General features: G+C 38.5%; 2 protein-coding genes across 2 annotated transcripts; one reads left to right on the forward strand and one right to left on the reverse strand.

Annotated features, from left to right (window-relative positions):
• The first annotated feature begins 16,084 nt into the window (after positions 1-16,084).
• PIGK (phosphatidylinositol glycan anchor biosynthesis class K) lies at positions 16,085-127,492 on the forward strand. The gene is made up of 11 exons (XM_032218448.1): positions 16,085-16,232; positions 22,110-22,163; positions 22,773-22,864; positions 23,799-23,934; positions 24,966-25,077; positions 27,380-27,476; positions 28,816-28,933; positions 29,914-30,024; positions 33,466-33,638; positions 93,759-93,834; positions 125,813-127,492. The coding sequence occupies exons 1-11, from the start codon at positions 16,089-16,091 to the stop codon at positions 125,927-125,929; spliced, it is 1,230 nt and encodes a 409-aa protein (XP_032074339.1). The 5' UTR covers positions 16,085-16,088; the 3' UTR covers positions 125,930-127,492.
• A 9,572-nt stretch (positions 127,493-137,064) lies between these two features.
• On the reverse strand, positions 137,065-225,918 carry ST6GALNAC5 (ST6 N-acetylgalactosaminide alpha-2,6-sialyltransferase 5). Its single transcript, XM_032219061.1, has 5 exons — positions 225,904-225,918; positions 224,353-224,631; positions 152,950-153,359; positions 142,505-142,612; positions 137,065-137,296 (listed from the first exon to the last, which is right to left on the reverse strand). Exons 1-5 carry the CDS (start codon positions 225,916-225,918, stop codon positions 137,065-137,067), a joined length of 1,044 nt encoding a protein of 347 aa, XP_032074952.1.
• Between the last annotated feature and the right edge of the window lie 62,440 nt (positions 225,919-288,358).

The raw sequence follows: 288,358 nt of genomic DNA on the forward strand, positions 1-288,358 counted from the left end.
ATTCTGGAAATTAATGATTTTAACATGTTTGGAAGGCACCAGATAGAAAATATCTGACTAATAAATAATGACGAATTTCAATTTGTAATTTCAAATTGTAAATTAATTTTTTATGAAAAGTATAAAAACCAAGAATTCTACTCCTAATAAAATGGTGTTTCAGTTGTTAAAACATGGAAATATATGATGGAGTCAAGAAATTAAAAAAATGGTTCTGAAAAAAATATTGACTAATAGAAACTCACTGAAAAATAGTAAATAACCCTCCTCTCATTTATTATCTGCTGCAAGTTGCACAAACTTTCCTATGTACAAGGTTGTGTAATGATACTTGCAGGCTAACTGGCCACTACTAGGAGTCCAATCCTTCAGGCTCAAGGTTGACTCAGCTTTCCATCCTTATAAGATTGTTAAAATGAGGACCCAGATAGTTGGGGGCAATATGCTGAGTATATATGGTATATACCACTTAGTACTGTAAAGCACTATAAAGTGGTATATAAGTCTTAAGTGCTATTGTTGTTTGGTTGTTTAGTGTTCTAGTTTTTTTATGGTGTGCGGATATCATGCCAGACCATTTGGGAATAGCTGAATTTTGAAAAATGGATCTAATTGGCATATTTTCCTAGTTCTTGAATTTGATTGTGACAATGAAGATTGAACAGTGAGTTTGCCAGTTTTAGTTCTCATTCAAGAGATGGAAATAGCAACCCTGAGGAACTGTTATCTTCTTAAATATTCAGTATGTTAAAGGTATATTTCTTTTTGGTAATTAAAATGAATCAAATACATCTTTCCTATTTTCTTACAAACTTAATTTAAAAAGAAATACTTTCCAGTTGGGAAAGAGAAGAGATTTTAATAGTGATGCAGGAAAGGAATCTAACTAGTGCTCTGGGATCAATTAATAGATTCTATTTTTTTTCTTTTATTCTTGCTCATGCTACTTCAGAGTCTCAGTCTTTCTGAATGGCTTTTCTGAAGTAAAGAGAAAAGAAGGGAGCAGAGGCATTTGCCACAGGACTAAAAAGAAAAGGTCAACATGGTGGCCCCAATTATGTGATCAAAACCTTTCCCCTTGATGAGTAGCTCTTTTCCTTAGGCTGAATGTGATAACTCAGAAACGGTGTACCTTACTTCTATTCCCCCATTTGTAATACAGGGATAGTGATGATCAACTGATAGAATTATTCAAATAATTTCATTAAAAGAGAACAGCTTAGACTGAAGGATCATTTTTTATCTATCGTCCCTTCTTGAAATCATAGGATGTTTTCCAGAGCAGTGAGTAGAAGAGAAGGCTATTCTTGGCTCCTGTAAAACAAAAAACTACTATATATACTGTTGCTTCAACCATCTTACATTACTTCTCAAAATCTTCAATATCCCATCTGGCTTCAGTATCACGAAACTTTCAAGTTCACCTGTGTTAGATACTAGCTACAATTATAATGGTTTCCACCAAGGTCCTCTGTTCCGACGGGAACAGAGGTTTCACCTCATTGGTCAAAGGGTCTGACAGCTCCCTATAAAAGGGCTGCTGTCAGACTCAACCTTCGCTGGATTGTACATACTTGTTCTGTTACAATAAAGAGCTGTTGTTTCCTTTAGCCTGAGTGTCCCTTTCCTCTACCCGATCTAACAATCTGTAATTTGAAAAGGAGGCTTTTTACTGAATCTGGCAGAATTCCTGAAGTATGTGGGAGGGATTGTGGTAGTGGAGGAAATAGAGAGGCAGAGAGATCGACACCTTTCTGTGGACATCCTAAATTTAATACACACACACACAGAGAGAGAGAGAGAGAGAGAGAGGAGAGAATAGTTTGATTACTTTGTATTGTTATATCATTAATGTCTCTTAGGAAAATGGCAATTATGGTAAAAATGATGATGGAAATCAGAACCATGTTAAAGTTAGATTAATTGTGCAGGAACCTCTTGTGGTATACAGCCAGCAGGCATATGTATTGTTGCCTATCAAGGGCTGGATAATTCCTGGATTTGAGGAAGTGATAAACAGGAACCTAGAGCATTACCATCCAGAGACGAGTTTTCCATTTTAGAGCAAAGTGTCTGAGTCAGTCATCTAAACCCAGATAATTAGAGGAAACAAATAGTTTAAATTATATTTTATTTGGTATGAGAAACCATTTCTAAACTAAAGCAATTGAGTGGATATGGAATATATCTTTATTTCCCCCTTGAAATCTGTGTATCGTTCTAATATCATTAACCATGTCATACAGTGACGTGCAGTCAGGGGAGGCAGGGCGTCACCACTGTCATCATGAAAAGGGAAAAAAATTAAAAGGAAAAAGGCTGAGGTAGTTGCTGCCAGAGTCACAGTGGATGACTCTGCTTAGTATTTAACTGTTTAAAAAAGCCTCTAAAAAAGTGCTCTCTACAGGAGGAGGCGGGAGAACCACGTGCCTCATTTAGTCTATCTTTATGATCACTCGAGCAGAGTTAAGCAAGGGTTAAAAGCCGAAAAATTCCTTATGTAGATGAGGCACGTGGCTCTCTTGCCTCCTCCTGTAGAGGGCACTTTTTAAAGTGGCTTTTTTAAACTGTTAAGCAGAGTCATCTGTTGGGGACTCTAGCAGCAGCTAATCCAGCCTGACCTCAGCAGCTCTTGCCTTTTTCCTTTTACATTTTTACATTTTCATCATGGCAGACAAGAGCAGAATTGAAATCCTCTGTGAAACAGCTGGAAAAGGTATGTGGGTCGGAGGGAGGGGGAGGAATTCAAAATTAATGTAATTTGTAAGTAATTGTATTATTGTACCGTATTTTCACGACTATAAGCCGCACTGAAAATCCTAAAATTTGATCAAAAACCGGCAGTGCGGCTTATAGCCCGGTGCGCTTTATATGTGAAAAAAGATTGAAAATCTCTCCCTCCCGACGCTCAAACCTGAAGCTTGCAAGCATGCACACGTCCCTCGGGTCTCCCCCTTCAACCTCGCTACTTTCTGAGTCGGAGACCGAGGGGTGAGCAGAGAGCCACCCAGCTCCCAGCCCCTATAAACTGGGCTGTTCCGTCACCCCCGCCGCCGCAAGAAGGGACGGCAGACCGGCGCAGCCCTTAAGGATTTGCCGGCGCCGAGCACCCCATCCGCCCCGGCAGTCGCCCTGCTTAACTCCGCTCCGCGCCCCAGCCGGCTCTGCGCTGCCGGTCAAGGGCGCGCGGGTGGCCGGTGCGGCGCCGGTCTTCCCAGCACACCACGCCGGCCGGGCAAGAGCCGGGAGAGCAGCGGAGCCCGAAGCCTCCCGCGCCAGAAACGTCCCGCTAGCCTGCCACGTGCGCCCACCCGCCCGCCTCGGGGACCGCAACCCGGGCGCCCTGCCCGCCCCCGCCCCCCCCCGCCTGGCTCACCGATGCAGATGACATGGGGCATGCCGTGGCAGGCATGCAGCCAGAGGACTCCGAGCAGGGCGGCGGCGGCAGCAGCGGAGGCGCAGGAGCGGGCCAGCGGCGGGCGCGGGGCATGGCAGTAGGTCAGCATCCTGGGCGGGCGGGCGGCAGGCAAGGCGCGGGAGGCGGAGAGGACAGAGCGACCGGAGCGCCGCTGCTGCCCGGTTCGGCTTCCCTGGCCGCGGCGCCCCAGGCCCCCGCGCTGGCAATCTCCCGGGGTGGCGAGGCTGCGTGGGGTCGCTCAGCGGAGGAAGGCGGCCGCCTGGCGGGAGAGGCTCGGCCGAAAGGTGCCGGGGCTGGAGCCGCAGAGCCAGGCATGCCTTCCGCCCGGGAAGTCCTGCCCCTTCATCCCCGAAGGCCGGCGCGCGGTGAGGGGGGCCGGCGTGGGGGCGAAAGTACTTTGCACATGCTCCACGGTCGCCGCGCTCTCCGTCCCAGCCTTCGACGAAGCCTCCCGAAGAAGCCAGAAAATGCCCCAACTCGGGCAGACGGAGTTCCAGTTGCAACCTGCGCACGTGATTCGATGAGGAACCAAGGGGAGCCGGGTCTCTGAGCGCAGCTTATAACCCGGTGCGCTTTATATGTGAAAAAAGTTTGAAAAATTAACATTAACTGATACTGCGGCTTATAATACGGTGCGGCTTATGGTCGTGAAAATACGGTAAGTAATTTGTGTGTGTGTGTGTTTTACCCACCTCTGCTGGCATCAGGCTTTTTTTTATGTCGGACATAGTGGCAGGGCTTTTGGACCTAGTGGCAGGGCGGCTTTTGCCTCTAGTGCTGGGGCGGCAGGGCGGCTTTTGCCAAAGCCCCGGCGCTGTGTCCGCCATAAAGGCTTTTAGACACCCCGGCGCTGTGTCTGCCATAGAGGACACAGCGGCAGGGCGTCCAAAAGCCTCTATGGCGGACCCAGCGCCGGGGCGTCCAAAAGCCTCTATGGCGGACACAGTGTCGGGCGTCCAAAAGCCTCTATGGCGGACACAGCGCCGGGGCTTTTGGACGTCCAAAAGTCCCAGCGCTGTGTCTGCCATAGAGGCGGGATACGTCCCGTCTCTATGGCGGACACAGCGCCGGGGCTTTGGCTTCTGTTTTGTTGAAATGCCTACCAGTTTTTAGCCAAATACCGGTCATTTTTAATCTTGTGGACGGAAAGTCTTCAGAGAGAAAACACGGGTTAATTAGGCTGTGAGTTGCAAGCTGGTATATTGGTATTGCCTTTAAATTGCATAGCAGATTGGATGGCAGAGTGGGGGTGTGAGTAGAGGTATGTATATACTTGCCAGCTCCTACAACAAATAAGATGCAATTGCACATGCTTATTGAATTGCATGCATTCCCAGGCTATGTGTTGCCAGCCCTAGTCATTCAGGCAACATTCAATAATATAGCTTTTGGGTGTGGAGAGCACAATTTATTTATATGTAGGAAATCAAATGTAAATGTAAGTTGTCTGTAGAGGCAACTTTCTGCTTGATTCTAATGGGTGTCACTTCTTTTAGAGTTGTCCTGATCTAACTAGCCACACAAATACACTTTTCCTTTATTTAAGTTGTAAATACAGTACATACCAACACCCGCCTTCTTGACTGGATATAGCACTGGAAGCAAATGGAGTTACTGTACTCATCCCACCAGCATGTGCTAGTTGTGGCATTTGTGATTTGCAGGGTTGGAGTCGATGTGCTTAGAAGTAGAAGGATTGTTGGGAAGAATAGGGGCATGCACTAAATAAAACAATTATTTAGTAAAGGACCGAAGAGGATATAGTTTTGTAACACCATTCTCAGACATCAAAAATATGCTTCCAGAAAAAAAGAAGTCGTGTGGCAGAGATTAAAATTCCAGTCTCACAAATCTGCGAGTTATACAAGGAAGGGTTCTTTTTGCTTAGTTATGTTTCACTGTGGAAAAAATATAAGCCCTCAGCTGCAGTTGGCCATCCCCGTGGGGATATATCAAGCAAAAGGTTGTCACCCTTGGCAGCTTTTAGTCTGGCGCTAACTGCTAGCCTGGGTGGGGAATCCTCAGCCCTCTGAGGCTGACAAATTCTTGCAGCCCCCTCTGCGTCTGTTTGAAATTTTCTTCCACAAACAGCCTGCCTGGGGAAAAGAGGGCTGTTTATTATTAAACTTAGTATTTGCATTTGCTGTAATGTTCAACGCCTCTATGTCGCACATAGCGCCAGGGGGGCAGAGCAGCTTTTGCCTCTTGAAAGCTCTGCTGCAGGCGAAAGTAAGCGCTTTAGTCAGTGGGATGCCGGGGAAGAGGATTGTCTCACCAGCCATAAACTTCACCACACGTCACTGATGTCATTTATTATTGTTATATTTAGTGGTGCTAAAATAGCTCCTCCTCCTCTAATATATCACATATACTAACTGATTTATCACACTATAGAGTAATATGTAGTGTGGCATACCTTCTGAGACTTCCTAATAATCTTCACAACTAGGCAAAGAGAACTTAAGGCATAGCAGACTGATGAGTAAAGATGCCACAATCATATTTACAGTAACCAAGAGCGTAGTAGTTAGAGTGCAGTACTGCAGGCTACTTCTGCTGCCTGCCAGCTGCCTGCAATTTGGCAATTCAAATCTCACCAGGCTCAAGGTTAACTCAGCCATCCATCCTTCCAAGGTGGGTAAAATGAGGACCCAGATTGTTGGGGGCAATTTGCTGACTCTGTAAACTGCTTAGAGAAAAGCACTGTAAAGCAGTATATAAGTCTAAGTGCTATTGCTATATACAAGCAGGTTATCTGTTATTCCCTGAACCGTGACTGCTTATAATGTGAGAACGCTACCTTTTTTCCAGATATTAAACTTTTCAATTAGGACAGGTGGTGATCAGTAGATATTAGTTTTGGCATTAGAGGTGGGATATCCCACAATAAGAGTTTCTGAAAATGTTGGCAGGATTAGTTGGTATTCAATAGATATTTGGATTACATTACATTTTTAATTTAGTTTGAAAACTCAATCAAATTAAATCGGAAAATGCTGACCTGGAATTTTTCCATCACATTTTATTAGAAATGTTGTATTTGGCTAAAAAACAATGTTGCTTTTATAAGTTGGCTGCATTTAGAACAAAGACTCTTTCTAGTTCATCAATCTACTTTATATTTGCTTTCTTATTCTTATGGTTGGTGGCACAGCCAGCCAGTTGTTTAGATTGGATATGGCATTTTTACCCACCTGTTATTTCTAGATAGCTGCTAACATGTGCCCAGCTGACACAAGGCACAAGGAAGATTGCTTTTGCTAGCTTTCTAGCTCAGCCTCACATCAGTTGGACACACCTGTCAGCAACTGCAAGGAAAATGAAAAGGAAGTGGACTGGTATGGTGGGACAGGCAGAAGACCTAGACTTCTTAGGATGATGGGGTGGAACGGAGATGGCACATGCACTGGTGAGCCTAGCCATTGAGGACTTCAGATTTGTGGCAGATTTTCACATGTCTGGTTGGATAAGACCGGGGCATGGTGAGGCAGGGAGGAAGCTATCTAGAAATAACTTAGGTGGGTAAAAATGCCATATCCAATCTAAATAATTGGCTGGCTGTGCCACCAACCATAAGAATAAGAAAGCAAATATAAAGTAGATTGATGATCTAGAAAGAATCTTTGGATGGATGCAATAGGAAGCAGGCAGGCAGCGAGGCAGCAGGACAGGTAAGACACTGGACTGGAGGGACAAGGCCAGGGTTGTCACTAAGCACACCACCTGGCAGGCTTAGCCAGCCAGGCGAGGCTGGAGAAGGGGGCGGGGGGCTTTCGGCCACGGGGCATATGCCAGTCCGTGGCTTTTGCTAGGGAAGGCCTTCAGGCCTTCCCTCGTGATAGCTAGGCCACCTCCACCGCCCATCCACCTTCGGCCGCGTGGCGTACGCCAGCCCGCAGCTTTTGCTAGGGAAGGTCTGAATGCCTTGCCTCGTGAAAACTAGGCTGCCACGGCCGCCCACCCTCCTTCAGCCGCATGGCATACGCCAGCCCGCGGCTTTTGCTAGGGAAGGCCTGAAGGCCTTTCCTCGCAAAACCTAGGCCACCACCACAGCCGCCCACCCTCCTTTGGCCGCGTGGCGTACACCAGCCTTCAGCTTTCGTGAGCTGGCATAAGCTAGCCTCCCGAGTCCCACCGCCTCCCTTGCTTACCTGAGGGAAGCAGCAAGCTCCTGGAAGGTGAAGCGAAGGGAGGACTGATTAGCAAGCTGTCAGCTCGGGAACGAGAAAGAGAGGAATGTTGGCCGTTGGCACCACGCTTTTAAACGGGTCACCTCCAGCCCGCTCACTCCAGCCAATCAGTGATTGGCGGCTGGGCTAGCCTAGTTTAGTGCGAATGGGCGGGGGAGCGAGCGAGCTGCAACGGGACAGCAAGGGCGATCGAGCGACAGGGCCGGTGCCAACGTTCCCGCAAGTTACTTCCAGGTCCACTGGTTGAACCTCCTCACCGGCTCACTGGATTTTACGAACCAGTTTGCTCGAACTGGTGCGAACCAGCAGAAACCCACCACTGATTAGAAGTGACTATTTTCTTTCTACAAAGAAAGTTCTCTTTAGAGGTAGCATCCTAGTTATGAAATACCATTCAGCAGAAATGTGGCTGGCACCTAATTGCCCCCACCTCCCAGCTTTGTCAGATGTTTATTGCTTTTCATGCTATTTGCACTTACATATTTTATTTATACGTTTCCTCATGGTTTATTCTATGCCCTTTTAAATTGTAGATTTACACTTACAATATACTTATGTACCTTTAATTTCCTCCCCTTTAAGTTGTTTAGAACTAAGTTTTAAACTGAAACACATATAACTGTTGTAATGAAATAAATTCTAAACAAATGGTTGTCTGAGTTGATTTTTCAAATATCCACACAGAGAGAAAAATAATTGTTCCTCAAAAAAAAAAAAAAAAAAGGAATCTTGTGTCTGTCCATCCCCAATATCTGGTTTATATTATTGTACAACCTGTTGTGTTAATGGCTTGCAATAGTAATTGGGTGGCATATAAATTTAATAAATTGTGAGTAAATAAATGAGCCTAAAGCAATGAGCCAAATGAGCAATAAAGTTGATGATCTCAACAGGAAATTCTTTCTCCAATTTTAACACAGTTCCTTTCCCTAACTTTTTTAATGGGAAGCAAGAATCTTGTTAAACAGTGAACTATAGAATTTAGGTCAAAAAAAAAAAACTGCTTTTAACTTTGAGTCTCTTTTAAGTCTGACAATACATGACTTTTAGCAATTAAACCATGATGTGTTCAGAATGCTGGAAAGGCTGCAAATGCTACAAATATCTAAGCTTTTATTTATATATTTTTTTAGTTACATCTAAGATGTGAGCAAGCAACTATGTAAACAAATATAACAAATTGGGCAGCAAGATTTGACTCAGAGACAAAAGGTGGAAGAAGCTTTTCTTAATTTATTATGGGTAGACATTACCTAACCATCTGGACAATAAAATAATTGTTTTTGCTGAAAGCACCTAATGAAGGCAGATCTTTCCCTAACATATTAAGGAGCAACTGGCAAAGGCAAAAACCATATTTTTAGCATTTGTAGTTTAACAGAGGAAAAGGGTCACAAACATTCAAAGTTGTTCAAGGCGGTACCTCCAGCAACTGCATTCAACTATAATTTTTCACTCTTTAATAGGCCATTTTGAATCAGAGTGAAGAAAGTGAGTTGGCTCATAATTACCTGTTTTAGTGATAGCTTCGTACTTTAACCTTGCGCAACAATAGTGCAGAAGAAAAGAAATTTTGTAATGACCAAATACGATGCCTGCTGTGCAGTGTAACCTCCACCATGAAATTGTATTCCTTTAATGTTCTTGATCTTACTAGAAAAGAATTAAAAGGAAACAAGTCTTTTGATACATTTCTTTCTTTCTTTGTAATTAAAGAGAACAGAGAAATCTTTTCCAAGTGATGAATCACCTTTATCTAGAGATGAATAATTCACACTGAAATGACAGACATGAAGTACAGAAATCCATTAGAGACTAAGGCAAGCAAAATTTTAATGGCTAGGGGGAATTTATATTTAAAATAAATTAATTTAGAAGTCAAGAGCCATGGAAGAGAATAACTGCAACATGATGACATAACTGAAGCCACAGGGTTGGAAGTCTTGACCTGTTCTAAGCATTTTGGGGGAATTTGTTGGGTATAGACTCTACTGGAAGTTGTGATTGCTTATATGCCATCAAGTTAGTATTAACTTCTAGCAATCACCCAGATGTTTTCAAGGATGATCTGTCCTCAACCTGGCATTTCAATCTTCCAAAGGTTGCATCAATTGCTATTGTAATTGAATCCATCCACCTTGCTCCTACTGATCATCCTCTTCTCCCCCACCCTCTTTTCCAGCATTAGGGACTTCTCAAAGGACCTAGGACCTGACGACAAACCTTTTCAGCACTGAGTGACGAAAAGGGAGTGTGTGCACGCTTGTTGGGGATGTGCCCTGGAAGCGAAGCTGCAAAGTGGGCATGCACACACTGGGAAAAGAACTTCCAGTTTCCGGCGCACATATGCGTACCGGCCAGCTTGAATTCCAGTTACTGGTACACATGTGCATGCAACGATCAGCTAGTTGGCGCACATGCGCACAACAAAAAACAGAAGACCAGCTCTTCCAGTTTCCAGCACTGCTGCATATACAAAAAAACAGCTGATCGTCATGCATGCATGCATGCCAGAAACCCAGAAAAGTAATGGAAAACGTTGCACGTACCAGCTGACATGGCTCCGCGTGCCACTTTGGCATGCATGCCATAGGTTCGCCATTACTGACCTAGGTCTTCACATAATGGGCAAAATACAATAACTCAGGCCTTAATTGAGTTGTTCTACGATCCATTTGTTTGCTTTTTGGCTATACATGATCTCTGGGGAGAACATGACCATTTGTATCTTATGTGAGAAATCTTGGAAGCTTAGCACACACATATTTTGCTTGATTTCTTGCTTAGATTTCCGGTTATTTTCTTCTGTATGCAGGTAATGCTCCACTGACGCTTGCAATTGAGCCCAAAATTTACATTCCTAAGCGAGAGAGTTAAGCGAATTTTGCCCCATTTTAAGACCTTTCTTGTGACAGTTGTTAAGTGAATCACTATACTTGTTAAATTAGCAACATGGTTGTTAAGTGAATCTGGTTTTCCCATTGACTTCGATTGTCAGAAGGTCACGAAAGGTGAACATATGATCCCTGGGCACTGCAACCATCATACATATGAGTCAGTTGCCAAGCATCTGAATTTTGATCATGTGACCATGCAATGGTTGAAAGTGTGAAAAATGGTTATGTCACTTTTTCAGTGCCATTGTAAGTTCAAACGGTCACTAAATGAACTGTTGTAATCAGTTATACTTTCTCTACTTTTCCTGTGCAAATTTAAAACTAAGCAGCTTTAGAAGACAGAACAAGCTTTGATGGTTGTTTCAACGGTACTTCCTCCCCCCCCCCCAAAAAAAAACACCTTTATTGTCGTTCATCAGCAGTCAACACCAATATAGAAGACTTAAGGGTACATACAGACAATCACGATCATGGTTATTTGACTCAATAATGCCCAGGTTCTTTGGTTCAGATTATTGTTGTGTGCGCCATGTGAATATAGCTTAAGTAGGCCAAGAGTTCACCTGGTGGCAATTTTAATAAATATCAGTTTATTTTATAATAAACTGATCATATTTTTATTTAAAACATAGCCATATGGCTGAGCTTGCCTCTTTTTCTATAGATCAGCACACAATATGCGTATTTTATGTAAATCTGTATTTTGTACTGGCCTATTTTTGGGTGACATATTTCCTATTTCTGGTTGACACACAAATCTGAAAGGGAGAGATTTGTATCCAATAGCTTCCCAAATGTCCAAATCAAGCAAGTCAAAGTTAAAACCACGACTTCCATCCAGCTCTAAACTGGATCAGCTATTATCTTTTCACTATTCATATCACTTTAGTTAAACAAAATAATAAAGACTAGCTATTCCTTCTTTTTTTCCTGTAAACAGAAAATAATTTATCAAAAGCCCCATTGCCAATTCCCCAAATTGTCTTTTTTGTTTCCTTCCTTTAAAAAAAAACATTCTTCCTTTAAAAGGAAACACAGATTCACAGAAACAAAGGCATGTTTGCTCCATTCAGAAGCATTTTCATATTTAAAATGATCAATGGTTCTAATTAAAGTAAGATTCATAAACTGAATAAGACTGTGTTACAAGAAAACTCCTCTAATCAACCAGCTATAGCAGTTGTTTTAATGTGGGTACAAATTAAGCTATTTTACTTAAATGATTAGTACTATGCTCAGTTCTTTATTTTTTAAAAAAATATGTTTTTAAAAGGAAACACTACAGGTGGACCACAATTGAACCTGAAATTTCTGTTGCTAAGTAAGACAGTTGTTAACTGAGCTTTTCTCCATTTTACACCCTTTCTTGCCATGGTTTTAAATGAGCCGCTGCAGTTGTTACTGTATTTTTCAGAATATAAGACACACCTTTTTTCCTTCAAAAAAGAGGGTGAAAATCTGGATGAGTCTTATACACTGAATACAGCATTTTTTGCCTCCCAAAACCCCTCCCCCTTTGCAAAAATGGCCGTGCAAAGCTTTTAAGAGACTTCCAGAGTGCTCCTGGGAGCTGGGGAGGGCGAAAATGAGCAAAAAAAATCCCAACAGGGATTTGAACTGCCGAACTGCCAACCTTTCTGATTGACAAGCTCAGCGTCTTAGCCACTGTATCCCTTTTTGTGCGTTTATATGTACATGCAAATATATGTGTCAGCCTTCAAGGTAGTCCAGAGAAAAAAAACAAAGACCTGAGTACTAATTCTATCTTTATTGTAAAGTTATGGTGAAATTCATGAAAGTCTGAAATCACTACATCCCTCCCTTACCTTTGCTTTTCAGAAAACTAGAGAGGGTCCCTTCTAAAAAGCTTTATTCCTCCCCCAGCTTCCCAATCTTTGGATTCAGATTTCTCTTATCAAAAATAAGGCTGCAGCTTTTTTCCTTTGTCTCCCAAGGTTATTCTCATAGCTAATAATAATACTGTATGCAGTAGGCATATACAATTATAATCCTCCATATGTTGCTTTCAACACTCTGCCAGAGTGAGTGATGGATGCTGGAGGTTTAGTGTAAAAGCATCTGAAAGGTCAAAAAATTCCCCAAATTATTATTTTTGGAAATACTTTTAAGTAGATGCACATAGTGTATGCTTTAAAGCTATTTCTGTGAACAATCCTTTCAAAATTCAAACCAACTGGGGAAAGTATGAATATTTATTTATCTGCATACTTGAAAGCAATATTCGTAGTACTATAATGCTAAATAGAAGTGCTCTCTGTATATGGTTCATGATCTATTTTAGCTACATTAGTTCCAAGTAAAATAAAATAATAATAAAAAGTACAGAAAGCTTTTATTACCACTTCTTGTTTTCCAGCTTCTTAATTGCTCTATTTAAAAAAAATACCTTTTTTTGTATTTGAATAATGGAAAATTAGAAGAAACAAATGTAATTGTTAGCGTGAAAGCTTTCAATAAAATTCTTTTGCTAAAAGGAAAGAGGATTTATATATATATATATATATATATATATATATATATATATATATATATATATATGTGTGTGTGTGTGTGTGTGTGTGTGTACGTGTATGTATGTGTATGTGTATGTATATATATATGTGTGTACACACACACACACACACACACACACACACACAAAATAAGCCAGAGGAAGTCTCTTAGAACAAAATAGCTTTTAGGAAGCTTTGAAGATCACAAAATTCTATCTAACAAATGTTACACTATTTACAATTTAATTTACAATTTGGCTGTATGAAAGCAGAATTGACTTTTAGTAACCATATAATATGATTAAAAGACAGTTTCCTAAGAAAGAAAGCACTATGTAAAAGCATATTTTCTTTCATCTACCTTTGAACTGCTAGCTGAATTGATTTTTTAAAAATTCATCTTAAATTTAATCTTATATACTCGGGTATTACAGTAAGTACCTTATCACAAGCCACTGGATGCTATACAGACAGGAAAGTTGAATGTGACATTAACACAGATTTAATTTAAATAAATTTACATTCAATTAAAATGCAAATATTTAATTAATATGGATAATAGATTTGCATTTTAATTAAAGTTTTTGTCCCCTTCTGTTACCACAAAAAAATATCTTTTTTGTTGCAATGTTTGGATGGGCATTCAAAAATTGTGTGTTCCCTTGAACAAAAAGCACATCAACCAATCTCCCAGAAAGTTACTGCATATTTTCTATGTCCAAAGACTATACTTTGGAAAATAAGGCCCATGCTCTCTTCTTTGAGCCATAAGAAGTTCTCAAAAAGTTGCTATGAAGTTTATTTGTTTTAGTTACAAATCACTGAAGGCCTTTAATGTCTTTTAAAAAAACAATTGTATTTGCACATTAAAATTGAAACCAAGATAGTTAATGATAGAAAGCAATATTTAAGGCCATTATTACACTGTATGTGTTTTCTAGGCCAGTGTTTTTCAACCTTTTTTGTGCAAAGGCACACTTTTTTCATGAAAAAAATCATGAGGCACACCACCATTAGAAAATGTTTAAAAAAATTAACTCTGTGCCTATATTGACTATATATAAAGTGTTTTTCCCACGGCACACCTTACACTATGTCACGGCACACTAGTGTGCCGCGGCACAGTGGTTGAAAAACACTGTTCTAGGCTATATTAATGCATCATTACTTCCTACTATATTGTTCATGAAGATACTGAAACTCTTGCAGGAACTTAACCTGGCAATTGATAGTGTCAACTAAACAATTTATAATATCAATACCCATTGAAACACCTTTATGCCTATAATAAACACAAGGATTCATCTTCATTTATTCTAGGTGACTGGTATAATTTCCTCTCACTTGAGATACAGAGAGAAAACAAAACATTCTGGAATTCTCCAGAGTATCCTATACCTGAATTACTTGATTTTGCCATCTTGACCTGTCTTAACAAAAACTCATTGCACTCCTGAGGATAGGCTTCAGAGCCTATCTCATGGCAATACGGGCGGCGAAATGTCAAGGGAAAAGGGAGTTTTCACTGATACTCTCCTTTAAAATGGTACATATTCTTTGATAAAGCTATTTTTTAGCATTCCAGGTATTTTAGGATCAGGATGTGAAGTCCAAAAATGAGAGGTCGCAAGGCAGAAATATTGTTTTTCAGCAAAATGGGGTTTCTGTAGCTAAACTAGTTATACCAATATTTCTGCAAGTTCATCTTATTCTCTACACGATGAATATTTTAAGGAGAAGGTATAGGGCAAAAACCAACACATGTACAAATCTGCAAAAGTATGTTTCTCTTTTATTTTTTATACGGTATGTAAAAATCCACTTTCTGGCCTAAACAATTTTCTTCCTGCTTGGCAAAGTCAGAGCTTCTTCCTTCTGTAAAAAAATAATAAAAATAGAGCATTTTTTTCATAATTTTTGATGGAGGAGATACATTCTCCAGATGCCAATTTATTACAAATTCCAAAGTATACTGCACCAGATCCTCACTTCAAATTGAGGTAAATTTCATATGAAAACCCATGCCACAATGTGTTTCTGATGAAATACTTGCAATCTAGATCTGTAAGATTGTTTAGAATAACAGAAATCCATATTCTAAATACCAAATTTAAAGTTATTAACTAGCTTCATTTAACCAAACCAATAGAAAAAAAAGGTGTAAGATAACAATAGCTTTTTTTTCCTGAACGCCATCATTCTGCTAAACAAATAATTCCCTCACCACCGTCAAACTATTCACTAAGGCTGCATTACTATTACTCTTCTCATTGTTCCTATCACCCATCTCCTCCCACTTATGACTGCTGGACTGTAATTTTGTTGCTTGTATCCTTACCATTTATATTTATTTAATATTATTTAATATCATTAATATCATTTATATTTATTGTTTCCTGATTGCTTATTTGTACTCTGGCTATCATTAAGTGATGTATTTTATGATTCTTGAGGAATGTATCTTGTCTTTTTATGTACACTTGAGAGCAGGTGCACCAAAGACAAATTCCTTGTGTACCCAATCACTCTTGGCCAATAATCCAATCCAATTCAATTCCGTTTGCTAACAGGTTTCATTCACGGATAACCACGATTACATTGATTGTCCATACAGTAATTATCTACGTTGACAGTAAGCAACGCACTTCATAAGTTGTAAGTATAGTAACATTAGGATTCAATACTGAGAAAGCAGGTTATAATGTCCTCAATGATGTCCTCGTCGCTAAATACCACGATGTAAAAAACAGGAAAGTTCTGCTCTTCTTTTATTGAGATTTTAAATAGAGGTCCTGGCAGTAAAAGTCCCAATGGAACACCTACAAGGATCTTTAAATGATTGCGTCCTTCTCAGTTAAGCGCTTCAAAAGGGACAGATTTAATATCAATGGCTTTCATCATTTTTGCTCAGCATCGCCACGAGGCTTGGCATCTCCTCCTCCTTCCCCCCCCCTCCGTTAAAATTTAACCCGCGCTCCCTGCACATCGGGCATCTCAACACCCGGAGTAAAAACAATCACAAACTTTGGGAAAAGAAAAAAGAGGCGGAGCTACATAGCGTCGGTGGCCAATGACCGCTTTTCTTCCTTCCTGGGTCCTGCGGAGAGGCAAGATGGCTGCCCCCAGCCCGAGCCGGTGTCTTTTTCTAGCAGCAACAGCGCTGCTGCTTCTTTTCTTCGGCCGCTGCAGTTCGGCGGTCGGTCACGGAGCGCAGGTACGCCAGGAAAGGCAAAGGGGACGGCTGACAGCGCGCCTTTATTTCTCCTTTGCTTTTGCTTTGTTTTTTTTTCTTTTCTTACCGTGGGTGGGTTTGAAACCCAGGACTTGGATTTCCGTTTCCGTGGGCTGGTTTTGGTTGCACTGAGCAAATGCAACCAAGGGGGCTCAAGGCGACCGCATTAAAAAAACAAAATTAGGCCAGAGAAATCTAGCTGTCTGTCCCTTTGCAATTAAATGTGGTGTTGCAAATGTCTATCCGAAGTGTTGTGCACCGGCGCTGAACTCTGCCTGCTCTCCTCCGGGCTGTCGTTGCAATCCTGGAGGGCGAGAGAGGAGTGGGCCGGACTCGGCTCCTCATATCGGATGCTCGACCGCCCCCTGACGGCTTTTGGCAGGGACTCGGTTGCTGCTGCTTTCTGTCCTTGCTCCTCTTTACCCAGGAAATGTCAAAATCCTTGGGATGATCTCGCCGCAGCCACACCAGAAGCAGTTAGAATGGTTAAGCATCCCAGAAATCGAATTATAACGTGTATCCCATTGTAATTCTATGGCTCCATATTAGGGTGATTTTAGTTTTAATATATTATCTCCTACAATGTATTGTCCACCCCTACATACATACATACACACTAGTCCTCAACTTACAACAACAATGGAACCCAAAATTTCTGTTGCTAAGTGAATTTTGCCCCATTTTAAGTCTTTTCCTGCCATAGTTGTTAAGTGTATCATGGCAGTTGCCAAGTTAGCAACACAGTTGTTAAGTGAATCTGACTTCTCCATTGACTTTGCTTGTCAGAAGGTTGCAAAAGGGGATCACATGATCCCGGGACACTGCAAACGTCATAAATATGAGAGTTGGTAAGCATTCAATATTTGATCCCATGACTGGGGATGCTGCAGTGGTCATAAATGTGAAAAATTGTCATAAGCTACTTTTTTCAGTGCTGCTGTAATGCTCTAACTTTGAATGGTCATTAAATAAACATTAAATACAACTGCAGTAATTACTTAACTGTGGCAATAAAGTTCACAAAATTAGACAAAACTCACTTAGTAACTCATGATTAACAACAGACATTTTGGGTTCACGTTGAGGACTATCTGTATACTGATTTTTGCATTCCATGGAATTGAATTATCTAGGGCAGTGATGGCGAACCTTTTTGGCACCAAGGCCAAAAAGGGAGTGCACGCTCTTCTTAAAAGCCTCCAGTAATGAAGCTCCCACAACTTGCGAAGGCAAGCTATTCCATTGGTTGATTGTTCTCACTGTCAGAAAATTTCTCCTTATTTTTATGTTGAATCTCTCCTTGATCAGTTTCCATCCATTCCTTGTCTGGCCTTTGGGTGCCTTGACTCCTTCCTCTCTGTGGCAGCCCCTCAAATATTGGAAGACTGCTATCATGTCTCCCCTGATCTTTCTCTTCACTAGACTAGCCATGCCAAGTTTCTGTAACCACTCTTCATATGTTTTAGTCTCCAGGCCCCTAATCATCTTGGTTGCTCTTCTGTGCACTTTTTCTAGAGTCTCAACGTTTTCTCTGTGCAAGTAGCTAAATAGGAATCAGATTATGCAGCACTTTATATTCTAATGCAGAAAGATACTTTGGAATGTATGGGGGTACCAATTATGAAATGAACCAAATGTGTTTTCTCTGGATCATAGGGCAACTACTGGGGGTACCCTGCAATCCCGAGGAAAGATTATGCTGCTTTAAGAAGTTGCAAATAACTACTCTTTTAAAATTCCAAATCACTACTTGGCCTTCTGATCTAAAATACTGAAAAACTCTAACCAATATGAGTTATGGAGGTGGTGCCGGCAGTTCTTGGGGGCCCAAAAATGGCCTATGTAACACCACTGCTCCATGAGCTGCATTGGCTGCCAGTTTGCTTCCAGGTGCAGTTCAAGGTATTGATAATTACCTTTAAAGCCCCTCATGGTGTGTGCCCAGGCCTCTTGCATGCCTGTCTCATTCCACTGGGATTGGCCAGCAAAGGAGGCGTGCTGCAGGCCCATCAGATTGATTATTCTAGCTGGCAGGATCCAAGAGAAAGGCCTTCTTGGCCCTGTGGAATATCTTGCCTCCCCCACCCCCTCCGATGTGAGGTCCGCCCAACTCTCCTGGCATTCTGGAAGAGCCTAAAGATCTGTCTCTGCCAATTAGCTTGGTGCTTCAATGGGGAAGTATCAAAGTGAAAGTGGTTGATCAATTAACAATGGGTCCCACCTTGCCCCCATCCTGTTCCCCTTTAATTGGGTGAGTTCTGGACTTTATACTAACTTATTTATGCTCTTTAATTATATAGTTTTTTATTTTTATGATTGTAAGCCATCCAGAGTTATCCTGAGGAAAGACGGGCTTCCTATAAATTTAATAAATATATAAAAAATCATTTGAAGAAGAAATTAATTAGGCAACTATCTCAAGCAAAACTCTGGAGTTAGGGGGATGGAGTAGCAATGCCAGTTTCAGTTTCGTATATCTCTATGATTTCCCTTTTTTTTATATTACCCACCCCTCCCATTGTCATTTTGCTCCTGGAAAGTTGTGCCAAGTCTCTTCCCATTTCCTGTATACATTATGTGTACATGACAATGTAAAAAGAATGTTGAATTTTGATGCCATGGTGGTACAGTGGTTGGAATGCAGTACTACTGGCTACTTCTGCTGACTGCCGGCTGCCAGCAGTTTAGCAATTCTGTCCTGACCGGCTCAAGGTTGACTCAGCCTTGCATCTTTCCGAGGCTGGTAAAATGTGGACCAAAATTGTTGGGGGCAATATGTTGAGTCTCTAAACTGCTTAGAGCTGTAAAGCACTGTGAAGTCTTAAGTGCTATTTCTATTTTCAAATGTAACCAAGTTGACTTCTGATTCAGAAGTTATGCATTCATGCATTTTGTTTCCAATAAAAGCTGGCTGGATCTCTCGAGAAAACCAACCGGGACTTGGAGTAACAAAGCAATTATCTATTTGTTGGTCTTTTCAGTTGGAAGAGGGAGGATTTGCTTGGCTTTCATTGTTGTAGCCTTTAGCAGATTTATTTATTTAGATTTGTTAAGGCTGTTTAATTGATTTATGTTTTCTTGAAATAATGATTTTAAAAAGAATGACCAAACATGTACTTGCTTTGTTTAATGTCACATCAGTCAGCTTGTTTCAACAATTCTATAACAAGGACGGAAAGGGATTGAATACATAGATTACAGAACAAGCTGGATAATTACATAAAATAGTATTCATTAGACCGGTAGTTTCAATTTATTTGTCACACTGCTGTGATGATAATCCATTTGCCCAAACTCTGGAGATTGAAAAAACAAAACCTGGCATTTTTTCAGGTCAACTAAATTCATGTTTCCCCCAAGAGTTGTAATTAGACATTTAAACTGGATGTCAGGGGAAGAAAACAAAAGCAGACAATAAAGCAAATAATGAATAAGCAGCCAGAGTTAAGAATTATGTGATATTTTTCCCAAATGACCTAGAATTGACATTGAACATCTGTTGAACATTAAGAGAAATTTTAAGGCTGCAATTAAATACAAGCTTTAAATAATTCAAACTAGCCTTTTCCAATTGCATACAGAGAACAGTTTTATTATTTTCAGCGCTGCTCAAATCTGATTGAACAAAGCCATTAATCAACCCAATCTTGAAACATTTATGTGGCTGAAAAACAGTTCAAGAACAAAAAAGTCAAAGAAAAAACAACAACCCATATTACTATGTTAAACTAAAATTTGAAAACAGAATACATTTCTTGCTGATTTAATTCTTATTTTTTTCTAAAAGGCAAAGATTGACTAATCTCGAATCAAGCAGGGACAGAAAATTGAATTAATAATTCAATAAACGAATGTGTAGTAAATCTATTTGAGATATTATGAATTCCAGGACATAAAATTGCCATTCTGGATTTCGGTATCTCAAGTGTAAACAAATTTTTAGTATTCAGATTCTGGCACCATGAGGAAAATATGCATTAAGTGTTCCATTTAACCATTGGCCAACTTTCAATTTCAGTGATTAACAGTGGCTAGTCTAATTAAAACTTTCACATTGAGTTAATGATTTTTTTTTTTTAAAAAATACCTTATTTAGCTAAAACTAACTCAGAATTGAAGGCTAATCTGAGATAAAGAAATAAGGATCAAGTTATCAACAAAAAGGGAAATAATGTATTTCTCAAACATAATTTAGCTAAAAAAATCACACAAAAATGTATTGTTGGCAAAGAGGTTAAAAAAGTAGAGTGAGGTCATAATCTTTCTTTACCCCTAAGAAACTGGGATGTTATCAAATAGATGATATTCTGGGAAATCTCACTTCACTGTTTGAGTTCTTATGCAGAGGTTGCAATAAGAATATCATGGTCCAAGATTGGTAACATATTCCTGGTAAAGGAATATGTTATTAATTTTTGATTCTGTTATTCAAGAGAATAAATAGAGAATATTTATTACAAACATCCATCATAAGTTTAGCATAATTTTTAAAAGTCCCTGTTACAATTGTGGATTTCTACTGCAATGTTTTACAGAATTCTTGAGTACAGCACATTATTCAGAAAAAATGGGGGGGGGAAACTTAATTGTGAGGTATTTGCAGATCATATATTTTGGTATTCATTTCTTTATGATCATTTGTTTTGGCTGAGTGGTATTTGATAGTGGGGCAGGAGTCTGTCAAGACTTGTCAGACTTCATACATTTATTTTAATCTGAATGACAAGCTTATGTTCTATTAAGAATGCATCCAATCCAATTTGTTTTTAGAGGATTCAAGGAGATAAATGTCTGATCAGGTGGATCATTCTGGCTTAATTCACATTTTTTCCTAGTTTGCCAATTTTGATTATTGAGACTAATTTCTGCAACCCCTGTGGTGAAATAAAGTATGTTTTTATTTGGAATAAGTGGTTTTTTTTAAAAAAAAATAGTTTTGTTTGTGGTATGAAGACTTTTCAATAAATAAAATGATAAAATAGCATTAAGGAATTGTAATTTTTTAAATATTGCAAGTATTTGCAGCACTGAAATTAAAGTTACAATAAATTTTACTAACTGGGGTGTTGGGTCTTTTTAAGGAGTCCTTATGATTTTCTGCTTTGGTTTTTTTTTCTTTTCCTCTTTGGTTGCCATCTTTAATCAAGTTTCAAGACGATGGAGGGAATTCTTTGTTGTTCTTATGATATGATCCATGAAAGGCTTTTTATACGTGAAGTGCTACTATATTAAAGATTTCTTTAAAAGAAAGCAAACTTATATGGAAAAAAAGTTGTTCTAAAAAGGGAGTCATATTTTGGAGTAAACATACACAGGATTGTTCGATACAGTTTCATAAATATATCAACTGGTATGATGTTTATTTAAGTAAAAAATAACTTTTGATTTGATAAAAACAGGGGTGTCAAACTTCATTTCATTGAGGACCATATCAGGATTGTGTTTGACTTCAGGATGCCAGGGTGGGTGTAGTCAGGATGGACATGATCAGCTTGACATCACTCATGTTGGGGTGCCTGGGGAGGCCCGAGCGCTCTGCCAGCAAAAATGGATTCCTGAGCTCTGTTTGCGGCTGGTGACGGACTCCTGCAACCCTTTGTCACTGAAAACAGAGCTTGGGAGGGCCACACAAAGCCCTCCCAAGCTCCATTTTCACTGGGAGAGGCACTGTGACACTTTGCTGTTTCCAGGGTGGCCCTGCAGGCCAGATCTGAGTAGCCCGCTAGCCGGGTCCAGCTCCCGGGCCTTGACTTTGACACCCCTGGATAAAAAACATATTTAAAATATTTAGGGAATTTGTGTTTGTATGTATTTAATACTATTTTATTTATTTGTATAATTTATATATTTTCTCTTCAGGATCAAGCAGAACATTTTTTTAGAAGCGGACATACAAACAACTGGGCTGTTCTGGTAAGATAACCAAGCCTAATTGAACCTAACTTAAACTAAACAAATCTATTGGAATATACCAAATGGTATCACTGAAAAGAAAAGATTGCTTGCCTCCACAGTGATAAAATTGCTTTTCATGCAAAGATAGTGGATTGGAGCTGATCCAATCTCATATTTTATATCCATTAAAAAAGAGAATAAACCATAAATAATTCTACTTAAATACCTGTGAAACATTAGCTACCACCAATGCTTTTAAAAAAACAAAACACTTTTCCAGAAAATCAGATTTCATACTTACCTTGACTATGATTTATTAATTTATTAATAAATTTATTGTAGGAAGTATATGCATGTGTGAGAGAAGAAATAATATAGAGTAGGGAAGTCTTTGAAGATTATACTGTAGGCATTAGTCTTCAGTTGAGAGAGAACAGCTCTGCAGTTTGACAGGAGAATTTGTCCTTACTGAAATTTCCAAATAAGCTGTAGCTCAGTGGCCCATTTGTTCCTGCACAGTCATGTTGCATTAAAGCTACAGAATTTATTCTTATCTTCTGTCTTTCTCACTTCCTCACTTTCTCGCTCCACACACATGGACATATATTTGTCTCTTAATCTGTTTAGGTGTGCACATCTCGATTCTGGTTTAACTATCGCCATGTGGCCAATACTCTCTCAGTTTACAGAAGTGTCAAGAGACTTGGAATTCCTGATAGGTAAGAAGAGCCCTTTAAAATGGTATCAAGCATAAATAGGATAGTTACTGTACTAAGGTGATCCGATATTTGTCTAGACTTTTTTATATCTATGTATTTTTATTTTTATTAAAACATAGTTCAAAATTAAAAAACAGAGTTTCATTCATTACAGCATTTCTGTATCAATGTCACTCATATTAACATAGTTTCTAATTATATAGATTACGATGTATTATATACTCAGTTAAATTATAATGTCTGCCTTGTATGCAGCTTTATTCCTCTCTAGCATTCATCTCCATTGTCCACGGATGCATTTCCTGCCTCTATAAGATTTACCTGTATCTGCTCCTGTGAGGCACTTCCTGTTCCTGTTGGATGTATATAGTTATATTCTTGATGGCTTGTATAGTGTTTTACCTGCATTTTAATTAAACAACACATGCTACAGAGACCCCAAAATCAGCTGGTTGGTAGGAGGCGCGCATGCATGCACAGTGAAGCCCAGCTGGGGTGACGGCTCGCGTGCCAGTAGAGAGGCCTTCGTGTGCCACCTGTGGCACATGTGCCATAGGTTTGCCATCATGGATCTATGCTAATTATAAAACAACTTTGAAGAAACCTGATGAGTACAATGAGAGAGAAAAAAAAAACCCAGATTGATTTTTAGGGTGAGCCAAACGCCTATTTGAAGTATTATTGAGTTTCATAAATTGCATAGAATTGAATTCATATGCAAATACAGTAATGTTAGCCTTATTAACTTTTAAAAGCTATTTCTTCATTCTGTGTTAAGTTTTGGCTTAGTCACAAAATGCCTTGCATAGAAAAGAGGATTACAGTTATTAAACAGCCTTTCAAAGTTAGCAGAACATGTATGTTTATTTGAGGCTTTGTGTTGCTACTGCACTCAAATTGTGTATCCAAATTCATTTATTTTCTTCCCATTTAGTCATATAGTTTTAATGCTAGCAGATGATATGGCCTGCAATCCAAGAAATCCGGTTCCAGCCACTGTGTTTAGTCACAAAAACATGGAACTGAATGTCTACGGAGATGACGTGGAAGTGGATTACCGAAATTATGAGGTTAATTCTTAAATACATTCCATATTAAAATGTAGAAAGGTGATGAGGAAGGAGACAACATTTAAGTCCATTGATTTCATGAGAACCTGCAACTTCTTGGGCCTCAGAGATGTTCTTCAGTACAATTAGAAACACAGAACACATTCAGAATAACGAATTGAGTTTCCAGTCTTCACATGTTCTTGCATCAAAATGTTTAGCCTACCAAATCTAGTCAAATCATCGTTTAATCTGTGAGATATATTCAATACCTGAAAATTGATATATTTTCCCCATGATTAATAGTTGAACATACCGATAGTGATGACTCCACCTAAACCTTTTAAAGCAGGTATGGAAGACTCATGGATCCAACCACAAAACTCAGAATTTTATTACTCTTGACTAAAGACTAGAGGAGTGAAATGGATTATTCTTGTTCTGAGCTGGAAAGTACAGACATAGTCACATGAACTCCCACTTAGCAACCACTTTGCTTAAAGAAATATCTGCCAGTTCCAATTCCTGCTAAATGAGGATTACAGTACCTGTAGAGGAGTTGAGATTTTGAGCATTGTTAGTTATTGACACTAGTATGGTTTTCTAACTACTTTTGGAACCTTAGAAAATTATTTTCAGAGCTAGTAGGTGTGATGTTTTGAGATTTCATAGTAGGATTTTTTTTTTGTTTTGCTGACCAGATGGATAATTTATGATCAAATACTTTTAATCACTGGAATATTGTTTTCCATAATTGTCATGCAGAATATAAAGCTTTAAAATATGATTATGAGCATTTTTCCATGGCAACTCACAGTTATGTTGATGGTAAAAAAAATGTTGAAATTGTTCCCAGAGATAAAATAATAAAGTTTGACAGGTGTTCAAAGCACTGAATATATATTATGGAGGCTGAAATATGACGACTTAGCGTGAGCTAATACATTAATGAGCTGCAATATGCAGTAGTGTATATTTTGTTGGACAGTTCATTTGAAAATAATGCCTTTATGATTAAATGCAAACTCTAAACAGGATGCTGTCTCGTTTAGGTTACCGTGGAAAATTTTTTGAGAGTGTTAACAGGCCGAATACCAGCAAGTGCGCCTCGTTCCAAACGTTTGCTTTCTGATGACAGAAGCAATATTCTCATATATATGACAGGTAATTGTATTTTATTTGGCATTTCCTATAGTAATAATAATAATAATGGAAATACTTCCACAGCCTTGACAATTGGACTAATTTGTTCTGCTTTGAGACTGCATATTTCCTGTGTAGCTTACTCATTGGTACATTTACAAGTAGTTCACAGTTGAAACCATTTGTTTACTGACCATTCAAAGTTACAATGACACATGAAAAATAACAGTTTTTCATACTTATGACTTGTTTCATCCTCGTGGTCACGTGATCAAAATTGCTTTGCCACTGGAATTTATGATGGTTGTAATGATCACATTTTTTGACCTTCAGACAAACAAAGTCAATGGGGGAGCCAAATTCACTTAACCACCATGTTACTAATTTAGCAACTGTAATGATTCGCTCAATGGTGGCAAGAAAGGTTGTAAAATGGGGCAAAATTCACTTAATTACTGTCCTGCTTAGCAGTGGAAATTTTGGGCTTAGTTGTGGTCACAAGTCAAGGACTACCTGTATTAGAATGGCTAAAGGCGTGTCTGTATCAGGAAAATTGAAACTAGATGTCTCTTGTGAATTGAAGCTGTGCAGTGTATATGTATATTGAGGCATTGAAAAACCAGTGCTAATCTGTCTAATTCCTGAAATATAAATAACATTTATGCCTGCAATTGATCTTGAACCCTTGAATAGTGAATTAAATATAGAATGGGTTCAGCTTTTAAGAGTCTCAGATATCTAGAGTAAGCTGTCTTGGAAATTTGTTTGTTTGATTGTATGTGTGGAGTAACTTAGTTTGATTGTATGGGTTGGACTTAGTTCTCAGAATCCTCAGCAGTGGTCAATAAACATTCAAACGCTTCATAACCATCTAAAATAGCCATTTGCATCAGTTTGAAAAAGGCCAATGTAATTATGTTGCTAATTGATGCATCACACAGTGGACAGATCCACATACTATCCTAATTCTTGATTTATAGCTTACCAATGTTAGGGTAAGGGTTAAGTCACAGATACTTAATATATATAGCTCTGTGTGTGTATGTTCCATCATAACTCTGGAAAAAACACTGTGGGGGTAAGACACCCCTAAAACCGCTCGGGGTATGTGTTCTGTTAAGATACAGCCTGTTGTGCTTTAAAATGGATTCTATTGTACTGCTGTAAAATGGCTTCTACTGTGCAGCGCAGTGGAGTTGTCATGGTAACGGCTTCACGGCTCCCTCTGGTAAGGGGGAAAATCCAATATTAGAAATTATGTTTGGTCTGGACATTTTCCCCCTATAAATAAATATCCGGGTAGCCCTGGGTTATTGGCTAGTTATATAATAAAAGGAGAAAGTCTGAAAAAAATCCTATAGTTACTCAAAAGACAAGGATATCCCTCAAAGGAGCCATCATCATCTGACCCTGGAAATAGCCAGGTTTAGATAAGGCTTGTTTAAATAAGGGCCCAGTGAGAACTGTAGAAATCCCAGAGGGACTTTATCTCATACTTGTCTTCTGTAGAAAAGCCTAATACAAGCCCTGTCTTTATTAATATTCATTATAGGCAATGATTCATGCACAATCAGAAACATAGCCTTAGTAACTGTTTCCATCATTCTTTGTTATCACATTAAAATACTTCTATTGCAATCAGTCATCGATGTGTATTGGGTAAAACTAGGATTTTAAAATACAGTCAGCGCAATAATTGGTCTTCAATTGCATATTAGGTATCTACACAAGAAAAAAGCAACACATCAGTCCCCCCGCCCATCCCACCCTCATTTAAAAATTTATTCCTATGCACTCCTAGGATCTGCACGGCCAAAGGGATACTGAGATCCTTTGTGCATGTTGCAAGTCAGTGGTTTATTCAGCAAATCATACTTTTTAAAAAATGTAGCCCAGCACATGTGTAAATATGGATTAAACACTATGCTCAAGGGCTATAGGAATTGTTCTAACATAGCTTGTTACTACAGTATATATTATTATTCTGGAAATCCAGATCTAAAAGAGAATTGAAGATGTGTGGCTGCATATAAATTAGTAGTTGCAGTGACTCAGGGGAGGTTTGGAGGGATGTGGGTAATACAGACTTCTTAAATGTTAAATGTGAATTGATTGGGCTTCTCAGCTTGCTCAGGCTGAGTTCCAAAGGACAAAGCAATTGCTTACCCTTTGCTTGCCTTGCTTCTTTTATCTGCCGTAATATAAGTTCACTTGGTGGGTGAGAGCATATTTATGCATTATTATAGTTGGATGCCAACTGTTTTGTTTGAAGGTTTCAGAGAATATTTTTGAGAATATCCTGACTTTTTTTTTCTTCGCCAAGGTCATGGTGGGAATGGTTTCTTGAAATTTCAAGATTCGGAAGAAATCACGAATGTGGAACTCGCTGATGCCTTTGAACAAATGTGGCAGAAAAGGAGGTAATTTCTAACCCTTGCTTTCTAGTGTGCCTGCATTTTTCTGCCTTTTCTGATCTACCCAGAATGTATTTTCAATTTTCATTTCATTTAGTACATTTATTTGCAACCATAGGTTTTAATCATATACTGTTACAGCAAGTCTTAATTGGTCAGTTATTCTCCCCTACAATTAACACCATTGTCACCATCTGCATTAACACTTCACATTTTTACCTTTTATGATATTATGGATAATGTACCTCTAGCAGATTGTACAGCTAAGCATTAAGGTCCTCTATACAAGGCAAGTTATGAACCAACTGGGCCCTTGCAATGTCCTCTGTCCGGAAATGTCTGTCAAAGCTGGTGCTTGTTTTTGATTGGCTGGTTTGATCTATTGAGTCATTTGCATCACTGATCTTTAAAATACCACCTGGCATCCAAGATATAAGGATGTGATGGCGAACCTATGGCACACTTGCCAGAGGTGGCATGCAAAGCCCTCTCTGTGGGCATGTGCGCTGTCGCCAGCTGCTCTTCGGGTTTCTGGTGCTCATTCCAGTTTGGGCACTTGGTGCTGAAAAGGTTTGCCATCACTGCTATAAGAGTTAAATCTTAGATATCAGGGCTATTCAAATATATTGAAAGAGGTACTTTGCTATGCAACTCAACTTACAAATATGAGAGATTTCAGCAAACCTATCCAGGGTTGTAAGAGTAAGTTTATATTGGTTTCATGAACCCAACTGTAGCAAGATAAAAACAGGGTTTTTCTTTTCAAATTGTCCCCCCTTTTAAAATTGAAACATCATTGAAGATCTAGCAAAATAATATGCAGATCTCTATAAATCAAAAAGTATATGTAATCTTGCATAATAGTTAATAAAGGAAGTAGTAATCGAAAATCTTTGTTATTTTGGTTCTGAGTGATCAGACAGATCCTTTGCAAAAGGAAGCCTACACAAGACTTAAATAAGTTTATATTGACATGGTTAGTGTAAGATTTCAGGATTTTACTTTTGAATAAAACACACCTTGGATTGTGTATTTAATCACCAGTACTTTTTTTCTATGCAGTGGTGATAAAACTGGATAGTTTATAAAGGTAAATTATTGTCTGTTAATGGCAAAAATCCTGGAGGTCAAATCTCCAGGAAGATTTTATTTTAAACTAGCATTTTGTTTACAAGGCTGGATGAAGTGACCACAGCTGATGGATAAAAGAAGATATGACTTATCTCTTATATACTAGTAAGGGATTTACTTTTTATCTGGACATTTTGTTGTGCTTGATTATTGTGGAAGGCTTAGAGGCCAGCTGGCATAAACAGGCATAAAGATTCTTTTTTTCCCCTTCTAGGTACAATGAATTGCTATTTATCATTGATACATGCCAAGGAGCATCGATGTACGAGCGGTTTTATTCTCCCAATATAATGGCTTTGGCTAGCAGCCAAGTTGGAGAAGATTCACTTTCTGTAAGTGTATCATTTCACATGTTAACTATATATAGATAACAGCAAATGAAAATCTCTCCTAGTTTGGTGGATATCTAGCTGTATAAGATTTAATAGGAATCTTGTTTCTGCTAGAAAATACTGCATTTATAATGGAATGAGAATTTGTTTTAAATGAATAGTACTCATTAATAATACTGCTATAAAGAAAAGCAAGATTTTTTTAAAATGCAAGTGAAATTATGACTCTGAGTTATTTACAACCTTCCAGGAAGTCATGACTTTTACAATCCTTTTTTGAGAACTTTGGTATATTTCATTGCATATTGTGGAGGGCTAAAAGCAGGGGTGGGTTGCTCCAGGCCTTACTGCAGGTTCGGTGCATGCAAAAAATTTTGTGTGTGTGCACGCTTCAGTTCACACTTGCACAAAAATAGGTCTGCACATGCACAAAACATTAAAAAAAGAAATAAAATTAAATCTGTGCAATTACAATTGTTCTGCAGATGCGCAGACCAAAAATCATGAGGGTGGCCCCACAGAACTGGTTTGGGGGCATGGCAGGCCTGGGTTGCTGTCAGTTCCAGCTACACAGGCCGCCAAACCACTATTGGTTCGGCCAAACTGACCTGAACCGGTAGGAACCCACCTCTGGCTAAAAGCACTTCTACAGAACTGTGTCACTCTCAATGAAAGATGAAGGATGAAGAGAAGCAGGTAAAGGATTGCTGTCTTTCTCTTAGTCCGAACATATTGAAATATAGAATTAGTGTTACAGCTCTATATAGTTCTTTTCCAGCACATTCATATACAGTATTTTGCTTGGCCTTATTTATTTGTGTTCCTTTCTGTACTCCATAGTAGCTATTCATAGTTTGGGAGGTTAATCAGCTGTTGATCGAGGATGTAGATATAAGATTGTGTTGTTCAGTTTTCATTGCTAAACATTTATATATAAATGTTATAAATTTGGTATTTATAACAACATTCTCTTTTTGAAGCATCAACCAGATCTTGGCATTGGTGTCCATTTGATGGATAGATATACATTTTACGTCTTGGAATTTTTAGAAGAAATTAACCCAGCAAGCCAGACGAATATGAATGACCTGGTAAATACTTATTTAACTTGCTATTCATGAAACCGCTACTGGAAAGCTGTGTGTTTTGTATAATTTTATATAATCCTTTTAACATCCATTCCTATTTTCCCCATTGTCACTGTATTGCATCAAGTTGTGAAGAAAATATTTTTTTCTAGTTTTAAACGCCAAAAATGAGATTTGCTCAAGTTAAATTAGCCTTAAATCTAGGGCTTAAATCTACATTATCTTATTAAAAAATAATCCTCTTACCGCATGGAATCTTAGTAGCAAATCTGTGTTTTTCATTATAACCACTCTACGCTGAAGTTTGAATTGTTTCTAGATAGCCTACAATACTGTCTTTCAGCTCAATTATATTAAAAAGTTATATTATGCAAGATTCAGAACATTGCTTGATTCCTGACTCAAGCTGAAAAACATCTTAGCCTTGATTGAAGTTAAATGTAAGAATTAATTGCAGAGTGTAAAAAAGAAGCATAAGTGATTGGTAGAACATAAATCTCAATGAACAAAAGATGTGACTGCCATCTCTAATTAAAGAATCAAGTTTGTAGTTGCTAGGAAGATTTTTGGTTGTGGTACTGGAAAGGTCCTGTGTAATAAAGCAAATAATCTCATGATATGAGATAGCTCCATGGATTTGACTAGTAGAAGAAAGCCAATAGATCTGCCAATGGAAAGGATCTGGACATTTTATGGCCTATGGGCAGTCCCAATCTGGCTCTCAGCAGTGTGGGGCAGGTTCTGGTAGCCTTGGAGGTGAAAAATCATTGGTAGGGGGTGGGTCTTCGGCAGGGGGTCAGCAGCAGAGAGCAGGGCGGGGCATCGGTGGACGCATGGCCTTCCACAACAGTCCCAGTTTCTCAGTTCCTTTTTACAGAAATACGATGTGAATATGCCATACAATCAATCAATTAATCTCATCTGGCCTCTTGGGAAAATTAATTAGCTACCCCTGCTTGTGTGAGGTAAATAACTAGCAACATTCAGAATCCAATCTAAGCATGGTTCCCCTCCCCATTTAGAAAAATATCTCACTGAATTGTGAAGGATTCTCACTCTGCTAGGCATGCTTAGGAACCTTTTTTTCATTTATTTGAAATGTTAATATGGTCAGGAGATTTAGGACCATATTTCTTCTGAAAACCTTCTTAAAATTGGAATTATGCAGCAGAGCGCTAAGTATTCAGTGGTGTGGTTAGGGTTAGAGTGCTATATAGCAAATCAGTCTGCACATGATGAAAATTTTCCCCTGATTCCTAAGGAGAAGATAGATTCCTGGCCATTTTTCCATATATGATCTTTTATAAGAGATTTTTTTTTACCAAAATGGAAATTCTGCATACATGTGTATAGCCAGGTGATATGAAGCAGCAATATATATTCATATATTATTAGATAAGGATTAGCTTGTCTCTCCAAATCTTTCATATTATGTTAAGCAAAAGGTTCTTTTGCACATGCTACCCACTCATATCCTGTTTTGCAGATTTGAGTGATGTCCTCTTTAAATCCAATCTTGCTTAACGTACTATGCCAAAAGATATGAGTTGTGAACCTAAATCTCAAAGCCTTTTTTCACATGAGAGAGCAGCTGTGCAAAATCATTTAGTATTGAAGTTTACAGATGCAGTTGCAGGTTATCTTGTCACTAGAAAAGATGGCATCAACTTTGCAGTAAACATCTCACATTGCCAAGCTTGATGCTGATATAGAACTGAGTAAGCAACCATCTGAGAAAGAAGTTTCATTATTAAATCAGACAAAAATATTTTTAAAGGATATATATATATATGGGGAATAATTGGAAGAATGAATGATATACAGATAATTATTTATTAATTAGACTTATATACCGCTTCATAGGGCTTTCAGCCCTCCCTAAGCAGTTTACAGATTTTTAGCAAATTGAGACAGCAAATTGCCCCCACAGTCTGGGTCCTCATTTCACCCACCTCAGAAGGATGGAAGGCTGAGTCAACCTTGAGCCGGTGAGATTTGAACCGCTGAACTGCAGATAACAGTCAGCTGAAGTGGCCTGCAGTACTGCACCCTAACCACTGCACCACGGCCACAACCATAGTTGAGCCTGGAGTTACCTTTGTAAGTCATGGTGGTTAAATGTGACCATCCCTGATTTTATGACTGTTGTTGTACCAGTGATTAGGGAATCTGGCAATCATTAAGTGATTTCCCGAAAGGGCATTTTTGCCAGAAATTGGAAGGAAATACTGCTTTTTGCCAAAAAAAATGCCAAAAATCATGGTTATGTGACAGAAGGATTCTGCAAACAGTTGTAAACTTGGGACTGTGCCAAGCACCCATAATATCATCACATGAGTATTGGGGGGGGGGGCGAAGCCATTGGAACCTTAAAACTGGGAAGTATGTCTGAAGGGCTTTGTTGCAACTTTGAATGGTTACTAAGGGAGCAGTCATAAGTTGAGGACGACCTGTATTATAATGATAAACATTCCATTCCATTCATTTCATTCTGAACAAGTTTGTCTCATAATAAATTTTGTGTTTTCTGGAATCCATTAACTTACTAGAAACCATAGAATTAACCGATAAATAAAATGTCATCTTGGAAATATTGTGAATATGGGCCAGCAAGTTAGAAATTAGTGTACAATTTGCCGATCTTATAGCAGATTTACAAGGACTTCAGTTTTAACAGTTTTAAATTTTATTTTATTTTTTGATATCTAGTATAAAACATAGTTATAACCCTGTTCACATTTCTATAGGTGCCCCCATTAAATATTGTTGATTCATTTCTCCTAGCACATATGGGATAAATAAATGGTTTTAGGATCATTTGTAGAGTTTAGCTAATGGGATTGCAAGCAAGATGGGTGTGTTTCTAAATTAATTGATTATATATATATATATATATATATATATATATATATATATATATATATATATATATATAGAGAGAGAGAGAGAGAGAGAGAGAGAGAGAGAGAGAGAGAGAGAGAGAGAATTATGTCCTCTGCTTGAATATTGTATTTTTGCTTTGTTCTTTATACTCTTTGATTGAGGCAAACAGTCATTTTTAGAAACTGCTGATTTCCAACTAGGATTTGATTGGTTTGTAGGTAAATGGATTTTAATATGACACCAAATTATGGAATTTCTAGAAAATTATTCAAATAATTGGAATCTGTAATTTGGAGTGGAAATACTTATAATACTTATAACTCTGTAACAAGGTACCAGTGATAGAAATCTGGTTTGTCAGTTATGTTAAATTAATCCTTTCACTCTAAAAATGAATAAAACTATCTAGATGCCAATATTATTCCTACTGGGGAATTGGAAAACCATGTTATAAGTTGTATAGAGGTATTGGATGATCACTGTAGGGACAAACACCTAGTTGGGAACAGAAATGCAGTAAAGGTTTTCATGAAGATTTCAAATGAAATGCCTTCTTTATAGTTTCAGGTATGCCCTAAAAGTTTGTGTGTATCAACACCTGGACACCGGACAGATCTGTTTCAGAGAAATCCTGACAATGTCTTGATAACTGATTTTTTTGGGAGTGTACGAAAAGTGGAAATTACAACTGAGACAGTTTCTCTGGATCCTAATTTGGCACCTGCAGAAATAAGGTATTTGGGTTTATTTTTTGAAGCTCATATATTCATATATATATATATATATATATATATATATATATATATATATATATATATATATATATATATATATATAACGTTACTGCAAAAAAATTCTAGGTGGTGTTCAGGAAGAGACTGTAAACATTCATTGGAGAGTATTTTTGTGTGTGTATATTTTGGGTTTTATACTTTGTTTCTTGGGAACTGCTGGAATAGAGGATGCAATGGGGCATGCATGATGATAGTATATTGATTTAAAAATCATCAAGAAAGTTAGATAAAATATTTGAAAGCCTCAAGGCTCATGTTTGATGAACACTGGAAATCTAAAATTTATCTCACCCAAAAAAAAGTAATGACGAAAATGCTAGATGCTTCTCTGTATGGAATAAAGCATTCATAAAACATTGGTATTCAGAATAGTAATACTCATAAAGCTACATCACAATAAGAATATATGAAGAGAGAATATAAAATATGGAGTACAAGTAGTTCTTGACCTATGACCATAATTGGGATCAGAATTTCCGTTGCTAAGTAAAGCAATTGTTAAATGAGTTGCACCTGATTTACTACTTTTTGTGTGTGAAAGATTGGTTGTGAATCTGGAGTTGTAAAATAAATCTGTTTTCTCCCATTGACTTTGTTTGTCACCAGCTGGGAAGGTTAGGGTTACTAACAAATGACCATCCCATGACTGTGTCATAAATACCTCCTGAATACCAATGATTGTAGAGATGCTGTGATAGTTGTAACTTTGAGGATTAGTTTTAACGCCCTTTTTTCAGTGTGTGGTAACTTTGAACAGTTATTAAATGAACGGTTGTAAATCAGGCCCATCTGTATGCAGGCAAATAGTACTTGTACTTGTACTTGACGCCTCTTCACCCATCGTGGGTATAGGCGACTTCCATGGAAATTTGACGCCACTGTAGATACGGCGAACCATGGAAGCTGTTTCGGCTGGATATACCCAAGGGGACGCCAGTCCCAAGGGTCGACAGAGCCCGATTGGTGGGAACGGGGGGGCACCACATGAAGGCCGGGTTGTCGTTTGATAGTTGAGAGGCTTTGCAATAAGCGTTGCAATGTATATTATGTATGCCTTTTTTTGTGTGCTTTGGTTTGTTGTGCGTTGTGGATTTTTTTTTTTTTTTTACAAATTGAAGATTTGTGCCAATCCCATGTCAAGCATATCTTTTGTGCTAATTTTCCAACAGCATTTGCTCAGTTTCTGTCTGTGTCACATTTTGATAATTCTTGCAATCTTTGCAATATTTCAGCCTTTTTCATTATTATTAATCAGATAACGATTAGCATTTTTAGCCATTATTTTTTTAAATTAAGGTATGTACATTTTTAGACATAAAGCTGTTGCAATATAACTTTTAAATCAGTGGTTCTCAACCTTCCCAATGCCGCAACCCTTTAATACAGTTCCTCATGTTGTGATGACCCCCAAACATAAAATTTGTGTCTCGGTTCCTAAGACCATCGAAAATTTGTGTTTTTACGATGGTCTTAGGCAACCCCCGTGAAAGGGTCATTCGACCCCCAAAGGGGTCCTGACCCACAGGTTGAGAATTACTGTTTTAAATGCATGGAAACAGAAAAATTAATGTGCCTTGCTTCATTGCAATATTTGTTTATTGTGATAGTCTTGGAATCAAACTCACAATATATCCGAGGTATGCCTGTAGCTGGATGCCAGGATATCCAATATCTACTGGGTGTAAGTATGGAGAACTGGGACAATCATTGTGGGAATTTTATACAGTATGTGTGTGTTTTTCCTTACAGTTAGAAACCGTAAACAATTTGAGTTCCAGTACAAAAGCAGAGTTTGTGAATTCAGAATCAAAATCTTTAATGGAGTATAATAAACAGATGCAAGTAGTGACTATTACAATAACTTTTATGTATAAATCAGTTTCCAATTCTTGGAGACTCAGATTCATCTTAAATAAATGGGAAAACCTGCAAGTATGCAGCAGAATTTGTAAGCATATATCTATATAGCATAATCAAAATATTGCCTCCGCATTTTTGATTGGTGGGTTTGGGAGAGAAATAAAAGGTAGAGAAGGATTCATCTGATGTGTGTAACATTTATGGAATGTTCATTTTCAGGCAACAAGCTGAATTTATATGTGGTCTTATGTTGCCATCTGTTGGGAGCTCTTGGGATAAAAAAAGTGTTTTTGTCCTTTTTTATCTACAAGTTGGCATAGACTACAAAAATGTGTTGCACATATCAACAAGGTTTCATGCTTCATTTTTGAAGTAATTTATCTTTTTCAAAGTAATAATTAGATCTTTTTTTAGATCAGGCCTTTAATATTTGCAGTATGAAATATTAACTTTTAATCTTGTTTATAGAATAAATGTATGTTATTTATTCTATTTAATTCCATCATGCAAGATACCGGCTTTTTATCCTCCTGAAGTGACTCTATATTAGGGGAATAATCACTCAGTGCAAGCATGTATGGGAATTTCTATCTGGATCTCCTTGGTTTGAGTGTGACTCAAGACAATGGCCACTATAACATTTCCTTTCCTTATTTTATATATGTGTAAGGGAGATAAAGGAGGAAAAAAGCAAACATTTACCCAAAGAAGTACAAATAAAAAGGCAGAACAATGAGACATAAATAACACATGAAACATGAGCAAATATATAAGTGCTTTGAGAGGTGAAACATATTGAAAACTCTGATTAAATGTCAGTGCACCACAGTAGTGGGGTGTGATGTAGGTTTGCAAAGCAGTGACTAAATTAGATACCATATCTTGCATAGAATTATATGAACGTGCTTGGGGTAAAACTAGGCTATGCTTTGGGGTGATAACTGACTGAAATTGTTTTTATTGTTACTAGAAAAGGTGGCATTTGTAGAACTAAGGCTCATAACCTAGTCTACATTTTCTTTGTTTTACTAAGAAGTGCAATATGAAAAACTCATTTGACCAAAGTTATGATGGGCAGCAGTGATCAATATCTAATGAACCTGGCTTATTGAAGATTGACAATGTAAGAGGATAATTTGGTAAATGGCATAAATGAAATGAAAGAAGAGAAAATAGATATGTTGTGTGCCTCGAAAGCTAAGAGAAAGGATGTAATAGTTCTAATCTTAATGATGAATACATATAAACTAGTTGTAGATTTTATTATGAATAAAAAGACTAAAATGAACATTAGAAAGTATAGATAGATATTTTGTATGATTTTAAGAATATAATTTTATTAATCATTAATGCTTTGGATTGTCTGCTTATTATAAAATAATTTATACATATCTCACTGATGTATGTAATAGTTAATTTGAGTAGCCCAAGAACTTCTTTATAATCATCCAAATAATCCTAGAAGTTTAAGTTCAAATTCTCCGAAAGAAAGCCTTCTGCTTGTTTCAGTATAGCTACTGCATACAACTTTCAGTACTGTTTCCTTCTTTTCAGACATGATTTATTGTGAATTTATTGAAAATGAATGCCATTACTTTTTGAAATCCGATACAAGCAATATGTTCAAATTTGTCCCCAATTCACAACTGATTATTTTTTTCACTTCTAATTTGAAGATACATTTGTTCAGAAGCTCTTGAGAGATTGTCACAGTGAAGGACTCCAATTTCTAGTACTAAAAGAAAGAAAAGAAAGAAAAAAGAAAAGAAATCATTTTTATTTTCTAATCAGTTTCTGCAAAGTGAATCAGATTACACACTTTGTATATTTTTAACAAGTATACCCCGAAATTGGACTGATACTAAGCATTGCATATTGATTTTGGTTAGTGAATAGACAGGACGCCTATAAGAAATCCTGTGTAAAATACAAACATGCAAACTGAATATACTTGCGAATGCCATATTTTAAAGTTTAGCATTATTTAATTTTTGCAATATTTCATTTCATGCCCACAATTAATTCTTCACCCTGAATCTGTTGAAAAATATTTATGGATTTGAGCGGTTTTGTATATAACCACGCCTCATTTAGCACTTAACTTGTTTAGCAAACACAGCAGTAATACAATAATTTTTTGACCAATGCATGCAATTACAACCAAATTTCATATACATCTGTTAACAATGTACACTGGAGTGAGAATAATGCTGGCGAAGCTGCACAAGAGAAATTTATCTGAAAGATATGACAGCAACCATGATCTTTTCAATATCTTTCTCTCTCTCCTCCTCCTCCTCTCCCTCCCTCCCCCCCTCTCCCTCTCTTTCTCTGTCATGTGTTCATTCAGCAACCATTTTATTTAATGACCTAGAAGGTGTTTGAGCTGTGAACAAAATCATTAAATGAGGGGTAGGTGTATATATAGAGGTATGTGTGTATTTTTTCTCCTGTTTGGGGGACTGACTTGTAGTACCTAGTATTTTCCCCAATATTTTGCATTGGGAAGCTTGTCAATATCACTGAACAGACAGAGACCTCATAGTTATTCCTTATTCTCAGAATAGTTTTCTCTGAAAATCTCAAACTTCAACAAAATATTGTTTAAATAAATTTCAACACGCAAAGAAATTAGCAGTGGATTTTTTTAAAAATGTATATTTTTCTCACAGGCTGCATTTTGCTGTGGAGATTGAATCACGAGATGTTTGATTGTATATTAGTGTAATTCTAGAGATGTGTTTTTTTAAAGTTTCATTGAGTTTAATATAGCTTCATGTGGGATGATGTTGGGGCAGTCCAGAAAATCTGTTTTAGGAGCAATTCTGGGATAGTTTACACCAAACACAAGAATTCATGAAGATGCCACAATTCTATCTTGGGACTTTAGTAGCCTTTTAATTTTGCCTTTTCTACTTTTGCTGTTAATCCATAAATGGCCTAATCTCGTGCATCATTCCGCACAATGTTATATTGGAGGAAGGGGGCTGTTCTTCATTAAAATGGACTGTTTGGCATCAATATTTCATCACTGAAGTGTATTGATGTGGAAGAACTGCTTGTGGGTGTGTGTATATCATTGGTGGTGTGCAATATATTAAATTGGTTTAGAAGGTTGATGAATGGGATAATAAACTAACAAAATTCTCATGACGGAATGTTAGCATAATATTCTAGGTTATTGGTCCCCAACCTTTTTATCGCCGCGGACCAGTCAGCCTTTGATAATTTTACCGTGGCCCGCTGAGCGCGCGCAGGAGTGGGGGGGCGTTGTTCGCGATGACACATTGATTGTTTATATATCAGATTGTTTTGATTAAACAACTTTTATTTTATTGTATTTAAACATGCCTTACAAAATAAAATACAATTACATAAATATAAAGTGCTTTAATATGCCCCCCCCCCCACCCGGACAGACTTATGTTCCTCAAAGACCATCCTGAACCCTCACCCCGGACCAACTTTTCTGCCCGCCCTCCCCCTCCCCACCACATTCGGCGGGCAAAGAACAGAGTGCGCGCGCGCGAATGCCGTGGAGAGATAGAAAATAAATATATATATAAATATATAACTGTTTGGGAGTAAAAGCGGGGAGGCGCACCCAGCTGGGGGGGGGAGGAGGAGGAAGGAGGGTGGGAAGGAAGCTGGCAAGCGAAGAACAGAAAGTAATTAGCAAGGATTAAAACGACCTGCCGGAAAAAGGAGAGGGGGAAAAAAAAAACACCAGATCTGACGGCTAGTGCAGCCTCCACCGGAGGGGCTGCAGAAACACACACCGCCAGTCCTGTCCTTCCTTTCCAACCAGTCTCTCTCCGCGCGCGCATACACACACACACACACACACACACACCACACAAACACACACCCGCCAGCAGATATGCACGCACACACACTTTTTTTTTTGCAATTGGCAGAACTACGGTTTTCTTTCTTTAAAAAAAAAATAATTAAATGGAGGTGGGGGGTGTGTGGAGAGAAAGGGAGAGAAGCGGACACATAAAACCGAGCCGCACTCGCGAACCACAGCATGCATCTGGGTGACAGGGAGAAAGCAGGAAAAGCTGAGGAGAGAGCTTTAGGAGCTTTAGCGGAACAAACGGTGGTGGTGGAGGAGGAGGAAGAGGGTGGCGATGATGATTGGGGGAGGTTTGAAAAAGCAGATCCAAGCGCAAAAGTTACTGAGTCATTTCAGCGGCGGCCGGAACAGTTTTCTTGACTCTCTCCCTCTCTCCTCTCTCACTCTCTCACTCTCTCTTTCCCTGGCGATGGATCGGTGCGGGAGGGGGGGAGAGAGAAGGGAGGAGATGGCGAGGGAGGGAGGGAGAGAGAGCCGAGGGTGGGACCAAAGGGGGGGGAGAGAAATGCATTTAAGAGGAGCGGATTTAAAAGAGCAATCATGGCCCCCGGCCGCTGCGCGGCCCGGTGCCAGGTACTCCGCGGACCGGGGGTTGGGGACCATTGTTCTAGGTGACTATTTGTAAAAATATACAAGTAGGCCTTGATTTACAACAGTTCATTTAGTGACCATTCAAGGTTATAATGGCACTGAAAAAAGTGACATGATCATTTTTCACCTGACTATTTCTGCATCCCCATGGTCATGTGATCAAAATTCAGACCCTTGGCAACTGACTCATGTATATGAAGGTTGCAATATCCCTGGATCATGTGATCACCTTTTGTAACTTTCTGACCAGCAAAATCAATGAGGAAGCCAGATTCACTTAACAACTGTTTTACTAACTTAAGCACTGCAGTGATTCACCTAACAACTGTGGCAAGAAAGGTCATAAAATGGGGCAAAATTCACTTAACAATGTTTTGCTTAGCAACAGAAATGTTGGGCTCAGTTCTGGTCATAAGTCAAAGACAACCAATATTTTCCCACTTTGAGCATTGTGAAATTCACATTTTTATTGTGATGTCTGTATGTTTGGGGAGTTCTTGGTGCTCTCTGAGATTGATTGTTGGTTTTTTTGCAGTTTCATTATCCAGCTAGGTAACATCTATCAGCGCTAGAAGGTGGTGGTATTTGCTCTTTGTTTATATATACAAATGGCTTGCCCTGTTAGTGTTCTTGGTGGTTCCTTGATTAGGTTGTTTATTTACTAGCTTGTGTGTGTAGTATTAATCTTGGTGTTAATCTCTTCTTATCTGGGTATTGATTGCTGGTCAGGAGGTGTTTTAGTTTTTTTGTTGTCTCTATTGAACATAAAAAATGCAAGTAGAAAAATAGGGACTATTACGGTGGGAACGTAACAGCGCTCTGTGCACCTTTGGTATTTAGTCATTCCTGCCACATGACCACAGAGACGTCTTTGGACAGCGCTGGCTCCTCGGCTTAGAAATGGAGATGAGCACTGCCCCTAGAGCCAGAAACGACTAGCATGAGTGGCTAGCATGAGTGGGGGAACCTTTACCTATTGAATGTCTATGTTCTGAGGTCTTGGTAGCTTAATTGGTTTTTACTGCAATCTGACCAAATGTTTCCAAATCAATCAGGAATTATGTGCTCCTTTAACATTAATAATATTTATTGTGACTTTGAGTTAGTCTTAAGTCTGGCAACAGCATGGGTAAGTTCCTGGGTTCACCGACAAAACCGTGAAGCCCTTATCTGCGCCGACATAAGCGCGAAGGGCAAATCTGCTCCGTCTGAAGCGCTAAGGAAAAAGGCGACCCTAGCGCGACGATATAACCGCGGAGGACAAATCCGCGCCTTCCGAAGCACTCAGCACTCAGCACCCAGCACCCTAAACCTAACCCTAACCCTAAACCTAACCCTAAACCAAACCCTAAACCAAACCTCTAAACCTAATCCTAACCCTTGCCTTAATTTAAATCGGCTTTCTGCCGCCGCGCTGTTTTAAAGAGCCCTTAAACCAAACCCCTAAACCTAATCCTAACCCTTACCTTAATTTAAATCGGCTTTCTGCCGCCGCACTGTTTTTAAGAGCCCTTCTGTCGCCGCGCTGTTGTTGCCACAGTGATAACGTCGCGGTGATGATGTCGCAGCTTTAGCTACGCGGTTTTGTCACCGCTATTTTGACGAGCGCGGTTTTGTCGGGCCACGAAGTTCCTGTAGGCTTTCAGAAGTAGTTTGCCATTACTTCTTCCTAGAGCTGAGAGAAAGTGACTGGTCCAAGATCACACATCTGGTTTTATACCTAAGGTAGAACTAGAATTCACAGTCTCCCAGTTTCTAACATGATGCCTTTCTAAAACCAACAGGGAAAAGAAAACAGAGATCAGACTAAACATACCGTAAAAATTGGAAAAAGCAGCATAAAAAGGTGGAATCGTGGAAATGTTTCAGAAGAGTTTGTAAAACTAATGTCTTAGTGACCAAGGCGAATGAGATACATTCTGAATAGTTTCTCTACTTGCTTCACTGTATACAAAAGTAGGTCACATTCTTCTCCCTGGAGCAAGTAGTTAGCAAAACATTCTGTTCTATCCCTGGCTTCTTCCTACTGGGATGGAGGGAAAGGAAACAATATTCTTTTGTTGTGGTGCTTTGCTTCTGACTGTTACTCTTCAAAGGAGACCCTGTACCAGTGTCAATTCTGCTTCACAGTCAGGATGAATGATGGAGAGAAGTACGACATAGTGGCTATTGCTTTTCATTTCATTTCCTTTTCTTCCAAGCCTTCCTCACCCTTTGTTGTCTATACCTCCTTCATGTCCCACAATACCTAGCCTGCATTTCGAAGTGTATTGAGATTTATTTCATTGTAGCCTAGTAACAAATGCTATGTACAGTTGCTATACCCAAACCAAAGTGGTGTTTTGTGAGATGGGTGGCTATAAAAATTTGACGAATAAATAAATGTCAGAAGAAATACTCCCTCAGAACATTCATGATTTAAGGACCTCCACAAAGGCAAGTTTATATTGAACAAACTTCTGCTTTTTCATCAGTCTAGTGAAAATTTTAAGATTTATAACAATGTGCACAGTAAATGTCTACCCCAAAACAACGTGTGTGTGTGTTTTTTGGGGAGGGGGAAGAATTTTCTGGGCTTCTGGAAATGCTGGATTTACTCATCACGATATCTGTCAGAAGGCCATCACTGCGATTCTTGGCAAAGTTTTTGTGCACAGGTTACTTGATTGCCACTTGGCTAAGCCATAGTTGTTCCTTTCAATTTTCTTGAAGCAGTTTTTCAACAATATTTCTTTTTTTTCTTTTTATAATTTTGATTAAAAGTTTCTTGAAAAAAATAGTCTGCAACAGATTTGGAATAATAGGAAGAGGCAATCCATAGTTATTCCATTAGAGCAGGGTTTCCCAACTGTGAGGTGTACTTTCCTTGGGTCGATGCAGACAGAATCCAGGGGAGGTGTGAACATTTTGTATTTTTTAATGTATTTATTAAAAATAAAGTCTCATTGTATTGCTTTCACCGTTTGCGTTTATTTTGGTATTTGGATTTTAAAGGGAAATGTGTATGTTAAAGTTCACTAAAGGAAGACGTGATGGCAAAATGTTTAGAAATAACTGCATTAGAGGGAAAAAATGTAGGTAGTCATTGACTTACAACCATTTATTTAGGGACATTCAAAGTTAGAAGGGCACTGAAAAAAGTGGCTTATGATTGGTTTTCATACTTACAACCATTGCAGCATTCTCCATAGTCATGTGATCAAAATTCGGGCACTTAGCAACGCACATATTTATGACAGTTTCACTGACGGGATCATGTGATCACCTTTTGTAACTTGGCTGGTTTCTGACAAGCAAATGACTCACTTAACAACTCTCTTGCATAGCAACAGAAATGTGAGGCTCAGTTATGGCCATAAGTCAAGGACTACTTGTTGCTAAATACAAAAGTGCAAGAGACTGTCAAACAATTCTGAGTTGAGAAGAAGGGGAGGAGTCAATAGCCAGAACTATGGCTGAAGGCATATGAGGGTTCAAGCAGTTATCCAAATAGCTGAAGTGACTTGAAGAAACCATGTAGGTCAGGCCATTCAACACATTGTTTCAGTATTTGAATTAACTTAGGAAAAACATCTGTACCAGAAACGCCTAATTTCTGCATAAGCATAGCTGGAAGATTGGATTGTAGTGGCTGGGCTTCTTGTGGCATCGCTCCATGTTCAAGCATTTGTTCTCAGCAATATATTATCTCTTGTCTCTTTGCTATGATTGACTTGGATATAATAGTGCTAGCTGGCTTCAGCCCTTTAATATCTAAAGGGTTTAATATTATTTTTACATTCTAGAAATAAATATTCTATCAATGCATGAATTGTAATGTTTGATTTGGTACGCATGCACGCACACATGCACACACACACACACATACACTAGAAGAACAAGAAGCAAAAAGAGTTCTTTTGGAGTCCTCTATATTTTTTAAAAGTGGGAAGCAGTCTTGAGAGGGTTACTGTATTTTTCGGACTAAGATGCACCGGATTATAAGGCGCACCAATATTTTGAAGAGGTAAATTTAAAAAAAAAAGTTTTTGCACTCTGCAGGCCTCCCTAACTCTCTGTACTCCTCGTTTTTTGTGAAAAACAGGGCATGCAGAGATTCCTGCAAAGTGCTCCTGGGGATTGGGGGAAAGTAAAATGAGCAAAAAATGGCCCATTTTTCACTCGTTTTTGCCCCCCCCCCCAGCCCCCAGGAACACTTTGCAGGCCTCCCAAACCCTCTGCACATCCATTTTTGTGAACGGGCGAGGTTTCGGGAGGCTGCATTCAATGAATAAGACCACCCAGATTTTCACCCTCTTTTTTGGAGGGAAAAGGTGTGTCTTATACTCTGAAAAATATTGTAAGTGACACTGGGATAAGCCAGTTTCAAATTTAGGCTGAAGGCGTATGACCATATATGCCAGATTACTCCTATTAATTTAGAGGAATCAGATTAATATATTCCTTAAAATTACTTGTTTTAGGTCTAAATGAGCTGCCTTTATTTTACCAGAAGATGGCAGCTATGCCAAGCAGAATATTTGTGGCAAGGTTGAAGATACTATTGAATTTGATTGAAGTATTAAAAACAAAAATTAAGGCATTTTATTATAGAAGGAAAAAATAATGATTGCATTATCTAATCACACAGTTTTATGCAAACAGAACAATGGCTTGGTATAAAATTGGAGTGATGAAAATTGAAGATTGGTTTTACAAGAAAAAAATAAAAAAGTCGTTATTTAATGAAGTTATTCCAGTTCAATTGATCAACATCAACTATGGCAATAAAATTGCAGTAGAGCAGTATGCTGTTATGTTAGAGAGACAGGATAGAATTGATTGCTTTTCTATTAATCTTAAGATCTCTCATTCCACTTTTTTTTAATTACAGGCAGCATAGCACTGAGTCCCACTTGGGTTCACACATCAGACTAGCAATGAGATATCTAAATTAACAAAATTTAAAACTATTCTGTGTTTGACAAAAAAGATTTACCTCTGCACTGGCTAGGAAGTACAGAGTAGGTAAATAAGGTTTTACTGATCCTTGGGGATGGGGATGTGAACCTCTAGGACAGTGTTGGCAAATCTTTTAGGGTGCCAAGTGCCGAAATGGTAGTGCACGTGAGTGGAGGGGGAGAGCTAAAAACTGGAAGAGCAGTTCCCTGGAACGCAGGGGTGGGACTGCCGGAAACTGGAAGAGCAGTTCCATGGGGGGCATGTGCACACCAGGAAGTTGAGCTTCCATTTTCCAACAATTATTAAAAAAAACCCAAAACATTATACAATACTCCATCATCCACTCTTTCCCAAGAACCAGGTTTTAAGGGTTATTTAAATAGGATCAGGAATGGCAGCTGTCTAGATTTTGAGGGGAATGACAGAGGAGGCCACTTCCCAGGTTCTACCAGATGATATTGTTTAATCAATGGGACCTAGAACAGTGTTTCTCAACCTTGGTCACCTGAAGATGCATGGACTTCAACTCCCAGAATCCCCCAGCCAGTTCTGCTGGCTGGGGGATTCTGGGAGTTGAAGTCCACGCATCTTCAGGTGACCAAGGTTGAGAAACACTGACCTAGAATATATAAACTCTTGTTAGATTATGTGGGATAGGCAGAAACTATAGATGATAGGCAGTTCCTCAAATAACTAGGTTCTTGCCCATGTGCATCTTGACTAACTAAATATGTGAGTTTTGAACTAGATCTGTGATGGCGAACCTATGGCCCATGGCATGCATGCATGCATGCATGCATACATACATACATACATACATACATACATACATACATACATACATACACACACACACACACATATATATATATATATATATATAGATAGATAGATAGATAGATAGATAGATAGATAGATAGATAGATAGATAGATAGATAGATAGATAGTCATTGTACATTTACACATACTACGAAATTCACATAACACCCAGAGAACAGTTGCAACACCCATAACAATCCCCAAAACACCCCCCACCCCCCAAAAAAAAACCTCCGCCCCGAACCACCCAAACATCCACATAACAGACCAAGTAGTGTTGTCCAATAGCTCACTGATGATGATCCTTTAGTTCATTGTTAAGTGCAATTATAGCTCTGGGATAAAAACTATTCAGAAGACGTGTGATCCTAATTTGAATTGTTCTGTGTCTTCTGCCAGAAGGCAACAGTTTAAAAGCATTGTGAGCAGGATGGGAAGAGTCTCTGAGAATGTTATGCAACTTCCTCAAACAGCGAGATGTGAAGATGTCATCCAGGGCTGGTAGCTGGAGCCCGATGATATTCTGGGCAGTTTTAATAATTCTCTGTAGAGAATTATTAAATTCTCTACAGAAAATTTAATAATTCTCTACAGAGCTTTCTGTAGAGAAAGCTCTGTAGAGCTTTTTTGTCTGCTGCAGAGCTGCTCCTATACCATGCAAGAATGCCATATGTTTCAATGGTGCTGCGATAGTAGGACAGAAGTAGATGCTGAGATAGATTTATCTTCTTTAGCATTCTCAGGAACTACAGCCTCTTCTGTGCCTTCTTCACAAGCATGTTAGCATTCATGGTCCATGAGAGGTCCTCTGAGATATAAATGCCCAGAAATTTAAAGCTACCAACCCTCTCCACCTCCTCGCCATTTATGTACAATGGTAAATGTACATCTCTCTTCTTCCTGAAGTCAATTATAAGTTCTTTAGTTTTTTTGGTGTTAAGTGTAAGATTATTTTCTTTACACCACAATGTCAGCCCTTGTACTTCCTTCCTATAAGCAGACTCATTGTTCTTATCAATGAGCCCCACACTGTTGTGTCATCCGCAAATTTAATAATTATGTTGGTGTTATACAATGGGGTACAGCCATGTGTGTACAAAGAATAGAGGAAGGGGCTTAACACACAACCCTGCGGGGCTCCTGTTCTTAATATCAGAGTAGAAGAATGATGAGATCCCATCCTTACTGACTGTGGCCTATCTATCAGAAAATCCTTTGTCCACAGGGAAGGAAGGAAGGAAGAAGTAGGATTGTTGTAAGATAAGATGGGTTTATGGGATGGTAAGAAAGCAATTTCAAGTATATTGTCAACTGTAGGGGAGAAAAATTGTTACAAATACATATTATTAATAACAGTTATGAGATCATATAATTGTGAATGTATATATGAGAAATAAAAATTTAAAATTAAAAAAAAAGAAAAGAAAATCCTTTATCCACAAACAAATCCTCTGATTTATACTCAAATTGGACATTTTAAGAAACAACCTGTTCGGTAGAATGGTATTAAAGGCAGAGCTATAATCCACAAATAGCAACCTTACATATGTTCCCTGTTGTTGCAAATGGTTTAATACAGTATGGACAACAATAGACATAGCATCATCAGTTGATCTATTTCTCCTATATGTGAATTGGTATGGATGGAAGACTAGCCTTAATATAGTTCAACTCCAGTGTCTCAAAACATTTCATGACAACAGATGTTAAAGCTATTGGTCTATAATCATTAAGAGATACCACTACTGTCTGCTTAGGGACTGGCACTATAAAGAGCACTGCAACAGGGATAGATTGAAAATATCAATGAACACTCCAGCTAGCTCTGCAGTGCAGTCCCTAACAACTCGCCCCGTGATTCCATCAGGCCCAGCTGCCTCCTGGATGTTGACATTCTGGAAAGCGTGTCTCACATCAGAGATCTGCAGTAGAAGTGGTTGTCTATTGATGGTAGGTGTTAGTAGTATACTATCAGTGGTAGTTGCTGGAATGATGGCCGTTCCTGTTTCCACCTCAAAACAGCTGAAAAAATTGATTTAGCTGTTCCGCCAAAGAGACATAACTGCTAGACAAACTATTTTTATTGCTCTGCCCTGTGATTTGTCGCAGAGTTTGCCATAACTGACGAGAGTCCGAGTTCTCAAAAAGATGTTCAATCCTCCAACTGTACGTAGCTTTAGCATCCTTGATGCCTTTTTTCAATTTAGCTCTCACCTCGGTATACTGTAGCGCATCACCAGAGTGGAAAGCAGCATTCCTAGCGCTTAATAAAAGACACACTTCTCTATTTATCCAGGGCTTATTGTTAGAGATAACCCGTACTTGTCTGGTGGTAGTAACAAATCAATGCAGCTTTTGATATAAAACAGTACTGTTGAAGTGTAAGTATCAATATTGTCTTCTCAAACAATGCCCAATCAGTGCTCCTAAAGCAATCTTGAAGTTGCTCCGATGCACCCTCTGGCCACACTTGTATTTCTCTAATCGATGGTCTAATTCTGTTGACAAAAGGTCTGTATGATGGGATCAAGAACAAAGATATATGATCTGACTGTCCCAGGTGGGGTAAATGCATAGTCCTGTATCCATGCATGATGTTACTATATACCTGATCCAAGTTATTTTTCCCTCTGATGGGACAGTCTACATACTGATAGAATTAAGGGGGGACAATCTTTAAATAGGCTTGATTGAAATCGCCTGCAACCACCCGCACTCCATCTGGGTAGGCCTGTTGCTGTTTGCTAATAGCAGTTAACAGGTGACTCGTGGCTATAGTCGTATTAGCATCAGGAGGTATATATACTGCAGTTATTATTACAATATTAAACTCACAAGGTAGATAAAAGGGGCGGCATTTCACTGCCAAGTACTCCAGATCAGGAGAGCAGTGAGTGTCCATTGTTTTAACATTTGTGCTCCAGTTGTTATTTATGTAAACACAAAGCCCCCCTCCTCTGCTCTTCCCAGAGACAATGATTCTATCTGCTCGATGATATACTGAGCGTCCTTGTAATTCAATAGCCTCCCCTGGAATACCCCTGGAATAGTAGGGACAAGCCACGTCTCTGTAAAGATCATAACACAGCAGTCCCAAATGTTTTTCTGCCGAGAGATAGTAAGTTCCAGCTCTTCAATCTTATCAGAGAGAGATCTAACGTTTGAAACAAAAAGATTTGGCAATGCAGGCTTATGAGGATTTTTATCTAACTTTACACGTAGTCCAGCTCTACAATATCATTTCTGCCTGCGTTTTCTTCGTTTCCTTCATTTCTTTTGCTCTCTGGCAGGAAGACTAATCCATGGCATCCATCTAACCAGCTCAGCTGGGATGTTGTAACTTGAAACTCCTGATTCAAAAATGCAGCCTTCTCTGCTCTCTCTGCCAATGATTAGTAACTCTTGTTGGCTGTAAACTACTTGTGCCTGAACATGCAGAGCATTCACTAAAAAATACACAAACAATAAATTAATTAAAAAACACTAGTCTCTAGAGCATCGAGACGCTGCATATGCAAGCGCTGCCATTTTAATTGAGCCATGTTGCATGGTGTCACCTCTTCATTTTCTAGGTTTCTGGTGTGCATGCGCACACATGACTATCAGCTGGCCTTCGTGTGTGCGGTAGTGCCAGAAACTGAAAGACCTGGTCTTTCGTTTTCCGGCGTGAGCATGCACACCGGCCAGCTGATTGTCATGCACACATGCAGGCCAGTAACCGGAAGACTACCTGGCCAGCGCACGTGTGTATGCCAGAAACTAGGAGTTCATTTCCATCGCCCGCATGCCCCCAGGGCAGGTCCTCTTCCTGGTTGTGGCCCCAACAAGCATGCGCAAGCTCAGTTTTCGGTACTCAGTGCCAAAAAGATTCGCCATCATTGAACTAGATGATATAGAAATATATATTTAAGAGAAGAGAATATCCTTGGTGTTCTGAGCTTGGTTGTTTGCTTTGCAACCATTTCATTACCCAACTAGGTAACTGCACTGATGTTTTTAGTCAGGTAATAAAACATCTGCAAGCAAACAACAAAGTTCAGAGACCACCAAGGACCTCACAATGCATTTTTAAAAATTGCCAGTTTGTGTAGAAGTGGAAGGCAAACAGGTGTAACTTTTCCTAATCAGAATGTATCCCCAAATGCTCATTCTGTTGCAAATTTCTTTTCCCAAGACTTTTAAAGAGGAGATTTTAAAAAAGGAGACTTTTAAAGAGGAAAATGAGGCTCTGGAATATATAAGAGTAGGATATAGGATAGCAAAAAGGATGCATACTTATTTTATTATGTTTTATTTTATTTTGAGAATAGTGTGTATATCCTTTGCAAATCAATAAGGTGCAATGGGCTTCTGTTCAGCAACCATTGAAAGATGTATTTGGAGAACTGTGCTCAAACATGTCAGGAATAATTGATGTAGTTTTTGTGCTGGACAGCAATCATCTTATTTTAATCTGAAAAATAGAAGAGACAGGGGAAAAAGCTAGATGATTACATAAGATTGCACTTAAGATTTAATAAACCCCGTTCACCAGAGAACTACTCAATTAATTATTTTAGGATATAGAATCTCATTAGCCTGGCTGATGAAGTAGTATGAATATATATTCAGTATGTGTACTTGGGAGAGCCATAAATGGAATCTCTTCCTAGTTTTTTTTCCCCCCATGAAGAAGTCTTCTTAGGATACAAGAAAATAGATAATTGCACTTGAAAAGTATATAATAAAAAACAGAACTAAAATAATTTCTTGTTTCTCATGTGGTCATGTTTTTTTTTTCTTTTTAAATTAAAAAAGCCAAGTGACTCCTTTGGCTAACTTGCCATTTGGCATTCTTTCTGTAATGTATCAACTTATTCATATGACAATTAGCTGATAATTGAGATTACTGCAATGCAATTTGATGCATATATTTAAGATATAATTCTGTGGTTAAGTTTCTATGCCTGTTTTCCAAAGCGGTCAGTAAAAGAAATTATAAAAGAGTCTGGTTTCTACATAATACTGAGATGGATTTTGCAGGAGCTTCTGCAGGGCTGAACAGACCCATAAACTTATATTTATCCTTTGCTCTTCCATTGCTGATAGGAGGGAAATGGCTCCTTAGTTTAATCTGTACTTTCTTCTAAAATCTGTTTTTTTAGTTATGATGCTACATTCATGAGGACATTGTCACACACAGCATGACTTACATCAGATGCCATGATGGCATTACAGGCAGTCTTTGGATTACAATCATTTCTTCAGAGGCCATTCAAAGTTATGATGGCAATGGACAATGGGAATTTACAATGAATTTTGGACATTGAAATATTTCTATAGTTGTGTTATTGTGATCTGGGCACTTGTTACCTGATTCACAACATTGCAGCAAACTGCTCTCACATGCTCATGATTTTCAACATTCCCTGCAGGCTGCTCACAAGCAGTCAGTTGGGGAAGCTGGCAGGAAATCAGAAGTGATGATCACATGAGCTCCTCACTTGATGACCCATGTGGGCTCCATTTAATGATGGCAACCAGGACTCCTGGAATTGCCATTGAGCTTTACAACCATGTTACTTATCGATGATATTTTAGATCCCAATTGCCATTATAACCTGAGGACTACTTCTACATGCTCACATCACTTATGTAATGACATCAGGGGTGTTATACCTCTAGCATATAGTTTGTGTATTTTTATTGCTGCTGCTGTTCTTTAATGTGTATTGAGCTCCATCTGGTGCTCTTTCCTTGTTTGGAAATTGATTTGATGGTGTTTGACCTTACCCATAGTCAGACTTCATTTTGTAACATTCTGTGATAACAGAAACATGTAGAAGAATCCACCTTAGTCTGGGACACATGTTCTTCCAAAGACAAAGTCTATATCCCATACATAGCATCGCTGTTTCACCTTATCCTGATTTTTAATAAAGTATGAAGATTTATGTTTACAGTCTGGCTTATTAAAGGATAGGAGGGTTTAGCTGCATGTCGAACAACACACATGGTAACATGTAATGAGGACAGAACAATGGATGTATTGCCATTTTCACATTATCATGGAGATTTGAAAAATAACAATAGTCACTGATCAGTAACCTTTCCAGGCATTGGCATCATTGTGTAATTTCATACGCATTGTCACAGGAGTAAAATAAATAACATTGAAAAGAAATAATCTGATTAGAAAAATACAAACCTTCCAAAATATTTTCAAAGAACATTATCTAGTGTGAAGTAGATGTGCGTAGACATTAATGTTCTTTATGTTCTTGATCCTTTTGTGTGATGTTTTAATTGTTAAATTGAAATGTAGTGGTATGCAAATGCTCTTGGATACACAAAGACAACAGAATTTGAAGTTGAAGTTCTCTGTATCAAGTTAAAAAATTAAAGCTCCTCAGTGTTACCTTAGATTTTCCGGGCAGGCACAGTTGTTCCCCACAGTTTTATGTTTAATTAAAGCAGTTCTTAGTCTATTTTCTTTTACTTCTTTGTTGCATTAAATTTGTCTTCCAAAATTAAGAATTCAGTAACACATTTAAAGCTGAGAGATTTATTTTAAACAAATATTATGCATTTGAGAGAAGGTGTCTCTTCCCAAAAATTTCTGTCAATATTTATTAATCCTTTACATTTGCACAGAATACTTGTTAGTTTTGCCATTTCCAACCTGTAATTCAGTTTAACCTGCAATGATAAAGCCTGAAGCACCCAGCTATAGACTTCTAGGCATTTACATTTATAAAACCCCGTTGGGATCCTCACACTATTATGGTTAGTTAAGAAACAAGTGCTGAACTTGATAGACCAATATTTGGTTTAGCATATGAACTACCATGTTGTTCAGAGCGTTTCACTATTTGCCGTTGTAATTTTGAAATGGGAACCCCTTCCAAAGTTTTCTATCTTTTTTCAGTTCAGCAAATGCTTAATTTCAAAGTATCTTACTTCCTATTTAAATCCTGGCACAGGTCTTTCCTACATTTACAAGCATTAATTCCTGGCATACTCTCTTAAATGGAAAACCTTTGGATGTTTTGAAATGTGGACAACAGACTGCTCTGCAGCTGGCTAAATCAAACTCTTTCATTTCCTCCCTTTGAGTCCATCACCTAAATTATATTCAGTGTTTACATATGAAATGCGAAGAGTGTGCATTTACTGTGTCACATGGAGTGTATCCCTGATAATATTTGATGTATATTGAGCCAGCCATGTCTTTCTATTTGCCATTTCTCCCTGAATAGTAGGCAAACAAATCTTTAATTTCTTCCTCCTCTGTCTGAGCAAAGACCTTTCTTTCATTACGCATTTAAGCTGCTCATTTCCTTCAAGAATCCTAAGAAAGCAGACAAGGTCCCTTGTAAAAGAGGTTTTGAGGGCTCAGATAACACTGAGAGCAAATTAAGGCCCTGGGCTACCAGTTGCCCACCACCTGTTCCACAGCCGTTAGCTATGATAAAGTGCTTGTAGCTGGAGCTGTTAGTGCATGCCTTAACCAAAAAAACCCCAAGGTTACTGAAAGTTGAGCTCTTAATTCTTTCATTTTCTGGCTTTTTGGCAATCAGTATATGTTACACTCTTCCTTTCTGCCTGAAGAAAATGGAGCTGAGCACGTACATATAAATCCTAGGAAGCTGCAGGGTGCAAGCAATCTTAATATTTTTCTCATTGGCATTAAAACATATGCAAGTCCTCTCAGTCTCTGCCTTTCTTCATTTTGTGAGAAAGCTTTATGCTATTTTTTTTCAATCCCTTAAGGATTACCTGCCAGATGGTCAGAATTTTTCTTCCACCAAAGATTTCTGTTTTATTCTGATTTGTTGAAAGGAGGCAGAGAATCAGCTTGCAGTGAAACATGACCCCTTGTACTGTAATCATTCATACAGTGATGATTAAAGTATTAATATTTAAAATGGTTAAATAAATTGGTAGTTCTTTGGAGCCTGCCAGTTATTTTCAGGTGTAACAACTGCATTGTTCCTTTCCGTTTCTTTTCTTTTTAAAGAAGGTAGTAGTTCATAGTTTTTTGTGGAAGGAGCATTGTAGGAACAATGCCTATTACTGCTTCTGTCTTAAAAGTAATTAAAAGTTGCTATTTGCAAAAAAGCAAATGATAGCTAGCTGAATAATGATAATTAGATAATTAGTTTGGGGCTAATAATATTCCCTGATTCTTTTTTTCCCCAGTAATATTTTCTAGTTTAATATAAGATTTCTCTGCTTTTGGAGTTATAAGTCAATCTGATCATTTAACTTCAAATTAGATGCTGTGTTTGTATATTGGTGGGATATCATTCCCCCTCCCTGCCTTGAGTTATTATTGACCACATTTTGTTGGTTTTCCAAAAGGCCCCAGAGATGGGATTTTTTCCATGGGCCTGGGGACCACACACAGAAATGGAGTCAATCAAGTGGGGGATTTGATTGTGTTGCTGCTGCCATGGGAGCAGGGATTTTGGATGTGGATTTTGGAAGTGGATGATTGATTTTTATGTTGCAAGCCACCTAGAATCATCTGTGTGTGAATTAGGCAGTCATATACATTTGTTTAATAAATAATAAAATAAAAATAAATTCGAACTACGAATTCCAAGAACTAAAATACAAATTTTTCTCATCAGATAAAACCTTAACACTACCTTTGTTAAAATATAGAGGTTTGTGGTTCAATTAACACAGAAATGTACAGACTCCGGTTTGGCCTCCCACCATTTTATGCACGGAATTGCTAAATTGGCAATATTTATGCTATCAATAGGACAGCTTTCCTGAAAATGTCTGTATATCCACTACTGTATATGTCTTCTATTCATTTTGCTACATAAAGTAATGAGGTTCTGGACTGTGGGATGATATTTCGAGCCTCAGACCTTCCAGTAGAATATTCAAAGAGAAAGACAGAGACAAAAAATAAGGAAAGTCACCCCAGAACACCAAAATATATGGATGCATTTATGTTTGTTTGTCCTATAGTTGGATGAAACTTTTGCAGTGCTTTTCATGTAGTAGCTTCAAGGATAACGTGGAAAGAACCAAACATAAAGGTTGACTTACTTTGGTTATATGATTCTTAGAAAAATCTGACCAATTAAATGTTCCATGTGCTGGTGCTGTCAGACATGTCTTTTAAGTGTCAGAAGAAAATTCATAGTTCTCAGCACTGATACCAATTATAACTGTCCCAGCTTCCTCAAAGTATGTTTTGCTGAATATCTGTATGGCAAGTTTTAAGACGTATCACTTGCTTTCTAATCCAAACCTAATCAGATCAAACAATAGTATGCCACTGATTGGCCATGGATGTTTGTTTTGTGAAGTGGGCTATTAAATGAAACACCCAAGATTTACCCACCCACTCAAATATTTAAATATAAAAAATTGTTTTCCTGATGATAATTGTGACTTGGGCACAATGTGACCACAAATACTTGAATAGAAGTATTGTTATTCTTTCCAGTTTAATCATCAAATTCTATAGTCTGAGGAGCTCAAAGTTATTTATAAGAGATATGGTGATTATACTTCGAAGCAGGGACTTGCAAGTGAACCTAGACAAACTGAACTCAATTTCATTATAATTTTTCTGGCTAAAAAGAGAAATATTGCATTTTGGGGGACTAATAGTATCTTTGAAGGGTTCCACCACAAAACCGCGTTTGACTAAAGTGCGCTCGATGAAACCACGTACCTGACGTCATCACAGCGCGACGAAAAAAGCACGCTGTGAGCGCTAAAGCTAAAATTAACCCCTAAACCTAAACCTAACCCTAAACCTAACCCTAACGCTTAACCTAACCCTAACCCTAACCCTAACCCTTAACCTAACCCTAAACCTAACCCTTACCTTAACGTGAATCGGCTTGTTTTCAAAGCACTTTTTAAAGCGCCCTTTTTTCTCCGCGGTCGCTGTTGTCGCGCTGCTGATGACGTCAGCGACGCGCTTTAATCGGGCGCGCTTTAGTGGACCGCGGTTTTGTCTTTGAAGAACCTAGGTAAATTTGGCCAGCAGTTCTCTGAATATCTGACTTGGCTACATTAATAATCAGATGAATTTCAATTCCGTTATTTCTAGACTTGAAAACTGTATAACCATACATACATTAAGTTCCAAAAACTATGAATGAGTAATTAAAGTTGTTAACGCTTCAGCAAAGCTCTATGATGCAGAGATTTTAACTTACTTAAATGTGCATAAAGAGCAAGATGCTTATTCTCTAATTATAGTCCTGTGTTGAATTTTTCTAAGTATCTCAAGTTTAGAAATTTTTAAAGTTCCTGATATCATCGTCCAGTACTTACTTATCATACACAATATCATTTTCAAGATAATGCCAGATATGAAGTATATCTTGGGTTTCATTTACACCTGAAAATATATAGCTACAGGTAGTCCTTGACTTATGACCACAGTTGAGCCCAACATTTGTGTTGTTAAGCAAGGCTGTTGTTAAGGGAGTTTTGCCCATTTTACAAGCTTTGTTGCCACCGTTGTTAGGTTTATCACTGCAGGTGTTAAGTTAGTAACATGATTGTTAAATGAATCTGGTTTCCCCACTGCTTTGCTTGTCGGAAGGTTGCAAAAGGTGATCACAACCATCATAAATATGAGCCAGTTGCCATGCACCTGAAATTTAGATCACATGACCATGGGAATACTGCAACAGTCATAAATGTGTAAAACGATAATAAGTCACTTTTTTCAGTGGTGTTGTAACTACAAACAGTCACTAAATGAATGGTTGTAAGTCAAGCATTATTGAATAGATAGTGTGTCTAGCACATATTCGATTTAAAAAAAAGGTACCTCTTGGTTAGGTTAAAAGAGGCTTGATTTTATAAAAAGGAATTAAGTTCTCAATAAATCTTACCATTCTTGAAAGTAAGTTAAAGAAGGCCACTAAATTAATATAACACTCAAGATGTTTTTCTTGCTGAAGGTTGACTATAGTTCCATTGTTCTCCTTGGAGCAGTGGATTCCACAAGACCGTTTCTCAACTTTTTGTTATCTTTTTGGCACTTACCGTATTTTTCGGAGTATAAGATGCACCGGCGTATAAGACACAGCAAGGTTTTGAAGAGGAAATTTTAAAAAAAAAGTTTTTGCACTCTGCAAACTTCCCCAAAATGGCCCATTTTTCCTGTACTTTCGGTGGGAGGGGCTACAACAGGGTTTATCACAGCCTGACTGAGGGATTTTTCTTAAATATCCTCCTTTCCCTCTCAGCTCCCAGTTTCCCTTAGTCTTTTGGTCCAAGCACTAGCACTACACCAGTGAGGTAGTTTTGTGATATTTATTGAGTATTCTAAATTCACTTGATTTGATATTGGCTGGCTCTAGGAAGGCTACAAGCCTCGGCAGAGACAACGATCGGCTCCCTCTGTGCTCAGCGGAGGCCGATACAGCTAATTCCAGCAACAGCTTGAGAGCGACATCTAGTGACCTCTCTAATTTGAACTAGTCAGCCGTTCGGCATTAGGAGATGCCGGCAATGCCACCGGCTTCCCACGCGGCCTTGGAAGCCTGCTGCAGCTCGCCAATGCAGAGGCCGCGCCAAGTGTGAGAAGATACGACCTGAATAGCGCAGATCAGCCCTCAGGAGTGGAAAATGCTGGCGCAGGGGTCTGCCAGGTCCGGCTCGTTGTGAGGCTAACCCCTCAGAGCCATGTGCATCAAGAGCACCCAACTCTTAACCCACAAGGTGCAGTGGCCATTTTGGTGCGACCTCATGGGCGGCGGCTTTCTCCCACGTTTCTCTGAGCGGAGCAGATTGAGTGGATTGGAGGCCTGAGGCAAAGAGGGGAAAATGACTCAAACCCGAGTCTTCCCACTGGCGGCCACCTGGCATCCTTCATGGACCAGTGGGACCAGATAACCTCAGATCCCTGGGTCAGGTCGACGATCAGAGAGGGCTTCCTGCTGGAGTTCCTCGCCCCTCCCTTGATGCTCTTCAAGACTTCCCCCCCTCCAGGGATCCAGAAAGGCGACGTCTTATGCTTTAGGCGATTCACACCTGCTGGACATTCGGGAAGTCATGCCGGTCCCTCTGGAGGAATGGGGCCAAGGCGTTTACTCGAACCTCTTCTTTGTCCCCAAGAGCTCCGGTGGATGGAGGGCTATCCTGGACTTGAAACGCCTGAATTCCTTCCTGGTCTACCGGCGTTTCAAGATGTCCTTTCTCAGGTCCATACTATTGGGGATCAGGCGAGGGGACTTCTGATGTCAATAGACTTGACAGAGGCATACTTACATATTCCGATTCGGCCGACACACCGCAAATTCCTCTGTTTCTCACATGGGAGTCGTCACTTTCAGTACAGGGCACTTCCATTTGGTCTGGCCTCCGCCCCTCGCACGTTCACGAAAGTCCTGGCAGCAATGGCAGCTCACCTAAGCTCCCGGCTGGGGAGACTCCATTGTTACCTGGACGACGTGCTCATCCTTGCCCAGTCCCGAATGCAGGCGAATCTAGATCTGTAGGTCACCATCAGATCGTTACAGTGCCTGGAGTTTTCCATCAACTTCTCCAAGAGTCACCTCTCCCCTTCAACAAGAATCCTGCATCTAGGCACAGTAATAGACTCAAACACGGGACTGGTTCACCTTTCAACAGAACGTCTGACAAGCCTGCAAACAATGGCACGGCACGTCCTCGCAGGTCGGTCAGCTTCCATCCTGACCTTGGCACAACTGCTGGACAAGATGGTGTCGTGCATAGGGATTGTTCCATGGGCCCGCCTACAGTCCAGAACATTACAGTGGACACTCATTCCATTCCAACAACAGCGGATGAGCAGCTCCCTGCACTCCATTTGTCTCTCACCGGAACTCCGCTGATCCCTGAAGTGGTGGTTGTCCCCGTCATTGAACCGCGGGGCCGAGTTCTGGGAACCGGATCGCGTCTCCATCACAACGGATGCCAGCCTTTTCGGCTGGGGAGCAGTGATGGGGACCAGCCTGGTGCAGGGCCAATGGTCAAAGTCCGACCTGCACCACAACATCAATTGGCTGGAGCTGAAGGCGGCCCGTCTAGCCTTACTTCATTTTTGGGACTCAATCAACAACCAACATGTCCTCCTCCTGACAGACAATATAGCGGCTAAGGCTCACATAAATCGCCAAGGCGGGACCCATTCCAGGAGTCTGTGGCAGGAGGCTCGCAGGCTCAGCCTATGAGCAGAGAGGAACTTGAAATCTATCCTCTCGGAACATATCTCAGGTGTAGCCAATCACCAAGCCGACTGGTTGATCCAGAAGACAATGGATCACGGCGAGTGGCAGCTGGACCCAGAGATATTCCACAGTATCTGCCTCCGCTTCGGCGATCCACTGTTGGACTTGTTTGCGAGTCCGAGCAACATTCAACTTTCCCCATTCTATTCCCGCTTTCCTGCATGCAACGCGTAAGGCACAGATGCTCTCTGGAGTCCGTGGCCCCACAGCCTTCTATATGCGCATCTACTTCAGACATACATCCCCCATTAGGCTATCAGAGGCCCTGTTCCCGTCCTTCCAACCTAGGTCACTTGGGGCTAGGGTGTCCACCACCATTGGCAGGTGGGTGAGACAGACCATCATGGAGACTTATCAAGCCGTACTTCAGGTACCTCCACAGGGCATCACCGCCCACTCCATGAGGAGCGTGGCTACTAGAGCCGCCTGGGCTACCAGGGCTCTGCTGGAGGATATTTGTAGAGTGGTCACCTGGGCCTCTCCCCCTTTATTCGCCACTATCGCCTTGATCGTTTCATTTCAGCAGACACGGCTTTTGGACGTAGGGTACTTCAACAGGTAGCGACCCCTCCTCTTCCGGAGTCATCAGCCCACCCTGGGACTTAGCTTGGATATGTCCCTGTTGTAGCTCCTCCCACTGAAACTACAGGAAAAAGAACATTAGTCCTTACCTGAATGTTTCTTTTCTGTAGTAAAGGTGGGAGGGGCTACTTTTCCCACCCTCAATGATTCAATGGGTCAGGGAGGTCGGGTTATTGTTGTTATTGTTATAGTTGTTTCTCGTTCTTGGGATGTTATTTCCTTACATAAAGCTATCAGCTCGGCTCCCAGTTTCAACCTCGTGAAACTGGGAGCCGAGAGGGAAAGGAGGATATTTTAGAAAAATCCCTTAGTCTCTGGACCAATCAGGCTGTGACAAACCCTGTTGCAGCCCCTCCCACCTTTACTACAGAAAAGAAACATTCAGGTAAGGACCAATGTTCTTTTTCACGAAAACGAGCCCGTTTCCCCCCCCCCCAAGAGGCATGAATAGCCTTTAGGCAGCTTGCAGAGTTCTTCGGGGGGGGGGGGGAAGCAAAAAACAGCCCATTTTTCACAAAAACGGCCCCGCTTTTCATAAAAATAAAGAGCATGGATAGCCCTTAGGAAACTTATAGAATGCTCTTCGGGGGGGGGGGGAAAGTGAGCAAAAACTGAGTCATTTTTTCCTAATTTCTGCCCTCCCCAGCCCCCAGGAGCTCTCTAAAAGCTTCCTACAAGCTCTGCACAGCCATTTTGGTGAAGGGACGAGGTTTCAGGAGGCAAAAAATGCTGTATTCAGTGTATAAGAGGCACCCAGATTTTCAGCCTCTTTTTTGAGGGAAAAAGTCTTATACTCCGAAAAATACTGCAGTCTTCAACTTACGACTATTTATTTAACAATCATTCAAAGTTACAGCAGCATTGAAAAAAGTGAACATAGGACTGGTCCTCACACTTACAGCCATTGCAGTATCCTTGTTATCACATGATTAAACTTCAGGCGCTTGCAATCAGTGTGTTATTTATGATTTACCAGTGTATCCATTTATGATGGGTAGGGCATCCTGAGGTCACATGACTTTCCCAGGAGACTGCGTACAAGAAATCAATGGGGAAAGCCAGACTCACTTAACTATTGCATAATTCATTTAATGATGGCTGTGAAGAGATTATAAAAGGCACAACCCATGCCATGCCATATCATTTATTGCTTTCCATGTGAAAGAGTTTGAAACATACAATAGTATTGTTATCTTTCTATTCATGAATCTTATGACCTGCCTCCTGATGTTGAGGGGCCCTTACCATAATTGCCAACACTACAATAGCAAGCTTCTCCCCTCAGATGAACACAAATAATAGCTTTCTGGGAAGGTACAAAGTAGATTCTTATAAACATTGTCAGGTATTTACTAAATAAATTTACTGCAATTGGGCATACCATTTGCAAGCAAGTTAGTGAGATGAAGCTCTTAGAACATCACTTAAAAAGAAAACCAAGAAATCCAAGAAAAAAACAGTATGGCTGCACAAAGATCTCTGGCAAATTGAAAGACAAAAACAGGACAAGTAGAAATAATGGAAAGAAGGACATATAGCTAAGGCAGAATATCAGCAGATAGTCAGAATCTGTGCAAAGATGAAGTCAGGAAAGCAGAGGCTTAGAATGAACAAAGACTTGCAACAAAAGTCAAAGATAATAAAAAAGGTTTATTCCAACATATAAATAACAAGAAAAAAAATCAATGAAACAGTCGGTCCACTAAAGAGGGAAGATGGCAAGGAAGTAACAGGCAGCAGAGAAAAAGCAGAGCTGCTCAACTAACTTTTTGCATCAGTTTTCATGCAAAAGGAAACTATAGTTCAACCTACCAAAAACATAACTGTAAAAGATGGACTAGAAATAAAAGTTAAAATAAGCAAAAAAAAAAAAAAAAAAAAGGTAAAGAAACACCTGTCTATTCTTGATGAATACAAATCATTGGGACTTGATGGATTACATCCCAGAATTCTAAAGGAGCTGGCAAATGTCAGTTCAGAACCAGTATACCATATCTTTTAAAAGTCCTGGAGTATTTAGGGAACTACCATAGGAGTGTAAAAGAACTGATGTGCTTCCCATCTTCAAAAAAAAAAAAGGGGGGGGGACCCAGGAAACTACAGACCAATCAGCCTAACATCAATTCCCAGGAAGATACTGGAAAAGATAATAATAATTTTAAAAAAACCAGATCTGCCAACATTTAAAAATGAATAAAGTAAAGTCTTAGTAAGACCACACCTAGAATACTGAATTCAGTTTTGGTCACCACACTATAAAAAAGATGTTCAGACTCTGGAAAGAGTGCAAAGAAGAACAACTAAGAGGATTAGGGGACTGGATGAATGGTTACAGGAACAGGGCATGGCTAGACTAGTGAAGAGAAGGACCAGGGGAGACATGATAGCAGTGTTTCAATATTTGAGGGACTGCCACAGAGAGGAGGGCTATTTTGCAAAGCACCTGAGGCGTGACCCGTCAAAACCGTGGTTGACAAAAGCGCGCTCGACGAAAGCGCATACCTGACGTCATCAGCAGCGCGACGAAAAAAATTAAAAAATAAATTAAAATAAAATAAAATTAAAGCAAGCCGATTCACATAAAGGTAAGGGTTAGTTTTAGGTTTAGGGTTAGGTTAAGGGTTAGGGTTAGGTTTAGGGTTACGTTAAGCGTTAGGGTTAGGTTTAGGGTTAGGTTAAGGGTTAGGTTTAGGGTTAGGTTAAGGGTTAGGTTTAGGGTTAGGTTTGGGGGGGGGTTAGGGTAAGGTTTTCACTTTAATTTTAAATTTACCGCTCACAGCGCGATGTTTTCGTTGCGCTGTGATGATGTCACGTACGCGTTTTTGTCGAGCGCGCTTTTGTCTACCGCGGTTTTGTGGTGGAACCCACCTGAGGACCAGACAAGGAATAATGGATGGAAACTGAACAAGGAGAGATTCTACCTGGAAATAAGGACACATTTTCTGACAGTGACCGCAGTCAACCAATGGAACAGGTTGCCTTCGGAGGTTGTGGGAGCTTCATCACTGGAAGCTTTCAAGAAGAGACTGGACTGCCATCTGTCAGAAATGGTGTAGGGTCTTCTGCTTGGGTAGCCCTAACGTGGTATTTGTACATTACTGTATTTTGCTACATTACAAAATAGTGACACAGTAGAATATGTTGGCATTTGCTTTGCTCTACTGATTAGATATAACATTTAGGTGTTCTGCTGGGTATTGACCATTAGTTTAGATGTGTTTCTTTTGATTAAGGAAATTGCTATTTACATCTTCTAGTCAAACACATGCAAGAGGTATATATAGACCATATGATTTCTATCTAGCTGAAAATGAGGGAAAATATAGATTTATGATTTATTTCCATTCAGAAAATGAATTATGATTGTATGATCAGACTTTAAGTGTTGTATGCTGCAGAGAACTGTATGTTGAACACAGTGTTTTCTGAGTTATTCCTTTATAAAAGCTAAAATGCACTTTGAACACACAAAATTTCAAGAGGAATGAGCGTCCTTTCAGTGTGTTCATCATAATTTAATGAACCTTAGCTGAAAAGTTGGATCAATAGTGAAGCACAGATATAAACCCCATTGATTTCAATGGTGCTTGTTTTCAAGCAAGTGTATACTGAATGTATTGAAATCTACTTCTATATTTACTGGAGGTCCCATTCAACCTGAATTTTATTTATGTAGCCATTCAGTTGTAGTTGTTCCTAGCGACTTCTCTGTGTTCTTTGATGGCCACTGGATGGGAAAGGTATTCCAGACAGAGCAACCTGTGTGAAAAAATGTTGTTGTAATAACAAATTATTAGGTCACGGAGTCCAATTATGCATCTCAAGTTCAAAGATGTCCAGATAAACTACTGATATTTTTTCATCAAAACAATCAATTTGATTGTGTTATTCTCAAATGTGCACACTCTATAGGGTTTTATATTGTTTTGTGTCAATATCTTCAGGTGGCAGTATGAATTTATATCAACAGGGTAAGTTTATATATAAATTGCATGAGGATAGAGGGAAGAAAAATCATACAAAACAGGTTTATGGAATGACACACATTAATTTAATAACTATAATTATGTATAAACATATCAAGCAAGCATAAAAAGTACAAGGTGTACTGACTGAATTTTGCTTCTGTCTTGCATATAGAATTATCGCGGCTTTATTTCAGGAACTCTTTCAAGTCTAACTAACACTAATTCTGTCTGGATTGGAGATCATTTTGTCTCTGTGTGTATCTAGCAATTTATGGATTATCTTTAGTTTCTTTGAGCAGTGCAGTAATAACATCTATATAATATAGGGTTTATCTTAACGAGTAGTATAGTAGTCAGGCTCTGTAGCTCCCAGCTGAACATTTTCTATTGGTTATATAAGAATCTATACTCTCACTAATACAGAATAGCAATGAAGACCACTGCCTAGAGGTCTAAATTTTATCTGGGGAATTGGAGCAGGAATTGGACCCACTGAGACATCTCAGTTATAGAAAGTATAACCTTTTTCTATTCCTTTGCTGTCAAAAAGACGCCCAGTTTTCTCCAAGGTGATATGCCAGGCTTTCAGATTTACCATTTCAAATCTGCCGACTGTGAGGGTGCATGATGGAAAGTGTCTTTGTGGAAAACATTTAGATAAAGCAAGCTTCTATTAGCAAAGTGGGTGTCTTGCATGATTCATCGTGTGTTACTGCTTGTCAAGGAATGGAACAAAAAAATTAAACCTGAGAGAAGAAAATCCTACTTTTTGCTGGAAACCGTCTTGAAGTAAAACCAAAGACTATGCAAATTTCCCTTTGAAGCTCCATTATTGGCAGCAGAAAATCCTTATAATATACGGTCTTAGCTGCTAGAGTTAGCAAACAATTTGTTGCTTGACTGTCTTCAGGCTGTAGCCTTCCAGGTGAAATGACTCTTAATGGTGTCAATGTATATGAAAGTTCCTTTGGCCATTAGAATTCTGGCCTAAAATTAAAGTAGAAGATAAAGGGTAATCTAATGCCAGTTTCCAACTTCCTAAATTAGTTTAGCCTGAAGTACCTAAACCAGAGCCTATATTTAGGCACAAAGTTGCTAAATTGTAGAGGAGACATTTTGACAAATGCTGTCTATTATGATGGACAATTGGTTTATTCAGACATTAAAAAATTGAGGTACAGACATACAAGATCAGAGAAGTCTTTTGAACTTAATAGAGATAAGTCAGTATCCAAAGTTATCGCAGTTGTTGGCATAAAGCAACTGTGTATAGTTTTGCTCTCTTTCCTGCAGTTGGTCTAGTTCTTAAATAGAATTTATTGTTGATTGCCATTTGAGATGTTTGCTTTGCATCCATATAAAACAATGTTTGTTCAAGCCTCAGTAGCTGCAGAAAAGCTGCTTCCATTCTTAGCTATATGTGTGGGATAATCTAAATTATGTATAAAGTGATTATTCATGCAGTGTTGAAGATAAAAATTTATTGCTCTTTTTGTTACACATATTATGAGAAATGAGGGTGCTAAAATTGTGTTGTTCAAAATGATTATGCTTATTCTTGTATAGACATGTTTTACTGCACGGCTTAATAAATTCAGGGATATCATAATCATTTTGATTAGTACTGGTGAAATCACAGTACTGAATTTATTATTTTGGATATATAATGTTTTAATGTAATGATAATGTTTAGCATTTATATAACATTTTAGGTCTGTTCCAAACATTTTACCACTATCCTTTTGTCTTATGTGCAATGTTGTTTTTTCAAGGTGAAAAGGAGAAGCTTTGGTTATCTTTTATTTTGAACAAAGCTTCATTTAATCAGTTTCTTTCAAAAGATTAATTAACTTAAAACAGGAAATACCAACAAATCTCACAAGCTGTTACATTATGAATAAATATGTGGGTTTATTTTTTTAATGAGCCCATGGAGCAGATGATGGGTGATGTTTGATGATGACAGAGATAGTAAGTGACTAGCTTATATTTGGCATGCAAGGAAAAATCAAGCACTATGACAGATTACATTTTTGTATTTGGCTGGTATGATTCATCAGCTGTCACATCATTTGCATGTTGGTTATTATGGTGGACTTTTAGATCCAGAGAAAAAACTTGATTCAGCTTGGAATGACTTCACACTGGTCTGGATCTTTCAGATATTTCTCATATTAGTATAAAGATCTCCATGAGTACTTATTAATCGATTTTCAGATTCTTTGGAATTTCTTGTCTTCTGTAATATATTCTTGTTTTCTGTGTGTCTTCAACACGCTACTTCATATTCTTCTTGGCCATATGGAATTACTTTTGCATGTGTAAATAACATGATCATATTGTTGGGGTTTATTGCATGTGCTTTTGGAATAGCATTAGAGGAGAAGTTGCCAGTTTAGTTGAAAAGGGATCAGTTTTGCAATAACATTGCTGTTGGAGGTGCTCTTATGCTATTGAAAACATAGAACTGGCAACTGTTTCCATTTACGTCCATTTCTCACTTTTTAGCTGTGTTTGTTTCGATTTATCTTTGCCTTTTTTGTGAATCTGGGAAAAAGACTTTGAAAATATGTATGTACTTTAAGACAGCTTTTCTCTAATACAAGTATTTGATATCCAGTTTTCTGTCAAACTCAGGAAATAAGGAGCCAAACGTGGTTCCAATGAACACATGCATATTACTCGCTAACACTCTCTACAAGGAATCTGAATGACTAACAGTCTAAGCAATTTGGCAGTTGTTAAATGGTGGCTCAGTGGCTAAGATGCTGAGCTTCTCAATCAGAAAGTTTGGCGGTTCAAATCCTTAGCGCCGCACAACGGAGTGAGCTCCTGTTACTTGTCCCATCTTCTGCCAACCTAGCAGTTCGAAAGCATGTAAGAATGCAAATAGAAAAATAGGGACCACCTTTGATGGGAAAGTAACAGCGATCCTTGCGCCTTTGGCGTTTAGTCATGCCAGCCACATGACTACGGAGACGTCTTCAGACAGCGCTGGCTTGACAGCTTTGAAACAGAGATCAGCACCACCCCCTAGAGTCAGGAATAACTAACACATATGTACGAGGGGAACCTTTACCTTTAAGGGTCAATGGAATTCAAAGTAAGTTGGACTTAGATTTCTTGTGGACGTGAAGATACTCAAGATTAATGATGTGCTTGATCCCTCCTTCAGGCTCATCTTTCTCACGTAACACTTTTTGTAAGCAAATATTTCTTGTAATGTATTCTGTCTACTGTTTCAAACTTCATATAAATATAAATTTCATGCTTATCCTTTAGTTCCTAGTTCTCAACTAAAAAGGGAATAAAAGTTTGTTTTGGGGGAGTAAAAACATGTGAAATAATTTGTTTCTTCCCTGAGAAGTGAGTTAAAGTCCTCCTTCAAAATGCTAGCTTGCCTTTGACCCAAAAGCTGTTGCCTGACAATAGTATAGTCTTAGTTCTGTTGTTCTGTGGTGAAAACCAGCATTTAAATGCCTTTAGTTATTTTATCCTGTACTGAACAGATTGTAAATCAACATACATCACTGAGTTCACTTTTTCCTTTACCTTTTTTGCCTTGGATATTAATTCACAGCAATATATTCTATGATCTTGTCTGAACAAACTCAGGATGTTGTTGTTTTTAAAGACTTGGGATGAGGTATTTACAGGGGTAAGTTAAGGATTAAACATTTGTGGTTGATGTTTATAGAGGTTGAATACTAATCCTTTTGTCGTTGTTCCTCACCTTTTCAGCAACTTCATAATTCATAAGATTGCAGATTTCATTCCATCTGTAAGAATTGCTGTTTAGTGATATAGATCTCACATTTGCAACTGAGCAAAGTCATTCTGTGTATTAAATGGTGATGACTTTCTCCTATGATGGGATGAACATAATTCCTTCTGGGTAAACACTCTCTGAATTATACAGTGACTCAGCTGAACTGAACTCAGCCTAAGCCTATGTGGGTTACCATTTAGTTACTCACCCCTTTCGTATTTTATTATTTGCCCAAATCTTATGAGATCAAATTTTATGCCTTTGGGTGATGGATTGGCGTGCCCAATTAACTGACAAGGTTGCCAAGCCTCTATTCTTTTTACACCAAAATGCAGAGCATTCTATGTGCAGGGTCATTAAACAGAACACCATAGTCATTAAGTAAATCCATTTTGTCCAATGACTGTTTCCCCCCCTGGAAACCAGAAGTAAACTAATCCATTTAAACCAATGCTTGAGTTTTTTTGTTTTTCTGGAAACCAGAAGTAAATGCTGGAAACTGGCAAAAAAAACCTTTGAAAATTTCAGTCATGTGGCTGCAGGGTGCTACAAATGCCTGTTAGCAGTTCCCAAGAACTTAAAATGCCTCTTAGTCATGCTCTCCATTTGACAAGTATTGCTGTAGATCAGGCTGAGCATATGTATGTCTGATCAAATTTTACGTCCAATAGCAGACAATGTAGCCAAGGTGATGTTAATGTCTAGAACCAAAGTTGATAGATTATAAGCTGTTGTAGTCTAAGAGGTTCCTGATGAAGATGTTCTTTGGAATTCAGCAGCAAAATAGCTAATGACAGCACAATTTCTGGATGTAGCAACAAGTATAATTGGTCCTTGATGGATTTAACACTTCAATTTTACTCTTTTATGAAATCTCCTCCTCCGTTAATTTAACATAGCCTCAAAAATCCTTCTCTTTCAGGGATATTAATGTGACACAGTCCCACTTATTTGATCTTTGGTTGCTGAAAGGAGGAAAAATGAGTGATCAACCTGAAGGCAGAAAAATATTGTATGTCCTGGTGCAGAGAACATTTTTTTTTTAATATTATTAGATGGATATTAACATGTTCATCACATTTTGAGTACCAAGATTTTATATTCAGAGGTGAACAGCATTCTTTACCCTTGACTTACTGGCTAACTTTTATTGGGGAAGCTGTATATACCCATCTCTGAGTTGCATCCTGGTTGAATGAGACATGTTTCTTTTGCAAACAATGCTACAGTGCATTTGAAGGTAGCCTTTGAATATGATTAGATGATTAAGTTAAGCAATGAGAATTTTCTTTCTTTCTTTTTTTGACTAAATTGTGTTGCTAATTCTTAGTAAATAGCAATTAATACTTTTCCTTTCATTAGAATGAATACATGAGTTCTTGGTATATAACCCTACTTTCATCAGCAAACAATTGCTCTGGACTAGCTGTGATTTTGCAAAAATAATAGTTATTGAAGTTGGATGAACTTGGAAAGAGGAGAAAATCTGCTGTTACCATGGTAACTACTAGTGCTTAAGGGGGGAGAACAATATAAAAGAGGGAAAATATGACTAGCACATATGAGCACTGATTATGTATTTAACAGAACAAAATGAACTTGTATAACCAACATGTTTTTTATTATATTCTTTTTCTCAAGCAATTTTTAGGACATATAGACTATGCTATAAAAGAATAAAAACTATGTTGCAAATTACTACATGGCTTTGAAGTACACATCAAATAAGAGGGAAAGAATAATGAAATCTATTTGAAACATAGCTGTATTGAATATCCATGAATTCTAATTTAATGTTGTAATTTGTGACATCAAAATAAGTCTTTCTTTAAACAACTTCACAAAGTACACAGAAGTAAAAAATGATGTTTAGCGACCAAATCAAGGATATTAAGTTGAGTGCAGGAAAGTTTTTTAAGCTAATTAAGCATTTTGTCTGAATAAACCAGACAAGTATTTAACAGAAATGAGCAAAAATGACTGAATCTTCTTTCACTGATGTAGAAATGATCTGATTTAGTTTCCTTGGAATTTAGAAAGCAATTCACTTACAGGTAGTCCTCAGCTTATGACCATAACTGAGAAGAAAGTAACCAGCACTTCCCCTTTGGCATCCTTCTTAGGTATCTGGCATCTTCCTCCACCACCTTCTTTTCCAACCTCTCTTCTTTTGGCCTTTAAGCTAATCACCCTGAGTCTGCAGGCCCTTGCAATCAGGAACTGTGGCTTACTTACAAGGAGATTAGTGTTTGCTCCTCCCACACCTGGACTAAAGCATCCCCCAACTCCTGGACAATGTGTGATGCAATGTGGCAAGACATGATGTCCCAGATGTGCTCAGTTGGATTCAGGTCTGGGAACGGGCGGGCCAGTCCATAGCATCAATGTCTTCGTCTTGCAGAAACTGCTGACACACTCCAGCCACATGAGGTCTAGCATTGTCTTGCATTAGGAGGAACCCAGGGCCAACCGCACCAGCATATGGTCTCACAAGGGGTCTGAGGATCTCACCTCGGTTCCTAATGGCAGTCAGGCTACCTCTGGCGAGCACATGGAGGGATGTGCGCCCCCCTAAAGAAATGCTACCTCACACCATCACTGACCACTTTCAAACCGGTCATGCTGGAGGATGTTGCAGGCAGCAGAACATTCTCCACGGCATCTCCAGACCCTGTTGCGTCTGTCACATGTGCTCATGTGAACCTGCTTTCATCTGTGAAGAACACAGGGTGCCAGTGGCGAATTTGCCAATCTTGGTGTTCTCTGGCAAATGCCAAACGTCCTGCATGGTGTTGGGCTGTAAGCACAACCCCCACCTGTGGGCGTTGGGCCCTCATACCACCCTCATGGAGTCTGTTTCTGACTGTTTGAACAGCCACATGCACATTTGTGGCCTGCTGGAGGACATTTTGCAGGGCTCTGGCAGCGCTCCTCCTGTCCCTCCTTGCACAAAGGCGGAGGTAGTGGTCCTGATGCTGGGTCTCCTGATGTACTGGCCTGTCTCCTGGTAGCTCCTCCATGCTCTGGACACTGTGCTGACAGACACAGCAAACCTTTTTGCCACAACTCGCATTGATGTGCCATCCTGGATGAGCTGCACTACCTGAGCCACTTGTGTGGGTTGTAGACTTCGTCTCATGCTACCACTAGAGTAAAAGCACCGCCAGCATTCAAAAGTGACCAAACCATCAGCCAGAAAGCATAGGAACTGAGAACTGTGGTCACCACCTGCAGAACCACTCCTTTATTGGGGATCTCTTGCTAACTGCCTATGCTTTCCACCTGTTGTCTATTCCATTTGCACAACAGCATGTGAAATTGATTGTCAATCAGTGTTGCTACCTAAGTGGACAGTTTGATTTCACAGAAGTGTGATTGACTTGGAGTTACATTGTGTTGTTTAAGTGTTCCCTTTATTTTTTTGAGCAGTGTACATACATACCAAAATACATTTCTGTATTTGGTTTACACCCAAGCCAAAAATCTTTATTCTCATTATATTTATAATTTAAAAACATTTCCATATTCTCATCCTACATGGGTCCTTGCAATCTAGATGAAAAATGTAGATGGTACCACTTGTTTTCTCTTTTTCTTTCATTTGTAGTAATTGACATATGTATTTTATATATCTCTGCTACTGTTTATGTATTAATTTAAAAAAACCCAAAATATTCTCTTCCTTAGAACAGAAAAACTTCAACAAAATCTCAACAAAAACAGGTGCTCGGTATTAAGCGGAAGAAATACTCATTATAAGTGGAAGAAAGAATTCTATTCTAATCTTTGAAATATTGCCATCTATACTGTGACTTTGCAATCAAGCATAATTAAAGCTCAAGAAAGTCTTTGTCTAAACATGAGTATTAGGCATGGAGTAGTTTTAGATAACTGCTTGCCAAGATACATACAATAGCTTGGTAATACATAGTAGTAATGAGACCAGGATATCTATTAGCAAACAAGACTATTTGAGCCTTTCAACTTAGAATTAAATGATCAGAAAGGCAGATAACTGGAGAAATTTGACTAGGAAATGAAAGAAAGTAGAAGAAAAAGTTATAGAAAGAAAAAAAGATAGAATAGTCTTAACTGGGCTATAGTCCAAAACAATTATTTGTATTAAGGCTATGTAAATGTATAAATTTCAAGATTTTATTTTTATCACAGTATGTTCAGGAACACCAGCAAAAGGTGGATAAAATTACAGATAAAAACTTCTGATTTTAAAGTCTCAATGTATACTAAGAAAGGTTGTATCTCCCATTTAGAGATAGAAAATAACATGGGGAATATATGTGAATACTCCCTGATGACAGCTGTTCACTATGTAAATAAAAACAAGAACTTAAAAAAAATAACAAACATGACTTCCTGGGAGGAGCTTACTGGTGGAAGCAGCAAAAAATCAGCTGCCTCCGAATTCCTGGCTACGTACCTGATTAGAGGATCTTCCATCTGACGTCTTATCAGGTTTTCTTATCCTTCAGGCAAGAGGGAAAGAAGAAACTGTTTTGCTGGCAAATGCTCTTCGATTTTTGCAGCTTTTGTGCTCGCAAGGAAAGGGGGGCTAGCCCAAGGCAGAACGGTTGTCCGTGCTGGGAACTTCAAACTGCCTTGTGCAGGACAAAGTAGGTCTCTCCCACTCTGCTCTAAGTTTTGTTTGATTTAATCTTATCACGAGCTGAATCCGTTTACTGCGAGGACAATAATTGCTTATCAACATTTTAGCTTCTTCTCTTTTTCTCCTCCGAAAAATTATTTACTCAGAGGCTTTTAAAATGGCGCCGAGCAGGCTGGTTTCTCCGGTAATAACGAACACTTTTTGCTAATTCTCACAAGACTTCAAAAGAATTCAAAACAAAAGAGATAGCTTATCACATGTTTTGGTTTCACAATAGAAGAATTTTACTCCTTCATTAACTTTGCTTATTTGGAAGTTAAATGGTGATGAATCTGTTGAACAGTCTTGTTACAATGTTTACTCACTGAAACTTTTGCCAAGCCTTAAACTTCAAAATAAAAGCCTCTTTACTTAAAGCTGCATATTTAGGCAATAGAGTTTTATTAACTGCAGGCAGACAAATTTTGAAATGGCCTCAAAACCAAATATTAACTTGAAGTCGTCACCCTCTACTTCCAGGGGCACATCCTCAGTGCCTGGTACAAAGCTGCAGCCTCCGCTTCCTACGCCCCCTGCTGGGGATGTGTTAACGAAAGAATTTTTTCTGAGTAATCTAAGCGAGGCTCTTAATGCACAGACAATTAAAATGGAAGATAAATTTAGAGATAATAGAGAGGAGAGAAAAGAGGAAATAAAAGAAATGAAAGAAGAAATTAAAAGTGAAATTAAAAGTGAAATAAAAGGACTTAAACAGGAGTTGTATGAGAAATTTGAGGCTAAGGTTGATAAAATTAGAGACGACATGCTGAGTCTTGTAACTGTATTAACAGAACATATTTCTGGAGTGGAAGATACTCTAGAGGTTCTTAATGATGCCAATGCTAACTTGACATTGAAAACAGAGGTGGTGGAACAAAAAGTGGAAAATGCTGAAAAAGAAATTATTATGATACAGTACCGACAAATGGAGTTCGCATTAAGAGTAAGGGGGCTGCGTGAGGAGAAACAGGAGAACCTGAAACAGATCCTATCGGAAGCTTTTGACCGCCTGATGGGAAGACCAGGGACCAACCAAGGCTGGCAAATTGACAAAGCTTACCGCGTTAACTCCTGGCTGGCAAAGCAGAAGCAGCTTCCTCGAGACATCGTTATATATTTTACTACAAGAGAGTTCAGAAATATGGTACTGCAAGCGTCTTATAACACTAAGCTTCAAATTGGCGGTCAAGACCTGGCTGTTTTGAAAGAGATACCACCTCAAATGTTAAGAGCCAGAAGAGACTACGCTTTTTTGGTCGAAGAACTCAGAAATCGTCAGATACAGTATAGATGGGATGCACCATTTGGCATCATATTTACATTTGATAAGCAAAGGTACCGCCTCAACTCTGTATGGAAAGCCCGAGATTTTTATTATAATATATTGAAGGCCGGACACCCTGCACCATCTGGACCTAGAGAAAGACCACAAGAAGGACAGGATAGACAGCAAACTACACAACCACCAGACAAGATGGAGCATCTCTCTTCTCTAGAAGTGCAAGGTGCTATGGAACCAAGACCTAGCCGCATGACTACTAGACGTATGGAGAAACAAGCTAAGAGGCAACAGCATCAACAATCATCGGCCATCGATCAAGGAACTACAACAACAAATCTGGAAGCAGTGGGAGGAGCTAGACCTAAGGTTAAACAGGCTGTGCAGGAAGCTCTAAAAATGCTTCAACCAACCAAAGATGACAACTAAGATTTTAACATGGAATGTCAACGGACTGAACTCTCCACAGAAGAGGAAGAAAATATTTCATTATCTTAAACAGTTTAAGAACGATGTAATTTGTTTGCAAGAAACTCATATCAAGTCAACTGATCAAAAATATTTGATCAACTCAAAACTTGGTCAACATTTTGCAGCTTCTGCTATGGAAAAGAAGAATGGTATAGTTGTATACTTAAGAAAAGATATGAAAGCTGAATTAATAGAAGCAGATCCCTTCGGAAGATATATTGCTTTAGACTTAATCTTAGAAGGGAAAAAGACATTACTTTTGGGAATTTATGCTCCCAATCAACAGCAAGATAGATTCTATAGAAATCTTCATGCTAAATTAGTACAGTGGGACTATAGTTCCTGTATACTATTGGGTGACTGGAATGGAGTGATAGACACTAAGAGAGATAAGAAGATTTCCCGCCTAAATACCAAGATGCGAGCAAAGTTACCCAAATCTTTCTTTGACATTATGGATGATTTTGAATTGAGAGATATCTGGCGAGAAAGAAATGCAGAGGAATATGACTTCACTTTCTTCTCGGACAGGCATCAATCCCTTTCAAGGATCGATTTTATTCTAACCACTAATGATTTGCTTTCTAGGGTCAAGAAAACAAAGATTGCAGCTAGAGTCCTTTCGGACCATAACCCAGTTTGGATGGAGTTGGGAAGGGTAGTGCAGGCAAGAAGGTTTTGGAGACTGAATGAAAATTTATTTAGATATGAAAACTATATTAATGATTGTAAAAAATTACTATCTGAATATTTTGTTTTGAATATGAATAAGGGTACATCTATGGAATTTGTATGGGATGCAAGCAAAGCGTATATGAGAGGAGTTTTGATGAATATAAATAAAACACATAGAAATAAGCAAGGGCTAAAACGAACAGAACTGGAAGAGGAAATTAAGAGAAAAGAGCTGGAGTTAACAAGGAAACCAGACGATACAAAGGTTAAGGAAGCTATTAACATATTAAAATCTCAATTTGACATGTTGATCTCTGACCAGGTAGCTACTAATTTATTATATGCAAAACACAATACTTTTTGTAATGCAAACAAACCTGGCAGATGGTTAGCTTATCAGATTAGGAAAAAAAGGAAAACTCGAAATATATCTAAACTGATTTACAGAGGGAAGGAGGTGTTCCAACAGGAAGAGATTCAAAAGGCTTTCTGGGAATTTTTTACAGAACTGTATAAAGGGGATAAAATTAATGGTTTAGACATAGACAAATATTTAGACAAGGAGAAAATACCTTCAGTTAGAGAAGAACACAGGCAAAAATTGAATCAACCAATAACCTCGGGGGAAATCCTGCAGGTAATTAAGCAATTAAAGCCAGGGAAAGCACCAGGTACAGATGGCTTGACAGCGGTTTACTACAAAAACTTACAGTTAGAAATGGTAGAACCTCTTAGAGAATTATTTAATATGATTCAAACGGAAGGTAAAGTCCCTCCATCTTGGAAGACAGCGTTTATATCTTTGATACCCAAAGAAGATCAAGATACTACTCAACCCAAAAATTATAGACCCATTTCATTACTGAATGTAGATTATAAAATTTTTACTAAAATATTAGCAAATAGGTTAATGTTGGTCATTCAACAATTGATACATACGGACCAAACAGGTTTTATACAAGGGAGACAGATGAAAAGTAATGTCAGATTAATTATTAATGCATTAGAATATTTGGGAAAGAACAACCAGATCCCTGCTGCGTTTATATTTTTGGATGCTGAGAAGGCCTTTGATCGAGTTAACTGGCAATTTCTGCTGAAGATATTGCAAAAAATGCAGATAGGAGATAATTTTTTACAGTCAATTAAAGCAATATACCAACAGCAAACAGCACAAATCATAGTCAATGGAAGTTTAACAGACTCTTTTCAAATTGGAAAAGGTACAAGACAGGGTTGTCCTTTGTCCCCATTATTGTTTATTATAACTTTGGAAGTATTGTTGAATAAAATACGGGGCTTGGATGGTTTAAAAGGGATCAAGATTAGGCAGCAAGAATATAGAGTCCGCGCTTTTGCGGATGATTTGGTCATAATATTGGAACAACCGCAGGAATCCAGTATGGTTTTAATGAATACGATTAATCAATATGGTCAAGTGTCTGGCTTTAAAATAAACTTAGGAAAAACCAAAATATTAGCTATAAATATGAATATTAAACAAAAGGAAGAATTAGGAGTGATGCTAGGATGTGAGGTAGTTAAAAAAGTCAAATATCTTGGAGTTAACATTTTAACTTCAAATGGGAAATTATATAAGCATAATTATGAACCACTTTGGCATAGCATACAGACAGAGATGAAAAAATGGGAGAAATTGCACTTATCTTTGCTGGGCAGGATAGCGGCAGTGAAAATGAACATTTTACCAAAATTTTTATTTCTTTTCCAAATGTTACCTATACTTAAAAAAGATGCGAACCTTTTAGAATGGCAGAAGGGTATCAACAAATTTGTGTGGGCAGGAAAGAAGCCGAGGGTAAAGATGAAAATAATGCAAGATGTACGCGAGAGAGGAGGATTGAAACTACCTAATTTAAAACTATATTATGATGCAGTGGCATTATCTGTAATTAGTGATTGGATTCATTTAACCAATGATAGAATATTGAACATTGAGGGACACGATCTGGTATTTGGTTGGCATGCTTACCTGTTATTCAACAAAAAATTGGATAAGAACTTTAAAAGTCATATTTTGAGAAATGCTTTATTGCGGGTTTGGAAGAAATACCAATATAAATTAAATGACAAGATACCCATGTGGGCAATTCCTAGACATGCAATTGAAAATATGAATACAGCACAAAAACAGGACAGATTTACTTACAGACAGCTTCTTACCTCGGAAAGGGGGGTATTACAATTAAAATCTTTAGAGGTATTAAAAGAGGAGAAGGTAGTTCAAACATGGTTCCAGTATGGGCAATTACAGGCTAGGTGGAAAATAGATCAAAAAATTGGCTTTATTCAAGTTGAGGATAATCTGTTTAAACAAATAAGAGATCAAAGCTTAATGCATATAAAGAGGATATATAATGTATTAATACAGATGGATTCGGAAACAGAATTAGTTAAAGATTGTATGATAAAATGGGCTCAAAATATTGAGGAACCAATAATGTTGGATACATGGGAAAGAATTTGGGTAAGAAATGTGAAATTTACACAAGCTCAAAATCTGAGAGAAAATTTTTACAAGATGTTTTATAGATGGCATTTAGATCCTAAAAAGTTGGCTTCTATGTATCCGAATGTACAGCCTAAATGTTGGAGGTGTGGTTCTCTCGATGCTACATATTATCATATATGGTGGACCTGCCAAAAGGTTAAGGCATTTTGGATAAAAATATGGTGGGTCATGCAAAATGTTTTTAAAAAAAGGATAAAGTTTATTCCTCAGTTATTTTTACTAGGTATATGTACTGATTTTACAGTGGTAGAGACCAATTTGATTCTGCACCTGATAACTGCAGCAAGACTGTTGGTGGCGCAATATTGGAAGAAGGAAGACTTGCCTACAATCCAAGAATGGACATTGAAAGTAACAAACTTAGCTGAAATGGCTAAAATATCGGCATATCTCAAAGATCATTCAAATGAGAGATATAAACGAGACTGGAAAAAATGGATTGACTATATACAAAATAAATACGGGACTAAGAAATTCCAGTTAGCCTATGCTTAAGATCAGAAATGATTTAAACTGTTAAAAGTTAGTTCAGTAAGAAGAAGCTAAGTTCAATCTAGAATGTCATTAATTTCTTTATTTCTTTTTTCTCAATAGATTTTAGACTGTGTTAGTTAAAAATCCATACCGTGTACGGGTTCTGGGAAGTCGGGGGGGGAAGGAGGAGGGGGGATGGGGGGGTGGAGGGAGGGAGGGGTACACACAACAAAAAAAAATTGTATTTCAATGTCTTAATGATTGACAAATGATGACATATTTGTGTTTGTTTTTTTTTAAAGAAAAATAAAAAAGTTCTCTTAAAAAAAAAAAAAAATAACAAACATCTTTAGAAGACCAAGAAGTACCGTTATTCTTTTGAAGATGATAGATACAAAGTTTACATGATGCACAATATAATAATATTCAAAACTTTCAGGCACCTGTTAGAGTTATTTGGGATTTTTCCAACAGTATCGAGCTCCAAGATTTCACAAGCACACCCACATTTGTGCAACTACTTAATACCTGGAATTAGTTTAAATATTAATATATCTTTCCATCTATGGAATATGTACATCTTGTACAACTCCTCACAATCCTGCTGGCTGCCAACAACCAGTCAGTTGGCTTGCAAGCAGATCAGCAGGCAGGTAAATGGCTGCTGCCAAGTTGGAGAGGGAGCAAGGGGATACAGGAATGGCCAGGGAGGTGTGGCACAAGTCAAGCATAGGTTGGGATGGCTGCTGCTGGATGAGAAAGAATCAGTCAAAGGCTGGGGAGATGCACAAGTGGCCAGGAGGTGTGGCATGCATGCAGCAAGACTTAGGGTAGCTGTTGATGGCTGGGGAGGGTGCATGGGTGACCAGGAAGTTGTGATGTGAGGACAAGGGTTAATGAGGATGTGTAGGTAGCCAGTAAAGCACAACACCTGGGGTCTGGGGAAGTGTGCAAGAGGGAGAGACTTACTCAAACATCTTACAATTTTACCTATTGGCTTCCACACTGATTTTGCTTGAAAGAAGCTAGCAGATCATAACCATTATAAGTGTGAATTGGTAGCCAAGTGCTAAATCATGATCCCATATTTATGGGAATGCTAGGACAACAGGACCATCAAGGATCATTCGTATCTACCATTTGTAATTTCAAACAGTTACTTAATGAGGAACAAAACACTGGTAGCCTCCCCCCGTCCAGTGCGATCCCACAGAGTTGGCCTCCTCAGGGTGCCGTCGGCCAGACAGTGTCGGCTAGTGACCCCCGGGGGGAGAGTCTTCTCTGTGGGAGCGCCTTCCCTCTGGAATGAGCTGCCCCCGGAGCTTCGTATAATCCCCGACCTCCGGTCCTTTTAAAATGTTATTGTTAATCTTAATTGGGTTTGTTTTTGGATACTCTTATCTAATTTTCTTTTTAACTTTTGTAATATGTGTTTTTTTTTAATGTGGTGCGCCACCCTGAGTCCTTTGGGAGAAGGGCTGCATATAAATCCAATAAACAAATAAACAGAAACAACATTGCAGTGAAGGGAAAACACTAGTCTCCTTGTAAGTAAGCCACAGTTCCTGATTGCAAGGGCCTGCAGACTCAGGGTGATTAGCTTAAAGGCTGCTGTGCCAAAAGAAGAGAGGTTGGAAAAGAAGGTGGTGGAGGAAGATGCCGGATACCTAAGAAGGATGCCAAAGGGGAAGTGCTGGTTATTTTCTTCTCAAGGCCTGTATGGCTCCCACACCCATCTATGCTGCCCAGTTGGGTTTAGATTCATTGGCCAGGCACTAAATAGAGCTGGTTCCTCTACCAGATTTTCCTTATGAAAGAAAAAGGAGCCAGAAACTTCACAAGAAGACGTTATCTGTCCCATTTTTCTCCCTTGGTATGATATTGTGAGAATTTTTCTTTTTGTATGCTTGGTTTGAACTGCTAGCACCCCAAAGATACTATTTTGTTTTCAACCCTTGATCCCGAATGCTGAAGTATCTGGGAGGAATAAACTGCAGTAAGTTTTCAGTAGTTTTGGATTCCTGTGTTTGTTGTTGTTCCTCATGAGCCAGGCCACTGCTTCTCTGTCTACAAGGGACTGTACCACATACATATACCAGGTAGGATTCACACATCATCCTGTCCCAGGAGATGTTGAAAAATCCAGATCCTGAGGATGAGCCCATTGAAAAGAAGGAAAGAAATCAGATAAAATTTGATGTAAATGCAAACCTTGCAAATGTATTTTAGAGACACATACTTCTTAAAGAGCAAGCTAATTTGCAGGCATAACAAAAAGGAAAATATTGCTAAAAAGCCTCTGTTGCCTTTATAACCTGTTCCACTAAGTGAATGCTATGCATTATGTGAAATATAGTATTATACTAACTGAAGAGTGCTGCTTTGAACATACTTAGTATACATACACATTATATTCTATGGTAATTGTAAGCAATTGTACCAATGCAATTTTACTTTTGACTGGCATCTAAATGTTCATTGTACCTGGAGAACAATGTATTTGGATCCATGTGGTTCGGTAAACAATTCTATCAAGCTCTCAAAACACACTTTATTGAAGCAAAGGCAACTCCCATAGCAATATATTATGTTCCTATCTCCAACTAATCAATAGATTCTCACTCATATTTTATTTGGTTCTTAAGAGCAGGATAAAAAAAAACAATCCAGAACTAACATTTTTAAAAAACCAGCATATTACAGATGATGAAGTAAGTACAGTTTTTAGGCAACACTAGCACAACAAGATCTTTTATCCAATTCTTAGGAATACTGAAACCTTATGATGAATCAGATCTAGGCCAAAATTCTTATTTTGGGAGCATTTAGGAAAGGGCTTTTTCTATACCTACTTGGAATCACTGGCAACTACCAAGACAGATTTTCATTCTATCACGAGACAAGGGAACCTACTAAGTGCCAAATATTTATTCTATCACTGGGCTTCTTTACTTCTGGGCACTTTTTTTTTAGATGTCGTCTGAATTTATTGCAATTGAGATTTACATTTGTCTCTATAATTATGGTCACTTAAGAGTCTCCCTTAATTGAAGTTTAAAACTAATTAGAAAAATTAGCAAACTAGTTAAGAGAAAACCTGCTCAGCCTTTGACCTGACCTGAAAGGTTCCAGCATCAATTTTCTAAAGTATACAATGGAGTATACTTTCTAAAGTATACAATGGAGTAAACGCTTTAAGAACATTTTCGGGGGGGGGGGGGGAATAAATGTCAGAATTTCTACATCAGTCCAAATCAAATTCACCGTGGAAATGTCAAAGAAGTTAATCTATAGAAAACAACATCACACCAACTCAAGTAGTTGAAAAGTAGTACTTTCAACCCAATGTAAATATACCCATTTCCAAATAACAGATTAGTGAAGAATGCTACAATAATAAATATTTTTTTTAGGAACGCCCTTCTGGATTGTCCAAACTGACTGCATGTTAACATTCCCAGCATATGTAGCCGATGAGTATTATGTGATACTGTTAAGTCAAAAAAGAAAGGAAACATTAAAATAATAAATATTATGGTAATGTACAATTCAATAGATGAATAAAAGGTTTACATAATGTATTTGTGTGACCTTTATACTTAAATGCTCCCTTCCCAGAATAACTTCTTGAGTTCAAAGGCGGAGAAATTATTTTCTTAAAAACCCAACATGGGATTTAGCAATTTGTGAAATGACTACTCATAAAGTTACAGTATGCAATTTACAAATATTCAGGCACAGCAGATCACAACTAACTGCCCTTAGAACAAAGCCACACACTTTGCTTTACCAAATTATATACCTTCGTGCTTCACATTTTCCAGATAGAAGACTTTTCAAAGAAAAGGGCACTTCTTTGAGAGAAAAAAGGAATCAATTTCTCCATTTCTCCTTCAGAAAACAGCTTGAGGGTTGGGTGTTTTTTTAAAATTACTATAGCTCAGCCTCTTCTGTTGTTTGAATAAATTTTTAGAGGAAAAGTACATTTAATTTTTAAAATGGTTTTGAAAATATATGCATTGACATAAACCTTTAACACTAGCTGCTTCTGTCTCCTGTACGATTAATATTAAACTTAACATTTATCCATTGTCTGATAATTCTTTCTGCATTTAAGTCATGCTCTGTTAGGCAGTTACAACCCACTAAGCAGTATGTTGGTACTGCTGAATTATAAGATAGCACATGAACTGCAAAAACCTATGTTTTAAAATTGGAATTCCAGTTCCAGAGCAAAATACACAAACAATCCAGATTGCACTTTATTTCGTATGTTATTCCTTTATTTGTTTCCCATACATTTATGTGGTTTTGTAAATATCAATATACTGAAATGAAAAGATAAACATTTCTTTGCTGCTCTTTTTGTATAAAAATATGAAATGACATTAATGCTTACAGTGTAACTCACAGATTAAAAAAAACAATGGAACAATTGAAGCTATACTGCACATTTGTTCAGGGAAAGAATCCAAAATGAGCAAACACAATGAGAAAACTGTCATAAGTATTTTTTTTCTTTTGATCAATTAAGTACTGTCAAGTTTGCATCATCTCTTTTTCCTATATAAATTTTGTTAAATTAAAATCATATAAAAAAGGGAGGGGAGAAAGAAAGTAAAGCAAAAAAAAACAAGTATAAGAAAAAAGTTGACAAAAATAGAAAAAAGGTGAAGAAGTGGCTTCCAATATTTTGCATAGCAGTTATAAATTTCTTTATTTGTACATCCCTTTTAGATGTTCAAACTTTCTTTTTCCAGTTTCATGATCCAATGTCTTTTCTATGTCCAGTGTAACATCTTTTTCACATCATTCTTGTAATCTCTACTTTTAAAATCTACTTTCAAATCAGTCTCAATCTTGTCAAGTAAAACTTGTTCCTCTTCCATGACATCTTTTAAACATGGTGTAGCTATAGGGGCAGGTATTCCTAAAATTGAGTCCATTGCTCAAAAATATCCTTCAGTATTTGAATGTTAAAATATTTTGCTTAATTCTGCATTTCTTCTCTTTTAACTGTAATCTTTAGTTCTCTATAGTATCCAATTTTTAAAATTTTATTTTAATATGCTTTTTAAAGAATTCAAAAAGCAAAGGATTTTCCGCTGGGAAGGATTCTTATCATTAATTCCAAAATCTTACTTAAAATTTATGTTGACCCTTAGTAACTTTCTAAAATCAACCTTTTAATTTGTTTACTCCTTCTTTAAAGTTTTTGGAAGTCCTTAAACTTATATTTAATTTTTTTATTGCTAATAAAGGAAATTCATCAGATGCTGTAAAACCCAAGGTAGTTCTTACAGATGAAAAGCAGTTAACAAGCAATTTCTGAAAATGATTAGAAAACAAAGCATACAAGGCAATATTCTTTTTAAAACGCCAATTATGGCTTGAGCAAGATGTCTATTCCCTTATCTCCCAGAGCTGGAAATCCCCAGTGACTACTGTCTTGTATTCTCCTCATAAGGAGTTACTGTCTGGAGCACTTGAGGGTAATCTCAAGTCCTTTCCTTGTCTACTTTCTGGCTCTTCATTTCACCATGGTCATCAGCTCCACTTCTTCCAAAGCCATTTTCAATTTATCATTTCCCCCCTGGAAATCCTCTAAAATAGGAAGAGCAGGTTTTACTGTCTGTATTTCTCCTGAAAAAAAATATACCTTTTAAAAATATTTATATGTATGTATGTAAATATGTATGTATGTATCAGTGGTGGGTTGCAGGCGGTATGCTCCGGTATGGGCGTACCGGAGCCTGCCCGGAGCACCGGGTACCGTTCGGTACGGTGCTCCAGAAGGCCCGCCCACCCTCGCTCCTTACCTGTCTTTAAAGTCTTCGCCGCTTCTACATACACATACGGTACATACAGCACCTGTGCGACACTCCACTGAGCAGCTGGAGCGTCGCGGAGGCACGCAGAGGCATCAGTGAACAGTAAGACACATGAGCGCACTGCGTGCTAGCGCTGCATGCGTCCATGTGGATGACGCCAGGCCTGTTCCAACTGTACTGGTTGGAAGAGGTTCCGGAACCTATAATTGGTATGTATGTATGTATGTATGTATGTATGTATGTATGAATGGTTTGCTGATTTCCATAAACCTTTAAAAAAATTAAAACCCTAATCTTAGCTAAGGGATTCAACTAACAATGGTCATCTTACAAGTATAAAGAGATCTAGTTATATCAACAGTCATAAAAATATAGAGGAATAGAAAATCTATGAAAATAAATACCATGGCTCAATAAAATTTTTTACAGCATTCATTCTATGTTCCTAGTCTTCAACTGACACTTGTTAAAATTGATTATGCTTTTACTGTTATAGCATGGGGAAAGGAACAGAGGCAGAAGCTACAATTTTCAAGCACAGAAATCAAACAAACTGATTCACCTTAATGTTTTATTCCATTCATATTGACTTTCAAGAAACAGTTCATAGCAGTTCTATACTAGATGGGATACAATCCCACATAATTCAGTACCACACTGAAAATAAATAAGCTGAAAGAGATGAGCATGTCTTCTGAGATAGTTGTATAGATCTCTCACAGGTATTTTGAACCCACTGGTAAAGGAAATGCTGCCAGAGTGAGAAGAGACTTTTGTCATATATTCACACAAATTCATCAGGTCACAGAACCTACAGAAATATCCTCTACATGGGTGGGAGAAATAACCTGTATCTGGAAAGAAATCCCAAGATGCCTAATGTCACAGACAATCAGCTATTTTAGTGGCTTTTTGGCTGAAAGAAATACATGAAGCTTGGTATGCACAGAGTGCACGCAATTGGTAGGCTGGGATTTGAAAATGTGACTGTATCTCTATTTCAATTTATGTATGCTCATGTTCCAAATGAATGCTTGCACAGGCCTGCAGGCAAAAGTAACAAAATGAAATTTCTTAAGAGCTCAGAAGAATCAGTACATGAATAGCGTGCATGAATACACAAAGAATTGGTAATGTCATTTAAAAACTACACAAATATTTCTCTACGGCTTAGCCTGATTTGATGGAAAATTGGTGAAAGCCCTTGGTCTAAAAGCCAAATCTGGTCTGTTTAGACGTGACACTCTAAACCAGGGATGGCAAAGTGGCAGCCTCCGGGCTGGTGCATCATGCGCAGGCCACGTCCACCCCAGCTCCGCAAAGGCAAAAAACATCACAATATGTCATGTGATGTCACGTGACAGGATCGAGTTTGACACCTATGCTCTAAACAAACAAAGGCAGATTACTTGCTCATTAGCTAACCCTTCTTTTAGCTGCCTGCCTTCGTGCTACCACAGGTAGCCACTAAAATAGCTGAACTTCCATAATATGGATAAACTGAACAAACATATGGACAGTGAAGGTATGGGCGATAAGGAAAAAAATGATTTCTCAAAAACCCAGCTGAGGTTCTAGTAAAAAATTTACTTGGCTGTGTTGTCTGGAGGATGCTTTTCTAGAGGAATAAAGCAATTTTTTCTTATCACCAAAATCTGATTCAACTTCTCAAGGTTTTAAGTTAAAAATACAGTATTTTCTAATTTCTATTGTTAGCAAATCTTAAGGCCACTATGTCAAAGGAGATAATTTGTTTCCATGTTTGGTTTAGAACACTGCAAGTTCCTTTGAAAATATGACACTTATGGAGCAATTTTGCATTGAGTTACTCCAGAATTAATGGGAGAACGAACAAATGAATGAATGAATGGTGTGATCAAAGATTGCAGATAACTATTTATAGTGCTAGTATATAAAATCATGTTAGCTATAACCTTCTCTTGTAGACTTAACTTGTAAGGAAACAAGTTAATTGAGTGATATATTGCAGGTTTTCATTAAAATAAATATATCTCAGCTACTGCTTCTCTATTTTTTTCTTGCGATCTCTTTCAATACCAAAATAAATTTAACATTATAAATAGGCAGAGAACCATTAGGTATGCTAAGTTTATTTATTGCTCTGTGATTTAATTATTTAGTTTAAATCAAGATTATTGATCAGTTGAAAAACCTTTAATTGATTAACAGGCTTTGTATGGAGAATGTGCTGAGTGAGCTGGATTCTGGCTATTATGTGGTACTTATAGCTTTCAATTATAGGGCTAAAAATGCTTAGCATTTGGTCCCTAAGAGACCAATCAAAATAAGATACATTTTCTGTATTAAGTTGTATGATTTAAGTTTGTTCCATGCTTTTCAATTTAACATTATTAAACGATACTGAGCAGTGTCTGTTGCAAATGCACACAGGTAAATTGAATTGTGGAGGCAATGGTATAAGTAGGGTATACATTCATCATCATCTTTTAACAACCTTATAATCCATTGCGGGGTGGAGTCTGGGCAGCTGAATGGAGCTAGCAGAGTGGCTGGATGGAAAGGCTTGGATGCCTTTCGTGTCACCAATGCGGAGTTATATTCAGCAGATATATTCTCAATGTGCCCAGAAAAAGAAATATCTGCCTCTACCTAGGATTGAACTCTCAGCCTCCTGATTGTGAGACGATAGTTCCACCTCTAGGTTACCACACCCCTCCTAAATAGGGTATTCATTGACCTGAAAAAAATATGTGTCATCAGACTAATTGAAATGATAAACTGCAAAGTAAGAAGCTTCAGAAAAAAAATCTAGCAGCATCGAACAGTGATAAAAAGATGTACAAATACTTCATTAAATCTCGGCATTGTTTTATAAAAATGTTACACGAATTATTTACCGAGATACAATCAACTATAGGTCTTGAATTATTAAAAATCAACTCTGCTCTCCTGAGTGAGGCATGCTTCATTCTAAGGAAATATGGCTCTCTAATCTCTGATAGTTCTCAAATTTCCTAAACATTTTCTAAGTCTTTGGGTTGTTAGAGAGCACTTGCTATATTAAAATGCACCTCTAGAGGGTTTTCAAACAGCAGCACAAATACTTGGTTGTGCAATTTTCTTCCAAGATAAGCAAACCTTCCTTTCTTATAGCATTGTCAGCAAGAGATGCTCATCTGATTGAAAACACTTATCAGCTGTTAAGTAAAACTAAATTTGACTCTCGCCAAAGCAAAGTTGTGTATGTTTTAAGCCAGCATGCTGTCTGGGGAAAAAACCCTTAAACCAAGAGTACATTAGATCACTTGTTTTCCATAGCAATTATCCTTGAAGTAAATTGAGTGGTTTACTTTCAGTAATGTTGGACAAAGTTATAAATAGAACTTCATTAGTTACTACTAATGGATATGCGAAGTTCACTTTCATGCTGTTTGAAGACTGTAAATTGGCATCTTCATTTTGATAGGGCTCTCTATAAAATGTACTCCTGAAACAGTAGCTTTATTTTTAATAAATATTTTTTCCTTCATCTTGTTAATAAAGACTGTATTAACAGCAGGGAGAAAGTAAATGATAGTTCACATAGAGGAGGGAATTGATTATATCCCAAATGCAAGCAGTTCTACTAAGTAAATTGAAAAAAAAAAGAGATTTTTTTTTATTATTCTTCAATAGATGGCAATTTTACATGTTATGAGCAACTATAGCCAATTGCTATTTTCAAATGAGATATGTTTTTCTCCTTTTTGATTTGTTGACGGAACCTTTTAAACTCACCAGGAAAACTCACCTGCGAGACCGCCTACTGCCACATTCCTCCCAACGGCTGGTGAGATCCCACAGGGTGGGCCTCCTTCAGATGCCGTCAGCCAGACAATATCGGCTGGCGGCTCCCCGGAGGAGGGCCTTCTCTGTGGCTGCTCCAACCCTTTGGAATGAGCTACCCCCAGAAATCCGGACCTTACCCACCCTCATGGCCTTCAGAAAAGCTGTTAAAACCTGGCTATTCTGGCAGGCCTGGGGCTGTTGACCTCATTGTTGAGGTCCAGCCCTGATCATAACAAATGTATGTGTGTTGATTTTAACCTCTTTTTTATTCTTTATTTTTTATTTATTTTCTATTTTTCCTTCCCTTGTAAGCCGCCCGGAGTCCTCCAGGATTGGGCAGCCTATAAATCGTACCAATAAATAAATAAATAAATAAATATTACTTGAGAGAGCTTAGGTGTTTTTTCCCCCATCTTGTAATTGCAGTCTGAAAAAAAAAGATGGTAAATTAGGTGAAATATAATTATTTCTGCCTTATTGTATCAGGAGAATAGCTGCCAGTCTTCTTATTCCCCAACTAATTGTTCTTTCTGTTGGAGAAAGAACAGTAGGTCTTATCTGGCTGCTCTGACCAGTTTATATCAGATTTGCAGTTTAAGTTGCTGAGATTTGCCATAGTCTTGATTCTCCAGGGATGCAGTGACTATAGGAGTCTGATAGAGTGAATGTAGGAGAAGAGCAGGTGGAGTTAAACATGGCATCAAGTTAGAATCATTGTGTTCCCACAAGCTTTCAGAGTCCAACCCCTCCTGAATTCCATTGTCCTTTATCTGGCACCAATCTAGTGTTGAACTTTAATTTACCAGATTCTTGTATATAGGCTTGAATAAATCATCTATGCTTCAACCTTACAAATAGTATTGATTTTTTGCATCTGGCTATTAGTGACTGGGCAATGTGTCATGTTATTTGGGACTTCATTGACTTAGACTTTGATGCAGATAATAAAGTGGAATTATCTGTTACCTTGGGCTGGATCATATGTTTTCTAGGCCTGAAGAGGACTTAGCTACATGGATCCAGAAGACTATTATGACCTTGCTTCAGGAGAGGGTGGTATTGATAGCTATTAAAGAAATATTCAGTATTACTGAGTCTAATATTCTTCAAGACTGTCTATAAGGGCTGGAGATTAGAGGAAATATTTTAATATAGATTTGGAATGTTTTACAGTAGACCCTTCCTGGAGCAAGTCTCTGACGGAGGAGATACTGACCTGGAGACAATTCCTTTGTGGGTTTCCTCGGAATTTGATCCCCCCCCACACTTTTCAGCTTTATGTGAATTTATTGAAATTCAGGTCCAGTCATGGGACAGAAATGGCATTGGTTACTCTTGTGACCTTTACCTAGACCAGGACTTAAATGGGAAGTGTATACCCTCTTTGTTCTATTAATACCCTTTAGAGCATTCAATACCATTAGTTATGATATCCTACTCAAGGCTCAAAAGTAGTATCCGCGGGTGGGAAAAGAGGAAACTCTTTTACAGTGGTTCTCTTACTACATGAATGGTCAGTCAGTAGTCATGATAACATCCTGTTTGGACTACTCCAATGTACTGAGGTTAGATTTAGAGAGGACTCATAATTTGTGCAGGACAGAGTGATGTGAGGTGCTGATGGTGTAACTTGCTATTGCAGGATGAACCTTAATTTCGAGATCAGAACGAAGCGAATTGCATCTGTCCAACCATCTATCCCTCCATCCATTCCATACCCCATAGCAGTGGTGGGTTTCAAAATTCAAAAAGAATCTCTTCTGTAGGTGTGGCCTGCTTTATGGGAGTGCTTGCCAGCCATGTGACCAGGTGGGAGTGGCTTGGCAGTCGTGACTGGCTGGGCGTGGCCCAACTTGTAAAATGTGGTGAAACTCACTTAACAACACTCTTGCTTAGCAACCAAAATGTTGGCTCAGGAACTCTGGCATTGAAGTGTGCAAGTCTTAAAGCTGTCAAGTTACAAGATCCTTGCACCCCTAACCCTTTAGAAAAAAAAAACCCCAGGGGTGTTCAAACTTGACAGCTTTAAGATTGTGGGCTTCAACTCCAAGAATTCCTCCTCCAGTCATGTTGGCTCAGGAATTCTGGCATTGAAGCACACAAATCTTAAAGCTGTCAAGTTACAAGACCCTTGCACCCCTAACCCTTTAGAAAAAAAACCCAGGGGTGTTCAAACTTGACAGCTTTAAGATTGTGGACTTCAACTCCAAGAATTCCTCCTCCAGTCATGTTGGCTCAGGAATTCTGGCATTGAAGCACACAAATCTTAAAGCTGTCAAGTTACAAGACCCTTGCACCCCTAACCATTTAGAAAAAAAACCCAGGGGTGTTCAAACTTGACAGCTTTAAGATTGTGGACTTCAACTCCAAGAATTCCTCCTCCAGTCATGTTGGCTCAGGAACTCTGGCATTGAAGCACGCAAATCTTAAAGCTGTCAAGTTACAAGACCCTTGCACCCCTAACCCTTTAGAAAAAAAACCAGGGGTGTTCAAACTTGATAGCTTTAAGATTGTGGACTTCAACTCCAAGAATTCCTCCTCCAGTCATGTTGGCTCAGGAACTCTGGCATTGAAGCACGCAAATCTTAAAGCTGTCAAGTTACAAGACCCTTGCACCCCTAACCCTTTAGAAAAAAAACCAGGGGTGTTCAAACTTGATAGCTTTAAGACTTGTGGACTTCAACTCCCAGAATTCCCCCTCTCGCTCTTCATCTTGATGATGTGCGGACGGGCAGGTGGAGGGAGCTGGAACCGGTTCTAAACAGCACTGTAGATTTGTGGAACTTCTTCTATAGAAGAGGTTACAACTGGCAGGAACCCACCCCTGCCCCGTAGATAATTGCAATGAATACTGTTTTCAGGTTAACAAAATAAGTGTATCTGTGGCTCTCTTGACTCAGAGTCAGACTTTACTAATCCACGTTGCCTGAGGTAATTATAGTTTTAATTCAGTATATCAGGAGGTAGGAAAGTTGGAGAAGACTCTTTTGGCTCAGTTGGTATCATTTCGATAGGAGAGACAGTGCATGCCATTTCCCACTGGGAAAATTATTTAGCAGTTACCTAGCAACCTCACTAGAAAAAAAAGATCAGCAAGGTCTAGCACTAATACTATATAGTTAAAATATATCAAAAGGCTTTAATATTAGGCAACATGCTGGACCTTTAGTCTTCCATTCTCTTTCTGTTGTAGAAGAAATTCCTGGGTTCTCAGCTGATTTACATAAACACCATACTGTTGTTTCCTAATAAAGATGAAGAATTCAGATCTTGTCCCCTAGTAGGGTAATCACAGTTGGCACATAAAGAGAATGCAGATTCCCTATAATAATTTAATATACTAGGCAGAAATCTTATAGCGGTATTACACAGACTATTTCCAACTCTTGTATTCTGATTGGCTTTTACATTTAAAATTCATAACTGACCATTAAAAGGAAATTGTGGTCCCCCCTCTCCCTCCCTCCCCCCCCTCTCTCTTTTGGTAGAAAGCATTCAAACAGTGCAGGAGGAAAGAAGCTTTGAAATAACAACAACAACAACTTGAAATGGTTCAAATGGCTTCTTTTTGTTGCCTGTTTTTGCTTGGCATATTTTTTCTTACATAGGAGGTTGAAAGTTTACAAATATTTTTGTAATCTAGAACTCTTTTAGCCCCAAGAGAAGAAAAGAGATTGCAATATTATCTTATTTCATATAGGATTTTAAAAGTGTTTATATATTACCATACTGCTTAAGGAAGCTGACAACATAAGAAATATGTTGAACTGTATACATAGTTGTATTTCAAATAAAATACAACATTAATAGAAGCCTTCTTCTCTTTCTACCATGTAAGTGGGCATGTTTTGGAGAGGTTTATGCTTTCCAATGGATAAATATAGATGAAACTCTCTAAGTAATTTCAACTGGGCAAATAATTCAATGAGGGGCTTTGCATCACTCTGGAATACATAAAAAGCACCTGTCTTCATGCCACGGAATCTGCTTTTTCAGCTGTTTCTGTATGTGTCTATTCACATAGCTATTTGACATGCATGTATGCGCACAGCCATTTAGCTTCATGTTTATTCCAGTGTCTAGAAAATGATGCAGCAGCTTTAATGATTCAAGGAGAAGTGCTTTTTATAAAGTGCATTTTGCAAGGAACGTCTTGATAAGAATTACACAGCTTTGTTAATAATTCATCATATTAACCACAAATGTTCTATTTTGGAGAACAGTAACCACAAACCCTTATCAGAAATATGATCTGCACTATTTTGATTACCCTTCCTCTCTTCTGTTATTCTACTTTTTTAAAAAAAAAAACTTGAAAATATTGTTTTGTTAATCTTTCTGAGCAAGTAGCAGCTATTGATTTTCAGTAGAAAACTAGTGATGCCACCTATGGTTATGAACACTTCTGACTACCAAACCAAATTAACCAACCTACTCCAAGACTCCACATACAAACCCCTAAACACGGACCCCACCACCTACCTGGAAAAAACCACTAGAACCAAAATAAAAGCCTCCCCCATCAGTGAAGAGATCCAGCAAAGAATCATTCCCAGAGAAAAATCATCCAGATGTCCCAAGCTCTATGGTCTACCCAAGATACACAAAGAAGGAACTCCACTTAGACCAATAGTCAGCTCCATAGGCTCACCTTTACAAAATCTAGCCAAATTTCTTGCCAAACAACTACAGCCCTATGCAGATTCCATCACCTCACATGTAAAAAACTCTTTCCACTTCATAGAAATCATAAAGAAACAAAACTTACAGCCCAGTGACCTACTCGTGAGCTTTGATGTCGTATCACTCTTCACCCAAGTACCAATCAAAGAAGCCTTAACAGCTATCCAAAACAAATACAACCCCCCCAAACACATCCTGGATCTAACCAACCACTGCCTATCTAACACATACTTTATTCACAATGGACAAAGATACAAACAGATGGAAGGAGCACCCATGGGATCACCCCTCTCACCTGTCATTGCCAACCTCTACATGGAAAACTTTGAAACCCAAGCTCTAGAAAAATCTGATCACAAACCTAAACTCTGGCTCAGATATGTAGATGACACTTTCATAATCTGGCCACATGGGAAAGAACAACTGGACATCTTCCTTACACACCTCAACAGCCTACACCCCAAAATACAGTTCACCATGGAAACAGAAGTAAACAACCAACTCCCCTTCCTGGACGTCTTAGTCTACAGGAAATCTAACGGTTCCCTAGGACACACCATCTACCAGAAGAAAACACACACTAACCGCTATCTGCACGCACTCTCACACCACCACCCAGCCCAGATCAATTCCGTAGCCAAGACACTCATCTCCAGAACAAAACGCCTAGCTGATGAACAACACCTAAAAACCGAACTACACACTCTCACCAACGTACTGACATCCAATGGATTCCAAAGAAATAAGATCACCAACCTAATCCAAAAAGAAACCCCCACTAAAGTCCAGGACAGAGAACAAGAAAATGGAAAAGCCCTCCTCCCATACATAAAAGGCACCACAGACAAAATCAGCAAAATCCTCCGCAAACACAACATCAAGACAGCATTCTGCACAGACCGGAAAATATCCACCATCCTAAGAAACCCCAAAGACAAAATTGAATTAGAAAATCAAGGAGTATATGAAATCCCATGCACTACTTGCCCCGCCACATACATCGGACAGACCAACAGAAGAATAAGTGCACGCATTGAAGAACACAAAAATGCAATCAAAAAAGAAGAACCAACTTCTTCCCTGGTCCAACACCTCAAAGCCACAGGACATAAAATTGACTTCAATAAGACAAGAACCATCGCCAAGGCCGAACACTTCAACAACCGTATAATCAGGGAAGCAATCGAAATAGAAAAACACCCACATAGCATGAACAGGTGAGACGACACCTCCCGCCTGCCAGCCCTTTGGAAACCCGCCCTCATTAACAAACGAATCCCAAACATGAAGAATGAGACCAGGCCCACACTCACAATAGCCACACAGAATACTACCAAAAAACATCCACAAAGAAAACAACCAAAAACACAAACTGATGAGGAGGCACGACCCAGAACCAGAAGCCAGACTGCTAAAGCACAATCAGCCTCTTCAAAACCCCTCCTACCCTCACAGGAAACACAACCCCTCAAACAATCAGAACAGAACACCCTTCCACCAAATAATGACACACTTCCACCTAATCAAGACACACCCAAGCCCCCATTCAATCAGTTTTAATCCCCTACTGGCAGTTAAAACTTAATCCCCTACTGGCAGTTAAAATTTAATCCCCTACCAGCAGTTATAAGGAACAAACAGCCAAGATCCCACACTACTCCTGGAAACACCAAACCTGAAGTAGTCAGCAGCAGCCTGAAGATGACGAATGTGACTTCGTCGAAACGTCGCCAAGACATCTCCAATTCTACGCGGGAGAAAACCCGAACAACTAGAGACCTACATACTAACACCCGCGAAAACCTCAGAAAACATATATACACACACACACACACACACACATTCATACATACAGCTTGGAAAGAGAAATGGGATTTGGAATCATGGCTATTTTTTAATGGGTATGTGTTTTTCAATGACTGATTATTTGATTTTGATTTGGGATATGTATGTTAACGATAATTTCTGTTGTCTGATTTTATTCTTCTCTATGTTATTCTAATATCTGATTTGATTTTTTTTTAGGCCTGTTATGGACGAAATAGCAACGGAACCTTTAAAATATGCAGAACAGCTTCCAGTAGCACAAATAATACACCAGGTATCACTTTGTTTATTGATATTTAGGTCAAGAATAAGTAAGGCTTCAGTCTTATAAATGAAATGCTTGTATTCACAAATCGTATGGAAGCAGAGATCTCCATTTAGGAAATGTCATTATTTAGAGTACTGAAAAGAAAGAAATAAAAAATCCCGAATGCCCCTGCTAAAATTTTCCTTCTGAAGTACCAAGGGAAACCTCTAGCTAATTGATTTCAAACATTTAATTAATAAATGTTTATGGTACAAAGTAGAGTTAGCACGAGTTATGGCTGTGAAAGAATACAGATCTGACTTTTTAATAAAGGTGAAGAAGGCAATGAAACATTAAGGGAGGAGAAATGGTAACTCACTATTAAGAAAGTGGAAAGCACGAGAAATTAAAAATAACCCCACTTTGATTTTTTTTTATATAAAGGGAACAGAGAGAAACTTTGACAGATTTCAAGATTCTGTTATCATATTCTACAGAAATAAAGAACATTCATGAAACTGTTTCTTGACCTTGTCTATCTCAAAAGCTGTGGCATGCCTCATCAGGCATGAGAAGCACAATGCATGCTCTTAATAGGCACATAGTCACGACTGCCTCTTTAGTAGTGCTGTTCTCTGCTTCTTTAGATTAAGAACAGAGTCACACAAAGGACAGTCTCAGCAACATCTGTGAGTCAAAACACCACGAAAAACAGAAATAAACTAGCATCATCAAGAAAATATTGGGGTTTTTTGTTATAATGATTTAATTAAATGTTTTACAAAATGTACAAATAAAAACTAACAAACTAACAATCAGAAAGAAAGATAACAAAGAAAGAGAGATAAATGAAAGGGGGACAAAAAGTCATACAAAAAATTATTTATAACTTCTTTCTTCAAGGATAGAAGAAAAAACTTACATTCAACTTTATTAGTTTAACACTATAATATAGTGTTCATTTGTCCCAAATAAAAATAATAATTGTCAAATCCATATGTCATAATTTTTATTTTTTTCATTTCCTGCAAAAAGTCCACAAAAAGCTTCCAATTGTGGATAAATTTCTTTTCTCTCACAAGAGTTGTTAATTTAACCATTGTTAACAAAACCTCAATGTTGATGACTTTCTATGCACGGGCATATAGTATATATAGCATACTATTATTAATATTGAGTTAAAAAGACCTACAATAAAACCTCAATTAAGAATAACTTGAAAACTGCCCATGAAGATAGAATTAGCCACACTTGTTTCATGCTTATTTGGCTTGCCGATTTTGCTAATACACAATTTGTTTCTCCGATTATAATTTACATTAAGGAGAAAGATTTCCATCTTACTTTGTAAGACAAATCTCAACAAATACTATGAAAAACAGATGTACTTATACTTATAATATTTATTGCCCTTTATCAGAATGGAACTCTGAGCAACAAAAGTTATTTAGAGCCTATATAGCACAATGGAATTAAACTGGTATCAGAGCACAGCCATAAAATACAGCATATAAAAGTTACGAGGCAGACTTGATGAATTATACAAATTACAATGATTGCTTAAACAGAAACACAATCTGATCACATGGTGATCACATCATATTCAAGAGGCAGAGCTCTGGATTCAAAACCTGGATTTCAAAGAAATGGAAAGAAAAGCATTGGAAAAAAACATAAAATAATATTAATAAATTAATTCTTACATTTGTGAACTTCTGGCCACCCAAGTGATGACAGGATTACATCTAAACAACAATAAAAACAAAGTTATAACATATTCAACCATATCTACAGTAGGATCAGTGCTAGGAACATCTGCAAAAGATACTAAAAAATATTAAATTGAGGACCATACGATTGATGCCCTGTTCCTTTTTGTGTTGGTATTGTAGAAAACATATTTAATAAAAGGAAGAGTTTTTATCACACATTGTCCTTGACATCTAAACTTTTTAGTCTCCCCCCCCCCCCCCCCCCCAAACCAACATTCCTGGTCACTGTTCAGGCAATCTGTGTCTATCTGTCTTGGTCACTTCTACTAAAAAAAATGGAATATCTTTAAAATAATTCTAACTGAAATGTAAGTATTGTACAACACAGGGGTCAGCAATCCATGGCTTTGGAGCCAAATGTGGCTCTTTCATCCCTCTGCTGCGGCTCCCTATTGCTCAAAATATATGTCACAACCATCAATGTGCGACACCTGGTGGCACACAATTTATTGAGCTTTTCGACGGTTGATAGGCCGATATATGCAGTATTATCTTCATTTTAGATGTCAAAAGAGTTTTGTGGATCCCAGTGTTTTCTTTTCTGTAGGAAACAGGTCTAAATGGCTCTTTGAGTGTTTAAGGATGTCGACCTCTGGTCTAACAGCACATCCTGGCTCCTTTCAGCACAATTGTTACCAGACGTTTATGTGTAACTTTCCTATTCCAGCTTTAACCATATTTAATAGATGGCAAGCTAGCCAGATTCTGTCAACTAAAAATGACCTATTATCTACAACTGCTGTGGCCTTCAGATTCAGTTGCCTTTCAACAAGGGCAGACAGGAGAATAAATGGAAGTTTGCTAAGTGGCAAAATTGCTGGCAATATCCCCTGGATATTAATTATTCTTAAGTCTGTTTTCAGGCATCTTTTTCAGTCAGGTTGCTTGAATTTTCTTGCTGGAGGCAATGGTAGCTTTACCTGAAAAGAAACACAAGGTTTATTTTCAATCTTTGAAATATACTGGTCTTCCTTGCAAGATTTCAAACCTAAAGGAAATTTAATACTTTAGGCTCAATTGGGCCCCTCTGGGAAGAATATCTGATGTGTTTTGAACACGGAAGATTAGAAATCAGGACCAGTTTATATGTCAGGATTTCCCTTGGTGCTGTCAGAGCCTCAAATGACCCTGCAACCCACAGATGTCACATTTCAAATTCTCTGTTCATGCCTGACTCTAAGCATAAATGAATTAAACAGCAGAGTAGGCAGTAAGTCAATATGTTCTTAACTGTGAGACTGAGCAATGAAACAGTTGAGGATTGTTTGGAATAGGTAAATAGAAACTGCACCAAATGGTTCACCTACAGGAATAACTATGATGGGAAACAGAATTAACCTTTAAGATGGTTGACCAGATGAAATGTCACAGTAATATTTTTACAGCGCAAAAAAGTAATATAACACCGGTGGGTTCATTTTGGCAGCTTTGTGCCATTTTGCAGTGGATTGCGTTGCTGAGTGAAATGAGAAATGGGTTTTTTCATGCATTCGGGATATTTCAAACAGCAAATGTTCATATTATGTAATTCTTTGGCAAAACATCCTACCAAAGCAATTACCCGACTGGCTCTTTCTAGTGTTGCATTTGTGGCCTTTTTGAGTGTCCCACTTTCAATTCAGATTTTGGACATCAACTCTGAATAAGAAAGAAACAGGTTTTACTTTAGGTCACACACTGTAATTTAACTGGAACATTTTGTGGCATAAATTTTTATATTTTATAAAATATAAATATAAAATCCATTTCCATTAAAAGATTTACTATGTACTTCGCTGTACTGGATTACCTTCCACCAGAGTGATTTGGCAGCCAGATGTATATTGAAAACATTATAAATGTCATTACATTAAGAGTAGTTCTCACATAGGTATTGTTTTGAAATTTATCATATACATGAGGGAGCAGAACACAAAGTTATAGAAAGGTTTTTTTTAAAAGAAAACATAAGCCCCTTAAAGTAGGCATTATTGTGACATTTCAACTATTGAACTCTACTGTAATATATCATTTCCTTAACCGAAAAGTTTATTTTTAAAATAGCTTATTTTCCTATGCTTTTAAAAATATAAATAAGAAAAATTGGTGTTGATTTCTGCATGAATTGGTAAAGGAATATTTGCAAAATAATGATTGATTTTTTTAATTCATATAATAGCAGTTAGACTTATATACCGCTTCATAGGGCTTTCAGCCCTCTCTAAGCGGTTTACAGAGTCAGCATATTGCCCCCAACAACAATCTGGGTCCTCATTTTACCCACCTCGGAAGGATGGAAGGCTGAGTCAACCCTGAGCCGGTGAGATTTGAACAGCCGAACTGCAGAACTGCAGTCAGCTGAAGTAGCCTGCAGTGCTGCATTTAACCACTGCGCCACCTTGGCTCTTAATATAATAAGTATAAAAGAGTTTGGTACTTCCTATATTATAATATCAGCCAAGATTTACACAGATATATAGTGAATTGGCAGCCAGATGTATGTTGAAACCATTATTAAAGTCATTATGTTAAGAGTACTTCTCACATAGATATTGTTTTGAAATTTAGCATATAAATGTGGGAACAGAATACAAACTAAACTGCTAGCTTTAGAAAACAATCTAACAATTTAGCTTCCATTTTGGACACAACTTACACAATTCTAAATTTCAAACTTTTTTCACAAAAAACTGATACAGAAAGAAGCAAATTCAAAGTTTCCAAATTTTGCATAGTTTTTAATGGATTTACTTTATTGCTTTAAAATTTGATGACAACTGCAAATATCTTTTGTTTAGGAAAAGACGTTCTGATTAAGTGGTTCACAGCTGGTTTATTTGCTCCATTACACTATGAATTTCTGGCAAACTTCAGTGGGGCGCATCCCTAGTTTACCTGGAAGCTAGAATAATGGCATTCTTTGTAGAGGTTGCTCTCTAGTGGATTTTAGAGATAGTGCCTCTTGATTGAATTTTAGATTGCATCCTTCAAAGAAATGATGGAATCAAATGGCCTTTATGACTGTAATAAGGTACAACAAGTTTTGGTCTATGTTCTTCCAGATTGTTGGGTAATGAAAGGAGTGTGTAGAGATTGGCGCCCAATTATAATTTGCCTTTGGATGCAGGGAACTGATTTGTCAAGTGCTGGGGAAATCAGAAGATTCAGCCAGTTCAAATGAGTATAAAGATTCATTGCAAGCTTAAGCTCTGTATAAGAATCTGAACTACTAACGGTCAGTGAAAACAGACAGTAGATAAGGGTAGAAGGAATTCAAAGTGGGCTGGACTTAGATCTCTTGTAGATGCAAAGGGACTCATGATTAATGATGTGTTTGACCCCTTCCCTTGGGCTCAGTCTGGTAGCCTACACTGAGGAAGCCAGGAAAGTGGATGGGTTGGACAACAAGGAAGGTAACTGCAATTGCCCCTCCTTAAACCTGGTATTCTCAATATATGCCTAATGTGATTCTGACAATCACTAATTGTTTAAAATGATTGAAATGGAAATAAGGATTTAATTGATTTAATTGAATAAAACAGAGCAACTGTAGGGAGTTAGAAGTATCTTCTGTACAGATCTTTATATATTTGGAAAGATGCAGACATAATTGATTAGTAGTAGAGATGATTAAATATGCAGCACAAAGAAGTACTGTTTGGACTGGGGAACTTTTGCATGGGTATTTAATCTGCCCTTTTAATGATGAAAATTAACCCTTTCTAAGCTGTTTTTCTTCCAGAGACATGTGGTATCTTATAAAGATTAAGCCCACATCGTCCAGTTTCTGTTTTAACTTGCATATTCAAACCCCATATCTCCTGTTGACTTTAATAGCATTTCTGTTTAATATTTGGAATTATTTTCTTATTGATATTTTTCCTGCAGCATATATACCATATATTTGATGCTAAAAATTATTTGGTTGATTTTCCATTGTAGTTTTATGTGTCATATTCTTTGCTGTGCTAACTATTGTTGCCTATATAATGTTTTTTAAGTATGATAGTATTCCTGGTGTTCTCCTTTGCTTAGTGGTAAAATATGAAAATTGTGGTAGTTGGCATCATCATTATTAACACTGTTGGTTTTCTTTGTATTATTGTTATTTTTGTTCTGGTTAACAAAAATCATAGATCAGTGATGGCGAACCTTTTTCTTATGGCCAAAATTGTGTTCGTGCATGCTATCACGCGCGTATGCGTACCCACACCAATTCAATCCTCCCTGCCCACCTGCGCATGCACGCATGTTTCCCCTGCGTATGCACATGCAACACCCCAGACTCCAGAGGCTTTCCTGAAGCCTGGGAGGGTGAAAATAGCCTCCCTTGGCCTCCCGGAGGCCCTCTGGAAGCCAGAAATGGATCATTTCTGAACTTCCGGTTGGCCCTTTGGGCCTGTTATTCACACTCCCCAGTCTCTAGAGGCTTTCCTGAAGCTTGGGAGGGTGAAAATGGCCTCCCCCAGCCCTCTGGAAGGCTGAAAATCAGCTGGCATGCCAGCATATATGGCTCTGCGTGCCATCTGTGGTATGCGTGCCATAGGTTCGCCATCACGGTCATAGATGTTATGGTGTAGGCATTAGGATTATCAACACACCCCAAGTTTCTCTTCTCATGGAAGAACATATCAAGACAAAGAATGAAGACAAAGACTTAGATATTATACATATAACATTGCAGACAAAGTAGTATATACTTCCTTATTTTTCTGATATTAGCACATCTATGTTTGGAATACCATAATAATTTAAAAAAATATTTTTATTTTAACTACTAAATTTTTCTATGCTATTTCTTCAGCAATAAATCAAGTCATTTTACTACAAAACAAGCTGATTTAAGGCATTGCACCTGAGTTGTTTAAAAGCAAGGCAAGATTTAATCTAATTCAAAAATCTTTTAGTGAGTTTCTTCTTGCAATGTTCAAATAACAAGCCTCTTCCCCAGAATTGGATAAGTTATTTGAACATAAGGACTGAAGGCTGACAGAATTCTGCTTGACAAATGCTATTATATTTATTCTGAACATTGCCAAACTACATTGAGCAACTTTTAAAAAAATGTTTCCAAGATCCATGTCAGAGTTGAATATAACTGACATGAATATATAGCAAAACATGTATTTATTTCTTCAGTTTATATTCCATGCCCTTTATTTCTACAACTGCAATTCTGTCTCTTTGTATTGATTGGCATTTGTAGAAAATGAAAAGGACAACCTTTTCCATATCAATTCAAATCCATCCTTGCCTATCTGAAATGTATTCTGCTCCTCTTTCAATCAAAATAATATGGTTCTAGAGTCCTTAGCTGAAAACTCAGCTTTGTGAATATGTACTCAAGCAATGAACACATTTCTTCCTATAAACATTGAAATCTGCCATTACGGGTTGGACTCCCCCTTCAAATATGCCATGATACCCATATTGATAGTGAAATTTTAGGTTTGAAGAAAGAAACCCATCAAAATGATAGTGTGGGGTCTAAAAGTTTAGAAGAAAAACATAACTTCCTCAACCTTTCCCAGAATTGGAGAACCCCATCTTATCTTTGTGAATGACATTTCATTAAGTGGTTAATTTAATCATCTTAATCAATTAAAAGTCTTCTGACTTGATAGAAACCTACATCCAGACATGACCATTTTTATCCTTTCTACAAAGCAATATATTTTTGAAAGGCCTTTAAACTAGCATTTAAACTAGCATGGAAAGTCAAAATGTATCCTAAAAGGCAGTGGCCATCAAAAGTTGGATTTGATTCGAGGGACTAATTAGAGCAGTGTTTCTCAACCTCAGCAACTTTAAATGTGAGGATTTCAATTCCCAGAGTTGAAGTCCACGTATCTTAAAAGTTGCTGAGGTTGAGAAACATTGGATTACAGTGCACATAGTCCTTGAATTATAACCATTCATTTACTGAACATTTGAAGTTCCAATGGCATTGCAAAAAAATGACTTATGACCTTTTTTCACACTTAAACTGTTGCAGCATCCCCATAGTCACCTAATCAAAATTCGGATACTTGGCAACTGGTTCATTTTTGTGACAGTTGCAGTGTTCCAGAGACACATGATCAACTTTTGCGATCTTCTGACAATCAAAGTACATAAGGAAGCCAGATTCACTTTATAATCCTGTCACATCAACCACAATGATTCACTTAACAGTGGCAAGAAAACTAGGTCAAAATGAGGCAAAACTAATAACTATCTCACTTAGCCATGGGAATTTTGGGCTTGATTTTGGTCATACGTTGAGGACTACCTGTATCTTTTCTGCCATTCAAAGGGAGTTTATTATCTGTAATGAAAAGCATCCCCCTCAGTATCCACACTGCAGACATTGTATTTGACTTTTTATATGGTTGTTTTTAAGGAACTGTAGAGCTTACTATTATTATTTCCAGACACCTTTCCTGCTAAAATACAGAAAAGGCTGTTTCTTTGCAGATTGCATGACTGGTAAATATGAAGCATATGAATGGGAAGTGATGCCCATCAGCTCTGGCTGAATGCATTAATGCTTGCCATTTTAACCTTGTCAGCATTTGCTGGTGTTATCTATTGAGAGGCTATGTCAACATTGCAATCCAATGCGTGAATTTATTGAGAGGGGGGCAGGAGGAGAAACAGAGAGGAGAGAGAGAGAGAGAGAATGAGAGAGAGTTTCTCCAAGAAGTTATCTCTTATCGTTTTTAAATGGAAATGTATTTACATTAAAAATAATCCAGCTTCTCTGAAAAAGAATCAGCCCACAGGTTGGTCAAAATACATTCAATTACACCCTGACTGATCTAGTTCCCTTTGATTTGTTAAAAATAAAGTGGCAATTAGCACACAATAGATTTTTATTAGTCTCTGATAAAAATGGTGAAAGAGATTTAAAATGTTAATCAGGCATGGAAAGTATATGATGAATGAACAAATGCAGTACAGATTTTTAGTAGAAGGAAGCACTAACATGCTTTGATTAGCAGGTGAAATTGCACTAGAAAAGCTGATAAAATACAAAGAATCCAAAAGTTGATCACCTGTGTGATTATATTGCAGAGGCAGTTACGATAAATGAAAATTACTGTCCTAGTAATTTTACATTGTTATGAATATCTGCCATACGATAGATCCCAAGTGCCACAAAACAGAGCAAGATTTCTACTGTGCAGTTCTCTTGGGGGGGGGGAATGCAAATAGAAATAAAACCACTGCAATGTATTGTGTCCCCAAGTGTAATTCACAAAGGAAATCTTAAGAGCATAGATATCTAAAGCCACAAAAAAATAGATGAGTGTTGTGACTCAGCAGAAGTTTGCTGTGAGTTGAGTCGGGATGCAGGAATAACAATGCAGATGGGGCTCGTTAGTGTGGTTTTCTGGAGATAAAAGGACTGATGGTGCTTCGCCCTGGTTGCAGAAGTCAACATTCATCGTTCGTGCATGGTTCATTGTTCATCGGTCGTAGTTTGTTTGTGAGAGACACTTGGATAAGTGATTTGCTTTCTGTAACCCTGATTCAAAGAGACACTTGGAGAAGTGATTTGCTTTGTAAGAGATCTTTGTTTTTGCATTCTGTTATCTTCTTGCCAGAGACTTTATTTATGTTTATTTTTGTGCTCGCAGCCAGCGTGAGCCGAGGCTGATAAAGTCTTCGCTTTTAAGTCTGTCTGCCTATCGTCTGTGAACGAGCGGAGAAGGGGGGTCAGAACAGATGAGTAATAATTGTACATAATCGGAGGCATGCTTTGTACTGAGAATGTTGCTATTTTGGCTTAATGTGGAACTATTCCAACATTTTGAAGTATTTTTTCTAAATCATCGGGCCTCATGATTTGAAGGACCATAGAATGTTATGTGAAAATGAAGCAACATTGGAAGAATAATGTGTAAGGTACAAAGGGATTGTCTCAGATATATATGTCTGCTCTGTAGCAGATCCTGAACACTGAATTTTCATAGTTGTTATATTCTGAAGAAATCACTGTGGGTGATAGTGGGAGGAATTATTTAATAAGATAGGGACAGCAAAAGAGAACAAAATAATTCACAGAGGTGCTGAAAATATAGACATTGATTCACTCTATCAGACATTCAGTTGATACTTCTTATTAAAATAATAAATTGCATTATGCACAAATTTCGTGACCTGACAAATGTGCGCCCGACAACACCGCGGCGATAAAACCTCAACGTCAACAGCACGCCCACAAAGGTGCATTGACAAAAGTGCGCCGACAGAAGCGCAATTACGGTTAAGGTAAGGTTTAGGGTTAGGTTTAGGGTTAGGTTTAGAGCGCACTTCTGTTGGCGCGCTGTTGTCGGCACTCTTCTGTGCTCATTCGTCAGCGCGATTTCGAACTCGTGGTTTTTTCCTAGCAGTTTTGTCGGCGCACTTTTGTCGAGCGCACATTTGTCGGTGAACCCACAAATTTATCGGCAGTTTATTAAATCAATCACATTTTATAATCACACTGACTCTATCCATATATGTACACTAAACTGTTCCAAACAAGTCACCTTATGGCTTAGCACAAAGTGTGAGCCCTTTAGAAATATGAGAAAAAAGTGGGCTGATGAGCAAAGGCTGTATCTTTGGTTTGATTTTAGTTCCTGTACCTGATGCAGAGCTTGAGACGCTATGGGGTTTGGGATTTGAGTGCAGGTAACAAATAGGTATCCATCTTCTTCATTTAATTGTCTAAATATTTCTTTCAGTTCACCATCTCTGTTTTTCAGCAGAACTATTTTTTATCCCTGATGTTCTCATATCTTTTGTTTACAAACATGAGAGGCTGCTTCCAGAGGTCTCTCTTCAGGCATAGAGTTGGAAACATCTCCCTTGAGAGCTAAATAATATCCAGAGGCAGGATATTATAATTTTCCCAGTTTCCAGGTGGAGTCTTTTGTTTGAAGAGCTGTCCCTGAAGTTTCTCTTCTGTTTGTAAGACTATTTAATTCAATCTCAGGAGTTTTTCATTGCTTGAGTCTGAATCATAACCTAATTGGCTAGAATCCAGTCCTTTATTGCAGGACTGAGTTATTGCCTAGACTGCACTTTATGGCTAAAATACCCTTTATACTTCTGTGTTACCGTCTGCATTTATATTAATCTGGCTCTTTTTGTTTCCTGCCGTCAAGATGTATTTTTTTTTTCTTTTTTGGCTGTTTTGGAACAAAGTTTACTATGTACATGACAATGTCATCCTGCTTTCTGATATCAGACACACAATGCTGGTTAAGGGCATGTGTTTGATATGATCCATTGCTTTGATCATCATTATTCTCCTATCTTTGATGGTGTTCCTTTGATGGTCTCTTCCATCTTTTTTCTTTTTAAATCCCACAATAGGACCTGTTTTACATTTGTTTCATTGATTGCATTTTGCATGATGATAACATGGGTATCAAAAAAAAGTGTAATAAAAATGTTTGCTTGCTTGTTCAACAAATGCTTACGAATGGGTCTTCAGAAAAGCAAACATATTTTTCTGAAAGCTACGCATGTAACTGGTTTGTTTCTGCTTATGCATTTTGAGAGATGTTCCTTTGTAAAATCTTATGTGAGAAGTATGTTTTATCTTTTCCTTATAATGTTTCAGTTTTCCTGGAGCCTGATGGCAGTTAAGAGCTCAAAAGCAACAAAACTAACTGTCTAAAGCAATAAATATCATATTCAAATTTTTGCCAATTCCAGGCAGCTTTGCAGAGATGGAGAGTGGAAAGGAGCTATATAGCACACTCTTCTATGCAGTATTGGCAAAGGCAATTTTGCCTTTTGTGTGTTTTGAAGCAATAAATCAGGAAAATGCAGAATTTATTTCTTGTCACTTTTGGGGTGTGTGATGAAGGGTTCCACCACAAAACCGCGCTCGACTAAACCGCACTCGACTAAACAGCGTTGCTGATGTCATCAACAGGGCGACAACAGCGCAGAGACAGAAGCACACTGTAAACCCTAAACCTAAAATTAACCCCTAAACCTAACCCCCCCTAAACCTAATCTTAAACCTAACCCTTAATCTAACCCTAACCCTAAACCTAATCCTAAACCTTAACCTAACCCTAACCCTAACCCTAACCCTAAACCTAACCCTAAACCTAACCCTTACCTTAAGCTGAATCGGCTTGCTTTCAAAGCGCTATTTAAAGCGCCCTTCTTTCTCCGCGCTGGCTGTTGTTGCCCTGTTGATGACATCAGCGACGCGGTTTAATCGGGTGCGGTTTAGTCGAGTGCGGTTTTGACGGGTCACGGTGATGAAGTGTGGGGCATATCTCCCAGAGATTACATCTATATTCCACAGATACAGAAAGAATAAACTTACTAGAATCTGAACCAAGGTAACCACCCTTTAACAGATTTTAAATGAATTAGACTTGTTAATGTCAAGTGATTGGGTTGGATTTGCATTTAAGTGTTATCATAGAAAGCAGAAAAGCAAAACTTATTTGCCACCCGTAGAAAATTTAGTCCCTGTACAATCCTAAACTAAAATCTCTCTGGTCTTTACTTTCAGTATACCAAAACATCTCAAGTTTTTTCCTGGAAGTTTGACTACGGAGTCTTTGATGAAAAATATGTCAATGAAAATTCAATCATCCAGGCCAAAGGTCCAAAGATTGAATAATGGCAACTGGACCAATCCTTGTTAATATGAGACATTCCGTTGCTCATCCAAGCAACTTCATCAGTTAGAGCAAAATTAGTTAGGCAGAGAGTCATTGGGCTGCCCCAACCACATCAACTTTAGGGGTTTCTCCCCAAACTGCATTATGTCAATGAAGAATCAATCATCCAGGCCAAAGGTGTCTAAAGATCACCTTTAATGTCTATTTGTAAAATCATTCCTTTTAGTAGGATTTCCATTATATTTTATATTGGGACTAGAAAACTTTTTAATTCCAATCCCTCGAAAGGCGATGATTAATTTGATGCCACAAAGATGGCCATTTTGTTTGTGTATTATTTATAATATTCATAGCCTTTAAAGTCAAAATCTTTTGAAGTTTCAACTGCTGCTTATCTCCTTTGTGTGATATCAACTATTTTCAGAGATATAAACCCCTTGCAGGAGAGAGTATCACAGTGTCCTATTAAATGAGGGTTTCTTGGAATTTTGTCTTAGCATATAGAAGAAAATGCTTACTGCTTTAATCAGTACTTGAATTACATTAAAATGGTTTTGGAATGTTCAGAGTATGAAATTTGGGATTTAGAAGAGCCAGAAATGTTGGAAGCACTTTTCTTCCATCATTCCCAGGTCACAGCCTTCCAAGTAACTTTTTCTGGTCCTGCTAATTTTGTTGAGGCTGAAGAAACACCTGTATACATTGAAGATGACAGCTAACTCTTAGAAATAGCATGGTGGAGATGCATTGAGCAATCATTGTTTGTTATTTTCTGTATGAAAGGGTAATGCTGAGATGCTGGTAATGAAAATGGAATGCTTGCCTTTCTAATGTTCAGCATATACTATAATGATTTAGCCATATAAACTGTGCCTTTAGAGTGTATTTTTATAAATCCTTTTAAGCAGTTTTGATTCTTAATTCAAGATCTTACCAAAGGGAAACACACTTTTTGTTTGATAATTTTCTTCCGTGTGGACAATTTTTTTAGAATTTTAGAATTTAATAACATTTATATGCCGCCCAATCCCGTAGGACTATGTTCAATACTGGAACGTATGCCTGCAATAAAGAGATCTAATATTTATGCCAGTGGTTCTGTCAAATTGCTGCTAAGCACACATAATCTGGTATTTTTAGCTTTGATTGCATTCTTATTTGAAAAATAAAGATTGTACAAGTAATTGTATGATTTTTCCTTTATCAGCAATGCAATGATATCCCTTAGCTAGCTTGAAGGGAAATAATGTTCGCTCTCCCCTCCACCCTCTTCCTTCCTTCCTTCCTTCCTTCCTTCCTTCCCTCCCTCCCTCCCTCCCTCCCTCCCTCCCTCCCTCCCTCCCTTCCTCCTCCTCCTCCTCCTCCTCCTTCTTCTTCTTTTCTCTCTCTCTCTCTCTCTCTCTCTCTCAATTTATTTTTAAATATATTATAAGTATGAATATACAAAACTGAATTAATATGGATAAATAGTCATAATAGAAATAATGACTAAACAGGGTTATCTACCCAGAAATGGGTAACAATCTTGTTTTCTAATGCTGAATATCAGGTCTGCACAATATCATACCTTGGTCATTCTCTAAACCTTTTGATGCAGCTCTTGCAGATCTCCTTCAACACTGTCTCCAAATGATAATTTTTAAGAGATAAAAGGAGAAAAAAGATATTATCACATGGAACGTAATCACATTCCCTATGCTTAATTCGCTGAAATAAATTTCAGTTCATTTCAGCCCTTCCAGGATTTGGGAGTGCAGCCTTGATGAAGGGAAGCCCACGGCTGAAAAAAAAACAGTTCCTGAGCTCAGGGTTGGGTCATTCTCTACATTCCAAATTAGCTTCATTTCTATAGATTTAGGTTAAGTTCCATTTAGATATGTTATCCTTTCACTGCCAGCTCTTTATCAGGCAAGACTATCCCCATGTGCTTTTTTTGCTTCCTGAAGAACACTTATGGAGTCCAGGACCTTTCCTTGATTCACTACTAGAAAAAAGGTTAAACTTCTCCCTTGAGGCTGCTTTTAATGAAAAGAAAAGAGCACACTACTCTGTTTAACATATAATTTATCCCTTATGTATGTTTCCTTAGATTCTTTATTGACCTCCATTGGTTTGCCCTGAATACCTTCTTTATATTCCTTTCAGTGAGTTTATGGGCTTATTTTGAATTTACAATGAATCAAATCAACTACAAGCTGGCAGTAGCCATTATTATGATTGGTTACATAGTCAGCCAGATGTTTAGATTGGATTTGGCATTTTTATTCTCCTTCCCAAGGACCTGGGATATTGTTGCTTGATGGCATTAAAGGTATCGTACAGTATATGCTGTTCCAAATAAAGCTGCCGATTGACTGATGGTGATTTTGTCAATGTCAAAGGTCCTCAAGAGGTGCTCCAGATATTTGGGGATTGAACTCGAGTCACCTATTTCTGTTGATACTATCTTTGTTTTCTGTTTTCACAGTTTTTCTATTTTTATTTGCAGATCTTTGTAGTTTATTATTTTTCTTCATTATTGTTTTGTTGTTATTATTTTGATTTTCCTGATAATTGTGTAGCTGTTCTAAATAAATATTCTTCCCTATATAATTTATGTGGAGTTAACCAACATCACATACTCTACAGGGAAAGCCCCTCTTCATTTGGTCTGCCCAAGGTGCCCAATGGATCTTCTTGGCGTTATTTCCAGAAGTCTTGAGAGCAATTCTGTTGAGCTATTCTTTGGAATTATAGATCAGTAGTAGTGCTTGAGATAAGATGTGGGAAGTGATAGACAAGATATGGGAGAGAGAGTTTGCTAAGGGTCCCACTACCGAGGGAAAGCCATCTTGAGCCACCTCGGTGATGACCTCCCGCCCCCGGGGGGGATGCTTTTCCCCAGATATTTGGTCTATTTTCTCTGAAGACTTTTGAAAGAGTGCAGAAAAGAGCAACAAAAATGATTAGGGGGATGGAGGCTAAAACATAAGAAAAACAGTTGTAGGAGTTGGGTATGGCTAGTCTAGTGAAAAAAAGGGCTAGGAGTGACATGATAGCAATGTTCTAATATTTGAGGGGCTGCCACAAAGAAGAGGGGGTCACCCTATTTTCCAAATCACCAGAAGGCAAGAAACAATGGATGGAAACTAAACAAGGAGAGAATCAACATAGAAGTAAGGAGAAATTTCCTAACAGTGTGAACAATTAATCAGTGGAAAAGCTTGCCTTCAGAAGTTGTGGAGGCTCTATCACTGGAGGCTTTTAAGAGACTGGACAACCATTTGTCTGGAATGGTACAGGATCTCCTGCTAGGGCAGGATGTTGAACTAGGAGACCTCCAAGGTCTCTCCCAACTCTGTTGTTCTGTTCTGTTCTATTCTCCATGTTTTTAGAGACTGATAAAAGGTGAGAAAGATGTTTGTTGATAAGTAAGTTCATGTTGTTCCAAATGGTGGTGTGGTAAACAGATTAGTTAAAGTTGTATTAATATTGTAAACTACTGTGAGCTTCTGGAAATGAAGCAATATATAAGTTGTGATAAATGTATTGATGAACTTCAGCCAAGATAGGATGTGGGAAGATATTCAAGATTTAAACGCTAACTATACAGTACTAGAATCAGTAACAGCCCAGGAAATAATTAAATTTGCCAAGTGTAATATTTTTAAGGTTTATGGAGGTAATCTATGTTGTGGCAGGAAAAGAATAAATAATAAAGTTAGTGAAAGACAGGAAACAGATATAAAAATCAGACAGGACTTATCATGGTGACTGAAATTTTGAAAGAGGAGAGGATGAGAGCTGTTATTATCCAATGTTTTTCAAGTTTTTTCTGAAGACTTTCTTGATAAAGGAAAGAATCCAATGACCAGATTTAAAAATGTTAACTGAATTACTTTTTTAAAAAAAATATTTTTTTTAATGATTGAGCTGGTATAGTAGCCAGCAGAGTTGTGTCAGTATTGTGAAATTTTGCATATTCTGCTCTAGTAATTAATTTTACCAGATAAATTGCAAAAATAATTTAGCAGTACTGGTTAGTTATGGGAATGTGTATTAAAAATCCTGGAAAGCTTCTATTAAACTTTCTTACAATTAATCTTAAAATTGATCTACATTGCATCAATTATTAATCTGTTTATGTATTTATTTCAACAAGTTCAATTTTAACATAAGACTAGTTTGTGATTTAATCATCATTTTAACACAGGAAAAACTCCAATTTGATGAAAAACAGCATTAATACAATATGTATAATTAGAATTAAAACTTGTGTTTTGCATAGTGTATTATAGACAAATGTACAAGATTGTATCTTAAGTCACCAATATATTAGTCTCACATTTATTTAGAGATAATTCACAAGAACATTTTGTAATTCTGCACAATGGGAAATCTGGTTATAACACATTTAAAGCATAGTGTAACACTGAATTATTTAGAATTAGTTTTTCACCTCCTTTTTGAAGACATTTTAGAGTAAAGTGGCTTGGAAACACTACTAAGAAAAATAAATGTAAAATTTAACTGTATTTAAAATATCCAATGAGGATGTATTAATAGATAATGTGTCCTTAATTCAATTCATATTAGGGTAATGTTAGATTATCCAATTTTAGAATTTGCATTGGAATAAAAGACTTTTAAAGTATTCTTCTGAATTTATCAGCAGTCTTATCTGATCATAAATCTTATATTTTGTCACAGATTTCATTTTCAGGGCAAATTTGGGCTCTGGAGTCATAAATTAAACAATGCACACTGCTTTAAAATGATAAACGATAGGATAGCCTCAAGTTACATTAAGTTAAAACTCATCTAAACTTTGGAGATCAGCATTTTAGGGACCTAGTTCTACTTGTCAGAGATGTCAGCTGGTGATGTATAATTTGTCTATTGGAGCATTTTGGTCAGTTCCAGGGTGTGATAACACTTGCCAGTAAGAACTTGTCATCTCTCGTTTGTTCTCTGCTACAACATAATTTTCCCATTAAGCCTTTAACTTCCTACCATCCCCGTTTATTCTTTGTTCCTCTGAGACTCATTATCCTACATTTGTCTGAATTCATATGCATTTGTCATTTATTATCCCAAGTTCTTGCTTGACTTAACTCGTAGTCGCTGCATTTGTTAGAATGCTTCTCATTTGCTTATATTTATTTTCTTCCCCCTTCCATTTTTGGCAGGGTGGGGTGGTAATCAAAATAATATTATGTAGGTCTCTCTGGTGACTTATTTCTTGCCAGGATATGGAGAATATGCAAATATCTTCCAAAATTGCATAAAAGTCGACTCAAAATATGGCATTAATGATCTCAATTGTGCTGCTAGTATTCCAGTGTAGCATAGAATTGGGGAGATATAGGTCTACTGAAGCTGAGAGCACAGGCATCTATTTCAAAATATTGGCTTAACAGTAAAAATTTGGCAAGTCAGCGGCTTACAGTCCCCAGTACAGAAGTGTTAAAACCAAGCTATAGGTCTGATTTTCATCACAAGCATGACCTAAAGGATTAACATTAGGCCACAGCAATAAGGCTGACAATGTTTATTCTTTTGGCTTACAGTACATAGTGGTACATATATGGCATTTATTCTCTCTTGCATGCACACATCTGTATATACCATCACTCTATGATAAACTCAATTTTTGGATTATGCTAGTACTTTTTCCGACTTTCAGCAAATGATGATTTCCTTAGAAAACAATTTCTGTAGGTTTTCTCCTCCAGAAACAAAAGAAATGAAAAGCCCACAGTTTTCTTTCTGCAGAATTTCACTTTAGGTAGATTTTTCCCCCAGGGTTCATTTTCCTAAATGTAACTTCTATTTTGCTATACAAAGGTTATATTCAATGCAAATGAATAGTCATAAACACAATAGAGTCCAAGAGAGTGCTTTAAAAAAAGTATTTTATTGCCAGTAGAAGACAAAGAGAAAGATAACTTATTCTCTTGCAACACGGGGTTCCACTTGAGGTAATATTAATGAGATGCCTCTTGAGCTTTTTTTTTAAAAGTATAATCTTTATTGTCATTGTACTTAAATACACGAAATTGGTTTGCCATCAGACGTGGCTTAAAATGTAATGTGCAGTTCAGAAGAACTGCAGTTGGTCCCAATTCACAAGCTTTCTTCCAAACAAGAATGATTTTTTTTCTTAATATGAGAATGTCACTCATGATAATTGTTTCAGGGCTTCTATTAATTATTTTAAAGTATCCCATAGCAAACTTAATTGCTAGTGTTTATCCCCTGCAGTCCAACACTAAAATGTTAGTGTGAATGCAGGAGGGGATTTCAGGCTAAGGAGGTGTGCTAATTAAATAGCTGACATTTTTCATATCATAGTGAGAAAATTTGCTTAATGACTGAATAATACAAAACCAATCCATCCTCTTATTAATTACCTCTATTTACTGATAACTGCATGAGGTAGACAAAAATTAAATGCAAATTTGAAAAGAGAATCTGATCTGAAGGTTATGTATACATTATTTACCTCTTATATTTTTGTTGACTGCGCAGCCATCATGAATAATTAGCAATAGCAGTAATAGCAATAGCAGTAGACTTATATACCGCTTCATAGGCCTTTCAGGCCTCTCTAAGCGGTTTACAGAGAGTCAGCATATTGCCCCCAACAATCTGGGTCCTCATTTTACCCACCTCGGAAGGATGGAAGGCTGAGTCAACCCTGAGCCGGTGAGATTTGAACCGCTGACCTGCTGATCTAGCAGTAGCCTGCAGTGCTGCATTTAACCACTGCGCCACCTTGGCTCTAATTAGAATACACCTTCACTTTTCTGTAAAGTAGAAGCATCTCAAATGTTATCTAAGAGTCTTTGCTGAACCTAAACAGCATAGATCTGAGAAAAGAATTCAATATTCAGCCATTGACCCTACCAGAATCTGAATGTGCACAGGAAATAATTCTATGAAGCTGAATATTTATGAAGATTAATATAGATCGCTTATATTTTTCCCCCAAGTTTTGGGGTGGAAAGCATTAGGTAAGGCCTATTCTTTGGTGGTGTAGTTTGGGTCATAGTATAAATTATAGCACATAATAACTGTTGAATACTTTACATATATTTTACAAGGAAAACCCAATAATGTGACTGCTTATTTGATTTGTTTCAAGTGAATGGTTTTTACATATCTATTACAGTGAGAACATATAAATAAGATGATGTAGGAATAATCTTGAAATGGGGTGAATGAATAAATTTGCCATTGGGGTGCAAAAATAGTAAATAACGAAGTTATGGAAAGTTAGGAAATGAAGAAATAAAAATCAAAGGACTTCATTTGTTGTGAGCTAAATAATGAAAGAGAAGAGAAGGTGAAATATGTGAGGATTTACAGTGTTTTCAATGTGGTTTAACAGGATTTGTTTCTCTAAGAGTACAGAAGTAGGAGAAGCAGAGTGCAGTGGAACACTGTTGTTTTGTATGGTCATTCAACGTAAGTCGCTTCTGACTAATCTCTATGAAAGGATGAAAGAGACCTAGGAATAACATAATTTTGGCTGAGGAAACATGATTGAGTAGATCATATTCTTTCTTTTCTGCTTCTGTATTTTTTAGTGGAAGTAGGGACACCCAATTAAAGTAATTGTCAACTGCCAGCTTATGCTTATGCTTTGCTGTGAACTATAGGGAGGGAAGGGGAAAACGAAAATAGGTTCTGCATCTCTTTGGGGCGTTGCTTCATGATCACCTGGCATACCAGCTGCATACCTTCCTGCACATGGACTGACCATTACAAAAACACCCCTGCCTAAACTTGCCTTGTTGCATGGGGTGGGCGATGGGAGGTAGATAAAGGAGGGGAAAGTTTAATGTAGGGCTTTTGGTGCGCAATTCTCAGTTCTGGCTAAGCACTACTGCAGTACATTAGACTTCTAATAAAACCATACCTTTCTCAACAAATGGAGCCAAGGATCTTTTATATTTAGAGGTTTAAATGGTGGCAGGTCTGACAGGAATTTTTAAAGTTTTTTTCTTTTTCTTCTGTAGTTTGAAAAAAAAAATCAGGGTCTTTGTTTGCGGATAGTGTATTTTTGGCATTACAGGAATTATCCATAGGAAGTTCTTGCCTAATTTTTGGGAGGCAGTTTTTACTCAATGTGGGCAACTGGTTATTTACAAGACTGTCAAAATGTTGTGGTATAGCTACCTCAGCGTTTTCCATTCTTTCTTAAGAACAGTAGCTGCTAGCTGATTTGAACATCAGATGTAAAATTGAGCATAATTCTATATGTCTGACTCATTGGATGAAAAAGGAGTAGCACCACCAGAGGTGCTTTTCAGTCCTACATATGACATCCTAATTCATGCTGGTGAAACTTAAATCTGTCTTGATGTTGGAAAACATAGAACGCCAGCTGTTGGAATTAAATTCATTATTTCATTTTCCTTAGCAAATTTGCCTTTGTTTGAGACATACCACATTTAGTATCATCCTATAAATAGATGATGAAATACTGTCATGGCAGATAGGTTGCAAATACTGAAATACTGGCAAATAGGTTTAGAAAGCATGGGAAAATTCTCCTGATGAGAAGCTTAATGGAAGTCGATTCTCTTTCAAATCACGTCCAACAGAATTTGAAATGTTATTCACAAGTGTGGAATGTGAGGAATGATTCCTCGAAGATGGATGCTTTTGTACTGTTTAATAAAGAAATTGTAGCAGGAGAAATTTTTTAAAAAGAAATCTAATTTTATTTTCTTGAATAGTTTCATTTCTGTTAAAGATAAGCCAAAAGTATAACTGATAGTTACAAACCTATATTAACTGAGAATTCTGCTGTAATACTTGTGATGTGTTGATTTGTATGTATGTTTGATTTATATTTGATCAATTTAATTTCTGGGATGGCTTCTCAAATAGCTTTTGGTATTCTAGGTGCTATTAAATAAACTAAAAATAACCCTTCTGTCAATGAAGGTATTAATCACATATGATCCAACATGTACTCTCAAATAGATGCTATGTTGGTGATTTCTTATTTATCCTTTTATGATATAGTATGGTACTACTATGCCCATGTGACAGCCAGGTCTATCTGGACAGCATTGATGAGTAAAAAGGAAGGAAGATATCAAAATGATGGTCATCAGTGCCATTTCATCTAACACTATTCTCTTAAATTATTTAGAAAGCAGAGCTTTCATTGAATTATTTCACTTTCCAGTATGAACTGGAATGAGAAAAGAAATAGACTAAGCAGAGGTCGGTGGTGTTAAATAGGTAGAGCAATGAACCCTTGTTCATTGTACAAATGTTCCCAAGTTTATGGCACATTAACTTTTGAGGGCGGAGGGTTGTGTGTTTCTGTTAATCCCGAGGGAATAATACTTGCTTAAGTAGAAGGTTAATTCATACTCCATCAAGTACATAATTGTTAGGTTTTCCTTCTGGTGCTCTTGAGATGCAGTCTTATTTTCAGGCATGAAAAGAGATGAATGCTCTTGTGCATGCTGCTTGGGGAAACCTTTTGGATAAGGAGCCTGGTGATTATTCTTGTTTTATTGGCAAAATAAGTAGCAACTCTGAAGGCACACTATGTTTTGGGAAAATAGGACCAAGGAACGCTGGACTGGAAATCTTCTTGCAATAAATATCTCAGTAATTTTCTTTTCGTGCAAAAGATAATTCTGTTTTCTGTCTTATACTCGAGGGATTTTGTGAATCTTTTTAATTTTTTACTTGTAAATAGTTTACTATGAAAGCAATTTTAATCAAAGTTTTGCATATAAAATTGATGAATCAAACACTTTGTATATTAAAGATACATTCTCCACCTCTTAAAAGGAATCCTGTCCCTCAAGGTGAGATCCTCACCTGTCCTTTTGGTCTTCCAAATGTGCCTGAAGTTCTGGCTCTGTCAACTGGCCTGGGGCTCCAGTGTATCATTCTGGAGGTGGTTAACCCACTAATAGAACCCCCCCCCCCATGTGCATCTTCTTCTCCCATCCTTGTTAATATTATGCTAATTTAATATTACTATTTATTTATCTGTTATTTTAATATTTTTATCATCATATATGTTGAATAAATAAATGTTCAACCTTCATGAAATCAGCATTCTATTACTTTCCCATATAGTACACAGCTGGGATTGTAACATGCTTATATTTTGGACAAAATGTTTGTGGAAATCATTTTTCTTTTCTTTCCTTCCCACAAACTAAAGCAAAAGCAAAATAATTAATCCTAACAGATGTCAACAAATATCAGCAACGTTTCTTTCTGTTATGTGCGACTATCCTCTTTACTGTTCCCAAACACTAAAAAAACAAAAATTTTCATAAGATATCAAATTTCAGGAGTATAATAGGACAACACATTAAGATCCCTAAACATAGTATTTCTTCCCAAATTTCTGTAAATATGCCTATTAATTTGAAACCAGCACAACACTATAACAGAACAAGAGCAAATTATGTGTGTTAAACAATTCTCACATTTCTTCCATTGCCAACATAATCTAATGTTTACCCCAAAATAATATTTTCTGTTGAATTAATTAATTTCATTAATTTAATTAATGAATATTTCATTATTAAATCATAGAACGTATAGTTTGTTTTTATAAATATTTAGATACATTAAACACCAAATAAGATGTTCCAGTTCTTCCTTCCAGATCCAATAAATAGCATTTACTAACTTTCCTTTAGCTTTATAGTATTTTAAATTAAAATTAAATTGTTGATTTCCACTGAAGTGCAGCATCACTTAATGAAATTAAAATTGCAAGTAGCTCTGTAACTGCTAAAGCATCATGATATACTGTTCAGTTAGTGTGTGTGTGTGTGTGTGTGTAAAACACTAGAGGACAAACTCAAAAGACAGTGTTTTAAAATAATCAAAACAACCATTAAAATAAACTAGTTCAAAGCATTATTTCCTTGTTTAGCAAAAGTTTTCTAATAAAAGAGCTTTCTTTCTATTGTCAGATTTCAGTATAACTTAATTTACTATGTTCTTCATCCCATTATGATTGATGGATGACAGATTTTCTTTCTAAATCATTTATGTTGCAGTTGACAATTTAATTCAGAAGCTGAAACATATCAAGTGTTCACCAGAAAAAACATTAATTTCTAATGTATCTAACCCAAGAATGCTCAGTCAATATTTCACATTAATTTAATAGTTCTAGTATTTAATAAACTTTTAAGCAGAATCATCCAAATGGTTCAGGTATCTTGAAGTTATAGACAATTCTTCATGTATAAAAGGTTTCCTTTGAATTACATTGATTTGGAGTTACATGAGAGATAAGCAATTTCCAGCAATTTAACAAATGATAAAGAATTCAATATTCTAATATTACTAACTACCATACTACTTTACTGCTGTAAAGATTTTAGTTATTTGTTTTGCGTATCTACAGGCCATAAATATTGCACAACCTAGTTGAAGCACTATCCTGACATATATTGGCAAATAAATTATATGTGTTCTAATTCAAATAATTTTACAATATTACAATTATTCCATTAATGAAAAACTATGAGACATTTAATTTGCAATTCTAGAGTTGTAGCAGTACAATTCAGAGGTAAATCCTGTCTAGGATTGCAGTCTAAATAAAGTCCTGGTGTGCCTAATGAACACACTGTCGCTTGTGCTTCTGTTGTATGTAGAAAGAGTCAGAAAGAGAAAAGATACTTCTTTTTAGTATGTGTGTGTGAATATACATATGTATATCCCTAGCGCTGCGTAATGGAGTGAGCTCCCATTACTTGTCCCAGCTTCTGCCAACCTAGCAGTTTGAAAGCACATGAAATTGCAAGTAGAAAAATAGGAACCACATTTGGTGGGAAGGTAACAGCGTTCTGTGCGTTTGGCATTTAGTCATGCCGGCCACATGACCATGGTCACATGACCACAGAGATATCTTCGGACAGTGCTGGCTCTTCGGCTTTGAAACAGATATGAGCATCACCTATTAGAATCAGGAACGACTAACACATACGTTTTACCTTATACATATGCATATTACACACATACCATTTCCAGGGTGTGGACTCTATAAAAGTGCTAAATGTAGGCAATTACGTAAAAGGAAAAAAATCTGCAGGATTGATTTCAGCTGCCAGTGGAAGGCTGCCATGGCATAGGATTCTTTTCTTTGTGGCTCCCCCCCCCCCAATCTCCTATCATCTTTTCAATTGAGGAAGGAACATCTTAAATTTAATAGAGCTCTGTCAGCTGGTGATTTCTGGAATGGCATTTAACATTTCAATAAGGGTTACTCATTGAAACATAGAAACAAATCTGTTTAGTATCTCTGGGAGTCGTGGAATCCTTTAGCTCGATATACAGTTTATGGGACGCATTTTAGAATTTATTTTAGGGTTATAGATCTGTTGAATCATTTGAAATAAAATCTAAAGTCCATTTAATTCAAGGCATAGTTTTCTGTTTATGATGTTTGACTGCCAAAGATTGCTTTAATCTTGCCTTCTAAGCAGGAAATTACAATGTGTATGCTTAATTGCTGCTATTTCTGTATGGCCCTCTCTTTTTTAGACAATGCTAGCAATAACTGGGCTGTGTAGTGTATGAAAAAGAATTTGCTGGAAGTCTTGGATGTTTTCCATTTGAGGTCCCCATAGACCAATCCAGTCCATTCTATTGTATCCTTTCCTTAATTACAATGCACAGAATTCAGCTCTGTTAACTGTTTTGAAATTCCACAGGATAATGATTCTATTCCAACTATAAAGAATATAACAAAAAACTATTCACAGATGAAAGCTAGCTGTTGCTTAGCTACCTAGCTTTTTAATTCAGAATCTCTCCCAGTGTAATAATAGCTATTCCATCAGCTTATGAGTGCTCACAACATGTTGCTACATTTTCTCCATCTTTGTTAGTTTGTTATCAATAATTCTATTGGAAAAAGAATGCCTCTACAAAAGGGTTAATATAATGGCAATCTAAAATCCATTATGAAAAGTATGCAAAACTGCAGCAAAGTGGTATTCTAATGAAAGCAGCAGACAAAATTTAGGAACAAAACTAGGATAAAAACCAAACATGAACCTAGCTTAGCAGGTGCTCCGTGGATTGCTGAGCTAATTGCATCTTGAATGCCTTAAGACTTGACATAATTCATTATGAAACAAAAAGTTTTGTTCATACTGTATGACAGAAATTGAAAATATTCTTGGTTTGTCAAGAACTTGTGTTGATGTAGAACGTCAGGGGGACAATCTTGAAGGAAATAGGTAAGAACCAGTATTTAAGCAAAGAGGATTAAAACATTCCTGAAGTCCTGGGCAATGGGTAAGCAACTGAGGCACAATTCTCCCTGATTCAGTTTAGTCTAGTGCCATGATGGTGAACCTATCGCACGCATGCCCAAAGTGGCACTTGTGGAGTCACCTGTTCCTCTTTTGGGTTTCTGGGGTGCATGTGCGCGTGATGATCGGCTAGCCTTTGTGCGTGCAGCAGTGCCTGAAACTGGAAGAGATGGTCTTCCGTTTTCCGGCATGAACATGTGCACCAGCCAGCTGATCGTCGCACACGGATGCATGCCAGTAATCAAAAGACTAGCTTTCTGGCATGGATGTGTATGCCAGAAACCGAAAGTTCATTTTCTGGTGCGCACATGCCCCTTGGGCAGCTCCTCTTCCAGGTTGCAGCCCCAACTGCACGCTACCTTTTTGGCATTCAGTGCCGAAAAGGCTTGCCATCACTGGTCTAGTAGTTAAGGTATCAATCTAGAAAGTGGGGAACCGTGAGTTCTAGTTCCACTTAGCCACGAAAGCCAGCTGGATGACCTTGCGCCAGTCATTCTTTCTCAGTCCAATTCACTTCAACAATCTCACAGAATTGTTGCTGTGGGAAAATAGGATGAAGATATATTGGATGTGTTTTCCACCTTTAATTATTTGTAAAAATAATAAAGGGAATAAATTAAAAATATTAATTGAGATATAAGAGGGGGGTATTATGAAGCAAACTCAGCCTGGCAAAATTCTCTTACCCTATCAATAAAGAATAATTCTAGTGGTGTCTGCTTCTTAACGTGGTTTGTTTGTTCTGAAGAACTGCCATCAACCAGTAAATAAGAAGACTGTAGTAGCAATTAAGAAAAGTGTTTTAACAACATACACATTAACACCCACAAATTAAAATAATAATAATAATAGTAATATCTGGGAAATCTGGATTCTAATGGTAAGTACAGCATTTCTCCATCTAAGCTGCCTTAAACTTTCTTGAGCAAAGTTGGATGAGTATCAAGTGATATAGCCAGAAGCAATTATTGAAATTGCAGCCACGTTTTAGCAATTGGATTTAGAGTCGTTGAGAGTCATATGTGCACACCACACAGATGGTTAAATATTGCATGAAGATGTGCTTAAGTAGCAAAACTTCAGTGATGTGTTGGCTTGTTCTAACAAATATCTACTAACAGTGTTGTTCAGTGCTGAAGATTTGAAAGCAAAAAGATGCTTTAGAGCATGTGGAGAACTTGTTAAAGCATGGTGTGTCTTCTCTCAAGGTTATGTTGCAGCTGCATTTTTGATAGATGTTCACTAACATAAAGAGAACCCAGTTGTAGCTGTCTAAATATATTCTGGAGCAGGCAATAGAGATAACTGACCATGTGGCAAATGGCTTGTAAACCAACGATGATTTACCCTAATTGTAAAGCTGACCTTGTTATTATGAAAGGCAAGAGTGCAACATTTATCTCTGAGTATTATATAAAGAGATTTAGTAACGTAATCTGAGTAGAAACCAGTGACAAGTACAGTAAGACTATACCAGTTGGGACTGTTAAGATCAGAATAGAGAAGAATAAACAGAAGTTTAATATAGGAATATTAAATCATATTTATCATAAATAATATGGACACAGAGAGGGAGGGATTTCTATTTCTTCCAGTGCAAAAATTTGAGATTTTCTATTGGAAATAAATATAAGAGATTCAGAACCAACAGAAGGAAAAGTTGCTTTGCACACTAGACTATTAGTTTCTGGATTTGATGTTAGCAGTTGTAATAGCAGATGATTTTTAAAAGGAACAGGACAGGATCACGGAATATCAGTCTACCAATTAAATATTAAGATTGATGTATGTTTGTTTTTTCTTAATTTATAGGCAATCTGTTTTTTACAAGGATTCTGTTTATGGAAATGGTTAATAATCAAACTCCAAAGGAGAGTTGCAGCAACTCAAAGCTCAAAGTTATTTAAACTATAAGGATGAATTCTACACACTTGAGATGTAAATCAGAAGGCCAATAGTTGCTACAATTAATTGGAATGAGCTGATAGGAACACATGCAAAAGTTGATCAATGCAAAATTAATGAACAATGTACGAAGATAATCAGCATACAAGATATTCAGTGTCAAGTAAATTGATGACCTTGACCTTGAGTCAAGCTCAAATTCTTTTGTAGACTACACAGACATAGGTTTTTTTTAAAAACAGTATATAAATTACTGCCATTGTCTCCTTCCTGAAACTTTTTTAACCAGTCTGTGGCTCTGAGATTTCTTGGTAGGTGCCCACTGAAGCACTAGCCAGACCCAACCTTGCTTTGCAGGCATATCAAGGTTGGTTAGGTGCTGCCAGCTACTCAATAGAGATATTAGCCGAACTTCACATACCAAGAAGTAAAATCTATATACTTGAGTGATGCCCCCACGGCCCCTGCCTTGCCCACTCCCTCTAACTCTCAGCCCTGCAGGTAGGTGGCGTGGGGCTGTGGGTCCCTGTCGGCCTGGCTTGCTTGCGCCCACCTGGCTCTTCCTGAGCTGGCGTCAACCCTGGCCATCCGGGCTCCGAGGCTTTTGCCCGTGGCTTGGCTAGTTCCAGCTTGCTCTAGCAGGGAGGGCAAACAGAAGTTCAGGGAAGCCACCAGAGGGCCTCCGGGAGGGTATTTTTGCTCTTCAGTCTCCTAGAAAGCCTCTGGAGCCTGGGGAGGACGAAAAACGGATCCATTGTGAGCAAAGAGTGGGTGTGTGTGCGGGGGCGTGTGTGCATGTACGGGGGCTGTGCGCATATGTGGGGGTTGTGCATGCATGTGCAAGTGTGGGGGGGTCATGCACATCGAATTATGGGTGTGGGCACACCCGTGCACGACCCTCCTGCGCTTCCCCCGTTTTTGGCACATGATGGGAAAAAGGTTAACCATCACTGTCCTATGCTTTTATTAAAGGGTACAGATTTTGCTTCTGCTTCAAGGTTTTTCAGGATACTATGTTTAACTCATTTTTTTAAAAAAACAAGGATTAAAATCATAAGGACCCCGACAGTATAAAAGTAGCAGAGAAAGTTCAGCATCACTGCTGAGTGAGGTGAAAACAAGTCCTTTCTGCATTAAGAGACTTTCAGATCATTTTTGAAACAACGTTCCAAAGCACCTCAAAGCTTTTGAAAGAGGCATTTTGCAAATGAAGCAATTTGGCTTGGGAAGCTACTTCAAAAGATATCCCTGGCTGTCTCTAAATGTGTGTGCAAAGTGCAACCACTTTGCTTCCGTGGCAGTGCCAGTGAAAATACTGCCTGGGCATGCAGAGGCAGGTAATTGGGGACAGATTTGCAAAAGAGCTGCTTTCATGCTTCAAAAGGAGTGTTTTGTTCATCAGCACCCTTTGCTTTGCAAAAACCCTACGGTATATTCTTAGCTATAGCTGAGATTTGGCCTGTACATTTTTGGAACTGCATTGTCAAGACAGACATATTTTGATAGAAAGCAATGCATTCTCCCCTCATAAACTATTTTTCTTAACTGTTGTCTTGGTCATTGGTTTTATTAACAATATATCTCAGGAGCTGTACTGGTCAGCATCAAATGGATGGCTTGCATATTCCTCAATATAAGAAAAGTTGCTTTTTAACTGGTTCCCTCTTAGAATTGCAGTAGCCAAGGAAACAAAAAAGTGAGAGCTTTGGCATCTTATATGACTAAACGTAAAGCCTTCTATCAAGGCCAACTTATAAATATTTAGACCTATAAAGAAATTAAATTATGTGTCCTATAGTAAAAATAGGCCAGAAAAGCTTTTAGTGTTACTAGCTGCCAATTGAAATAATTTGTCTAGGAGGGCCAGGTGTCACTTTCTGGTGAGGATTTAACACTGATCCAAGTGAAGGAAGATTGATACAACAAAGGGAATGATAAAACGAGCAATGCAATTTGCATATTGCTGGTAATTAGGAAATTTAAGCAGGAATGTTCTTTTGTGTGAAATGATGTGAAACGGGAGGTGTTGGCAGTCTTGTATGTTTAAGTCTGATTTCTTGATATAAAATGAGTGCTTGTGTATATCAGTGAAAGTAATTGGTATTGCTTTCAGCTCAGTGTTAATGAACATTTCTTGATCATTTTGGAGATGAATATAATATTTATAATTGTTGGCTTTATTCTCGTAAATTTCATTGGTCCACTTTCCTGTAACTTTCTGCAAGTAGCATGAGTTGGGAGGTGCTTCATTATTCTGGTAATTTTGGACTGAGGTTACCTTGTATAGGTAGTCTTTGTTTAGTGACTGTCTCATTTAGCAACTGTTTACAGTTATGATAGTAATGAAAAAGTAACTTTGTAGATCTGTAAAGCAAAGGAATGCTGCTTTTACCTCACCTTTACAGTAAGGTCAATCTTTTTTTTAATTGTTATGTTTCTCTTTTCAATTCTGTGTTATATTGTTCTGTTTGTCTTTTCGATGCTTGGACAGCTATATACTGTAGTTTTCGCTCTATAAGACACACCTAGGTTTTGAGGAGAAGAAGAAACAAAATATGAATCTGGAGTGCTGTCTCACTGTGCATATGGAGCGCTGAATATGGAGCAGCAGTGTAGTGAGGGCAGGAGGCGGAGCCTGAGAGGACTACAGATAGGTGTCCTCTCATGTGCCAGCTTTGCCTATTGACTCCTGCACTCCAGCGGGGTTCAGTACTATAAAAGGACCCCACTGTGGTGGCCCAGCAGCAATATTCCTTCCATAAGACACACAGGTGTTTTTTTTTGGGGGGGGGGTGTGTCTTATGGAGTGAAAAATACAGTAAATTAGTCTAACAAACTAATTGCTTATTACTCTCTGTAGAATTCTGCATATAAAATTGCACAATTCTATACAAACCAATTGGACCACTATTACTTATTCTACACTTTTCTCATTGTTATAAAATGGTTCATTTCCTTAATTTAGAAAGGGAACATTTGAGGATGTATCATGTTTTTTTAAAAAAAGAGAGGGAGAAACCCTAAAGAGTTGTAAGAAACAAATTATGTTTTGAAATAGTGATAGCATTTTAGTGAAATGACTAAATTTTAGTTAGAGGTAAAAAAGTATAGATGTCTGTCTCAGAAATGTCTGGTTTATGCATCTTTGTCAAGCCTTCCACTGTAGGATAGGCTACCTGGTAATTGCTATTATTACTATTTATTTTCCTGATGGAGCCTCATCTAACATCATACCTCATGCCTGGTTGTGAGAAAGTGATTGTTGTGCTTAGGTTTTGCTGATTGTTGGAACGGGAGGGAAAAAATTCTATTACACAACCTCCTAGCCATATACTGTAGTCATTTGATTAGAGGTTTGAGCATTTCCTCTCTTCCTCACTCATGGGTAAATCAAACTTGCAAGAAATCATCAAAATCTTAAGTTTATTTAGAAAAAAAAGATATGCAGTATAAAAAGCTCTGTGCAACCTTCACTGCCCAAATTTCAAGGACTTAATAATGAAGGGAAATAATTCCAGATTGTTTACATTGTGAGAGACAACAGCACCTTGATTAAAAGAAAATGTCACAGGTAATGTAATGCTCCAAGTAGACCACAAGATGCCAGTGATCTACTGCAAGTCTTCCATCAGTAGATATGTTGGGAGAATTCCAAATTAATACTTCAATTCCAAGAATTTTTCCCATAGGAAAATTCATCCACAGATGAAAGCCCATACTGAATAATAAAAATAATGTATTTAGATTTATATAGGGAAGAAAAAAATGTCAAAGAACAGTTTTGAACTAAAACTCAACTAAAACTTATCCTGTAGAGAAGGGATCATCCTGTTCCTTGGAAACAGTCTGACCCTAACTAACTCTGCTTCCTCTCTTCTTACCGTGGTCTGCCCTTCTGCCCTGTTTATGCCAGAGTTCTCCCACCTGTAAAAAGGAGGGTTTTCCCCTCTAACATCTTATTCAGGAAGTTGTGGGTTGCCTGAACCTATCTAGTGTGTGGCTGACAAGTGGTAGCATGGAAAATGCAGACAAGCCGTCAACACAGCTGTATTTATCCAGAAGAAATGCAGCATTGAATTTAAGATCACTTTCATCCTCAGGAAGATGAGATAAATTCAGTTCCCTAAGCCCTCCTATTTTAAGAATAAATTATTTGAGGTTGAGAGTGTGGGCAGAAAGCCCAGTTATCTTTTTAGTTAAATACAGAATTTGGTAGTTGTTTGAAACAATTGGAATGGAGTATAGTTTAGCCTACTTGCCTTTAAAATTCCTAACACATGAAACGTGTTGACTTTACTATATTCTGACTTCATTCAACAAAGTAAGGAGGGTTTAATTCTAAATGTTTGTTTATATGTTTTGTATGAAAGCAACCTTTTTTTAAAAAAAAAAAATATTTATTTCCTCTTTACAGAAACCGAAACAAAAGGACTGGCATCCTCCCGGAGGCTTTATTTTGGGACTTTGGGCTCTAATTATCATGGTCTTCTTTAAAACCTATGGAATCAAGCACATGAAGCACATCTTTTAGAACTTCAAAGCAACCACATTTGAACTGTGAATGTCTCCCTATCTGAAAATATTTGAATGGATAATGTCATGAACTTATCTGCTTGAAATATTTTGTCACATTTTGTTTCATCTCTTAAAATGAACTTTAATTTAACTTTTTTTTATTTTTAAAACACAACGTAATTTCATAACAGGGTTGAAGTTACTCTACTTGTAAATTTCCACCTGCAAGAATCCACTAGTAGAAAAACAAATCTGTACTGCGTACAAACAAGGCTACTTTGAAAGAACATAAGCATGAGTACGTTTCCTTCAAGATCACAGCAACCCTACAATACAAGAAAGCATCATGAATGCCACCATGAAGACAGACTCTAGGTGAAAAAAAACCTCTACAGTTAAGTGGCAGTGCTAAGATCTTAGAAAATTTGTTTCTTATCCTTCTTTCCATCATATCTGAAATGACAGTTATTGTTATTTTTCATTATGTAGAGCACCTGATGAGTAGCTTTTATTTCTATAATAGCCAGGCAAGAATATCTTGTTATGAAAAAGAATGGTTAGATCAAACAGTGGGAGGTAATAGATGAATGCAGAGGACATTTTATTAAAATATTTTAAAATAAATGAACATCTGAGCTGCACTGAACAATAGTCGTGTCTATTATTATTTATAAAAAATAGTTCCGCTGTCATTGAAGCAAAGGTTTAGACAATATGCGGAACCTTATTTAAGATGTCTTCCTATTGATATATACTTAAGTCACTTGGCAGATTTTTGCTGTACGTATTGAATATCTGCTCAACAGAAACAAAAATACTCTCAGGGAATATTGATTAGTACTGTTTAAATTCAGCCTCTTAGATCAAACCTTTGCCTGCAGCTATTATATTTCTAGGATCGCATGACTCATTCAAATTTACAACCAATAGAAAATTCATCAGTTCTTCAGTAATTATGCACTTAGATTTTCCACATCCAGTCCGCTAGCCTGGTAGATCCAGATTACATTCAAAGGCATGGGCATAAAACATGTTTAATATAGCTTTAGACTGAGCTATACATTTGTGTACATACAATTCCTGAGGTAGCATGTTCATGGAGAAAGGTATAGGTAAATATTTTTGAGTGGATTATGCTAAATCATTTAAATCAAACCTGCACATATATGGGTATTTATTTTTATTTAGGATACAAAAGCTGGGTGACATACCATAGAACATTGTTTCTGAAACTTGGCAGCTTTAAGATATGTGGACTTCTGGAATTTTCCAGCAAGAGAAGTCCATATGTCTTCAAACAGTCAAGGTTGAGAAACATTGCCATAGACCTAGGATGCATTACTACAAGTTCTGCATTATGGTGAGTATAATTCTCTATTGGGGATATTCTGTTTCATAAACACAAAACACTGACTAGTATGAGGAATGAAATGATTTTGTGTGTTTCAGATTTCACTTCATACATAATTAGTTGGGTTTATATAATATTGAATTAGAGGCAAAAAGAAACTGTGGATTACTTATATAGATAAGGTAAGATCAACATTGCTAAATCTGAATTTGATTAAGATAGTTGTCTTGTCACAAAAAAACCATTTTTATAAGAATACTTCTCTTATCTAGCAAAACAGCAATGATTAATGTATTAACATTTTGTTTATTGAGATTCAGTACTTTAGAACAAAACAGTCTTAAAACTTTATAGCTTATATAATGACCCCATGTTGCCTCCAGGAAGATAAATTAAGAATAATCTGTTTAAATTTAAGTGTTTCCAAAACTGTGTGTGAGAATGCAAATACAACTGTGTGTGAGAATGCAAATACTAAAAAAAATACTATTTGTATCTGTATGTGGAATTTGTAGTCTTGAATATAACATTCTTCAACCAGATGTATCACAGATACCTACTTTACTTTTTAAATTTTATTTCTAAATTTTTGATTTTTAAAAATCTAATAGCTTTGTGGATGGACATTGTGAAAATGGCAAAATCAATGGAACCTTGCTGGAATTAATCAGTGGTATTCCTACTTTGTAGTTTCAACCTAAAATCTGTCCAGCTCAATAATCAGGGTGGGCAGGTTTGTGGGAACACAGGAGCATGAGTTATAGGCCAAGATAATTTGCTTTGAGAAAGGAGACTGTTAAGTAAACCCAATTTATGAAGCAGGGAAAGCAGTAAAACTGATTAACAGAGGTGAGGAAAACAATTAGATTGAAAATGCCACAATTCATGTTCCATAACTTTGAAAGTAAAAAAATTTCTGCACAAAGAATGGAAGGCAATTGGGACTGTAATAGTCCCTGTATTTGCTGATGCTTCCAGAAGAAACTTTGGAACACTTTAGACACACTATGCAATGTTACAAGTAAGAATATCATGATTTGGGACTATGTTAACAGAATCCTATTGTTTATTCTTGGGAAATTTATATTGGCTGTATTAATCATGCTATATTAAACAAAAAAAAGAATATTATAGAAACTCCTTTCTTCCTCTCAATTTATTTATGGGCAAGTTAGCTCTTTGGAAATGATAGCATTACCTATCTGATTGTAAGAGGGTTCAAGTAAAAAAATGACAAATGTAACCCAGCAACTTTGAATATTATCATCATCTTTTCATGCATAGTATTAAGAGTTGCTTTCATAGTACCTTCATAATTGTAACAGGAGTTTATAAGAAGTTGCAAGTTGTTTATACATCTTGTGAGTCTAGATTCCCCTCCATTCCACCATAACCCTTGTTATATTTGATAGTTTTGCTAAAACACAGCTTCTAACTTCCATTTTCCCCTTTATATGTCATGAAAAGTGCAGATGCACACCTGAAAAACATTCCTTTGTGCAGAAATGAGTAAGATTGCACCAGTTGTTTAATCTGAAGTTTTGTGTGCAGTTGCTTCTCATTCTTCATGACCTGATTGTGAATTTCAGTGGGATTATCTGTCGGTGACATCTTGAGTTTTTGTAGGATAACACTTGTACCATCAGTGGTAATAACTAATTACCATGTCTTTTGTCATGGACTCTTTTCAATTGCCTCCAATTTTGATCTCCAATTGGGTGCTTTTAAGCTGCATTATTAGCACTCCCAGCAAGCAGTTTTGCTTTACTTGACTGAGTGATTTGTTCTTCCTGCACTCCAAGATATTATCAACCAATTTCTCCAGCACAACTCTAAAGCATCCATTTTTCTTTGTTCAGCCTTTCTGATGGTCCAGCTTTTACTGTCACATATTTTTTAACTTAGAAAACCAGGAATTTGATAATGCATATCTTTGTTTTTCTGTATTGTTTGCCTACACTTTGGCATTTTGTCTAAATTTATCATGGTCCTTTTCCAAGCAGCTGACATCTCTTTGTTTCATGACTAGAGTGAATTCTGAATTTTGGAAAATAAAGGCTGTTAGTACTTTAGTTTTGCCCAGTTGCATTGGGCTGTCATTGCCTTTTGACATAAACTTAATGGATCTTTTTTTTTTGTTTTCAAATGAACAAGAGAAGCTTTTTTTCACTTGCAACAAGAAATTCCTTAAGTTTGTATTACTTATAGCATTATCACTAGCATTTCTGACTGTATGGTTTGCATGTAATTTAAATCAGATGATAGTATATAGCTTGTGCCATACAGATGTTCTGGGCAACAGTCTTAGGCATACTTACTATCCTCTTAATTTAATTCATATGGAGTCGTGCAAAGGTAAGTGCTTTTAAATACTATGATTCAATTTTATCTATGCTGTGTATTTTGTATTATTGTTCAAATGATAAATTTTCTATTTTTGCTTAAAGCTGACAAGCAAAACTGCACATAATTTCAGAGAACAAATAATTAGCATTTCTATTACTTATTTTTTTGTATAAGACCCAAATACTTATTATGATAATCATTATTCTGTTGTTTTGCATGTACACTGAGACCTTCTGCACTGGAAACAAATTCCTTGTGTATCTAACCACACCATACTTTATTGGCCAAATAAAGCTATTCTATTCTATTCTACTCTATTCTATTCTCTACTCTAATTTTCCAATCTGTTATTTCTGCTTGCTTTGCTTTATTTTAAATAAAAAGAATTGGCATTGTGGAAATGCATGCCTCCCACCCTCCCAATATAAATCTCTTATTTTTCATGCAAGGGTAAAAAAATATAATACTGCTTTCAATGCAAGTTGCCTTTTTTTCTCCTCAATACATGCTGCCATTTTTCAATCTGTGTTAAAAGTCTGTTGCCTGATAAAGCAAGCTCCACTGAAAATCCTTATCGCAGGATTCCAACATTAGTATTTGGGTCTTATACAAAAAATAAATATGCCCTGACTCAGAAAGGGATCATATAGGCCTGAAAGGGACTCCAAAGAGATGCAAATAAATAAAAGAAGTATGATTCATATCCCTACTTTTGCAGCAGGATTGCATACAAGAATTTTCTTTTCAAGAGTGTAATTCTTCTGATCCTTTTGATCTGAAGCCTGAATATGAGATATTCTACCATTTGCAGCTGTCGACAACTCCACTGCTCAGTGTGGTTATTACTTTTCAAAGAGACACTTTCTGGTGCAGTCGCAGACAACATGTTATTTTAATATTGTTGAAAAATTGAATATAATAGTGAATAAGAATTGGAAATTATCAGGGACTATTTAACAGTCATGTTGTCTATTTAGGTCATAGGCCAGGCCGTTATAACTTTCAACAATCAGTACCTTTGTATGTAATGATCAAATAGCTAACATTCTCCCAATGAGTGTTATACAACTGCTGAAGCTCAAGCCTAATTCTCATTGCTTGAGAAATGTGGATAATCACTGCAGTCTGGATTTAATTATTTGTACATCAGATTTCATGAAATGTTTAAATTAAATGACGCAAGAAGCCCTCTTAACGTGCAACCCATTTTTCTTTTAATGTATGACGATCTCGGGTTCCCTAGTCTCTGAGATCAGCTATCATTGTTTGGAAAGAAACATGAGATGTTAGTAAAATTGTGCAATTTCTTATCAATTCATAATATTTTATTCAATAGTAAAGAACAGGTGTATTTGTGAGAAATACTTTCACCATAATAAAAAAGAAGGAAATGACTGAGTTATTTTTCCTCTCACAACTCAATCAATGTTTTGCTTGGGAATTTATTCTTTTTTTCTATAACTTGAAAACACAAGCACCACAACACATATTTTTTAATAAATTCTCAAACTGATAAAACTCACTTCCCTCCAAATCCCGCTTCCTGTATATTTCTCCCCATGCATAACACCTTAAAATGAATCCAGCTTTAGATGACAACTCTTATCAAAACATGGAATAATTTTACTATGCTAAGTGTATGGAAGTGTGCAAGTGGCCAATTAATTTTTGACAGTTTAAAAAAGTTGTTTGACTTCAATGATATGCCATGTGCAAGGTCAAATAACACTGAATGAAATCCTTTTTATTCACAAGCTAGGTATAATCCCACAAAGGAACATAACAAGTGAGGATCCATTTACAGAACTATTAAGTGCTACCCAAGATCATTCACTAGATTGGAATAGTGCCGAGGCATCTTAAAGAAACCAGTGCATTTTATCGTTATGTCAGACAGGACTAGCATATATCCATGTAATTCATTGCACTTCAGAACAGAAGGTCTGTTTCCTATTCCAGAAAACATGACAGGATGTTCATGCATTTGCGCATGTGCGGGAATCGGAATGGCGGCCAGGGCTCCTTCGTCGTAGACGACCTGACGAAAAAAGCACTGGGAGCCCGTGGAACCAGCTTCTTACCACCTTTGCCGGGGTCCTCCGAGATGACAGAGATTCAGTGGATGTGTGCGGGCCAGGAGTTGAGGGAGGCCGACGCCTTCTGCCGATCTGGGGCTTCGGATTCTCCGACGTGGCTGGGCGTCCTTGGCGGCGGGTGCAGCGGCCTTATGGTAGCGGTGGAAGCGGAGGCGATTGAGGGCGTTTTGCGGCGGCTTCAGCAGCGGTGGGGTCTTTTAACCCCTTCTTTACAAGTTCTGAAGCTCGGGGAACAGCTCGGGGAACAGCTCGGGGAGCCTAGGGAGCTTATAGTGACTCTGACTGTGTCAACTGTTTGCTGCTATCTTCTGGAACTGGGAAATTCGAACGGGGGCTTTATTCGGACTAGGCGAAGCGGGCGGCTGACTGTGTGTGCCGTGGCTGGAGCCTTTTCCGGATGCCTCCCCCCCCCTCCATATTTAGCTCAGCTTTTACAGCGACGCTACTGTCTTCAACAGCGCTGCTCCTCTCACCAATGCTGTCCCCTCTACCAACGCTGCTATTGGCATTATTATTGCTCTTTTCAACAACATAGCCTCCTGCTCCAGCATTGCTTCCTTTACCAACGCTGCCTTTTTCCCCAACGCTGCCTTTTCTACCAACGCTGCCCTTTTTACCAACATTGGTTTCCTGCCACTCTGGACTTTGACTGTCTGACTTCCCTCACCCATATATTTAGGGCCTGTGATCCTGTTTGTTTTAGCCCTGACTGTTACCATCATTATACTGGTTTTACCCCCAGAAGGAAACTTTGGACTGGGCTGCGGGTGGACAGCCGATGGCAACAATCTGAACTCGCACTTTAAAATTTTTAATCAACTGCGCAACTATTTTACTTTCTTTCTTTTCTTTCACCTTTCTCTTCTCTCTTTGTATGGGATATGTATGAGATACGTATGAGATGAATGAATGTCCCACTTTTTATTATTATATTGTTGTAAATTTTTGTGTTTTTTAACTCTTACGTGGGGACTGTTTGGGGGAGTGTATGAGTATGTGTGATTCGGAGGACCTGCCGGGAGATGCGGGGGCCATGGGGGTGGTTGAGGGGACTAGAGACACGGGAGAGGGTCGGGGTATTACGGTCGTAACAGGGAGGGGCAGATACGGCGGGGACTTTAGGGCAGGCCATTATCGGGGAAGGAGGGTTCGCTACATTACAGAGATCCCTCCTTCCGGCCCTATGAGTCCCACTCCGAGACCAGATGGCGCAAGTGATCAGGACCCTGGACTCAGGCTGTTGTCGCTAAATGCCAGGTCTGTGGTACATAAAGCTCCTCTCGTCCGGGACTTAATTTTAGACGAGAGGGCAGACCTGGCATGTATTACTGAAACCTGGCTGGGCCCAGAGGGAGGAGTCCCCCTTGTAGAGCTGTGCCCAGAAGGATTTCAGGTGCTGCACCAGCCGAGAGCCCAGGGAAGGGGTGGGGGTGTGGCCGTCGTTATCCGGGAGTCGTTAGTTCCTCGTAGGGTCCCTGCTCCGGAGCTTGTCAGGTGTGAGTCTCTGCTGATAAAGTTGGACCTCAAGGGTCAAGTGGGTTTGCTGTTAACGTACCTGCCTCCCAACAGCGTTGCAGCAGCCCTCCCCTCGCTCCTCGAGTCGGTAGCCGAGCTGGCAATTGAGTTCCCTAGGTTGATGATCCTGGGGGACTTTAATTTGCCGTCGCTCGGTGAAAACTCTGATGGGGCGCAGGAGTTCATGGCTTCCATGACAGCCATGGGCTTGACCCAAGTAATTCGGGGCCCAACCCATTCGGCGGGTCACATGCTCGACCTCGTATTCCTCTCGGAGCAGTGGATCTGTGACCTTGGTCTGAGGGGTAACGATATCATACCCCTGTCGTGGTCAGACCACTGCCTACTGAGGCTCGACTTCCGGAGGCCAAACCCCCACTGTAGGGAGGAGGAACCGACCAGGTGGTTCCGCCCCAGGCGACTTATGGAACCATTAAGGTTCCAGACGGAGCTTGGGGTTATTCCTGATACTTTCGCCCACAGTCCGGTAGAGACTCTGGTTGCTGCTTGGCACTCGGCAGCATTGGAGGCCCTCGACCGGATTGCGCCACTACGGCCCCTCCGAGGCGGCGGATCCCGGAGACCTCCTTGGTTCACCGAGGAACTCCGGGAGATGAAGCGCCGGAGGAGATGCCTAGAGCACCGATGGAGGTCCGATAAGTCCGAATCGAACCGAGCAATGGTAACCACCTGCACCAAGGAATACACCAGGGCTCTTAGGGCAGCGAAAAGATCTCACATAGCCACCTTGGTTGCGTCCGCTGAGTCCCGCCCAGCCGCCCTGTTTAGGATAACCCGCTCCCTATTAAATAAAAGGGAAGCGGGGGAACCCTTGCAGGGCAGAGCTGAGGATTATGCCCAATTCCTAGCGGACAAAATTGCTCGGTTTCGGTCGGACTTGGACTCCACCCCCGCAGTTCCAGCCGAGGCACAAGAGGATCAAGTAGAACATCTCTGGGTTGAGTTTCAGGATGTTACCCCCGGGGATGTGGACAAGGCCATGAGGGCTGTAAGTGCCTCCACCTGCGTACTGGACCCGTGTCCCTCATGGCTGGTTGCTAACAGCAGTGAGGTGACACGAGGCTGGATCCAGGCGGTTGTTACCGCCTCTCTTCGGGAGGGGAACTTCCCCGCCGCACTGAAAGCGGCGGTGGTGAGACCCCTCCTAAAGAAGCCATCTCTGGATCCAGCTGTTCTTAATAACTATCGCCCAGTCTCCAACCTTCCCTTCCTTGGGAAGGTTGTTGAGAAGGTGGTGGCCTTCCAGCTCCAACGGTCCTTGGAGGAAGCAAACTATCTCGACCCCTTCCAGTCAGGCTTCAGACCCGGTTACAGCACAGAAACCGCTTTGGTCGCATTGACCGATGATCTCTGGAGAGCCAGAGATGGAGGACATTCCTCCATCCTGGTCCTCCTTGACCTCTCAGCGGCTTTCGATACCATCGACCATGGTATCCTTCTGCGACGACTGCGGGAGGTGGGAGTGGGAGGCACCGTGTTGCGGTGGTTCTCCTCCTACCTCTCGGACAGGTCGCAGTCGGTGTTGGTGGGGGGGCAGAGATCGTCCCCTAGGCCCCTAACATATGGGGTGCCTCAGGGCTCGGTCTTATCCCCCCTACTATTCAACATCTACATGAAACCGCTGGGAGAGATCATCCGTAGGCACGGGATCAGATACCATCAATATGCGGACGATACCCAGTTGTATCTGTCCGCCCCGTGCCAACTCAATGAAGCGGCAGACGTGATGAACCGAGGCCTTGAAGCCGTTATGGACTGGATGAGGGTTAACAAGCTTGTGCTCAACCCAGAAAAGACCGAGTGGCTGTTGTGTTTTCCTCCCAAAGATTCGACAAACATTCCATCACTCAGGCTGGGGGGTCAAATTTTACACCCCTCAGAGAGGGTTCGCAACTTGGGAGTCCTCCTGGATCCACAGCTATCGTTTGACCACCACCTGACGGCTGTGACCAGGGGGGCATTCGCCCAGGTTCGCCTGGTGCGCCAGTTGCGACCCTACCTGAATCGGGAGGCACTCACAACAGTCACTCGGGCCCTTGTGACCTCTACATGGGGCTGCCCTTGAGGAGCATCCGGCGACTTCAGCTAGTACAGAACGCGGCCGCGCGAGTGATTGTGGGTGCACCTCGGTTCACCCACATAACACCTATCCTCCGCGAGCTGCGTTGGCTACCTGTGGATCTCCGGATGCGCTTCAAGGTGCTATTAGTCACCCATAAAGCCCTACATGGTAGTGGATCCGGATACTTGAGAGACCGCCTTCTGCCAATTACCTCCCTGCGACCAATTAGATCTCACAGGTTGGGCCTCCTCCGTATTCCATCGGCCAGCCAGTGCCGGCTGGCAACCACAAGGAGGAGGGCCTTCTCAGTAGTTGCCCCGACCCTTTGGAACGAGCTCCCCGTGGAGATTCGTACCCTCGCCACCGTCCAGGCCTTCCGCACAGCCCTTAAGAACTGGCTAGCCCGTCAGGCCTGGGGACAAGGATAGCCGCCCCTCCCGAATGATGAATGTATGTTGCTTATTACTTTTATTATATGTGTCTTTGTCATTGTTTTGTTATTCCCCCTCCCTGATTTTATGTGAGCCGCCCTGAGTCCCCTCAGGGAAAAGGGCGGCCTACAAATATTAATAAAATCAAAATCAAATCAAATCAAAGCATGGTTCACAATCTTCTTTCCAAATGGCCTGCTTTCTCTCTCTCTCTGTATCCATAAACCAATATATACAAATGACTGGATTTTGCCATTTTCAGAGGAGGCATCAGTTAGCCTTGGCTGATTCCACTGCAACCCAATCCTAGCTTTCCATGCCATCCTCAAATAATTGCATTTAATTCTGACCCTCTATTCACATCTACTTGGAGATAAAGTCCAGTGAATTGAACGGATTTCTAGGTAAAGTACCCCTAATCCATCTAAGCCAAACATTTCTTAATATAGTTTTGAAGGATTTAAGTACCTCAGAAGGCATGTGGGAGACCACATTCTGAGATGCTTCTGAGATTGATTTGCTCAAATTATTTTTGGATCAAACGGAATTAGGGCTACCAGGTTATTTTTTTTAGCAATACCAAAAGACCAAAAATAGCTAAGGAACTGCAGATATAACTCACTCTTAATTGTACACCTAATGTCACATATTATAGCTGTAACCATCACTCTCAGCTGGAGCTCCCCATCAAGATGTGCTTGCTCTCAAAATGACTTGATGCTGGAACACTGCCTAAGAATACAAAATTTAAAAAAACAAACCACACAGAACTTCCAGATCAAATATTAATTACATGCCAGATAGAATTATCCTATAGGTCAAAGAGAAAATATATAAACAAGAAACTGGGCATTAAATCAGCGGCAATATAAATCCTCAGTTTTTGAGTGATTATGAAAGATAAATAACCATATCATTGTGAAATAGAAAAATACTGGATTGCATTAAAAACTTCCACTAAGTAACTGTTAAATGTCACTATGAAAACCCAGTGGCAATGTGCCTTAAAAACATAATGAATCACACATCTCCTGAATTACGTTCATTAATACCAAAGGTGTTGTCTTCTTTCCTTTTTAACAAATCACGTATACATATGCAATAGACCGAAGTGAAAATATTTGCTTAATCAAATACTGAATACCAAGCACCTTTTTTCGGTATTTTTTTGTAACAACTTCCTGAATATTGTAGCAGGGTTTCTTTTTTTAAAATCCCAAAACACTGTTAACCTTCCTTTTTTCAGCTTGGCTTGCTGTGATATGATGTTCAATCCTTAGAAACCTGATACAGTCGGTGATTGTGATTGCAGCCTTGTGCATTCATTCCTCAGAATACTACTTTAATCTTTGCATGATTGACAGGAAGTGCTTCTGGTTTCCAGTCTGGCTGAAAAAAGTGAATATTGAAAGTCCGGGCCCAATTCTCAAAGACTCGTTTCTCTGTGATAAAGCGATGATGACTTCCCTTCCTTCCCCGTTCGTGTGAAATGTACATTGTACATTCATCGGGTCCCAATGGTTCGTAATAATGGTAAGGTACTGAAGGATGATTAGAATCCCTGTAGAAAAAGAAAGCAAAGTTGGATGCGACTGAAAAATAAGGCTGTCCTCAAGAAGCCAAAAGGTCCTTTTCCCCCATTCACCTCATCTCTCAGAAGGCCAATATTGTAAACACTGAAATATTCTATCTGAACTAATTAAACTATAACCACTCCAGAACCAAATGGCTGACTACACTGAAGAGTGCTATGAATGTAGATTGCATAGAAAGAAAATCTGAGATACATTCAGAGAAGTGAGCAGCTTGGGAAGTAGTAACACAACCTCAGACTTTTGATCTGGCCAACACAACAACCTGTTGTGTCTAGAACCATCAATTTGGTCCTCCCCACTTTTTGCATGGTTTTGTTTTAAACTGCTGCTGTGATTTGCAGGGACGATAATTGATTTGCAAGGACGCTAATTTTATTTAGAGCCGAGGTGGCGCAGTGGTTAGGGTGCAGTACTGCAGGCCACTTCAGCTGGCTGTTATCTGCAGTTCAGCGGTTCTAATCTCACCGGCTCAAGGTTGACTCAGCCTTCCATCCTTCCGAGATGGGTGAAATGAGGACCCAGACTGTCTGTAAACTGCTTAGAGAGGGCTGAAAGCCCTATGAAGCGGTATATATAAGTCTAACTGCTATTGCTATTTAACAACTACAACAAATTGCAAGATTGGAAAAATTGTAACCCCGCCCAAACAGATTATTCTCCAGGATATGAATCATAGATACTATATATAGGAACTTCATCCTCAACACTATTCTTAGTAATGAATTCCTACATGTTTTTTTTTAAATTAATTGTAACATCTCAGATAGGATCTACATTTAAATTCCCAGAAACCCTGAAAATCCTAAGGGCTCTCCATGATCACTATTCTTATTTCTCCTCTCTAGGTCTGTAACTTTGATAGTTTGATCCCTTTTACTAAAATGAGTCCAGTTCAATAAAAGACAAAGCAAAAATCAATCTGGCAGTATAAAAGGCTGACAAAAGATCTTCGTTCAAGAGTGATTGTGCCTGTACTCTCATAGTATACGGCAGTAACACAGAAACTAAAGCATACAATCCTTTTAATTCTGCACATATCATTTAAGCATCTCTGGCAGGAGGTATATAATTTTTCTGGAGCACTTTCTTCAGATTTTATGTCTGAGAAACATAGACATGTTGTAAGCTTCATATAATTAGTTATAATGCTATCAAATACCTATAAATATGAAGGAAGATGTTCTCAACTTGGACATTTTTAGATCAGGGGTATCCAGTCTTGGCAACTTTAAGACTGTAAGCACTGAAGAATTCTGGAAATTGAAGTCTATATGTCTTAAAGTTGCCAAGGTTGGACATCCCTGTTTTAAAAGGATGAATTACAGCCCTAATGGCTTCTGGTATAATTAACAAACCAAACCTACATGCCATGACATCTTCTAAATATTACAAGAAAAAATGTCACAGCTTCATGCTTTTTTGCCCACACATTATTGCTGTTATAAAGTACAATGTGATATTGCATTTTGGCTTCCCTTTCTTCATTAATAACAGTTTTTCCATGATGGAAACAATGCATACAGCATCAAGATCACATAATGAATTTTCCTTTGAAGTAGATATTAGAAGGAAGCAAGTACTATGAACCTATAAGCCTTGTACCGTGTTTCCCCGAAATTACGACATGTCCTGATAATAAGGCCATGCCACATTTTTCTGGTGGGCAAAAATATAAGCCCTCCCTGGCAAATAAGCCCCCTGGACAACCCCAGCCAGGCAGAGCGCTGCTCACCAACCTAGCGGTATCCCAAAGATGCCAAGCCGCGAGAACCGGGGGGGAGGCAAAGGTGATCGTGTTGCTTAGTGCCTTTGGGATACCGCTAGGTTGGTGAGCGGCTCTGTGCCCAGCTGAAGAGGAGGGTTGTTGGGTGGCTGCTCTCTTGTGAGCGGGCTGTGTTGCACTATCGCAGCAGCAACATGGCTGTGTTGCACTATCGCAGCAGCGCAGCGCAGCAGCCATGAAGTGACCACTCATACGCAGCCACCCGGCAAACCCCATTTCCAGCCAGACACAGCGCCATTCACTGACTTAGGGATATCGCCAAGTGCTGTGAGCGCCTGTTTGCCGCTGCAAGGCTCCCACAGCTTGGCGTCTTCGAAATGGCAGTGAATGGCGCTCTGCATGGCTGGAGGGAGGGATTGCACGAGCGGCTGTTCTGCTTTCGCTCACACGCCTGCCAGCCTCACGATGCATGGCCCAGCTCTCTCCGCAGAGCCAGGGCACCTCCGCTGCCGCCACATGGCTTTTTTTGCGCTTTCCAAACCGAGTCTTCCGGCAGTGGCCACTCTGGGCGTACGCTCTATGCTTGTATGCTCTGCCAGCAGCTGGCCCACAATCATAGAGCGTATGTCTAGTGTGGCCACTGCCGGAAGACTCAGTTTGAAAGCTGCAAAAAAAGCTACATGGCGGCGGCGGCAGCAGCGACGGTGGTGCAGAGGTGCCCTGGCTCTGCGGAGAGAGCTGGGCCATGCATTGTAAGGCTGGCAGGTGAGTGAGCGAGAGCGGAACAGCCGTTCACGCAACCCCCCTCCAGCCATGCAGAGTGCCATTCACTGCCATTTCAAAGACGCCAAGCCATGGGAGCCTTGCAGCGGCGAACAGGCATTCACGTCACTTGGCGATGTCTCTAGGTCAGTGAATGGCGCTGTGCCCGACTGGAAAGGGGGTTTGCTAGGTGGCTGCGCATGAGTATGGTTGCTTCATGGCTGATGTGCTGCGCTGCTGCGACAGCGCAACACAGCCATTCGCCCATGAGGCTGTACCCGTCTCTTTGGGAGCCCGCTTGCAAGAGAGCAGCTGCCCAGGAACCCCAAAACAATAAACCCTCCCCTCATAATAAGCCTCAAGCCATACTTTGTGTGTAAAAAGAAAATAAGGCCCTGTCTTATTTTCAGGGAAACACGGTAATGACTGTGTATGGTGACTGGTGGAAAAGAACAATAATTTCTCCTTCATACCTAGTTTCTTCATTTTTGAGTAAAAAATGTGCAGCTATTCCCCTTCCAACTGCTACACAGAAACATTCAAGACAACATAGCTAGGAAAATGCTGTAATCAATACAGCTCTTATTAATCCAAAGGAACACACCCTTGTTCAACTTCAAGATGATGAGACCATCTACACTAGTATCTTGTGTCTTTGGGGCCAAATGTTAATTCTAATCCTAAACACCATCAAAAAGAATTGGGGTAATTTTATAAGTTTCATCTTTCTGGTTTGAATAGGTAAAAGAGTCCCTGAGGATTTTACTCTGCTAGTCGTTGCCGATTATAGGAGCCAGTGCTCATCTCAGTTTCAAGGGCATTGAGCCAAGCGCTGCCCGAAGATGTTTCTGTGGTCACGTGGCCAGTAGGATATCATGGAGTGCTATTACCTTCCCACCGAAGTGATACCTATTTATGTACTTGCATTTGCATGTTTTTGAACTGCTAGGTTGTCGAGAACTGGAGTAGGAACAGGAGCTCACCCCCGTCACGTGGCACTCAGGTCTCAAACTGGGCTGCTGGCTTTCTAGCCAACAAGCCCAGCATCTTAACCACTAAGCCACGGCACTACCCTCTGGTTTGAATAACCCAACTAAAATTGTATGCTAAATTCCCACTCAGAAATTATATTTTTATGATATAATTTTTTGAGAATGCTGGAAGTCATCCCCATCCTTCTTTATTAATACTAAAGCTACTACTAGTCTATAAAGGTGCCTATTTTATTACTCGGTGATATTAGACATTAATCAGTACTCAGTAGCTTATCAATATTATAGTAGGAGTGTATTTACAAATGTAACTACTGTATGTAAAAACATTAGTTTTCCGAAGTGGTACTTCACAATCTTCTATATTATATACTGTATATATACTACAATATTTCTTTTGGGTAAAACGAAAAGATATTCAACTGTACTATGATGCTGCTACTTAATGGCAAATCCCACTGAGAAGAACTTTAAGCTTCAAAGTTTAATGCTATTAGTTCAAGCATAAACAGTCTAAAGGCATTTTCAAGAAAGTAGCAGGCAAATTCTGACAGGCAAAGAGATGGAATGATAACATAAATCCATTCCTCTTACATGATAGCTTGACAATCAGCGGATATCAGGTTAGGATTTGGATATTACTACATAATGCTATACTGCAGTGCAGCCCAACTGTTTTCTTGACTAAGCTGTCAGAAATGGCATTAATTTGAACTTTTGTGCCAAATTCATTTAAAAAAGAATTGCATAGTTTAATAGCTACTGCAGGTTTCGCTAATCAGAATGGAAACTAATCTATGGGAAGAGAAATCCAATAAACAGCTCTGTTGTTCCACTAATGTGCGTTAAAATACGCAGATTGGATTGTCCCCAAATCATGGTTCCTCTTAAAATGCTCTGCTTTAAAAAACCAGACAACATTGCAAGATTCCCGAATGAGGTATGGATTTCATCTATTAAGAGTTGGCAAGCTTTCAAAGATGTGGTTGATCCATGGAATGAAGATATGACCAAGGCAGCTGTCATGCTTGTCCCTAGGACAACCCTCTGAAACACAGCTCCAAATCAACCATGAACCTTGCACAAGAAAGATGAAGGTTTCCAAATGGACTGAATAAATGTGGAGAGATCTCAAACATGCAGTGCAATCAAGAAGACCCAATAATATTTCTGAGCCAAGAGTTGGGGGGAAAAAGCAAGAATAGGCAAACTCTTAAGAAAGGTTGTGAACTGATGCACATCAAGTTATGATGGCAAATGGAGCTGGAATCTCCAGAGCTAAGTGATGTGGTCATAAATCATACACACATATACACAGGTAGTAGACAATAAATGCAACAAGCCATTAATGGCATGTGTTTGTCTGTATGCCCATATAATCTTGATTTTCAAATGGTTTTTCTCCAGAAATTAATTTTATATATTCTATAGCATTATGTTTACCTAATAAATATTTAAAAGACTAAGGAAAACTAACAAGATGAGTAACTCCTCACAGTACAAACAGTTTAAATAATATATTAAATGCAATTAAATGCTGTTTGTTGTTTTCAAAACTCAATCACAGCACATGCTAAAATGTCTTTATACTACTCAAAACTCAGATGTAGGATGTAGTATAAAGACGTTTATGTGTAAATACATAATCCATAAGACTGAATTTCGCAACCTAATTAAAAACCAAGTGAATTGGTTACCTGCAGAAATCGGGTGGCACCATTCCATAGACGTCTATTTTGTCACACAGCTCTAAGGCAATACTCATTGTAAACCATCCAGTGCTTAGCCAAGTGTTGGATATCTTCCTGAAAACAGAAACAATTAAGTTCTCCAGGTGACAAATAATACTTGAGATAACTTCACGTTTGAAGGATTTTTTTTGAAAGAATAGTTACCTATTAAAATTCATAGAAAAGTTGTACACATGGGCAGTCAACATTCAAAATACTTCTACACCATGTAATAGGTTTAACTATATCCTTCTGGTTGTGAACAAATGTATTTAGTAATTGCATTTTTCATTCTAGCATTGCAGCTATTAGTGGTATTACATACCTGGGCAGTTACTTGAATAAGATTTGAGTGTAAACTGTAGGTTTGCATTACTCCTACTAATTAAATGGGAAAGAAAGATAACTCTATCTGGTTAATGGAAGAATTAGCAGGTGAATACACACTTTATGTCAGCGCAGGGCATATTCAGGTTGACTATACTAACTGTACAACAATGCAACAAAATTTCACATGATCTGGAACATTTTTTGCATAAGTATGCTGAGCAACAGTTCCATCCAAGGTAAAGAAATAACTGCAATGAATAGCCCTCCAAGAGCCTTGAAGCATTTCCATCAAGTTTATTTCTCTTTACTTCCTACTTCAGCTACTCTTTTCTCTTCCCCATCTTTAGCCATGCTGATTTTTCTTCTTTAGATCTTTTGCTTCCCCCCCTCTGCAAGACAAAAGAGGGAATCTTTTGTTGCATGTGCTTATGTGAAAGGAAGCATGAAGGAAAAATGATTGCACATTCAGATAGTGGATCAGTTAGGTTAAAAAAATGAGTCATCCTTATAGACTATCAATGGTAATTTTTGTCTCAGCCTTTTGTTTTTTTAAGAATACAACATATTGTACAAAGCTATGTGAGCATACACTGATATACATATATTTATTCACTTACTGGTAGAGAAATCCTTAGGGATGGATGGAGTAGCAAACAGAAATAGACAAAAGTGGGAATATTGGGTATTCTATAGAATTTGTTTTATCTCTGCTCTTCCTTTTGGAAAGGATAATTTTAAATTCATTCTTTTTTCAGAAACAATATATATTTGATATATATTCTATTGTTAATTTGCCTATTTCTATGTAAATAAGGGAAAAATAGAAAGAATATGGTATAGGATTTCCTGCTTGAGCAAGGAAGGTTCCTTGCTCAAGGTCCATCCAACGTCCCTTCCTCCTGTTATTCTGAATATGTTTGGAGGTGAGAACAAGTGTAAGTATAGGAGTACAAAGTCTCTTTGTGCTTGTATTAATCTGAGCCCTTTCTTTCAACCCGGCTTTTTTAAGACATTCAGATACTAGGTTTTTTTTCCTCCTCCTCGCCTGGATCACACGCCAAAGAAATTAGGTGACATAAGAAATAACATAATCTATAAAACCTATATTTTCATAGCTTGAGATGTCTGGCAATCAACGTATCATCTCGGAATGCTTCCATTTGTGTTTCTTCTTGCAAGCATCTACTTTAATCAAGATTCTGAACCCCTAACTTTTTAAAGTCTCTCCTGGCTTGCCCTGTGTTCTTTTTATTACAGTCCAAAGCAGTGTTTTTCAATCTTGCTACCTTTAAGATGTATGGACTTCAACTCCCAGAAGTCCCCAGCCAGGTTAAGAAACACTAGTCTAAATAGGCTGATTGTATTATGCCCAGGAATGGATGGTCTTTCTGAGGTAATTTCCACTTGAGAAGAAAACTAGCTTTTCCCAGGGGCCAGGATGTTGATGGAGCTTGTATGGGGTATTTGGTGGATAAATATGACTTTTATTGAGGCATCTGCATTATCTATTGTTTTAAATGAGTACCCCAAAGCTCTGTTTTAGGCCCAGTACTCTTCAACATCTTCATCAATGATTTGGATGAGGGAACTCATCAAATTTGCAGATGACACCAAGCTGGCAGGAATAGCTAACACTCCAGAAGACAGGCTTAAGATACAGAAGGATCTTGACAAACTTGAACATTGGGCACTATCTAACAAAATGAAATTCAATGGTGAAAAGAGTAAGGTTCTACATTTAGGCAAAAAACCCCGAAATGCACAGATACAGTATAGGTGGTACCTTGCTCAATAGTAGTAACTGTGAGAGGGATCTTGGAGTCCTAGTGGACAACCATTTAAATAGGAGCCAGCAGTGTGCAGCAGCTGCCAAAAAAGCCAACACAGTTCTAGGCTGCATAAACAGAGGGATAGAATTAAGATCACGTGAAGTGTTAATACCACTTTATAATGCCTTGGTAAGGCCACATTTGGAATACTGCATTCAGTTTTGGTGGCCACAATGTAGAAAAGATGTGGAGACTCTAGAAAGAGTGCAGAGAAGAGCAACAAAGATGATTAGGGGACTGGAGACTAAAACATATGAAGAATGGTTGCAGGAACTGGGTATGTCTAGTTTAATGAAAAAAAGGACTAGGGGAGATATGATAGCAGTGTTCCAATATATCAGGGGTTGCCATAAAGAAGAGGGACTCAAACTATTTTCCAAGGCACCTGAGGGTAGAACAAGAAGCAATGGGTGGAAACTAATCAAAGAGAGAAGCAACGTAGAACTGAAGACAAATTTCCTGACAGTTAGAACAATTAATCAGTGGAACAGCTTGCCTCCAGAAGTTGTGAATGCCCCAACACTGGAAATATTTAAGATGTTGAATAGCCATTTGTCTAAAATTGTATAAGGTTCCTGCCTAGGCAGGGGGTTGGACTAGAAGACCTCCAAGGTCCCTTCCAACTCTGCTATTGTATTGTATTGTATTGTAAATATTCTTTATTTTACTATACTGTGCTTTTATTCTGTTTGCCACCCAGAGTTCTTTTTGACAAATGATTGATACTTATTTAATAAATAAATAATAATATGTCATCTCATGTATGATCCAAGAGTTCAGGATTCTACTGATGATTAATTCTTTTGTTGTTGTTTTCAGGTAATTTTTTTCATAGCTGAGAACCAGTCAACTGTAGCTCCTGTTTTCCTGAAGCTGACATGCAATTCTCTAGGTATCAATTTTAAAGCCAACAAGCAAAGCAAAATAGGGCTGTCATCACACATTACAGTAAAAAAAGCTTAAATATACATCCCGAAGGCTTACCCAGAAAACAGAATGCTTATAAAGTACTTATGTTTTTCACATTATGTAAGTACCTCCCTGGATCTTTTAAGTAATCAGAATTGTATATTTCATTTTATCATATACTTCGTATTTTAATAGCCCATACCTAACCTCTGGGTTATCCCCTAGTTATCATCCTTTTATACATATTTGGGATAAGATAGTTTCTACATAGACATTAGCATATCTGTGGCAGTGAGAAATATTTGCTAAATGACCATTGGCTTACCTGAAGGGTCATTTTTCAGGATGCTGCGGAGGAGAGTCCAAACAAGGGTTAAATACAGCCAATCTGTCCAGAACTGAATTGAAACTTTAAGCCACGCCTCTGGTGCTGACTATCTTCAGTTTTTTTCAATGAAGGCGTGGAACTGTTACGCACTGAGAAGTCCAACAATAAATCCAAAAACCATATCCAACAGAGAAACAAATTCAACCGGAACTGTAGACGTCTGTACTGAAACCAGCGGAACGAGACCCCAGGGTGGGGTTGGACTCTCGTTTGCAGCGCCCTGAAAATGACCCTTCAGGTAAGTCAATGGTCATTTTCCAGGGCGCTGCTCTGGAAAGTCCAAGCAAGGGACATACCCAAGCTAAATGTCACTAGGGCGGGAAGCAGTCGCGTTCAGGATCTCTCCGCTGGTATGAATGGCCTGAAGAACTCGCCTCCCAAAGGCCCCTTCCACAGAGGCAAACTAGTCCAACTTGTAATTCCGAACAAATGGAGATAACAAAGTCCAAGTGGCCATCCTACAAATCTCCTCGATCGGCGCCTGCGTTGCCCAGAATGCCATGGTGGCGGCATCCTAGTAGAATGTGCCGTGATATGGCTAGGCAGAGGTTTGGACTGCAGAACATGAGCGAGGGCAATGCAGGCCCTCAACCACCATCCGATAGTAGAGGAGGAAAGAAATGAAGAACGATTCTGAACAATGAAACACAGCCGTACGCTTGACATATCTGCGGAGCGTCCTGCAAACTTCTAGCATGTGCCAACGCTTCTCCCTTGGGTGCCTGGGATGTGGGCAAAAATTCGGGAGAATGATCTCCTGGGCCTGATGGAACCAGGAGTTGATCTTGGGGATGAACGTTGGGTCCAGTCGAAGGACCACCCTGTCCTTTTGTATCAAACACAAGTCCTCCCGAACTGATAGTGCTGCCAGCTCTGAGATACACTGTACAGAAGTGATGGCGATCAAAAAGGCAGTCTTAAAGGTCAAATGCTTAATGCTGGCTGAACAAAGTGGTTCAAATGGAGGACCGATCAGAGCACGGAGAACAACGTTGAGGTCTCATGAGGGGTATCTGTGGACCACTTGGGATCTATGAATGGTTGTGCCTCTCAGAAAACTACAGATACTAGAATGACGTCCAAGTGAGAAGTGTTCATCAGGCGCCGGTATCGTGGAGATTGTGGCCACCTGACATCGTAGAGTGTTGGGCACTAGTCCCTTGTCAAGTCCATCTTGCAAGAAGTCCAGGATGACGGGAATCATGGCTGAAGTCATAGACAACTCGTGAGAGGTGCACCAGTCAGTAAATGACCTCCAGGTGGCCGGGTCGTGGAGGGACGCATGGACGGTGTAGATGACCTTGGTCGAGAGGCTGCCACTGCTCAGGAGATCCCTCTCAAGTGCCAGACAGCCAGTTGCAACCACTGGGACTCTGGATGTTGAAGGGCTCCCTGGCTCAGGGAAATCTCATGCGGTGATATCCGCCAAGGAGGGTTGATGGAGAGACGCACCAGATTGGCAAACCAGGTTCTCCTGGGCCAGAACGGTGCCACAAGCAAGACCTCCGCTGCCTCCGACAGGATCTTCCAGATGACTCTGGGAAGGAGAGGTAATGGCAGGAACGCATACAACAGTCCCTGCAGCCATGGGCAGTGAAGGCGTTGACTCCCTCGGCCTAGAGATCGTGAAACCTCGTGAAGAACCTGGGAAGGTGTGTGTTGGCCGGGATGGCAAACAGATCGACCAGTGGACAGCCGAACCTCTGGGACAGGCGTTGGAATAGAAGCGGATGCAGGCACCACTCAGAGTGGTCGACCGTGGCCCTGCTCAGCCAGTCTGCCTGGATGTTGCTTGCTCCAGAAATGTGCTCTGCCTGTATTGACAGGAGATGTTTCTCCGCCCACAACCTAGGGCGTCAGCTTCTGTCATCAGGGATCTGGAGCTAGTGCCCCCTGGCGGTTGATGTGAGTCTTTGCTGCTACGTTGTCCGTTAGCACTCTCACGTGATGCCCCTGTATGCTGAGGCGGAAATGGAGGAGGGCCAATCTGACTTCCCTCAGCTCCAGTCAATTGATGCTGTGAGCGGCGTCAGCCGAAGACCACCTGCCCTGCACTAGCTGATTGTGGAGGTGAGCTCTCCAGCCATAAAGGCTGGCATCTGTTGTGATGGTGAGACATGCTGGTTCCCTGAACGGGGAGCCCTCGCCAGGGCTGGAGACAGCCACCACCTGAGGAAGTGACGTACCTTCGGGGAGACCAGTATCAACCTCGTTGAGTTGCTTTCGTTGGCCCTCTGGTAGGGCAGCAGGAGCCACTGCAAGGGATGAGAATGGAGTCTTGCCCATGGGACGATGGACAGGCACGATGTCATCTTGCCTAGGAGTTGTGACAACTGCATGACCTTGGTGTGATGGGACCGCTGCACCTGTATGACCCTTTCTTTGAGGCTCGTTACCCACTTCAGGGACAGGTAAGAAGGCGACCTGATAAGCCACGATCCTTTGCCGCACTAATCTGGTGATTTCGCTAGATTAGGAGTCAAATCGCCAGTCAGACTGGACTGGGAGCCTCCATGCGGCACCTGCAACGAGTCAGGCAACCAGGCAATGTGCTCAGAAACAAAACTGGTGAAAACAAAATGGCGGACAGAACTTCATGTGTCCCAAATCGGCTGCTGCGCCAATAATGCAACTCAAATTTGCCACCGGAATTAGATAGGAGCCCTAAAGAGCCGCGCCAAACGCCGGCTTCTGCAAAGCACGGATGGCGGCAATGAAGCCTTCAGCAGGGGTTCCCACCGCAGCAGGGGTGCTGCAACAGCGCTGGCGTCAGCATTCCGACCCACACGCCTCCCATGACAGCTGCCTGTGGCCCTACGGAGCCCGAGCGAACCCAGGACACCAGGAGGACCAAAGGGGTGAGCAAACGGCCAAATTGAAAAGAAAGTAATTTTCCCTCACCAAGCCTGCTCAAGATGAACACATTAAGGGAATTTTCCCTGCTTTTAACTCTAGGAGAGTCCAAGCAATCTGTACAATTGGAGAGAAACTCGAAAGCGCGTCCACTGCGCTAGCTGAATCGAAAAAAAACGGAAGATAGTCAGCACCAGAGGCGTGGCTTAAAGTTTCAATTCAGTTCTGGCCAGATTGGCTGTATTTAACCCTTGTTTGGATTCTCCAGAGCAGCGCCCTGGAAAACAGAGAATATACATTACATAGTTGTGGAATGTCCTGTCTTTTTGTCTAAAATTGAAGACAAAGCTGATAAGAACTGGATTACTTGTTTCCTATAACTTTAGCAGCTTGCTGATCAATCTGACACATTCTATGGATAGCTGACAGAAGAAAGCACACCACTAAACATCTATTTTAATAAAGGAGGGTAGGCTGGGATTGATGGCTTTATATCTGCTAATTAGAAGAGAGAGTATATATATAAAAAGGGCAGTATAGTTTTTGTTCATGCTTGAGTGTTCTTGCTCTGAAAGCCTAGGTTCATGGCCCCTTTGAGACAATCATTCCACAAGCCTAGATAATAACTGGCCTTAAGAAAGAGTCCTCCTTTTCTGTAATAGAGAAGGTCTGGTTTGATACAAACCATGATCTTTGCACCAAAAACTGAGCATAGGAGGAAGAAGAGACAGGAAGAAATTTCTTACTGAGCATTTGTTTCCAAGATTAATAAAACATGGCATAATCAAGAAGACCAGCTTACGTATTATATGGTTAATTACAGAGTGGCTAATGAAAATTTTAGCCACTGAGAGGCTTTGAGGATTTTAAAAAAAGTATCTTTGGATTTTAAAAACACGAGAGGGCTTTAAATGAAAGACTTTTCCAAATAATGTAAGAGAGGATAATAACCTGAAATGGAAAAAGCAAACCACATTGTGTTGGATTTGTTCTTCAAAATGAGTTCTTAATTTATACGTAAATGTGTATGTGATACTTATCCTGTCATCATCTTTTCACTGCACAAAAAAACCCCATTTAATGAGTACATAAGTAATAAAAATAAATCCATTCTTTGTTGTAGGGAATAAATTCATTTCTAATGTTGTTTGCGGCCACACTGAGGGTCACTTATTAAACAAATTGATCTGGAGATCTCTTTGTAAGCCATAAATGGGCTCATAAATGGAGGTAAGTGTCATAATAACTTCACTTTTTTCCAGCTGGAAGTATACGATGAGTACTTCAGAGGTATACAATATGTGAAAAAGAAAGCTTTATTGCTAAAATGTTCCAAGAATGCAATAAGTAGATATTATAATTCATCAAATGACAGCATTGAGTCAATAAAGAAAAACCTACCAATTCTACTTTTTCAAAAATAGTGAATTGCTTTTAATTCAGGTATATTACCTAAAATATTATTTAAATTCACCATTCATCTTCACACTGTGCTATTTTAGAATTCTATCTATCAGCTGTATTCACTATGTATTGATTTAGATATTTAAAAGCTAAGGCAGAAATGCGTTATTTGATTCCATCGTTGTGCTATATTGCAAAAATTGTTATTTGATACACAGAAACATTATAGCTTAATAAGTAGGAAAATGATTCTGTACATTCTATAAAATCAGATGTATGGTAGCATCTTTTCCAAATAATGTGTTTTATTAAAAGGCTTAAGGTTTGCTGATCTACAGTTCACTCCATAAGATGCATAGTCACTAGAATGATGTAGGATTTAAAACGGGGGAACGTGAGGAAGACAGGTTGGTTATGCTGATTCAGGGTACATGAGAGACAGGTGATAAGTACTTTATCAATTGTAATGTGTTACAAAATCATTGCATTTATTGAGATCTTCTAAGATTGTCTGAAACCTCTTGATGTACGTTGATGTATATTAACAACATACTACTTAATGGTGGAAATAAAGCCCAATCTGTATACAAATGTGGGCCAAATGTCTGCCCAGTGCCTTTAGCTTTTAAGAAAGATCACAGAAATTGAACATCACAAGTTGTCACCTAAACTCATAGCTTATACACATTAATAAGTTACCGCTCATATCGTCCCCCCAGTTCTGCTGTGCTGCTTCACTGTGGTATGAGGCTGTTCCTGAGAAAGTGTCAAGAGTGTATATTCCCAGTAGGGTCACCAAAGATGTGAAGGCTACCCCAGTTGCCCAGCTAATGCAGGCAGGCATCCACACTGAGCATCAGCAACACAGGAAAATATTAGATATGGGAGGATCACTTTAGATATAATGCCAAAGGCATCTTCTCACACTTACTTGAACATTTTACTAAGAAGCCGCATGGACAGAAAAGTATAAAATGATTAATAATATAGTGACAAATGATGGGCTCCTCAGTTTGGATAGCAGTCAACAAAAGCTACTGCAGATGAATTAAGGAGCTTTCAGAATACTAATGGTGTATATGATTTGACTAGATTAAAACCCTTAGGACATCTAGTTGCTGCTGTCATGTAGGAAAAGAAAACTCAAAGCGGCAAACAGAATTATGATAGGAGCATGAAAAGTAAGAAGCACTAATATGGAACAGCACAATACAGTGAAAGACGAATTGACTACTTGTTGATATCTTAGGCATCGGGGAATTAAAGATGGACAAGAATTGGACTGAAATTGGACATTTTCATTCAAAAGGTCACAGTCATATTCAAGACATAAAAAGAAAGAAGTAATAACATTCTTATTATATTTTTGGCGTATAAGATGCACCTCCCCCCTCAAGAGGGTGAAAATCTGGGTGCGCCTTATACATTGAAGACAACGGGGACAAACACTGCCCCCGTTTCAAAAATGGGCCATTTTTTGCCCCCCACCAGCCTCCCAAAGCCTCTGCATGCCCTTTATTTATTTATTTATTTTTTAAAAAATGAGGTGTGCAATGAGTTTGGGAGGCCTGCAGTGCAAAAAACGTTTTTTTAAAAATTACCTTTTCAAAATCATGGTACGTCTTGTACTCTGGAGCATCTTACAGTTTGAAAAATACAGCACATAATTAGAAAGGTTATATCAAGAATAGTATTTAGTTAAGTGCATCAATGATGGAAAATTATCTGTTAGACATTGTGGACAATGTATAATTATGACAACTGTCCAAATTTATGCTCAAATCACTAACACAGATACCCCCAATCAGCTGTTCCAGGTTGCAGAGATTGCCACAGACTATCGCTGCTTCCATGCCTCACATTTTTTGCCTCTCGTGGGGGTAGGTGGGGCTACATTCAGTGTATAAGACGCACCCAAATTTTCACCCTCTTTTTGGAAAAGTGCATCTTATACTCTGAAAAATACGGTAAATATGAGAATCGTTTACTAGTTTCTGCCAATCAAATGACTGATATGCTAACATAATTAATGTCAAATTTGACTAGTTAATGGTGGAAGATTAAGACTTCTAGAAGTAAAATGAAGTAATATAAAGTTGTCTTATTTGATTGAAGTTAAAATAAGATATGTTGTTATTTCTAGTAAATCTTACTGGAGGACTTTCTGATGATACCAGGACTGAAATGATGATACTTTATGGATATTTGTCTATAGATAATAGATGGGATATGAGTGAAAGTTCATTGATTGTAAATTAGTAAAGGGGGAACAGTTACTAAAATTGTTTAGTCTTATGATAAGGATTGGAAATTATTTCTTTATCTTTTTGCTTTTTCTCTACTATATTTTTATCTTTCTATTTGCTTTTTCTTTGCACCTTTCACTTTCTTTCTTTCTTTCTTTCTTTTTAGTTTAAACAGACTTTACTATTTTAATTTAAAGTCTTTAATTATACTTTTAAAAAGCAACCAGTCAAATTACACATCAATATTAAGAAAAGGAGACTTAGCAGCCCTTAATAAAATGTGTTAGCTGGGAAAAGTGCTATCAGATTTCTGATTGTTTTGCCACCACAGACCAATGCTGCTCTCCTCCTAATGCTATAAAGTGATTCAAATTGAGAGCATATGCTTCAAATAATTATCTACCAATTACAGGAATACTTTCATTATCTATTGTTGTAGAATTGTTTTCATACCTGTCTTTCCCAGTTTCCTGCTTGAAGAGGTCATCAAAATGAAGCATTTTGTGTCGAGATATCATATATACTTTTAACTGAGGTAGTATTTGATTCATCAGTTGCAAATTATTATAAATTAATCCTTTTCCATCTCTTCTCATGTACATACTTGGGCCCCAGAAGATAAATACAGTTCCGTGACTCATATTTAATAGTTCATTGCGATTTCGCAAAATCCTCTGGATACTGGAATGAGCTATAACTCGCAAGGTTGTCTTGTTTCCAACATCTTTTCCAAATCCCCGTGTAGGTGCATCATTCATTCGTATTACACACTCCGTCTGATCGATCTTCTTCCCTTGATGGCTTCGCAAAAGGTGTCCAGAGCTTGTGACTAGAGCACAACTGGTGCAATGCATTTTCAAAGGCTGCAGAGAAATAAATGTCTCAATATACATCCAAATATAAATCTCAACACAAATTCCAATTGTCCAAAATTGTAGGGGAAATACTGCCAAGATAATGGTAGAAAAAGAACAAACTAAACCCAATGTCATTATGAAAAGTTAGTTCCCTTCATCTATCACGATATCTCAGAAATCTATGAAGCCTGGCAAATTATTGTATTTTTCTTCAGCTAGGGAAGTATGAGAGAGCAGTTTCTGGTTTGCATGACTTAGGAGAGGATTTAAACTCACGGCCCCTGGTTTCTAGCCCAGTGCCTTAATCATTTGGCCAAATTGGCTGCAATAAATTTCAAAAGTTTTTAAAACTGTGAAACATGGCAATCTGATCCCCATTCCCTACTTATAAAATCACTTAACCACTGCGACAGACGTTGAATTTCAGCAAGGCTGTTTATTTTACTTCTAAATAAAACTTGGTATCTGCAAAAATAATCTGTGGCGTGCCGTTATCTCTTTTCTCAATGAATTTATTCTATTCCATTTCACTTCCTTTTCTCTGGAGAACCAGCTCAAGTAAAGCAAGGAGAGAGGAGAGAGAGTAAATACATAATTTCAGAAGATTTGCAGGAGAGTTGAAGATCTGTTTCGTAGAAACACTCACATTCCCAGCACAGAAAAGAAGGAGAAGAGGCAGGAAGTGGAAGCTGCTTGGAATAAAGTTGTCAGATGGGTTATCACAGGGGAATGAAAGAGAAGGGATGGTGAGAAGGTAAGAAAGGAGACAAACTGGGTGGCTGAATGACTAAACTTTGAGGCATGAGGCAGTGAGAATAGACCTACTGGATTTCATAATATATGAAGTATGATTGCATACGTTTTAAAAATGTATACTTTGAATGGATGTCTGTAAAATGATGATTAGGGATGATGATGATAAGCCAGAAGAAGGGAAACATTTGGAAATTGTATAAACCTGTCAGGGAGATTTTGTTGGTTTCATTTGGTAATATACAAAATAAAGGGTGAGGTTCAGGGGTCAAATGCTATCAGTTGGGAATGCTACCGATTCAGGCGAACCGGTGTTTCAGACAATCATCTGTGACACACAATTTATATTAGCTAGAATTGTCGGATTTCCTGCTTTCTATATAATGTAAATGACGTGGCATAATGGATTCCCCCCCCCACTTATGCTCTTGGTAGCAGGCTCTGCCCAACTGCCTGGCCATCATCACGTCCCATTTCTGACACACTGCGCATGCTTGGAGGTGTATGTGAGGCACGCTAACATTTGCGAACTGGTAGCAAAGGTAAGTTGATTTCACCCCTGGTGAGGTTGGGTCTTTGCATTAGCAATTTACATTCCTATTTTTCTGAAAACCTATTTTTCTGAAATGTCCTATATAAATAGTCCTCAACTTACATCAATTCATTTAGTGACTGTTCAAATGGCACTGGAAAATGGCTTATGACTGGTGTTCACACTTAAACTGTTGCAACATCTTCATTATCAAGTGATAAAAATTCAGATGCTTGGCAATTGTTGAGTTCCAGTTGTGCAACTTGTGCAAGAAAAGTTGTACAATGGGCCAAAAATCACTTAACAAATGTCTCATTTAGCAACATAAATTTTGGGCTGAATTGTGGTCATAAGTCAAGGACTCCCTATGTTGCAAACATAAGTTGTAGGACATTTTTAAAAAATTGCTTAGATATGATTTGGAAATCTGGTTTGCTTTTCTTTGCTTTGAAGTGGGTATTTTGTTGAAATAAAAGATGATATTTTGAGTATTTTGCCTTTCTTAAAAAGTGTTGGCTTGTTGTGATAATACATTATCTGACCACTTATAGCTAATGCTAGTAATTTCATGACACTACTTTTACTTGTTTGTTTGTATACTTGTCTTCAACCAAAATAATTCCCTGAATAATCTTCTACTAATATTAAGGCAATAGTTTGCAAACTTTTTTCAGTATTAAAAGCTCAGAGCCCCAAAACATTGGAGTTTTATGGTTTAGATACATGAAGGGTTGAATGAAAAGGAAGCATTGCATTAAAAAAAGATCAATGACAAAAGCATCTTCATCTTTCAGCAACTTTTTAAAGGAACCAATGTGTTGCCCTCACTGATTTAACTTCCTTTACTCTCAGCGGAGCTGTCATGTAGACCTAGATTAACCAGAATCAATTCTGATATTACCTTTTTTTAAAACTCCAAGATCCAATAGACAAAAAGTGTGTTTGTACGAAAGAAACATACTAAGAATTAAAAAAGAGTACTTCCCAGTACATGCTCAGCATTTTTAGTATCAGAATTAAGCTGAGTAGTTTTTGTGTGTATAATTGCATTTGGGATAGTAGGTAGGGAGATGGATGAGATATAGATGATTTATATATATTTATATTTATACATACACACACACACACACATATATATACACAAACACACACAGATAGATAGACAGAGTGAGGAGAGAGAGAGAGAGAGAGTCTCAAATGTTTATACATATATAAACATTTATACATGTTTATGGAGGGATTATAAAAACATGGAATATTTTCTTAATTCTCAGAATGCTAAACTCTGTTTAATATGTCTAACATAAAGTGACAGCAGTATAGACATAAGAAATGTAAAAAGCTTAAAAAACATTTGAGTTATTAAGTCCACGTGCCTTACAGTAAGAGATATCCATAAAACTCTTAATAGCTTTGTCAACTATGATGTCAGATTTTATAGCAGAAACTCGAATGTCAAGTAAGCATTCAGTCTTAAGGGAGAAATGTTCTTGTGCCCCACAGAAAAGAGCGCTACTGTGTTCTGGAGTTAACTTCACTTTGTTTTAGTAACATGGGTCATGGAAACTGGAAGTATTTAAAGAATAATGGAACATACAATAAAGAGCAGAGTTCATTGTTATAGCTTCTCATACAAGACAGTCCACCACCTCCTGGTGTAATCTACTCCATGGTTGAGCTCTCATTGCAAGAGACATTTTTTATGTTTTCTATGTTCAACAAATATCTATTTTTTTGCAGCTGAAATCAATTCTTTTTCGTTCCATCATTTAGAACCCCAAATAATTCTTTCCTGTCTGTGTGACAGCTTTTCAAATCTTTAAGGAAAATCTGATTTTCTCCAGCTATAATATCCAATTCTTACAAACATTTCTTTTATTTTTTTTCCTTCTAGGCCAGACTCATTATTTGGTTGTTCCCATTTGGATGTATAACATATAATCTTGTTGGTGGCCTAAAATGCAGTGCCTAGATCTGAATGCAGTATTCTGAATGTGATCTGACCAACACAGAACATAGAAGAACAATTACTTTAAGCGCTTAAGTGAAATGAAGTTATGGAATTCTTTTTTAATAGCTGTAATGGGCAGAAGGAGTTAACTTTGAAGTAGAGTAGGAAGAGATGTCATCAAGCCAATGGGCAGAAGTGTAGTTTGGAAAAAAAAACATCTCAGACATGATCATCCTAGTTCCCTTGAACATAAAAGAGGAGGAGGGAAAAGCACATTCAGACATGCAAGATTTTACTACCTTATAATAAAAGTAGTGCTAGTTTGTGTGTCTTAGATTTCCAAGTATGGTCTATTTTGGAGGGCTGACAATAACCATTCATACATGAAACAAAATTTTACAGCATTTTCTGGGTCATTTAGCTTTATGTATTACTTACATTTTGTGGAAAGTATGGTTTGATGCAAAGAATTCATTAATATATATCACATTAGTATTATCTTTAACACAAATATTAATACATTTCATCAAAATTACACACACACACACACACACACACACACACAAGCACAATTTACAGTCTGAAGCAAAGTAAAACCAATCCTTATTTAAAAGAATCTAAGTACTTGCTGTAATGACCATTGGCTTACCTGAAGGTCCTTTTCCATGCGCTGCGGGAGAGTCCGAGCAAGGGTAAGGGTTAAATTCTGTCCTTCTGCCCAATGGACTGGATTGAAATTCTTGACCACGCTTCCTGGTCTCCCAGTATCATCAGTTTTTCAATGAAGGCATGGTCCCAAAAGGTAAGTCAATATCAAGTCAATGTCAAAGTTCCATCCTTCCAAACAACGTCCACAGATGAAAAGTAAGAACAACTCCGATGGAAAGGAAATAACTTCAGGGCGGGATTGGACTCTCCTGCAGCACATGGAAAAGGACCCTTCAGGTAAGCCAGTGGTCATTTTCCCATGCGCTGCTTGGAGACTCCAAGCAAGGGACATACCCAAGGAAAGAAATGTCCAAGGGCGGGAACAACAAAGAGTAACAACCCAACCCTAATGCATCTCAGAAACAACAGGCTGCAGCACTCTCCTGCCAAAGGCCGCATCTGCGGATGCAAATTTGTCCAGTTTGTAGTGTCATACAAATAACGATGGGGACACCCAGGTCACCGCTTTGTAGATCTCCCTGACCGACGCCTGAGTGGCCCAGGCCGTTGTCATGGCCGCGCTGCATGTGGAATGTGCCGTCACTCAAGAAGGAACAGGCCTGCCCTGTTGTTCGTAGGCCAGGGAGATACAAGCCTTGATCCATCTCCCAATGGTGGACGAGGTGACCTTTCAACCCAATGAGGTCGGGTGGAAAATGACAAACAAGGCCTCCAACTGACAAAAAGGAGCCGTGCGTCTGGTGTACCTCTTGACTGCCCTTCGAACATCGAGAAAGTGCCAACGACGCTCCCTCGGGTGATTTGGGCATGGGCAAAAGTCTGTGAGGACAACCTCCTGGGCACGGTGAAAATATGAATTAATTTTTGGTACAAACAATAGATCGAGACAGAGGACAACTCTATCTGGGTGGATGGTACGCAAATTGCCCCGGAGCGATACAGCCGGAATTTCTGAAATCCTGCGGGCTGAAATAATGGCAACAAGGAAGGCAGTTTTAAGAGACACGTGTCGTAAGGATGCATGATGTAATGGCTCAAGGGGAGGCCAGTGAGCGCCCTGAACACAGTGGCAAGATCCCAGGAAGAATAACGACAGACAACCTGGGGACTCAGGTTGGAAGTGCCACGAAGGAAGCTGCGTACTTCTGGGTGCCTGCTGAGTGGCTGATGGTTGCCATAGGAGAGCACCATGGACAAGGCTGCTACTTGGTATTGTAAGGTGTTAGCGACTAGACCCCTATCAAGGCCATCTTGTAGAAAATCTAGGATTTGAGGCGGGGGGAAGCTGCTGTTGGTTGAAGATGGCGTGTTGTGCACCAGCTAGCAAAGGTGATCCAGGTGGCATCATAGATCTGCGAGGTGGAGGCTCGTCTGGAGGCTTGGATGCTGTTAATCACCTTGGTAGAATAGTTGGCTCTCCTCAGGAGGTCCCTCTCAAGTGCCATACAGTTAGCTTGAGCCACTGGGGCTCCAGATGCGTAACCGCTCCCTGGCTGAGAGAGACCGACTCCTGAGGAATCCTCCAGGGATGTGTAATGGACAGGCACATCAGATCAGCAAACCAAGTCCGTCGGAGCCAGTATGAATCAGGACTGCCTGGGATAGGCCCTGCCGCGGGATCCTTGTGCGCAACACCCACCACCCCATCCCCACCCTGATCCCAGGTGGTCGGGCGCTGCTGCTGCTGGATCTGCATTGCCCTGCTGGATTCAGGGGCTTCTGCCCTTGTATGCACTTTGCAGCCAGCGGAGCCACATGCGGACCTCTTTGGTGTGCTTGGAGCAGCATTCTTGGAGCAGCATGCCATCCAAATCAACCTGGCTTATGGCATCCTCCACAGTCTGCTCTGTGCTGTCGAGTTGCTGGCAGGCAGCGATGCAGAGACTGAGGGAAGGGGGGCCAGGTAGCAAACCTATTTTCTGCTTGTGGGCCAGAAAGAAAAGCTGCCTTTGAGGGAGCCCAGAGAACAAAATAAAAGTGCTCTGGGGATTTCCCCACCAAAAACAAACAAACAAACAAAAAAACGCCCGCCCATCACTTTGGATCTTGCAGCTTTTTTGGGGTTTTTCTTAAAACAAGAGTCTAAATGAGTCTAACTGTGGTTGATGGGCCTTGCCTTGGAGTTGGGGGGTAGGTCCAAATAGCGGCCACTGCGAGCATCTCTCAGCCATTGTGTGCAGGGGAAAAAACGTTGCACAGTAAAGAAAACCTCATGAGTCTGAGGCAATTGACAGCTTCTCAAACTTGGGAAATTTTTCTTTACTGTGCAAGGTTTTTTTCCTGTACACAACGGCTGAGAGACACTTGCAGTGGCGCACAATTTGGGGGTGGAAGGTGGTTTTGGAGATGGGGTGGGCCACGAGATGCGGATCTTACCAGAGACTGGCAGCTCTGGATCTTGCGGGTTTTTCAAGGTTTCTTAAAAAACAACACCTCTCCAGACAAGCTTTAAAACTTCCAAGGTTGCTCCTGGAGAGGGCAGGCAGACAGGCAGAATTCCCCCTCTCCCCAGGCGCCTGCAGCCTCGGAGCCTGCAGCAACTCCCGGCGCTTGCACAGTAAAGGCAATTAACAACTCGCCCTAATGAGAAGATTTTCTTTACTGTGCAAGCACCTGGAGCTGCTCCAAGGCTGCAGGTGCCCAGGGAGGGGGGGTAAATGCTGCCCATCTTCCCCCTCCCAAAGCAACCTTGGGGGTTTTCAAACTTGTCTGAAAAGGAATTTTTTAAAAGAAAACACCAAAAAAGCCACAAGATCTGGAGCTGCCAGAGACACACGGGTCCAGGTGGAAGGCAGACTTTTCTGCAGCATTCCCCTCCCCTCTTTGGAACATCTTGCAGCGGGGGCTCTGCCTTTGCAGAATGGGGCAGGCATATGTGCAGCAGCCCAGGATGTCCCCTTACCCTGCCAGAGCACCACTGCCCCTCTCAGCCCCAAAACAGCATCTGTGTTTCTACCAAGAGCCACCAGGTCAGGCCGGACACTGGCCTTGGAAGGCAAGCAGGCATGGTGGATTGCCAAGAAGGCTTTGTGGAAGGCAGGGAAGGGTGGCAGAGCTGCAGGGAAGGGAGCAAGTAGCCTCCATGCTTCCTTGCCTTCCACACTACCTTCCACTTGCCTGCCTTCGCAAGCTAGCCATGGAGACGCCGAAAAGTCCGTGTGGAAGGCAGGAAAGCATGGCAGGGTTGTGGGTCGTGGGGAAGGGGGCAGGTGCAGCTAGCTAAGCAGCAACTCGCAGGTTTACCTGGCAGATAGATCAGGGGCATAGGCAAGGACAGAGACTGGGCAGGGCACATGCGCAGTACTAAAAATGCTTCTGCGCAGAAGCAAAAAACAAGATGGCGCTGCCGATAGAACCAGTATGGTCACATGTCTGCCAGAGTTACTACCTATTCGGCCAAACCGTACCGTATCGGTAGGAACACACCTGTGGTGCAGTTGTGTGCCCAGGCAGTTACATATTAACATCTTTACTAAGAAAAATAAGTTTGGTGAATGGAAAAGATACCATTATTTTTAGAGATCAAAATAACTCAAGCCATGGTAGAAGGAAACTTGGTATCATTTTCTGGTTTGATAGAATGAGGAATGACTTTTAATGAAATTATTTGGAGGCCCAAATTGAAATTATGAGAAATATTCCTAGCTCATCTGTCCAGTTCACAGACGAAGTAAGCATGTCTCTTTGTTGTATTTTAATGAAAACATTTCACAGAACCATAGTTACGTCAATGAAGATTAATTACTACATCCAAGAAAGTAGTTGAGTATTGCCACTATGTATATTTCTAAAAACCTACACAGTGAAGACTAATGAATTATTTTTAATAGCAGGTTGTAAGTCAAGATTTGCATCTTTGCAATTTCAATTTCTTATGCCACTGGTATTTTTGTTTGGGAGCACTTACTATGCAAAGTCTTATTCTTACACATTCAGCATTAAAAGTTTAGTCTTGTTAAAATACTGAGTATTTTCAGCATATGACAGACGGCTCTTAATACTGTATGAAATTAGCTGCCATGATTTCCTGTGGCAGAAAAATTATCTATGTGTCATTAGACACGTAGTTAGCGTGTCTCCATATATTAATCTCATGTGCCTCTTAGGGATTGAACTGGGGGGAAAAAGCTGGAGTCAGCATAATGACATACCATTTAAATTTGCAGGAGAGACATATATGTATGAAAGTATTTTTTAAGAGTAAGTGTACCAAGATATAAATTAGTAATGATGCCTGGTTTTGCTTTATGAAGCAGAAAGTAAGAGATGCATTGGCCTCTCTTCATACATTTACTTGTTTTCCTAACACTAAGAATGTAGTGTTTTTATGGTATCACTTTTGAAAGGTCAAACACACCTTCCTATATGTGATCTTAAATTATAATGTAATGAAAATTCCACTATAGGGGCACTTAATTATTACTGAGGCAATTTGACATAAAAGTAAAATTGTCCAACCAGCCAGAACAACTAACATCTTGAATAGTCTCATAGATCCAGTTCTCTCATCATTTTCAAATAAACCTTCCTAAACAAGCAAGAATATTATCCTTATGTATTGAAATGTTCATGCCTTTGTGAACTAGGATTCTTAAAACAGTGCCCCCCCCATCTCTCTGACAGGTAAAGGTAAAATAGCTTGGAAAGGCAAAATTAAGTGTATTTTTTTTTAAAGCATCAGCAGGCACCAGTACGGTCCTTTACTGTGACTTGAAAGAAACATATAAGACATTTTTATCCAAAATAATCTTTCCCATTCACTTCTTTATTCAACAATAGTATACCTATTTTCAATGCATATATGTGAAACTTTAAAGAGTTTTCTTTCAAACTACAAACACCATATTATATAGCACCTGAACTGTTGACTGGAGTGGGTACCAGAGGACACGTGCCAATTCTGAAATATCTGCCCCCCAATTCAACAAGATGTAACTTATTTTTAAAGTCCCAAAATTGATCACATCCATCCAATTTCTAGGCAGCATTAAAATGCTTGAGAAGGATTGCAAGCTCACACTAAATGCTTTTCTCTCAGTTCTGCCTCTTCTCTCAGTTCTGCCTCTTCTCTTCCTTCACTTTCTCAAACACTATGCCAATTAGGGAGGCTGGAACAATCATTCTTGACTTCGAAGGTCACCAACATAACTGGTATGATTCTGTTAAAAATAAGGTCTACAGTTCAACCATCCTGCTTCCCTTGAACATTTTTGTAAGCATTTCAGCTCCCACTGAATTCATGGAATGCATTTTTATATAATCTAATTATTATTAATAATAACTACTCAGATAGCAACTACCTCAGATATATACTATTATTCAGTAAGGCTTTTCCTGATACTGCAATTAAGTCATGTATTGTTTAAAAAAACCCTCTGGAATCATTATGACATAATTCTAGCATGTGTGTTTCTTTGAAAATAAGACATAGATAGATAGATAGATTTCACTGTTGTATCCTCTTTAGCCATTTTCTCCTGCCATCCCTGTGCAATGAAAAACTCTCCCCTTCTCGGAGAGTTAGATCTGGAGGAAGATTGGCTGATGTAAGATTAAAAAAACAAATCTTGGTGCTTAAAAATTTTCTGGAGCTAAGTTAGCCGCTAAACATTACTGGGAATACGGATGGTGAAAAGAAAGGAGGGGAAAGCTATCAGTAATGGAATTCTAAGCTCAAAGAGAACTTTGTTCATTTGGAACTGGTAAAACCTAAAACTAAAAAAAGGGGGAAGATTAGGACAATTTGAGTATGGATTTTCAACTTTTGGTTTCACTACCGACAAGATTCGACAAATTGGTGACCTGACTGTACGAAGTAACAATAAAAGCCACCTACTGGAAAGAGGAAATACAATATCATCTTGAAAGAAAGAAATAGAAGAAGGGTGTGGTCCGTCTTTTTACTTGACTTCATTTTGTCTACACTGGAAGAAAATAAATATTTGAGGCCCTACTTCAATCTGTCCCTTGTTTTATGTAAAAGTTACACTTTTTATCAAATAGTCTTTCTTTGCCTGTATGAGAAGTAACTCAAAAGAACAGACTTTTTCCCAATGAATGAATAGAAAAGTGGGTGATGAAATTACCCATTTGTCAGGTGCAAAATTATAACCACAGGAATGTTTACAACTTCAGAATCAGAGGTGGCATTCAGCAGGATCTACCAGTTCTGGAGAACTGGTCTCGGAAATTTTGAGTAGTTTGGAGAATCTGCAAATACCACCTCTGACTGGCCCCGTCCTCATCTATTCTCTGCCTCCCGAGTCCCAACTGATCAGGAGGGAATGGGGATTTTGCAGTAACCTTCCCCTGGAGTGGGGAGGTGTGGGAATGGAGATTTTACAGTATGCTTTCCCTGCCACACCCAACAAGCCACACCCAACAAGCCATGTCATCTCCACCAAGCCATGCCCACAGAACCTGTAGTAAAAATTTTGAATCCCACCACTGTTCAGAATGTACAAATTGCAAGACACATCTCCTCTTATGTCTTTAATTGGATTGGTAAACAATTTGCTTAAGTATGTTCAGAATGAAATAAAATCACTAACTGCTCCTCCTTCCCAAAAAACAAGCAAAATATTCCCTTCTTTGAGTAAACTGTTCCTGTCCTTTATATCCTTTTTGGGAAGGACTGTTGGTGATGGTGGATTAAGTTTCTTTGCAGCTATGTCACCCTACATAATTTTCTTTAGTCATGAATCTGAAATGGATTATTCATGAAAGTACTCTGGACCAGGGAAAAATCTTTCCTTTTTTATTGAGACTTCTGTTGACAAGAAACAACATTGCTTTTGGTCTCCGAGTTATTATTTTGTGTTGTTAAGCAATAGACTTCCATACATAAATGATCAGAGAAATGATGCAAGCAGACCAAAGGAAGCAAAAGATATTCCAAAAAGCCAACGTTTTCATTTAATTCCTAGCCAAAGGCAACAGAAGGTATTTTATGCCAGCAGATTCCAGACTGTTGCTCTAGTACAGGGACTAAAGTGGGCAGGCAGCAGAGATTAAATAATCATCAGTTTGGCAAATTTCTATTTTTCCTTCCAAATTAAGCCATCAATGGTTTTTGTTATGGCAGCATTACAATATAATTGAAAATGTTCTTATTGAGTTCTGTCTCAGTGAAAATTTAGATCTTTGTGCTTATCATTACACTAGGAGCATATTAATACCCTACTCCCCAAAAAGGAATCCTAAAGTCCCTCCTAAAGCTCTTCTTCTAGAAAAACAGGTTCCGGAAGCCTCTATCCTATTGAAATTCTTTGCAGCTCCAGCCAGACCAATTAACAAGGGAATTAGTTAGCTAAATGGGCCTTCCTTTTCTTGTTTGCAGAAAAGGAATGTAGAACTAGGGAAGTAGTGGCTCAGTGGCTAAGAAAACTGAGCTTGTCGATCAGAAAGGTCAGCAGTTCGAATCCCAAGCACCGTGTAACAGAGTGAGCTCCCGTTCCTTGTCCCAGCTCCTACCAACCTAGTAGTTCTAAAGCATGTAAAAATGCAAGTAGAAAAATAGCAACTTTGATGGGAAGGTAAATGTTCTATGCACCTTTGGCATCTAGTCATGCCGGCCACATGACCACAGAGACCTCTCCGGGCAGCGCTGGCTCTTCGGCTTTGAAACAGAGATGAGTACCGCCCCCTAGAGTCGGGAACAACTAGCACATATATTTGCGAGAGGAACCGTTACCTTTTAGAATGTAACTAGGATAAAGATGACATTTTAAAAGTTCCTGCAAACCTATGTGTTCTTTTCTCCAACAGCCTTAAGCACTCAGCATGAATAAGACAACATCTGCATAGACCTTTTTTCAACATGGGTTCTCCTTGCTAAGAAGTTATCCCCCACAGGTCACCTAGCAGGTAGAAGTCATCTTGCTGAGCAAGAAATGGAGCTTGAAATAGAAGAATTGTGCCAGCTATAAAACAGCTTCATTTGCTTCTTTTCTCCCACTGTTTAAAGGTTTTAGCTCCACTATGAATAAAAGATATCAAACCTATTACATACATACATGATGAAGTACTATGCTTTTTCAGCCCCAAAAGTTGCAAATACATCACTTCCATCCCTGTGTATTTTCATCATGCTGTACATTTTTTATGCAGCAGCAGAGATCATGTGGTGAATAGTCATATTGATTAATTTTAGTTGTAATTAAATATACAGTTAAATTAAAATAGTAGTTAGACTTATATACCGCTTCATAGGGCTTTCAGCCCTCTCTAAGCGGTTTACAGAGTCAGCATATCGCCCCCACAGTCTGGGTCCTCATTTCACCCACCTCGGAAGGATGGAAGGCCGAGTCAACCTTGAGCCGGTGAGATTAGAACCGCTGAACTGCAGATAACAGTCAGCTGAAGTGGCCTGCAGTACTGCACTCTACCCACTGCGCCACACCCCCATTTTTGTCTTCATTCTGCCACACCCCTTTCACGGTCCTGGCCCTGCTTCTCGTGTTATGCAGCTCTGTAGCTACTACACAAAGATCTAACCTGTTTGCTAGTCTGAAAAAAAAAATCAACCATCGTGTTTTGAATTGTAATTTTATCTTAATACTGTACCTAAATAATATTTTCTGAGATAATAAGGCTGGAAACGTGAGCAAACCTTGAGGATCCATTGTCTTCCACTCTTATGCCATGGCAGGTCATCTACGTGGCTACACAAATAAGACATCGATTGGCATCTAGAGATGGTCTCAGGGGTTCAGGACACAACCAGGGTTGTGGGAAGCCAGGGATTCTCAGGCTAGAACTGGTAGTGACATATGTGTGTGTGTCTGTGTGTATGCATGCATGCATGTATGTGTACACACACACACACACACACACCAATAGTTTGTCTTCAAAGCTCCCATGTACTATGCCATAAATATTAATTTATTTGAGGGATAAATGAGAAAAAGAAGCAAGGAATTTAAATCACAATGGATACATGACATATTTGCACCTTTATTGGCAACGATTAACTTGCTTCATTTTGGGCAAGATATTCTTTTCTAGCCAAGATATGTCTAGGTGACTTTCAGTAAGTCTAACTAGGAGCCAACCTAAGCTGAATGATCAAGTAATCTATGACTTAGTGTCAAGTCCTGTATAGGGCAACAGCTATGAATACTGAGCACCTATTAGACTTTATAATATCTGAAAAAGTGCTTACTAACTTGCAATTCAATGGAAATGAGATATTTTCTAGGTAGCTTGCCATGCAGCTTATTTCTGTCTACTTGTCAATGGAAGCAAGTAAAACATAAGCTTTCAAGTTGTTTATACAGTTAAAAAGGCAAATCAAATGGAGTATTTTGTTAGTTCAGCACCTTTCGAAAGCTTTTATGGGGGAAGGAGAGTATATAATACTGACGAAGTATAATCTGGGGACAAACCGATGTGAATAACAGGCACAGTCTTATATTGGTGAGTTTTGAGTCTATCACAAAGAAGTATTTTTCTTTAATTCTTACCAATAGACGATATCGCTCTCTGAACATAATTATTATCTAAAGCAGTGTTTCCCAACCTTTTTTTGGCCATACATCACCTAAACATCTCTAAACTCCTGATGCCTTCCCCTGACATATAATTCTTACTTTACTCAAGCAGAGAAAGCCTAAAAGGCCATTAACATGGTTTAAGCAAGGTTCAAATTGCTCCCATTAAAAATCAAATTGACCCCCTGTAGGGCGTGGGCCCCCACATTGGGAATCACTGATCTAAAGGCTTTGTCTGCCATCCATACGTTAACAGATTAGCAAGTTATTTCTTTTTTTAACAGTATTAAACCTTTTTTTTTTTAAAAAAAGATAAATGCGGAACTAGATTCTCATTATTTAAAAAAATGCAAAAACTAAAGTCAACTTTCTTTTTGGTTGTTTCCTTGACTATAAATTCATAGGATTCTACCACTGGACACTGATTTAATTATGTAAGAATAAATTCCATGGGAGCATTTTATTCATTGTAAGGGTAACGAAAGTCCAGCATTTTGATACAGGATTGATTATTCACTTTCCACAAATGCCTTCAGGCTTTAGTAACAGGCTCATTATTACATTTGAAAATATATCCTTTAATCTCAAGCAGTTTAAACAGTCTTACTGCAAATATTTACTGATTATACAACATGACTCTTATCTCAAGGTGATAAAAAAAACATCATGCTCCATAAAGCTTTCCATGTAACATTTTCTTTTCTAAAAAGCATTGTTGAGCAATGAAAAGGCATTGCTTAGGGAAAGTGTTTTCCGCCACATTAACTCCTTTTCAAGGGTTTGCCTGATAGTTAAAGCTTTCTGTAGAATAATTAAAATATAGCCCGTCTTTGGAAATGCATTTACAAGTCCAAGAAAAGGAACTGTTTTCAAATAGTGAGAAGGATGTAAGTGGGTATAAGAGAAGAAATAACTATTGATCTTACATGCTCAAGAACAAAGAAGAAATCATGGCCTTAGTAAATTATCTACATATGTAGCTAATACTTATTAGCCAATTAGATAATACTTGCTAACAATATGGCCAAATTCTGGGTTGCAGAATGTAACATCAAATAAGGTAAAGGTTCCACTCACATATATGTGACAGTCATTCCCGACTCTAGGGGGCGGTGCTCATCTCCATTTCAAAGCCGAAGAGCCAGCACTGTCCAAAGATGTCTCTGTGGTCATGTGGCCGGCATGACTAAATGCTGAAGGCACACAGAACGCTGTTACCTTCCCATCAAGGTGGTCCCTATTTTTCTACCTGCATTTTTACATGCTTTTGAACTGCTAGGTTGGCAGAAAATGGGACAAGTAATGGGAGCTCACTCTGTTATGTGGCACTAGGGATTCGAACCGCCAAACTGTCAACCTTTCTGATCGACAAGCTCAGCGTCTTAGCACTGAGCCAATGTGTCCCTTTATACCTCGAATACTGTATCCCTAATTAAGCATATACATATACTGTATAACATATCTGGTAGTCCTCGACTTACAACATTTCACTTAGCGGTTGTTCAAAGCTATGATGTCACTGAAAAAAGTGACTTGGGACCATTTTTCACACAACCATTGCAGAATCCCCATGGTCAAGTGATCAAAATTCAGATGCTTGGCAACTGACTTTATGTATGATGGTTGCAGTGTCCCGGGGTCATGTGATCACCTTTTGCGACCTTCTGACAAGGGAAGTCAGATTCACTTAATGACCATTTCATTATTTTAACAACTGCAGTGATTCACTTACTGCAAAATGGGTTGTAAAATGGGGCAAAACTCACTTAACAAATGTTGGGCTCAACTGTGGTCATAAGTCGAGGACTACCTGTAATAAAGTATGCAAAATCATCAACGGCCATCCACCCCCCAATGACAGGAATCCTTGATTTTGAAAATTTCCATAAGTATGTAATGGAGCAGAAAGAATGGAGATGAGAATGAGATGAATGCTGAGTAGCCTGATTGTCAATGGTGCTTTAAAATTCCATTTAAATTAGGCCACATCAAAATCAAGTAAAGATTTATTTCTTCCATCTGTACACAACAGGAAGCTTTCCCTCTCTCTCTTTTAAGCAGAAAGGAGGAAAAGAAGCAAAAGCTATCTTTCTGGTCTCTGCCTGTGCTGATTTGAATATCTGCAGGCAAACAATCTAAAAAAAGTAGAAATGAATATGACTGATAAAAAGACTTTCAGGCATATGAAATCCTTTTACAAGGAAGAGTTTTTTCCCTCAACCATTCCCTTTTCTGCAACCATCCCTTGATGATAAGATAGGAGGCAACATTTTATTTATTTAATTTATTTATAGAGCAGCCTCTCTTAGAATAGCAACGAGGAGTTAAAAACTCATATATAATAAACAATTATTTTTGAATTGTTAGTAGATGGGATGCTCAGATTTAGAGTAGTTTTCCATCTTATAAATGTGTCCCAGAAGGAAAATTAGCATCAATCATGTGTTTATTGAAGAGGCAGATAACTTCAGGTTATCACTGAATCCTATCAACCAATGTATTAATAGTCTAAGAAGAAAAAGCAATCAGAAAAAAGAAGAAAAACGCAAGGAAAGATAAAAAGGAAAAAAATAAGGAAGGAATGTGCTATGCGGGTGAAGATGAGCAGGCTCCCAAGAAATAAATCCTCATGTTTTATCTTTAAAAGTGTCAGTGTAGTTTTCTATGCAATATCAAACATTAACAAAATTCCCTTTTTTTCAGCTCAAATAGCAGTGAATTTCAATAAAGCTACCAGCAGTCACCTGTAAATAGGCTCCATCTTCCATCTTAAAGGTACCCGATCCTTAAAACATGAAAACAAAGTGCAGTAGAGCAATAGACAGCGCAGGTTTCTAACATATTTGCTGGTATGGTAGAGCAAAAATATATCTAGTCAAGCATGCAGCAATGACTACTAACACAATTTTTCAGTAGCTGGCCTTCAGATATCAGCCTTGAACATAGCTGCAAAATACATAGCTATTCTAATCTGAAGCCACCCATTGCTGCTTCTTCCAAAAATGTGTCTATTCCTTTCTTAAAGGCATCTTGTGCAGGGACATTTCAGCAGAATCACTGAAATATTCTCACACAGCCTACAAACATATTTAAATTGCCATTTAAAGAAGGTAGCTTAGAACAGCGGTCACCAACTTGTGGTCCATGAGAAAATTTGGGTGGTCCACAGAAAAAGTATTTGCATTTTTTAGATTACACTAAATCAGGGGTCCTCAAACTACAGCTCCTGGGCAGGATCCATGCAATGAACATTTGTGTTGCTGCAGAGATTCTCCCCCTTCCGTGTCTTTTTGTGTGGGTCGGAGTGGGAGAGAAATTCCTACTTGGGGTCTGCTTCAGCCTCCTGGTTTTGGGCTTTGGGTGAAGGCTGAAGGGAAGTGCCACTAGTGGCAAAGAGCTGGAGGGCCTTGTTCCAGTAGGACAGCATCGTAGCCTGGAACTGGCTGACCATCTCAGTCCACTGAGCCACCAGGCGCTGGTACCTGGCCTTGCATTCCCGCAGGTCTTCCCTCTGCTTGGAAAGCCTATGCTTGTAGTCCTCAGTGGGGTGGTTCTGCTGAGCCTCCTTCTCAGCCATATGCAATATGAACTGAGCCAGCTGTTTTGCCAACTCTTTCTCCTGGTGGCTGCTTAGCTCCAACAACTGTTTCCTACTGGGGTCCTAAGGAGCCCAGCGGGCAGGCGAGGAGTGACTGAGAGGAGAGGAGCAAATAGAGGCTGGCGAGGTGCCCCTCAATGTGACATAGCCACACCCACCCAGTCACATGACCAGCTAGCCACAGCCACCCAGCTGTTCATTAGACAGATCATGTTAGTGGTTTGCGGGATTTAAAATTATGAATTTAGTGGTCCCTGAAGTCCGAAAGGTTGGTGACCCCTGGCTTAGAGGTAGTACTCAACTTACAACCATTTGAATTTACAATGAGCCTCCCAAAAATATATATTTATAATCCAGTTTTTGACGGATGCCCGGTTCTCTGCAGGCATGTGACTGCACTTCCAGCGCTCGGCAACTGGCCTGCATTTAAAGTTGTTTTCTATCTCCTCTGGTCACATGATTTATAATGTGTTTTTTTTCTTTCCAAAAATGGGTTTACTTCCCCAGAGCTAACAATGAGTTTGCTCAACACCCATGGCGTCCTCTTAACAACTGCAGATTTGCTTAATGACCATTGACATAAAATTGGGTGGTTCGTATGATGGCCCAGTATTACAACCCTCGTGTATTACGACTCGAGTCTATAGAGGGTAGGCTCCATCGTGGCCAATGGAAGTTGAGGACTACCTGTATTTCCCTGACATGATACAATTCAGAAATCAATTTACAATTTTAATCAGATTTTTTTGTCGAGAAGTAATGCTACTTTGGAGGAAATAATCCATATCTTAAGATAGAAGCTTAACAGTATTTTGTATTGAAACATATAACATTGATTTATCATGTTTATTTTAGTTTGATGATTAAATGTGAAAAAGGGTTTTCCAATCATGAACTGAAAGTTGTTTAACTAAAACATTTGGAATGCTTTGGTTAAGAGCAATAGTCAAGTAATTCAACAGCCTAATTGGAAATCACCCTATAGGAAACTGTAAATACTTTGTGTCACATAGATTGGCAGCATACAGTCTTGGCTAATTTACAGAACTAAGCAGAGCTCCTCAAGTTAGAACTTTGATGGAGACCATTTGCAAGTTCATGAATAAACACACTAGAATGGGAATTCAAAAAATTATCCTGAAAGGCAGCACTTATGCCAAGAAAACTGCCTGGATGTTTACACTGTATGTAAATTGCTAGGAGCAAAACAACTATTTAAAATATTACGAACGTTTCCCAACATGACAATTCAAAAATGCAGACTTATTTTGTATGGTTTAAAATGTTATAAAAACATAGGGCAATGGAAATTGGCTGAAATAAAATTAATATTGACAAAATGCTGTGATCGTGTATCCACTCATCTCTTTTCAGTGAATCTTACAAGAATTGCTTTCAGATCCAGTAATAGTCCTAACATTATTTAATAGTTCAGAATCGGAGAAAAGAAAACCTTGCTTTAAATTCCTTGTATTTCAAGAATGATTAGCTACTTGAAATATTTAGCTTAACATCTTCTTCAGTTTGCCACTTACATTCCTGACTGATAACAATTTTGAAACTGCTCAACTAATACATTATTATGCATGTATTATCATTGATGTAGAAAACATGAAAACTTTCCAATATATTTGTTAATCAAGACAATTTATGTTTAATTACATTCAAAGTTTATAAAGAAGATGTAAATATGTAAACATCATTAGCAGATTAAAAACTTACAGAATTTTCTACCCAATCAGGCAAACACTTTCTTAACCAAAAAAGAAAAGAAACATGAAAAGTCAGTGGAAAAGAAAACTTTGGAGAGGAAGTAAAAAATAAAGTTAAAATATTAACATCCTGAAAGTGATTGTGGTAAGAAAATCCTTTCTCTTCTTCCAATCAATTGTGCCTCATCTAAGGGGACATGAGAAATCTAAAGTCCATGAGAAATCTCAGGGGAGAGAAGAATTATAAGCGAAGTATCTTCATTCCTAGTTTTATTATATTGTCCACTACATTAAATGCAATAATATGAACAGAATAATATACGGTCTTTGTTACCTGTATCTACTTATCATATTTGAGGGGGCTACAATAATTCTGGCAAATATATTCAATTATACTAGCAAATGATAAAACAATACCCATTCATGAGCTTATCTAATATATTTCAAGAACTCCAAGTGGGAGTTGTAATAGAGGGGAAAATAAATTAATTTCAATGAATACGAAATTCGAAAACATGGGGACAGTATGACAAAGTTAAACAATTATGGAACTATAGAGAAACATCAATTATTACTGTATTTTTTGGAGTATAAGACACACCAAGGTTTTGAAGAGGAAAAATTAAAAAAAAGTTTTTGCACTCTGCAAACCTCCCAAAAACAGCCCAGTTTTTGCGAACACAGGCCCGTTGTTTTCCCCAAAAAAGAGCATGAATAGCCCTTAGGTGGCTTGTAGACTGCTGCTGGGGGGTGGGGCAAAAATGGGCCACTTTCACTTATTTCTACCCTCCCCAGCCCCCAGGAGCTCTCTGAAAGCTTCCTACAAGCTATGTATGGCCATTTTGATGAAGGGGCGGAGTTTCAGGGGGCAAAAATGCTGTATTCAGTGTATAAGATGCACCCAGATTTTCACCCTCTTTTTTGATTTACCATAATCAACTAAAGTTTATCAGTAATAAGGTTTGAAAGATTTTCCAGAACAAAATCTGCTTATGTTCCCATGAATAAATTCAGCCACATCATGCTGGTATGTATTACACCTTAAAATATCACATACCTCACCCCAGCTAAGAAAAGGAAAATTACCTAGTATTTAGTGAGAACGATTATTCAGCAATAACAATTATAGAATAATAGGTAGGCAAATATTTAAAATATATTTGCTACTGGATATAGAACTTTTAAATACTTACTTCATGCTGAAATATAGCATATTTGACTATTTTATATCTATTTTATTTATTTATTTGTATCCAGCCTTTATTATTTTTACCAATAACTCAAGACGCTCAACAGAATAGCACCTTCTGCTATTTTCCCAGTAACAACCATCCTGAGAAGTAGGTTGGACTAAGAAAGAGTGACTGGCCCAAACTCTCCCAGCATTCAAGCGAAACTTGAATCCACCATCTCTGGCTTTCTAGGCTGATGCCTTAATCATTAGATCAAATAGGCTATGTGCACTGCTAATGTATAGTATAGTAATATATGTATAAATCTATACTGTATAATGTAATACATTTTATTCTCCAATAGTTTCCATGCATTGACTCCTCAACCGATAGTGCTTTCCCCTCTAACGGTTTGAATACTGACAGTTTCTTAAATGCCAAAGAAATGAAAATTGCTTAGTGGTCTAGATAAAACCAAATCCAATTTCACACGATATCCATGGTTCAAGAAAATATATATAAATGTATTTTCTTGAGTAGCAATTTTCATTCAACAGAAGTCACTAACAGTTGTATTTTAGACATTTGGATGCAAAGATAACAAAGGAAACCAGAAATGTCTTGTCTTTCAGTATGCTTTGAATCTCTGAAATAAATGTTTTCTGGAGGAATTTGCACGATTAGCCAGGATTGGGTATTATGATGTCCAATTGGCCTCGAGACAGAGTTAAAACTGAATCCACACCTCTGTGCTCCTTGCTTCTGGTTCCCAGTTTCAACTCTGTCTGGCCGAAGAAGGACAAGTTGCTTTTGGTTCCAGAGATTCCCAAACACAATCCAGTGCCATCCTGCAATTTATTCCTACCTGTCTTCCTCCTTTTGCCTCCATCTGCTTCCTGGAATCCTCCCCTTGGTGTGGCTTGCTCCCAGCCACCGGTAAGGGTTTTGAAAATTGTTTGTTGGGGCGATTAGAGATGAGATGCCATTCCGACGACCATTTTGGACCTCATGTTCTGGCGGGCTGCATGCGCTCAGGCAGAGGCTGCTACGGAGCCTCAATCTCATACCTGCTATTTATTTATCAGCACAAATATAACAAATGTAACAAAAAGGCAACAGTAAAAAATATTGGGTTTCTGTCTGGATGGTCTCTTGTGACGAGCTGAAGGACAGAGAATGGAAGTAGTGATCTTCCTCCCATATTTGGGCATACCGGGGGTTGTAAAATCTAAATAGATACCTTTCACCCTGGCTGGCTGATAAGGAGTCAAGCTATGTGGCTCAATGGTTAACACATCTGCCTTAGAGGCAATACAGCACAGGCTCGATTCCCAGTAAGGGTATGGCTAGCTGATGAGAGCTAAATAGCTCGAAATAGATCTATACTAGTTTCCCTTTATTTATTTATCAGCATAACAAATGTAACAAAAAGGCAAAAGTAAAAAATATTGGGTTTCTGTCTGGATGGTCTCTTGTGACGAGCCGAAGGACAGAGAATGGAAGTAGTGATCTTCCTCCCATATTTGGGCATACCGGGGGTTGTAAAATCTAAATAAATAAATATATATATATATATATATATATTTCAGAACCAGCAGTAAAAAAAAATTGAATTTCACCACTGGTAGTCATGCTTATAAATGCTTTACAATTAACTCAAGGTGTCTCCAAAAACGCAGATTTGTTCATACTGATATACCTGCTTCTTAGATATTTCATTAATTAGATGCATATCCTGCCAAGACAAAGTCCTTATTCTTATTTTTATTTCCCCCAAAGAAACATTGTTGTATGTTGTGCATTTCTTCCTTCTTTCCAGCCTGATCAAACTCAAAGGGATTTATTTTAAACACATAATCCCAACATGTTTCTTCTTTTAATCTCTAACAAGTTAATTCAATTTTTCCAATGTGACAGATGACGATCTCTGACACTAGTTAAGCTTGTCAATATCAATCTAGGTACAAGTTCTTATTAAAAAAATATAACTTTAGGGAAAAAGTTTAAAAACTTTTTTTGTTAAGCCTGTCTCCTACCTTCAAATGACAGATCAAAATCAATGGATATTTTACATTTTTATATATATATATTTTAGGGAAATTATTTACATGGGGATATAAAGGCACCATAGAAAATTTAAACAATACATAAATTTAAAACATTTTGATAGTAAACAACACTGTAAATGTTACCATGTAAAAGTTTTCAGTGGTTTACATATCGATAATTTAACTTGCAAATATTCCTGCAAATAATAAAAAGGCTTATATATTTGGAGTGTGTATAAAGGAAATTTTAAGAATGTTTGCTGTTATTTCCATAGGGAGCTATCCAGTGAGTCAAGAACTTTAAACTTGAAATTGCCTTTAATATCCATTTCACAAATGAACAATCCTGTCAGATGTAAGACCTTTTGTTTTAAGATAGTACTCTTCAAATGACACTGGTCAGCAATATTTTAAACATTACTTCTAATTTGCTCATAAAATTTGTCCAGTGAGGCTGAATTGACTTGGTATGAGTTGAATTCTAACAATTTTTTTAAAGTTGTAATCCTGAGTAGTTTTTTTTAGAATTGCAGTATAGCTACTTTCTCCGGGCAGTGGAGACAGCAGCCAGGATGGGTTGTCTCTGTCCATTGACCAATCAGACTAAGTCTACAGTTGTGACATCACTGGTACCACTGGTGGCTCCTCCCAGCTTTAACGAAGGTAGATCTGTAGACTGACGCATGGTATTAATCACAAGTATTGATAACACCCTCACATTCTCCTCCAGAAAGCCCTGAGCTATTGATAATCCAAATCAGTAAAAAGAGTCCCAGGAGAAGTCAGACAAGAAGAAGTCAGAGGTCAGACAAAGGATGGGGCTGGCTGCTGTCTCCACTGCCTGGAGAAAGGGTGTATCAGGTGAGAACGCCCATTCTCCCCAGTTGGTGGAGATAGCAGCCAGGATGGGACATACCAAAGCTTGCCCATAATATCAAGGGTGGAAAGATGACTGTCCTGAGGATGATTGTTCAGACCTGACCTGTTAGAATACTCTCCTGCCAAAGGCAGCATCTGCCGACGCATATCTATCTAGTCTATAATGGTTTACAAATAGAGATGGTGAAGATCATGTAGTCGCCTTGCAGATTTCCTCAATGGAAGTTTGGGTAGATCATGCTGCGAGTTGAATGCGCTGTCACGTTCAGAGGGAGAGGTAGTCTGAGAGCTCTGCATGCCTTCAAGATGCAGGACTTGATCCAACATCCAAAAGACCTAGAAGAGGCTTTAGCACCCATGTTAGTTTGATGAAAAGAAACAAGCAAGGCCTCCGAACACTGGAAGGAAGCAGTTCTTGAGATGTAGATGCAGAGTGCGTGGCGCACATCCAGCTTGTGCCATTTGTGTTCAAGTCTATGAGCAGGGGAAGGACACAAGTTAGGGAGAACAATCTCCTGGCCCTGTGAAATTGACTGTTGATCTTTGGGATAAAAGCCCTGTCAAGGAGGAGCACCACCCTGTCTTCATGGAAGATACAGAGGTCTTGTCTAGTGGACACGGCTGCAATTTTAGAAATGCGGCATGCAGAGGTAATTGCCACCAAAAAGGAGACTTTGAGAGACAGGTACCTCATACAGACTGTGTGTAGAGGCTCGAAGGGGGATTTAGTGAGAGCGTCCAGTACTCTGCCGAGGTCCCAGTTGGGGAATCTCTGCATGGTGGGAGGACTGAGGTTGGCGGCCCCCCAGAGGAATCGAGTCCCTAGTGGGTGGTGAGAAAGAGTCTCGAAGGATGGTGATATAAGAACCAACGCTAGTGCAGCCACTTACCTTTTTAGGGTGTTGACAGAAAGTCCAGAGTCCAGCCCTTGCTGAAGGAAGTCCAGGATTGCTGGAACCAATGCAGAAAATGGGACCACATCGTGACTGTCACACCAAGTGTGGAAGGCCCTCCAGGTGGCATCATAGATATGATTAGTTGAGGCATGCCTGGAGGCTTGGAGATCTGAATGATCCTTGGAGAGAGGTTCGCTGTAGCTAGGGCTGTCTGCTCAATCTCCAAGTGGTCAATTGTATCCAGAGCAGGTCTGGATGGACGAGCGAGCCTTGTGTCAGGGTGGCCTTGTGTAGGAGATCCGCCACAGAGGGGCCACTGAGAGGGTGACCAAGTCTGCAAACTACAGCCTGCATGGACAGTGAGGGGCTAGAAGATGAGCTGCTCCTTGATCATCTTCCTGATGTTGTTTTGGACAATCGGAAGAGGGAAAAACGCATATACCAGGAGAGACAGTCTGGGGAGAGAAAGACTGTGCTCTGCACCGTGTCGAATACTGCACCTAGGTATAGCAGTCATATCATGGGGACAAGATAGCTTTTCTCCATGTTTATGGAGAACCCGTATTCCCTGAGTATCAAGAGTGGTCTGGAGGTCCCTGCGGGCCTGGTGTTCTGACCTGGACTGTATGAGCACATCGTCAAGGTAGCACTGTAGTCTGATGGGCCGGGCACGTAGATGGGCAGCTATTGCCGCGAGTACATTGGTGAACACCCTCGGTGCAGACTACAGACCAAACAGGAATGCCTTGTACTGGTAGTGCTTCGAGGCAAAGCAGAACCTTAGGTACTCTCTATGGGCAGGCTGGATGGGGATATGGAGGTATGCCTCCATCAAGTCCACCGATGTTAGGTGGTCGCCCTGCCTGATCCCCTCTAGAATAGTTTGGAGTGAATGCATTTTGAACCTGCGGTATTTGACATACAGGTACAGAGTTTTGAGGTCGAGGATTGCCCTTGACTCCCCCGATGCTTTTGGGACAACGAAGAGTTGGGAATAAAACCTTGACCTACCTGATCCAGAAGGACCGGTTGAATTGCCTGGATCTCCATCAGGTGCTGGATGGCTTCTTCCATTAGGAGCCTGAGAGCCGGTTCCCGAGGTGCAGGACAAGGCATCGGAGGGGGGGGGGGGAGAGAGAAATTCCAATAACAGGGCAAATTGTATTGTGTTTAGGATCCACTGGTCTGAAGTCATAGTTGTCCACCAATTGGCAAAGGCCGATAGGTGACCCCCTATCGGGAGACAGTTCAGACAGTCACTTCTGACATCTGAATGGTGAGTTGGAAGGTCCCTTGAAGGGTTTCTTGGGAGGGAAACATTGGTTTCCCTTCCCAAATCTGTCCTGAGGCTGGTATGACTGTCTACAATTAGACTGGCATTGGGGACAAGAGGCATGGAACCCCACATTCCTCCCTGGAAGGGAGACCTTCGGTCAGTGGTGGGTTCCAGATCCAGTTGCAACCGGTACGGTTGCAATGGGGCCTGATGTTCTCCACATGAACATGCGTGGCCCGTGTGTCTTACCTTCCAGCGATGCCTCCGCAATGCTCCACCTACTCGGCAGACCATCACGCAGGCACTGTACGCGCCATGCGTGTACGTGGAAGCACCGAAGGCTTTAAAGAGAGGTAAGGAGCATGGATGGGCAGGTGGGCCCTCAAGAGCACCAGAATGGAACGGTACCCGGTGGTCTGGACAGGCTCTGGTATGCCCGTACCGGGGCTTACCGCCTGCAACCCACCACTGCCTTCGGTAGAAAGGAGTAGATTTATTGTCAGATTTTCAAAAAAGAGAAGGTAGTATCTTGCGCTTATCGTGAAATTCCACCAGGACGGGTTTCAGTGGAGCCCAAAAAGTTTTTCTCACCCAAATGGAGCTGAAGCCAGCTTCCACTTGGCTCTTGCATCAGGTTGCCATTGTTTCAACCAGAGCAAGCATCTGGTAGAAACAGAAGAAGCCATGGCTTTGGATGAGAATCTGACTGAATTGAGAGAAGCATCAGCTGCAAATTCCATGGCAGCTTTGATTTTATTAAGTTCCCTATGGGTCCCAGAATCAGAGGGTGGAAGCCGTTCCTGGATCTGTTTGATCCAGAGAATGGCAGCGTTGCTGAAAAAGGAAGCGGAGGTGGAAGATCTGACAGCTCAGACCAAAGCCTGGTGTCCCTTGATCAGCATTTGTTCGGAACGCTTGTCTTTGGGTTTCAAAATATTTCCTGGGGACCCTTTCAGGGCCAAGGGGGAGGACAGGGATGCCACAGGCAGGTCTACAGTTGGGGTTTCCATAAGCTTGGCAAGCTCTGTACCCACATTGTAGAATCTTTTGTCTAAAGAATTGGGAAGGGGACCCGATCCTGAGGAACCCCATTGACATTGTACCAGATCCAAAAATTATTTGGTGGACGGAATGACTTTCTTTTCCACAGTGCACTCCAGAAAGAGATGATCCACAGGTTCCTCCGCCTGGCACCTGGGGAGGGGTTAATCCTACCTTTGCAATTTTTTTGGCTTTAAGGAGAAGAGATGTAAAGACAGCTGGTTTGAATAATCCTACCAAGGTAGGCTGGTCAGGAGTTGTATCCTCATCTTCAGACAAGTCAGAATCCCTGACTGCCTGATCCTCATCCACCCCCACTGAGGCCTGACCTGAGGGAGATGGAATTGACTGGGTAGAAGGACTTTTGCCCGTGTGAGAAGGCCCAGGAGATGGCACAGTAGAAGCAGGTAAGGGAGCCTGAGAAGTAGCAGCATGTTGTTGCTGGAGGCCTGCTGCAATCCCCTGCGTGATGGTCTGAGAGATAATGGAAGCCATATCCAGCCCTGTTGCAGGCAAGGGACCCTGGGGCAATAAAAAGGAAGGCTGTACCTCAGGAGAAGGCTATGGAGCCGAAGGTGCAGGGGATGGTTCAATAGGCCCAGAACTGGCCTGATGTGGAGTCTCATGTGATTCTTCCTCACTGTCTGATGACAGATCAAAGGCAATTTGGCCCGGCATGAATGGATGTGGGCTGGCAGGGTGCACTCCAAGGGCTTGAGCCTGATGCTTAGCAAGTAGGCATTGAACCTTCACAAATTCCTTGTCCAGTTGGAGCTGGCAACAGTCCTCAGCCTTTTAGGCAGCCTTGGAAATTTTAGGAGGCCTGCCTTTTGAGTGAAGCTCTGGGGCTGTTCTCTTTCTAGTGGTTGTTACCCCAGAAAGATCTGCCACCGGGTTATCAGGTGGTGAAATGCCTGGGCTGGGCTGGCTTTGATCCCCCTTTGGTGAGGCCATAATCAATTGGTGGTTCAGTGACTCACCACACTGGTATCTGCAGAGGCTTGGAGCAGAGAGGTGGTTCGTGCCAATATCTAAGGGTCTGCAAGAGGCTATGCGGTGAGGAGAGGTTTGGCAGCAAAATAAACTATCGAGGCTGCTTTAAAATGGCCGCCAGAGCTCCAAAAAGGTTTTTAAAAAGCGCTCTGGAGGCTTTTTTCAGCCAAAACCAAGCTGGGAGAGCAGCAGTGATGAAAAGCTATAGAGGTGGCTTCACGACGGGGACCATTGGGTTTCTGCCCGCAGGCGTGCCCAATGATTAGAAGTCGCGGGGTGCTCTGGAGATACCTCGTGGCACCTGCCATGACAGGAAGCAGAAGAAAAGTATTTTGCAATTTGCAAGGAGAAGAGCAGAAGCTAAACCTTTAGACAAGCCAATTAGAATTGTATAGAATTAAATTTGGGGGGAAAAGGGTAAATAATTTGGAAGAGAACTAATTTATGTGTCCAGTCCTGATCAGTTTGAGTCTAAAGCTGGGAGGAGCCACCAGTGGTACCAGTGATGTCACAACTGTAGACTCAGTCTGATTGGTCAATGGACAGAGACAACCCATCCAGGCTGCTGTCTCCACCAACTGGGGAGAATCACATTTTATTAGACCAAGAGCCACAAGAAACAGAATCCATAAATTCTGACTGGATTCAAAGAAATGCAATCAATACTACTCATGAATGATATGCAAGAAATGTAACTCATTGCTAAGTTCATACTGTTAGCAAATAGACATAATTTAATTATAAAACTGTATTCTATCTATCATCATCTATCTATCTATCTATCTATCTATCTATCTATCTATCTGTCTGTCTGTCTGTCTAGAGTCTGTCTGTCTGTCTGTCTGTATGTTCCAACATAACTCTGGAATGCCTTGAGCAATTTCAATCAACACAGATGACTTACTCTCTGGAAACAAATATTGTGTGGGTAAGATACCCCTAAAAACCCCCGGTGTGTGTGTTCTGTTCAGATACAGCCTATTGTGCTTTAAAATGGCTTCTACTGTGCAGCGCAGTGGAGTTGCCATGGCAGCTTCAGAGTACTCCACAAAGGGGGAGGTCTCTCTGGTAAGGGGGAAAATCCAACTTTAGAAATTACATTTGGTCTGGACATTTCCTCCCTATAAATAAATACCTAGGCAACACCGGGTTTTCAACTAGTATAGTTTTATACAAAGGGTTGCCTCAAATAAATTAAGGAAGATGGATCGTTTCCCATTTGAAATTATAGTTATTGTGCATTTGTGCCTAGATCTAACTATAGAAGTCAGAAACCATACCCTCATCCTAAATTATAAGGCTTTTCAAGGTTGTGCTATCCCAAGAAAAGACAAGATTGCTTTAAAACTTTTTGATTAGTGCTATGTTCATGTTTACATATACTTCATGGATGCTTTTTATTTTCAGGACAAGTAAATAGTACATCCGTAACTAAATGGGCTTTGTGTTGTTTTTTAAAAAAAGATGTCTACACATAATCATATTGCTACAGAACATTATTACATAAAATATGTTCCCACACACTGGCTTGGCCCAAAGGCACATAGTTATAATTAGCTATAAACAATATTGATTAAAAGATTACAACTTTAATGCCTGTGTGCCTTTCTCAAAATTAGTGTATTAAAGTTAAACAATTATTTTTAACATTACTGCTAAATTACCTTGAGCTACTGTAACTCAATTTTTAAAAATCAGCAGCGTGTGTTTTACAATGAAAACAAACCATGAAAACCAATACGGATGAGCACAAAAAAATCAATCATGCTATGAATTTATCTAGTTATTATTCATAAATTTACAGGAGTTTAACTTTTCAGTTGATAAGATACTTGAGATTCTGTCGAAATTTGGATATACTGATCACGGGAAAATTAAAATTTGAATACACAGATATAGTCCTTCAACAAGAGATTCTATCTTGGAGTTTTCAGAAGGTTTTTCTTTATATTCCCAGATGTCCTAGATATATAAACATCCTGAAAATATACACATTCACACTGCTACTGTTGCTGCTATTTCAGAAAATTGCTCTGAGACCAGGCTGTCTGCAAGGGGATTGGGGTTGTCCAAAACATCAAGAGTGGGAATCACAATTGTGCCATCAAGTCCCTTTTGTAGATGCATCAATTTTGCCTACACATACAGTGTGGTGATACTTCAATTGCACAGTTGCAATACACCATCTTGACTTTTGTGACCCCCAACCCACGCTATAGATTTTAAACAACAAACATTTTTTATGGCAAACATTTTCCTGTGAATTATTTCAATACACATCTAGGCCGAAAAGCACATTGCAAGCAAAATGAAACAGCTAAACACAAGAAAAATAGTCTTTTTTTTTTAAACTTACAGAATCAATTATGGTGGGAAAAAAATACTGAGATTGAATACTAATGTAGAGTCATTCCAGGAGCAAAAGGTAGCACAAATCATTTTTTAGGATTATTATAATTATTATTAAATTCAGTTACCACCCATTTCGCAGTTTAATGTGACTCTGAGCAGCTTACAGTATAATCCTGTTAGAGACAGAAGTCAACAAACAGCTGGTTATGAATTACAGGTAATCTTCGATTTATGACCACAATTGAGCTAGAATTATGGTCGTAAGTTGTTGTGGTCATTAAGCAAGCTCAAGTGATTGCCTTGCTTAAAACTCACAATGCTGGCTCTCCCAATTACTGTCATTAAGTGAAACATGGGGTGGCGCCCACTTCTAGAATGCTACAAGACAACTTCTGCAGGAATGTTGCACGATAAATCGGATGGGTGCTCTTTCGGAAAGACGATTTTCAGAAATCATCTTCCAAATGAGAATCAGCCCATGTGCCCATCTTCCTTTTACAAAAACCATCTAGTGCCATCCTGGAAGTGGGCACTGTTTTGTAAGCTTCCAAAAGATGGCAAAAAAAATCACCTTTCCAAAAAGATCATCTTTCTGAAAGAGAATCAGCTGATGTAGAGCAAGGGGTAATGGGGCAGGAAGAAGGCCCAAGGATGTGGATATCCAGCAGGGTGGGGTAGCAGGCCAAGTTTTTTGGGGTGCTGCAGCAGCTATAACCTCAAGTATAGGTCATACTGTTCTTTCCTCACCACCGTCATAATTTTGAATGGTTGCTAATTGAACATCATAAGTCAAGGACTATTTGTAACAACCATACTTATCAATATGAATTTAAATGATAAACTGTTCAATAGAAAGGCCTGGTTTATCAAATATTTTATACTTATTTATCGCTCAAGTGGTCAGCATCTACTATAAAATACTTCTATGGTAGTTAAAAATATTCACTAGTGACATGTTGTATTTCAGATGTATTCCTTTAGCAAGAGAATTTTTAAACCTACAATACATTTATAATTTTGAAGCCTGTCATGCAGTAATTAAAATAATTTAAATAAGCATGTGCAGATTTATTATTAAAGAACAATAGCAATTTTCAGTAGAAATGTAAACCAATTATGTCACCTTTTAATATAATGATGCAGAGACCCAAAACTATTAACACATACATTCAAAGATCTTTTCGCAAGATAAACATCCTTTTTATGCTAAATCTTCAATTTCCTGTTTTAATCATCTGAACTATGAGATTATTATCTGAGAGGAATTCAGAAGAGGCAGTATCAAAGGTCTGTTTTATTTAGCTCACTTTTCAGCTCTAATCTGGTACTAATATTAACAGTAAATATAATCAGGATTTTATATTTTCATATGATAGGGACCTCAGAAAGAATTAAAAGAGAAACTTGAAAAATAGGAAATCTGCATTCTAGGTTAAATGACCAAGAGTTTATTTTAATTCAACAAAGATAGTGGTGTACAACAAAATTAAACTATCGCAGGTGCAAAGAACCAATCTTGCAAATTTATATTGAAATCTGTTTTCTTATATTGAAATCTTTTTCCTTTTTTCTTTCTATCACACTTTTGTAATAAGATGTTGAATAAAACAGACAGTGTCCCATCTTAAGAGCTGGAACCAGTCTTGACCTTTAATTTATTATAGCCAGAGATAATTACTTGATATTAATGTAAAGTATCAAATACATTCTTGAATTTCAATAAAAGTTATTGAATAGATTTTTAGGTCAGGTTCCCCCTTAAAGCAAAGAAAAAAATAAGTATTGTACAATATACACACAGTTGTATCTGGTAATAAAGAGTCCTAGTTTCCATTATTTTTCAGAAAAAATTCAATTACTTTAGGGTCATAGCCCTATTGTACTACATGAGATGTTCTGCATATAGTTTGTATCTAGTTGTGAAGATAATTATTTTTTAGGCTGGGAAATTTGATATTTTATTTGGTATAGACGTGATAGGATATAAACCTTATTATATGCCAAATATTCTAAGCTTCAGGTGTACTTCAATGTAGTAGAGTTTATTAAGAGTTATTTGACAATCATTACAAGTGCAACAAGACCAGTTTTGCACCTGTACAGTGATGTATCTATATCTGAATCCATGATTTATATGGATTGTAGAACTACTTATACTTTAAATCCCATATACAATAATTCATATTGCTTGGATTATCCAAACTCAGGCTTGCTGTTAGAGTGAGTTCATATTCACAGTAAGATTGTTAAATTGTCAAACAGGGAGAGTGCATATATCCTCAAAACTGTACAGGTAGTCCTTGACTTATGACCATTCACTTAACTACAGTTCAAATTAACAATGGCCTTTGAAAAAGTCACTTATGATGTAATTACAACTGTTACCCTACCTTCATGATCACATGATTGCAATTTGGCAACCAATTTTCATTATGACTAGCTATTTGTAAAAAAAAAAACCCACCATTGGTTAAACTGGATTCACACTTATGACTACAGTGACTTATGACCATCGTAAAAATTGGCCTAAAATTGTATCCAGTCAGATGGTGACTCAACTTATGACCTCAATGACTTTTGATGGAAATTCCAGTCCCAACTGTGATCCTAAGTCAAAAACTATCTGTATAACAAATTAGGAACAATCTTACACTTACCACATGACATATCACCCAGGCAAGGTATGTTATTGACCCCATCAATTAAAGAATTATGACGAATGGGATGCAGGAAGAGACTCTTCTTTGCCGTTTTCCCCACCCTTTGGAATATTTTTCCCCTAGAGATGAAGTGGCTCCCTCTTTCCTGGTTTTTGCAAGGGTGTAAAGCAGGGTGGATTTGATTTAAATCAAGTCGATTTAAATCATGATTTAAATAACTAGTAAAAATTTAAATCATAATTTTTAAAGAGCAACTGTCATCTCTGCTACTCCTGACCTGCTGTTTACTTATCGACAGTCCCAATGTTGCAGAATATACAGCCTCATGTCACATAACTAAGCTCCATTTCATGCTGAATAAACTAAATTATTTATCTTAAATAGAAAACTATATTTAAATAGATTTTTACTCCAAAAGCATTTTATTAAAATAAATTTGATAAAAATTTTAAAAAATCCAATTTAAAATTTAAAAATCAATTTTTTAATATATATTTTTTGAACCCTGGTGTAAAGACCTGATTTTGCCAATTTGCATGGGACTCACAAAATGGCATGAAACTTTGGGTGTGGTTAAGTGCCTTAAAAGTGCTCCTCCATATTTTAATTTCTAATTATTTCAATGTTGATTTTTACAAATCTCCCACTTTACTGATGTGTTGTATTTTTATATTGTATTTATGCATTTAGCTGTAAATCGCCCAGAGTCACTCTGAGAGTGAGATGGATGGTACGTAAATGTGATAAACAAAGCTTGTGTGGGTCCTTAGCATGCTACTTTGCTATGGCCCAATCATTGTTATGCAATAACAACAAAATGAATACCATATGATTAGGTGTCTTCCAACTGTGCATAAAATGCCCTAGCAGACTCAATCTACTCCCAAAGCGTACTGTGCAACACAATTAGCCTTCCTATTGCTAGAGCAAAACTGGTGAATGGAGACTCCAGCAGAACTTAGTGCTTTGCAATATTTAGTCCCAATGGATGATAATCTGACACCTCAAGAATTAACAATTTATAGATTTTAACTATATAATCTTTGCTATGTTGTGTCTGGGTTTTAAATGGTCTAGTGTTTTTTTTTTAATTGTTAGTCTATATTGTTACTCCATACTCTAGCACTGATGTTACCTAGTTTGAGTAATGAAATGACTGCAAAAAAACAGCAAGCTCAGAGACCACCAAGGACCCCTTCATAGTCTTGTTGTGAGATGCTGAGCAATATATAAATTTGGTAAATAAATAAACCAAGAAATAAATAGTATACCATATTGATGACTATGTATATTAACAGAAGGGAATTAATGATAGATGAGTGATAGAATTTGTTCCTTATAAATAACTCACAAATCCAATACTTATTACTATATTATATATGTAGTGGTTATATATTTAGTGGCTAAGGCACCAGGCTAGAAACCAGGAAACTGTGAGCTCTTAAGCATAAAAACCAGCTGGGTAACTTTGTCCAGTCATACTCTTTCAGCCCAACTTACCTTACAAGGTTGTTGTGGGGGAAATAGAAGGAGGAGAAGAATTAGGTATTTTGCTGCCCTGAGTTATTTATAAGAATAATGAAGACAGGATTTTAAAAAGCTAAATAAAAATCTATACACTAACACTATGTCTAGCCCTACAGGTAATACCAAGTAGAACAGTACTAATCATATTTGTGCTCATCAGACTACATAAGAATCATTTTTGGCATTGGAAGTCACACAAGGTTATCACCACTTCATATAACCTTCGGGTGATGTCAACAATATAAGTAACATAGTCAAAACACAATAGTTAACCTTGCCATTTCAATAGTTTGCCCTGAAGATCCCCAACTTTATCAAATATCTCTTCAGTTTCTATTTCAGTTCACATTTCAGAAAGGCTAGCAGCTTGAAGATGAGCAGTGGCCCGAGGCATATTTTGTTTGCCTTCTGTAGGAATGAATGTTACTTTTACTTAAGAAACAAAAATCTGATGTGCTTAAGGATAAATATGACCAAGGACAAAGTAGGTCTGCTTGAAAGAGAAATCCCTGCGTTCTTTCATGCAATAAAAGCAGAGAGTGTGTTACAGAGTAAATAGGCTTTTATTTTCATGAATACTAATTAATTCCTATGCTACTCATACATAAACAGAATGTGTACCCAAAAGTAGAAACAACCAGTGCAGATATTGAAAAAACCATTTCTCCATTGTTTTGAGAAGGTATTCACAAAGATGCAGCATAGCCTATGAACAAACGCTTATTTAAACCTTAAGATGTTTAAGTGCTTTATTCTAGACTATAAATGAAATCTAATTGCCAGGCCATTTTGCTTTAATATATATGCGTGTAGCATCAAAATAATAATAATAATAGTGGTTTGTGCTATTGGAAGGAGTTGCATGCAGAAATTGGGTTTTGAGCTCAAGAACCCTGCTGACTGAACAAATGACAAAAACTGATAGCCGAGGAAAGCAGGGAGTCATGCTGAGCAGCAATACTGAGGGCTGAAACAGACTTCAGGAAATCACAGCTTCCAGCACAAATCTGACCAGAAGAAAAACTGATATTTTTTTTATATTTTTATACGGATAATGGTTCGTTCTCATCAGGTTAAATGGCGAAAGGTGATTTAGTCAGTGTGGCTCCCATATACTTGAACTGTCTTATGGAAAACTAGACTAATAGGAAGCTTATAGTAATGCCTAGCTAGTGTGCCATCTCCTGAAGTTCCACAGATAAATAACTGGATTACAAATGGATGCAATATCAGAAGTACAAATAATTCTAATCCTAAAAATATTAGAAAGTCATTTTGTTAGAGTTTGCAACACCAATCACATCCAGAAAGCACACACAGGTACCTTATTCAGTAGGATTCAGTAACTTCTCTTTATATATAACACATAGGTCATATGTACAATACGAAAAGCAGGTTTTTCAACGTGGTAGTAAATACAAACAAAACACAAGCAGAGGAGAGAACAATTTCTGTTTCAGTTCAAAGCAGCAGACTAGTTTTGAGCTCAGCACAGACTCAGAGCTTTAGTACAGAACAATCGAACTAAGCCACCCCCAGGCTCCTTGCTGTCTCCTTGTTGCTCACATAGGAAATACTGTTTCAGTTTCCAAACAGCCCTCACTGGCTGACTTAGTTGCTATGCCTATTCATTGGCTGACCTTGTTACCATGTCTTCATCATGAACTCTCATGCAGTGGCACATTTTACTGAAAATCATGTAGAATAAAAGGTCATTCTAAAACCAAGACCTGCAATAAAGGATCCAGTTTCTTTACTGCCAACCAAGTGATTCTTTGGTAATATTCAATCTGCTTTTCTGTCTTCCTGGATTGTTTTTTCTTTCCTCCTAAGTTGCCCCCTCATCTAAGTAGATTGATATCTGTGGTTCCAATTACCTTGTTTGGGTCTTCTAGACTCTACCACACATTGCATGTGATACAAAATATTCTGATCTAGAAGTAAAATACTTCTGAAGAGATAGGACCCTAAGGTGACAGGAAAGGAAATGTGATTAACTAATCAGATCCTGGCATGATGTGGTCATGTAGGACAACTGTAATCAAGTCCAACTATCTCTATGCCAAACAATGGTTATTAAGCTACTCTGTTTGAGAGATATCCTGTTTAATATCTCTCGCTACTTTCAGTTACCTGCAATAGCTATATTGGCTTGACACATAACCCAACACAAAATATAAATCAAGTATTATACATAACTTTTAATATATTGCATTTATTACACTGGTAAATACACCTACATATTCTGCAAATATCACCTGTTTCATTGGCATTGAATTCATCAAGAAGCAAAGTTTATAATTGCTGAAAATTAACGTCTCCATTCTTGTTTGCATTAAATGATGGTATATTGCCATTTTTTAATGAATTCCACTGATGGTGGAATAGATATGTACCAGGATGTATTTTTTTAAAGAATCTAACATAGTTCTGGAATAAATTTGCTTGAAAATAATTTAATGCAGATTAGAGTTAACTCTAACATAGCATGCTATATAGGTGGTCCTCAATTTATAACCTTAATTGGGACTAGAACTTCCATTGTTAAGTGAGGCAGTCATTAAATGAGTTGTGCCCAGTTTTAAGAACTTTTTTGTGGGGTCATTAAGTGAATCACAGTGGTCATTAAGTGAATTACATAGCTGTTATCATGGTTGTTAAACGAATCATGTAGTCTTTAAGCAAATCTGGCTTTCCCCATTCACTTTCCTTTTGAGAAGCCAGTGGAAAGGTCACAAATTATGATAGCGTGGTCTCCAGGATGCTGTAATCATTGTAAATACATGTTGGTTGTTAAACACCCAAATTATGATCATGTGGCTATGTCTCCATTGTAGTGGAGACATTACAATGATCATAACTGTGAGGATTTGTCATAAATCTTTTTTTAGCACTGTTGTAACTTTGAATGGTTGCTAAACTGTGTAGTGTAAACTGATAGAAAATTTTTTTTTCTGCCTCTTAAAATTATTGTTTCAGTACATTCATTTACGGTTTGAATTAAAATACTTCATTAGCAATAGCAATAGCAATAGCAGTTAGACTTATATACCGCTTCATAGGGCTTTCAGCTCTCTCTAAGCAGTTTACAGAGTCAGCATATCGCCCCCACAGTCTGGGTCATTTTACCACCTCGGAAGGATGGAAGGCTGAGTCAACCTTGAGCCGGTGATATTAGAACCGCTGAACTGCAGATAACAGTCAGCTGAAGTGGCCTGCAGTACTGCATCCTAACCACTGCGCCACCTCGGTTGACTACATGCTTCACATAAATGCAAGCACTGAATATCAGATGCAAGGAGGAACATGTATGAATGATTCTTTGCTGCTTTTGTTTGCCTAAGAAGCAAAGCTTTCTCCCTTGCCTTAAAGGCTAAGTTCACTGCTCTACAAATATATTTTTTCACTCATAAATCATAGTATTAATTTTCCAAACAAGAAATGTCAATGACATTGTACTCTAGGAAGTGATTTGCAAAACTAAAATTTAACTCGCCTTAAAATTCTACATCTCGCCATCATTTAATTAGTGCACACAGTGGTGGGATTCATTTTTTTTTTACTACCGATTCTGTGGACATGGCTTGGTGGGTATGGCAGAGGAAGGATACTGTAAAATCTCCATTCCCACCCCACTCCAGAGGAAGGGTGCTGCAAAATCCCCATTTCCTCCCGATCAGCTGGGACTCGGGAGGCAGAGAATAGATGGGAGTAGGGCCAGTCAGAGGTGTTATTTACCAGTTCTCCGAACTACTCAAAATTTCCACTACCGGTTCTCCAGAACTGGTCAAAATCTACTGAATACCACCTCTGAGTGCACATGATACTTTTCATCATTTATGTCAGAATTCCTTCCTTCCCCAAGTTTACAATAGCATTTCATAGCAAATTAGATATTATTAAGAAGAAAACAGAAAGTGAATTTGGTATTCTTCAGTATGACATTATTATGTAAAATGAAAATATCTACAAATGGGAATTTGGATTTTGGCTTTGTTTTTAAGTCAAGCCTTAGAAACATTGGCTTCAGGAGCACCTTTTTGTATTTTAACAAACAGAATAAGAACTACTAAAATGTTGAGAACTAACATTTAATTTAATATCAGTAAAATTCAGTAAAAATATCAGTAAAATTCTGGTGAAAAATCTGTACTTTCTTTAACCATTCAGAAGTGGTAGAATACAACCTATTCTTACCACAGCAAAAGAGAAGAATGGCTGAACTGCATTGCAAACAACTCATCATTCATCATTATAGTCCCTAGCTGGCCAGGTAAATAAGAATACATGAAAGTTTAACAAAACTCTATGTTCCAGGTTAGTCACACGCTTCCACTCTTTGGAGACCGCAGGGTTTACTTGTAATCACAGCCCATTCTTCACACTGGCAACTATTCAATGCAACTGATGGTACTGCTTGAACAGAGTCCAAAACTGTCTAGTCAGTTCATTCACTGATGCCAATAACAGCTGATACGGAGAAAGCGTACCCTGCTGGGAAACAAATACAATCATGGGTCAGTGTTCTCAACATCTTGTAATATTGTGTCCTTAACTTGTTGGAGGAATACTCAAAGGAAATGTGCAACCTCTCTGCTTTTGTTAAAAGGAAGCATTCAGCCAACACCCAGTGTTCCATCCTGTTTCTACAGAATACGTTAGCTTTGACTTGTTTTCCATTTATTGCAAACGTCTCTAGTCGGAATCACGATTTAATCAACATTTTGTTTAGGTTATATTATTGTTATTGGTATTACATTTTAATCTACTATTTATTTGATGATTTATTTTTCCACAAAAAAATCTTTCCTGTAATTTTATTGTGTTTTCCCTGGGGGGAAAAAACACACACACACATAAGACTGTGCTGTTCTTTTTCAGCAAAAAAGGCAGCAGAGATATATTTATCACAAGATGATATCTGGCTACTCAAGGTATCAAAGATATATGTGTAAGTGTGTGTGTGAGAGAAACAGAGATACTTTAAGAATATTATATTAATATTGTCAAGTATCCAATGATTATTACTAGAAACAGCTGTCATAAAAACAAAAATAGTAATATTTTTATAAAGGGTACAATTGTGGCTGAGCTGAAAAAGTTACTCTATGTCGAGTCTTTGTGTTTACAACCATCTCCCATAGTCATGTAATCAACATTTGTGTCCTACTATCACGTTATTTCCACTTGTTAATGGAGAAACCAGTAGTAAAATTATAAGTTGCTGTCATGACACGTGATGTCTCACTTAATATCCCACGGCCAGTTCCTTAATGACCAAATGGGTGTCATAAGCTTCTTGTGGTGTTCTGCTGCTTCTCTTACCAATTAGGTTGATAAGACACTAAGTTGTTGGTTCCAATTGGGGTCACTAAGCAAGGATTCCCTGTATCATATTCAGCTGTGGATTTTGATCAACTATGGCACAGAAAATTTATAAATGTTTCAAGGGCCTCAATCATATTCCACATTCCTGAAACCAAAGAGCAATATTTGCTCTTTCAAATGTGTGCTTTAAGTTCTTTTGTATAGTAAGGAGTTTGGATTCAGTCAGAAAGTCACTAATACTTTAAAGTTTAGTTTATTGATTAGCCCATAGGCCATATCAAAGTGCAGAGTTCCAAATACAAATTATTACTAAAATCCAATAAAAAACAATTTAAAATAAAATTGGAATGAAATACAATGTTAAATGAAATTGGACTATTAATACTTAAAATAGTCATAACCAACATGTTTCATGAATTCCCGTGCTTTTACTTTAACATGGCAAATTGTTTAACAGTACACTGATTACACTTCATGAAATTTCTCCCATTTTTTATTTGGAATAAACATAGAAATCTCAACTTCTACAAAGTCACCTGCACTCCTCTGCCAACATGAAAGAAAACAAGTTCCACTGGCATTCATTGCCATCAAAGATATTTTCAAAAGGATATGTCTGAAATGCACATTTAAACCAAAATGTTTCAGTTTTGGTGCTATGCAACCCTAAATCAGAGATTCAGCTATATTCTGTGTTATAAATATTATTAAAGCCAGCCAAAATGAAGGGTAAAGTATGGTGAAACTTATCATTAATGTACAATTCTAAGCATACCTTAAAGGCATTTTGTATAAAAAAATTAAGTGTCAGAAAACAACACATAATTTTCCAGCTTTTTTCCTCTGCAACACACAAAGCTAAGCCGCAAAAGTGTGGATCTTTCATATGCAGAAAGCAAGCGATGCAAGAAATGTATTCTCAAAAAGTACTGAAGAAGAATTCAGTATTAACTACCTATATATTATAATATAATTTCCTTCCCAAACATGAGGTCCTTCAGTGAATTTGAATGCTCTCAAAGAATATAAATAATCTTTATATTCTGATTCACTTCTTTCCAATTCCAGCTCCCTACACCACAGAGTTTAACAATTAATTTACTGCCTGATAGGTTTGGATAATGGGTGATCTCCCTCCGAAATAGATTTTTTTGTCCAGAGTTTATAGAGTCTGGAAACATAGGCCCATCAATTAAGGACATTTTTAGTTATAAGGAGAGAAGACACATAGTCTTGCTATTTACTCCTCCTGCTTCTAATATTCCTAAAGACATTGCCATAATTTTGTACCATGTATAAAAAGTTGTGGCTAATACATGTATTGTCTTCTTGAAATTGTAATTTGCACCCATAACCACCACACTTGTCAGGAATTGTCAGGAAATGGAAACAAAGCTGTGAACTATGAAAATGTGAAAAGATATGGAAAATACTATATTTTTCGGACTATTAGATGCACCGGAGTACAAGACGCACCTAGGCTTTGAAGAGGAAATCAAGGAAAAAAGTTTTTGTCCTCCATGTGTCTGGTTTTTGTCCTTCCCAGCCCTCAAGAGCACTCTGCTCTCCCAAACTTTCTGCACATCCTGTTTTTGTGAAAAATGGACCCGTTTTTGTCCTCCCGAACTCCCTCCCCCACGCATCCCATTTTTGCCCTCCCCAGCCCCCACAAACACTCTGCAGGCTTCCCAAACTCTTCACGAGTCCCGTTTTTGGCCTCCCGAACCCCCAATGCATCCCTTTTTTGCACTCCCCAGCCACCAGGAGCATTCTGTAGGCCCCCCAAACTCTTCATGCGTCCAGTTTTTGGCAAAAACGGGACATGCCAGGGGAGGGGTTGGGAGGACAAAAACAGTATTTGGTCTATAAGATGCACAGACATTTCCACCCACTTTTTTGGGTGGGGGGAGTGCATCTTATAGTCTGAAAAATACAGTACATCCCTTTTAGTTACTACAAGCCAACAGGATTCTAACAGCATTTTATCAGAATAAAGGGAAGACTAATCAGGCCCCATGCTAGTTAAGTGGTAGTCCTTGGGTTTGGAATCCTTCATTCAGCAACAAATCAAAGTTATGCTGGCACTAAATAAATGGTACTTATAACCATTGGAGTTCTGGCCATCCCAGCATCCATGTGTGGTCACATGATTTGGATCTGGACACTTGGTTTCAATTGCAATGTAACAGTGAGCCATGGTCATTTTCAATGTTCCTTGCTGGCTTCCCACAAGCTAAGTCAATAGGAAAGCTGGCAAGAAGTCAGAATTCACGTTCATGTGAAGACTTCATTTTACAACCTGCACGGTTCTTAAAAATGGGAACTAAGACTGTCAGAATTTTTGTCACTAAGCAAGGGTAATGGACACATGATATCACACCTTATGACCATATCACTTAGCAATTGCAACCTAAGGACTATCTCTACAGAAAAAAGGCCCAAACTTGTGGATACCACATTGTAATATGTGTCAGAATGTAAGGTACTTATTTATATGGATGCAACCACATTACAATAGCCTAAATTAATACAACTATTAATGCTAAGAAAGAAGATGGATAAGGTTCTTATATATGCATGCTATGAAAGAACAGTAAGTCCCAAAAGGCATCAATGAAGCATTTACTAATTAGACCTGGGCTATGATCCTTAAATCAGAGTTTTTCAAGCAGTGTTCTACAGAAACCTAGGATTTCAACATAATTTGATGGAATTCTATAAGAGACTAAATAATTCACTAGCATATAGCTATTTTTCTATCACTAGAGCTTTGCTTCTTGATCAGGGATTCTGGGATTTTTTATTTTTTTTAAATAGTAAATTCCATGGCTTTAAAAGTTTGAAAGAACCATAAAATTGTAACTAAATATATACATGGGAAGACCTATATTCATTTCTCACTGAATTCTGTAAAATCAATATGCCGTGCTATATAACAATGTATATTAAGCAGACAGTGAACACATAACAGCACAACATGAATACTAATGCATATTTTTTTCAATGTAATTGCTCTCATTATCACATTGGATTAATGTATGCGTGCTTGTGTTGTCCATATCTTCATTTTATAACACATCTTATCAAGATTAAGCAGAAGTGACAGTGTGATAATTGTACAAATCAGGGATCTTTGGCAAGTCTTCCTCTCACACTACTTTCAATATTTTGTTAGTAAAGATGATACAAGTTGTAATGACTGTGAGATCAGCAAAAAAAAAATTAAAAGTACGATCTGAACTCGGAATGTCCTTTGCCAAGGCAAGCACACACAAAAAAGTAAGATGTATGAAAGTACTTGCTCAGGTACACCTGTATGGCATGGCTATCAAGAGGATTAATGCAGAGTTTTTCTCAATTTGTGGACATTGTTACTAATTTTTGGTTACCTACTTATTATCATAAAATAAAATACCAAAAAAAAAGGAAATAACAATACTCCAACAATCCCAATCCTTGCAACTCTTAAAAATGAACAAATAGGACAACAGGTTCGTAAACACATTGGAATGTTGAAGAACTTTTAAGTTTTTGTATTTTCTTAGCATGCATTTTATTATTACTATTACTTTCCATTGTTGTAATACGTTTTCAATCCTTTTTGCATGCACTTCAAGTTACTTGGCAATTAGGCGTCTTTAGAAATTGAATAAAGAAAGATAAAAAATAGAACACAAATCAATATATGCCTACTAATACTTGGGCTCAGATTCAAGATCATTTTAGGCTAAGTATATTGCTCTGTGAGGAATGAGCAAAATTGGAGAGGGAAATGAATTAACTGATAGGATTATAATTTGATAGAAAGATGTAGGTGTGAGAATAATGCATTCATATTAATTGACTATGAACTAATTAAGTTACAAAGGGGGGAAAGGTATGAGCTGACACTGCTGTTGACTGAATTACTGTGGTTATACTTGGTTGGGAAAGAAGGAAGATTAACTGAGCTATAAATAAAGCAGTAAAAATAATTAATAGTATAAGCAATCAGAATTCTGCAACTGGAATGTATCTAGGCTCCATAACCACATAAAAATAACCCATGCTGTAAATCCCATAAATATATTGTACGAGCAATCCTTCTTTCAATTTTATTTTTCTCCATTTCACATCAGCTTCTGCTTAACTTTTTAAGGGTATTCATTGTTGTGGCCTATTTTTACAGTATCAACATTCATCTATTCATTAATTAATTTATATATCACTTTTCATTCAAGAGATCCTTTGTTATTCCCCATGACTGATTTACTGCAGTTCAGATGAAAATGGCTCAAGTGGCTATGGAGTTTCTATGGCTAAGGAGAGACTACGTTTCCCAAACTGTGTGTTGCGGTGCTCCTGCAACACTAGATTTTTAGTTTATATAACGTCCGACAGGTGTCAGTATCAATCCATTTCTTTGAAAAGTTTAAAATATCCCAGAATGCCCTTGTAATTTTGTTAAAGATCCAGGGACATCAAGGTGTAGCATTTGACAATCATGAGATATGTGTCTACTTTAAAGGGTATCCAAAGATCATTGAAAACTATTTTATTATCTTTTTAACACTAAAAAGATCCAACTCCTGAGGGTTCCAAATTTTATGAGGTTTTGATGTTATCAACTGAAATCTTGAGAACATCCACATCTTATGAAAAGAACGTTGGTCTTACCTGAACATGTCTTTTCAGGGGAAGAGAGGGAGTGGTCACGTGTGGGTATTCTCAAAGCCTGATTGGTCCAAAGACTGAGAGTAAACTTCTTAAATACTCCTTCTTTCTATCCTTGCCCAGTTTCCTCGAAGGCGAACAATGGTACTGAAACAAAACACAACCAACAACACAACCCCCGGGAACCACCCAGTCCTCCCCTTGGCAAAAACCACCTAAGTGACCACTCCCTCTCTTCCCCTGAAAAGACACGTTCAGGTAAGGCCAACGTTCTTTTTCCAGTGGAAGAGAGGGAGTGGTCATGTGTGGGACATACCCAAGCTTAGTCCCGGGGGGGGGGGAATCAACTACAAGGGGAGCATCAACTGCCACCGTCTGCAGGACCCTCCGGCCAAAGGAAGCGTCAGCCGAGGTGAACGCATCCAGGCGATAATGACAAATTAAAGGCATCGGTGACGCCCAAGTAGCTGCCCGACAAATGTCTCCTAGTGGCCCAGGCTGCCGTGGTCGTGGCACTTCTGGTAGAATGGGCCATTATCCCCGATAGAGCAGGGTGCCCCGCCGCCCCATAGGCCTCCATGATTGCCTGACGCAGCCAACGACCAATCATAGCCGAAGACACCCTGGCCCCCAACATCCCAGGTTGGAACAAGACAAACAAGACCTCAAGACTGGCGGACTCCTGAGGTCCGCCAGAGATAAATGTGCAAAGCGCGGTGAACATCTAACCAGTGCCAGAGTCGCTCCCTATCGCTAGATGGGCCTGGAGAAAAATCGGGCAGGATGGAGGTGCAGTCTAGTCCACAGGACTAGCCCTATGCAAGAGACCATCTTGCCTAACAACTGAGATAACGTGAGGACAGAAACTGACTGATTTTTGTGAATCCTTTCTGCGAGCTGACGCAAACTCAACTGGTGGTCAGGCGGACCACCCCTGACATGGAGTCTATGACAGTCCCTAGGTGAAGAATGCAAGTGGAGGGTGAGAAGTGGCTCTTGGGGAAGTTCACCGAAAACCCCAGAGATTGAAGGGTCCGGATGGTGAGCCAGAGATCTGAGACTGCCTGAGGAAGGGACTCGCCTGAACTAGGACATCATCCAGGTAGCATTGGAGCCTCACCGGAATGGAGCAGAGACAAACTGCCAGGGCTGCTAGCACCTTCGTGAATGCACAAGGGGCAGAAGCTAACCCGAAAGGGAGAGCCCTGTACTAGTAATGAAGGTCCCTGTGAGAGAACCTCAGAAACCTGCGATGAGCTGGGAAAATTGGAATATAGAGGTAGGCCTCTGTCAGGTCTACCAATGCTAAGAAGTCCCCCCTTCGGATGCCCTGAAGAATAGACTTGAGGGAGGACATTTTGAAGCGTCTGTAAACCAGGTAGCAGTTCAGGCACTTGAGGTCCAGTATCGCCCTCCAGCCCCTCGAGCTCTTCGGGACCACAAACAGGTTGGAGTAGTGGCCCTGCCTGCGTTCCAAACAAGGAACTGCCTCCACCACCTGAATGTCTAGAGGGTGTTTTATAGCTTGATCCATCAGGCGGCGGTGCTCCAGACTCCGAGACAAAGGGAATGACCTGAAGAGATTCGGAGGGGTGGAGAGAAACTCTAACCTGAGACCTATACGAACCGTGGATCTGACCCAAGCATCTGACATGATCACGTCCCATTGATCCACATAGAGGAACAGGCGGCCACCTATGGTCACTTCCCTCTGCAGTAAGGGTGACCGCTGGCCCCTCGAAAGGGCCGCCGGGACTGGTGCTAGAACCTGTTCCGGTCATGGTAAGCAGTCCTGGAAAACTGCCTGTCAGACCTGAAAGAAGAAAAACGTTGAGGATGGTCAGGCTCAGGAGCCTGGTAAGACTGCCTGCTATAACGGTGGGCCCGAGACTCGCTCTTCTTGGCACTAGATGGCAGCACCTTCTTTTTATCCTTATTTTCGACCAGAATGGGGTCGAGAGCCTCCCCAAAGAGATTTGGACCCTTGAACGGGGCAGCTGCCAGATTCCACTTGGTCTTGTTATCCATCTGCCAGTTACGCAGCCACAACAGGCGACAGGAGGTAACTGACTTGCCCAACGCGCTGGATGCGAATTTCAGTGTCCAGAGTGGCATTAGCAGAGAACTGCGAGGCCGCCATGATCTTTATGAGATCCTGGTGGAGACGCTCATCCTGGATCGGGATCCGATCTTGAAGTTGCCTGAGCCACATGACCGTGGTACAGTTAAAGTATGATGCAGTCACCGCTGACTTAACACCCAGGCTGTGGCATTAAAATTCTTTCTAAGGGTAAGCTCTGCTCACTTGTCCTCAGGTTTTAATTTGTCCGTAGCATTCCCAGACACCACCGGAGAAGAGGACACCAGGGTGGCCACCGGGGTGTCGATAGTAGGCAATTGAATGGCCTGGGCAAAGACCTGCTCCACATTGTAGAAGCGGCGGTTGTTACTCCCTGAGTTGGAAAATAGCAATAGCAATAGCAGTTAGACTTATATACCGCTTCATAGGGCTTTCAGCCCTCTCTAAGCAGTTTACAGAGTCAGCATATTGCCCCCAACAACAATCCGGGTCCTCATTTTACCCACCTCGGAAGGATGGAAGGCTGAGTCAACCCTGAGCCGGTGAGATTTGAACAGCCGAACTGCAGAACTGCAGTCAGCTGAAGTAGCCTGCAGTGCTGCATTTAACCACTGCGCCACCTCGTTGGCGAAAGGCCGGGCCCACTGGTTAACCACTGCGCCACCTCGTTGGAAGGCCGGGCCCACTGGTTGGTCAGGACCTCCATGAACAAGGGGGGAGCAGGGATCTCCTCCTTGTTGATAGCCGTGTTGGAAAACATAGCCATATCCAGGTCCCTGGGAGGAGGGACCGTGGGATCCCCAGGCCCTATCTTGGTGGTTTTCCTGGCCTTGTTCAGTAAGATCTTAAACATGGCTAGAGCAAAAAGGCCCGAAGAGGAGGGAGGGTCGGAAGGTGCCGCATCCTCATCCTCACAAAACCCCATGTCCTGGAGATTTTCTTCCCCCAGGATGGAGCCCTCACTAACCATAGAAGGAGAAGGAACCCTGTTCTGCTGACGGGCAAGACCGCCCTGGGATCTAGAAGAATGGGAACTTCTGTCCCGCTGGGCAATGCCCCTAGAGATGGCTGCAGAAATAAGGCTCTTAATCCCCTCAGGGAGATGCTCCAGGTCCTCAAAGTCCTGATAGGCCGGACTTGGGCCCCGTGGAGCCAACCTATGGGAAGAGTGGAGCATTCTTGAAGTTCCTTCCAAAGGGTCTGCAGGGGCATACCTAACTGATCCAGAGGAGAGAGATGGGGAAGGGGAACCCCTGTGCCTGGCGTAACCCCAAGATCTAGCGGGGGAGGCCGAGGGAAAGGACGGACTGAATTCTCTAGGGGAAGCCGATTGAGCAGAAGAGGGCCTTATGGGTGATCGGGACCTACAGATCAAATGAGGCCCAAACGTTCTGGCCTGCTTCTCGGCCCTGGCGAACGTTTTTTCCAAGGCCTGTGCCTCTGACTTCCACCATTTTGGTGGCCCTGGGCAGAGCATCCCCAGGCCCAGAGGTAGGAGACCAGGTCACTCCTACCCCCTTATGAGATCTGACAAGGCAGACTCTATGGCCAGCAATCCAAATTTTTAAATTTAGAATATTCAATTAATTGAATCAGAATAAGGATAATTCCAATAAATTCAATAGCCAAACTAGTGCTTGGATCAAAGTATGAGAAGAAACTGGAAGCCAATAGGGAAGGATGGATACTTTAAGAAAATTCCCTCAGTCTCTGGACCAATCAGGCTGTGACTAAACCCAGCTGTAGCCCCTCTCACCATATCTACAGGAAAACTAAGCATGTATTGCTTTTACAAATACAAAGACACACAAATAATTAAGCCCAGGTTGTGAAATATACTCTGAATGTTTTTTCTGCTATGTCCAAACACTAAGGCTGAATCTCTATGTTAATTAGCTACTGTAAGTCCAATCATCTTCAAGGGGATTTACTTCCAGGTAGACACATGTAATAAACAGTTCATTGATTGATAAATAAAACAGTATATCTAAACCAAGTCCTTCATATTTAATGTTCAACATGAACAAAATTTGAACACTGAAACAACTCAAATATCCCTCAATTATTTAATTTGAATAACAATGGATCACGACTAGGATTCAACAGTTCTTGTCAACTACAATAAGGTAAAGACTGTTTATTTTAGAAATAGCAACTCTTTATCACAAACTTTACTTTGACAGAGCTTTGTCTTACATTAAATACTGGCCCAGCAGAGACAAGTCCCTACTGAGAATTTAAAGGAATGTTTGAGCAAATTGCTTAAGACAGGGAAATAAAAACTCAGTAGGAGCTGTTAGATTTCCCATAAGACAAAGGTCCTGATAGTATTCCATTTCCCATATTTTTCAACAATCCCCTTAGGAATGTTATTTATTTGGATTTAATCTTAAGACTTGAAAAATGAAACTTAAATGTGCCTATGATGTTAACAGTGATGTGGAGAGATAATAAAAAATGAAAAAGCAAGAGTTAACCTGTGTGGGCAATATCTCTAGAAAAGGCTTCATAGTTCAGCCATGTGCACCCGATTCCATTGAGCCTACTGGAGTTGGACAGCTTATAAACTCAACGATAATTAGGTGGAACACAATGCTAAATCCTGTCTTAGCATCTGGCTAACTGTACGATGAACCATAATAATAAACTTGATAAAGATAAAATCTGACAGTGGCTTACAAAAAGAACATTAAAAAAAGAAACTGGTATAAGAAGACCACACAAACTGATTATAAAAAACAATACAACATAGTCACCAAAACAATTCACCAGAACATCTATAAAAATTATGACAGTATTATGAAAAATTGGTGGGAACATATAGTCACAAATGAGCAAGTTAAAATATTGTTGGTTTTCCAAAAACAAACTGTTAAAATCTTGGCCCATAACATATCAAAATTAACTGTGGCTTAAAAAAAGTAAGTGTGGAACATTGATAACCAGCAGCACCAGAGCATAGTACAATAGAAGACAATGATCAAAATAGAAGATCACAAAATATCAAGATCTGAAAACTGAAACTGAAAGATTATGGCATAGAGTAGCTATGGTAGCCCCTGTGGTTATTGGCACACTGGTTGCCATAGCAAAAAAATTTGGACAGTAATTAGAAAATCTGCACATTAACAAAATTTCCATCTGTCCATTGCAAAAGGCCATAATGGATCTGAACATATACTATGTCAATACATTATGTCATCCTTGGGAAGAACTCAATGTGTATGAATAGCAATAGCAATAGCAATAGCAGGTAGACTTATATACCGCTTCATAGGGCTTTCAGCCCTCTCTAAGCAGTTTACAGAGTCAGCATATTGCCCCCAACAACAATCCGGGTCATCATTTTACCCATCTCGGAAGGATGGAAGGCTGAGTCAACCCTGAGCCGGTGAGATTTGAACAGCCGAACTGCAGAACTGCAGTCAGCTGAAGTAGCCTGCAGTGCTGCATTTAACCAGTGCACCACCTCGCCAACAATCAGCTAAAGAACTGGTAGGTTTGACTTCACATTGTTGTAAACAAATAATAATATTTAAACAACCTCTGGCTATCCCAAATATATTGGGAAGGACTTCATGGATGAATAAAAATACCAAATCCAGTATGAACATCTGACTGACGGACCATAATAATTGGCTGTTTCCTCTTTTATCATATGGACATCAGCAGAAGCTGATAGGAAGGGAAAGACAAATCAGAGGGTTGGAGGAGCATGGTGAGTTATGCTGAGATATTTCATATCATATAGAAGAGCAGAGGCAACATGCACTGGGCTTGCCTACACATTTCATAATTTCATTCCAGGTCAGTATGAAAGTCAATTTTTTGGGTTTGGACCTACCAAAGCATGATTAATTCCAAAAAGTTCAGGATGCAATGATTTCCTTCAAGTTAAAAAAAACAAACTATTTTCAAGCTATAAATAATTTTCCATTTCATGCCCAGTAAGTAATTCCCTAAAAACAGCATATCAACTGTAACTGAAGTCCAGACACTCTGTTCTGTTTTGTGGCTGACAAGACTCCTATGCTTTAATAACTATATGATATGGAGTTATTTCCCAAACCAATCTATCCAGAAACAGAGAAAGCTCTCCGATTCAGTTCATTAAAGCAGCAGCATCTTTTGAGTCATTGCTTTTAATACATGAACCATGAAGTCAATGGCATAGATGAAAGATAAGCAATTGGCAAATCTCTCTTTACCCAAAACATCTGCTCCTACACAATCCAGCCAAACACTTGAACTGGGGTGGGTAGGAATTAATTATTTTATGAAATTTACATTGACCAAATAACCTAAATTCTGCTCTTAGTATCCCCTAAAGATTATTTATATGTATGTACTGTAAAAATACTTATGCTATCCTCAGAATCCTTAGGGCTAGTTAGATAAAAACATAACTTCCAAGAAATAATCCAGTTTTACAGTACATACTGTATGAAGTGTTCTGTTTACAAGTTTGGAGCAGCATGAAGCAATATCTATGTAATATTTAGGAGCACAGATTATATCTATAACACAATATTATGCACTGTTCTGTATTTCTAGGAAATGTTTATGATGTTTATATGACAATAATGCCAACACTGCTTTTTCTTTCTTTGTATTTACTACACATCTAGCGAATCTGTCAATTCTACCCCAGGCTTTCCAGTTTGGGATTCTTGATTAGTAAGTTCTATTAACACCAAGAATGCAGCAATCCACAAAGATAATTAAAAAGAAAGGTCGCTGGCTTATGAGGAAAAGCATTGACCTTTTAGTAAATCTCTGGAGTTCAACTCAGCAGTTGTTTAAAGTATTTAAATGCTGGGATTCTAAAATCCCTGAGTAGCAGATCATGATACCGACTCTAGTCACTTTGTGCTACAGCTGTGTACTATTGCCATAATGAAAGGCCAAACCTGACAGAAAGTAACCATTCATCCTAGAAAGCAAATAAAGCAAATGCAAGATACTTATTGCAAATTTATTCTGAACAACTTTCTCTGTTTTAATATAGAGACCATATATTAACCTAGCTCCCGGATATCACCAGACTTTGTTCCCTAGAATCTCCATTTAACATAATCGATGATAAAAAAAACCATTGGAAATTATATTTTAGCAAACTCTTGATTATTCATAAGATAAGTGATTACTCATCAGCTACATGAATTAATTAGTTCCCCAATACAGGAGGACATTTATGTTTTGTCACCTTAGAGCTGGACTACTATCATTCATTCTATGTGGGCTGGCCTTGAAGGCCATCTTGAAATTTCAACTTGTATAAATGGAGTGGCTTGTTTGCTTACTGGGAAAATTTGGGCCATATTATGCTGCTATTGTACATTTCTTAGTACAGATTTTTTGGGGGACACAATCCAAGGATCACATTATAATTTACAGGGTGTGGGCCCTAGGCAGCTTTGAGAAAGTGCCTACCCAATGTGTACAAAAGAGTGCATGCTGAAATTCCCACATATCAAAGACATTTGGCAGGAGTGGGTTAAAAAGACAGCATTCTTTGTTGAAGCTCCTTGTCAAGGATAGTTTAAATCTAGAGCAGACCTGGGCATTTTACAGCCCCTGCGCCATATCTGGCCCATCCTGCCTCCATTAGGTCAATCGGAAATTAAAAATCAAATGGAAGTAAGTGCATGCCATGCACGCAATACGATTGTGTTGCTTTCATTTTGAAGGCAACTGTTTTTTCTTCCATGTGTGTGTGCCTGCCTATGCACCTTCACAATCCTATTGGTTCACCCCTCCACAGTAATCCCAATTTCTCATGTGGCCCCTTTGGAAAATTAATTTCCTACACTTGATCTAGAGGAAAGATTGATCAAATCACTGTAAGATCCAGGGGGCTTGTTAAAACCAGGGTTTTTTTTTTAAGAGTCTTTGAGGACTGAAGAAAGTATGTGAATTTTATGTGAATTTTTATCTGGGAGTTGAGGGAGGACTAGAGAGAGGAATTTTATTGTAATAAAAGTGAATATTCGAAGACATTCATGTTGTAGGTCTGCAGCCATTTGCATCCCTTGCCCATTCTTGTTTTCAAAATTTCTTTTACTCTAATGAGCCAACTCTATTCCCAATTCAAAGGTAATTTATTGGGTATGAAAATTGTAAATTATTTATCCACTTGATCCTTCAATATGCAGCATGCCTGAATTTAAAAGGCAAGCTTTTCATATCACTACATTGTATCTACAGCAGTTAAGTTTAGAAAACAAAAGTTTAACCTCAACTCAGTATGTAACACCCCATACAAAGTATTTCTATCATTCTAAAATAAGGAGCTTGCTAATATTTTAACATACAGTAGTCCCAGAGGTAAAATTCAAACATTTTTACTACTGGTTCTGTGGGCGTGGCTTGGTGGGCGTGGCAGGGGAAGGATACTGCAAAATCTCCATTCCCACCCCACTCTTGGGCCAGCCAGAGGTAGTATTTGCCAATTCTCCAAACTACTCAAAATTTCTGCTACCAGTTCTCCAGAACCTGTCAGAACCTGCTGAATTTCACCCCTGAGTAGTCCTCAATTTATGATCAGTCACTTAACAGCTATTGAAGTCATGATGCAACCTCCCAAAAGCTACTTACAACCCAGTCCCAGAGTTATGGCTACAACAGTGCTCTGCGATCATTTGCCCTTATGATTGACCATAGGGACACTGCAGCTTCCCCCTGCCTATCTCACCTCTGTTCCCTCCACCATGTCCCTGCAAGTCTTGTGCCTGCTCCCCACGCCACCAGGCCCTTTTCTTCTCTTCTCTGTTGAAGATCTCCAGAGTTCCAGTTAGTGAAGGAGGACTACTATTCCATTACTGGACCACTCCATTACTGGGCCTCCTAGCACAATTCTGGAAGTAGCTGCCATTTTCTAAGCAGCTGCATTGAATTATGATTGCTTGGAAAAAGGTGGTTACTTCCAAGATGGTGCCAAGCAGCCTAGAAACAGAATGGCATGTTTTGTTTCCCTAACCCAAGCTCCAAAAATCTTCAAAAGGCAACGTAAAATGAGGAGTGTGTTTATTTAATTTATTTCTACTTACATCATGCTTGAACTAAGATGTCAGCAAGTAAATGACATCACACTAGAAAATTAACATTCATACGATAGTAACATACTTGAAAAAGAAACTTAAATTCATCCTTAAGGCAAATGAAATAGCTTACATATGTTATTACTGAATGGAGAGTAATTTTAATAAATCCAATATAACATTTGAACTTTCAAAACCTAGCAAAAGCATTGCTTATAAAAAGATCTAAAGCATGGGATATAAATATTGCACATGTTTGTATACTGCTTTGCAAAGTTTGCTAGTAAAGGACATTTAGCTTACATAAAAAAGATAATGTTGACAAGAGTAAATAAAAATATGAATTATTTTTTAAACAGTGATTTTCAGTTAAGATACAGATGCAGCTGTGGAAAGGAGAAAATATAATGGCATAGTTAAAGACCAGTTCTTCTTGTATCATATTGAAATGTTTATTATCAGTTAATTTATCAATTCACGCTGATAAAGTATATAAACTAATTGGGGTAGGACTTCTTTCTAAGCAAACAAAACTGGAAATAAGTAAAACCAAAGAACAAATTTTTCATAGCTCACATTATAGTATTAATTAAAAAATGATTGTGATTACATCCACAAGAGTTTCAGCAAGTATTCCATTTTCAGATAAGGAGACTCACTAGGGAATCTGAGATCTTTGATCCATTTTCTTGAAATTCCCCTGTGCAAAAGGGAAGACTTACCATTTTTGCCATTGGAGCTGTGGTATACTTGATCTAATAATCTTAATAATCTAAACATTCTTGGAGACTCCAAAAGATTAGACAAGATATTTACATTTGTGAGGTCTATAATTAAAATAGTCCTATATAATTAGTGTTCTTCTATGGTGAATAAATCACATAAGCCCCTGAGAAACTGTAAAAAATAGAACTTTATTGTGTTTCTATTTGTCACTATTTGAAGAACCGTAAAGAGAATGTTTAATGAAAACAAATCCCATCTCTGGAACATTCCTGTCCTTTCTGGCAGGATACTTTATCACTAAACAATTTCCCAATCACAATAACTTCCAACGTTTTACTTATGTATTATATAGATATATAGATATAGGTGTGTGTGTGTGTGTGTGTGTGTGTGTGTGTGTGTGTGAATCCCCTTGGGATTATGTGGAGTTTTGCATGAATTGGTCATAAAATGTGCTCAAATTTCATCTAAGTGACAATAGAAAAACACAGTTTGCTGAAAATAATAGTACACAAACATTAGATGTTGCCATGGTTTAATTGCACATAACATGTAAACATTCACAGTGCAGGGAGGAAAAAGTATGTGAGCCCCTAGCCTAATAACATCTCCAAGAGCTAATTGGAGCCAGGAGTGAGCCAACCTTGACTCCAATCAGTGTGATATTGGTTGTGTTGCTGACAGATGTTCTGCCCTTTAAAAATACACACCTGTTGTGGGTTTACTGGTTTCAAGAAGCACTATCTGATGTGAACCATGCCTCGCAGAAAAGAGCTCTCAGAAGACCTATGATCAAGAATTGTTGACTTGCATGAAGCTGGAAAGGGTTACAAAAGTATCTCCAAAAGCCTTGATGTTCATGTGTCCACAGTAAGACAGACTGTCTACAAATGGAGAACGTTTAGCAATATTGCTACTCTCCCTAGGTGTGGTCGTCCTGTAAAAATGACTGCAAGAGCACAGCGCAGAATGCTCATGAGGTAAAGAAGAATCCTAGAGTGTCAGCTAAAGACCTACAGAAATCTCTGGCACATACTATTTTTGTTGACACAGCTACAATAAGGAAAACATTAAACAAGAATGGAGTACATGGGAGGACACCATGGAGGAAGCCATTGCTGTCCAAAAAAAATATTGCAGCACGTTTGAAGTTTGCAAAAGAGCACCTGGATGTTCCACAGCATTACTAGCAAAATATACTGTGGACAGATGAAGCCAAAATTGAGATCTTTGGGAAAAACATACAACACTATGTGTGGAGAACAAAAGGCACAGCACACTAACATCAAAACCTCATCCCACATGGCGGAGGGAGCATCATGGTTTGGGGCTGCTTTGCTGCCTCAGGGCCTGGACGTATTGTTGTCATTGATGGAAAAATGAATTCCAGAGTTTAAGACATTTTGCAGGAAAACGTACGACCATCTGTCCGCCAACTGAAGCTCCGCAGAGGATGGGTGATGCAACAGGACAATGACCCAAAGCATACAAGTAAGTCAACACAAAAATGGCTTCAACAAAATACGCACAGAATACGCCCTCTGGCCCAGACAGAGTCCTGACCTCAACCCAATTGAAATGCTGTGGCATGAACTTAAGAGAGCGATTCACACCAGACATCCCAAGAATATTTTTTAGAGATTTTTAGAGATTTTATTAATATTTGTAGGCCGCCCTTTTCCCTGAGGGGACTCAGGGCGGCTCACATAAAATCGGGGAAGGGGAGATACAGACATTAAGATAAGACATATAATAAAATAATAAACAACATACATTCATCATTCGGGAGGGGAACTATCCTTGTCCCCAGGCCTGACGGGCGAGCCAGTTCTTCAAGGCTGTGCGGAAGGCCTGGACGGTGGAGAGGGTACGAATCTCACGGGGAGCTCGTTCCAAAGGGTCGGGGCTACTACTGAGAAGGCCCTCCTCCTTGTAGTTGCCAGCCGACACTGGCTGGCCGATGGGATACGGAGGAGGCCTAATCTATGTGATCTTATTGGTCGCAGGGATGTAATTGGCAGAAGGCGGTCTCTCAAGTATCCAGATCCACTGCCATGTAGGGCTTTATGGGTGACTAATAGCACCTTGAAGCGCATCCGGAGATCGACAGGTAGCCAGCGCAGCTCGCGGAGGATAGGTGTTATGCGGGTGAACCGAGGTGCACCCACAATCACTCGCGCGGCCGCATTCTGTACTAGCTGAAGTCGCCGGATGCTCTTCAAGGGCAGCCCCATGTAGAGCACGTTGCAGTATTCCAGCCTAGAGGTCACAAGGGCCCGGGTGACTGTTGTGAGAGCCTCCCGATTCAGGTAGGGTCGCAACTGGCGCACCAGGCGAACCTGGGCGAATGCCCCCCTGGTCACAGCCATTAAATGGTGGTCAAACGATAGCTGTGAGTCCAGGAGGACTCCCAAGTTGCGAACCCTCTCTGAGGGGTGTAGAATTTGACCCCCCAGCCTGAGTGATGGAATATTGGTCGAATCTCTGGGAGGGAAACACAACAGCCACTCGGTCTTTTCTGGGTTGAGCACGAGCTTGTTAACCCTCATCCAGTCCATAACAGCTTCGAGGCCGCGGTTCATCACGTCTGCCGCTTCATTGAGTTGGCACGGGGCGGACAGATACAGTTGAGTATCGTCCGCATATTGATGGTATCTAATCCCGTGCCTGCGAATGATCTCACCCAGCGGTTTCATGTAGATGTTGAATAGTAGGGGGGATAAGACCGAGCCCTGAGGCACCCCATAAGTTAGGGGCCTAGGGGACGATCTCTGCCCCCCCACTAACACCGACTGCGACCTGTCCGAGAGGTAGGAGGAGAACCACCGCAACACGGCGCCTCCCACTCCCACCTCCCGCAGTCGTCGCAGAAGGATACCATGGTCGATGGTATCGAAAGCCGCTGAGAGGTCGAGGAGAACCAGGATGGAGGAATGTCCTCCATCTCTGGCCCTCCAGAGATCATCGATCAATGCGACCAAAGCGGTTTCTGTGCTGTAACCGGGTCTGAAGCCTGACTGGAAGGGGTCTAGATAGTTTGCTTCCTCCAAGGACCGCTGGAGCTGGAAGGCCACCACCTTCTCAACAACCTTCCCCAGAAAGGGGAGGTTGGAGACTGGACGATAATTATTAAGGATAGCTGGATCCAAAGATGGCTTCTTCAGGAGGGGTCTCACCACCGCCGCTTTCAGTGTTTGCTACACGGAAACAGTTTTGTGAAGAGGAGTGATCCAAAATTACTCCAGATCGTTGTGCAGGTCTGATACACACACACACACACACACACACACATCTGATCTGATAAATAAATACACACACACACACACACACACACACATTTATATACATACACACACAGACACACACACATATATGTATATAAAACATGTTCCTCAGCTCTTCAGGGTTGAATGCAATTTTCCCTAAGAGAAAGCTACAAGGATTAATATGCTAAGTAGTATTATTATAACTGTTTCATCTGCTTCGACCTTCCTATAATCAAAGGGCAAAATTTATTCAAATTTAATATAAGGCAAAGTACAGATGTTACAAAATATTTATTTTATGGGTACTAAAGCTGTAATAAATCTAACATGCATTACAACACATTTGTACAGGGGTTTACTTGGCCAGAGCAAGCAAATCAAATCTGAAAGCTTTGAACCAATATCCTCTCAATTTATCACACCATTTCTACTAAGTAACTTATTTCATAATCGTGTTTTTAGTATTTTTTTCATTAGTGTTTCCAAAAACCACTAACCATAAGTAAAAAAATTCCCACTTCATTATTACAACACACAGACACACAGTACTGTATATATTTGGTTATTAGTTTTTTTATATTGATTATCTAAAAGGAGATAAAAAACAAACCCTGATCACCTCTCCTAATTTTTTCTTATGATTTGATACAATATGATGCATTTTTAATTAGTTCTCACAACTCCACAATCTCAACAAATGAAACCTAAACATCTGACCCATCAATAGAAAATATATGGAACTCAGGTTTGAATGGCTGGACTTTAGTTGTTACCTTAGCTTTGTTGTTTTCCTGCTGATTACTATATTAATAATATTGGCAATATTTGGGAGAATGAAGTTTGCTATTTGCCCTGTCAATTTTGGTTGGGCTTTCTTCCCTGATGGCCTTTTATTACTGTATATACTCGAGTATAAGCCTAGTTTTTCAGCCCACTTTTTGGGCTGAAAAAAGCCGCCTCGGCTTATACTCGAGTCAGTGAAAAATTTGCCCGAAATGGAGGAGAAAAAGGGGCGGGGCCATGCCGCTGGGTGACACTCGTGAATGGCCCAGTGCCCCTGTGAGTTTCCCCTCCCTCTGTGTCAGTTTGCCGCGCAGCGCGCACCGCACCATCCCCCCTCCTCACGTTCTAATGTAATGCAGGGCTGTCTTACGATTCCCCTTCCTCCCCCTCCTGCCGCTCTGCAACGATGTCCCACCTCCTCCTTGTTATGGCAAGCAGCCACATAGCGATGTCCCACCTCCTCTGGTACAGTGATCCAATGATAGGAATCAGTGTGCCGTGTGTCATGAGGCGGGACATCGCTCCCGCGGCTGCACGGGACATCATCATCACAGCGGGACATCAGCATCATGAGGTGAGTGAAGTATTTCATTGAATACACCGCTAGTTTACTGTTTTTCTTTGAAATAAATATTCAAAAACATTATTGGTATCTATTTTTATTTTTGAAATTTACCAGTAGCTGCTGCATTTCCCACCCTAGGCTTATACTCGAGTCAATAACTTTTCCAGTTTTTTGTGGTAAAATTGGGTGCCTCGGCTTATATTCGGGTCGGCCTATACTCGAGTATATACGGTAGACTTTTTTTTAATTGTTTACCTGGTGTTGTTTCCTGCTTCTCTGAATGTTGATTGACACCATCTAGTGTCCATATGGACTAAAGTGATTTATAAATTGTATAAATAAATAAAATCAATTGCTATGTGCAAGGCAAGAGATTAAATAATGGTCAAATATATTTCAAGACTGATTATAACATTTTAATCAATTTTTTTCTCTTCAAAATTAATACTTCTTAAGCACACCAACCAGCGTGCTAAAATACCAAGAACATATGTTCTAAAATTCCCTAAAATGGTTGGATTTATAAATGCTAAATGTCTTGAGCCAGGATATCTGAAAGAAGTGAGCCCGCTGCCAATATAAGACTATCTTTGAAGATATGGTTTTATGTTCCACCAAAGAAAATTTCAGATTGGTAGATACAAAAAACACAGCTTTTGAAGCAGCTCTTTGTGAAATGACTTTGTAAAAAAAATCCCCAAGATAGACTTAGATAGCAATAGCATTTACATTTATATACCACTTCACAGTGCTTTATAGCCCTCTCTAAGTGGTTTACAGAGTCAGCATATTGCCCCCAACATTCTGGGTCTTCACATTACCGACCTTGGAAGGATGGAAGGTTGAGTTAACTTTGAGCTGGTCAGGATCAAAATCCTAGCAGTGGGCAGAGTTATCCTAAAAACTCCATTCTAACCATTGCACCACCATGGCTCCTAGATTCCATTTCTACTAAGTTTTCATAAAAATCCTTTCAATGACTTCTAAAGGGTTTTACTATTATTTTGACTTTTTAAATTTTGTGTGCATTTAGGTTGTAATGTTACTACATTACTGTTTTAACTTTGACTGTTGCATACAACTTTATTCCATCCTGGAAGATGGAGTAACAAAGAAACAGATTTAAAATACTTATTAAATGATTTAATACATATGATTTAATACATAATTAATTAAATCAACCTTGAAGCAATAAGGGGAAACATCAAAAAGAATCATAGGCAGATTATATAATAATCAGCCTCACTTTGAGAATGACCTTTGTGCTGCCACATTAGCTTATATCAGCACCTAAGCTCAGCTGAGTTGATTATACTAATTAAGAGTTAAATGAGTACTTTGTCTTGGTTTCATGAGAATCATGCCACCACTTGTACATGAATTAAACTTAGGCTAACATGAAAAACATGTTAAGAGCAAAAGTGTCTGTTAGTGCCTGTTCAAAGTTACAACAGCACTGAAAAAAAGTTGTTTACAACCACTTTTCACAATTTATGACCATCACACCATCCCCAAAATAATGTAATTTACATTTGAATGCTTGACAACTGGGTCATATTTATGATGATCGCAATGTCCCAGGATTACGTGAGTATCTTTTGCTACCTTCTGACAAGCAAAGTCAGTGGGGAAGCCAGATTCATTTATCAACCACGTTACTAATTTAACAATTGCAATGATTCACTTAACAAAAGTGGCAAGAAAAGTTGTAAAATGGGATAAAACTCACTTAACAAATGTCTCACTTAGCAACATAAATTTTGGGTTCAGTTGTGGTCATACATTGAGACTATGTACGGTATATTTTTAAAAATTGTCAACTCTATAAATGCCTCATAATGGTTAAAATGCCTAATGTATGATTATATAGCCTATCTTAGTTTGATACACAGGTCTTACACATGACCTTGGTACACCGCAACCATCATAAATATAAGCCAGCTGTCAAGCATCCCAATTTTGGCCATGTGATTATTGGGATGATGCAATGGTCATAAATGTGAAAAACAATGTCACTTTTTTCAGTACCATTGTAATTTCGAATGGTCACTAAATGTATGGCTGTAAGTCAAGGATTAGCTGTTACTCCATTTTCCCCCTCTGTACATTATCAATAATTAGGATGTTCCAAGACATATCGGTAGATATGAGTAAGCCATACCATGACTTATGAATTTATCTACATTTTATCTCAGATGTATGATGTACCTGGAGGTTAATTGCCTGTAATTCTCTTAGTGTGTGTGGATTACTAAACTAATGACATCAATTTATTTTATTTTATTATTTATTAGAGCTGTGTACCATCTATCATCTAGAGGCAATTAAGGTGATAGGTGGTGGTTTACTAATGTTAAATGTTAAATCAGTAAGCATAAAAACAATATAATAATAATAATAATAATAATAATAATAATAATAATCAGATAGACTGATTATTGATACTGATAGACTTTACCTGCCCCGAAAATCAGGTGGCAGAGGATTATTACAAGTGAAGCAAACTGTTGAAGAAGAAAAACATGCACTGGCTGATTATTTAAAAGAAAGTCAAGAACATCTATTAATCGAAGTAAAGAACAAAAATCTACTGAAGGCCCAACAGACGAAACAAGAATACAGAAAAGATGTGATAAAATCAAGAATGGAGAGTTGGCAGAACAAAGCACTGCATGGCCAATTTCTGGAAAAAATAAAAGATAAAGTGGACAGTGAACAAACTTGGTTATGGTTAACAACAGGTACATTAAAGAAAGAAACAGAGTCACTAATCCTGGCTGCGCAAGAACAAGCTATCCGCACAAATGCCATTAAGGCCAAAATCGAAAAATCCTCTGATGATGCCAAATGCAGACTTTGCAAAGAAGCTGATGAAACTATTGATCACATACTTAGCTGCTGTAAAAAAATCGCGCAGACTATAAATTGCGGCACAATTCAGTAGCACAAATGATCCATTGGAATTTGTGCAAAAATTATAATATTAAAACAGCAACAAACTGGTGGGAACATCAGCCTGAAAAAGTCACCGAAAATCAGATGGTCAAGATCTTGTGGGATTTCCGTATACAAACCGACAAAATACTGGCGCATAATACACCAGACATCACACTGGTTGAGAAAAATAAAGTCACAATCATAGACATCGCAATACCAGGTGATAGCAGGGTCGCCGAGAAGGAACATGAAAAAATCGCAAGATACCAGGACTTAAAAATCGAAATTCAACGACTATGGCACAAACCAGCAGTGATAATTCCAGTGGTAATTGGCACACTGGGTGCTATTCCAAAAGCACTGGAATTACATTTAAAACAGTTAAAAATTGACAAAATCACCATCAGTCAAATGCAAAAAGGCGCACTGCTTGGATCTGCACGCATATTACGAAAATACGTTACGACGTCCTAGGCCCCTGGGTGGGGCCCGACTAGTAACCAATGCCAAATCCGGCGAAACAACTGGCCGCTGTGATACAATTGTATAATAATAATCAGCCAACAAAATGACAAAAATATAGTGCAGATGAAAACCGTGCCATAATGGCCTGTTACTACAACTCAGAGCCAGAAAAAAGAGGTTATTTAAAGCGAATGTATGAATTATGGAAACAACAATATCCAGATTCAAATGTTAGTGAACAACGACTAGCAGATCAAAGGCGATTTATTATACGGAATAAAGTGTTTAGTGAAGTTGAACTTCAGGAAATTCAGGCAAATTGCAAAACCAAAAAAACAATATCACAAGCGGAAATAACTGATATTCAAGACACAACTAAAGACATTATAGTAGAATTCCCAGAAGAAGCTCTCGGGGAAGAAATAACACCACCACCACTAGAACCAGTTATCACTGAACCAACTGATGAACTAACTCAAAAACAAAAAGAATTGAAGGATAAGATCATGGAGCATTTTCTGCTTAATGAGGAAAGGCAACGTTTACCATCACTAAAAACTGTGCCTAAGAAAATTTTGGCCCCTATCATGAAAATGGTTAATGCAGTGTTTTCAACAATTGAATTGGGATCCATCTTGGAAACGAACCAGTTAATGTACAGCGCAACTGTAATAGTCACTAATGAACTAGGCATTAAAATCAAAGTACCTAGTCACACAACAGAGAAAGCATCAAAGCCAAAGTGGAAAATCCGTTTAGAACAAAAAGTCAAAAAATTAAGGGCAGATGCTAGTAACTTAAAGAACATGCATGAGCAACAGCTTAAAAACAACAAAATCATAGATCGGCTAATCAGAAGATATAGATTGGATACAAGAAACATCAACGAAGCTGTAGAGATTGTAAAACAGCAGATAACAGCAACAGCTAGAAAATTGAAAGATATGAGGCACGAATCATCCAATATAAACAAAATCAGCAATTTCGATCAGACCAACGGCGTTTTTATCAAAGTCTTAATGTGAATGGTGACACCAAAAATGAAAAACCAGAAAAGCAGGTCACAGTTGAATTCTGGAAAGAATTGTGGGAAAATGCAAAGGACTACAATAAGGAAGCAAAGTGGATACATGACTTTGAGAAAAACATTGGCAACAAACAAATGCAAGTATTAGAAATAACTGAGATGGTCAAAAATCGAGTAAAAAAGGTAAAGAATTGGACATCACCTGGAAAGGACCAATTACATGGTTTCTGGCTCAAATATCTGACCAGTTTACATGCAATATTGGCCAGGCAACTGAATGAAATTTTACAAAAGGGCCAAATTGATGAATGGTTGACAACTGGAAAAACATACTTCATTCAGAAAGATGCAACTAAAGGAACAACACCTGAAAACTACAGACCAATAACATGCTTGCCAACAACCTTCAAATTACTCACAGGCATTATTGCAGATAACATGATGGATTATTTGGAAACAAACAACATCTTGCCAATAGAGCAAAAAGGCAACAAAAGAAGAAGCAGGGGCACAAAAGATCAGCTCCTAATTGATAAAATGATATTAGAAAATTTTAAGTACAGAAAAACGAACTTGAATATGGTCTGGATTGATTACAAAAAGGCATTTGACTCACTGCCACATAGTTGGATCATAAAATGCTTAGAAACAACTGGCATTAGCAAAAATATTACATCCTTTACTGAAAAGGCGATGAAACAATGGAGAACTGAGTTGGCAGTAGGGAATGAGATCTACGGAATGGTTAATATCAAGCGAGGAATTTTCCAGGGTGATTCACTTTCACCTCTTCTCTTCAATATCGCAATATCACTATCAGTAATCTTTAAAAAAAAATGAAATTAGGCTACCAAACAGCCAAAGAAGCTGAAAAAAATTCGCATTTACTATATATGGATGATTTGAAACTCTATGGAAAGTCAGAAATAGAAATCCAATCATTGACAAACATAGTCCGAGTATTCAGCACCGATATTTCAATGCAGTCTGGCATGGAAAAATGCGCCACTGTATCCATAAAAAGGGGCAAAATCACTGCATGTGAGGGAATTGAAATGCCCAATGGCCAACTAATTAAATGCAACAAAATGAAGCCTACAAATACTTAGGCATTCTGCAGTTGGATAACATCAAGCATGGAGAATTAAAAACTATTGTCAGGCGAGAGTACACCAACAGAGTTAGGAAAATTTTGAAATCTAAATTGAATGGTGGAAATACAATCAAGGCCATAAATACCTGGGCAATACCAGTTATAAGATACACAGCTGGTATAGTTAACTGGACACAAGCTGATTTGGACATTTTGGACTGAAAAACCAGGAAACTAATGACAATGCACTACAGTTTACATCCACATGGTGATACTGATGGACTGTACCTGCCCAGAAAATCAGGTGGCAGAGGATTATTACAAGTGAAGCAAACAGTTGAAGAAGAAAAACATGCATTGGCTGATTATTTAAAAGAAAGTCAAGAACATCTATTAATCGAAGTAAAGAACAAAAATCTACTGAAGGCCCAACAGACGAAACAAGAATACAGAAAAGATGTGATAAAACCAAGAATGGAGAGTTGGCAGAACAAAGCACTGCATGGCCAATTTCTGGAAAAAATAAAAGATAAAGTGGACAGTGAACAAACTTGGTTATGGTTAACAACAGGTACATTAAAGAAAGAAACAGAGTCACTAATCCTGGCTGCGCAAGAACAAGCTATCCGCACAAATGCCATTAAGGCCAAAATCGAAAAATCCTCTGATGATGCCAAATGCAGACTTTGCAAAGAAGCTGATGAAATAGTTGATCACATACTCAGCTGCTATAAAAAAATCGCGCAGACTGATTATATAAATTGTGGCACAATTCAGTAGCACAAATGATCCATTGGAATTTGTGCAAAAATTATAATATTAAAAAAGCAACAAACTGGTGGGAACATCAGCCTGAAAAAGTCACCGAAAATCAGATGGTCAAGATCTTGTGGGATTTCCGTATACAAACGGACAAAATACTGGCACATAATACACCAGACATCACACTGGTTGAGAAAAATAAGGTCACAATCATAGACATCGCAATACCGGGGATAGCAGGGTCGCCGAGAAGGAACATGAAAAAATCGCAAAATACCAGGACTTAAAAGTCGAAGTTCAACAACTATGGCACAAACCAGCAGGGGTAATTCCAGTGGTAAATGGCACACTGGGTGCTATTCCAAAAGCACTGGAATTACATTTAAAACAGTTAAAAATTGATGAAATCACCATCAGTCAAATGCAAAAAGCCGCACTGCTTGGATCTGCACGCATATTACGAAAATACGTTACGACGTCCTAGGCCCCTGGGTGAGGCCCGACTAGTAACCAATGCCAAATCCGGCGAAACAACTGGCTGCTGTGATACAATTGTATAATAATAATATACAATTAAACAGTGGGGAGGACTGGAGCAAGATGCATACAAGTTATTGCTGTTGGAGAAAAAAGTGTAGACTTTTTCAGGCTAGCCACAAGAGAATAATATGAAATTCCTTCCACATAGTAGCAAGATGAAATATGGGAACTGGTTCTACATTATGTAGAGTCTCTGGGATCTTGCTCTTATATCAGACTAATGTGAACTACTACTTCATCTTGTTGCTGTCAAATGATGTATTCTGGCATCTTGCCTTGATCATATTCCCTGCCTTGGACTTTGAATTGTACATACAGGCTTGTTCAATAGACTGCTACCAGTGACTCTACTTCTACTGGAGAGATGTGATCACACACTTAATTAATTGTGACACTTTATCACTTACTCATCCATCTTTAAAAATGGCATTTAAGTTTAAAGTTACCTTCAAAACAACCGTCTTGCTAAGAAAAGTATTTCTGTTTTGCATTCAAATAACTCAAATAAAAAAATCTGTCATGTTACGGATATTATTCTGAATAGGAAATGATTACCAGGAATTGTAAATGCAGAACACACAGATTATATTTTTATATTGATAATTCCAATAATGAATAAAGAACTTAAATAGATGATAATGTTGGAGCCAAGTCTAGATTGACAGCTGCTTTGCTATGAAATGAGAATTAGCATTCAGGTAAAGGTACAATTTTCTAACTTGGTTCCATCTCTTTTTAATACCGGCAGAATGTTATTACTTAATATAGAGGAAAAGTTTAAACAAAAACGTAAATGAAGTGAACCCAGCAATGCCATTTTTCCAGCTCAAAGAAATAATGGAAATAATCCTGCTGAGAACAAAAAAAGCATGTGGTCACATGGTTTAAGATTTTAAATGAAAACAGAAGGGTCTCAGTGATTCATTAGGACTTGGAAAGGCAGGGAAGCAATTGTATGCTTAGTTGCTCCCTGTATTCGGTCAGCAGTTATGTTGTTAAAAATTGCATCATATGAAGAATTTGGCAGAGGGCTCATGATTAAGTAATTCCATGCCCATTTAGAACACAACAGTGAGTAATCCATAGTCTAACAGCCAGTGCTAAGCAGCTAAACTATGAAATTAACTAGCAAGGTATGATAATATCCTGTTTTCCATTCCATTCTGCTTCTGCAATTAATTTTCTCTCTTCTTTTCTCTAATATACATATACATGAGAGCTACTACCTTTCTGTAACAGATTTTCAGGGTGCATGGGAAGCCACAGAGGGAGGGAAAATTACTTTGCAGATAGACACTAATCTATTTACAAAGCTGCCACAATTAAGCATATATGTTACAATTATTATAATTGATTGTAGGTTGAAATTATTCAACCTTTATTAATGATATTTTCCTACTTTTAAAAATAATTAATTTTAAACTCTAAGCTAAATGAGCTTAGCCCAAACAGAATTGATTCAATTCAGTATCAAATGACCCTCAAAAGAAAATTTATTTGCAGCTTCTACAAACAACAAATTTGTGGCCCTATTATTTTATTAAAGAGGCAGTTTGGTGTCGTTGGTAATGCACCAGGTTAGAAAACCAGGAGACTGTGAGTTCTAGTCTTGCCTTGGGCATGAAAGTCAGCTAGGTAATTTTGGGCCAGTCATTGTCTCTGAGTCCAACCCAGCTCGCAATGGTATTGTGGAGCAAATAGGAAGAAGGAGTATGAGGTATATTCACACCCTTGGAGCTATATATAAAAAGGGACTGATAAAAATCTAGTAACATATATATTTAAAGCTATGCAAAAAACCTTACCCTTAGGTGAAGTCTTGACTACCAAGAAACAAAGAAGCAACAACACTCCATCAGTTACTGATTTCAGCTTAGTGAAGTATATATTCTAATTTAGTTTTCCCATTGCAATTCATACTTTGTAGCTCTAAGAGATACACAGAAAACTTGGAAGTAGGCAGCTCTGTTGATTACAACACATAGGTAACATCTGATTCTTTTCCTTCAAGTTTCTATTCCAGTTGGTAACTATAAAATCTATATATTTTAAAAAAATAAATTGCAGTTTGCCATTCCACAAGGCATGCCGAATTTTTCAACTTTAAATTTCCAAACATAAGTGGTGCTCGAAGGTTGACATGCTTTGGGGACTGTAAAGGTATTTTGGTTACTTTAATATAATTTAAATGTGCTTGGTAAGTAACTACGTCAATATCATAACTTTATAAAGTTTTGTTTGTTTCATAGTCTGCCGCATGTCTATGGAGATTCTCATTCATCCAGGTCATGGTTGTCCCAAAAGAGCTTTTTCCAAAGGACTGTCTTGATTTTTTGTTTTTCTTTGAAAACATTTCACTTCCAATCCAAGAAGCCTCTTCAGTTTTTCAGAAAAAGCATTGTTGGGACGGTTAGTTTGCCTTGTACCAAATCCTTTTCCTTTTGTGCTGCATCTTTTACATCCAACTGAAGGCAAGGAATGTTTTACTACTTACTTCTTTAAAGTGCTTTGAAATGATTTTTTCCTATTTAAGAAAACGCTTTGAAAAACTATTTGTTTCTCATAAACATATATTAATGGACCAATAGTAAGCAGATTAGAAAAAGTTTGAGAAAATGATCTACAACCCATACAAATATATCTCAATTGGCTTTTCCTGAATAAAAAAGTCCCCCAGCTAGATCTGTTATCCAGCAAATATTGGATTAATATACTCAATAGTATAACACCTCTGCTATATTTGAAAATGTTCACCCTCCAGAGTAAAACTGAATTGATGTAAAGCTTGAACTGAATAGGTGATATATTATATCACTGGCTAAGTAATGGACTTATCTTGTATCAGAAAAGAGATGAAGCAGCAATTCTCAATAGATTTTCAAACTCTGTTTTATAACTGTTACAAATCGGTCTCCATAGAACAGAATAAAGACTATATTCTTTGTTCTCAAATACTAGTAATATCTCTCATTGATTTACACAAAATAATTATGTACCCAACAGTGTTCTTCAATACCATAGAAGACTATGGAAGAATGAACTATTTGCAAACATTTCATCACACACCTAATTACAATACTATTTCTACACATAACATTGCTTTCTAATTAAATATTATATACTGGTTATCTTATTCAGTGAAAGTATTTAAGAATATATCTAAGCCCTCAGAACTTTTGTTAGTATGCTCTCTACTGATAATACTTATCTTAATTTATATATGAAGGATTTCTTTCCCAAAAACAATTTCAATGGAAAGTGTTTTTACTGCAAGTTCTTTAAATACTGATTCATTAAAGAAGTAGAAAATCTGGACTGAGGAAAAATGGCAGTTAATTTAGAATAAAAAGAGTTTTTCCTTTAAGGAATAATACTAACATTTCCTTTTAAAATTAATTCTATATAAGAGACTTGCAAATCATTAGCATCACTTTGTGTTTTTCAATACAGACCTCATTTTTGTTAAATTACTCACACTGAGGCTTCTTTGTGGTAAAAAGCAATTCAGTTTTCATTGGATCAAACTTATAGAGATGGATACAATTGTTGATATTTGAAATATGACTCACAGAAATTATGTGTGGTACTTTGACAAAGAAGCTATAAATGTAAATAATAAAACATCTTAAATTGGGATGTAACCAGAGGTGGGTTCCTACCAGTTCGCACCTATTCGGTAGAACCGGTTCGTCAAATCTACCGAACTGGTTAGAAGAGGTTCCACCAGTGGACCCAGAAAGCAGGCCACACCTACAGAAGAGGTTCGAAACATTTTTGAAACCCACCACTGGACATAACACTGCAATGTTCACCATATCCTCTGTTTGTAAGGCTTGTTAGACATAGTCTCCAAACCATTACTTTTTAGACTAGTTCTTTTATTTGGAATTACTATTCTTTCCTCTAACTTTGAATGAAGCATTTAAATTATTTTGTGATTGGTGTCATTTAATTTCAATATTTTCTGAGAATTTATCCCAGGTTATTTGATTTATTAACAAAATCTACAATATGAGTTCTATAAATCTTTTAAGTATTCTTTGATTAAAAGAACTTTTTTGTAGTTTCTACCAATCATATTGTTCCTGTTGATTTGGGCTGTGATTGAGGATGGAATTAATGACATCAAATATTTTATTTACTCACCAAACTGTCTAAAGAAGCAAAATGAAGTTAAGACTATTTTTTTCTGAAATGGCGAATAGTTCCAAACTACAGATTTTCTGACTTTCTTTCTATTTAAGTATTGGATTGGGTTTTTGGTTTTTTTAAACAACATTTTATCATTTAAAAAAAGAAAAGATAGAATGACAGGAAATCAATAATTAAAGCATCACTCTCCCACAAGAGAAACAAAGCTAATGAAAAGAAAACACAACAGAACATCATGATATCACTAAATAAGAATACTAGTTAAAATTACAAACAGAACTATTTAAATTAGCATCACTATTCCATGGGCAACATTTACTGATCATTACAAATTATATAAAAATCCTTAGGTTGGTCATAGGTATAATATTGTAGATGATGATGATGATGATGATGATGATGATAATAATAATAATAATAATAATAATAATAATAATATGCCCTTGTATCTAGTTGATCCCTGGAGATTTTTACTTATCTTTAATTCCAACAGTAGACAACTCTAAGCAGAAAACACTCCACCTCTTTAAGCAAAAATTAAAACAATACATGAACAATCTGCAAATGAATGCGCTATTCCTGTTTTTTTAAAAAAACAGCGTGCAGAAAGGTGTTGATACTACATTCCACAAACACACTTCTTGGAACAAGCAGTTCTTACTGGTTGGGAATTCCATACTGGTTCGACTTTCTCTGAACTCAGGAGGAATGACGGAAGGGAGAAGGCGTGAAAGTATTTCGGATGTTTTTCTGGCAGCAGCATACAACTGGTTAAATTCATCTTTCTAAACACTTCATCACTGCAAATAGTCTGGTTATATATTCTTCTGAAATGATTCAGAAGAGGAAATATAGAAAGAAGAGAACATGAACCCACTGACTTTTAAAAAAGCAGATGTATTGTTCAAGGTTTCTGCTGAGCCTTAGCACTAGGATGCAGCTACTTTCAAGAGATATATTAATGTAATGAATGTATAGGTTTTATTATTCTTTCCTATTTTTGAACTTTTAAAATTATTTTAAAGCACAGAGAGGGTATAAATTGTTTTTAAAAAACTTTTTTCAGCATCTCTCCCTGTACTAATAGAACATGTTTCTGAATTCTTCAAAATAAACTAAAATAAATAAAAAATGTATCTTAAAAGTTTTCTGAACTAGACTAGGTGTCCAGTTTTTTCCCCAGTGATGACTATTTCATGAATAATACATAGAGAACTACTTCATATACTCACTCACCATGAATTTATTTTTTAAACAAACATGTAACTTTAAATTATATTTTCTTTAATGCCTTGAATGCTGACAGCATCAAATCTACCAAAGAATTTTAAAAAAAATCAGCATCACTGATGTTATTTTTCCAAGAAGCAGAAACTTTCTATTTTGGCTTATAAAAGTAAGAGATGCCCTTTAAAAATTGTCCTCTTTTTATAGAACCACTCCAGCAAAGCAGTGTGATCAAAGCAATTTATCTATTTGATAATTTAGGATCTGCCTGAGTGGCGGCTTGACCTTTTAGAGCAGGGCAAATATTTCCAAGGAAATAGAACAAGCTGCAAACTATTTGTCAATTAACCAGAAACCAGTCTAGCATTGCCATCAAATTAAATGTTCGTCTGTAACAACCTGTGGGAGAGATGTAGAGCTTGCTCTTTAGAGTCTCTCAAGCCTGCTGTTGAAACCAACATTATTCCTTATAGATTGCAATTATCCAGAATGCAGAGGAAAAGACAGTTGGGCTGCTAAAAACATCCCACAATCCTACCTCTGTTTAATCAGCCAATATGTCAAAAAGACAAGGGCGCGTTTGAAACCTCCACTCCAGATTGCCACGCTGCAAAGAACCGAGTGCCTAACGCACCCTTCCTTTCTGACCTTTCGGTCTCCCTGCAATCTTCCTCCTTTTTTTCTTCTTCTTCAAACTGTTCGATCCCGCATCTTTACAAGCGGGAGGCAAAAGAGGAGCTCAATCTCAAATGTCAATCAACCCGCCTTGGCGCCTCCCTCCGCGGCACCGCTTCTCTGCGCTCACCTTGTGATCCAGGACGCTGATGTAGCCTTCCAAAAGACGGTCGGCGAGGCCGGGAAAAGGCCGCGGGAAGGCTGTACTCGAGGGCCGCTGGTTCTCCGGGTTCTGAAGGGGGATGGTCGCCGCCACTTGCTGCTGGACTTGCTCTTTCAAGGCCCTTCTGCCGCTGGCACCGTCATTGCCGCCACCACCGCCGCTGCCTCCGCTCCCGATGCTGCCGTACATAAGCAACAAGCTCGTGCACATGGTGGTGAGCGCTAAAGACACAGCCAGCCCATGGCGCTGTAAGGAGGGAGGGGCAAAGAGAGGCTGAGAACCCGCTAGGCGCACAGCTCGGGTCAGGGCTGAGCCGGCGAGAAGTGGGCAAGTGAGGTGGGAAAAGCGCTAGACCTCAACAGCACAGCGGACTGCGGCGGCGGCAGCAAAGTAACGCTGCTCGGCCGCCGGGCTCTCCTCTCTCCCGTGGAGCTTACACGACGTTGCTTCACAGCCTCCCTTCTCCCCGCTGCTCTTCTTCGCGCGACTCGCAGCGGCGCCTTAAGCCTGCCTGCCTGCCTCTCTCTTGATTTCCCGCCGGTTCCCCCACCCCCCACCCCCGCTTCTCCTTGCAATTAGGCAATGCCGCAAACGGCCGGGCGGACTCTTGGCCGAATTGGCAGCGAGAACCGGCCATTCTCTCTCTTCCCCTCAGGATGCCGAAGGGAGCGCGCACACACCCCGGTGCACGCCCCTCGGTGAAGCGGGTCGCAGGCTGTGGAAGTTTGGACTTCTTCTGGAAGGGTTGTTTCTTAAAAATATATATGTATTTCCCGATAAATTCGAAATAAAAGAGAGCTGAGGGACTGCGAGGAAGAAGGTTGCTCGCTCGTCTCGTTTTTTGCAAATTGGGGCGGAAAGACCCAGCGCGCCTAGGCTTATTAGCCTTTTTGCAAGTTCCAAAGCAAAACGCGAAAAGTGCGCTTGGAGGTTGCAACGCGTCGCCCTCTCCTCCTTTTTACTCTCGTTGCTTCTTAGCCCCCCCTTCTTGGTGTGTGTGTGTGTGTGTTTTATACACACCCCTTTGGGGCTCGCCCACCTTTCCTTTGGCATCCCCGCCGACCTCTCAATTTTGGCTTTGCGTTTGGAATCTATGGATTTGCAACCCGCCTTCTCTCTCCAAAATTAAGGCGTGAATAAATACAAATGTATATATAGCCTTAAATGGTAGGTGGGAGACCGCTGCTCTTAAGACCAAAATCTTATCCTTGCCACTCTTAGGATTACCGAGGACGACCCACATCCCTGCATTTCAAGCCGGACTCTTCTTCCCCGTCAGCCCTATAGAATACCAACGCTGCGCTGCCCCCGCTTCCCAAAGAAAGGCAAGCGACGGAAAGTTATTCGTCTCTTCCTGCGGGTTTTGCCAAATGCCCATCGGCAGCACACCCACCAGCCCCGGCTGAAATCACAAATCCAGCCTGGCGGAGAGTCTCCGAGAACGCCCGCCAATTCCCACGCCGAATCTCACGGTCTCGTTTCAGGTGGTCCTGGTGATATGGGGATCCACCGACTTACCATCAACGTCTTCATTTTTTTGCTCCCCACGTCCTTTATACCGCGATCTCAGGCTCGAGCATCTGAAATCACTTTTTCTCCTACGGCTTCCATGGCAAAGGAACCGGCGACATAGTTTCTGGCGGGAACAGCGAGCGAAAAATCCAGAGCCACGGCGAGGATCGATCCAACCTTGAGCGGCGAGAGAAGCGCGGCTCTTGCAGAGATTAGAGGCAGAATTAAAACTGGACCCTTTTAGAGTCTCCCAGTGATCTGCACAAGTACCGCCTGACGAGGCTTTCTGGGTCCTAAACCACGCCTTTTCCTATGCCTTCTCCCACTGAATTTCAGTGTGTGTAGAAATTAGCAGCTTTCCATTGGGTTTGTTCCTAGGTAGCAATCTAAAGCGCGTTTTATCAAAGCAAGAATCTGCTGCTATAAAGGAGAAATGTCCTTTGTGGTGGAGACATCATCCAAGCAATCCCAGATAGCAAAAGCTATTGGTCTGGGGAGGAATGGGGGTTCTTCAGTCTCTTATTTAATCAGTAGGCAATCTTGTAATCATCAGCAACTACATCCTTCAAAAGTATTTGTAAAATCCTGTTTTAAAGAAAACGTTCTAATTATATTATTTCCCTCCTTCCTGTAAAAGTTTTTTGGCACTAGTAACCATTGCCCCATCCCTCAAGATTTATATTTGAACTATAATAACTTACCGCATTAAAACATTAAAGTCGCCTTGGTTGTTATTTACGAGGTTGCTCTAACATCATCTTTATAAACACTAAAATAAACATTTGAATTCCTACAGCAAGCCTAGTCCTACAGCAAGCTTGTCTATATCTTATTTATTGCTTTATGTTTTTAGAAGGTAAGACTCATTTACATTCTACCATCCAGATGTATATCTAATTAATAGCATATCTTTTTTCATACCAGTCCTTTAACAGTTTAATTTACTGTTTTCAATAGGAGCTTTCTGGGTAAACAAAAATAGTTTGGCTTATTTCATGCCTTTCTTGCATAAAACCATAGTGAACTAAAGTCTATGGCAATAAGTAGATTCTTCTTATTTCCATAACTGATGTCTGTGCAATGTACTTCTTGTTATTAGTTCTCTCCCCCCCCCCCTCCCGGCTTGGTTGAAGTAGACCTTGCTGGACCAACCTAGCTATGAGTAGCATCATTGTCCTATATAATGTGATCAAAAAGTGCTCCTAGAGAAATTGTGAAAGTTACATGGATCCAGAACTAATGTGACCCAACTTTCTTCGTTAACAGCCAAACCTACCAATCCAAAGAAGATCCCAGGTGCCACAAGCAAACTACTTGTTACTACCATGTAACTTGACAACTCTTGTAAGTTTCCCCACCAAGATCAGCAAGCAAGAAAACAGAAAAAATACATCGTGCAGAGGGCTCATAGCATGTGCCACCAATAATGTTATATTTTCTTATATTTTAATATAGTATATTATATTTTAATATATTCTTATATATTTTAATGTATCTTTTAATAAAAAATAATTATAAATAGAATAGCTATTCCATTATATACATTTCTTGCTCTATAGATACCATATTTAAATGTTGGTGCTTCAGGAAATTTTTTTTAATGACATTAAAATGTCAGAATGATAGCATTTAAATAAGAAACCTCTTAATTATATCCAAAGTTCTCTTTGAATAATAACTACAGGATAATAGCAGTTTCTCTAATCTCTGTCTAATATTAAAAAAATATTTCAAGAAGGAAACTGTCTATAAACTACTTTATCCAAAGGGACAACTGGTGTCTCTTTCAAGACTGAAATTGTCAATGAATTCCACTTTTATTATTCAGTAAAATGAAATCGATGGTGCAACTGTATGTGACAAGGGTTGGCATTTAATAGAAAAAGACCCATTGAGTAGAATGGAAACTCCTCCTAGCAAGCACATCTCTCATCCCCACTAAAAAAAAATAATCCACCAAAATCTTCAGCATCCTAATAATTAAAGTGCACACTTTCATTATAATGCACTTGTGGTATATGCTGTTCTATACAGTAAATACATTGTAGACGACAAAAGCATTGGATTCTCTTTGATAAAGTGGTGCATACTTCACAAAGTCATACCTATAATATAATCTGGTGTCACCTTAAAGACTAACCCATTAGTCTTTAAGGTGCCACCAGATTCTTCTTTGGCTGTATTTGTTACAGTATATACCGTAATAGTTCAGTGATTAGATAATCAGCATATTTTATTTTAAAACAAAGATTGCTTACATGAAATAAACATAATTTTTAATTTAAAACTGAATATTATTACAAAATAGAGAGTATGAAAAATATAAAGTGCTTCATTATCTTTCAATTTTACTGGATACTTAGTGAATGAGCTTAATGAATCATTAACAGCAAATTAGTGGTGGTTCTTTGAATCTTTCCTCAATAAACCATAAATTGATAAAAAAGATAGGTCATTTTTTTTTAAAGTACTTTTCCTTCCATTAAGAGCAGCAAGCCTTTTGCTTGAAACTGGCCAAGTTCTCTGTGCTATTTCATGCCAAACAAAAACATCATATTTATGATTAAGGCTCATAGCTGTATGTTGGACATCTGTTATACAGTATGTCTAACCGAGTCATCGAGCTTATGAGTTGGGATGATAGCTAGCTAGAGTTAGTTACAGAGTGTCTTGATTAAGTGGTGAGGTTAAATTTGCTTTTAATCATTCAGTTGTCTGATTCTCAGATAATTACTTTGTCATGATGGTCATAGACACAGCATTTGGCAGCTAAGCTGCTGTGGTTGCAAACAAGTGCACATTCTGCCATATTTCTTATGTGTAGATATGATGTACCAAGGGAAATCTATAAGACAATTAGAAATAAGCCAAGTTACCTATTTTTAAACTGAGAATAGTTTGTCTTAGCTTGGTGCCTATTAATGAATTGTATGCTTATGTACATACATGAAAAGGCACAGATTTTCTTTTTTCAGAATTAGTTATTCAGTCTCAGTTTATAAACATTTCTCATGAGTTGAAAGAAGGTCAATAAAATAATTTTAAAAGTTTCTTGAATTTGCTAGATTCAATATAAAATGAGTGATGAGTTTAAAAAAAATAAAAACAAAATCTTATTATCCACCATTTAGAATTATTAATATTCTAAAGAATGGCTAACCTTCCAGCAGGGCTGGATATTTTTGTTGGTGATGTTGTTTAATCTCATCAAAAATAATATTTTGGATGAACCGTAGTGGTGGGATTGAAGTTGTAATGGGCATAGCCAAAATCATTCATTTTTTGACACTTGTGACGACACCCACATTTTTCTTTTCTAAGCAACTGTAAGATGGACAGCTCTTGTGGCAAGTCTGAACCTCATGAAGGTTTTTAAATTATACTTTCCCTGCCCTATGCAGATATAATAGTTCCTAATTAATCCTCTTATGTGATATTTTTTTTGCAAAATAAGCCTCCTAAAATGATATTGTTTGATTTTAAGCGTGTGTGTTTATTCATTCTCTAACCAAAAATTAAAATACAAGTCCAACCATGGGTTGGATACATCCCCGTTGCATAATATAATTGATTAAGGAAGCCATAACGAGTTTGTGAGAAAGTTCAGTTGTCCAGTAAAAATGTTGCAGAATAGTTGCCTGTTACTCAGGCAGTAACTGATCTAATCTGCTTAGTTTTAGCCTTGTGCTACATAGTTATTTTGCATATTTTTGTCAGTGGACCACCAACATTGGCCTATGTGATTGGTTAGGATTCACTTGCGTTCTGAAGTGCTACAGTCCAAATTTCCAGTTTATTTGTCGTCCTCAATAGAAACATGGTGCCTCTAGAGTAAGACTGATTTTTTTAAAATAGGAATGCAGATGTGAACAGGTGTGTTGCATAGAGCGAGTGACACTATTATGACACTTTCGTTTAAGGCTAATTGAAATTCTGGAGAGAAGCATTGGTATTACCGCTACATCACATTCATGTTTTAGTACTCCAGGCAATACAGTAATAATGCTTTAATGCCATGGAGATTTTCTGTTTTGCCCTAGCTGTTAGCTCTCAAAGGTACAGCTAGATAATTAGACTCTACACTTAATAGACTTAGCAAAGAAGGGGGCCCCTTTGGAAAACTAAGTGTATTATTGTTGTAGAAAATGGTTTTTTATATAGAGGAGGATGTGGAAGGAAGTTAGATAGAGTCAAAACTGAAACAACACCTTTAGTACAAATACAAATTTGATAATGTTTCTTTGTGGCTATGTCAATGCCCTACTGTGGACTGTCCACGATTTTATTATAAGGGAGACCTATGGTCCAATCAATTATAAAATAACAGTATTCTGTGAGAGTCTGCTTTATCTTTTATTAGTATTTGTCTATATACACAGATGCCATAAAACACATTGAGTCTTAGAATTATTATTTCAGGGAATATTCCTTCCAGATTCAGATATTATTTGCAAATAGATGAATTTCATTTGCATTTAAAGGGAGACACAAACCTCTTCCCATCATTCCTTATACATTTCAATTTTCCATGAAATATTTTGGATTAGTATTAGAACTTCTGTGATGGCTTAGAAGAGCTAACATTATGGGAAAAAGGAACAACGTTTTTTTTCTTTATGCATGCATGTGAGAATGTATACTCTATTTTTCGGAGGATAAGATGCTCTGGGGTGTAAGGCACACATTAGTTTTTGGAGAGGAAAACAAGAAAAAGCAAATTCTGTCTCTGCCTACCAGCATCTATCTGTATTCATCTGGCTGGCGTCCTTAGCAAATAGCCTGATCAGCTTCAGCATGTTACTGTAGCCTGATTCAGCGCAAGCAGCTGATTGGTGGTTGGATCGGCCTCCCAGTATACCACCAATCAGCTGTTCCAAGCTGCGGGGGCCACCACAGCCTATCAGTGTCGATTGCCGCCTCTGTGTGTCTCATTTTTGGCTCTGTGCATCACATTTTTAGCCTCCACATGCCCCATTTTTGGCCTCTGCACATCATATTTCAAACTGTTCCAGGTGGTGGGGATTGCTGTTGCCACTGCTGCCAATCGCCACTGTCTGGAACCAGCCAAAAATGCAACACACAGGGGCCAAAAACAGGGCGTGTGGAGGCTGAAAACACGACACGCAGCATTCGGCAGCGATCGGTGTGACAATCCCCACAGCCTAGAAGTGGCTGTAAACAGGGCATGTGGAGGCCAAAAACGCGATTCACGGAGGCGAAAAATGGCCAAAGGGTGGGGCCAGTTGGTGGGCGGGGCTTTGGCAACATTTGCTGTATAAGACGCACAGAGAGGTAGTACCACCCACTTTTGAGGGGGGGGGAGTATATCTTATACTCCAAAAATATGGGTATGTGTATAGTGTACATCAACACCTAAGCATCAGTGTAGAACACTTCTTATTCCTCATTGCTAAAATTAACAATGCTCTCATTGTTCACTGGGTCTTTCACTTCTGCCCATGTAAATGTTTCCCTGTATTAGTTCCAAAATCAGCCTTTTATCATCTGTCTTCTTCATTGATAATGCCTTCAAACCATTGGCATGCAGAGTCTACAGCTGTTCAGCTTTATCCTTCTGTCAAACTCAAAACTTAATCTGGAATTTTCAATTTTGTGTCTCTCTATGATGATGCACAGTAGTTTAACTTTAATATTGAAAGAGAAATCTTTGCTTGATCTGTGTTTAGAAGAAAATATCCTGTGTAAGATGACATTATATTTAGACAATGACAGAAGTAATGTTTTTTTCACTTCTTGGATGACATTCTTCGAATCGCATGTGCTATTCCTTTTCCAAAGGCTGCATTTGTTTTCATGTGACTTGGGGAAGAGCAGATTTCTGAAGGATCATGAGAATGGGGTGATTGTCCATGATTCACTTTCCTCCATGATTCACTACTAAGATATAACAGGAGATCAGTAAATGTTATTCCTATCAGTGACCTTCTAAGCCAAGTCAGTGATTGAGCTTTCATTGCTACACATCCAGTCTTCATCAGAAGCAGGCAATTTACTTGTTGGCTACTTCTATCTCGGAACTGGAAGTCGGAGATAAGGCCAGTGACCTATACACCAACTTTCCCATCAGAAAACTCTCAGGATCATATTATAAGATTTAGAAAGTGGATTAGCACATTAAACCGATTAAACATTTATGTATATTATATTTATATTAAATATTTATATTATTTTCACCTCATTCAAATATTGAATGGCACATTTACAGTGATCACCATCCTCTCATACCTCAGCTGATTCCCATGTTTAAAATGTATAATTATGAGTAAATAACCTAAACATCCTAAACAAAGCCTCATGCCCAGACAACCATATCTGTTTTCTATCACACAATCATATGTGTGAAATAAGGGTAGGACAATAGAGAGGATTGTTGCCAGGGGTGAGCAGTGTGAGGATTGTTGCCAGGGGTGAGCTTCAAAAATGTTAGCAAGGGGATCACTGCCCGGTTGCTGGGTGGATGTGGCCATGGTGGAGGTGGTCCAGTTGACCTCCTGCACCACGGTGTGGGGGGGTCATTTTTGCCCTCCCTGAGCTCTGGATGCTTTCTTCAAGCCTCTGGGAGGGCAAAAATGGCCTCTCCAGGCTCCAGAGGCCCTCTGGAGGCTGGTAACGGGCCTATTTCTGGCTTTCCCAAATTCTCGTAGGGCCATTTTCACCCTCCCTGAGCCTCTGCGCACTCCTCGCACTTATCTGCATCCAAAACAGGCCGCATGGTGACTCCTGGGAGGGGCGGGAGGAGCCAGCCTGGAGTGGGATTTGTGGGTTCTTTGAACAGTACAGAATCTTAGCTAGAGGTTCTCCTGAACCCCTGCGAACCCCTAGCAGCCTGCCCCTGATGTTGCTAATATTAAGGCTACCATATCTGGCTTATAATAATCTCTAGACTAGTGAGTCTTAAAGTGTAGTCCAAAACCTCTGAAAGCAGATATCACAAGGATCTGCAAAATCAAAGTTATTTGCCACATATTCTGTAATTGGAGGAGTGTTACAAAACACCATTATAAGTCACTTTTATTCATATGGGTGTTAAAATGGGCAAATACAATAACACTCCTGATTTAAAATTATTTTAAACAAATTTCATATTTCAGAGTTTAAACGAAACAATTCTTTAAATTCTGTAATAAAAAGGGGCAGAAAAACAAGTATGTTGCACTACTTAAAATTCATGCTGTACGTCTATGTTGCAACTACATGTTGCATTCTACGCATTGCAAATTTTATGGATGGATGATTTTTTCTTCATTTTTTAATTATGCAAAGTTAAAAGATTACTGGAATCAGTATTGTATTGCAAACATTATCAATGCTCAGCAACCACAATGGTAATGAGTCCATTTTATAGATTTTTTTAAAAAAAAATTGCTCACTGATTCATGAAATGCTCTTCAAAATTCAAAATGTGGATTGAGAACTGGTAAAGAAAAATAGGAAAGATGCAATATGCAGGATCAATCAATACGATTATCCTGTTATGAAATGGAATTGTTTTTGAAATGGCAGAAGCAAACAACTAAAGAATGAGTGAAAATAAAAATGCATGGGGTGGTGATGGTGAGAGGATCAAGAAAGGATCTGCTGAATAGGCCATTTTAATACATTTTGTTTCTGAACTTTCTCCTTTTCTGAATCATATTAAAAGATTTTGGCTATTTGACAGCAAATGCTACCAAGCAACATGGGGAAAACGCACCAGTTTAAGACTGAATGTGCAACAATTTTGTTTCTTTTAAAATACAGATGGTTCTAACAATCTTACATACTAAAAATCTGCCATAAAAAAAAAATTTTTGGAAATTTTTCAACCTAAAGGCATATCTGAACTAGAGAAAGCATTTTCTATTTTTTAATTTAATTTAATTTTTTAAATTCTATTTTTAATTTCAATCTTCAGACATTAGATTTACATCTCCAAAAATTTTAAATATATTTACTGACTACAAAAGAATGCATTATCTGAATTGAGAATGCATTGCATTGAGAATTGTTTACTGAAAAAGTACGTATATATGTTACAAGAGGCATCAAAAAAATAAAGTGATAATGCTGCAACATTGCAAATGACTGGACAGCTGTTTCAAAAATATTAGGGGGTAGATGTAATACATAAAGAGCAGAACGCTAAACCAGATTTTGCTGTGTTTTAAGCAGATTTATAGTTCACATTTGTTTTTGTTTTTTGTTGTCTAGCTAAGAAATATTATAGAACTATGTTGCTCTTGGAGAAAACATTAACATAAAGAAGAAAGGCTCATCTAACTAATATGCAAAGGAGAAAGCATTAATAAAGCATGAAAAAGGACTAAAAGATAACAATATATTATGATTCAGTTTTTCACACATAGTATATCAGTAGATAGCCCACAGGGAGTTCTCCTGCTGTTACTTGCACAAACACAAACATCACTTATGAAGACAGCTGAAGCTATAGTAAGGGACAATGTGGTCCTGATGATGTGAAATCCAGGGAAGAATATATCAGAGATTCTTCAAATACCCTTGAAATTAGCTTAGCAAATACTTTTGGCGTATGTTTTGAGGGGGGAGGGGGAGGAAATGCTAAAGAGAATCTCTGGGAGATTTTATTGTCCATACTGTTGTATGATTAATTTTTTCCATATAAGGTTTTTAATTGGTTTTAAAAGATTTTATGAGTGTTTGCAACCCAGAGCCAGTTGTTTGGGTGCAGAGGTGGTATTCAGCAGGTTCTGACCAGTTCTGGAGAACCAGTAGTGGAAATTTTGAGTACTGGCCCCATTCCCATCTATTTTCTGCCTCCCGAGTCCCAGCTGATCAGGAGGAAATGGGGATTCTGCAGTAACCTTCCCCTGAAGAGATTTTACACTATCCTCCCCCTGCTATGCCCACGAAGCCACACCCACAGAACCAGTAGTAAAAAATTTTGAATCCCACCACTGGATGGGTGGACATACAAATTGAAACCAGAAAGTCAGTAGTATACTTTCTTACTATCAGGTGTTTTGATGGATGAAGTTTAGCTCTAGGTACTCCTCAACTTCTAACAATTTGTTTAGTGACATTTTGAAATTACAAACACAGAGAAAAAAGTGTCTTATTACCATATTTCACACTTATGACTGCACACCCATGATCATGGGATCAAAATTCGGGCACTTGGCAACTGGCATGTACTTATGATGGTTTCAGTGTTTTGAGGCCATGTGATCACCTTTTGTAACCTGACAAGCAAAGTCAATGGGGAAGCCAGATTCAAGTAACAATGGTGTTACTAACAAATATGCAAGAAAGGTGTTAGGAATATAATCTAATGGTTGAGTGGTAATATATAAATCATGTAACAATGCTGTACCTGTTTCTTTAAATCATGCTGTAAATATGATTGGGTGCTGTTTCCTCAATCAGCCATAAGATGGAGCAAGAATCACTGTTAGATGCTGATCTGATCTGATCGTTTTGGAAGCTGGCTGTTAGAGGTGCCGTGATCAGCGTGAGCTATTGTAAGTTTTGCAACTGCTAGCGAACTTTGTGTACCGGACTGTTTGTATGATTATGGACTATGTTATTTGGATTATTCCTTAACTCAAAGACGTTGATGACTGACTGTCTTAACTATGTATGACTTGGACTGTTTGATGGACTCTGATACCTCTATTTCCACGAAAGTAAAAGCCTACTTAAACTGAAGTGTCTCTGTATGCTGGTTTGTGTGTTCTCCAACAACACTCTCACAATGCTTCCCTGAGTGTACTCGCTCTTCCAATGGGGAGCTTACTTAACAAAAGGTTATAAAAAGGGCAAAAAAAGTTATAAAACGGCAAAATTCACTTAACAACTGTCTTGTTTAGCCATAGAAATTTTGGTTCAATTGTGGTCGTAAATCAAGGACTACCTATAATCAAAGGCACCAAGACCTCTGATTCTTGTTCTTGGATGAGAAGTGAAACATCTTCAACAAAAAAACAAAAAGTTCAGTTGTCTGTTGAAAAAACACCTTTGGGACAACCATGCCTGGATGACAGAGAATTTCCATAGACACCTGATTCTTGTTCCACTGTATGTAATTTAGTTTTATGGGCTAGGGAAGATATGAAAATAATCCTGAGATGGTTTCCTGTGAGGATAAATAGGTATAAAGCAGGAGTATCCAACCAAAACCATGGAAACACACACATGCTGACTGAATAATTGATTTTAATGAAAATTAAATACCCATGACCCATTGAGTCATCCTCTTATAGATTATTTCTTTACCTAAACAAACACAATGACCTTGGCTATATTCTTTTTGTTTTGATTGTTAAATTAAAGAAGCAAAACATTTTATTAAAGAAGAAAGATGAATAGCAAAACAAACAGACGCTTTTCATTTAACAAATTCCCTTTTGATGATGGTATGTGGTTGATCTGCCGTTGCTTAAAAACATTTAATGTTTTCATTTCTTTTTCCTCAGCTTAAAACAGTATATAGCTGACCATATTGAAATACCAGCTTCTCCAAATAAATCAGCACATTCTCAATGGTGAAGAGGGACCTCTTCACTTTCTGATAAATATGTAATTATTAGAATCATAACTGTCATTTTTGAATACATCAATGTTTATTTTTGCTACAAGAGATTTTTGAGTTCTTTCATTATCATTCACATACCATTGTAAAGCCTTAGAAGATTCAAGTTCCTAATTAAAATGAAGGCGGAATGCTGTCTTCAATTCCAACTTATATGGTGACAATCCAGAGTTCAATTTGAATCAAGGAATTCTGTTCTAGCAACTTTCCTGACAGCATTGAAGGAACAACTTTCTTTCATGATCCCACATAGCATCTAATGCAGGTGGGATTTATTTTTGCCATCATTTCATTGAAGAGAGCCAAGATATATAGTTGTTTGAGACAATTCTACAGAATTATCAAATTGAAGCGATTCAGTCTTCCCTAGTTGTTGCTGGTAAAACCAGATCTTCAGATAACTCTGTTTCATCATTTTCTGAATTTTGTCTTTTCCAACATCCAATAAAAACTCAGAATATCTTTTTCTCCCTCACTCAATTTCATGTTTTTCTTAAATTGAAATTTGAGAAAGCTTTACCACAAGGATGATTTTTTTAATGCATAAATTCTCCACATCAGCATCATTTCCTGTTTGTACAATTCTTGAAGCTGATGGAAATTGCCATAGCAAATGGTTAAAATCCCCCCAAAGGTCTCATTTATGCCACATACTGTATATCATGAAGAATCAGTCTACAGTTTCAAAACTCTCTTTCCTAATCATGGGGTTTTCATTTCAGAAAATAAACCTCACAGGTCCATCCAAATTTGCAGTATTGGAGTTTATTTTTTTCATGTTACAAAGAACATTTTCATTCACTTTGAGGGTATCTTAAACTTTGAATGAGCTGTTCTACCAACAGGAATCAATAATGCGGTGATACTAGATGATGGTACAACAATAGCAAAATCTCCATCTGCCCTATGTTTAGCAAGGATCAAGGTGGTAACAAATGTCTTTCCTGTTCTTCCTGGTACATCAATGAAAATTATTGAATGACGATAGCTTCACAAGCACTTGCACATGTAATCATATACTGCTGTTTGCTCATTATTTAGTAGGGGTTCATTTGTGTAGTATAAATCACCACAAACTTGTGATAAAATACTATTAAATTCATATTTTTGTTTAGCACATCTCCCTATATGGACTGGTTTTAGAATAGCCAATTATGCCCAAAAGGATTTCAATTTATTTTTAAGCCTCACTCACATTTTAAAGTTTCTTTTCATACAGTGTACATGCCATAATGCAACTACACTTTTAAGCTCTCTATGATGTTTAAGGGCTATCCATTCCAGTACTGCACTGTCTCAGCATTTGGAAATCCATTATCATTCATGGAAAGACTTCCCCAACTTCAAGATAGCTTATTAAGCAGCTGAAGATGTAAATTTATACTTCCGGCAAAACTGTGACGTGTTAAGATGCAGCTTATTCTATCCCCTGTAAACTGCAAAAATAAAATTTGTGGACTGTGTTTGAAGAGAAATGGCAAATTGAAAATCTAATTAAACGTGTGTCACTTTTGGTAATTTGAGAAGATAAAAATGCCTCATAAACTTAAGAAGCAGCCTCTTCCTCCTCCTCCTCCCCCTCATTCTTTTACAACAGAGATGCCTGTCATAGATGCCTGCCCAGGCCCCAAACAAAGAAGTTCTGGTAGAACAGGGAAGTGAACAGGGGTGAAATTCAGCAGGTTCTGACAGGCTCTGGAGAACTGGTAGCGGAAATTTTGAGTATTTCAGAGAACTGGCAAATACCCCCTCTGGTTGGCCCCAGAGGGGGATGAGAATGGGGATTTTGTAGTATCCTTCTGCTGGAGTGCTGTGGGAATGGAGATTTTGTAGTACCTTTCCCCTGCCATGCCCACCAAGCCATGCCCACAGAACCAGTAGTAAAAAAAATTGAATTTCACCACTGGAAGTGAGGTATCAAATGAGAAACTACCTACTTCTTCTCACCAGGTGAAAACTTTGACTAGGATCCCAATTCTGGGAGGTATAAAGAGAGCTATGTTTCCCGCAGAAATTCCTTCTGATGTCATTCCTTGTGAAGTAAGCAGTTTTGAGTAAATTAGATGAGTAGACATTTTTTCAGATCTTGGAAATGAGATTGAGAACATTGAGAGGATATATGGTGAGATCAAGAGGCAGTTAAAAGAACAGCAAGCTAAAATGGAAACAAATGAGCAAACTTATTGCTGCTTTAACTGCTTGAGACATAGCTAGATAAAAGAGCTTCTGCCAAGAAGTTTTAGAAAATATCCAAGGTCAACAGTGTATTAAAAAAAATATTTAGTTTGGCCTCTCTTATCAACATCATAAGGAGACTTTAATAGAAGATGTTTCTTGGATCTGTATCAGCTATATTGTTCTGAGTCTGTAGAGGGCAATTATCACACGTCATTTAGGTAAGTCTTTACAGTCAAATGTGACTGAAAATATGTGGATTGCTGATCAAAGCAAAATATTACAAGTGATCAGAATAAAATACTGAGAGAAGAAACAGGTGATTAGGCCAAAGTGTAAAGTATTTCACCAGGTGGCCGGACAAGGGATAAATAGTTTCTGTATTCAACAATATTTGTCTTATTCTTGCAAATAGGTATGAAAAAATAATTCAGAATGGGCTTATTAATTATCTTTAAAAAAACCTCAGTGCCACTTCTCCAGATGTAGATGTTCCACATTAGTTCACTTAGTATGATTTTGAGAGTTACAGTTGTGTCAACTACAGAGAATTTCTCTACATTGTTTTCACCACTTTTTTCGGTTTTAATTACAGGTTTAAAAATATTTTAGTTACATGCATTTGACATTTGTTTTCTCTATTTTTGATATTTCACTTTTTAGAGGTTACTTATTACTAAGATTTTCTTTAGCAATAATTTGTTATGTTTAAGATTCATTTTCTCCCATTTATGACGTATTTCAGATTTATACTTGGGATCCAGTAGTTGTTCCTCCAATGAAAACCTGCTTGGAATTTTTAAAACCATATATTTTTTCTCACGAAAACTTCAAATTTTTATTTTATTTTTTGAAAGAAAAAGAAAACAGACACAAAGTTGAAGCAGATGCATGAACAGAAGCTCTGAGAAAGTACATGTGGAGGCCCTGGGCAGCATGCAAATGGAGGCCTTCGGTGAGATGGAAAAGTAGGCCCTGGCAGAGGAGGCCATTAACGGCATGCAAAAGAAGGCCCTGGATTAGGCGTGAACAAAAATCCTGAGTAGGGCACAAATGGAAGCCCTAGCTGGCATGCAAATGGACTCCTTGTCAAGTGAAAACAAAGAAACCCCAGCCAGCATGGCAGAGAAGGCTCCCCAGCACCAGTCTGAAAGAAGATTAAAAAAAAAAACCCAACAACCCTATATTAGGGAAGCCCAGCAAAAGCTAGGCAATGGTAGTTGGTGGCAGCAAGTTGACGGGCAACCATAAGGCAGTGTTAATGAAGTAAACCCAAGCTGTGATCATGGAAACAGTGCAATGACCAAAACTTTGCAGACTGTGATAAATTCCTTCATTCAGAACCATTGTAACCTTAAAGGTTGCTGAACAAATGGACCTTAAACAACACACACACACACACACACACACACACAAACACACACACACGTTGGCATATATAATAAGATTTTTTTAAAGTACAGTTGTCTTTGAAATATAAAGCATTTGATGTTGGTGAACTCATTGGCTAAATTATTACTTTCAAGACATTTGATTTCCCTTAAAAAAATTAACGGGCTTTTTCTCGTATCTTCCTTCATATTTTTGTCTTCTTTTGTTTCTTTATAACCTAAATATTTTAAAGTCCATTCACTAAACCTGCTCGGCATTCATTCGTGATGGAATGTCAAAGGGCGGGAAAATACAGCAAAATGAAGGGAAGTTTTATTAAAATTGAAATCATTGAAATCCAACGTCTTTTTTTCCCCAAGAAACACACATTTTTCCAAATGAGAAAAGGCTTTTGGCAACAAAATGGAATGATCAGAGTTCTACAAATAGAAATTGAAGCTGTGCTAAAGGAATGGGAATTTTAATGAAAGCATCTAATTTATTGTTTAGTTATTAAATATGGAAATATTTGGATGGCATAGATACATGTTCTGTCCCCCCTTCTCCGCTCGTTAACAGACGACAGTCAGACAGACTTAAAAGGAAATAACTTTATCAGTCCTCGGCTCAGACTGGCTGCGAGCCCAAAATGAACATAAATAAAGTCTCTGGCTCTCCAGGAGAAACAGAACATTATCTTAGCTGGAACCTATGGTATATGTGGGCGACTAGGAGAACAGCAGGGACTTAAAATGGGGAAAGTTAACATAGGTACCGTAATAGATCCCTGAATCTTACAATGAGAAGATGTGGCTTAGAGACCTAATAATGAGGAAAGAAAGAAAAAACTGGGCTGTGAATGACTGTCACTGGGGGGGGGGAGGGGGGGTTGTATGTTTAAAATGGCATTTGTATCTGTATGTTTTACTTTATATTGCTATGTATGATTTGTCTTGCTTATGTCGTTGTATTTATGTCGTTGTATTTTTCTTCTTGTTTTTTAAAGGTAATGTTTAATAAAAATTATATTTTAAAAAAAAAAGTCTCTGGCAAGAAGATAACAGAATGCAAAAACAAAGATCTCTTACGGCCAAACCAGGTTTTCAAGAAGCAAAATCACTTCTCTAAGTGTCTCACAAACTCAAACAGGATCGGAACTGAATTCTCCATAAACAAACGATGAACGTTGACTTCTGCAACCAGGGCGTGGCACCATCCATCCTTTTATCTCCAGAAGACGACACTAACGAGCCCCAGCTGCATTGTTAATCCTGCATCCCGACTCAACTCACAGCAAACTTCAGATACAGTTTGTGGTTCAACAAAAAAACAAATAAAACAAATACTTAACATAATTGTTTTGCTATTATTTTTGAATTACAAGTAGTTCAGATAATAGTTTCTGAAGACAACAATTTAGTTTTGATCTATTATTGAATAGCAATAAGATTTCCAATAGGAAAGTAACTCCCCAAAGTAACTTACCTTGCTCTTTATACATATTTTATTTAATTTAGTGTAGGCATAGACACCGATCCCAATAGACAAGAATATTCTTTTTAATCTATCATCACATGATACTTATTCAAGAGAGAATTATTTTTTAAGATAATATTCTTGGACAATTTAGTGGAGAAATGTAACATTAGTCCAGTTTGAATTTCTGGTTTGCTTTCAAAATGTGATGTTGGAGAATACTCTTGAGAGTCCCTTGGACTGCAAAGAGATCGATATACAAAAGGAAATCAACCCTGACTGTTCTTTGAAAGGACACTAGTAAAACTGAAGCTCAAATACTTTGGTCACCAAATGAGAAAAGAGGACTCAATGCAAAAGAACCTGATGTTGGGAAAGATTGAAGGCAAAAGCAGAAGGGAATGGCAGAGGATGTAAGATAGTCATTGATACAATGAACATGAATTTGGGTAAACTCTGGAAGACAATGGAGGATGGGGCATGCTATGTTCCATGGGGTCATGAAGAGTTGGACACAACTTAGCAACTGACACAACACAACACATTTTGATTATGTCCCTGTAATAATATCATTAAATTTGAAAAAAATAAAAAAACTGCTGAGAGAAGATAAAAGAAATAGCAAAAGAAATAAATTAGTATGCTTTTTCAGATAAACAGATGTTCAAGTGGAGCTGGCTTAGAATACATTTAAAACATTTATCCATTGCATGATAATAGCTTATTTTTGTGTCAGAAAAAAGATAGATCACAATGTAGGATATTTGAATAATAAATAAAACAAATATTCAAAGAATACACCATAACACATTAGCTTTATGGAAGAAATTTGACCAACTGAATGCCTTGTTAAACAAATGAAGAAATGAACTTCATTTAACAAGTGAAGCAAATGTATTGGAAACCTGGAAAATGATTGACCTGTCAACTGAAACATATATGTGACAAAGTAAAATACTACCCCTAATAAAATATTCCTGAAGAAAATTGCCAATGATAATGAAATTAATCATTTTTCTGAACTTTTTAAGAATTTTTTTAATTTTAATTGAACAAAAACACAAAAAAAGAATCATCCTTCATTACATCTTGTAGAAAGCGTGTCGACTGGTTACAGATAACTTTTGTACATTTCTTCCACAGTCATTACTTACAGTTTGTATTAGATTGCACACTTTAAATAAAAAATCTTTGTATATCTTACTATGGTTTAGGTTTAGGTTTAGGTTTAATTTATTTGTATGCCGCCCTTTTCCCTAAAGGGACTCAGGGCGGCTCACAACTCAAAAAGGGAGGGGAAATGTACCAATGTACCACAATTCTCATTTGGCTACAATTATTTGAATGTGCTTTTACCTCAAATCATTCATACTTAAAGACACAACCACATAATGGCATTCATTAGCTATTTCAAAAAATCCTCCAATAACATTACACCTTTAGAGCATCTTTTAAGTAAAAGTCAATTAATAAAGTTTCTAAACCTTTCCCCCCACTTCCCCCCAACTTGCTGTTTAGGATTTGTATCCAAGTTGCTTTTGCTAATACCAGAGCATATATATATTATTAAACAATATCCATTGTCATTTCCTTGTTGTTATTATAATTGGCTAAAAATCATTTACTATTTATATCCCATCTCCTCTCGTCAGATCAAAAAAAAAAAAAACCTTACGCCTTTATGACAAGATCTAAATAAAATTTGTTAATAAAATTTATACGTCTTTTTCCCAGATTGCAATTTGTAATTTAAATCCAAATTTCTTTTACTAGTTTGCCAGTACATGTATATATCATTAAGCTGTATCCATTATCATTTCATTATTGTTATTATAGTTAATTATTTGTTAACGAATAAAAATTTAATAACAATCTAAAACAATCTAAGAATTACTAAATTCCTACTTATTAATCACCAAAATCAACTAATTTTTTATTATCAACTTTCATTGTCAACCTGTATCTTTCCAGTAACAAAACAGTCTTATCTCTCTTGCCAATTGTGGTGTTAGTCTTCTTTTTATCTCCTTTATAAGGTTTTTATAAACTTCTCTCCACATCATTTTGTTGCTTGAAGGATCTCTCAGGTAATCTCATTGCTCTCCAGCTGTTAGTAAAATTAGCTTGTCTTTGGTTGTCAATCGTGCTTCTGAAAGAATTTCTCCTCTTAAATCCATCATCATTACCATTTCTTTTTCTTCTGAATCTTAGAATCTGGGGTAGGGCTCCAGTTTGTCGAATTCCCTTTTCCATATTCCCTTCTTTCCACTTTCACCCACCTACTCAATTCATCTATTGTCTTGTCTTTATCTTCTATGTCTTCATTCTCCTCTTTAATTTTTGGGGCTCCAACCCCTTCATCTTTTGCTGTGAGGAAGACTAGTCTTTCCAACTTCTTCTCAATTCTCCCATATCCTTCCAATAGATTTTGAATTCCAGCCAAGATATTTTGGAATTTTAAGGCTCCTCCTCCAACTTTTTCAGAAATTTTATTCTACAGTTATAGGTAGAGTAAGTGGGTAGATAGATATTTTTCATGTTTAATAAATGTATCAATAATTTCAGATGTACACTTGGGAGCTGTGCGTACCCTTCATTTTATTGAAATTTGCGATACTATTAATCTGGAGAAATTTAGAAAGCTGCTTGGTCAGATGAAATAATCATAAAATGGTAGAAAAATGTGGAGGATAAAATAGATTCTACATTCCTTGAGATTTTTTTATTTTAATGATCCTGTAATCCCTTGCATTAGATGGAGTCAGGGTGACTGAACAGAGCTCCAGCATTTAGTGGCCAGATGCCCTTCCTGATGCCTACGCAGAGTTCGCAAGCAGACAATTACTCATTGCACTCAGAGAAATACCTGCTGCTACTTAGAATTGAACTCACTGTCTCCTGATTGTGAGGCAAGAGCTCCACGTCTAGGCCACCGCACCACTCCTATACTCCTGGAGATATTTCAAGCATTTTATGAAAATAAAGTCTTAATCAGTTTCATATTATAATATTATTTGGAAAGCCAGAAAGGCTCTTACCCAGTTATAAGAACTCTTCATTAAATGTTGATATTAAGATTTTAACAGTTGATATTAAGTTTTTAACATCTACATTGACAAGTTGTAATATCTTCCCAAGGTAATTCCCACAATAATATAAAGTTAGATGTTTAGATATATTGCTTCATTATCTTAATTATTTATTATGGTGCAGATTTTTTATCCTCAACTTTTGGAATAGTTAATATAGAGTTTCACTTTTTCCCCTTCACTTATTTTTACAAATGCCATAGGTTATTTATCTATTCTAAATTACATAACTTTACTATTAAAAAAATAAAGCGCTATATTATTTTATTACTACTCAATTAACTTTTTAACTAAAGTTTTGCACTGTGATCTGATACATAAGGCTATGTCAGTGATCATCTGAATATGTTAAAATAATGTTGAAGAGACCAAACATTTATCAAGACTAAAAAACTGTTGATGCATAGCTGAATACAAACTCATGGTTTGTGTTGCAACAAACACCAAGGATGAAATTTAATTTATCCATGTATATTCAAGTTAAAGTTATCACTAATAATTGTATTTTATGAGTAGGCGTCCTGTCTGATTCAGGATCTAAAATTTCATGGAAATCTCCCCCCTCATGAAGAGATAATAACAAAATATATCATATAAATAATGAAAGCACTCGTGAAATATAGCAGAGGATTCCAAATTAGGTCCATAAACATTAATCATAACAAAATAACCTGTTAAACCAAAAAAGAAAGATGTTTATGAATAAAGATCCTTTCTGTCTGTTCAAAGTATTATTCAATAAACCTGTCCAATCTAGTCTTTAACCAAAATATATTTATTAAATGAGTGTCCTGGACATATAAAGCAAAACATTGGCTTTTAACAATTTAAGGTGGTTAAACCAGTGGTGGGTTTCAAATTTTTTTAGAACCTCTTCTGTAGGTGTGGTCTGCTTTGTGGGGGTGACTTGCTGGTCATGTGACCGGGTGGGAGTGGCTTGCCGGCTATGTGACTGGGTGGGAGTGGCTTGCCAGCCATGTTACAGAGTGGGAGTGGCTTGGCAGTCATGTGACTGGGTGGGCATGGCTAACTTGTAAAATGTGGTGAAACTCATTTAACAACGCTCTTGCTTAGCAACCAAAATGTTGGCTCAGAAACTCTGGCATTTGAAGCATGCAAGTCTTAAAGCTGTCAAGTCTTAAAGCTGCACCCCTAACCCTTTAGGAAAAAAAACCCAGGGGTGTTCAAACTTGACAGCTTTAAGACTTGTGAACTTCAACTCCCAGAATTCTTCCTCTCGCTCTTCATCTTGATGATGTGCGGACGGGCGAGGGAAGGGAGCTGGAACCGATTCTAAACGGCACTGTAGATTTGTGGAACCTCTTCTATAGAAGAGGTTAGAACTGACAGGAACCCACCCCTGGGTTAAACGTACACATTCCACTCTTAGAATTAAAAAAAAAAATGTAATATTTCCAACGTTGTGCATTAGCATTTCATAATAACCTTAAAAAGTCTGCATGCCTATACTAATTTAAAAAAATAATAAAAATACAGTACACAATAAAACAAAAAGAAAAAAAACGTACATCTTTCAATTGACATGGTGTTGTAATATCTTACATTGTATTAATATAGAATCATGTAAGAGCCACTTTAAACAAAACAAAATTAAACCAGCTTATGAGAACTAAAAAAGAGAAGAGGAGAGGAAGAAAGGAAGGAGTTGAGACAAAAAACTACTTGTCCAGATCAAAGATAAAATGTGTAACCAAAACTTTAAGAGTGAAAAACTTTAGAGTAACTACAGGTTACTCTAAAATTCCAATCTTTGAAATGATTATAATGTTACTTGGTTGCTGGAATATTAAGCAGCTGAAAAAAGAGACTCATTGGTTTGAAGTTCCATTAGGAAAGCTTCAGCCAAGGACAGCATCTGAAAATTTTTAATTCCTTCCCTGCAAAGTGATGTGCAGGAAAGACCTGAAGTATTGCAGTTACGAGGTTTAACTAAAGCCTATATTTTATTCAAACATTTTCAGTTTTGAAGCACTTATTTTGCAAAATGAGGGAAGTGGAACAGAGGTGGTATTGAGCCAGTTCTGACTGGTTCTGGTGAACCGGTAGTGGAAATTTTGAATAGTTCGGAAAACCAGAATATACTACCTCTGAATGGATCCGTCCCCATCTATTCGCTGCCTCCCAAGTCCTAGCTGATCTGTGTCCCAGCTGATCGGTGTCCCAGCTGATTGGCTGGGTCTTCTCCTATTGCCCTTCACAGGAGAATGGAGCTGGAAAGCAGGTTAGTGGGATGGGGAGGGAATGGGGATTTTACAGTATCCTTGCCCTGCAATGGGGTGGAAATGGGGATTTTACAATACCCTTCCCCTAGAGTGGGAAGGGAATGGAGTTTCTACAGTATCCTTCTCCCAGGAGTTGGAAGGGAATGGGGATTTTGCAGTATCCTTCCCCTGCCATGCCCACCAAGCCACGCCCACCAAGCCACACCACTCCCAAAGAACTGGTAGTAAAAATTTTTGAATCCCACCACTGAAGTGGAATAATTTGTTCTTTTTAGGACCCCATTCTCACTGAGAATTCACCGATTCTGGTCTAAATCTGTGCAAAGGCTTGTCTTTGTGTAATAAATAGAGAAACCCAACTATAATTAAATTAGTCCCAACCTCTGAACTTTTCAGTACGGATATTTTATTAACATGCCCAGTTTCAATTAAAAAGTTAGCAGGTAGTGTAGGTGGACATCTAAAAACATTACCATAAACCCAGCCCAAAGAGTTTGAATAGCGGTATCTTCCGTACCAATCGTATACAGATTCTTCTCACATAATTGAGATTTGAGAAAGCTAATGCAATTATTCAAAGCATTGTGACTAGGGAGCACCACCATTTCATGGGCTGGTGATTGATCCTGCAGAGTAGAAACTTTTTCTTGGATCTTGTTAAGAGTATTATTGCTCTCTGCTGTTAATGTCTGGTGACAAGAGATAAATTTTCTTCAAAGGCTTCAAAGCCTATAATTGGCAAAGGTTTTTTAAAAAACGCATTAGCTGTCTCTTCTTTTTAAGGCTCAGGAAAGATGGAAAGACCCATTTTTTTCAGTATTTTCTCCTGCACCTTTTTGATGTTCTGCACCTAGAGAACCTCCCAAGAAAAGACTTGATTTCCTCCTTTTTGCCTTACCTGGCAAAGTCTGTTCCTACTTCCCTTGCCCATCTTTTTGTTCTTACCCTTTGCTTATATCCCTACAGAAAAATGTTCATCCCATGTATGGGAATTATTTTCTTGAGAACTGCAGTTTCTTCTGACCTTAAGAAATTCATACCTGCATCTAAACTTAGCTTCCCAGATTGCTCCTAATTTTAATCAAAATATATCAACAGATAGCATTGCAAAATCAAGAAGGAAAAAAAAATTCCCACCAAAACTGTTAGCAAAAATTTAAATCGTGTTAACATTACACTTGTTGGATAGCCATTTGTCTGGAACGGTATAGGGTTTCCTGCCTAGGCAGGGGGTTGGACCAGAAGACCTCCAAGATCCCTTCCAACTCTGCTATTGTATACTATTGTATTGTATTGATAAAAACACTTTCTGCTTAAATGGAAATCCTTAGCACATTGATACTGTTTGTTCCAAAATGCCAGTTCCTAAGTTTCTTCCTTTGTATCTGCTAAGTGTTTCAACACAGTGTGAGATTGCAAAGAGGTCGGATGGGCTTGAACCCATTTACCTTTTGCAAGACCTTCCATTAGCTACTGTAAGAGATAAAATCCTCTGCAGAGGAAGCTTAGTGTGATGGACTATCAATCCAACAGGATTAGCATTTATTCATTTATTTGATTTGTCAATCATTTACAAGATAATAGGTATAAGAATAAATGAGTATGAATGAAATGGGCACGAATAAATGAGGACAGTAGGACAGGGACGGTAACAGTGGTGGGTTGCAGGCGATATGCCCCGGTATGGGCATACCAGTGCCTTCCTGGAGCACTGGGTACTGTTCCGGTATGGTGCTCTAGAAGGCCCAACCACCTGCCCAAGCTCCTTACCTGTCTTTAAACTGTTCGGCACTTCTGCGCACATGCACAGCACGTACAGTGCCTGCGCGATGCTCTGCCGAGCAGCTGGAGCATTGTGGAGGCTCGCAGAGGCATCACTGAAGGGTAAGATGCATGCGTACTGGTAAGACACATGAATACTGGTAAGACGCAACCGTACCAGTTGCAACAGGATCCGGAATCCACCACTGGATGGTAGGCACAATGGTGTGCTTATGCAGGCCCCTTATAGAACTCTTAGGAATGGGGTGAAGTCAATAGTAGCCAGTTTAAGGTTATTGCGGTTGATGCTGAAGCAGTTATTGACTGGTAGGATGTTGAAGCGGATAATTTTGTAAACTACACTTAAGTCCGTCTGTAGGTGGCATAGTTCTAGGTTGTCCAAGCCCAACATTTCAAGCCTGGAGGTGTAGGGTATTCTGTTACGAGCAAAGGAGTGAAGTATTCTTCTTGTGAAATACTTCTGGACTTGCTCAATTGTATTAATGTCCAATATACAGTGCGGATTCCAGACACATGAGCTGAATTCAAGAATCCACAATGATTTTGCATGATGTAAATAATGTAATCATGCAAATAATGTAAATCAATACAAAGATGGATTTCCACATTTAAAATAGGACTTCTCCCTCTGCCTAGTTCCGTAATGGCGAACCTATGGCACGGAGCAGGGGTGGGTTTCAACCGGTTCGCGGCGGTCCCTGCGAACCGGTTGGTCGCTGAACCCGGAAGTAAGTAACTTCCGGGAACGGCGAAGGGCGTGCCCGCCCGCCCGCCCGCAGTCCTTACCCGGTTTTGACGAGTTCTGCGCTTCCACGCATGGGCAGGACGCATACAGCGCCTGCGCGATCGTCCAGGAGCAGCTGGAGCATCGCGCAGATGCTAGTACACATGCGTGCACCGCACACGTGCACGAGGATGCCGCCGGCCCCGTTCCAACCGAACCAGTTGGAACGGGGCGAGAAACCCACCCCTGGCACGGAGCCATTTCTTAGGGTACATGACACGTTGCACTGTCAGCTCCAGCATGCATGTGCGCCCTGGCCAGTTGATTTCAGCCTTCATTTTTGGCCATTTTTCGCCCTCTGGACTCTGGAGGCTTCTTCCATAATGGTCATTAAGTAAACACATACTTTATTTTTTGCCAGAAACTGTATCATACTCATTTAATCATGTGACTGCAAAAGAGAAGTGCACAACATTTTATGATGACTGGAGTGTAGCCTATAAAGCCTTTATCCAGAGCCATTCTAACACAAACAGTCATAAAATGACTGCTCATAAATTGAGAACTATCTGTATTTAAATACTTCCTCTCTATATTACACTAAATAAAAACAAGGATTTATCAAAGTGATCCACTGATCTACCAGACGATTTGTTGGAATCCTTCGCTGTTTACAAACCAGAATCTGGTTAGTTAATTGACTAAATAATATTAATAGCAATAGTAGATTTATACATAGACCCATAGTATTTTGCAGTATTTTCTGGGGGTGGTTTTTAATATCAGCATATTGCCTTCAACAATCTGAGACTTTGGAAGGATAGAAGGCTGAGTCAACCTTGAGACTTGTCAGGATCAATTTCCTGACTGTGGGTGGGCAGAGTTTGCCTGCAATACTGCATTCCAACCACAGCGCTACCAGGATTAAGCTGTTAGAAACTTACATTTGGAAAACTGATAACAGTGAGCACTTATCAGATGTGAATTTACATGTAGTGTGCTAGGTGGAATCTCCAAGAAGTAGATCTCTTATAAACAACTACCCCCTAAAACGTGCATGATGATGAAAATCTAAAGCTGAAATTTTATTGGCCTGGAGTTGTCCTTGCCCCTAGAGTACCTAAGAGTACTGTGTTTTCTAATTTGTGCATATGTGCACATGTATATAGGAACACCCAGAAACTGAACAATCCACATCAATCACTTTCTAAAGCCGTACTTGAACAGCATGGGAATGTCCTCTTGGCTCAGTTATCCACTTTGAGTGAGCTGCTTCTACAGTTCCTACACTAGGACCTGACTAGGGCTGGATCCTTCCTATCAAGCATCTTGTTAACTCTAGTACCCTTCCTGAACAAGATTGGTTGATGGAATTGAGAACATCATTAGGAAGCTGATCACCTACTGGTACTTCTAGTATGATAAGGCAAGGAACTCATTGATGAAGTTATGGAAAACTAGAGAGTTATCTTGTGTTGAGAGGAAACTATGTCATTACAGTACAGGGGTATTTAAAAGAAGAAGAAATATAGAAAACCCATCTTCAAAATGTTGCTGAAATTTGAAGAATAACCAACAGTGACATTATTTAAATCTAAACAACTGCACAAAAATTCTACAACACCGGTGTCAAACTCGCAACGTCACATTGCTGTCATGTGATGTTTCATGCTTTTTTCCTTTTGCGCATCTGGGATGGGTGTGGCCTGCACATGACACATCCGGCCCATGGGTCACCAGTTTGAGATCCTGTTCTACAACATCTTGGATTTAATTCAACATTCCAATAGAATGTTTATTTGGAAACTGTTTGTATGTATTTGAAGATGACAGAATTCCTGTGGAATATCACAATGGGAAAAATGTGTAACAATGTATAGTTCCAGATTTCTTAAAATATCAAGAAAACCTCAACAAAAAAATATTAATGAGAAGGATTACATGGCATGTCAATTGGAAGACTATCCCAAATAGGAGAAATAAGACTAAATTAATTTTAAATGCAAGCATTCAAACCCAGAAGAAAAAATGATTTTCAGTGACAAAAGTTTTGTTGGCTATTAAAATGAACAGCTTGATGCCTTCCATTTGGGATATTAATGAGCATATGGAAAAGTTTGTGCATGTACCAGAAAGCTGGAGGAGTAAAATTATGCTTTTGAATTTTTCAAAATTATCAGCAACATTATACAGAATGATAGCATGGATGAAACAGCATTGACAACAGCTGTTGATGAAAGCACAGCCATGCCCATCAATAAATACCTTGTAACTCTACTATAAATTATATGTATGAATTCTACAGATAATAAAACTTCATTTGAGGAAATATTGCAATTGTAAGCATGTGACTTTATTCCAACAAAGAATTTTGTTTAAAAAACAATGTGCTTAACCTGAAGAAAAAAGTGATGATCATGTCCAATGTCTATGTGATACTGGGAAAACTCAGTGTTGTGAAAACACAGCTGAAATTTGATATTCTTCAAGAAGCAATGGAAGGAAACTAATCAAGGAGAGAAGCAACCTAGAAGTAAGAAAAAAATTCCTGGCAGTTAGAGCAATTAATCAGTGGAACGACTTGCCTGGGAAAGGTTGTGGGTGCTCCAACACTTGAAGTTTTAAAGAAGAGATTAGACAACCATATGTCTGAAATGATATAGGGCAGGGTGTCAAACTTGCGGCTCGCAGGCCAGATGCGTCACGTACTGGCCACGCCCATCCCATTTTAGTGAAGGGGGGGAAAGTCATGATATGTCATGTGACAACACATTTGACACCCCTGGTATAGGGTTACCTACTAAGCAGGGGGTTGAACTAGAAGACCTCCAAGATCCGTTCCAATTCTGTTATTCTATTCCCGTGTTGGCGAACCAATGGCACGCATGCCACAGGTGGCAAGTGGAGCCATATTTGCCGGCAAAGCAGCACACAGCTGATTTTCGGCCTTTCAGAGCCCGGGGGAGGCCATTTTCACCCTTCCCAGGCTTCAGGAAAGCCTCCAGAGCCTGGATAGGGCAAAAATCCCCCACACACGGGGGTCGCTCGCATGTTGGTGGTGGTGATGGTGGGCATGCGCACAATAGCGTGTGCACATAGTTTTGGCACACCTTTTTGAAAAGGCTAGCCAATACTGTTCTATTCACTTAGCCCAGCAACATTACATTGTACATGTGAAGGTTTGCAATTTTCTGATGCATAAGAAGAGACTGCTGATCAGAGATACTGGAGCCTTAATAGAACTTCACAATAATTCTTTAGGTCTTCTCGAAAAAGATAAAAGAATAAAAATGCAAATGTCAATAATTACGGAATGTTTCTGAATGTGAATCATTAGCTTTCAGATATTACAGGAAAGTATGCTGACTGTCTAGACATGCTTCCCTTTAAGCAATTATTCACAACTATAATAATCTTTTGGAATACTTTGAGCAAGATAAAGATAATCCAATTTCTAAATACTGCCCCCAAAATGAGTCTGCAATAATGGAATAGAGAATAATATTACAACTTTTGATTAATCTTTGCCAGTTCTAGCTTTATTATCTAATCTGCTTTGGAAAAATGCCTTTCCACCTCTTGGATCAGAAGACAATATCTTGGGGATTCAATTTCATAATATTATAAAATTAAGGCTTTTTTTCACATATGAGTTCTCAAGAAAATCATTAAGTGTATACTAATTTTGTAATTACTTTCACAAGCATGCTGTGAATCAAAGGGACAGACAAATTTCTACAGAATGAAGCCCAGGAGTTGTCTGTTTTTTTTACTACACTGTAGTACATTTCAGTTTTGGAATTGAACAGATTGGTTTCTCATTCTCAGAATATTAAAAAAAATATCCTTGTTAAAAAAAACAGTGTCATGGTTAAACAGTAAAGTAAGCTTAGAAGAGGGGAAAAATCAGAAGCAAATTGGTCTGAATATATATGAATCCTGTAATATTTGCACATCAGAATAAACACTTTCTGGATCTGACAAAGTTGATAGATTTGGAAGTGTAATCTCTAACATCCAGTGCAGATTATGAGTGTGATTTCACCCTATCAAACACTCTAAAAACCTAATTACGGAATCATTTGCAGCTACATTATTTGGATATGCTGATGAGTGTTAAAAGGATTAATTATGAGCTTAATGAAAGATTAATAGATCTGGACAGTTTTTCTACATGCCCAAATGCCCAAAATCTCAAGAAAAAACTATGAATTATATTTTCTCTGAGAAATCTTTGAGGCCCTGGAGTTAGGTCCATTACAAAGGCTATATAGACTAGCAAGTAGGTGCTCTAATGTTCCTTATTATAGCTTTGTTTGCATTTATTAATATGTAATCACTTTATCTTCATTGCAAATTCACGAAAAAAATCTATATATTATTTACATTACATCCTCTGGAGTACATTCATCTCAAGATGCATGCATGTTGAACAGGAGTTTTAAAAAGTTGCACAAAGTAAATCTATGAGACACACAGCTTGTCAGAAATTAGAAGGAATGATAGCTCAAGAGATTTCTACTGCATTGATTAGTCAGTTTGTGTTACGAGGGCATTATTATGATGGGAATACATAAAACAATTCAAGTAGAGTAATTTGGATGGTACACTGTGCATTAGTGAGATGTATTCAACTTTGCAACTTGAAATAAGTTTTTATAAAATGTTGCAGTGTATGCAGAGTGTGGCAATTTTCTTGTATTCCTAATTTTATTCACATCTTAGTAGCAGTAACGATAGTAATATGCTGTGATAGTATCCAAAATCTGTGAATAAATTGTCATCTCTTCCACTAGAATAACATCACACAGTTCATAAGTCTGTTGTTTAACACTAAAGGCGCATTCGCTTTCCAAAAAGAGATTTTCTCTTAAATCTCTTTGCTAGGATTTGCCGCATCATGCCTATGTACGTAGGTCTGGAATTTGCAGATCATTTTTGACCTAGAGATGATGCCCAAGATGCATTGTGTGTTGATTACAGCAATATTAAAAGTATATAAGAATGTGGGTCATGTACATCCATTTTGCTTCAAAATGTAGGTTTTACTATATTGAAAAAGTTATTGGTCAATTGAGCCAAAGTGCAAGTATTAAAATAATTCATCCTGAACAACTTGAGCTTTTATTTTATGTTTAATGCAGAAGGTTCACCTGTATGAATTTGCTGTGCTTATTTAATGTCTTCTTTAAGATGAAAAACGATGCCAGTCCTGTGATAATGGCACCTTTTGAAGGCATTTCTCCAAATTGAATGGCAGTCCCTCATTTTACTATGATGAAAAATTTAAAATTTGCAGTCAACATATTGCACCAGGGATAGTTTTCTGAGTAAAAATGCATGGTTGTTGGTTTTTTTCTTTTTATTTGCAGGAGTTGGCCAAAAAATGTCCAGATGCAAAAGTCTCATAACTAGTGCATATAAAACATCTCCCACCTACTAAGATAAAGACTTGTTAAAATATTTCTTTCACCAGATCATGCAGTGTCATATCCAGATGACAATATTAATTTAAGGCAACTGTCTAGGGATAAGAACAGAAAAGTTTAGAATCAGGGGAAAGAAATGGTTACAGACTTATTGTAAGCTTACAACCACAGTTAAGACCAACATTTCCATTGCTAGGCAAGAAAGTTGTAAAGTGAATCTTGTCCCATTTTGCCCCACGTGAGAAGCGCTTGGTTGAGTAGCTGCCAGGAATCACCGCCAGCTACACATGGGGAAGGCATCACAGAAACATCCCTGCCTTGCTGCCTGGTGGAGTATCGCTCCAGTTGTAGTAGTGCATAATGTGGACAACTCCTACCTCTGCCCACCCACACCCACGTGTCTTAATGTCCACCTGTGACATTCAACTTCACTCCCTAATACCCAACCATGGCACCACCTCAACCCAACTTGCACTTGCACTCCCCAGCTCCCCCACCCACCAATGGTAAAAGCCCATTCTTCCTAGCACCTCCTCCCCTGCCCAATCTCTTTTCTAGGACTCCTTCCTTTTCCCATGTTATGGTCACATGAGGCCCTCACTTAAACCCACTCAGTCCTGGAGTAACAATGGGCCATTGGCAATACTGGGATTGTTGTTGCCAAGTAATGCTGCTTTGTCATGCTTTGTAATGCATCGCTTAGCAGTGATGATCTCAATCCCAAATTGTCATCATAACCCTAGGACTACATACAGCAGGCACCCATAAATGAATAATTGCTACCATCTTCTAATGGTTAACGTTCTTCATATTACAAGGCTAGGCATATTGAAAAATACAAGGAACCCTCAAATACGACCACAAAATGTTCATTGTCAAGGAAAATAGTTGTTAAGTGAGTTGCATCCCATTTCACAACCTTTTTTTTTTACTACTGTTGTTATCACTACAGTTATTAAATGAATCATATGGTTATTAAGGAATCTGGCTTCTTCAATAAACATTGCTTGTCAGAAGCCAGCTAGAAAGTTACAAATGGTAATCACATGATTCTGGGACAATGCTAATATCATAAATACATGTCAGTGGCCAAGCGTCCAAATTTTGATCATGTGACTATGGGATGCTACAATGGTTGTCAGTGTGGAAACTGGTCACAAGTCACTTTTTCAGTGGTGTTGTAACTTGGAATGGTCACTAAATGAACTCTTATAAGTCAAAGATTGCCTATATATCTAAAGACAAAAAACTTCATTGGCGGGAAATGTTTTCATTAACTGATTATAAGTTCAATTTTTTAAAAAATGACTAAATAAAGTTTAACTAGGGCAAAATAAATATGTAAGATGAACTCATTCTGATGTAGAAATGCAATCCCCTTATGGAATGCTTATTTCCCTACAATAATTAATTTTGAACAGTAAGCCAGTGTGTCTATTTTTTATCATTATAAAAATGTAGCCATTCATGTCACTGCAAATTTTTAATATTTATTATTAGATGTCTTTGGAAGATACGAAGTATCAAGGGAGTGATATATTTTATTTTCTATCGTAAGCATAGAAGAAGCTAGTGCAGTTTTGAATTATAAGAGTTCCAGATCCCATGTACAAATTAAAACGTGCCTCTCATTACTTAAGCTACAGTCAGCCGTTTTCCTCAAGACAGAAAGAACACATTTTACTTTCAGTCAAGGCTCAGTCAATTCAGCATAGAAAGATATCTCAATTTGGGAAATGAACGGAAGATAAATTGTGCATCAGTTAACTTCAAACACATTTATATTCCGAAGAGATTCTACACTGGCTGCTTGGGGGTGATGGAAAGTAAATCATTCAATAATCTACATGAAGAATTTATGCCAGATTAGGAAGAATAGCTCATCACCAATAAAATGTTTTTGAGTTAAATGACTTCTTTTTTCTCCCCAATTTCAAGTTGCAATAGCAATAGCAGTTAGACTTATATACCGCTTCATAGGGCTTTCAGCCCTCTCTAAGCGGTTTACAGAGTCAGCATATTGCCCCCAACAACAATCCGGGTCCTCATTTTACCCACCTCAGAAGGATGGAAGGCTGAGTCAACCCTGAGCCGGTGAGATTTGAACAGCCGAACTGCAGAACTGCAGTCAGCTGAAGTAGCCTGCAGTGCTGCATTTAACCACTGTGCCACCTCGGTATTCTCCCTAGGTAGAGAATCTCTCTTTTTAGAACCCCTGACTCATGCAAATATGTACAGGGTAACAAAATAGACTAATGAAATACTTTATACTAGTACTCAATTTACAACCACAGTTGAGCCCCACATTTCTGTCACTAAGCAAGACAAGTGAGTTTTACCCCATTTTACGCCTTTCTTCCCACTTTTGTTAAGTGAATCACCATTAGTAACATGGTTGATAAGTAAATCTGCCTTCCCCTTTGATTTTGCTTGGCAGAAGTTTACAAAAGGTAGTTGTGGCCCGCCAGTGGCCAGTGGAGCTGGCAGCAGATTCAGACAACGAGGAGGTTGGGGAGGAACATGGGCCAGTCCTAGAGTCTCGGGAAGGCTCTGATAAGTGCTCTGCGTTGGAGGCAGTTATCAGCTGCCTTCGGAGTCAGACATCAGTTGGAGCCTGTTCCCAGTGTCTGCATGCACAGAGTTGCCAGAGAAAGGGAACAGCTAAAGAACAGGGGTCGACTTGGAAGTAAGCCATAGGTGGATGGTGAATGGCCCCTCCCATAGAAAATAAAAGAGGAGCGAAAGGGGAGGGGTGTTTGTTTGCAGGAGATTATTAGTTCATTCCTGCATTCTTGCCAAGTAATGCGCTGTCTGAAAGATATCGGCCTGGTCACTCTCCAAGTCTGATAAAGATCAGTAATTGTGAATTATCTTGAAAGACTGTGGGCTGGGACTTTGCTGAAGAGGAATTCATTGTAAATTAAATAAAAGGAGTTTATTGGGACGAGGACTCGGCTTCGTGCTGCTGGGGAAGCCTACATCAGATCAAAGGGGATCAAAGGGGATCAAAGGACCCTTGGACACTTTAACCATCATAAATACATGCTAGTTGTCAAACATCAGAATTTCAATCATGTGACCATGCATCATGCAAAGGTTGTGTGAAGAATTGTCATAAGTCACTTTCTCAGAGCCATCGTAGCTTCAAATGGTAACTAAATGAAGAATTGTAAGTTGAGGACTACCATTACAGGGACCAGCACCAGTAAAATTAACCAAAACGTGCTACTCAGCTTTCACTGTTGTAAAAGGGACATTGTGATCTAATTAATAGTTACTGCATCGTCTTCAGTCAGTATTGGCAGTAACCACAGCAATGATATTGATGGCATTGGAGAGCAAGAAGTGGTTTTGAATGAGAATGAGCAGAGGATTTGTGCATCCGTCCAAATTGCTGTAGGCAGTGGGAGGCCCCAAAGCCTTTTGTTTTGCTCTTTTCTTATGCATCTAATTTGTTTCAGTGATTCAGTTACAATTAATAAAGATACATACATACTGGTCAAATCAGACAATTGACTGGAGCTCCGTAGTCAACACTAATTCCTTGGGAAATACCTAATTTTAGATTTGTTGCTTTTTCCCAGTCTATATTATTTATTTAACAATAAAATGAGAATGTATCAATTTGAAACCTTTCTATTTGGTTTTTGTAGGAATGGTTGTCTATACTATAGATAGGAAACTGGGAATCTTGCCTCTTTTTAGAATATACAGTATTTCCACTTTCTCCTTTTTGGTTGATCCTTGGCAGCAAAATGTGTTGGCTCTGGCAACTTGAGATAAGCCAGTAATTTATAGCTTGCTATCTGCAGTAAGTCTTAGATCTAACTCTTCTGGATAACTATCTCCTTATTTGAACAATCGATTTGATTTATGACAAGGATAAGCTATCACAGTTGTAAAATCTGAACTTTCTACAGCTGGGTATTTACCTGTTCACATAAACGCATATAACGCCCATATAAAGAATCCAACCTTCTTCTATTTTTCAAGCTTACCATGCTTCAGCTTTTGCGCCGTGCATTATTTCCTGTAAGAAGAAGAGGAAATGCTGCATGAAATCGGTTTTTAGAAAGCTGAATGATGATTGCTAGTATTCTGCTTCTTTTTAAATAGATGTATATATTACTTGTGAAAATGTAGTTAATCTGAAAATGCATTTTTATTTGTCTTTCTGTTGACTAAATCGTCATAATTCAGCATGCAACATACAAATATTCAATTCAATGCATCATAAATCAAACTAATAAAGCTATCTAAGCTTATCTGCTGGCTTTAAACTGTAGATTAATCAATGAACATGAACAACCGTGCATTATTTCCTGTCATGAGGAAAGTAATACTTACATCCATTCTGCTGTCAAATAAGAACAAAAACATATGTCTGTCTTCATATGTCAGTGCCCTTAGAACTATGTGGCATTGTTTTTTCTTCACATGTTTTACATATGGTATTCCATTAGGCTAAATTGTAATTTAACCATCACAAAGAGAAAGGTTACATTCTTTAAACCAGGGGTGTCAAACTCTATTACACCATGGGACATATTGTGACATATTGTGATGTTTTTTGCCTTTGCAGAGCTGGGGTGGGTGTGACCTGCACATGAGGTATCCAGCCCATGGGCCGCCAGTTTGACAGATCTGCTTTAGATGAAGGGAGTCAGTCTGATAGGGTATAGAAGTACAGTAGTCCCTGACGAACAACCATTCATTTAGTGATCATTCAAAGTTGCAACTGAAAACCATCAGTTATGACCAATCCTCACACTTACGACCATTGCAGCATTCCCACAGTCATGTGAACAGAATTCGGGTGCTTGGCAACTGGCATGTATTTACAATGGTTGCAGAGTCCTAGAGTCACCATTTGCAATTTTCCCAACCAGCTTCTGACAAGCAAAGCCAACAGATTCACATGTGCTTCACTTAACAACAGTAGTGATTCACTTGACCATGGTTAAAAAGGCTGTAAAATCAGGCATCACTCACTTAACAACCACCTTGCTTAACAATAGAAATCCTGGTCCCAGTTGTAAGTCAAAGATTACCAGTAAATAACCTTGAAGATTCTTCGGCTCTTCATACCACTTTTCTACTGTTCCTGTAAGTTTCAGATCAGCTCTGTGGAACGTAGGCAGGATGAGGAATGAACAAATGTTGGTTTTCCATATCCTCCAAGGAGAAGTTGTCAAGAACAGAGTTATCCTCCTGAGTAATCTGAATTTGGATTTCAACTCTGATGAAGAATTTGTTGTTGTATCAACATGCCAGCAGGTGTGCTAGAAGGCAACTTGTTTTTCCCCTGTTCTGCGCTTACCTTCTTTTGCATTATTTAGACTGCTCCATTAAAGATGCTACTGAATTAGAAATGAAGGATTTGGGAAGTTCACAGTTGGGTCACTAGAGTGACTAGAAACATGTACAATTGTGCTGCATGATGCATCACTTCAAACCAATTTTATAAAACAAAATGGTCTAAATAAAGGTAAATCTGTGCAAATATACCAAGTTTTTAAATTGGTGATAGCTTATAATAATTAAAAGTGTCCAGCAGGATTGGAATGGAGGACTAAGCTTTAATCAAAATCTTAAGTGCTATCATCTCATTACCGCAAGGTAGCAAAATCACTTTTACAATATTCAAAAGCATGGAAACTTGGATTAGCTAACTTCACCACGATGTAAAAAAGATGTGGAGACTCTAGAAAGAGTACAGAGAAGAGCAACAAAGATGATTAAGGGACTGGAGGCTAAAACATATGAAGAACAGTTGCAGGAACTGGGTATTTCTAATTTAATGAAAAGAAGGACTGGGGAGACATGATAACAGTATTCCAATATCTCAGGGGCTGCCACAAAGAAGAGGGAGTCAAGCTATTTTCCAAAGCACCTGAGGGTAGGACAAGAAGCATTAGGTGGAAACTAATCAAGGAGAGAAGCAATCTAGAACTAAGGAGAAATTTCCCGACAGTTACAACAATTACTCAGTGGAATAACTTGCCTCCAGAAGTTGTGAATGCTCCTACACTGGAAGTCTTTAAGAAGATATTGGATAACCATTTGTCTGAAGTGGTGTAGGGTTTCCGGCCTAAGGAGGGGGTTAGACTAGAAGACCTCCAACCTTATTATTCTATTCTATTCTAACTTCTATCTTTTAAAACAGGTCCAGAATTGTCTAACTAATACCCAGCGAATGGGAAAAACAGCAATATTTTGTTATAGTAGCATTATTACACACATTTCATAAAAGGTACTTTTAAAAGAAACACTCTGAAATATCTCATGCTGTTATTATTTGTACATTGACATTTGGGGTGAAAAATCTGTTGAAGAATTATGAACAGTGTGAGTTTAAATCAAGGAGCAAGATGTAAAGCTGCTTCAAAGTACTTGTTTTTCTTTTTTACTGCTGCCTCAAGAAAGCACATATTCTTGCTCCTCAGGTTTAAATCAGTAATTTATACTATTTAGATTCCCACATACATGGATTCACATTTGAATATGATGCAATGGAGAAAACACATTTGCCACACAGCTAAACTATTAAATTGCACATTTCGTGCACAAAGAAAAGTAGGTGCGTTATATTTCTCAACGAAATAATGTGCCAGCTAAATTCTTTTTGTCATTTTTTTTTCATAACGCCACATGCTGCACATAAGTGCCAATTCCTCTACTTTTTTCCTGGAAATTTTCTGTGGTTTGCACTGTATAAGTTTTTTTTATTGCATTTGTAGACACTAGAGAATAATAGACCAGAGGTCTCCAGCCTTTGTAGATAATATAATGGTTATCATCAGACAATGGCTGCCATGGGAGAAACTACCCATTCACAGAAGGTTGCAGAAATGAGCTGGGGCATTTATAGAACACACATTTTACCGAAAGAGAAAACTGGTGATAAAAAAAGACTAATATCTTGCCACGAACCTGAACACAAGAGATGACAGCCTAAAACTAAGACTAATTCCACAGCATTCTCCTTCCCAAAGGTTCAGCACTGCTGATTAAACCAGAAGTCTAGTTTTGTAGAAAGCAAGTAAAGTTTCAGATAAATGTGTTCCCTTCCCAGGTATTTCTAAACAAACACCAACTAATTAGCATAAAGCTTGTGCAGTTTACAATCTCCTTTGTGTTCTGAGTATGTTATTATACTGAGAATGTATTGAAATGTTTTGACTCTGTGTGTGTATGTGTGTGTGTCTGTGTGTGTGTGTGTGCACCTATATACCCACATCCATTCTCACAGAGACACACACTCCCACCTAAGAACAAGGAAAATTATAAGGTATGTGGTGGCCAAGTTGCAAATATATACAATTTGTGACAATTTATGAATATTCTGACAATTAGAGCTTCTATTACACAGAATGCAACAGAGTTCAAGTAGTTTGATGTCTGGATTACACATTCACTATGCGTAACTTGTACAGAGATGTCCAAATGTCTTTTGTCAGCCTCATATGGTGTTTTATATTTTGAACTTTAAGCTCCTGATTCTTTGGACTGCTTGTTGTATTATACTTGGATGGAAATGGAAGAAGGGAACTGCTATTATATTACAGATTTTGTTCTGATTCTGTTTTGATCCATTCAGTAGGGCACTTTCACCTTGGAGTAGGACAAAAAGAGGTACTTTGTGCCTTTGTGGTGAGACTTACATTTCTTTGAACTTTTGCTTAGAACCACAAGTTCTTTGGAAGCTTCCCATGGATCTGTGATGGAAATGTATGCAATATTTTTTTCTTACATTGCAAAGGAAAGGCCCTATACTTTATAAGAAGAAAACAAGAGTTTTTCTTCAGCATCTTTGGCCTTTTTCAAGCGTGTATTGACAGTTCCAACATCTGTTTCTGCCAGTTCATTTTGATGCAAGCATTGGGGCCTAATGTCACATATTCAAACATGTGAGTGATAAATTCTTTTCTCTTAACCCCAGTAAACTATGATCCATTATTCATCATTATATCTCATGGCATGCCATGTGTAGTTTTTATTCATGTTCATTGACAGGTTCTTCCCATTAAACTTCTGGATAGCTTGAAAAATAAACCAATAATTACTAAATTCTTATATCTGAAAGGTTTAGCTGAAAAAAATTGCAGTGAGACACCCATATTTATATTATAGAATTAGCTCAATCCTTTAACAAATTATTAAATCCAGACCTTATAGAAGCCTATAACTAAGGCATATTGTTTTACAATATGAAGACATTTCAGAATTTGATAGACACATCTTGTGAAACCATTATGTAACATTTTTTTAAAAAAAATATCCCACCTTCATTGTTTTTATACACAACTGAAGGTGGCAAACATATCTAATACTTCTTCTTCCTATTTTCCCCAGAACAACCTTATGAGGTTAGCTGGGCTGATAGAGAGTGACTGGCTCAAGGTCACACAGCTGGCTTTCATGGTTAAAGTGAGACTAGAACTCACAATCTCCCTTAACCACTAGACCAGTGGTTCCCAAACTTGGCAACTTTAAGACTTGTGGACTTAAGTCCACAAGTCTTAAAGTTGCCAAGTTTGGGAACCACTGCACTAGACCAGACTGGCTCTCATACATAAGAAGTATATGTTTATTTCCACCCCAATGGAATATTTCTCTTTTCCAAACCCAGGCCTGACAAAGCAAAAATTTATAGAATGCCAGATTCAATATTTCTGAAATACAGTAATGTTGAATAATGTATTATTAAACACTACATTTAAGTCTTCGATTGCTGTTTGCCTCCAAATTTATATTAACATATGTAATAACTTGAAGCCATAAAATTATCATAGATTTAACCAAATCAGAAGAATTTTATAGAGCCCTCATTTTTTTTTGCAATGATAACACAACAAAATCAATATCCAACCTTTTCAAAGGTTCCATGGCGAGTTGAATAACCATGGAACAAGTTTTTCTGATGAATTTGCTTCATGTCTAGCCTTTAAGAAAAATACTTTATGTTTCTGAAAACATGACTCTCAATTGGATATACCAGTTCCTTATTTGACATTCCATATATAAGTCAGATCCCATGAACAAAGTCTGGTCCCATAAACAATCTATTATATAAATTATTTAAAGGTTTATGTTGGTTGCCATTTTCTTCTAAATCCTTACTCATTTGACACATGACCTTTAAATATCCCTAAATAAGTATGGTAACATTTTTTTCAAAAAAAAAATCAAATATATTGTGACTGTGACCTATGGGATCTGGCTTTCAGTACATATCATTGGTATATAATACCAATATTAATTTTCAAATCATTTCAAAGTTTTATGTAAAATTGATCTGTTTTACTACAAATACAACATTTCTTAAACTTCCTTATATTTCAGGTACATCCAAAGTTGCTAAAGCACCTGGGCCATATTTTATCAATCCATACATATATTGCAAAACAAAATTATTCAGACGAATAATAGTTTAAAATCCCTATAATAGTTGTTACAATCATGGGAAACAATGCTTGGCAAGGATTTGGCTGTGTTGTGAGGTAGACCAGACAAGAAACATAACAGGAAGTACTAGATCTACTTTATTATAACATTATGCTAGCAGAATCTTACAAGTCTGAAGGTACATTTTCCCCCTATCATCTTTACAACCCACAAAACTAGGAAGGGTCCCTACTGAGATGTTTACTACACCGACATTCTGAGGCTAAGCTGCCTCTTTTCCTGCTGTTGCCTTGGCTCCAGATTTCCTCCTGTCTCCTAAGGTCATTCCCACATACCATTACAGATTTCCAATAAAACTGGAACAATTTATTATGGTTTGTCGCATAGTCAGGCAGATGCTCAGATTGAATTTGTCATTTTTATCCCCCGATTGAGTCCTTCCATATATAGGCAGATGTTTATGTTTGATTAGAGGTTCCATCACAGGATGTAAGCTGTTCCAAGTACAGCTGCCTTTTGCAATTGACTGATGGTGAATTTGTCAATGCCAATGGTGTTCAAGTGGTACTCAAGTTGTTTGGGATTACACTATTCTAGATGGCTTATAACATAAAAATAGATAAATGAAAAGAAGTATAAACACAATAATAATAGAGTAATGGAACAATAGAATAAAATGATACAGCAATGTGGGAATAAAAGGTGGGTGGGGAATTTCTTATGATATTCTAGGTCAAAACTTCACAGCTTACCTAGTCGCTCCGTATGTGTCACAATTTTAAATGGTGGGAAAGAAAGCTCCTGTTTACTATATATTCACCCTAGGACTTGCCAAAAATTCAAAGTAGTCACACATTGTTTCTATAAATGAATCCCAATAGGATAGTCAAAATAATTCTCATGATGAGCTAATACAAAGTGTTTGTGTCAGCCTTGTAAAGTAGGCCAAATCAGAAAACTGATTTCACAGGAAGATTAGAACAGTACTTTATAGGAATATGGATCATTCCCTCAAAGAACTGAAGAAGCTTCTTGGGTGAGAAGCAAAACATTTTCAAGAAAAAAACTAAAGTCCAATTGTCTTTTGAAAAGCACCTTTGGGACAACCACAAAGCTATTTCCATGGCTCTCTACACTCTGCAGCTTCTTACTTGCACATGATCTTCTTGGAGATAGGCTAACATTATAGACTGTGAAGAACACAGTACAATAATTCAGTGGCCAGAAGAAGCAGGCCTTACTATTGTTGCAAGAAATGTCCTTCTGGGTTCAGTTCCAAGAGGGGAAAAAGACAATGGAAATATGGAGGCTGCTTAGAAAAATGGTTTAATAGTGGACAGGACCACATGGCTTGAGGTCCTGGGGAAAAAGGTGATCACATGCTTCCAGGTGGAGAAGAAGAGAGCGAGAGGAGGAGCTTGCTGGGTTTTTAATACTCTGTTTGGCCCTACATCTTTGTTTCCTGTTCCTGTGTAAGAAATGTATTCTGATTGGTTGTCAGACTCCCATGGGCCATGCAGGGGCAACTCTCTAGGCTGAGTCTAGGTTTAGTTGAGTTCTCAGATGACAACGTGGTGAGTTGGGTAATACTATCATGCCTTATTCCCATCATCCTGGACCTGAAAAGGAGAACTCTTTATTATGTAAAGGGACTGGCTTGGGCATCTTAATGGTCCATTGACAAAGGGGGATGGGCAGGAAGCTGCAGGGAGTTACTTTGTCTTTAAAACATGTTTCTCCCTTTTCACATCCAGGGAAATATAATATTCTGCCTATTCAATATTTCCTAGGACATTTCATTTTTCTAGGAGAGGTTTTAACTTCCTACACTATCTCAACAGTTTGAGCAATATCAACAGCAAAGCCTCCAAATTTTATACTTTATGATTCTGCCTTTGGATGACCCTACAAACCAGGGTGGGTTCCTGCCAGTTCTAACCTCTTCTATAGAAGAGGTTCCATAAATCTACAGTGCCGTTTAGAACTGGTTCCAGCTCCCTCCCCCCGCCCATCCGCACATCATCAAGATGAAGAGCAAGAGGAGGAATTCTGGGAGTTGAAGTCCACAATCTTAAAGCTGTCAAGTTTGAACACCCCTGGGGTTTTTTTCTAAAGGGTTAGGGGTGCAAGGGTCTTGTAACTTGACAGCTTTAAGACTTGCGTGCTTCAAATGCCAGAGTTTCTGAGCCAACATTTTGGTTGCTAAGCAAGAGCGTTGTTAAGTGACTTTCACCATATTTTACAAGTTGGTCACGCTCACCCAGTCACATGGCTGGCAAGCCACTCCCACCAAATCACATGGTTGGCAAGCCACTCCCACCCAGTCACATGGCTGGCCAGCCACTCCCACAAAGGCCACACATACAGAAGAGGTTCTAAAAAATTTTGAAATCCACCACTGCTACAAACCTGTTGAACTTCAGAGCATTGGTAGCCTCAGCAAATTGCTACCACATAAGCTAATTTATTTGCACACATTTATATGAATTTCAGTATACTATAAGAATATATCAACCAAATCTGGCTCCATTGTATCATAAAAATATATCTACCAGTTTTGGCCCCAAGTATCTTCAGACTATATCTTATTAATTGACACATTGCACTCAATCAAGAATGGCCTAACTATAAACATTCAAGTTATATCCTTGATATTCCCTAAGAAAGCTCTATACACAAAATTTAAAATCTGACAGGTTTCCTTTTTCCTTACTTAAATCTTAATGAGTGACTATACATAAAAGGTCAGATTATTGCATAGTAGATTACCTCCCATAGACCGATTAGATCACACAGGTTAGGCCTTCTCCGGATCCCATCTGCCAGCCAGTGTCGGCTGGCGACTCCCCGGGGGAGAGCCTTCTCTGTTGCAGCTCCAGCCCTCTGGAACGATCTCCCCATGGAGATCCGGACCCTCACTACCCTCCCGGCCTTCTGCAAAGCCGTTAAGTCCTGGCTGCTCCAGCAGGCCGGGGGGCTTTTGAAATATCCAGCCCTTCAGAAATTGTGACTGTTGTATATTTTAATATGTTGTCTTGTGTATTATCCCCCTCCCTTGTTTTATTGTAAGCCGCCCGGAGTCCTTTGGGAGTGGGCAGCATACAAGCTCAATAAAACAAACAAACATAAAACAAACTTTGCACCATAGAAGGAATGCATGAAGCAAGAAGGGTGTAATTTTTATTTTAAAATATATTCTTCTCATAGTTGTGCAAAACAAAAACAAAGATAAGTTTTATTTAGGAAATATTATGATACTTGGAAACTTTAAATTACATCTATGCCACAGTCCAAAATTTCCCTAATATATAAAATAGCTGGATCTGGATAAGCTTGGGTTGTATATATTCTGTGCCAAGGTGGCGCAGTGGTTAAATGCAGCACTGCAGGCTACTGCTAGATCAGCAGGTCAGCGGTTCAAATCTCACCGGCTCAGGGTTGACTCAGCCTTCCATCCTTCCGAGGTGGGTAAAATGAGGACCCAGATTGTTGGGGGCAATATGCTGACTCTCTGTAAACCGCTTAGAGAGGCCTGAAAGGCCTATGAAGCGGTATATAAGTCCACTGCTATAAGTCCACTGCTATTCTGATTTTAAAGATGAGATTGTATTTAGTTTGTTATCCCAACTAACCACTTTTCCATAAAAAAAGGTTCCATTGATTAATTTTCTGTCTTCTATCTTTTCATCCCAGTTTGCATCCATATATCCTACCCGTAGCCTGAGAGTTCTTTTGCATGTAATATTGACATTAGTTCTGCAGTTGCCTTTAGATACTTAAGCTTTCTACTCACGTGACAGCAATGCAGCCTTTCCTTGATGTGTTCACCTTCCGGCAAATATTTCTATGGCTGATGAAAAGTCTGCCCTAGTGAATATGGCACAATATTTCTATGGCTGATGAAAAGCCTGCTGTAGTGACTGTTGATGTGTACCAGAGCTACCAATTCTGCCCTTTATCAGCTATTGAATTGCAGAGGCTTGCTTATTTATCTTTAAAGAAAGTTGTCTTGGTTGATGTTTCTAATTCATCAGCCTTTGACAGTCCAATTCCTTTTGAATTTGCTTCTTCCATTCAGTCCTTTTGATGGGCCCCTAGCTTTGACCTTATCTGGGAAGGTTTTGTTCAGATGCAAGTTGCCTCTGGAAACACAACATTTTCTCTCAGGTTGGGGGAATGCTTCTTCCTCTCATTCTATTGCTTTTTAAATGTGCTTTCTGAGATGATATTCTGGCAAACATTTTCGAACAAAACTTAATGTGAGGTTTTCTTTCATTGGATTAGTATTATTGACAGCCCCATATTATGGCCCTTTACAATCTATGTTGCCTAATTGGAGGGGAGGTAAGGGAGTATAACAGCATAACAGAGTTGGGAGGGATCTTGGATGTCCAACTCCTGCTTGGGCAGGAAACTCTATACTGTTTCAGTCAAATGGTTGTTCAATGTCTTCCTTAAAAACCTTCAGTGTTGGAGTACCCACAACTTCTGGACACAAGTTGTTCCAGTGATTAATCATTCTAACAGTCAGGAAATTCCTCCTTAGTTCTCTCCTTGATTCATTTCCATCCATTGCTTCTTGTCCTGCCTTCAGGTGAGAAGTTTGACTAAAGAATGCCAAGAATGTATTCCAAGAATGTATGGCTCCTAACAGGTCATTCCTGGTGTGAGTTAGCTAAAGATATCAGCCACCTGTATATCAGGCACTAGCAATCTATGAAAATGCTGCAGGTAGATTATAATGATGATGGCAAAGGTGCACAAGAAGCCAATGGCATTTTACAAGAAAAACAATTGAACCGGCATGATAGAATGATTGACAATGTAGTGCAGGATGACAGGATCCTCAGTTTGAATGATGTGAAGATGTGTCGGGAGAATGTGGAGTCGTTAAAAAAAAAAGATATCTAGGTCCTGGAAAAATAGAAAACCTGAGAAAGAAACTCAAAATAACTCAGTGGGTTAGATATAAGTTGAACTAGAGAGACGCTTTGATAGTTTTCAAGATTCTGTTATAATGCTCTAACTGCATTAAAGTACTTTTTAAAACTGCTAGCAGTTCTTGTTCCTGACCTTGACTATGACAAAAGACGGCACTCAATATGCTTGAACAAACAACAATGGTTAAGGCCGCTAGAAGAGCAGCAGGAGAACTTTCTATGTCCTTCAATACCCGAAGCACTATAAGAAGAAGAGACGGATAAGAACAGAAGATTATTGATTTCATAATCAGGAAAGCTATAGCAAATGTAGTGCTTGGATATATTGTAAATTAGTAAATGACTAAATAATATCAGTTGGACTTTGTGGTCAGGTTTTAATGTAATGGTTATCCAAATTTATGCTCCAACCATTGATTCAGAGCAGAGAGTTGATTAGTATTATGGTTACGTTTAATTTGAAATAGAGTGTGCAAGCAAGATATGCTGTTCGTAGTTTGAGACTGGAATGCCAAAGTGGGAAGGAGAAAAATGTATTTGATTGCATGGACTAAGAAACAAAAGAGATAAGAGAACAATTAATCAATTTCTGCTAGTCTAAAAACTTATCATTGACAACACATTCCTCAAACAACAAATTGATTGATTGGTTTTGTGACATTAAGTCAGTATCAGCTCTTAGCAACTACATATATTTTTCTCCATTATCAAACAACCAATATGACCCATATATATATATGAACATCACCAGACAGTGCAGATAGGAATCAAATTGATTATATTATTACTACAAACAGGTTGAAGAACTTAACTATATAGCAAAGATGTGATTAGGGATTGACTGTGGAATAGATCAAGAACTGTGTCAACTTATAAAGTGTTTCCATGACTACTATCGTTGACATAGGAAAAGGGAGGAGAATTCCGTGCATACCTTTGGCCAGAGTCAGGTCTCATATTCCTACAGCTGGCGTGTGAAATGTGCATGTTCATAGCCTGCCACAGCACTTTGTTGGTGGATGTGATTTATGACACAGACAGAAGGGAAGGGATACAGGGGTAAAGTTCAAACGCAATTAAGCGTAAGTCAGTTTTGGCTCCACAGAAGAACATGCCAAAATGTTGATCCTAATAAATGAATGGATTTCTTTTGAACTTTGTCTTGAGGCTCGTAAATTAATTAGGTCATCTTTTGGAAACTTCACAAACTGCTTAGGTCCAAATCAAGCTAAATTGCAAGAAGGAAGCCAACCAGTTCCACAATATGATCTTGTACCTATACCCATCATTACCACAGCAAAACTTTGAGAATTGCTTTGAAGTCCTGAATCTAGGATAGGGAACCAAGAAATTCTTGGATGACATCAAATAATATTTTAAGGATGGATGTGAAAGAGATTGCCAAAAACTAATAAATGGAAGAAACCAAAGCGGATCAGAACAAATAACAAAAATTACAAAATAGAAGACAAAACCAATAAAAAGTTATTAGAAAGAAATTAAGGAATTTCAAAGAGTTGGTAGAAGGTACAATAAGTGGTACTATAATGAATCTGTAAAGACGCTGAAGATGGAAACAGATGTGAAAAATTAACGTAAATCTAAAAAAATATCTCTGGACTCAGGACTTTCCAATCTCAAACTGAAATCCTAAAAGATGCCAATATAACCCTCTATCTGATTAAAAGGAGATAGGATAAGAATGGAAGGAGTATACTGAATTTCTGTATCATTGGAATATTGACATCCAATATACATTAGAAGATCTTCCCTATTTATAAAAAAAACCTCTAGTACAAGAAAAGAAAGTTAAGACAGCATTCCAGTCACTACCAAATCAAAAAGCTATAGGAAGTGATAAAGTATTTGGACAAATATGGCAAGTGACAGATGAATCAATAAATTTTTCTAACAAAGCTATGAAGCAAATAATAGAAATAGATTGGACCCTACAAACTATCAGCCTGTTGTTTTACTCAATATAATAAGTAAGCTACAAGTTAGATCTTTATATACAAAATTACTAGATAGGATCCAAAGATATGTTTTGTAGAAGAACAATTTGGTCCAGAGGAGAATGATCAATTTTGAGCCACTGTATGGATTTTTCATTTGTGTGAAAAATGTTCTAAACCCTTCATCTCTGAGAAATATTAAAATTTTATTTGGCTATTACCTAGGAAAATGTAGGCCTTTGGATGCTATAAGAATATTCCAGGGCAGCAGCACCAATGCCAATGTGGGAATGGCTCAATGGAATTCTTGAGCCATATGCTCCTATGTTGTTCCTTTTACACAGGTTTTAGGATAACTCTTATCTACCCCATTCTGAATATATTAACGGCTATATTTATTTGTTGCTCTTCTTATCTGATAGTAACACAAAATATGTCTGGTTTGGTTCTGCAACCCAACAAGACAGACACAGACTTCAAAGGATAATTAGAACTGCAGAAAAAAACAATTACTACCAACCTGCCTTCCATTGAGAACCTGTACACTGCATGAGTCAAAAAGAGGGCAGTGAAAACATTTACAGACCCCTCTCATCCTGAACATAAATTGTTTCAACTCCTACCCTCAAAACAATGCTATAGAGCACTGCACACCAAGACAACTAGACACAAGAACTACTATTAGTCTTCTCATGGTTCCTATCACACATCTCCTTCCACTTATGACTGCAGGACTGTAACTTTATGGCTTGTATCCTTACAGTTTATATTGATATTGATTGTTTCCTGATTGCTTATTTGTACCCTATAGCTATCATTAAGTGTTGTACCAAATGATTCTTAACGAATGTATCTTGCCTTTTTATGTATACTGAGAGCATATGCACCAAAGACAAATTCCTTGTGTGTCCAGTCACACTTGGCCAATAAAGAATTCTATTCTATTCTATTCTATTCTATTCTATTCTATTCTATATTTCCTGGGTTGCCCACTTTTGTGTGTCTATATGTGCTATTCATCTTATTTGTAGTTGAAGATTTTATTTATCTTATTTCATTTCATTATTATTGTACTTCTATCTCTGCATTTTTATATTGCGTATTTCATTCTTGTTCCTTGTTATCTATCTTACCTGTACAGAATATGCATATCCACACACATAAGGTTTAATACAGGTTTTATGTCATTGTTTTTTGCCCTTATGACTGTAATAAAGTTATTTGATTTGATCTGAAATCTGGAAAATGACACAATGGCCAAACATTGGAAGACATTAGTCTACATACCAATACCGAAGAAAGATGTAACAATGCATGAATCCAGATAATTGAGAAGGCTGAGGTGACTAATTTTGAGGGAGGTGTTAAGAGGGGGCCAAGTTTAGATCCTTGCACTGGAGAAAGTGGCACGGGCCTGAGTTCCCATAGAAGCCTTATCTGACTATTTCCAAGGAAATGCAGTTAGTCTGGAAAGATTATTGAAACATTACGATAGCTAACAATAAAACCTCTGCTTGAGACAATTCACAAGTGATTCAGGTTGCTTGTGTCTGACAAAAGCCCAAGGATACCCCCACAAAGCCAACATGTGCTTCAATGACTATCGAAAGGAGTTCAAACATGTCAAACTGTGGAAAGCTTTTAGGAAAATGGGAATTTTCACCCAGTTGATCTGCAATGAGGAAATCTAGTGTGTAGAAACATCAGTAATTCTTTTATGAATATCTTACTAAGGATTTATAGGGAAGATAGCAATGAAATGAAATTAGAGATAGGTGTGTTTTATGTTGATATAGGTTTTTTAGTCTGTTTTCTAGGATTATTTGGAAACTTTTAAAGTTTTCCTGCAGCCTTTTTCTAAAGTGTCATGATATTAGCATATGCTGGAAGTTAATTGCTCCTGCTGCTTCAAGGCAAATCAGCTTCTCAAGGCAATTAAAAACTAATAAATGGAAACTGCTGACAATTTCAAACTAGGTACAGGGTGAATTGCTTTAAAACCTAATTGTTTGATGCCCTTCAACAAATGCTATTGTTTTCTGTTTGCACAATAAAAATTGTCATAGGTTCTCGTTATCTATCTATCTATCTATCTATCTATCTATCTATCTATCTATCTATCTATCTATCTATCTATCTATCTATCTATCTATCATCTCAATCCAAATGGAGTCCAAAATTCAAACTAAAACAATAGTTGTTAAATTCATGAAGTTCATAAATGTGTGCTTTTAAAAGTCCATCAAAAGTTCACAATTGAAAAATGGCTGAAATCCTAAGCACAAGAAGAAGAAATAGATGTTGCTTTTTGCTTTGTATGGAAAACTAGTCAGGACTTAACACTTTTCTTGAAGCTGTATCTATACCAAGACATGGCTGAATGGTTAGTGAATTTACAATCATGCAAAACATTTTTTCAGATAGAAAAGTTTCAGGTTATCAAAGTTCACCAAGAACTCTCTCAAAACTTGTCCAAGTGTCTAATATTACTTTTTAAAGAAATTAGATTTCCATCTTGTGCCAGAGCTATAGATAATAGCATGTTTCAGCAAATCCTCAAAATAAGATATTTATGTGCCATTACCTGACTAGTTGGTATTATAAGAATGCTAAGCTCTGCAGATGAATCACGAAAACTGAGCAACGTAGAGTATAAACTCTATATGCAAGTGTTAATTTTAAAAAAATAGTTTTACACCACCTTTTTTCCTAATGTTGGAAGAAATATCCATCTGGTTCAGTTCCAAGCTGGGAAAGACATTGGAAACATGGAGGGTGATTGGAAAGATGGTTTAATGATGAAGCAGAACCACCTGGGTTTTGGCCAGCTGGCAGAATGTACAGGGCGGGGCATAACCTTTTCCTAGGGGGTCACAGCAACACTTGTAATAACAACACAAATAATTCATACACCATTCGAAAGCCCATCAAAAACTGAGTTTATTGACACGATTTAATAGTCAGTATGACCACCATTAGCCCTTCGAACAGCATTCAAACGAGGTGGATAAGAACACAACAAATCTTCAAACAGTTCCGTTCGATTTTCCAGATTTTTCAACACAGTTTCCAAATTCATTCTCAAAGTTTCAACCGAATATCGATTTTGACCTTGCTCCTGAATCATCAGAGCTTCCACTTCATCCTTAATTATGGCCCCAATGTTCTCTGCCGGATTGAGATCTGGCGAATTTCCCGGCCAGACGTCATTGCCCCAAAATTCAACATTGTTGTCCTTTAACAATTGCTGAGTCGCATTTGCACGCATGCAAGGAGCTTTGTCATGAAGAAAGACAGCCTCACCAACCACCAAGACATTGTCTGGATCACTGAGAAATGGAATGACATTCTCCAATAAAATTTTCTCACGGAAATAACTGCCATCCCAGGATTCCCCTTTATCCTTCAAAACCCAATGCAGTTTCTTGGCTGTGAAAATGACGAAAATCCCGATGCAAGTCAGATTGCGAACGATTTGTCGATATCGTTCATGTTTGGCGATGTCGTCGACGTCTTTAGCCCAAATTCGATCGTTCTGGAAATTCGGTTTTCGAATGGCATAAACGAAGAATTCGTCAGATGGCGCCAAATGAAGAAAATCTTCCTCGGTCCATTCAGACAACCAATCGCACAACCAAAGCCGATCTTGAACGTGTGTTTGAGTTTTCAATGGTTTGCAAATGACGTGGAATGGCTTCAAACCTTCTCGTTCTCGATATCGGCCGATTGTCCTTTGATCAACTCGTTTTCCACGAATTTGAAGGATTTCTTGGGCCACTTTTCGGTTTCCTTTTCGTTGTTTGCGACTGCCAGTTGCAATGATGGCTTTGCTTTCTTGGGACAGTTGCAGAGGACGCCCTTCTCCAAATTTTGTGAAACATTCTTGGGCTGTTTTGTTCCAATTATCAGTAACCCAATCCGGATGACATTTCAATTTGTTTGCAATCCATTTTCGATTGATAAACGTCGCTCCAGCATCGCGAGCCTCTCGAAAGGCAATGCATTTTATTCTGTCAATGATCCTCTGTTCTTCCGAATCGAATTTTCCAGCCATTCTTAAAGCAAATTTAACATTTAATAGCTCATTCAATTCAGTTTTTTATGGGCTTTAAAATGAGGTGTCGCGGAAGTTGTAAACTGCTGTCGATCTTGCTGTGACCCCCTAGGAAAAGGTTATGCCCCGCCCTGTAGTTGAGAGTGAGTGGTTTTTATAGCTTCTTTAAGTTTTGCCCTTGAGTTTCCTGTTCCTTTGCAAGAACATGTATTCTATTGGCTGTTGTCAGACTCCCAGGGGCCCACGTAAGGGTTATGTAGGGGGTCATAGCTGGATCTATAGACAAAGTATAAATCCTAGGTGTTTGTCTGAGCTAAGTTTGGTTGAAGTTTCTGAGGGTGATGCAATGAAGGGCCTGTGTTCTGAAAGGGTATTGGGTAATTCCTATTGTGGTTTAATGGCTCTGTCCTGTTTTGGATCTTGAGTGAAGGATAATCCTACCATTCTGCCTTTGTTTCAAAATATATTTAATATATTTTGGAGCCGAGGTGGCGCAGTGGTTAAATGCAGCACTGCAGGCTACTGCTAGATCAGCAGTTCAGCGGTTCAAATCTCACCGGCTCAGGGTTGACTCAGCCTTCCATCCTTCCAAGGTGGGTAAAATGAGGACCCGGATTGTTGGGGGCAATATGCTGACTCTCTGTAAACCGCTTAGAGAGGGCTGAAAGCCCTATGAAGCGGTATATAAGTCTACTGCTATTGCTACTGCTATTAATGTCTTGACTGGATTACCAAATCCGCATTTCTAAAAGGTGGCCTCAGTATATGCTGTGGCAGGGAGATTGAGTCTGCTTTCTGTCTTTTAAAAGCATGCTTCTCCATTTCTCCTTTAGATAAATATAATATTCTGCCTTTTTAATATTTCCTAAAATATCTCATTCTTCTCTGGGGTGGAGGGGAGATGTTTTCTGACTTTCTACACTAATAAAATTGCAAACATTTTTAATGAGAATTAAATTTTTTAGAACATTTAAATGCACATAAAGGACAAGAAGTTTATATAGTTTAGAAATTATAGAAGCTATGGTTTTAACACATATTTTCTAGGCTTTGAAATATTGGCAGAAAACTGTCCAAAACATTTTTTTTTAAAAATAAAGCCTTCAAGTGAATAGGAAAATAAAAATTGGTTACTATTTTTCTTCGGCTGAAATTAACATAAAGTAATGGGTGGGTGTCCCCTATTTATTATGGCGTGATTTTTTTAAACATGTCAAGATCAATCTTTGGCTTAGTATAAAACTATAAGAGAATAATTTCATAGCATGCATATATTTTAATAAATACATACCATTCTGGAAATAAATTAATTTGGAACAAGTATGGGTATATCATACAGAACACTCTTGGTTGCCATATATGCACCAAAAAATGGACAAGAAGAATTTTCCCAAAAAAAACCTCTACCAGAAGATACTGGAAACAGAATATGAAAATATTTGTCTCATAGTATAGTATGTCTCATACTATAGAACATCATCCAGGACTTAAAATTCATACTGATGTGGCTAGGTCAATATATTGACTGCTGAGTGTGAGCGACAGACTGAGTCCCAATTAATGAAGTTATTAACATATTTTTGAAGGTTTGAACTTCAGATGATCAAAGATGAATTCAATGCTGACTACTTGCTCCTGCAAAATGAGGAAACAGGAATCTGTGACACATCTTTCAGTTGTGCACATATGCAGAATTCCCAATCACTTCCCCACATCCTCACCCAATGTTATCGGACATTAATACATTTGAGCGAATCCAGAGATATTTCACGAGAAAAGTCCTCTACTCCTCTGCTTGCAACAGAATACCTTAAGCCACCAGACTTGGGCATAGCAATTTAGAATTACGCCGCCTTTGGTCTGACCTAAGTGTAATACATAAAATTATCTGCTACAATGTCCTACCTGTCAGTGACTACTTCAGCTTCAACCACAACAACACACGAGCACACAATAGATACAAAGGTAAACCGCTCCAAACTTGATTGCAGAAAATATGACTGCAGCAACAGAGTGGTCAATGACCGGAATGCACTACCCGACTCTGTGGTTCCTTCTCCAAACCCTCAAAACTTTAACCTTAGACTGTCTACTGTTGACCTCACCCCATTCCTAAAAGGTCTGTAAGGGGCGTGCATAAACGCACCAACGTGCCTACCGTCCCTGTCCTAATCTTTCTTTTTATTCTATCCATTTCATGTATTCATAATCATGTTTATACTTATATCTGTTATATAATACATGCTTGATGAGATAAATAAATAAAAATAAATAAATATTATCTCTAAACGGCTTCTGGATCATAGAGGAAGAAGGCTAGGAAAGAAACTGCAAACGTAAGGAAATGCAAGGATGTTCTGAATGCAGCAGACTGGTCCAGCTATTGACCTTTCAGTTCTGCTGACTATGCTTGACTCTTGGGGGGGAAATGATTTCTTAAATAAGGAACCAAAGCATTTGGAGATATATGCAACAAAGCACCTTTTTATTGGCATGTTTAGCTACAGTGACCACTAAGTCCCCTGCCAAAGGAATGCAAAAGAGACCTGATTTAGGCGAGGTTATAGGTTACATACTTCAAGAAATGCTACACTAGAATGATAAAGAAAGCACTGTAAATCAAACTGTGACCTTTCCAACAGATAGTTGTTGATAGTACTATGGAATGACCTTATTATGACTATTCCAGCACCTCTACATTTTTATGGGTCTCTAACGTGCCCTAAGGACAGATTTGCTGCCCACACTGTACACAAAACAAGGCATTTATTATACTCATATATTGCCAACATAATGGGCAGAAGGTATGACTTGATGAACAGGAGGAACAGCTGCTACCACAGCAACAGTCAGATAAAAGAATTCTAAGTCTGGGCCAGAACTGTAGCCCAAAAAATTATCTCAGAAAAAAAATCCCTATTAGTACTCAACAAAGATAAAGAGAGGGTGGGGAGAAACACAATTAGATTTGCAGGCTAACAAAGTTGCATAATAATAATAACAATAACAACAACAACAACAATAATATTCTACATGACTTTGATTTCTTTTCTTGTCTACCTAGACAAGCTGACAACTTCCTTTCACAACTCTCTGGTTTATATTACTTGTCACTTTTCTTTCCAAGGTCATGAAACGTACCTGGTTTTCTTGCTCCTTTGTATTTTTCTGCCTTTCCTTTCTGTGCTTATAACAACCTTCCACATGTTGAAAGAAGATTTTTCTCTACTAGGAACCTATGAACATTCTCTGAATATACACATCATTGTAGTGGTCTGTCAATGCAGAGCATTTTTTAATCTTCTTTGCTAAAGTCACATTATGCTTTGGATTCTGGCAAAAGATGACTCCCCCCCCCCCCCAAATCCGACTTTCAAAACATTTTTTCCCTCCAGATTGTGGCAAAGAGGACGCTGAAATGAGAAACCCTGGTAAAAACATGTTTTCAGTTCCATTAATTTATATTTACCTACTATTAAAGTGTTCATTAACTTAGAATAATGTATAGTTATAAACATACATAACCTTTTATTTTCCAGTAATTATGAGTTATAATGGATCGTAAGCAATATAAAAATGTGATTTAAGGATACCGTGACTCCATTTTTTCCTCACTCATGGATGGAAAAACTCCTGTTTAGGGACGCAAAAGCATCCTTTTAATGTCATGATTGCACATTGTGATCATTATAATCTTGCTAATGTGATGGATAAAGTGTCAGTTCAGCAGGCTGGCAAAATAATAAGCAGATGCTAGCAGTATGTTTTTATAGTTCAAGATAGAAATGACACCATGGCATTTTGTTTTCTAAAGACCAAGCCTGTTCATTGTAACTGTCCCACTTTGTTAATGATTAAGCAAGAAACTATACAGTAACACTCAATATAAACTAGCAAAATACTGTCCTGGCTGGTAGCTTATAAGTGGTCTATAACAGTGGTGTCAAACTCGTGGCCTGTGGGCCAGATGTGTTACCTGCTGCTGGCCACCTCCATGCCCATTTTAGCAAAGGGAGAAAAAGCCGCACTACATCACATGATGATGAATTGATGATGCAAGTTTGACACCCCTGGTCTATAACATAGCATGTAAATGGAGCAACATAAATCATGAATATTTTCTCAGTGGTTACTAATGATTAGTAGCCTTCTAGAAATTTTTCAAGTGTTATCCATTAGCGATTTGAGAAATTATCTTGACTTGTAGCAAACTTGTCTTAGAGAAACAAAAGGGAAGACAACAAGTACCTTCTCCTTAGGGACCTAATGTCAAATAGTGGACTTCCTAACTGGTGGAATGGTATACAGGTAGTCCTCGACTTACAACAGTTCATTTAGTGTCCATTCAAAGTTACAACGGCATTGAAAAAGTGAGGTTTTTTACAGTGATGAACATAGTAGCATCCCCATAATCATGTGGTCAAAATTCAGATGCTTGGTAATTGGTTCATACTTATGACCTCTGCTGTGTCCCAAGGTTTGCCTTTTATGACCTTCTAACAAGCAAAGTTAATGGGGAACCCATTTAACAGCTGGGTTACTAACTTATCAACTGCAGTGATTCACTTAACATCTATGGCAAGAAAGCTCCTACAATGTGGCAAAACTCACCGACAAATATCTCACTCAACAATAGAAATTTTGGTATCCATTGTGGTCATTAATTGAAGATTATCGGTACTTCCATATACAGTGTTTTCCCCAAAATAAGACTTTCTTTTTCTTTTGACCACCCCCAATAAGTGTTTGGCCTTATTTTCGGAGAGGTCTTATTATTTTTGAGTGCAGGAGGCAGCGAGCATGGTCACCTCATGGCTGTTGCTGTGTGTTGCAATATTTTCGGGCAAGGCTTATTTTAGTGCATGTGCTCAAAAGCCCTATTGGGCTTATCATCCAGGGAGGATAATATTATGTGTCCACCATCTGAACTTTACAAAACCATGCAAAGTTTCTTATGAGCATCCTTCAAAGGAAGTCGACTTCATTGCAAAGCAGTGGATTTTTGTAACCAGTCAACTGGACATTTAAGAATACCAACCTGTTGTGGCCCAGCAGGATCCGGTTGAGCTGCTGATGGACTCAGATAGCGAGGAACCATATGAGTCTGCCGTGGACGATGTGGAGGACCCTGGGCAGGGTTCAGACTCAGAGCAGGGACCAGAGAGGCTGGTTGGCCACCAGGAGGCGCCTGAGGCATGGAGCAGTGGGGAGGATCAAAGACAGTTTGTCCCTGATGCTAGATTGAAAAGGGCTGAGAAAGGGAAGCAGCAACTCCGTAGGCAGACTCATGGAAGATGATTAAGCACAGGTGGTTGTTGATTGGCCCCTCCCAAGAGAGATTATAGGTGACATTTGCAGGAAACAACCGTTCAAATTAGTAGTTAAGAAAATCTATCTGTGTATTCTAGTCGTGTCTGTTGGTTTGGACTATCTGTGTTACTTCGTTTGAACTATCTGGGTTGCTGCAGAGATACTCTATTGAACGTGAGTTGCCTGGGCCCTCAGCCAAAAGATTCGTTATCTCAGTAATTGAACAGTGGCAAACAGCCAAGTCTGTGTTCTGGTTTATTCACAGGCCGGGTGGGTCAGAACACCAACCATAATGGTATATTTGAAGAAGTCTAGAAAGATACATTGTCCACCCTTTCAGATCCATATTATTGAACACTATTGGTTTGCTATTCTTATTTGCAGCAACACTGCCACAACGTTCTAACTTTTTTTTTGAGCAAGAGGGCAAAAAGGACAGGAATGTTCTGAATCACAAGAGCATAAGCTAAGCCTGATCTTCTATTGCAGTAGTTAAATTCATTGAAAGTCGAGGCCTCAATTTAGAACCTTATCTGTTAGTCTGGATCAGTGGTTTGCAACATTTAAATGAGAGCCATACTTGATCTTTGGATGACATGTTAAAGATTCCATTCTAAAAGGGAGAAAAGGCCAGGATGAAAAACTAGGTGTAGCCATGACAAGAACAACATCTGGTGTGTATGAGTAGTGGGAATGAAAATCTTGTTTTATATTTGGCCTGAACTTGGAATGTCCCTTGTAAAAAAATTAGATCCATTATTGTAATCAACCTAATAAATTGGTGTGGTTAAATTTACATGCCCCAAACTCTTTATTCTCCTGAAGTAAATTCTAAAATCCTTGTATGCCAAATGTTAAAATGCAACACTCATATGAAACCCTCCGTGGAAATTTTCAAAAATTCCCCATAGTATCACGTCATAAGAAACTGCCAGAAGTAAGGTTGGATTTCTCCCTTCACTCCTCCTGAAACATAGCTCTGGAAGAATGTTTTGTGAGTACAAAAGATCATTTTTTATTTATCCCTTTTATTTTATTTTATTTGCTTTTCTCCATGAGTTTTCCTAGTTAGCATTATAATAGTCGTAAGATATGTATGCAATGAGCCATGGAAAAAAGGTGTTTGCTGGTATTATCCCCCATCCCTCCCTCCCTCCCTTTCCTTGCTTTCTCTCCCCACCGTACTTCTCTTATTTCCTTACTGTCTCTTTTTATTGCTTGAAATGAAAGGAAATAGACCAGACCAGCTGCTAAATATCATGCTAATTTGAAAGTATCAGGGATGCAGTGACTCAGTGACTAAGACTCTGAGTTTGTCAATCAGAAGGTCGGCAGTTCAGCAGTTCGAATCCCTAGTGCCACGTGATGGAGTGAGCTCCCATTACTTGTCCCAGCTTCTGCCAACCTAGCAGTTTGAAAGCAGGCAAAAATGCAAGTAGAAAAATAGGGATCACTTTGGTGGGAAGATAACAATGTTTTGTGCGCCTTTGGCATTTAGTCATGCTGGCCAGAGGTGGTATTCAGCAGTTTCTGACCAGTTCTGGAGAACCAGTAGCGGAAAGTTTGAGTAGTTTAGAGAACCGGTAATTACCACCTCTCACTGGCCCTGCCCTCATCTATTCTCTGTCTTTTGAGTCCCAGATGATCTGGAGGAAATGGGGATTTTGCAGTAACCGTCCCCTGGAGTGGGGTGGGAATGGAGATTTTACAGTATCCTTCCCCTGCCATGCCCACCAAGCCACACCCACCAAGCCACACCACACCCACCAAGCCACGCCCACAGAATCGGTAGTAAAAATTTTTGAATCCCACCACTGATGCCAGCCACATGACCACGGAGATGTCTTTGAACAGCGTTGCTCTTTAGCTTTGAAATCGAGGTAAGCACCCCTCCCCCCCAAGCCAGAAACGACTAAAATGCATGTGCAGGGGAACCTTTACCTTTACTTTAATTTGAAAGTATAAAAAAGTTTTGAGAATGAAAATTGCCAAACAGAATGAAAATTGCCACACAGCTATTTGGAAACTAAACATATGGCAGTAAAATAAAGTAATATTTTAATAGTTGAGCAGTTACTTTAAGAAGTAACTTAAAGTTGAAATAAACTCAATGTTTTTAATGGATGGTGCAGAAACAGAAATACATGTTTTTGAATAAACTAAGCAAGTACAGATGGTCGGTTTAAGTGCTCTAAAATTATACTGTCCCCAAAAGCTTAAGATGAACAATATTTGAAAGAGATTTTTTAATTCTTTGTTAAGAAACTGTGGACAAATTCTATTTAGTTTTTTTTTTTTTAAAAAACAGATCTGTAATACAATAGCTAAACAGGATGGCTTTTAGCAAACCACTTCTTATAAGTGCACTATATTATATTCAAATATAATTAAAAGTAGCTCACATAATTGCACTATCATGGGGTTTAAAACTGCTTGTAAAACTTGGAGTAAAGAATACGTTATACATCTCTTATTAAGAACACTGCTCATTTTTATTGAAAGGGTTATCAAAAGTCAAGTTGAAGTAAATGCTTTGTCCATAGTTTAAATCATATTGTATGGTTTTATACTCTTATATTTCAATTATAACAGAATGTAAAAACATGTTATTCATCAGAGCTAAAAATCAAGTCTGTCTTTAAAAAGCAATAGAAACAAGAAATGGAAATTATAAATCAGTGGTGAAATTCAATTTTTTTTACTACTGGTTCTGTGGGCGTGGCTTGGTGGGCGTGGCAGAGGAAGGATACTGCAAAATCTCCATTCCCACTCCACTCTGGGGCCAGCCAAAGGTGGTATTTTGTGGTTCTTTGAACTACTCAAAATTTTCACTACCGGTTCTCCAGAACCTATTAGAACCTGCTGGAATAAATCAGTGAATCTAAGTCCTTCCTATATCTAACTTTTAGAAGTTTCATCTCATTCCTCTTTTAAAATACTTGTAAGAATTCAAACAAAATGATTTCTACCACAGATATTTTCCATGTCATGACAGCAATTGGCACTTGGATTGCTGTTACTAAGTGATGCAGTCACAAAGCATGAATAACTGCATTGCTTACCGGCCATCCCAGCAGTCGGGATTGCTGTCGTAATCCTAAGTTGTGTGGGTTGTTAAGAAGGAAGTGGAGGACATAAATATATATCATTAAAATGATGATCTAATAACAAAACAATTCAAAATAGAAAAAAAATGCCCCTGCTGATTCTGATTCCCAAGTAGTTGTCTACACCATCTGAAAAACCACTTCTGCAAAAGTCAAGGAACTATCCTGGTTTGGCATAATACCTAGGCAGAACAACAGTGCTACTCTTACTTAATAATAATAAGTCTGGCACATTTAAGAAGAAGAGAGGCCAGGCAAAAAAGAAATAATGTATTTTAAGGGGTAGTATTGACACGTTTCAACAACACTTTAATCAGAAGTGAATATGGACCTAAGAAAAGAAGTACTCTAATTACCATCTAGGAACAAATACAAATATCAATGAAAGCTTATGGCAATTGTCAGATTTTTGGTCAATCATTCATCAAACATTTGCTCAAGCAAAGGGCTTGTTCTGATGTTCTTTCAGCCATGACTGTTCTGATCCAATAATTAACTGTTATGTGTCTACGGAGATTCTCAGTTATCCAGGTCATGATTGTCCCAAAGACGCTTTTTTGAAAAGACAACTGAACTTTTGCCTTGAAGATGTTTTGCTTCTAATTGAAGTCATAATTGAAGAAGCTTTTTAGATGAGAACTGAACTGTTCTGATCTAAAAAGAGAAACATTTTCTCCATCTTATGAAGGAAAAATAAAGTCCAGTTGCCTTTTGGAAAAAACACCTTTGGGATAACTGTTATAATTTCCACTTTCTAAGAAACATAAAACACATTGATTAATAAGGAGAACACATTTCTTTCTATTATTTTACTATCTTTTTTAATATAAGGAGATTCTGAGATATATGGCATTAGTATCTGATTAAGAAATTGGTTACCGTATAATCAGAATTAATGCGATTGGGCCTCAACAATAATCTTAATAGGAAGGAGGTTTATTGATGTGTATTATCAATCAACATTTGAATAATTTTTGCTTTATTTTACAATGAAAGGAAAGAAAGAAACGTATTCTTCAGTAATGCCCTTGAACTTTTTGAAGTGGTTTAAATGATAATTTTCCAGGCATTCCGCATCCCCTACTAGCACAATATTGATGCAGTACACCTATCTAATATTTTGTTTTATGAATAGTTTAAAATAATATTTTATAACGATGGGTAAACACTGTTTTTAAATTCTTAAATAATAAATACAGAGAGGTCGATTCTATATATTGAGTTACATCCAGCATATGAGCACAAGTAATTTTATACTGCAGGGATCATAGTGAAATCCCGTAGCTTCTTTTTAAAAACATTAACACTTTGACTAGATAAGGAAGAATTAATTTAGTAACTTTATCACTAAAGATGTGATAATTTAAAAATAGATTCAGAAAGGAGTAGGAGAACATTTCACTCTTCAAGGATATTAACTTTAGAGTCCCCATACATATACAAAGGAATTTCAAATAGAGAATTATTCTTTATTCCTGCTATATAGTAGGTGTTAGTTTGCTTATCAATGTGAGGATGTTTATGAAGTCATAGTTGTCTTTTTAAAATTAAAATTATTTTCCATCATTCTTTCCATCATCAGTTGTGTTTTCCTAGATCTCCTCCACCTCACTGAAAAGCATAATCAGAATATGACTGAAACTTGGCTGCATTTTGCCGGATTTGGCCTGATATCAGGTAGAAGAGCGCTCCTGCCATTCCTTTTGTAGGTATCTTAAATTCAAGAATTACATTATTGGAAATTACATTGATAGTTGGAACAAAAAAAACCCTACTGAACTCTTCAAAGATTTGTTGCCCTCCCAATTTGTCAAGCTTTGTTTCTAGGAAAATGAAGAAAAGCACAAATAATTTGAATTTCAGTTAACTACCTAGTTAGAGGAATTCTACAGCTTCACTTTTAGCCAAGATTGATGTTTGACAAGCAAGTTGCATCCAACTTTTCTAGCCTTCTCACAATCTCTGCAATGTGAAGTGGATGTGCATCTTAAATTGAGAGAGATTCCATATGACAAATGCCAACATTTCATGGGATATGATATAAAAATGTCAACATCTTGTGATTTGGACTGTAACACATAACTACACTGAAATATGATCAATCTTCAAACCTCTATCATATTAATTGTTGAAGAACCAAAATCATATTAATTGTTGAAGAAACAAGCTGTTGAAAGTATGGGAGAGGAAGAACATTTCCTGTTTCCTGTATGTATGATTACTAAGACTCTTTCTTTAATGTTTATTAAGGCACCCAGTTTAACAAGTTCATTTTAGTATTATGCAAAATGAAGCACTCTATGCTTACTCTTAAAATCTGAAACACTACATCTAAGATCATGTTCTGCTATTAGTGTGACAGGATTTTGAAAAAGCCTTGATTTTTGCAAGCTAAAAGGTGAAAAGATTTAAGGAAGTGATACTTGCCTGCTGCATTCGTGTATAGTTTTACCAAGAAATAGAAAATGGATATATAAAAGAAAAATACTTATGATAGCCCCAAGTTTTCTCTTTATACAATGTAATTTAGATTAATTAAAAGTGATCCAAGTAGAGATGGTGTATTTTATTTTTTGGCAGGGAGCTAGCATCCAGATTTATTTCAGTTCTATAGAGGAGTAAAGATGATAATCTTGATTTTTTTAAACTTAACCAGCAAATGTTATTCCAAACTCATCCAAATGCTTTTAAGATTTACATTACAACTAAAACTGATCAATATTTGAAGTGTGCAAATCAATCCATTTTCTTCCCACACATGTTTCTAAGATTTAATTGATTTTGGAGAATATTTTTCCATCTACCAAATTCAGTATTAGACTCCTTTATCAGGCCAACTAATCAAAATATTCTTTAAAAAAATATTTCTGTGCTGCTCAAAATAGATCCTCTTAGGGTCTCAAAGCTTTATCAAATATCTATAAACTTCTTAACTCAAACAAATTCATTTTTACTGTACTAAGCACCCTAGTACTAACAACTATTACATTAAGTGGTTTTTGCTACGTCAGCTACACTTCCTGGAAAGAAAATTGTATTTATTGCTGTCCATATATTAAACACTTGAGCTATAGTAATTATGCATTTTAAATTGGTTAATGTTTTTACCTACTTGAACACCAAACACTTATTTGCAAAGTCTTGGAAAACCTAGTCTGAAATTAATTTGAATCATTCTATAATGCTATAGCTATTAAGAATTTGTTTCCAAAACAGAGAAAGAACACCATATAGCAGTTTAATTCTGAAGCAGGAAACCAGAGAGCACACCTAAACACAACTGGTCACTTTGCATGTAGTACTTCACTTACAACTGTTCATTTAGTGACCATATAACAACATTGAAAAAAGTGACATGGCAGTTTTTCACACTTACAACGGTTGCTGCATCCCCATGGTCATGTGATCAAAATTCAGGTGCTTGGCAATAACCTCATGTTTATGACGGTTAGAGTGTCCCAGGGTCCTGTGATCCCCTTTTGTGAACGTCTGACAAGCAAAGTCAATGGGAAAGCCAGTGTCACTTAACAAGCATGCTATTAAGTATAAGTATAATATTTATTGTCATTGTACTTAAATACAACGAAATTGGTTTTAACCTCACTGGTGCAAAATTATAACAGAAATGAAAAAAGAAAGAAAAAGAAAAAAACTAGCGTGTGCATGGAATGATTGTGGTTGTATTTAAAAGTCTTTAAACCTGATTGTTCGGCTGGCTATACCTTGAGGTCTTCTGCCTGATGGTAGAAGTGCAAAGAGACACTGACCAAGGTGTGAATCATCTCTGAGTATCTTCTTTACTCTGCTAAAGCAGCGAGATCTGGCGATGTCATCCAGTGGTGTCAGAGGGCAACCAATGGTTTCTTGTGCCGAATTGATCACTCTCTGTAGTGCCTTAACGTATTAACAAAACAACTGCAGTAATTCACTTAACAACTGTGGTGAGAAAGATTGTAAAATGAGGCAAAACTCACTTATCAAAGATCTCACTTTGGGCTCAATTATGGATGTAAATTGTGGACTACCTGTATTATTATAAAGCCACTTAATTAAAAATTATTCAGGGCAGTACACAATGGATTCACAACATCATAAAAAGCAAAGGACTGACCATAAGAACACTAGTGTACAGATAGTCCTCACTTAAGGACTGTCACTGGGGCCAGAATTACCATCATTAGGTGACACTGTTGCAAAATGCAGTGGTACATTACCATGCCACTTAGTGACAGAAATCCTGGCATTTCCAGTTGTTCTCATTAAGCAAATCGCTGCAGATTATTAAGTGAGGATGTCATGTGGTGATCATTGCCAACCTTCATTGTTAGCTTCTTTATTGACTTTGCTTGTAGGAAGCTAGCAAAGCAGGAAACACTGCAATGTGATTTCAAGCCAGCCACCAGATGCCCAGATCATGGTTACAATGAAGTACTGCAGATTAATTCTGCTGACTGCCAGGTGTTCGATCGTCACTGGCTCAGCCTTCCATCTTTTTGAGGTTGGTAAAATGGGGGCCCAGATTGTTGCGGGCGATATGCTGACTATGTAAATCACTTAGAGAGCACGGTAAAGCCCAATGAAGCAATATATAAGCCTAAGTGTTGTTATTATTATTATCACAATCCACTTAGCCCAATTTTTGAAATGACAACAAGGTTGAGGTCAAAGTGACTTTGCAAGAAGCATTAATCCAGAGGGCAAGAGGGATGGCTTTTCAAGCAACGTAGATAGATATCTTTGTCCCGCATTAAATATTTAAATATTAAATCCATAGTGGCTAGAGAGGAAAATTGGTATTCCAGAGACCGAACAATATTGAATTAACTTG

The sequence above is a fragment of the Thamnophis elegans genome, chromosome 5 (genome assembly GCF_009769535.1).
Source record: "Thamnophis elegans isolate rThaEle1 chromosome 5, rThaEle1.pri, whole genome shotgun sequence".
Classification (NCBI taxonomy): domain Eukaryota; kingdom Metazoa; phylum Chordata; class Lepidosauria; order Squamata; family Colubridae; genus Thamnophis; species Thamnophis elegans.

What these genes read in the sequence shown, in the direction of transcription:
- PIGK (XM_032218448.1), top strand. Translation starts at nt 16,089, where the DNA reads ATGACCGCTTTTCTTCCTTCCTGGGTCCTGCGGAGAGGCAAGATGGCT. An exon ending in CAAATGTGGCAGAAAAGGAG is followed by an intron (nt 27,477 to 28,815) that starts GTAATTTCTAAC and finishes TTCCCCTTCTAG; the next exon opens with GTACAATGAATTGCTATTTA. An exon ending in AGACGAATATGAATGACCTG is followed by an intron (nt 30,025 to 33,465) that starts GTAAATACTTAT and finishes CCTTCTTTATAG; the next exon opens with TTTCAGGTATGCCCTAAAAG.
- ST6GALNAC5 (XM_032219061.1), bottom strand. An exon ending in CAGGAAACTGGGAAAGACAG is followed by an intron (nt 142,613 to 152,949) that starts GTATGAAAACAA and finishes TTCTGTTTTCAG; the next exon opens with GAAGATATCCAACACTTGGC. An exon ending in GTGCCACCCGATTTCTGCAG is followed by an intron (nt 137,297 to 142,504) that starts GTAACCAATTCA and finishes CTTTTTCTACAG; the next exon opens with GGATTCTAATCATCCTTCAG.